Below are 235,129 nucleotides of genomic sequence, written 5' to 3' on the forward strand. Positions count from 1 at the left end.
ACGCTGTTCCCCCAGCTCGCGGGCGGGCCGAGCAGCCGCGGAGCACGGGGCTGACGGGTCGACCGGCGCCCGCCCGAGCCGAGGCGGGAGGCTGGTCCCGCGCCGGGGTCTGGGGACAGGGGCTCGACGCCGCGAAAGAGCCGCGGCTCCAGCGCCCCACCCCTGCTCCTCTCCGCTCCCGCTCCGCGCCGCTGCCACACGCCGCCTCACAGTGCCCGGGCCCCGCCGCTGCCTCCTCACACTCCCATCACCACCCGCCTCCGCCGGACTCCAGCTCCCGCTCGGCGGAGCAGCGCTGGCCCGGCGGCCCGCAGCCCGCCGCCGCCTCCAGCCGCCGCTTCCCGGGTCAGCGCCGCCCGCGAGAGGCGAGCGCGGCAGCGGAGCGGGCTGCGGGGGGCGGGGAGGGGCGGGGAGAACGGGGAGCAGCGCGGCCCCTCCCCCTGCTCGCGGGAGGGGGCGGGAAGCGGCGGCCGCCGCGGGGAACGGCCGGGAGCTGGGGCGCGGACCGGTCCCGAGGAGCCGGTGGGGCCCTGCAGGGAGCAGGAGGAGGCGGCGGCCGCGAGGGCGCCGGGACGCCGGTCGTCGGGGGTCGAGCCGGCCCTCGTGGGGAGCCAGGCCGGCCCACAGGCCCGGCGGTCCGTCCTTCCCTTCTTTCCACCCCCCTCCCCTAGGGGCCGGCGGCGGGCGCTTCGCTCCTCTGCTGGCTCCCGGCCCGGCTCCGGGCCTCCACCGCTTCCTCCGCGCCCCACGCCAGGTGCTCGCGCTGTGTCTCCATCCTCCCCGCAGGAGGACCTTTAAATAGCGACGTCAGCGCGCTCCTCTGCGCACCCACGTCACCCGCCGCTCACGTCACCGGGGTGCGGGGGATGATGTCACGCGGCCGGAAGTACTGCTAAATTAGGGACGGAGCAGGGGGAGGAGGACTCGGCGAGCTCTTCTGTGCCCACCTGCTCTCGCTTCTCCTTAAAGGCCAAAGCGCAGGAGATAGCCGAGAGGAGCGCCGGGAGGAGGAGATTTCCTTGCCACAAATGTGCCAAACACGAGTGAATCATTCATAGCAACAGTGCCGAAGTGTCAAGCGGGTGATATCCTATCTCCCACTCCCACTCCTGTTGCAGCAGCCTTCCCGGGCTTCTCAAGTCCCCACCAGCGCGGAAATGTGGGAGGAGAGACTGAGCACAGTGGTAGATGTGTTTCCAGCAAGACTTGGGGAAAATAACCTTAATTTTCAAAAGAGTTATCAAATGCCATTCTGGACTTAGTAGTCTTTAAGACTTTTTTCTTTCTTGGTACCCCAAATCACGAAAGAATAAAGAGCGATGTCATGAACAGTATTATAATGATAAGAAAGCTAATAATGTAGGGGGTATCAAATGATGTAAACGTTTTCATTGAGAAGCAGCAGTGTTTTGGCATAGAATAGTGAGTCAGTCTTGACTTCATTCCCTCGTAATTATCGTCGTGGACATAGCAAATCCCAGTGTACTTTTTCAGTTCTGATTTATCAAGAATATGATTTTAACCCTATGGAAATTGAAAATATCACCAAGTGCTTTTTATTTAAGTATTCGCACAAGTACATTTAGACTATTTTTGTCTTCCTTAGTTTTGACCCTGTAACATATAACACAGTATCTCTTATTATCTCTTGTTTTCATTTCGTATATGGCAATGGGTTTCCCAAGTGGTAAAGAACCCGCCTGCCAATGCAGGTTAGGCGTAACCCAGTTCGATCACTGGGTTGGGAAGATCCCCTGGAGTAGAAAATGGCAACCCACTCCAGTACTCTTGCCTGGAGAATCCCATGGACGGAGGAGCCTGGTAGGCTACAGTCCACGGGGTTGCACAGAGTCGGACACGACTGAGCGACTTAGCACACAGTAGGTGGGAAGGATGAGGGGCCATGTGTCTGTAGGTTTACTGGCTATATGTGTGTTTGTGTCTATAATCATACTATGAACGCTCTTCAAATTGCAAATGACTACAGAGTTTTTTAAATGTCCCCATTATTTCATAGTTTATTATTAGGTTGACTCAAATAATGAACATTGATTTGATCTGATTTAACATGATAATCATGGCCCAGAAATAGAATCACTACATAATGCCAAAGGCTTTGCTATTTCCAAACCCAAATCCAAACACATAGTTTAACAATAGATAAAATATTTGGAATCTGAAGTGACCTGGAAAATCCAGGACAGGATTGTGGTTGTTAGGAGAGCTGTAAATGGATATCGATGCAGTTTAAATAAAAGAAGCTAAAACGCTATAGAACTTGTACCATGTGTATTTTTTAAATGTTTTTAATATTAAACTACTCACATGATTTCTAATTAAGGAAAAGTGGGTTTTACTTCTTTCTGTATGTACATTTTCTTGATCATGTTAGGAACCCAGAACTGAAGGATACTAGCCAAAAGAATTCAGACCAAGTTGTAACTAAATCAGGCTTTCTATTATCTTCACATTATAAAATCATGATCTTGCTTTTAAGTTGAAATCTTGAAAGTGGTTTTAATTAAGGTTAAAACAAAGGTTGATCAAAAGCAAACCCCTGCTTGCCAGTTTGTCTAATATACAATTAAGAGTAATAGAAACTTGTACTAATTTATGTTTCAGATAAATGGAACTTAAGTGTATAAAATATTAAAACTATCATTCTTCAAATAATATCATCCGTTGGCCCTTGCAAATTAAAATACAAATTATTACTCCCCTTAACTTTCTCTACAAGCCATTTCCCACCTAAACTAAATCACTTTTGTCTTTTGTGCTCCTTCCACCAATATTAATTAAAGCTCTTCCTTTACCATTTTCAAACACTTCATTCCATCCTTTCGTCATGACTTGCTCTGATTTACAATCTTTTTTCCCCTCATCTTTACTCAGCTGTCAAAACGGCATGTTAGCTGCCTCATGCTTATACAATGCTGACCCTTCATTAGCGTTTCTGCTTCTCAGAGCTACATAGTCTCTTCTCAACTGCTCTTTTGTCAACTGAAAATTGAGAGCAACTGTTTTTCTATATAAATCTCACGGTGCAGTGTAATATAATTACTCCCAAAGTTTGTGTGATTATTTTAACTCTGTGCTTAATCTGGAAAATTCTACCAATGGTGGGTTGATTTTTCTTCCTAGTTTATGTGGGATTAGCATATAAGGTAATATATGTGTTCATGTACCCAGTGGTGCTCAGTAACTGAGTCATGTCTGACTCTTTGGGACCTCATGGATGGTAACCCACCAGGTTCCTCTGTCCATGGAATTTTCCCCAGGCAAGAATACTGGAGTGGGTTGCCATTTCCTACTCCAGGGGATCTTCCCAACCCAGGGATTGAACCCACATCTATTACATCTCCTGCTTTGGCAGGCAGATTCTTTAGCGCTGTGCGGGATGGGAAGCCCTCGTGTAAAGGAATAAATAAACCTTTGTAACATTTTATCATGGTATGCTTGGAGGTATGCTTCACAGTATCATAAAATGGTGAAGTAAAAAGCTTTAACATAGATGGCAAATACACAAAAGAGAAAAGTGATTTAGTTTAGACAGAAAATGGCTTAGAAAATAATGATGTCTTTCTTATCCCTTGAAACAATTCCAGTGCAATTTTGAGAGAAATCTGAGACCCATTCTATATGGCGTTCTATCTAAAAGTAAATGTCTTCTCTCCTAAAACTGAGTGATGTAACCCAAATGCTAGCCATGAATTTCCAATCCTGATTGCTTTGTTTTTTAAAGTAGTGAACTTCCTAGAAAGTAATATATTTTCTTTTACCGGAAGAGTCAGAAAGTACTTTAATAGAGTTTCAAATTTTTAACAGTTCCCTTTTCCCACTATGCTCTGAAAATTTGTGGTGAGGTTTATGAATACCCACTGATTTTAGAAGCTGTGGGTGGAGGCATCTGTTTTAGTTACAGAGTTTACTTCCATGCCCTTAATAGGAGATGGTGATATTCAATGGGATGTTCATAGATAGGTCAGGAGATATGTCTTTCTCAATGAAAGACATCTAGGAGATATAAAATCCTTCCCTGAAAGAGGGTTGAAACCAAATCTTATTTTTAATTGCTTAACATCAGATAATCGCAACTCCCCTTCCATGTTCCCTCTTTTTCATTACCAAAATACCACTATTGTTTCAAAGTTATAGGTAGAAATAATAGATTAAAAGGTATCTCTACATACTATAGAAATCTCTAGATTCCTCATTTATGCCACATGGTTATAAAGAAACTAATCAGCAAAGACTAAAAGTAATAAAAGAATTTTTTATAGTTGTAGGGAAATAGAATTTATCCAGTTGATCTCTAAAGTTATTCCATCGCCTCTGTAACGTAACAGGTGCTGTGTGCCAGTAATTTGTTTGAACTGTTTAAAACCACCTTTTACTATTATCAATAAGGTTCTGAATAGAAACAAAGTACTTAACAGCCTTAAGAGGGGAAAATCTAAGTGTTTGGTATCTCAAAGGCAGTGGCTTGAGGACAGTTTTTACTCTTCTGAGCATCAGCACTATTTTATAAGAGGGTTTGGGAGTGGTGAAGGAAGGAAAGTCAGAGAATTATCCTTAGGAAAGACATGATATTAAGCTCATGGGAAATGATCTCATAGAACTATCTCCTGCTCTAATTTTTACTGTAAATTCATTATTTTCTAAACATGGTTAAAGAGGTACAGCTAAAATACCAGACAGGTGAAAAAACATACCAGAAAGTTTTTAATTGGTGCTGTTAGAAAAATCATTGTACAACGGTTTATGTAAATTTTTAAATACTCAGAAGAGAAGGGGATATGGTGCCTTTGAAAAAATTATCTGGCTTAACTCTAGGTTGTTTGGTCAGCTGATTGATTGTTCTAAACAGCAGTCAGAGTACAAGCTGCAAAAATATGCAGATCTGCAGAGAGCTAGGGCAAAGAACGAACGCAGAGGAAAACTTGTGCTCTACCTGTGCAGTTCCTTGGAATGGAATGCTGTGGAAGCTATTGCCATGGTAACCAATAATCTTCCTGCTGAATGGAGGAACACGACAACCATGAGGAAAATGTTTTAAATGATCTACCTTAATCTGTGATGTTTTTGGTGCCAACTAGGAGAAAAACACCATCCATGGCATTTAGGACAGCCATGCTTAAATGAAGTTGCCTTCTTTTCAAAGAGACAAGACAAAGGAAAAAACTGGGGGCTCTTTCAAAGAGAGATAAGGATTTGAGGTGGCAGTTGCAAACTCTCTGAAGAAGAACATAACTGGTAAAGACCCTGATGTGGCTAAAGAAGACCGAAGCAATACCTAGAAACTAGGTTGAAAGTTCTTCCGAGCATAAAATATCAGACATTAGTAAGTTCTCAACATTTGGGAATTTCAGTCAAGATAGTTTGTAAGTTACTTGTGAGACTTTTTATTATTTCTTTTTATCCGGTTCTAAACAGTACTTTCTATAAAAATTAAAATGGAAAATATATTTTTAGTCAATACCTATAATTTTAATACTAAATAATATTCTTATCATATACATGATAAATATGTATAATGACATGGATAGATAGCTAGATAAATCTTTATTATATGCCTGTATGCACTGAGTCCGGAGAAGGCAATGGCACGCCACTCCAGTACTCTTGCCTGGAAAATCCCATGGACAGAGGAGCCTGGTAGGCTGCAGTCCATGGGGTCGCTAAGAGTCGGACACGACTGAGTGACTTCACTTTCACTTTTCACTTTCATGCATTGGAAAAGGAAATGGCAACCCACTCCAGTGTTCTTGCCTGGAGAATCCCAGGGACAGGGGAGCCTAGTGGGCTGCTGTCTATAGGTCGCACAGAGTCAGACACGACTGAAGCGACTTAGCAGCAGCAGCAGCCTGCACTGAGTCATCAGCAGAAATCTCTTGCCTTTGGAATAAAATCCAAATTCCATGCCTTGGCCTAAGCGACACTGTGATGGACCCTGGCCTACCTCTCTTATATCGGTTGCCTTTCCTCACCCTCTACCTTGCTACTCTGTGAGCTGGTGCATCAACTGCAAGGAACAGAAACTCCACCTAATGGTGACTCAAGCTAAGATTGATTTTTACTTGCTTATTTACTTACCAGGGAGTCTGAAGGCAGGTGATCCTACAGATGGCTTGGAAGGTCCAATATGTTATCAGGGTCCAGGTTCTTTCCAACGTTTCACTCTTCTACTTTCATATGTTGTTTTTGATCCTGCCCTTTGTCTCATGGTTGTCAAAAGACTATACATTTCTAGGCATCATATTCTCACAAAAAGCGTCCAAAGCAGAAAAGGGGAGAAAGAGGTAGGAATTTTCTCCTTTATATCTGCTTTTTTACCAGAGAGAAAAATTCTCAAGAGGGCCCTAGAAAACTCCCTCTCATGTCTCATTGGCTGGAACTGGGTTACAGGCGCATTCCTAAATCAATCAGGGATTGAATTGGGATAGAATTTTCATGATTCACTTAGACAAATGGTGGTTTATCCTTTGAATCTTCCCATGATGTCTGAACAAAATTAGAGCTCTCTCAGAAAGGAATAAGAAGCAATGGCTCTCAGACAAACAAACCATATACTTGCCTGATGGCCCAAAGCCACTCTGGTGTTCCTGCTGCTCTTCAACTATGACGAGCTTGTTCCAAAAGCAGGACCTTTTCCACCTGGAACACATTAAGCCTAAGATCTTCACACTCCTTCTCATCATTCAGGTCTATGTTCAAATTGCCTCTCTTACGAGATACCTCCTAAACATCCTGGGGAATCTCTCTAGGTCAAGCTTTCAGGAACAAAAGCTGGCAGGAAACAGAACATTCAAATGAGGTGCTTCAAGGCATGCTTTGGGGCTTCCCTCATAACTCAGTCAGTAAAGAATCTGCCTGCAATGCAGGAGACCCAGGTTCGGTTGCTGGGTTAGGAAGATCCCTGGAGAAGGAAATGACAATCCACTCCAGTTTTCTTGCCTGGAAAATCCCATGGATAGAGGAGCCTCGTGGGCTCCATGGGGTCGCAAGAGTCGGACACGACTTAGCGACTAAACCACCAAACCACCACTTACAAAGGTAGAACAGGATATAGGAAAACCAGGGCAGACCAGCCTTCTATGCCTGAAAGGACAAGAAAATGGAGACAGATTTGTGTGGACAGAAGCTGTGTCCTTGACCTTAAGGGTCACAGCCAGTCTGCAGAGACCCCACAAGGAGAGAGTCCAGGAAATAAATATGTTAACTTCATCAGTAAATACCTCTTCCCCATCTTCAACTGGTGCCCCTGTTTCTAAATCTGACATAGAAGAAGCGAGAGGGTGCAGGAATCCAGTGATGTAGTCTGTACAGTATCTGTGTACAGCAAAGAGCTGGGAGAAGAGCGCAAGGTGCATCTGGAGGGGCAAACAGAAGGTATCCCGCTGAAATCATAGTCCATTTGTCAGCTTTTAGATTAACAATTATTTTAAAGTTTGGCATGTGGAAAAACAAGTACAGTTGATCTTTGAGCAATAAGAAGGCTATGGGCACCAGACCTCCAGCCAGTGGAAAATCTGAAAATAACTTTAACAGTCACCACCCCTGCCCCTCCCACTTAACCAACCACCAATCACATAAAAGCCCCTGTGTAAGTGGACTGCGCATCTCAAACCCCTGTTGTTCAGGAGTCTACTGTACTCCACACACTATAAGCAGGAGTGTAAATTGGTGTACCCTTGAAGGCACATAAATTTTGACATAGCAGGTCTACTTCAAAGAAATTATCCTACAGATGTGCTTTCTCATGTGTTCAAAGAAACACAAAATTTATTGTATTGCTATAAAATTTAAAAAGGAGAGGAAACAACATCTATGTCCATCCAAGGGGACTGGTAAATAAAAGATGGTATAACCATGTAATAAAATACTATGCAGCTATTAAATAGAACAAGATAGATCCATAATGTTGGTAAGGAAAGATGCCCAATATAAGAATATTCTGGATAAATACAGTAAGCTAAACTGTGCTTTAAGAAGTGGGATTAAAAGTTTGAGAGTAAGAGAAATTTAAAAAAATTTTTCCCTATTACTCTTTGTATTGTTTGAATTTTTACTACTAATACATATTATTTTCATAATATAAAACAGAAAAAAGTTATTTTAAAGTATTATTTTAAACACACAAATATGTTAAAACATAACAGGAGGATAAGATATTAATATACATTTTATTTTCCTATTTCCTTCATATCCTTTTTTGAAAAAGACTCTGTAAGTTCAAAAACATATTTATAGAAAGAGGAGAAATTGAAATATTTTATTGGCAATAGTGATTTCATTATCCTCTTCATTAACACAACAATATCTGGATATTCTATTTTAGGAAAGATTCTGATGGGATAGCAAGATATTAAAGGTGGTGAGAACTAAGACAAGGCCCCATGAGGTGTGGATGAAGGAAGATGTTTAGTTTGCTGAAGCCAAAACCAAGGAGAGACATGATGGCTGACTTCATAGCATGTCTGTCCTAAACAATAGGTGATGGCTGTGTGAATATGTGTTCCATAGGATGGAATTCCTTGGCTGTCCAGTGGTTGGGACTAAGGTCTTCCACTTAAGGGGTATGGGTCCCATCCCTGATCGTGGAACGAAGATCCCACATGCTACGCAGCCTAGCCAAAACTGTGTTCCATGAGGTAGTAAAAAAATCAATGGAAAGATTTATTAAAAGGTAAATGTTGGCTCACTATGAGAAATAGTTTAAAAACAATCAGATTTATATCAGTAAAATTGGTTGCCCCAAGAATAATTGGCTTACCCTTCCTTGCCATGTCTATTACAGCGCAGCCTGGCTATTTGACCAATTGGGGATGATGCTTATATTAAATATCAGGTAGGAGTGTGGATGTAAGACTCGTAATTTTTTATTCAATGATTTTTATGACTACTCAAGTCTGAGCTCATGCCAAAGTCATCCTCCACCATTAGCTTCTCTACACTGCCTCCTTCAGAAAACTCTTCCTCTCCTCTGATGTCACTCACTCATTGTCACTGCAAAGCTGTCAGCTCCTCATGTCCCTTGTCCCACCGGACAGCACGGAAACAAAAGGGGCCAAGCCACGAGCTGTGGGACACCCTATTGCTGAGGAGCTGATTCCATGCTGCAGAAAAGCAGTTTGACAGCCTGCAGTGATATGCTAAGAGGGGTGGTATTATATAATAAAGGATTTTGGCTGACATTTTTATTTCTGGTTTCTAGGAGGTAAACTCTAAATCCTTGGAATTTCCCAAGGCATAGAAGTGTCTTTGATATTCATGGTGGATATTTTGGACTATACCTGAGTCTTTTGCTAATGTAATGACTTGGGACAGAAACTTGTCATGCCAGAAAAACCAACCTTATAATTAGAGGGCTGGGGCTTTGAGCCAGGTGGTATCATTCCCAATCTCTGGGGAGGAGAGAGGGACTCGAGATTGATCCAATTATTCGGTCAATGAGTTAATTAATCCTGGCTTTCTTCTTAATAGCTTTCTTCTTTATACTTTGTAGAGGCAATTTAGGGAATAGTTCAGTGTGGACTCTGGGAATATCCTGCCTGAGTCTGAATCTCAGCTCTGTTGTTTAGCAGCTGCACGTCCTAGGGACCCACTACCTTTCCTCTGAGTCCCAGGGTTCAGATCCAGATTCTCCTAGGTGTGTGTCCACCCTCCCTTTACCTTCTTCATCTAAAGAGCATCATGTGGAACTTGATCATTTTCTTTCCTAAAACAAAGTTATAATATATGCATGGCAAGGCTCTAATTCATCAGCTTTGTTTTCTCATGAGAAAACTCAATGAACAAATTAAAACCATGCCGTTTGCCGTGATTGTTTTCCTAGTAAACCAAGACTTCAAGCAAATTACTTAGCCCCTTGATGCCCAAGATTCTCATTTGCAAAATAAAGGCAGTAAATAATAGTCCTTACTTTATATTATGATTGTGAGGATTAAATGAGTTAATATAAATAAAACCCTTAGAATAGTGCCCGGCATATAGAAAGCATTCAACAAATATTAGCTATTTTTAATCTCTTTATGTGTCATTTGATTTGTATTTACTACATATTACATACTATATATATTATATATTACACATTATACTATACATTTACATATATATTATCTTCGTAAATAGAAAAAATAAAATTAAAACATGCAAAAATTCAAATTTTCTACTGTGTAAAAATCACGTTAATGTGTTTTCAATTCTCATCTAGACAAACTGGCCAAATTTTTGCTTAAAGTCTTAACATCTCATAGTCACCATATAGAGAAATGGAATTAACTTTACAGAAAGTATTTGAAAATTTCAATGGCTATCTTAGATGAATATATACATTATACAAAATAGATATATGTATATTTAAAATGTACATATATATATAATTTTAAATTATTTTAAATTCTTCAACCGCCTTCCAAATAATCCACAATTCACATTTTGTTCTCATATACATTTAAAGGAAGAACATTAGATGCTTATCATGTTTTATCTGTGGAATTCTGGATACTTTTTTCTTTATACCTTTATTTGTGTGTGTGCTAAGTCACTCAGTTGTGTCCAACTCTTTGTAACCCCATGGACTTAAGCCCACCAAGCTCCCCTGTCCAGGGAATTTTCCAGGCAAGAATGCTGGAGCGTGTTGACATTTCCTACTCCAGGAGATCTTCCTGACCCAGGGATTGAACACATGTGTACTGCATTGGCAGATGGATTCTTTACCACTAGCACCATCTGGGAAGCCCTTATACCTTTATACATGGTCTAAATTCAGTTAAGTCATCATATATTACTTTTTGTAATTAGAAAAAAAAATTATACTTAACTATTAAATTATTTTCATCAGAATCCTCTTTGCATTATATGTAGAAGAAAGCAGAAACAGAAATCACTTGAGAATTCAGTGACATGAGAGATTGCTTTTAAAACATTCTGAAATTATATTTTTATTGGTTTTAAAAAGATTTACAGCCTAATCAAAAATGCAATAGAGAGGGCACCACAAAACAAATTTGTTCGAAATCACTAGAACCAGCACATGAATAGTCATGACATTCAGTGGCATGTCCCTTGTTGAAAAATAGTTTTTATAATCTTTAATGGTGGATACTTTACCAACAGGGTAAGCTGCAATATAGAATAAAATGAAAAGATTTTGAAGATTAAAGATATTAAAGATTAAAGATGAGAAAGTATTTTAAACTTCTTTCTACTGTGTTAATATAAATTGCAATCCTATATGGACTTGAAGAATATCAGCATTTATATATATGGATACTAAGAATATGGACTTTAGAATCAAACAGACTTTGAGTCTTCTTGGCCCTGCCAGATAGCCTAGATAAGTTACTAAATATCTCTGAGCCTCAATTTTCTAGTCTCTAAAATGTGAATAATAATACCTTAAGAGCTTGCTATAATAATTAAATGAGTATAAAACACTGGTACCTTGCAAATGCTTAGTAAATTCTTTTTTTTTTTTTTTGTATGAAAGACAACTGTCAGTTTTTTGCTTCTTTTACTGGCATGAAAATTAACTGCATTCTTCCTACTCCTTTTATAATCAGCTGCATAAGAGGAACTGTATAAATGGAAAAGCAACATTAGACTATGTAAGAATTAGAGAAACTGACTTCAAAGTTGTTTCTAAAATGCATTCCTTTCCTTTAAAGCATCCAAGACCTTTGAGAGTTTTACACAGAGGCATACTAGGCCAACTCTGTGATCTTATCAAGTGTAAAAGGAAAGCAAAAACAGAGAATCTAACATACAAATACAAAATGTTTTCTACTTTGCCCAGTGATCTCCAAATCCTTCTGGACTGCAACACTGCAGTCTCTTCCATCCTTAAACTGGTCTGCAGCTCATCACTGACCTGTGGATTTATCACACAAGTACCAGAGTAAACTCCTAGCATTCAAAGAGCGCCTTTTCTTGCACAAAGGCTCACGTCAAACTTCAAAGGGTTTTGAAGATCTCAAAATTGACCTCAAAGGTTGCTGCATGAGTTAACTGAGGCCTTAAGAGCACATTGGGCTTCCCAGGGCGCTAGTGGTAAATAATCCATCTGCCTATGCAGGAGACACAAGAGATGGGGGTCTGATGCCTGGATCAGGAAGATCCCCTGAAGAAGGGAATGGCAAATCACTCCAGTGTTCTTGCCTGGAGAATCCCATGGACAGAGGAGCCTGGAGGGCTACAGTCCATGGGGTCGCAAAGAGTCGGACACAACTGAGTGAGCACACGCACATGGGGTACCTATTACAGTTTTTAGCTTAACTTCCACAAAACATTTTTCCTTAAGGGGAAAGTCTCTCTTCATTGTTCTTCTGCACTTCTCATTCAAGAAGACTTCTCTGGAAGGACAGAACATCCCACAGTTTGGAGCCAGAGAGAAAGTGGTCCGCCTCTACCCTTTGCCCAGTATCTACTTCAGGGTGAACTCTGGGACTGTAGCTCTATGGAGCATTCCTCTATGACATTTCCTTACCTATCAGCATCTCGCTGAGACTTACCCCTCTAAAAAGGAGGTCAGCACTCCTGGATGTGAAGTGTACAGAATGAGAGTTTCTTCCTTTCTGCCTACATACGCAAACTCTTCGGTTTTTCCTATCATTTCTCCCACAGTTATTATATTTTCTACTTGAAGGAACTTAGTATCATCTATGAACCTGATATTCCTGTCTTCCAGATTGCTTAGACAAATTTCAAACAGGTTTTCCTCAGCACAGAGGCATCTCTGAAACCCTTCAGTTTATGCTTTTCCACCTTAAGCCATGTTTACTGATTCATATACTGTTTACTCATTTTAAACCTGGTCCCTATCCTTATTTTATTTTTAAAGTAGTGCCATTGCAGTGTTGACCTCATCAAAATTTCTTCTTAGATAGTAGGAAATGTCTCGGCATTTAAGGATTTGAGGGAAACCTTATAATTATAAATCTTACCCACTAGTTTTCCCTTTGGCACGATAGTCTTTACTTCACTCAAGACCTCAGAGTATTTCTTTGTGAATTTCCCTTGCAAGTTATGGTGCCTTTTCCACAATAGATTGTTTATACATTTTTCATTGGTCCTATCATTTAATTACAGTTTCAACTGGTTTATTCAGTATGGTGTGATAGTATCTATAAGTTTCCACAGCTATGCCTGCAATTCTTCATTTAGATAGAATTCAGATAGGCAATCCATCAGTCCTTGGAAAAGTTTGCCATAGCAGGGTACACAATTCTGCCAGCAGCTGCACCATTTAACCCTTGATGTTCTTTAAAAACTAAGTAGCTCAAGTTCTGTTGATTCATTTCTTTTTGGTGTGTTAACCAGGTCTCGGGCACCTCAATATTTATTTATAAGAATACCACCTTGTATCTGCGCAGAGCTTTATGCTTTTCAATTATTTTCAACTTTTCAGTCGGCCCAGTAGTACTAATCTCTGTGAATCCAAAATAAATGACTCTAAAAAATAAAGCCTATTAATAAAAAAATTTTTTTAAGTGGGAGTCTTGGGCATGTTTCCTTAGTAAAGATGAAGGAGAAAAAAGAAAACCAATTCATTTACTGTTAGGATTGTCTATTGCATTCATTTCCACTCCAATTTCCCTTATTTTCCACTTTACTTCTTCTGATTGACTTAAAGTTTCTTTTCTTTGTTTAGAGTTCCCTGAACAGTGCTTCTCCAATTCTTATTGATCATCATCTATAAATAATTATCAACTGATTTTCAAAGAAAGCTACTGTATAGTAGCTTTTATTTATTAGACAAGTACTGATGCCAGGCATTGTACTGAACATTTTATATTTTTTTAGTCCACCCACAACAATTCTAATGGGGTGGATATTCACCCCAGCTTTATAGAAGAAGGAACAGCAGTTAAGTAGGAATTTATTTGTTATTTGCCTACAGTCTGACTGGATTTAAACACAAATCTACCTAATTCCAAACCTTTGCCTTTAACCGTTATTTTCTTTTGCCATTTAATTGGAGCTAAATCGAGCATTTCTTGGTGGCTCAGAGGTTAAAGCATCTGCCTGCAAAGCGGAAGACCTGGGTTCGATCCCTGGATTGGGAAGATCCCCTGGAGAAGGAAATGGCAACCCACTCCAGTACTCTTGCCTGGAAAATCCTATGGACGGAGGAGCCTTGTGGGCTACAGTCCACGGGGTAGCAAAGAGTTGGACATGACTGAGCGACTTCACTTTCCACTTTCACTTTCCTAAAAATCAAGCATTTCTAGAACTATGGCCAGATTAGAATGTTGACAATCTGCATTCCAGGCTGGTTCTGCTGCAACCAACTATTTGGTCAAGGGCAGGTGACTTGTGGGAGCTTTTTATCCGTTAAAAGTGTCTGCAGATTACAAGACCTTTAATGTTCTATCATTCTATTTATGCAAATATTCATTAACCCTATGTGGTCATGGGTGGGCACCAAACAAAAGGAAAAAATGATAAGATGTGACTCATAAATTTAAAGAGAACAGTTTGATATTATTCATAATAATTCTTCCACACAGGAGGATCATTTGTGTTTTATTATTTTACTTCACAGCTACCTCCCTAAAAAACCCAGAGGCACTCTCGTTAAGTACACCCCCCACTTTTGAGTGTAATGGCAGTTATTTAGGCAAATGAATTTTATTCATTGCTATGAGTGATGGATATATGCATTCATTGCTTGACTTGAAACTGCTATAATTGAAAGTTTGAATGTAACAGAGTGTTTATTCTCTTATTTAGATTGTATTCAGAGTGATCCAGTGAAGAAAATTAACATCAGGACTTAGTTTTTCCCCACGTAATTTTTAGATTTCTCAGCTTCCCTTATTCTTTACATATAACTGAAACTTTTTTCCTATTTCCACGTATAATGAGAACTTTCTATGGGGATTATTTAGCATAACTGCCCTCCTAACCATGCCCTCCCAATCCTGCCAGAGTCTTTGCCACACAAATCTTTCTCCACTGTTCTCTGCCCTGCCTAGCAAATTGAAATTTGCTGACTATATTTCCATGACTCCTTGTGAGCTGGAACACATAGGAGATTTGAGGGTGGAAAGCAGGGTATTTTTCCCTGCCTCCTGCTGTATTTTTCCCACCTCTTGCTCATCACTCCTCAATCACATTTTCTGCCAGACTGGTCTTTTTTTCCCAGCTCCACTTCTCACTAGGTTCTGCTAACTCTACTTCCTTTCTTTGCTTCTTCATCCCAGGGAGAAAATGGCTCATTCTCTGTAGTTGACTCCAGGTGCCTCACCATACTTTCTTTCTTTTCTTATCCTTGCCTATATATAATTGTTTTTTTGTTGTTGGTTTGTTTTTAATTTTCAAGTCTTTATTTTTAGGGCATGCCATGTGGGATCTTAGTTCCCTGGCCAGGGGTCAAACCTGTACCCCTTGCATTGGGAGTATAGATTCTTAACCACCAGAGAATTCCATCCTTGTCTGTATACCTTTGAAGTAGTCTTTTCATTAAAGTCTCTTCATCTGAACTACCTAGTGTGATTTTACGTTTTCCCTAGGACCCCAGCTGATTCACCATCTCTCACCTAATACCCATTGATTTGGAATTTAAGCACTCCAATCTAAAGATGCCATTGACTTCAGTGAATATGTATTGAACATCTCAATATGCTCAGGATTATATTAAGTGCTATGAGGGGTACCAGAGTCATTGGTGATATGATTCTTATCCTTGAGAAGTTTATAATCTAGTCAGAATGTCTGTGGTCAATGTATTAAACAATTAACTTGTAACACAGGACTTTAAATTTTAAATTAGGTAGTTCATAAGACAAGATAAAATTATCACAGGATATGCTCACCCTCCCGATATGCCATACTTCTTGTATGTTTTAATTTTCTGCTTTGAAAACATTAAAAAAATTTTTATTGGAGGATGATTGATTTACAATATTGTGCTGGTTTGTGCTATCACCATGCTATCGCGTCACCATGAATCAGTCACAGGTGTACATGTGTCCCCTCCCTCTTGCACCTCCCTCCCAAGTCCCACCCTATCCCACCCCTTTAGGTTGTCACAGAGCACTGGGTTGAGCTCCCGTGTCACACAGCAAATGCCCACTGGCTATCTCTTTCACCCACGGCAACGGACATGTTTCCTTGGTCTCTCAATTCGCCCCGCCCTCTCCTTCCCCTGCCGTGTCCACAAGTCTGTGCCCTCTGTCTGCGTCTCCACTGCTGCCTTGAAAACAGGTTCATCGGCACTGTCTTTCTGGATTCCATACATGCATTAATGTACAACATTTGTCTTCCTCTTTCTGACTTATTTCACTTTGTGCAATAGGCTCTAGGTTCATCCACCTCATTAGGACATTGTATTAGACTGATAAAGGATATTATTCTGAATGGGAAAGTATTAGTGGAATTTTAACTAGCCATGGAATATTCATGCCTGAAATATCCTGAGTAGGTGAAATGTAGTCAGAGGTACCTGCTGTATAAACACCATGAGGGCCATGAGGTCATTCTTGTGTACACAGGAGGGATTTGTTGGTCAAGTAAGAACATGGTAGGGTATTTGGCACTGATCAGTTTGAAACTGTCCCCTATTCCCATACACTAATTGGGTAAGAAACGGATCGACTGCAGCTGACTCTGACTCTCAGTGGGACTCCTCTGGCAGGTCCAGAGGTCTGTACCAAAACCCAGCTTTGCTCATTGGTGTATCTCCTGAGTTGGTTCAGAGAGAAGGCCCCAGAGGTGGGAGAATGTACTTTGGTGTCTAATATGATTATTGCAATCCAATAAACAGGTTCCTATTTTAAGAGCTTGAATGTCAAAGGACCAACTTGATATTTCAACCACAGGTTGGGAAGGGAAAGACAGAATGTGCAGATAGGTGTTGAGTTTCTCTGGGTACAGACATCAGTGGGTTCTCTTATCATAGCAGGAAAGGATTTATCAAAACATGGGGGCTTATTTTAAAATTCAGTTAGAATTCGGTTAGGCAAGAGAGGAGAAAGACTTGTAGGAGAGAGGAAAAAAGCATAAGGTTGGGCAGAACAGTGGAAATGAACTAAGTATTACACATGCGACAATGAACAAAAAACCATCCTGACTTGACAGTCAAGTATACTTTGAGAAGTACAAAGTAATGTTGGACAAATGAAATAGAGGCAGATCAACTTCCTAAAATCGTGCTGATGAGAACAGAATAGTAGAATTTCAAAGCATTATCAGCAGTGTGATTTTTTAAAAAAATCTTTATTAAAATATAGTTGATTTACAACATTGTATTAGTTTCTGCTGTACAGTACAATGATTGTTATACATATATCTATTCTCTTTCAGATTCTTTTCTCATATAGGTTATTACAGAGTATGGGGTAGAGTTCCCTGTGCTATACCAGATGTACGATTATCTGTTCTCCATATAGTAGTGTGTATGTGCTCATCCCAGCAGCCAGTCTACAGAATCATGGTTGGTTTGAAATGCTATCATTTTCAACAATCAGGGGTTGGAGTGGACATGATCTCATGAGATTGCAGACCTGGAAGCCGCTTTTGAGGTCCTGTGCATGTTACAGTAGATGCAGGAAGAGAGGAAGTTCAGAAGTACTTTCTCAGCTACCTTAAGGGTGGGGATAATCACTAATGAGGCCACATACATTTGTAGCTACTGCAACAATAGCCATTCAAGATTGCTTCCTTTCCCCAAGCTGGAGGCAATATAGCAATGATTTCCTTTCCCTGCAGAGGAGCCTGCTCCCACAAGGAGTGTGGGAAAACAGAAAAGCACCACCATTTACTGCCAGCCCATCCTGATGGGTACTGGATAAAGGAAGGGTCGTAAACATACAGAAGTGATAATCAGTGGAGAATAGAACTTCCAAGTTTCAGCAACACTGTCTGATTGCTGCTGCATTCTGCAGACTTTCCTTTTCTCCCTTAACTCTCAGCTCTCCCGATTTCAAATGAGGTACAGTAGCACTGAGACTCATCCATCTTTAACAACGGCTGCATAAATGTCTTTTAAATTCTTGGTTTTGGAGTAGCAATTATTGGAGCACTTCGCTAATCAACGCCTGGTGAGTCTAATCTCTGGATATCAGACAATTAAATAAAAATGCCTGAACACTGGATGGTAAATTAGCAACACCAGTTATTGAAGTGATACATAAGTGTTTTTTCACATTAAGGTACAGTATTCCCTCGTGGCTCAGATGGTAAAGAATCTGCCTGCAATGCAGAACACCCGTGTTCCTTCCTTGGGTCAGGAAGATCCCCTGGAGAAGGACATGGCAACCCACTCCAGTATTCTTGCCTGGAGAATCCATCCCATGGACAGAGGAGCCTGGCGTGCTACAGTCCATGGGATTGCAAAGAGTCAGACGTGACTGAGTGACTAACACTATGATATAACACTTATTATGACAGTGGCCTTGATTCCTTGAGTTACCAGAACAAAGGACTGACACCATATGACTATTTCAAGCAGTGAAAAATTCCAGGTCTGCGCCATTTCCTCCTATAAACCTGCGCTGCACACATCACATTGATGTGAAATCAGATGAGATAATTATGTGAAGGTGGTTTGTAAACTAAAGTTATAAAATGCTCAAGAAAACATTATTACTATCATTCAATGAATCATAAAAGAATGTACTGGAAGGTCACTCATAGGTCAATATTTTCAAATTTTAGAAAAATATGCTTATTCTTTGGAACTAAATATACTGAATTACATTTTTGAAATGTTATTTATTACAAGTTTGGTATACTGATAACAATAATCTGAAGTGCCCGCCAGAATGAAATACATGCATGAAAATAAAATTATTTATCTCTTTGTAATGCCTTGGAGAAGGAAATGGCAACCCACTCCAGTGTTCTTGCCTGGAGAATCCCAGGGACGGGGGGATCCTGGTGGGCTGCCGTCTCTGGGGTTGCACAGAGTCGGACACGACTGAAGTGACTTAGCAGCAGCAGCAGCAATGCCTTAAAATACTGTGTTCTGAATGTATACAGATATCTTTAAAAGGATATTCACTGCGACACTGGTGTGGCAAAATAACCAAACAAACAAAACCAAGCTGGAAACAACCCCTGTGTCCATCATTATGGATTTGTTTGAATGAGTTATCGGACATTTGTATCGTGGAATGCTGAAGAAAAGAATGAAGTAGACTTTCTAAGTACTAACATGGAAAGATATCCAGGAGCTATTAATAATAAACATAATGTGCAAAACAGTGTGTATTGTATGATTAGTATGTTTTAAGAGCTATATAATTGTCAAGGTATTACTGGGGAAAAGTCTCTGTACCATAATACATGCTAGTAAACAGGAAACCATTCTGGCGGAATACCTGCTCCTCCTCTGGTAATAATGGCTCTCCATATTCCAAGAGCTTGACTTTCTACAAACAATTTCATAACGTTTGGACTTCTTTTTATAATGAGTTTATTCTCTTTTCATGAGCATGAACAGTCAAGGCTTTTACAAATGAATAAAACACCTGTGCATCAAACAAAACCTAAATACACTGATGAGCAGGTATGATTGACTTTGAATCATATATTGAAAGAAATATTAAAAGTTTGAATTGCTAACGCCAAATAGAGTTTAATTCCACTTCTTGAGACCAATTCGGAATTATGGGGCTTTGGAAAAAAATGTTTCAAAATATTGATCCCACTGCTCGAAGGCACCAGGCAATAAGTTCAAAATAAGCTCCAAAGTCTCCATGAGTCTAAAACATCTTTTCCTGCTAACATAAGCTGAAACAAAGATGAGCTTTATCCTCCTGGAAGAGTTTTAGGTTTTGTTTGTGACCAATAAATCAAAGGCCCACATGTCTGTTGAATGCACTCTAAGCGCTGAGAGAAACCGGCACAAATGGCTTGAACGTAAGTTGAACAGGGTCCGCTTGGACTTGCACAAAAGGAAGCACTGGTAGTGACCAAAGTTAGCTTTGCTGTTTGCCATCAGGAGCAAAGCTCCGAGAGTGGGAACTGCTTGCTAGGGGAGACATTTGAAAGATTCAGTCACTTTAGAGATGAAAGATGACATTTCCTTCGTTTGTCCATTCCCACACCTGTTAAAATGCCTGGTTGATGGCTGAATATAGAGAAAACCATGATTGCTGTTAAAATTTTTCTGGATATGTAGCAGTATTCAAAACAAATCTCATGCAGACACAGAAAACAATAAAACCTCAGTCTGTGAAGTCTGTGTGGTTGCACGCCATTAAATAATTTTCCCATTATGGTTTTTAAACTGGGCAAGCCACACACTTAAACACAAACATACTTTTGAAAAGCAAGATGATTTCACAAAAGCTACGGTTTCCTTTTACACATCAAAGCATGCATATGAGGGAAAAATTTCTTCAAGACTATTTGCAAAAATAGTTTGGTTCTAGATTGACTCTTTGAAATCTTCAAAATTAGTTATAAATGTAGAGAGGAAATTATTCTTTCGGTATCCTGTGACTGCTTCAGCTGGTTCAATAGACTTTCATTATAGGCAAAGATTCACAATATAAAATGTCTTTTGGAATTTGGAAGTTAGGTTCCATAAATTCACTGTCTCCTCTGCATTATCATATGAAAATGTAAATATAGGGGAATTAAATAATATCTCTTTCAAAAAGGATAAAGATTAAAATAGAAAATGAAAGCTCATATCCTCTGATAAGTATTTACCACAAGTTCCTAGAAGCCTCCTAGGAAATCTGAGATCCAGGATCCATACTGCTTGTAATAAAAAATACTGTAAACACCAATATGTTTATAATTTAAACATCTAAATGAAATCACATCTAATCATCTTAGAATGGCATAAATAAACTTCAAACTTTAATTTAAAATACAGTTACTTAAGAAACCAGTCAATAGATAGCATAAGCTTAAGTTTTGCTTTAATTCAAGCTAAATAAGTAACATTTTTAACAGCTAAAATTACATGAATTGGTGGATTTGAAAAGCTGAAGAAATCGACTGCTAGGTGAGTTACAACATAATATGACAGAGCTATACTGGTTTTCAACTAATTTTAATTAAAGACTATTCAACGTAATTACTTTGCTTTTATCCTTGCAAAAAACAGTGAACTGTTTACATTATGTTGCATAAATGTATTTGCTTCTACATGTATAATTGTGCTACAACACAGCACCCCTAGGTTCTGGTGTTTATATATATGCAAAACACTTTATACTCTGTACAGTGACATTCACTTCATAGAATTATAATAAGGAATGACAGTGTGTAGAGAGCAAAATAAAAGAGCAAGGATACATTTGTTGATTTCGAGTTGATTTCATGTAACTCTTAAAAACTTTGAGTCAAAAAGATTTTAGAGTGAACAGTAAATAAACATGAATAGCCACATGGTTATTAGTGTTAGAAGAATGGGTTACAAATATGCCATGATACAAAGACTACAGTTCTTTAGAATAAACGCAGGTAAGTTACTCTATATTTTTTCATACTCGGTATTTCAAATAAGAGAAATTTTATAAGAAAATTAGTGTTCATGTAACTCCAGAAATTTCTCTCATATTAAATTTTCCTGATCAGCCAAAAAAGGCATTTCACATAAAAGAAATCTATTTAAATGTTTTCCTAAAATACAGTTCAATGAACATTTGTTCTTTGTTGACTTTATTACACAAGTGCACACATGAAGAAAAATATAGATCCTGTCCTACTGAGCAGGGGTCATAAGTGAGATACTCAAATAATCACAGTGCAGAGTGATGAGTGCAGTCATAAATACATGTATTGATGCAGGAGTAGCAGAGGAAGTAGTGAACTCCTGGGTTTTTAGGGATGAATAGGAGTACAACATGAAGATAAGGAGAGGAAAAGTATACCTCCTACCATCTGTCTCATTGTTTAGTCACAAAATAAAATATATTATAATTCTATAATAATTTTTGAAGGAACTAATAATTAATTAAAAAATTTTTAAGCGTACAAATCACCTTAGCATTAAAATCAATTATTGTAAGTCATTTTGATTCAACAAAAGAGACTTTTAAATCTGCATATTTGGAAGTTCTATTGAAAAAGTTGGTCAAAATAAAAAGGCACCTCCTAACTTGTAGACAGGTGGAAGAGAGAAATCAAGGCACAGACTCTAGTGCCAGCTGCCAAGGGTTGATCTCATGCTCTGCCTTTTACTTGCTGTGTGAGTAATGTGTGTGTGGCAAGTTACTTAACCTCACAGCCCTTCAGTTTGCTAAAACAGGGATGATAATTACTGTAGCTGATGATTGGTTCAAAACCAACCTGCTCTTCTATCTAAGGGGCTGAATTTTCCTTGATAAAAGTCCCAGGAAAGAACACCCAGGGCTTTCACCTTGGTCTCTGACCAATGATTCCAAATTTGTTGAGTTGAATCCATTCAGCAGAAAAGATGATCCATGAGTCAGCTGGGAAGGGAATCCACCTCTTCTCTGCTGGCTGCACAAATGCTGAAGGACTGTTTTATAAACTCTTGGTGCTGAGGGGCAAGTTTCCCAATATGGGGAGTAAGGCTGAAGCCACTTAAACTCTCACACACACACACCACGCCGCTGCTGCTGCTGCTGAGTCGCTTCAGTCGTGTCCGACTCTGTGCGACCCCATAGACGGCAGCCCACCAGGCTCCCCCGTCTCTGGGATTCCCCAGGCAAGAACACTGGAGTGGGTTGCCATTTCCTTCTCCAATGCATGAAAGTGAAAAGCGCAAGTGAAGTCGCTCAGTTGTGTCTGACTCTTAGCGACCCCATGGACTGCAGCCTACCAGGCTCCTCCGTCCATGGGATTTTCCAGGCAAGAGTACTGGAGTGGGGTGCCATTGCCTTCTCCGACACACACACCATATATATATATATATTTTTTTTTTCCCTCCTCCTAGAGAGAAGGAAGATTAACCAAACCATTCTAAAGTCAGCTAATAAAGCACAAGCATATAAAAATGAAACACTGCCATAAAGAAGCAAAGCTCAGCGTTAGAATTCTGAGACTTACCTAGCAGGTAACAAAAGCAAAACGCCCAGTGAGATTTCCGGGCACTGTTTCCTTCTGCCGGGTCACCGACCTTGACACATTAATAACACAGACCTCAGTGGGACTGCCAGACTACATCACTTTCTCTGCACACAATTTAATATGGACCAGCAAGGGACTTCCCCGGTGGTCCAATAGTTAAGAATCTGCCTTCTGATGCAGGGGACAAAGTTCGATCTCTGGTTGGGGAACTAAGATCCGACAAGCCACAGGGCAACTAAGCCCGGTTGAGGCAGCTAGAGAAGCCGGTGTCCTGTAGCTACTGAGCCTGCGTCCTCTAGAGTCCTTACTCCACAGCAAGAGGAAGAGTAGCCCCTACTCACTGTGACTAGAGGAAGCCACACGTAGCAACGAATACCTGGGGCAGCCTGTATACATGTGTATGTGTGTGTGAGAGAGAGAAATGTGGTAGAGCAGGCGGGAGTCACCAACAGCCACTTGCAGGCATAGCATAGCACACAGGTAGCTCCTTTCTGCTTCTTGAATGCTATTGTCAGAATAAGAATAGTAGCTAAGATTAACTGAGCATTAAATATATGATGCTCATTGTGCTAAAACCTTTTTCCGTATTGCCTCATTTAATCTTCAGTCCCACGTAGTAAGCACTATTATTATACCTATTTTACAGAGGAGGAAATTAAGGCACAAACGTGTGCCAAGGCCATATAATTTTTAAGGTCCCATCATTTTTGAAAGGAGCATCTGGGACTCATACCATGGTCTGTCTAACACCAAAGAACACACATACCATTTGCCCTCTACTACAGTCTTCTCCGGAGAAGGCAATGGCACCCCACTCCAGTACTCTTGCCTGGAAAATCCCATGGACGGAGGAGCCTGGAAGGCTGCAGTCCATGGGGTCGCTGAGGGTCAGACACGACTGAGCGACTTCACTTGCACTTTTCACTTTCCTGCATTGGAGAAGGAAATGGCAACCCACTCCAGTGTTCTTGCCTGGAGAATCCCAGAGATGGGGGAGCCTGGTGGGCTGCCGTCTGTGGGGTCGCACAAAGTCAGACACGACTGAAGCGACCTAGCAGTAGCAGCAACAATCTTCTCCACTGTCTAATCCCAAAGGACACACATACCTTTTGCCCTCTACTACAATCTTCTCCAATCTCTGGAAGGAAAGAAAGATTTTTCTGTTGTGAGGGAGGGACAAGATGTGAGTAAGTTTAAAAGCAAACACCACTGGTTTTAGGCAAACATATAAAAAAGATCTATTTCTCTTTGGTTCCTGTCTGCTTCCATTTCTAAAACTTTCTCCTACATTGTTTTGTTTCTTTTCTGATTTGGAGTGCAAATTTAATACTGTTGATTCTGTTATAAAATTTGGTATTGCAAAATAGTATTTGATTTTCTAATCATGGTCACAGGTCTCTAATTTCCCATATGTTTTATACCAGATTCCTTACTGCCCTTCCTTCCTGTCGTCGGTGACAGACTCTGGTGCTGGTTAGCAGAGAAAGGAAATCTTCCTGCCGCCCCAGATGGGCCCTAACACCAGTCCCTTCTTCACTCTTTCACTGCTCAGCAACAGCCTTCTTGGCTCATCTCCAAAATTTCTTGAGGACATAACATTGATGTTGTGACGGACTCTGTGCCAAGTGTATCAGGCTTTAGGCTTGTTTCTGATTACTGACAGGTATATGTGAATGGATGAATTATCTAAAATCCTGACCTCTAAAGACTTTAAGTTACAGTGACAACCTACATGGTCTTGAGTTCATATCTGCGTACAGCTTCTTAGAAACAGAATTCTTGGGCAAAATGACTGCAATGTATTCTGATGTTCAAACCAACATGTTTGATGATCACGTAAAATTAGAACTTAAAAGATCATTCAGTCCAAGGCTTTTAGAGATGAGGAAACGAAAACCCTGGGAAGTTAAGAACTATCTCAAAGTCACACAACTTATTAAAGCTTGTACCAAATTAGAAAGCAGATCATCTTATCATAGCTCTTCTAGTAAACAAACAGCAAGACTGAAAGCAGTGTGGTGCGGAAGGACCACCTGCCTAGGAATAAGGAGAGCGGGGCTTAGCTGATTCTTCCTCTATGTGACTTTAAACTAGTAACTTCTCTGGACCAATCTCAACTATAAACTGACGGATTTGGCCTAGAATTGTCCAGTAAGATAGTCATTAGCTACAGATGTGGTTACTGAGCACAAGTTCAAATTAAAATTATCTGTAAGTATAAAATATCTGTATAATTTCAAAGACTTAGTACTATAAAAATGTAAAATATCTCATTACATTACTTTTATATTAATTACGTGTTGAATACTAATATTTTTAATATTTGGGATTAAATGAGATGTATTACTAAAATTATTTTTGTGTTTCTTTTCCTTTTTATAATGTAGTTACTAGGAAATTTAAAATTGCCTATATGGTTTCCTTTATCTTTCTACTGGGCACACTACAATAGGAGATCTCTCAGGCGGTTCTTAGATCAAAAGTCAGCACACTTTTTTGTTGTTGTTTGCAAAAGGTCAAATAGTAAACACTTTAGGCTCTGGGGACTATATGGTTTCTTTTGCAACTGTTCAAGTCCACCCTAGCAGCACTAAAGCAACCACAAGACAATACATGTAAGCTTGGCTATGTTTCAATAAAACTTTATACATACATACAAATGGGTGATTTATACAATCCATACACCAAAAAACGTGGCTGTGTTTCAATAAAATTGCTGTTAAAAAAAACAATGGGCCAGATGTGGTCCACAGATTTGCTGTAGCTTGCCATCCATAGGCTATGAGTCGATTCCGTCTTTCTCCCACCCAGCATTTCCTGAGAAGCTATTCTGTATGGAAGATAAAGATCCAGCCTCTGCCTCTAGTCTAGAGGAGAGCCAGGAGCATAAACACATTAGTCGTCGGATACAGTGAGAACAACACAGTAATCAAGGCGGTTAGAGAAGGCTTCTTAGGAGCTTCAGTTAGGGGCCTGAAGAATGAGAAAGGAACTTTCTGAATTAAAGAAACAAACCGGCATATCTAGGGAGACGTGAAAATGTAAGGGGAAGAGTGTGTGTGTGGTGCGCGTGTGTGTGTATATGGAGGGTAAGGAGACGTACTGTGGTGGTCGAGGCAAGTGAGGTGGGAAAGAGACCAGGGGCCAGGTGATGAACACTTCTGAGAGTATCCTAAGATGCTGCTGCTAACAAACGTCGTCAGTCGTGTTCGACCCTGTGCGACCCCATAGACGGCGGCCCACCAGGCTCCCGTCCCTGGGATTCTCCAGGCAAGCAAAGTGAAGTGGGTTGCCGTTTCCTTCTCCAGGGCATGAAAGTGAAAAGTGAAAGTGAAGTCGCTTAGTCCTATCCAACTCTTTGTGACCCCATGGACTGTAGCCTACCAGGTTCCTCCGTCCATGGGATTTTCCAGGCAAGAGTACTGGAGTGGGGTGCCATTGCCTTCTCTGTCCTAAGACACTACGACAGTACATATTCCACAGGAATTCTGAGGGCCAAAGCTTTCCACCTTGGGGGCCAGCTCTGTTGGAGCACCAGCTGTGGAGGGCCGCCAGGCTGGCGGGGGTGGAGACGAAACCACAGAAGCAGCTGCAGAAGTGATGAGTGGACAATCTTCAGGTAATTAGATCAGTGTGTTTTGCATCAGAGAGCTGAAAACCTAGCTCAGTGCTGGCCATCAGTAGGGCCAAACAACCTCACCAGGTACTGTTGGCTGGCCTGAGGCTGAAGCCGAAATGAAGAGGACAAGAAGGAAAGGAAAGGTAGGAAAGTAGTTGAAAGGAAGAGCAAGCGAGGTGAGAGCTGAGTCTCTGTGGAGATAACAAATAGCTAAAGACCTTAGAAGACCCTCCGAGGTGCTGAGGAGGAGGTTACTAGGGGCTGATAGGTTAGTGCAGAGGTTCTTGACCCAGACTATGCATTAGAACCTCTTGTGTAATTGGAATTTGTATATATATATACATACACACACACATACATAACTATGTAAATACACATATCTATCTATATATATATTGATGCCTGGGCTCCATCCCCAGAGATTCTGATTTAATTGGATCAGGAGCCCATGCATTAGGAATTTTAAAAAATGATTCCAGTCACAGCCAGGGTTAAAAGCCACTGGTTTGGCTGACTGGAAGCTGAACTGAGGCCCTGTGACTATTTGGTTGGTAAGAATGATGCTCAAGAGAATCAAGGCAAAGCAAGACTGAGAACTGAAACCTATTTTCATTTGTGGGAAAACAATGCCAATTATTTGCTATCTGTGTATGTGCTCAGTTACACAGTCATGTCCGACTCTTTGTGATACTATGGACTGTAGCCTGCCAAGTTCCTCTGTTCATGGGACTTTCCAGGCAAGAGTACTGAAGTGGTTTGCCATTTCCTTCTCCAGGGGATCTTCCCCATGCAGGGACTGAAATCGCATCTCTCAAGTCTCTTGCAGGCAGATTGTTTACCGCTGAGTCACCAGGGAAGCCCATTACATGCCATAAGTGAAAAGTGAAGTCGCTCAGTCCTGTCCACTCTTTGCAATCCCATGGACTCTAGTCTACCAGACTTCTCTGTCTATGGGATTTTCCAGGCAAGAGTACTGGAGTAGGTTGCCATTTCCTTCTCCAGGAGATCTTCCTGACCCAGGGATCGAACCCAGGTCTCCTGCATTGCAGGCAGATGCTTTACCCATAAGCCATACTAATACCCAAATATTTATAGATAATTAGTACCGTTGTTTGACATATATGCATGTAAGTTTTTTCTACATTTCCTGAAATAGCTAAAATCAGGTGGCTTCACCAGGTTGCTTTTGGGCTCTCTTTTTGTGGGATCATTGACTCTGAGAGACAGGTCTTCTGATGCCCATGATTGCTATTTACTTCAGAAAGTGGAATGTTGCTATAAAGCGATCAATTAATGTAGCTGCAATCAGCAAATCATAAACTCTGGTTTAGGATTTTTTTCTGGCAGAAGATAGAACCGCACAAAAATAATTAATCAGTGGTGCATAAATTCAACAAAAGTTAAAAATAGTATTTCATCTTTTTATAGAGGGAGAATTATATAGAGGGAGAATTATAGAGGGACATTTCTTTGCTTTTAAAGTTAAGAGTAGAAAACACGAAAGAGTTTCAAAGAACTCCACCTACCCGGTCACTTTACTTAATATTCCCACTCTCTATCAGCCTGCCTTTATTTTTTCCACAGCATTTCACCTTTTAACATAGTACGTAATTGTTACTTACTTTGTTTATTGGCCCTTCAATCCTCAGGAGGATTTACTCTCCATGAGGGCAAGGATTGTTGTTGTTGCCTGTTTTATTCAGCTGTATTCCTAGTAACCAGCCCCATCAGGGCTTCCCCGGTGGCTCAACTGGTACAGAATCTGCCTGCAATGCGGGAGGCCTAGGTTCCATCCCTGGGCTGGGAAGATCCCCTGGAGAAGAGAAAGGCTGCCCATTCCAGTATTCTGGCCTGGAGAACCCCATGGACTGTATAGTCCATGGTGTCGCAAAGAGTTGGACACGACTAAGCAACGTGCACTTTCACTTTCAGCCCTAGCAGGGGCTCAATAAATGTTTGTTAAAAAAATCAAATGAGTGGCTTCCCGGGTAGCTCAGTGGTAGAGTCTGCTGCCAGTGCAGGAGACAGGAGCTCAATTCCTGATCCGAGAAGACCCCACATGCTGCAGAGCAACCAAGTCCGTAGGCCACACCTTCTGCAGCCCAAGCGCCCTAAAGCCCGTGCTCCCCAAGAGAAGACACAATGAGAAGTTCTCGCATCGCAACTAGAGAGAATCTCCCACTCCAGGCAACCAGAGAAAGCCTGCCTGCAGCAATGGAGACCCAGCACAGCCATAAATAAACAAAAATTAAAAATCACATGAATTGTTTAAAACGTCAGTTATCTAAACATACTGAAAATGTTTTTAGAACAAGAGAGGGAAGTGTGTGATATTACTTTAAGAATGAGTTTCTTTAAGAAGCAAGTTAAAATGAGATTTTGAAATTCTACTAAAGCCGTTTGAAACGAGTTAATAATATGTACATGGCAAGTGAAGGTATGAAATCAATTATGAGGCTGGGAGAAATTGGATGATATTAGTCAATAGTTATAGAATGACCTGTTGACTGAGAAAGGATCATACTAGGATTTTTTTTCAGGGGTGTGTGTGTGTGTACGCTAGATCTCATTTGTGGGGGACTCTTTGCAACCCCGCGGTTATGTCCCCTGCATTTCGGGTTCTTTACCACTGGCACCACCTGGATTATGCTAAATGTTGTCTTTCTCTCTCACTGAGGCCCAAAAGATGAGGTCAGAAACACGGGAGAGAAAAAAAAAAAAAGAAACACGGAGAGTAAGAGAAATTTATAGAACTTATAGAGCTGGGAAGCCCGGTGGTTCAGTGGTAAAGAATCCACCTGCCCATGCAGGAGATGTGGGAGATGTGAGTTGGCAAAAAAAAAAAAAAGTCTGTATGACATAGTATTCTTGTATCCCCTTGATAGGGCTGTCTCCTTCTGTCTGCTGGTCATCTCTCTCTTCCCGACCCAGATATCACACCTGCATCTCTTAGGTCTCCTGCATTGGCAGGTGGGTTCTTTACCATGGTGCCACCTGGGAAGCCCGTAGGGCAGGGTGCTTAGTTCTATCTATGTTAAGTGTTAATGAGAAAGCTTCTTACCTGTAGAAAGATGTTAGAATTCCTTGACGTTGTTACACGTTGGCCTCTCTTTCTAAAAAAAATGCTTGTCCATCGTCATGAATTTTACATAATGCATTTCCGTAACTAAGTTTTGAGTGAAAAGGCATTACTTGGTGGCGGTTATGCTTTCCTGTAAAACATCTTCCCATCTGCACCTTTGGCAGGCCTTCACTTCTCGCCTGTTGATGGATGACTGAGTTCTAGGTCCACTACCCCATGGGAATCCAGTCTGGAGGTGTCCGTCTCCACACCCACTTAGGAAGTGGTGGCACCAGTATAAAGCGTTGACTTTAGGTCTATGTGTCACCTAAACGAGAGACAACAGACTCAGGGGCTGTGGGAAGAGGAGGGAGAACAAGATAAAGAGGCAGGGGAGAGAGAGAGAGAGGGCCAGCAGACAGAAGGAGGCAGCGCTATCAAGGGGAAACAGAGCACTAGGTCATACAGACTTTTTTTTTGGCCATACCCCGAGACGTGCAGAACTTCCACAACCAGAAATAACTCTTGGGCCCCTGCACTGGAAGCCCAGTCTTAACCACTGGGCCACTAAAGGAGTCCCAATGCCACATAGACTTTTGTGTACACACACACACACACCTGTACACATAAACATATTGATCTCAGAGAGAAAGGGAGACTCACAAAGGAAGATGGATTTGGGGCTTTTGAAGTCATTTCTTTCCCCCACCCCAACTATAGATATAAATGGGAATAACAACATCTAGTAATTGCAGAGTGAGCTGGTACACATTAAATCAAGAGTAGAAAGTTATCCATCCTCCCTTGGGTTACACTACTCAGGCATTAAAAAACATTACAGACCCTAGACCCTTTCAAGATTACACATACTTAGGAGATTTAAGAATGCATTCAGACATCATGGTGGCCTTGATGGATCAAAGAAGATCAGATCAAAAGAATAAGATTAAAACCACATATGAGATATTTAAGATGTGAAGGAAATAAGGGGATATGAGTAGGAAAAAGGAGGTTCAAACTAAAACCGCACCAAGGTCTCCATGCCTGCGCATCCCTCCTTTTAGGGACTCTGCGATGCTCAATTTTTGGTGACCAGGTGGACACATTTTGTACATGACCCTGCCTCCCGCAGCCAGCCACAGAGGATGGTGCTGAAATGTGGCATCTGATCTAAGGACAGCCGGCTCAGGGACTTGCCCGTCACCAACAGCAAGTGAGCTCTGTGGCAGCAGAGATTTTTTATGTCTCTTCCACTGCTTTTACCCCAGCACCTAGAAGAGTGCCTAGCATATATTAGGTGTTCCATAAAAATTTAACGACTGAATGAATGTGGCTTGGCCCAAGGAGATGAGCTATTAAGAGTCCTCTCATGTGGATCTGAAATTTGAGAAAAGACAGAAAGTAGTCAGGGCAAAGGGCGAAAGGATGTTGGGGATCCGAATTGTAGCCAGAATTCAGAGACAAGTTATCAGGAAACTGAAAACAGATGGAGCTGGGAAAAAAGGACTACAGAAAATGTATGGGATGATGTGAAGATGAGACGCGAGACCGAGAATCTGCTCTGTTTCTCTTGAGGCTTCCTCTGGGATCCCCACGCTATCCCTGCAGAGTCTGAAAAACAACCCCAACCCCACCCGTTCCCTTGCCTTAGCTTGAGTAATCCTCTGTAACTCCTAATTATAAAAACCCTAGCTTAAAGAGCAATGCTGTATTTGATACAGTAATGCTGTCCCAAGATAAGCTTGTTGTAATTAGTAAGATGTATAAAGTGAAGTTGGTCCGGAGCTAAGTGTACTAGAAAGTAGTCATTCAAGCAACAACAATAAAATGTTACATTTTATTTAACAGGTTCAGGCATTGGGTAATATGAAAATAGGTGATCCATCCTCTTTAGGGATCCACATTCTGAAAGAGGAAGAGAAGTACAGTAAAAACTCTGAAAACCTCAACATTGAGCAAAGGGAGCATGTGAAAGGGAGAGTGTTTGAAATAAGAGGTGAAGAATAAGCAGAATGTTACCAGCAGTTGGTGAGAAGATTCTGCAGAAAAATAATTGTACTAGAGTCACTAGGAGGAGGAGGAGGGCCTGTTTGGCAGGAGAAATACATGTGCAAATGCCTGGAGGCAGGGAAAAAAGAGACAGTTATGGAATTATGAACCTGCAAAGTGCCAGAAAGGACCCGCAGAAGATACAGTGCAGCAGGTAGGCAGGGCTGGGTGTGGAGGAATTGAGATTTTATTCCTCAGGGATGGAGCTTCCCAGGTGGCTCAAGTGGTGAAGAATCCGCCTGCCAATGCAGGAGATGATGGTTTGAACTCTGGCTAGGGAAGATCCCCTGGAGAAAGAAATGACTACCACTCCTGTATTCTTGCCCGAGAAGCACTGGAAAGGTGCAACCACATTTTCCCCGGAGGAATATCACCCTGTTGGTGGAGTGGTTTCACTGGAGCTGGGAGAGAGGGGTGGGCTTTAGGGAGGCGTGGGGCCATGAGTAGAATGTTCCTGGTGAAATCCAAGGCAGAAGTTGTGGGAGTATAGGGGAAGAGCGGAGTGAGGGTAAAATCATCAAGACTTGATAAAGACAAGAGGGATAAGTTGCGTAGACAAATAATAACAAATAAAGCTATGAAAAAATCATTAACATTGGAAATAGCAGTCACTAAAGAGAATTTATGCACTCTTAATTACAGCACTGTAGGGGAGCTACTGCTGTTATCAAAGCTCTATTTTATAGAAAATAGAAAAGAGTGAGTCCCAGAGAGCTCAAGGGGCTCACCCAAGGTCACTTCTAATTTAAAGAGGTGGGGCCAGAGCTGCAGTGTAGCTTCTCTGATTTGAAGCTCATTCTTTCCCTCTCAATGGGGCCGTCTCTGTGAGAGTCAGGTGAGCAGATTAGAGAGAGCACAGACAAAGATTTCTTCAGGCAGCTCCACTGTTGAAAAGACAACAACAGAAAAACAAAAATTACACTTCTAAGTATCTTTATATAATTAAACTTATTTTCCATTTATTCATTACAATGCCAAAAGGACAAAAACATTCAGGGCTCAGAACCTGATTCTTTTCTTTTATATATTGATTTGATGTTTAAATTCAAAGGTGAGAGTCTTCAGTCTTCATTTTTCTAATTCTCCTCTCTTTGAAGAAAAATTACATTTTCTAGTTTTGTGAGCAGGGCTATTTTTCTTGTTGGGATTTTATACTCTATTTCAAAAATGACAGGTAATGCATTTTGTAGTGCCCTTGTAGCCAGTTTCTGATGTTACTGACCTGAGTCTTTACATAACACTGCTCTGTAAGGAATATGATATTCTTTAATAACATTATATTTACTAATTTTTATGATGTCCCTGTCATTTCAACAAGCATCAGGAATTTTATTCCCTCCTTGCAAATAAATTTAGTGTTAAAAGTGGTTAAGTCTGTTCCCAAGAGTTTTACAAAATCAGTTCAGTTGAGTTCAGTCACTCACTCGTGTCAGACTTTGTAACCCCATGGACTGCAGCACACCAGGCTTCCCCTGTCCTTCAGCATCTCCCAAAGCTTGCTCAAACTCATGTCCATTGCATCGGTGATGCCATCCAACCATCTCATCCTCTGTCATCCCCTTCTCCTCCTGCCTTCAATCTTTCCCAGCATCAGGGTCTTTTCTAATGAGTCGGCTCTTCGAATCAGGTGGCTAAAGTATTGTGGCTTCATCTGAAGCATCAGTCCTTTCAGTGAATATTCAGGACTGATTTCCTTTAGGATGGACTTGTTGGATCTCCTTGCAGTCCAAGGGACTCTCTAGGGTCTTCTCAAACACTACAGTTCAAGAGCATCAATTCTTTGGCACTCAGCCTTCTTTATGGTCCAACTCTCACATCCATACATGACTACTGGGAATACCATAGCTTTGACAGGAGGGATCTTTGTTGTCTCTGCTTTTTAATATGTCTCTGCTTTTTAATATGCTATCTAGGTTGGTCATGGAGATGGCAACGGCCCCCTACTCCAATACTCTTGCCTGGAGAATCCCATGGGTGGAGGAGCCTGGTAGGCTGCAGTCCATGGGATCGCTAGGAGTGGGACATGACTGAGCAACTTCACTTTCACTTTTCACTTTGATGCATTGGAGAAGGAAATGGCAACCCACTCCAGTGTTCTTGCCTGGAGAATCCCAGGGACGGGGGAGCCTGGTGGGCTGCCGTTTATGGGGTCGCACAGAGTTGGACACAACTGAAGTGACTTAGCAGCAGCAGCAGCAGGTTGGTCATAGCTTTTCTTCTAAGGAGCAAGCATCTTTTAATTTCATGGCTGCAGTCACAATCTGCAACGATTTTGGAGCCCAGGAAAATAAAGTTTGTTGCTATTTCCATTGTTTCCCCATCTATTTGCCATGAAGTAATGGGACCGGATACCATGATCTTAGCTTTTTGAACGTAGGGTTTTAAGCCGGCTTTTTCACTCTTCTCTTTCACTTTCATCAAGAGGCTCTTTCATTCTTCACTTTCTGCCATAAGGGTGGTGTCATCTGCATTTCTGAGGTTATTGATATTTCTACTGGCAAATCTTGATTCCAGCTTGTGCTTCATCCAGCCCAGCATTTCTCATGATGTACTCTGCATATAAGTTAAATAAGCAGGGTGACAATATACAGTCTTGACGTACTCCTTTCCCTATTTGGAACCAGTCCATTGTTCCATGTCCAGTTCTAACTGTTGCTTCTTGACCTGCATATAGATTTCTCAGGAGGCAGGTAAGGTGGTCTGATATTCCCATCTTTTGAAGAATTTTCCACAGCTTGTTGTGATCCACACAGTCAAAGGCTTTGGCATAGCCAATAATGCAGAAGTAGATGTTTTTCTGGAACTCTCTTGTTTTACAAAATAGATCAATGCCATTCTCTTTTACTTTCAATCCACTAGACAACTCAAGTTGCAGCTGGAAAGAAAAAACGTGTTATTGTTTTTTCTCAGTTGAAGATTCACACCCATTTAACCTGTATTGAATGTCTGCTATGGGCAGGGTACTATGTAAGTTATTTTCTTTAATCTTCAGTAACTTTCTGGTCTTTTATCTACTTAAATAAAAATTAATGGCATTAATTTAGTACAAGAGAGATGCAGTAACTGATTTCTTTTTACATCTTGGGGGATGAAAGCAGAACTTTTTTCTCATTTTGTATTTAAAGTTATTAAAATTAATGCAAAAATTTTAAATTTATAAATCAAGGATATTATTAATAAAACAAAATATTAATTCTTGTCAATGAAAACCTTTTTTATTTGTATGTTTCAAAAAATTTGATAATTTCACAAAAAGCTTCCTTTCATTTTCATGCCTTTTAATTATAATGCCTAAAATATACTGTACAGGGATGTTTTTGAGAGGCGATCACCCGTTTTAAATCGGTTTCTGCAGTTGCAAGGCCAGAAGAAACCACTAGGGGGCGAGCAAAGCTGTCGTTTCCCAAAGAATTTAAACTCACTGAACCAGAATAAGAGCAGGAAGTGACCCAAAGGTCATTGAATCCAAACTCCATATTTTATGGACATGAAAATGGACAATCGGTGATAAAACCTAATTTTCTCAAAACCACATAGCCATCTATAGATAGGAGCAGCTTAGAAGTCAAGCTTTCTTAGTCCTATCCAGCCCGTATTTCTTCCCCATAAGCAGTCAGTTCTTGTATCAATATTTGGCAAACATTTACCATCAACTGATAATCCCTTCATTAAGCCTTCCATCCTCTTAGCTCTTGTCTCTATCTGGGAAGACCTGGGGACTTGTGCTAAGTTTCTTGAAACTTCTTTCTGTGAGATCAGTGACATTAAGGACTGGAGCTGGAACTAGTAAGCAAAGTATGGACTCTCCTATTTCTGTCATTATTCAGCAAGTAAATCATCGTCATCGAACGTATGTTCTGTGAATACTGTGGTTTGACATTGCTTTGATTTCTTCACCTATTTTGTATTTTGATGAATACTAAAACTCTTCACTTCTAAATTTATACTCTAGAGAAGCTTATGCACGTGTACACAGGAGACGTGAATCTTAAAATCCCAGAGCAGCATCGCTCATAAAAAGGCAAAAACAGAAAAACGGAAAACGGTCCAAATACCCATCGGTAGTAGAATGGATAACTAGATTGTGGTCTACTCATACAAAGGAATACTGCAGAGTAGCAAAACTGAATGAATTGCAGCTTTGTGTATCAATGGATGGTAAATTTCAAACAGAAAAGCAAATCATACACAAATATATGTGTTAGATTTTTTTTTACATCAGTTGGAAATGAAGGCAAAATTAGATGGTATATTGCTTAGGAATACACATATATGATAAAGCAAATAATAGAAACATAGAATTATTAACAAAGTTTCAACATATGGTTACTTGTGGTGAACAGGGAAAGGGGCATCACCAGGGAGAGGTAGAAAGGAAACTTCTAGGTATTGGGTATGTTCTATTTCTTAAGATGGATAGTAGATACATAGCTCTTCATTTATTCTTCTTCTCTGAATAGCATGTATCCGTATACACACTATTGTAAAGATATGGTATATTTTACACTAAGAAAGTTTAAACGGTAACAGGCTAAATTTTAAAAAATAATTTGGATATTCTATATTGCAATTACAAAGATATATCTTAAAAACTGTTTTCTTTTTTTATTTAGAATTAAAGCTTGCTTTTAACTTAAATCTCAGAACATATTGAGAATTAAACATAGTACAAAATATTGCAATAAAGACCATGTTTTAAGAAATATACTTTTACTAAGGTTGGGGAGACTAAAAAATGGCTAGGTCTGATGTTGTTGGAAATAGCTGTATTTACATTGGGCCAACCCATTTGAAAAACCAAACTTTCTCTTTTCATTGATGTTTCAGGAAATATGACATCATATCTAGTGAGTGTTACACTGAAAAACCAAATCAACTTTATACTATTTTCCTCTTGTTTTACATGTGATATTATAAAAGCTGAAGTTGGCAAAGAGAGCAGCAGATACAATCTATTATCCAATTTCATACTTCTTCAGCCATTTGGATAACTGAAATTTGTTCTTACTGAAATTAACATGGCCTTAAAATAAGCAACAACTATATATGTGTGTATCTTAGCAACTTTAAAAGGAAATTATTTTCTATTACCGTGTGTGTCTACTGTGTAGATTATTATATTATATGGATATCTAGTTATATCACTAAGCTCTGCAAAAATAAAGTCAAGACCTCTTGGCTGAAGGGTGAATCAATTCTCTATGTTAGTTGCTAGAGGAAGACGTAGGCCCTTAGACAGGAGATGGGAACTGAAGGAGTAGGCTCTAGGTTTGGGGTAATAGGCCAGAGAGACAGAACTCTCTTTCTCTTTCTAGACTTTAAATATTCTAGATGCCCATAAGCAAACTCTGGGAGATGGTGGAATGGCAGTTAAGTATCTTGTTACATAGTCAGTATTTTGTGACACTTTCATAATCATTGCAAGTAGACCATCTTGAAGACCTGGGGACAGGGTACCTTTTCCAGTTTGTACACATGTATGATGTGAGTATGGAGGCCTGTTGGACCAGTCCGTTGTTCCATGTCCGGTTCTAACTGTTGCTTCTTGACCTGCATATAGGTTTATCAGGAGGCAGGTGAGATGGTCTGGTATTCCCATCTCTTTCAGAATTTCCCACAGTGTGTTGTGATCCACACAGTCAAAGGCTTTGGTATAGTCAATGAAGCAGAAATAGATGTTTTTCTGGAATCGTCCTGCCTTTTTATGATCCAACGGATGTTGGCAGTTTGATTTCTGGTTCCTCTGCCTTCTCTAAACCCAGCTTGAACATTTCAAAGTTATCGGTTCACATACTGTTGAAGCCTTGTTTGGAGAATTTTGGACATTACTTTGCTAGCATGGGTTTCCCCTGTAGCTCAGCTGGTAAAGAATCCACCTGCAAAGCAGGAGACCTGGGCTCGATCCCTGGGTTGGGAAGATCCCCTGGAGAAGGGAGTGGCTACTCACTTCAGTATTCTGGACTGGAGAATTCCATGGACTGTATAGTCCATGAGGTAGCAAAGAGTCGGACATGACCGAGTGACTTTCACTTCTCTTGCTACCATGTGAAATGACGGCAATTGTGTAGTAGTTTGAAAATGTTTGGCACTGCTTTTCTATGGGATTGGCATTGAAACTGACCTTTTCCAGTCCTGTGGCCACTGCTGAGTTTTCCAAATTTTCTGGACCATCTGTGAATGGCTGCAAAAAAAAAAAAAAAAGAGAGAGATTAATGCGTCCCTTTCAAAGGCTGGCCCTTCCTGGAGATGTTTTGTTAGACTGAAGGCTCTTTTTACTTTACTTCCTCACTGCCTCTCTCCCTCTCTAGTCTGCCTTTTGACTTTAGTTTCTCCTTACTTCTCTCTGGTTCTACAAAAGAATCTGGCACCCATACCTCCATAAGACGGTTATTTTAAGACATTATTTTGCCATCTTCTGGGTCAGCTGGCTTTCCAAATAGTCATATTCTTTGTCTTGTCTCTTGGAGGATTCATTGGCCTGTCGTGCAATGAGCAGACTAAGCTTATACTCAGTAACAGGAAGGTTTCAGAGATCCACTTGGAGAGCCTGGTGTGTGATTGGGAAGAATCAGAAATTAGTTCCTGTCCCACAAGTGAAAACTTTTGAGTGGAAAGAGACTTGTTAAGGGGGCTGTGGTGGGAGGGTGAATGGAGTTGGTGTGATGGTGAATTTTATGCGTTAGCTTGACTGGGCTGTGGGATGCCCAGACTTTTGGCTAAACATTATTCTGGTTGTGTCTGGGTGGGTTTTTCTGGATAAGATTAACATTTGAATTGAAGACTGAGTAAACTGGATTGCCGTCCTTAAAGTGGGTGTGTCCCACCCAGTCAGTTGAAGAAGAAATCCTGAAAAGATCAAAAAGTCTGACCCTCCCACAAGTAAGGGAGGATTTCTCCTGGCTGACTGCCTTAGAGCTGATACATTATTTATTCCTGCCTTCAAACTGAATTGAAACCTCAGTTCTTCCCGGTCTCAACCTCCTAGTCTTCAGACTAGAACTACACCATCAGCTTTTCTGGGTCTCCAACTTGTTGAATGTAAGTCTGGGATTCATCAGCCTTCGTAATTGTGTAAGTCAATTCCTTATAATAAATGTCTTGTGTTAAATAGCGCCCTGGGAGTTCAAAAAAATAACAGTGGAGGTGAAACAGGAGGGAAGAGGGTAGGACACAATCTTTAAAATAATGACAAAACTTTTTAGAATTAACTAGATCCAAGATGGTGAAAGATTTGACTTCTAGTAGACCTTGAGCTTTGGTATACACTCATTGTAACACATAAGCAAAACAACACACGCATGGGTGCTATGACAGTTTCAAGTGAAAGTGATAGTCACTCAGTCACATCCGACTCTTTAGGACCCCATGGCCCGTAGCCTGCCAGGTTCCTCTGTCCACGGAATTCTCCAGACAAGAATATTAGAGTGTATAGACACTCACTTCTCCAGGGGATCTTCCTGACCCAGGGATCAAACCTGCATGCTTTATGTCTTTTGCATTGGCAGGCGGGTTCTTTACCACTAGCGCCACCTGGGAAAACCGATGGAGTGTGGTGGTTTAGTTGTTAGGTTGTGTCCGACTCTCGCGACCCCATGGTCTGTAGCCCATCAGGCTCCTCTGTCCATGGAATTCTCCAGGCAAGAATACCAGAGTGGGTTGCCATTTCCTTCTCCAGGGGATCTTCCTGACCCAGGAATCAAACCCAGGTCTCCTGCATTGCAGGCAGATAATTCAATCACCAACTGAGCTATGAGGGAAGCCCTCTCATATTTAGAGAGAGTGTTTCTCTCTAAATAAGTCCACTTTCTACCTACCACCTTGTATCTCAGTGAGTTCTTTCTGTGATGAGACATCAAGAACTTCATTAAATCCTGAGACCAGGCGTGATCTCAGTTAAAAGACCACAGGTTCAAGTTGCAGGCTGGGTTTTGGCTAGGTTTGAGTCCTGGCATGTGGGTTCAAGTCCCAGTTTGAGTAACATGTTTTCAAAGGGAACATTATATTTGAAAAGACATAAGAAATATCAAGTAATCACATTGTATGACCTTTTGTGGCTCCCCATTCAAATAAACCTTAAAAAATATAGGAAAATTAGGATAAGGTAAATACTGACTGGGCATTGCACAGTATTAAGAATTCTTTTGTCGATTTTTAGTTGTAGCAATTTTGATTGTGTTTTTTATTTTAAAAATCTGTATCTCTTTGAGCTATATAATAAAAAAAAGTGATTTACATAAAAGTGATATGATAACCTGGGATTTGCTCAAAATAGTTCTGGGGTAGAAGGACAGGGATGCTGGTGGCTACGGGCCTAGATGAGACAGAAATGACAGCGTGTTGATGATTGTGGAAGTTGTATACATCAGTTCATTTTAAATTATTTCCTCATCTTTCATATATGTTTTTAAATGTCTATAATAAAGTTTTTTAAAATGTGAAAAAATTTTCTGTATATAGCTTCATTTATCTTTCTCTCTCACACTGTTTCTGTTTGTTTGGAGAACTCTGATTGATGCGATTAGAAATAAGGGTCTGAGGACTTCCCTGGCAGTCTAGTTGTTAAGACTCTGTGATTCCACTGGTTCGGGAATGAAGATTCTGCTTGCAGTGCAGTGTGGCCAAAATATAATAATAATCATCTTTTTAAAATGTACCAGCAGATCTTGTGTCTGGTGAGGTGCTTAAAAAAAATTCACTTTGAAAGAAAAAGAAAGAAGAATTTGAGGTGGGTAATAAAGAGGTTGCGTGGGGTGCAGCTATGGTTTAGTCACTCAGTCGTGTCTGACTCTTGTGACCCCATGGACCACCAGGTTCCTCTGTCCGTGGGATCTCCCACTCAAGAATACTCGAGTGGGTTGCCATTCCCTTCTCCAGGGGATCTTTCCGACCCATGTATCGAACCAGCTGAGCCACCAGGGAAGCAGCATGTAGGTTACATCAAAAAGAACTGGATTTGGGTCATCTTAAAAGAGACTCCACCACAATAGTTTTTCTAAAGGCGGGGTCGTGAGCCATCTAAAGCCTCAAGCTGAGATGCAGTGGTTGGAGTGGGAGGTGGTGAAAATCCTGGTCATCAATCTGAAATACTTTTCTGTGAAAGGAAACTGGAGATTGGAGGCCCACCATAGTAAGAACTCACAAAGTCAACTGTACCAGGCAGAGAACACTGCCTTTGTCCTGGAATCACCTCCTCCATTAATCAGACCATAGAGGAGCCACAAAGAGCAGATGCTGCTGCTACTGCTGCTAAGTCGCTTCAGTCGTGCCCGACTCTGTGCGACCCCATAGACGGCGGCCCACCAGGCTCCCCCGTCCCTGGGATTCTCCAGGCAAGGACGCTGGAGTGGGTTGCCATTTCCTTCTCCAATGCATGAAAGGGAAAAGTGAAAGTAAGTCGCTCAGTCGTGTCTGACTCTTCGCGACCCCATGGTCTGCAGCCTACCAGGCTCCTCCGTCCATGGGATTTTCCAGGCAAGAGTACTGGAGTGGGGTCAAAGAGCAGATAGAAAGTGTAAAATTCAGTGGATCTAGGAAGAACCCCCTCCATCACCCAACCCTGCCCCATTTCACACAAACCCACCGAGCCATTTCCCATTCAGGGCTTGTAAGCCTGGTTCAGGCCTGAGGATGGAGGCAGCAGGGGTGGATAGGGACATAAAGTGAAACTTAGAATCGAATGAGACCATAACATTTTAATATTAAATGGTACTGAGCTTTTAAATACATGAAATGACCAGAAAGACCCGAATCTCTGCCTCAGATTTCATCCAAGGTTGGAGAAGAATAATTTGACAGAGGAGATTTGAAAGAGCAGCGGAAAAAACGAACAAAGTGAGTTTCCTTTGCCCCTGAGTCCAGCTCATTCACGTACCCAGTAACATGCAGTTACTCCAAAAAAAAAAAAAAAGACAGAAATTTTGGGCATGCCATTTTATAAGACTCCCTTATGCCTACCCTCACTATTTTATTCCTGAAAGTACAGTGGAAAGCCAAGAGTTCCCTTCAGATTTAAGCCCCAGGGGGTTCACTTTCCCTTTTGTTCTTCCAATGACTGTGTAACAGGCCAGGGAACTCATTTCCTGAATCAATCGGATGATTCAGTTTCCCATCTCCTAAGTATAGCCTTAACATCCTTTAAGCAGATTGAATATTGTAGCTTTGTATGTATTGTTGTCATAATATATGCATCAAAATGACACTGAGACTTAATGAGCAAACAAGGTGTGTGATTAATTCAGGGTGGTAAGAGTCTGTTGAAAAGGAAGGGGTGGTTCCTGGCTGAAATTTAATTTTTTTTTTTTTTTTTTTTCTTTTTTTCTTTTTATTTTTTTTTTTCTTAATCAAGGAAAGATACCTGCTTATGAGATGCAGATCCTGAAAGTTTTAGGGCTACAGCCTTCAAACACTGCCCCCTTTTCCAGGAAATAATGCCTTCCCCCTTCAGTGTTCATAACAATTTCTCAGTGTTTAGCAACTCACTGCTTTTTGCCAGTCAGCAAAGTTCTCTGCTAAATGTTGTCAGATCATCAACCCACAAGCTATAAACCACCTACCCACTAGCTCTGTTCTTCAATACTAATTTTCTTTTAATGCCTGTTTGTTTGCCCGGGAGGTGGGGGAATAGGGAACTATTTTGATGATTTATAGCATCTGCTTGATCTCTAAGATTTGGTTTGTTTAAATATGGAGTCTGGTATTCAGAAAGCACTTGGAAAGTTTTGCAAATAAATGAATATCTTTTTCTTGAAATAAAGCCAAAGGAATGATTTAACCTTTTGGTTTCTTCTCGTTTGCCTAAAAGTGGAAAATTAGAAACAAGCATCAAAATGGAGGACGACCTTGATTTAAATCCTCAGAGTATAAAACCTCCTGCATTATTAGTAATCTGGTTTTCCAAAGCATCCTTTGCATTCTCAGGACCTAATGAATGGGAAGAATTTTAGGACCACCAGTCTCATCTTGAATTTTCCACATTATGGTCCTTTCAGATTTCCACATCCTATTTCTGTTCTTTCAAGAAAATCTTTCTTCTGCTTCTACTCTGAAGTTTCAAGTCTCAGGGAAACTTCCCTCTACACTTCTGCACATTGATAAAAAGCTAACATCTCCTGGTTATAAGTCCTTTTTTTTTTTTTTCCTCAAAATGGGAACAAGAGAACATTAGTATTACCAGTAATGACTAGAACCTCATCAAGTGCTCAGTGGCTGCTATCTCCAACATATTGGAAGCTCAAAGCCTGGAAAGAGTATATGACTTTATCTCTTTGGGTCACATTATACTTTGTTGTGACTCAGTTAGTAAAGAATCTGCCTGCAATGCAGGAGACCTGGGTTCAGTCCCTGGGTTGGGAAGATGCCCTAGAGAAGGGAATGGCTACCCACTCCAGTATTCTTGCCTGGAGAATTCCATGGACAGAGGAGCCTGGAGTGCTGCAGTTGATGGGGTCACAAAAAGTCAGACACAACTGAGCAACTAAGCACACACACACACACACACACTTTGTCATAATTCTAGCTCAGGAACTAAAGGAAGTCTTTCTGCTTACTCTCACTTCAGTTTAGACATGCCATCAGTAACTTTTTTGGCTTAGCAGGTGACAATGAAGCTATTGATGGGCTTAAGAGGCAGGCAGAGAGAAAAATGAAAAAACAGAAGGAAATGAGATGAAGAGAGAGCAAGGAAAAGAGAGGCAAGTCCAGAGAAAGAGAAGAGCAAGAGAGGGAATGAAGAGAGAGATGGGAAAGGAGTTTCGGAGGAAGACTGGCACATTAAGAGTATCAGACATGAGATGCGTGACTAAGGATGACCCATGACCTCATGTAAGTAATAAGAGGCATGCATATTGTACCAGCCTTTTGTACTTCCTAGTAACACAGAACTCACCAGAACATTTTATTTTCCTTGGTATATTTGATATTTTTGACCCCAGTCATTTTATTTTTGAAAGAGCAGGTGATACCTACTCTAGGTTTTGAGGAAAATTATATTAAATGGATAAAGTAGAGGTAGCATTTAGCTGAATGCCTGGCATCTTGCAAATGCTTGATGAAATGTTAGTGTCCCTTCCCTTTAAACAATAGATAAAAGTTTTCTTGCGAAAGAAAAAGAGCATGAAGAAAAAGTAAAAATAAGGATAAAATGTATAAATAATTACATAACCTCTTTTATGTATGACTTCTAAACTCTTCCTCCATGACTTCTTCTACTCAGGCTGTCAGTGAATAATTAGTATCGACTGATTTGTGTATCTCTTCTTCTGCTTCCTCTATTAGACGTGGTGTTTGTTTTGCTTTAAGGGTAGGGGAGAGTTATTTTCACAGAACCTTTTAATGCTCTGCTAAGAAGAGTGGACTTTATTTCACAGGCAGAGGAGCCAACTGCATTTTTCAAGCTGGAGAAGAGGGTGACAGGCTTTTCACTTAGAAATCCTCATCAGGTGTAGGCATGGAGAGTGAGGCTGAAGGCTAGAAATCATTGATTCAGTCAACAAATATGTCCCAAGTGCCTGTTTTATGTTAGGTCCTCGGTCCCTGATCTCTTGGAGCTGACCACATAGTAGGGGAGGCCGACCCACAAATAATTAAGAAATATGTACTTAGGTAAATGTTATGAAGGAAAATAATAGGTGCTATGGATGAAAGGAAACGCTTCTCTGAGGAAGTGATGTTTGTGCCTGAGGATAAATAAGATTAAGTCAGATGGAGGAGCAAGGTCTCAAAGGAAGGCCATATTTGGGAAGGGAGGACTTCAGCCTGTCAAGTGCTGAGAAGAACAATGAGGTGCGAGTGGAGGGAGCAATTAAAAGGTGGGCAAAAGAGGGGGCCATTTATGGTAAAAGTGATGGAATGTCACCTCCAAGATTAGGAGAGTGGTTGAGACAGAAAACTTCAGCTTCCATCTTGGGTTCTGTGTCTTTCTCTCAGATTTCCCATTCTAAGCAACCAGCTACCAAGTTTTATGAGGAGAAACTGAACTCTCTTAGCAATAGCCACGAGTGAACGTGGAAGCTGACTGTCAGCCCCTTCACATGACTGCAGCCCTTGCCCACGACCTGACTCCAAGTTCATGAGAGACCCTGACCCAGAACCACACAGCTAAGCAGAAATAACATGAGATAATACATGTTTATTGTTTAAGCTGAAAATTTTGGGGGTAATCTGTTATGTAGCAGTAGAAAAACTAATAAAAGTTTCCATTTTAAAATTTTTTCTCAAAAAAGGAAAAAGCACCTCCAAATAAATTTATGTCAATAAAGCTTTGAAATAAAAATCATACAATAATAGTAGTGCAAGCCTCATAGGTTTACTGTGAAGATAAAATGTTAATCAACATACCGAAAACAATTAGAAAAGTGCCTGTTCTAACACAGTGAACATGTTTCACATGTAGCTATTATAATTTTGACTATTGTTTGATTAAAAGGGAACTTAAAGATGATCTAATTCAGTCCCTTTATTTTGGAGAAGGAAATGGCACCCCACTCCAGTATTCTTGCCTGGAGAATCCCATGGATGGAGAAGCTTGGTGGGCTACAGTCCATGGGTCGCAATGAGTCAGACACGACTGAGCGACTTCACTTCACTTATTTTGCAAATGAGGAAAATGTAGGCTTTTACTCACAGACCAAGCGGTAAAGCCAGAATTGAAGCTCAGGTCTTTTGATAACAGAATGAGGGACACAAGAACTTTTTTAATTGTTAAAGATATTTTACAATGGAATCTTTTGACTACAAAGGTCTTACGGACTTCTTTGCCTATGACCTTATAGGATTCTAGAGCAGATATTTTCTTTGTATTTCTGTTTTTGAAGTTTATTATGGTCACTTTCATGCTTTTCTAGGGATAATCAAAACTGGGATCTGAATTCATCTTTTCAAAGAATAAGTCTTATTTCCACAGGATGCAATGATCCGTCTATTTGATTTCAATAATACTCTTCTACTTGGTTCCCTATACTGTGTTCAAAAGAGGAACATTTCAGTCACTACTGAAAATTGGAAGTCATGTAATGAGATTCAGCAAATCACAAAAAGGCTCAAGAAATACCCCTATTCAGCTAAAACGAAACTGAAACCTAATATTAAGCAATTGTGATGCTTCAGTTTTGCCATTTGATTTTCATAATTAACCCTATGAAACACACTGAGATTTTTCCTTCTCTTACAGATGAAATAAAATAATCTCATGGAGTCAAAGTGACTTGCTCAGAGTATTATAGATTAGAAGTGGCAGAATCAAGCCTAGTATTTTGACTTTCCTAACTGAATGTCCTTTTCAAAACATCAGTATAAGTTCCACAGTAATTCTACACTTGGGTCCCTAACCTTTAAAAGTATCACCAAGGTGTGCAAGAATATATGTACCAGGATTTTCATTGTAGCATTATTTATAACAGTGAAGACTTGGAGACTATCTAAATATTCAACTATAGATGGTTATTTTAGGAAATTCATCCTATGGAAGGGACAATATGGAAGCAGCCATCTAAAACAATGAGGTACATGCCACACACAGTGACGTGAAAAAACAGACCAAGAAATTGTTTGAAAAAGGCATGTTGCAGAACAATGATTAATTTTTATTCATTTGTTCAAATGAACAAAATTTTTCATTTGTTCATTCATAATTGTTCAAATGAACAATTATTCATTTTTATATGCTTCATTTTTAAAATTATTTTCAATTTTTAAATTTGTTTTTAATTGGAGGATAATTACTGTACAAAATTGTGTTGGTTTCTGCCATACAGCAACATGAATTAGCCATATATGATTCACTTTTATGTAAGGAAAAAAACCTTATAGATGAATATGTCTGTGCAAGTAAGAGGTCTGAGAACACACAAAAAAAGTGTTAACAATTATAATCCTTCAGCAGAGGTAGTTAAGAGTGTGGGAGGAAAAAAAGCACATGAATTCCAACTTGTATTGTTTACATTTTTATGATGGTTATGTGTTCCTTTACACTTAAATGTTTTAGGTTGGACTATTAACAGTTTTTAAGAAGTTATTCAACCTCTCAAATATTTACTGAATCCTTGTTATGTGTGTGTTCAGCACTCTGCCAGGGGTTAAAGAATTCACAAGGAAGTGATCTTGAGGAAGTTAGCAACTGGTTAGAGAGAAAAAGCAGAACTTAGAAAATGACAGGAGACAGTTGATACTTAGAAGTAGAGGAAATGACCAATTAGTATAAGGAAGAGGCACACAGATTTCATTCTCCATTGGACATTGTATACAAGGGAAGTTGCCTCAGGCCCCAAATTTCCCTACTTGGGACAAAGTGCAACTCTGAGTATCACTAAAAATCAAAATTTTCTCACTATTACTTAGGCTCATTAAAGTGGAGTAATTTGTCCTTTACTCATCTGTCATGTGTAGGTCTCAAAGAGACGGTTTGATTGGCTTCTCTTTTGTCACTTGACATCCACAGAAATTGGGCCAGTAGACAACGGTTGGGTGAAGCCACATCAGAGGCACCTGGTATCTTTCACTGCTACCCCACGGAGGTCGTTTCTGGCTCGTACACCAGTTCTACATCCAAGCCAAGCCGAATCATTATGGCTTGGGTGTCTGGGTTGGCTTTACTGACAAAGCATGAATTTGAGCCACAGAACTTAAAAGAATTGACTGGTGCCACTTTTCTTCATGGCAAATAGTATGGACTTCTCCTACAGTCTGTTTAGTGCAACAGATAAAAGAGAGAATAACAGAGGTGAAGGGAGAGCATCTTTGAGTATAGCCAGGTTCAGAGAGAGTTCAAGAGAAATTTGCATCTATCAGCTAGCTCTCTGGGGCAGGGCTGCTCTATACAGTTGAACAGGTTGTCCCTGCAAAGGAGTGTCTGCTGAGGCAGTGAGAGGATTGAAATACAGGCCGAGCTCTGCTCACCAAGGACCACGCAGTGCCGGCTGTGTACAGCCCTGCCATGTGATTGGATACGTTTTCCAACTAGCATAAAAGCACATTGTGGGCTGGCAGGGGCCTTATTCTTGGGATAAGACTGGCTTGTAAAGTATTAATAATAAACTGAAGGATCAGAACTAAGGGCCATTATGTAGGATAGGGAGGGAAGAAATTTCAGAGGAAATCTCAAGGAAATGTTTCCAACTTGACCCTGGTACATAGTAGGTACTCAATAAATATTTGTTAGATGAATAAATGGTGCTGGGGTGAGTAGTGAGAAATATAGAAGACATCTTTGAGCTTTTGTAATATATTAAAGACGTAGACGGAGAAGGCAATGGCACCCCACTCCAGTACTTTTGCCTAGAAAATCCCATGGATGGAGGAGCCTGGTAGGCTGCAGTCCATGGGGTCGCTAGAGTCGGACATGACTGAGTGACTTCACTTTCACTTTTCACTTTGATGCATTGGAGAAGGAAATGGCAACCCACTCCAGTGTTCTTGCCTGGAGTATCCCAGGGACGGGAAGCCTGGTAGGCTGCCGTCTGTGGGTCGCACCGAGTTGGACATGACTGAAGCGACTTAGCAGTAGCAGCAAAGACGCAGAACAATATGTACTCTTTGGCATGATTTATATAAAAGGCATAATAAAATAAAATTGAGATATAGAAACTCTGTTACTCAGCAGACCTACTTCTAGATATTACCTAGATAAATTTGTGTAATTTGTACACCAGAAGACTTGTTTAAGACTATGCTTATAATAGCAAAAACAGAAAATGCAAACAAAACAAAATCTCCTAAACTGGAAATAACTCAAGTGTCCATTAACAGAATAATGGATACACTGTAGTATATTTGTAGAACAGAATTCCATGCAATGGTGAAAATTAACGATCTATTGCCACACACTGATTTGTGAATGATGGATACCCTGCTTGGAGCATGGCAGCCAACTTGACATCACTAAACCAAAGCTAACAGCTGCCTTGTTGTTGTTCAGTCATTAAGTTGTGTCTGACTCTTTGCAACCTCATGGACTGCAGCACTGCTTCCCAGTCCTTCACTGTCTCTTGGAGTTTGTTCAAACTCATGTTCACTGAGTCAGTGATGCCATCTAACTATCTCATCCTCTGTTGTACTCTTCTCCTTTTCCCTCATTCTTTCCCAGCATCAGGGTCTTTTCCAATGAATCAGCTCTTCACATCAGGTGGCCAAAGTATTGGAGTTTCAGCTTCAACATCAGTCCTTTCAATGAATATTCAGGGTTGATTTCCTTTAAGATGGACTGGTTTGATCTTGCTGTCCAAGGGACTCTCAAGAGTCTTCTCCAGGACCACAATTTGAAAACATCAATTCTTTGGCAGTCAGCCCTCTTTATGGTCCAACTTTCACATCTGTACATGACTACTGGAAAAACTGTAGCTTTGACTGTGTGGACCTTTTTTGACAAAGTGATGTCTCTGCTTTTGAATACACTGATTAGGTTTGTCATAGCTATCCTTCCAAGGAGCGAGCACCTTTGATTTCATGGCTGCAGTCACCATCCACAGTGATTTTGGAGCCCCCAAAAAGAAAATCTGTCACTGCTTCTACTTTTTCCCCTTCTATTTGCCATGAAGTGATGGGACCAGATGCCATGATCTTTGTCTTTTGAATGTTGAGATTTAAGCCAGCTTTTTCACTCTCCTCTTTCACCTTCTTCATCAAGAGGCTCTTTAGTCCCTCTTCACTTTCTGCCACTAGAGTGGTATCATCTGCATATCTGAGGTTGTTGATATTTCTCCGAGAAATCTTGATTCCAGCTTGTGATTCATCCAGCCTGGCATTTAGCATGATGTATTCTGTGTAGAAGTTAAATAAACAAGGTGACAATACACAGCCTTGTCATACTCCTTTCCCAATTTTGAACCAGTCCATTGTTCCATGTCTGGTTCTAACTGTTGCTTCTTGTCCTGCATACAGGTTTCTCAGGAGACAGACATGTAAGGTGGTCTGGTATTCCTATTTCTTTAAGAATTTTCCACAGTTTGCTGTGACCCACACAGTCAAAGGCTTTGGTGTAGACAATGAAGCAAAAGTAGATGATTTTCTGGAATTCCTTTGCTTTCTCTATGATCCAACAAATGTTGGCAATTTGATTTCTGGTTCCTCTGCCTTTTCTAAACTCAGCTTGTACATCTGGGAGTTCTCAATTCACATCCTGCTGAAACCTAGATTGAAGGATTTTGAGCATAACCTTACTAGCATGCAAAATGAGCACAACTGTATGATAGTTTGAACATTCTTTGGCATTGCCCTTCTTTGGGATTAGAATGAAAATTGACCTTTTCCAGTCATATGGCCATTGTTTTCCAAATTTGCTGGCATATTGAGTGCAGCACTTTCACAGCATCATCTTTGAAGACTTGAAATAGCTCAGGTGGACTTCCATCACCTCCACTAGCTTTGTTTATAGTAATACTTCCCTACGGCCCACTTGACTTCATATTCCAGGATGTCTAACTCTAGGTGAATGACCACACCATCGTGGTTATCCTGGTCATTAAGACCTTTTTTCGTATAGTTCTTCTGTGTATTCTTGCCACCTTTTAAAAATCTCTTCTGCTTCTGTTAAGTCCTTGCCATTTCCGTCCTTTATTGTGCCCATCCTTGCATAAAAAGTTCCCTTGATCTCTACAATTTTATTGAAGGGTTCTCTAGTCTTTCCCATTCTATTGTTTTCCTCTACTTCTTTGCATTGTTCATTTAAGAAGGCCTCTTATCTCTCCTTGCTACTCTCTGGAACTCAGCATTCAGTTGAGTATATTTTTCCCTTTCTCCTTTGAATAGCTGCCTATCAAACTCAAATTAGCTTAGGTCATTGATTGTCAGGTTTTCTTATTATTTGTTGATGTAAACATTCTGAATACATAATAACTGAGAGGAAGTTTCAAGAATTATTAAGGGTGATTAATCAGGGGAACTTTCCAGTTTGCATTGTTGAAAATTTTTATTTTAAGAATATATTCATATATTATCTGGATAATTTAAATTTTTAAAAAGTTTAAGTGCACGTCTATTTACAGTAGCCAAGACATGAAAGGAAGGCAAATGTCCATTGACAGATGAATGGATAAAGAAGATGTATATATACACAATAGGATATCACTCAGCCATTAAAGAGAATAAAATAATGCCATTTGCAGGAACATGGATAGACATAGGGATAATCATACTAAGTGAAGTAAGCCAGAGAAAGACAAATATCATGTAATAGCACTTAATATGTAGAATCTAAAAAAAAGATACACATGAACTTAAATACAAAACAGAAATAGATCTACAGACATATGTTATAAAAGGGGAAGGGAAGGAGGGATAAATTAGAAATTTGGGGTTAATATGTATACACTTCAATATATAAAATAGATAACAAACAAGGACCTACTGACTAGCACAGCAAACTATATTCAATATTCTGTAATAATCCATAAAGGAAAAGAATCTGAAAAAGAATATGCAACTGAATTACTCTGCGGTACATCTAAAATAACACAATACTGTACATCAGCTATACTTCAATTTTTAAAAAATTCAATGCAAGAAAGCCAAGAAATAGAGTGAGACATAATAAATCACATGGGCCAGCTTCTCAACCCTTCTCAACCGAGATTTTGTAATATTTACTTAACTTGCCTTCCAACCATCCACCCTTTCTTTACTTAGGATAAAGACTGAGCTCCTTAATGTAACCGATGATGCTCTTGTTTTCTCTGATTCACAGCTCTGTCTCACAAACCATTCTCTCTTTTGCTAATAGAGCTCTGGTTACATTGGCTTTATTTCAGTTCCACAAATGTTTCAGCTTCCCACTTTTTGAGCCTTCGACATGTTTCTATTTCTTGAAATGCTCTTTCTTTTTCTCCTCCTCTCTGGACATGATTTGCATCTGCAGCTACCACTCCATTCTTTACTCATCTTCTCTGCCTTCTCTTCCCATTCTTTCCCCTTCTCACACAGGTTGAGAAGAAGGTCTTTTAGTAAAATAATACACCCAAGTTATACAATACTATAATAAGATAGCAATATTTTCAGGTAAAAAAAAGTCACTTTAAAAATGTGTTTTGTGTGTTTCTTTTGTAGGTCCTTCACCCTAAAGACCCTGAAAGGCCTTGTGAATTAAAATGAACGTTTCATGGGTCTCACAAGTGCCTTCCTAGGACTGTACTAAGGACTGGAATTTCCAATTTCCACACTTGATCACTGACTAGATAGAGAGGATACTGGGATATGGCAGAAAGGAAGATAAGGGAAGATGAGATGAGAGGAAAAAGGGACCCTGCCACATCTGCTGCTGTGTCTATATGGAGATAATTTCATGGAAAAAAAAATGAAGAAATAGTCCCACCATCCTTTGGACACTGCTTATGATTGGCTAGTTGGAGGGCCTCTCTCTGGGGAGAGACTACACAATTACTCTTCCAGACATTCTGAGAGCAAAAGTAGGTTCACAGGTCAGGATTCCATGCCATGCAGCATGTGGGATCTTAGTCCCTGACCAGGGATTGAACTCACATCCCCTGCGTTGGAAGCACAGAGTCCCAACCTCTGGACCGCCTGGAAAGTCCTACAAGGTCAGATTCTTTGACAGCCTGAAGAAGTGAGGGAAAGAAGTGATCATTGGAACACACAGATGGAGAAGGCTTGTGGAAAAAGCTGCTTGAGACCTCGGTTATGAACACAGTCAGCCTACATTAACAACAGAGGAAGAAGCCTGAGGAGTAAACAACCCAACCTCTCTTTCCTCCCTTACTCTAATCTCCTAAGGCTCTAAGGCATTGATCCAACTCAGTGGGAAGCCCAGTGGGCAAGGGAGCCAGGTAATAGAGGCTATATAGGTCAATGTCTCTGGTAGAAAGTGGGGTGGGATGGGTGGACTGGATATGCAGGTCCAATGGAAAATATCCAGCACAGTGCTGGTAGGTATGGTCATCCTCTCCTTGCAGGGAAGCAAAGCAGGAAGTCGATTACAATCACAAAGTTGCTTAAAGAGTAAGAAATCACAGCAAGGAAAACTAGTTGGCTAATATTAAGTCTGATAGCCTCATATATACATTCCTGAGATTAGTGATCTTGCTGGGAGCTTGAATAGGTATATCAAGAGAATTGCTGCTTCGTAAGCACAGTCATGAAATAATCTTTCTATAATTTCTTCACTCTTCATTCTTAGGGTACATATCTTGGCGCCTTTAGAAATCTTCAAATCACAAGTATTTCAGTTGTATGTCCTCTTTTTGGATAAAACTTCGAGTTAGGAAACACTTCTTAGTTAGACTGTTTCTCTTTTTCCACAGATCCAAACCAGCACAAAAAGTTGGCTTTCTGGTGGGATCATTTTCATAAACAATAATTTAAAAAAATTAATTCACAAGTTTCCTCTTTATATACAGGTAAGAAGAGAACAACAAAGTTAATTTTTTAGGTATATTCCAAGCCATCCTCAGTAGGCTCATTCAGTAGCCAGAAATTCTGTGAAATTAGAATTTCTGTGTATAGAATTCAAGTTCTTACCACAGAAGAATTACACATCATTGAAAGACCAAGGATCTACTGAACAGGTTATGTTCATATTACTTTGGCTGGATTTTGGATGTTTGTAAAGCTTTTAAATTTCACATTAATTTAATATCTCTTATAATGTATAAGTTTTGACTTTTAAGAATTTTGTCATTATTTATAACATATATAAAAGTATTATCATTTATCATAATAAGTAAACACCCAGGTACCTGCCACTTAGTTTAAGGCATAGAATGTTATCACTCTAAGTCCTCTTCTCTGTCCTTCCACTATTTCATCCTTGTCTTTCTTCCTTTTCCCCAAAGACATCTGCTACCCCTGAATTTTGTGTTTATCATTTCCTTGCTTTTCTTTATAGTTTTACTATATATGAATATATTACCAAATAACAAATTATTTAGTTTTTCAGATTTTGAACTTTGTACAAATGGAATGTGCTTTTTATTTTTCCTCAGCATACAGATTTCTGAAGTTCATCCATGTTGACATATATAGCTACACTTTATTTTCACTGCTGTATTTAGTTTATAAATAAACTGCAACACACTTTCTTGTCAACAGATATTTAATTTTTTTTCTGTTTGAAACAATATTGGGATTAAAATAATTGTATAGATTTCCTAGGTAAGAATTTCTTTACAGTATGTACTTAGGAGAGGAATTGCTGGATTGCAAGATATATACTTCTTCAATTTTATTTGAAATGCCATAGTGTTGTCCAAAGTGTTTTTAAACAAAGTGGTTTTAAATACCAGAAGTATTTAAGGTTTTTCATTGTTCTGCATCCTTGTCAACACTTGGCATTGGCATATTTTAAAATTTTTGCCAGAGAAGTCATTTTACAGATGGCTGAACATATCTTCATATTTTTATCTTTATATAATTCATTTTTGAGTTAAATTTAACCTCAATTGAAAGGTAACTTTTCCTTCCTTGCATCACTTATATTTCTTATTTATAATTTAAAATAAATCTACTTTGTAGCTGCTAAATAAAGACCTGGATGATATTCAGATTGATTTAATAAATAATATTATTTATCAGAGTGGTACCATCTGGGTAGTGCATTGGTACATTCTGATATATTCAGCATCCTTTCTATCCCTTTTCCCTCCCACCCATCCAACCCCCAAGAACAACAAGTCGTGGTCTGGGGGAATCAAGCTTCTGTGATTTTGATGCTGAAATACCTAAAAGAGGTTGGCCTCTAAAGTTCGTAAGTGTAATTTTAATATCATGATACATAACTCTGTTACGTGTTTGGAATTTGGAGCTACCTGCTGAATTCTGTGACTGCTAAAACTAAAATCTAAAAATTCAATAGATATTTCTTACAGACCTACTTTATTATTATTAATGCTGAAGTTCAACGTAGGGTTCTCTCCTTATGGTAGCAACCAAGTGTTTAGGTTGCAGGGTGAATCAGAAAGTACTTCTTATTCAGCGATCCTCAGTTTCATCTAAACATATTCTCAGTTTCACCTAAAACAAAGGGTCTGGTAACTTTGTTTCAGGGCAGGTGGAGGTGGGAGGGAAGGAGTCCTGGCTATTAGTAGTAGTTAGGGCTAAATATGATGATACTCAGGAAAAGATGAAATGGACAAGAATCTGAGTTTAAATTGAACCATTTTAAATAACTACTAAGAATCAAATCCTCACAACCAAGAGGCAGGCAGATAAGGAAACTGAGATGTGGAGATGTTTAAAATAATTTGGCCAAGAATCTCATGGGACTGGAAAGATGTAGCTAATATAGAAGCAAAAGAAAGAGAGAAAGGGTAGTAGCTCTGTTGTGTCCAACTCTTTGTGACCCCATGGTCTGTAGCCCACCAGGCTCCTCTGTCCATGGAATTTTCTAGGCAAGAGTACTGGAGTGGGTTGCCATTTCCTTTTCCAGGGGATCTTCCTGACCCAGGGATCGAACCTGGGTCTCCCGCATTGCGGGTAGAGGCTTTACCATCTGAGCCATCCTAGAATCCCATGGAAGCAAAACACATAGGCAAATAGACATTTTGTTTTTGAAGAATACCAAGACTTTTGAGTTATTTTTCTTTTAATTACATTTCTATTTTCTGTAAACCAGAAGCCCCACTCCAAAGCTTTATTCTTAGATTTCTGGCAGCTTGGACATCTACCCAGATGATTGGAATTTCAGTCATTTTTCTTTTCAAAGTACTTACTTGTAGGTGGCGGTGTTACTTTCAAACCCTACTTTGATTTTATTTTCCCCCAAGGAAGATTAGAAAAAGCCATCTGGTTAACATTTCCCTGAAAAATTCTCTGACTGGAGCTTCCTAAGAAGAAACTGCAAGAGAAGAGAGTATGGTATAGAGCTAGCTGGAATGCAAACGGAAAAATTTAGAAGCTGAAGCATTACATTCTGATACCTATGAGAAATGATCAAATCAGTCAATCCTAAAGGAAATCAATCCTGAATACTCATTGGAAGGACCGATGCTGCAGCTGAAGCTCCAATCCTTTGGCCACCTGATGCGAAGAGTTGACTCATTAGAAAAGACCCTGATGCTGGGAAAGATTGAGGGCGGGGGGAGAAGGGGACAACAGAGGATGAGATGATTGGATGACATCACTGACTCAATGGACAAGAGTTTAAGCAAGCTCCAGGAGATGGTGAAGGACAGGGAAGCCTGGTGTGCTGCAGTCCATGGGGTCGCAAAGAGTCAGACATGACTGAGTGACTGAACAACAACGAGAATTAGCTTTTTGGACAATAAGTGCACTTTAAAAAATAACTTCTTTTTGGTTGCACTGGGCCTTTGTTGCTGCTGCACGTGGGCTTTCTCTAGTTGTGGCGAGTGGGGGGCTACTCTTCACCGTGGCGCTTCTCGTTGCAGAGTCCTCTCTAGTTGCAGAGGACAGGCTGTAGGCATGAGGGCTACCGTAGTTGCAGCACAGCCTCATTAGTTGTGGCTCACAGGCTCTGGAGCCCCACAGACTTAGTTGCCCCAAGGCATGTGGTATATTCCTGGAGCAGAGATCAAACCTGTGTCTCCAGCATCGGCAGGTGGATTCTTATCCACTGTACCACCAGAGAAGTCCAATAAACTCACTTCTCTTCTAGCCCTCATCTTTACTTTTCCTTTTGAGGAAAGACTCTTTTGAATGAAATCCTGTTTTTCGATAACATTTTTTTTTAGCTTTTGTTGGCACTTAATCTTGCTCACATACTGCTTGTTTGGTCTTGAAGTTTGGCTCCTTTTCTAATTAGCTGTCTATTTTATTCAGGTTTTCATTACTATCATACTCAACCTCCCAAGTATTGACATTCTTATTGTAACTATTTACCTAGAAGACAATGGGTGATCAATAAATATTTGTTGATTGAAAGACTGATTAGATGAATATACAAATGAGTTAGTGACTGAAACCCTCCCAGGAGGGAAAGAAACAAGATTAAGAGAGTAAATGTGAAACAAATCCTCAGTGATGAACTACGTAAAGAAGTGTTTGCAATATTGATTTTATTCTTTTACATGTCCCTAGAATTTGTCAACCTTTACATATCTTTGAAAAGTCTACATATCTACATAATTTCAGGACTCAGGTTAGAAAAATCAGATGCTATTTTTAAAATTACTCTTGAGTCAATAAAAAAAAGGAGTTTTGGGGTTCTAATTGACTCATTTAACTGTTATGCTATTGAATTATCTGGAAAATATCACTGAGATTTTTTTAGATCCTCATTGTCTAGTAAATTACTCTTCCATTCACAGAAATTCTTTTACTTTGAATCTCTTACAATATTATTTTAGGTTGTTCAGTTCTTTTGTTTTCAAAGTAGTAAAAGTTAAAGAGTGTGATATTAGTCTGGGCCATATTGAATTATATCTGTTAAACATTTATGATGATGAAAATTGAGATTCTGATTGGCATTTCATTCTTATATTTGTCTTCATAAAATTAGCCTTTTAAAAGCCAGCTTTCAGGTCATACACACTAGTTATACTGTATCCCATCAATTTTATTTTTTACTTCCTTCTTAATACATTTCTGTATTTTCTAAAATTTCTCCAATAAGCTTTCATTACTTGTATAATCATTGAAAGCAGCAAATTTGGTTAACTCCTCTCCCCACTCAGTTAACCTCTCCCCACTAAGTTTATTTCTCTGAGCAAATTGCTACTCAAATTTATATTTTACTAGAGTAATTTCTGAAGGCATAAGAATGAATGGCAGTAATTTCAACTTGAAATTTCCAAGAGCTTGATCCAGGTGAATGAATAGCAAACTACGTTCACAGTGTATTCACGTAGAGTTTGCAATTGTCTTGATTGTTCTGTCTATTCTCAGGCAATATCAAAGTTGAAATTACATGCTTATATATTCTAGATGATTTAGTACACATGAATTTATTTCCTTTTTCTCCATTGTTTTCTTTCATGTAAAATGAGGAGCATGGATAATTGCTAAATTTCATTTTAGTCCTAGTTCTCTACAATCATCTGCAAAGGTTGTTCTACAATGACTTTATTAAGAGATAGAATGATGGACTAGTGTATTTTGAGTTCCCAAGAATACTGTTCAGTAGTCAGTACATGTTCTCTGCTGCTGCTGCTGCTGCTGCTGCTAAGTTGCTTCAGTCGTGTCCGACTCTGTGCGACCCCACAGACGGCAGCCCATCAGGCTCCCCTGTCCCTGGGATTCTCCAGGCAAGAACACTGGAGTGGGTTGCCATTTCCTTCTCCAATGCGTGAAAGTGAAAAGTGAAAGTGAAGTAGCTCAGTTGTGTCCAACTCTTAGCGACCCCATGGACTGCAGCCTACCAGGCTTCTCTGTCCATGGGATTTTCCAGACAAGAGTACTGGAGTGGGGTGCCATTGCCTTCTCAAGTTGCACCCAAAAGAATGCACTTTGAAAGTGTCCCCATGACACATAAAGGATCACACTGGATAGTGAGAAGTTGATAAGTTTGAAGAGTTTTAATACTATAACAATCATCTAACTCTATCCTGTATCTCTGGTTTCGGTCACTTCTTCCTAATCAGAAAGACATCTGTGTATCTCCATGTAGCATTACTTTAAGAAGAGAAACTTCCTAGGGTTTCTTTCAACCTCTGCTTCTCCAACTATGGAACTCAGTTTACAACATGGACTCCATTAATGACATCCTATCCAGTTACTTCATGACTTTCATACACATCACCAGGGCAATTCAGGATGTCTCTGGCCCTGTTTTTAGAAGAGGCAGTGCCCTTTAGATGGATTTTGAATTTTAAAAAAATTTATGCATATTCTTTTCAAAGCCCTTTTCAACTCCTCTGAGGAGAGTCAACCTAACTGGGTAGCTAAGCAGTTAAAAATAACAGGCTTGGAGACAAACAAACCTCAGTTTGTCTCCTAGGTGTACTTTTCAACTGTTGCCTGACCTTGGGCAAGGTACTTTACAGTTTTGCCTCAGTTTTGTCATTTGTAATAGCAGTGAAAATAATAGAACTCCCTTTGTAAACTTGTTTATAAGGAACAATTTCTTGCTCTACACAAAGCACTTGCACTCCATTTAGTCAAGCAATGTCTACTGAGCACTAACCAAGTGCCAGGCATTGTGCCAAGTTTCTGTCTAATTCAGGGCTCTTCTCTTTCTTCCTTCAAATTTTCATCTAGCTTCTATTCTTGTGCAAGCTCAGTTACGTCCGACTTTTTGTAATCCCTTGGACTGTACCCCACCACGCTCCTCTGCCCATGGGATTTTCCAGGCAAGAATTACTGGATTGGGTTGCCATTTCTTCCTCCAGGGTCTACTCCTTTAGATTTTGGCTTAAATGGCACTTTCTAGGGAAGGCTTCTATGTTAGTTCAGGTATTCCAAGAAGTGAATGTCAACACAGGATTAGACATGAAAGAGATTTACTAGAGGATCCCTGTGGAAGATAAGGGAGGAAGCAGGAGTAAGCAGGGAGAGCCTCAGGTTCCAATGCACATTTGACATCTATTGAAGGAGAAGAAGGAAGGAGAACTGGGTAGAAAAAGACTGCAGCACTCTTCTAAGAGAGTTCTGGCTAGGCAAAGGGGGAGTTTTCAACTCAGAATTGCCCTTTACAAGGGTTCTTTGTCCTACAGAAAGGCTAGCTCTAACACGTCTGCAGTGTTCAGTCACTGGCTGGCTGCAGTTCAGGAGGGGCAAAAACAGAAGACGCACTCAAGCCCCAGTTTTGGGGCAGAGTCAGGGAAGAAGGAAAGCAGAAAGGGACTTAGGGTGTTTTGATGATGTGGTTTTCATGATTGTTAAGGCTTCCCAAGCAGCTCAGTGGTAAAGAACCTGCCTGCCAACGCAAGAGACGCAGGAGACACAGGTTCCATCCGTGGGTCAGGAAGATACCTTGGAGGAGGAAATGGCAACCCACTCCAGTATTCTTGCCTGGGAATTCTACACTATCCCTGTCATTACAAATGACAAAACTGAGGCAGAACTGTAAAGTTCCTTGCCCTGGTATTCTTACCAAATGTGATGGTAGATCCACAGAGGCAGCAGCTGGGGTTGTCAGTCAACTATACTCTCCCTACAGGAGATCTGAGTAGCACACATCCCTAATCATCATGCCCTCTGGTTATTTGCTCCTATAGAAACACGCATTTTCTTGGTTATTATTGTTAAAATTACATTTTTGTTTTTTTAATTTGGAAAGGTTTTTTTTTCTCTGAAATATATGCTACAGGAGAGTATGGACTGATGGACTGTGTTGTTTACTACTCCATCCCCAAGAAGCCCCAGAGGAGATGGCATGTAATAGGTACAAAATACAACAGGCTTGTATCCATTCTCTCTATTCTATTCCACGTTACCATATCCACATGGAGAATGTAGAGAATATGCTACACACAGGCCTGTGCTATAATTAACAGGGCCTCTTTGAAAAATAAAAATGACTTTCTCATCACCCCCCAGGCGAAGGGCTGGGAGCAGTAAAAAGTACATCCTGGAAAGACATCTTGCAAACAAGATGCTGAAGTACTGATGTGACTCATGGAGAACTATTAGTGACTGTTCGGTAACCAGAGCCTTGAGGGAGTTGCTTGAGAAAGGGTGTTACTAGCCAAAGGGCTAAACAAAGTCATGAAAGGCCTGAAGGTTTGACATTGAGGACTGTGCATTGTATATCTTTATCCCCAGTCTGAGATTGTAAAGAACAGATATCTCTGAAGTGAAGTGAAGTCACTCAGTTGTGTCCGATTCTTTGTGACCCCATGGATTGTAGCCCACCAGGCTCCTTGGTCCATGGGATTTTCCAGGCATGAATACTGGAGTGGGTTGTCATTCCCTTCTCCAGGGGATCTTCCTGACCCAGGGATCGAACCCAGGTCTCCCACATTGTAAGCAGACACTTTACCACCTGAGCTACCAGGAGAACATGAATAAGGAAGTAGAAGTTAACAATAAAAGGCACGCAAGGATTAGGATCTGGGCTTTTGCCTGCGAATGGCATCAGCCCCCTGACCCCCACTTTATTTCTGAGTCTCATTCTTCATTCTTCTGCAGCACGGCTCCCTCAGGTCGGTTCGTTGTTGGGATGGTACCAACAGTAGAAGTTGCAGATGACTCCACATGACAGAACAACTCATGATGCCAATCACGTGCCAAATATAAAATTGTGTTGTGTGGTGTTGCATTCAGTTGTGTCTGATTCTTTGTGACCCTATGGATTGTAGCCCTCCAGGATCCTCTGTCCATGGGATTTTCCAGGCAAGAACACTGGAATGGGTTTGCCATTTCCTCCTCCAGGGGATATTCCCAAACTAAGGATTCAACTCCTGTCTCCTGCACTGGCAGGCAGATTCTTTACTATTGAAGCACTTGGGAAGCCGTAACAATCTCAAAACCCACATCATCAAAACACCCTAAATCCCTTTCTGCTGTCCTCTTTCCCTGACTCTGCCCCAAAGCTGGGGGTTGAGTGCATCTTCATTTTTGCCTAGTCTTTTCATTTTCTTAAGTGTCTTGAAAAGAAGTACTTAATTTTGATGAAGTTCATCATTTTTTTCTTTTAAGAATAGTGCTTTAGGTATCATACCGAAGAAATCTTTGTCTAGCCTAAGATCTCAAATATTTTCTCTTGCTTTCTTTCAAAAATTTAAAGTTTATATCTATAATCCATTTTGTGTTTTCACATACAGTATGAAATTTACTTATTTTTTATATGTATTTTTAAATCGAAAGAGAATTGCTTCACAGGATTGTGCTGGCTTCTGCCAAACATTAACCTGAATTAGTCATAGGAAATTTACTTATCTATATTTACATATGCATATCCAAATGTTCCAGCATCATTAGCTGAAGTCTTTCTTTTCACCACTGAATTTTCCTTGGCCTTTGTTGAAAATCATTTGGCCATACAGATGTATGTGACTTTTAAAAAACTTACTATTTAATTTCATTGATCTGTTTGTCTCCCTTTACACTAATTCTATACTATCTACGGGTTAATGCAGCTTTATAATAAATATTGAAATCAGGTAGTATAAATTTTCCAATTTTGTTCTTCCCTTTTAAAGTTGTTCCAGTTATTCTAGCTCTTTTGAATTTTCATATACATTTTAGAATCATTTGTCAATTACTTATGAGATCCTCTGGGGATTTTGATTTGGGTTGCATTGAACTATAGATCAACTTGAGGAGAAATTGACACTTTTACTGTATTGTCTTCTAACCCATGAACATGGTGTCTTTTTCTGTTTATCTGTCTTCTTAAATTTCTGTGTATTTTGTAATTTTTAGTGTATAATTTGTATAAATAAATGTATATTTATCAAACTCATCCATAAGCATTGGTATTTTTAATTTCAATTTCAGCTTGTTTGTTGTTAGTATAATCAGTTTACTTTTGTATATTGATTTTTATATAATGTAATCTTGCTGATCTCATTTGTGTTCCAGTAGCTTCTTATAGATTCTATAGAATTTTGACTGTATATAATATCAGTATATAAAACTGTATATAATGTCAGTATATAATGACTGTATATAAAACCAGTTTTACTCCTTCCTTTACGATTTGGATGCTTTTTATCTCTTCTCACCTTATTGCACAGGCTGGAAATTCCTCAGTACGGCATTGAAGAGGTGGTGAGTGCAGATATTCTTGCCTTTTTCTGATGTTAGGAAGAAAACAGTTCTTTCCCATGAAGAACTACTTTTTACAGATGTTTCCATCAAGTTGTATGTATTCTCTTGTATTCCTAAGAATGGATACTGTGTTTTTCCAATTCTATCATTGCATTTATTGAAATGATCATGTAGTTCTTCTTTCTTAGTCTTAGTTAATGCTGTATTATATTGTTTGATTTTCCATGTTAATTCAGTCTTGCATTCCTGTGATAAGCCTTCATCTGGACATAATGTACTATCCTTTTCAAATATTGTGGAACTAAAATAGGCAGAATTCTGTTAAGAATTGTTGCATCTATGTTTATAAGGCTATTGGCCTGTGGTTTTCTTTTCTTGCAACATCTTTGAGTTTGGGTACCAGAATAACGCTATCCTTACAGAATAAGCTGGGAAGTATTTACCTCCTTCAGTTTCCTGGAAGACTTTTGTAGAATTTGAATTATGTTTACTCTTAAAATTAAATCATGTTAATGTTATAAAAAAGCTGTAGTGAGTATATTACCACCAGACAGAGTACAACTAGAGAAAAGAATATTACCAAGAAAAAAAAGGGTGATTTATAAAGTGAAATTATTTAATGACAAAGTAATTTTCATATTAATTTCATTAAAGGTAAATTCACCTAAATAATAGAAAAATTCTAAATGTTTATGCAACTATTAGCGGAGCTTCATAACACATAAAGCAAAAACTAATAGAACAGCAAGAACTAGAAAAATTTGTAATTACAGTCAAGGATTTCAGTGTTCCTCTCTTAAATAATAAAATCAGTAGACAGAAAAATCAGTATGTTCTAAATTCCTTGCTCCACCCCACCCCACCCCACCCCACCCCAGGATTTAGATTTAAACATGTGGACTTACTAAGCTGCTTCAGTTGTATCTGACTGTGCGACCCTATGAACTGTAGCCCGCCAGACTCCTCTGTCCACGGGATTCTCCAGGCAAGAGTACTGTAGTGGGTTTCCATGCCCTCCTCCAGGGTACCTTCCTGACCCAGGAATCAAACCCTGATCTCTTAACATTTCCTGCATCAGAAGGTAGCTTCTTTACATCTAGCTCCACCTGGGAAGCCTAGTATCAGGCAAGTTGGTGTGATTGACGTTTGTACATTTCATCCAACAGCTACAGAATAAACTTTTATTTTAAACGTACACAGAGCACTTACCAAGACAAACCCACCACACTGTGGGCCACAAGACAAATTTCAATAAATTTAAAATGATTTAAATTATATGAAGTAAATTCTTTGATGATAATGGTATTAAATTAGAAATCAATAACAGATATTCTAGAAAAAAATCTGATACTTGGAGACTAAAGAACACACAAATAACCAAAGGATCAAAGAAAAAAACTCATAGGGAAATTAGAAAAGTATTCTGAAATGAAGTCAAATGAAAACACAATATATTAAAATGTGTGGGATGCAGCTAACAGTATTTTGAAGGAAACCTGTACTACTGAATTCTTGTATTACAAAGGAAGAGATATCTCAAATCAATGACGTCAGTTTCCAAGAACCTGGCAAATTATTTTAAAAACAACAACAAAAAAGAAAGGAAATAAACATAACAGCAGAAATCAATGCAAAAGAAAAACGGAGAAAACCTACGCAACCAAAAGCTGATTTTGAGATTTGAAATCAGTGAGGTTAATATGCCTCTTACCAGATCGATCAGAAAAAAACAAACAAGACATAAATCACTAATTTCAGGAACCAGGGAGTGAGGTCCTGTGTATTTTAAAAGGACAATAAATACTGTTAACAGCTTTATACGAGTAAATCCGACAGCTTATATTTTCACAACTATTAAAGCTCACTCAAGAAGAAATACTAAATACTTTTTGAATTAGTGAATGCTAGCTACTACGGACAGGGACTAGTCCAGGCTTTATAGATAAATAAGGGTCCCCAAGCAGCTCTCAGATCATTAACGAGAAAAAAAAGAAATAAAGCTTAATACTGATCGGTGAAGAAGGGTGAGGGAAAAACTTGGTCAGGAGGCCAAGAAAAGCTTCTCTGGGAAAGAGTCACTCCATGCAGACAGGAAGGACCGGTAAAAAAAAAAAAAAAAAAAAAAAATGCTTATCAGAATGTGAGCTTAGGGATGGGGTTCAGGGAAACCCTCTGCCTTTCTCAAGGAAGTCCCAGCCTCAACGCGCTCGCAGCTACGACCTTCCTCCAGCCTAACCGTGACGCCCCCAGCCGCGCGCCTGCACACTCGAGCGCCTGCGCATTCGAGCCAAGAGCTCGCAGGAGTGAGCGAGGCCGTTGCCGGAAGTATGACCTCCCGCTGCCTGTTCGCTGTTTCCATCCGGGTCACGTCGGTCTTCCGGGTATTTCCGATAGGGCTTTCTACGCCTCCTTTTTTCGGTTTCTTTTTAGTCTTCCGTCTCTTGCCACCGTCCCTGAGCTCCCACACCCTTGCCGGCCCTGCCTTTTCTTGTGTCGCTCCTCCCTGCTGCCGAGGCCGAGACTTGGCGCTCAGCCCGAAGCCAGGCCTATCCATTCCGCGTGGGCACTACCTCCTTTGGCTCGGGAGGAAGCTAGGACCAAGCGCGCCAGGCCGTCGCTCCTGGAGCTCCTGGGCTGGGGGTGCCGGTCGACCCTCCTGCGCAGTCCTTTCCCGAGGACACTTGTGAGTTAGCGGGTTTAAGAGAGGGAAGCCTCCCTGTAGGCCCGTTTGGGGGGCGCGGGGCGGGGCGCCGCGGCGCGCCGGAAACTTTCGAAAACTAGTGTTTTGTGTGGGAGGTTCCGGCGGTATCTCCTCAATATCCCAGAGGTCTGGGCGGCCCCCGGACTGCTGAATTTGCTGAAGCATTTTAGGAACTGTGACGTTCTTCACTCATTTGTCTTCCTCGCGTCCCGTCCTCAAGTCTAGGACCAAACGAGGAAGAGCGTCTCGAGACTCTGCATGGGGTTTCAAAGGGTGGTGAAGAGCTAAGGTAAATACTTTGAAACTTAAGACTTTTCACTGAGTGGTTGTGATATTGCCTCAGTTCTTCGAGTTACAGGAAAATGCACAGATTAGGACTCTGTCCGATTGTTGTGTACCCCCTGTGTTCTGTTTTTGCCCCCTCTTCAACTCTCTAGGCCAGAACGCGAAGGGGTACATGTGTCTCCCAACTTTTGAATCGTCCACGTTCCCTGCCTTGTTTGATTCTGTCTCACCTCTTTCTCTGAAATACCAGTTGTTTGTTTATATTGGTATACCAGTGAGGGGAACAAAAAAGAAACTGAAACTCAAGCTAAATTGGCAACTTAACAGGTGTGTGGTGTGTGGTTTTCTACGGAAAGATCATAAGTGAATACTAAGTCTATGTGTTTGTATTACAGGTAACATGCTACTTTTGTAAATACTCTCGTATGCTTCATTTCCGCAAGGCTTTTTAACATGGCATCGACAGCCTTGTACTGACAGTAACAATACTTTAAACAGTAGGAAATGTCCCGTAACGGGCTCTGTGTGGAATAGGCACTGAAGAAATGTTCCTTTGGAATCATGTGGCTCGATTATTTTTCAGCACTTGGATGCGATCTAATTCTTAATCAAATGGACGTCTCTTTCACAACCTATGGATGGGTTGACAAAGGGTGAGCAGGATTTAGGAGTTAGACTTTTTGTATTGTGAAGAAGAGTAGTAAGTTTAGGGGATCAGAGGCATTTGGACAAAGTGGACAGATAACTGCAGATTCCACTTCCTAGGAAATCTTGATGAAGGAGTTTATGTAATCTTGAGTGTTCTGTAATTCTTTGGAGGAGGTCAAGTTTAGGATAGAAATTCCGATTTTTAAGTTACAGGACCAAAGGTTATGTCACTAGGAATTACTTTGAAAACTACTCCATTACAGCCTTGTCTCATGTATGATTATTTACAGATAGACCTGTATAATTTCCCAGTAGGCTTGCTTAGTCAAGAACTAATCCTTAAAAGTGTCTCTTTAATCTCTCCTTAAGGCAGGAACCAATGCAACAGTTTTAAAGCAGTTCAAAATTTATTCCATTGTGTAGTCAAGACAGATTGAGAAGTTGATAACTTTCAGACTAAGAAAAATAGGATACCACTAACATCTGCATTTTCTTTATCATAAAATTTTTTATACCTGGTACTGTGGATAATGTGGAGTAATCTTCTTTTTCTCTACTTGCTGAAAAAGCCTTTTATTCAGAATATAAGAAAAAAATTTAAAATTTTGTGGAAGTCCCCTTAAATCCGGTGTGATAGTAGTTTTGCTGGATTTTATTCTCAGAAACTCTGTTTTGTTTAAAAAATGATCCCTTATATTGTCTATTGTTTGTGTTTTTTTTGTGAAGTTGCTTGGTAGTGTTTGACTCTTTGCGATCCAGTGGATGCTTTACCATCTAAGCCACCAGGGAAGCCCGATATTGTTTATAATAGGTTATTATTTTGGTGTCATTTTTATCTTCATCAGAATTAGTGTTGGAATGTATTAAGGGAGTAGATTTTCTTGTGGCGCTGGTGGGAAAGAATCTCCCTGAAATGCAGGAGACCCAGGTTCGATCCCTGGATTGGGAAGATCCCCTAGAGAAGGGAATGGCAATCCACTCCAGTACTCTTGCCTGGAGAATCCCACAGACAGAGGAGCCTGGTGGACTACAGTCCTTGGGGTGGGTTGCAAAGAGTCAGGACGACTCTGTGTGTGTACCTTAATATTACTATCTTTGTGTGTCTGTTAATATTAAGAGAAATATTAGAAAGGAATAGAAATCCATGGGCTTTTGGTTTACTTCCTTGTCTCTAGATGATTATGCAGGATACCTATTGGAAAGCATTGAATGTCATTGGTTAAATTCCCTAGGAATGATTCTCCCCACTTCCAAGGTTGGCCTAAATAAGCTGGACTTGAAGGCCAAAATTCATCTGAGGAGAACTGACAGATTCTTTGCTTTGGTGGTGCTCCAAAACCTTTGATGCTTATCTGGAATTTGGGATACACTGATTTAGGTAACTGCTCTAAAGTAACTAAGTATGCAATCATTCTTAGCTTTTAAGAGTACTTCTTTAGCTTTGAAGAGTACTTCTGGGCCACAAGACATCTTTTGACTTATTCTGTCCTTATTCTGACCTTATAATAGGATAGAAGTAAGCCCATAATCTGGGCTATTATGTCATTTTGGGTCTCAAGCATGAAGAAAATACAAACATATTTATACACATAAACAAAATATCTGGAGTTTTACCTATGGACTGGTTTAAATAAATCTGAATATAGAGTATTTTAATTCTAGTTTTTCTGAATACAAATTCCTTCTCTTATTTGATCAGATCCATATTGTATGTCTGTATTACAGTAAAATTAAATATCAAGCACAGTTCTTTATAATGAATTGTATTTAATGTCATTTTCTCATGAATCCTGTGACATAGTAATTGTTTTTTGGGAAGTTGGATCAGAGAAGCAGAGTCAGGGAGGCCAGGAAAGAGTATGAACCCAAGTAAAGGGAGAAGGTGGCATTAGGGACAGCCTTAAATCTGGCATTCTACTGTTATTGAGAGTACTTTTAATAAAGAATGCTGTGCAGTCCTGCTTGGTTCAAGATATTGTCTCTAAGCAGCAAACAACAGGCTGGAGAAGGAAATGGCAACCCACTCCAGTGTTTGCCTGGAGAATCCAGGGACGGAGGAGCCTGGTGGGCTGCTGTCTATGGGGTCGCACAGAGTCAGACATGACAAGTGACTTAGCAGCAGCAGCAGCAAACATCAGAGAGTATAGTTTGGCAAACATTATAGGAATTAAAAAAAAAATCAGTCTCCTATAGCTAGAGAAAGGCCTTCTGAAGAAAGCTGACAAACTCTTGTTTTCTGGAGGTAGCACCTTGTCTCTGGCACCTGGGTTGGGATCTGATGGTGGCTTTTCTGCACAATCTCTTATGAACTTTAAACTGGTGAGTCTCATTATGTATGGCTAGCCTAGGAAATTTTAATCTTTCAGAATTGAAAAGGAATAAAGTTTCTATGAGTGGTTTATTTGTTTCTTCCCAGAGCTTTCTTTTTTTTCCTCTCCTATTGTCTCCTATTCTAGTTTTTCAAGCCATCTGGTCCCAATCTCCAGAGGCAATTATTATTTCTTTTAGTAGTATATATATTGTTTTCCTCTGTTGTTCTAAAAAAAAAGAAAACACAACTTTTATAACTTGTTTTTTAGATTGACATCTATTGAAAATGAGGATTTAGCACTTTTATGTAGCCTCTCTCATCATAAATTATGATGTATATAAACATGTAAATAATATGTAAAATATAATATAATAACATGTAATTATAAATAAATACAATGTAGTAAGTAATATATAAATATATTATAATTTTGGGCTTCCCAGGTGGTGCTAGTGGTAAAGAACCTGCCTGCCAGTGTAGGAGACATAAGAGATGTGGGTTTGATCCCTGGGTTTGGAAGATCCCCTGGAGGAGGACATGGCAACCCACTCCAGTATTCTTGCCTGGAGAATCACCTGGACAGAGGAGCCTGGTGGGCTGTTGTCTGTAGGGTCTCAAAGAGTTGGACATGACTGAAGCAACTTCACCTGTATACATGTTATAATTTCTGTTTAAATCAATATGTTAAATATTCATGTTATTTTAAGAACTAAGTAGGTAACTGACTATATTTTCTTTTTTATATGACCTTTTGAGTGTGTTTTGTCTGTAGTTTCAGTAATTTATTTTTAACTTATTGCATTTCTTTCTAAGACTTTATTTATTTATTGACTGGTGGGTCTTCAGTGCTGCACACAGGCTTTTTCTAGTTGCTCAGAGTGGGAGCTACTCTTTATTGTTGTTATGCGGGCTTCTCATTGCAGTGGCTTCTCTTGTTGCAGAGCACAGGCTCTAAATGCACCAGCTTCAGAAGTTGCAGTGGGTAGGCTCAGTAATTGTGGCGCATGGGCTTAGTTGCTCCAAGACATGTGGGATCTTCCAGGACCAGGGATTGAACTGACGTCCCTTGCATTGATTGTAAAGCTGATTCTCAACCACTGGGCCACCAGGAAGCCCTCACTTGCTACATTTCTGTTCCTATAATTAATTTTTTCTGCTCTGTTGGCCAAACTCTTCTCTGGTCAAATATATAAGGTAAACTACCAGTTCATTTTTTTTCCACCTTGGGTATCTTCTTGTAGCCCTCTGTTTATGTGTTCTATTTTAAGCTGTTGAGCTTCCCTTCACCACCATCCTGGGGAATTTACTGTCTCTGACCTGTGTGAGAACTCCCTTTTCCTAGATCTGGGATTTTCTTTTACTTTTTTCAATACCTTACATGTCTTGAAAGGGTTTTTATTCTCCTTTTGCACTGATACTATAATTGGGTATAGAATTATAGCTTGAAAGCATTTCCTACAGAAGCCTTGAAGGCATTCACTTCTTTGTCTTGTTTCCACTGTTGCTATTGAGTGGTCCAAAGCCATTTTGATTACCATCCCTTTGTGTGTTTCTTTTTTTTTAATTGTACAGTTGACTTACACTGTTGTGTTAATTTCTGCTATACAGCAAAGCGATTCAGTTATACATATGTATATACATTCTTTTTTTTACATTCTTCTACATTATGGTTTATCTCAGAATATTGAATATAGTTCCCTGTGCTTTACAGTAGGACCTTGTTACCTATTCACCCCATCCCTTTGTTTATAACATTTTCTTTCTCTGTAATATTTATAAGCTTCTTTTACCTGGTATTCTGAAATTTCACTGTAATATGCGCTTATATATATATGTGTATATAGACGTGTGCGTGTGTATCTTGTGCTCTTTACTCATTGGATCCTTTCAGTCTAAGGCTTGGTGTTCTTCAGTTCTGACCATGTTCTTGTTTTATTTTCTTGGTAATTCCTTTTCTGTTCTTTCTGGAACTTAAGTTGTGTTGGATGTTGGACCACCTGGTTGCTTATATTTTTCTCTTACTGTTTTGCCTCCTGTCTGCCCTCACCAGTTTTTCTTTCTTGTTCATTCCTCAGTGTTCTTTTAGCTTTCTGCTGGATATTTCTGCTTTTAATTTTGTAATTTCCAAGAGCCTTTCTTGCTTTTTAAACAACACATTCTTGTTTTACATATACAGTATTTTTTTCATTAATTATGAAATTAATGAGTTTTTTTTTCCTCTCATCTTTCGTTTGTTCCAAGTGTTTCTATTTATTACTAGGCCTTTTTAAAATTTTTAACTTCTGATGATCCATGACTGTTGTTTTTCTAGAAATCTAAATTGGAAGCTTCTGTGTGCCTAGGTAGGCAGTTCCATAGTAGACTTCATTGTAGGTTTCTAGCAAGCTTAAGATTTTCTTGGTGAACGACTGCTTCTATGTTACAGATTTCTTTGTTACCATATTATATGATTTCTCTTTCCATTATTTCATAGATGAATTTTTTAATTGCTTGTATTGGGAATATAAGCTGGGAATGCTATTTTTACTTTGTAGACTTTAATATTTGTTTTCAGTTTGTTTTTTTATCCCACTCTGTGAATTTACAGCCTTTTGGGGTCAGTCATTGCAAAGAATAAATATCTAGTCTCTTGGCAGGGGCAGTGAACGATTCTGATTGCGTTTTACATAGGTTTTCTCTGTTCCTGCAGAACAAACTCTCTTATTGGCTGTTGTTTTTATAAGTTGTTTAGAATTTGAGGGGAATCTCAGAGTTTTATAAATAGTTATTAGGTAATAAAATTCCATCCCTTGTTTGATCAGATCTGTAAGCTCTAAATCCTGGGACTTGGGTTGTCATATGAAGAAGGCTTATGCTTTTGAATAAATTAAAATGGGGATAAATGTAAGAAATTGTAGATTTCATTAAATACATCTCTTGGGTGGTTTCTTTTTATTATCAAAGTATAATGGTGTTAACTTGGTTTATAAGAGAGTTGTTGATAAGTTTATGACAGTAATTTATCATGAAGTTAGAAATTTGCATAGATTTTAGTGTCATTTGAATAATAGAGTTAGTCTAGATTTAAAATTCATCATTATTATTTTATGTATTTTGTGACTTAAGAGATCTATTTGAGAAAATAAATTTATAAATGAAATTTGTAACTTGGTAACTTTATTAAATAGTAGATACTGGTTATCAAAAAGTTCAGTGTCTTTAATCTATAATAATTTGTCTTTAAAACTATTCTAGGTAGAAGAATACATGTTGTCTTTTAGTGAACAAGAGCATGTTCCCAAACTCAATTTTGGGTCGCCCGCCTTTCACTCCAAACCATCAACAACATAATAACTTCTTTGCCCTGTCACCAAGTCTTTACTCACACCAGCAGCTTATAGATGCACAGTTCAGCTTTCACAATGCAGAGTAAGTGCACTGTTGTTTTGGCCCATGTTATTTGTAAGTTTAAGTTTGTGCTTGACACAGATCCTTTTTATATGAAACATTTGGAGTTAGAGGAAATGTTATCATGTTCTTTCTTTGTTTTTGGTAGCTTGTCTAGAGCTGTGTCATTACAACAGTTGACGTATGGAAATGTCAGTCCAATACAGACCTCAACTTCCCCATTATTTCGAGGAAGGAAGTAAGTATTTCTTACTTATTTGAAAAGAAAAATGTGCAGTTTTGGGAACTGTTTAACACTGTATCTTGTATTAAGTTAAATGGACACTAACCTACATTTTGTTTCCTGGGGTCTGTGCAGTCAGTCATGTAACAGCATTTTCAAACTTCTAAGTATTTAAAAAATTTTAGGGGTAACTATCTTCAAATAACTACTTTTAATTGTGTTTTTAACTAAAGTAGATGGGTTTCTGTATATTTGCTAGGGCTGCCATAACAGTACAACAGATTGGGTGACTAAAATAACAGATTAATTTTCTTAAAACTCTGGGGGCTAGAAGTCTGAGATCAGGGTGTTAGCAGGTTTGATTTCCTCTGAGGCCTCCCTCTTTGGCTTATAGATGGCTGCCTTCTTTCCTAATACTGTCATCCTTCTCTGTTTTCTGTGTCCTAATTATTCTTCGGAGGATACTAGTTATGTTGGATTAATAACCCCAGTTTAATTTAATTACTTCTTTAAAGGCCCTGTGTCCAAATAGATTTTGAAGTACTAGGGGTTAAGACTTAAATGTGAATTTGAGAGGACGTAATTCAGCTTATAACTCTATTAAAGTTTACTGTTTAATTTATCTTACACAGGTTCCACAATAAATATTATTATAGTGAAAGTTTCTATATGACATAAAGCTTTCTTTAGAGAAGTCAGGACTCAATTCACTTGAACCAATTTGATTAAAAGAAATTGATGTATCACAGGGTAATTTTGATAGAACTTTAGGGGTGAGTATTAAAATAAGCCTTGGCAATATTAGCAAGATACTGCTTTTTAAAGCCTGTATAAACATTCCATAACTTTTATGTACAATTAGAAATAACACTAGATAAGAATTACTGTTCACCCACTATGGCCTTCCCTCATACCTCAGTTGGTCAAGAATCCACCTGCAATGCAGGAGACCCCAGTTCCATTCCTGGGTTGGGAAGATCTGCTGGAGAAGGGATAGCCTACCCACTCCAGTATTCTTGGGCTTCCCTTGTGATTCAGCTGGTAAAGAATCCGCTTGCAATGCGGGAAACCTGGGTTTGATCCCTGGGTTGGGAAGATCCCCTGGAGAAGGAAAAAGGCTACCCACTCCAGTATTCTGGCCTGGAGAAGTCCATGGACTGTACAGTCCATGGCATCACAAAAGGTCGGACGTGACTGAGCAACTTTCACTTCGCTATTGTGTTAGTTTCTGCCATACATCAACGTGAATCGGCCGTCGGCATACGTATGAGTGAGCTCCCTACATCACAGAGCAAATTCCCACTGGTTATCTATTTTATTCTTTACCCTGATAGCTAAGTTGGTAAAGAATCTGCCTGCAGTGTGAGACCTGGGTTCTATCCCTGAGTTGGGAAGATCCACTAGAGAAGGGAAATGCTTCACACTCCAAAATTCTGGCCTAGAGGATTCCATGGACTATACAGTCGCAAAGAGTCAGACACAACTGAGCGACTTTCAGTTTGCAGCTTCCTTGGTGGCTCAGTTGGTAAAGAGGCTACCTGCAATGCAGGAGACTTGGGTTCGATCTCTGGATCGGGAAGATCCCCTGGAGAAGGGAATGGCAACCCACTCTAGTATTCTTGCCTGGAGAATTCCATGGACAGAGGAGCCTGGAGCAACTAACTCCTGGAGCAACACAACTGAGCAACTAACACTTTCACTGTGTTCAGTTCAGTCTCTCCTTCGTGCCCAACTCTTTGCGACCCCTATGGACTATAGCATGCCAGGCTTCCCTGTCCATCGCCAACTCCCGGAGCCTACTCAAACTCATGTCCATCGCGTTGGTGATGCCATCCAACCATCTCAGCCTCTGTCGTCCCCTTCTCCTCCCGCCTTCAGTCTTTCCCAGCATCAGGGTCTTTTCCAGTGAGTCGATTCTTTGCATCAGGTGGCCAAAGTATTGGAGTTTCAGCTTCACCATCAATCCTTCACTGTGTAGAGTAGGCATTGTTCTAAGGACTTTGCAAATAATGGTTTGACAAAGTTTTACAACAATTTGTGAGCTAAGTACTGTTACCCCTCTTCTGTTGAGAAAGTTGAAGCACACAGAGGTAATGAATTGGGTGGAAAACTGTATCATGATGCTTAAAATACTGACTTCATTTAAATTTTTGTGTTCTAGAAATTGTCTTGATAGCCCCATTTGTGAATCATGAGTGAAAATAAATTCCATTAGTTCATAATTATATATATATTTAAACTTAACATTGACATTCTCAATAGAGATATTCATTATGTAAAGCTCTGAATTTTATGTTTAAAAATATTAAATGTATACTTATGTTTTTAGCACTTGTATACCTTTATTGTAAGTAGGAATTCTAGTTATTTTGTGGGTCTGTCAGAGAGAGAGTAATTGACGTAATCCCAAAAGAATATTAAAAACCTTCAGGTGGCTATGACCCATAAAATTTTAGAGTTAAACAAAAGGATAATTTCCTGTGGTTTAAACAACTTAGTAATATTCATTTAAGTAAATACTATTTTTCCCAACAAATAATTACTTTTAAGTTGTTTTCTCTTTTTTATTTTGAATATTTTTAAGCTTCCAGAAAAATTTGAAAAACAGTACAGCGAGCACCTGTATGTGGTTTTCCTAGATTCATCAGTTTTGCTAAATTTTGTTTTATTCTTCCTGTTTGCTTCCCTACCCCACCACTTTTTTCTGAACCATGTGAAAGAAAGTTGGTGACATTGTTTCACTTTATCCCAAAGCACATCAGTGCATTTCTCCTAAGGACAAGGACATTCTCTTGTATAACTAAAAATATATCAGTCATGACCAAGAATTTAACATGAATACAAGACTGTTATATTGTATATAATACTGTTATATTGAACTATATAAGTAGAGTTCGTTTTCAGACTAGTTTAGTTATCTAGTGTTTTTATAGTTAAAAAAAAAACAAAAAACAAAAAACCAGCTCTCTTAATTTGGTCTTTCCTGCTGATAAACCAGAACATAGGTGGACTCCCAAGATCCTTTTTTTATGTACAGCACTCAGTTCACTTAATCTTATCCTCCTTATGTTAGAGTTTGGATCTTTTATTGTTAGTGATTCTATAAATAGAGATTTTCCTACCAAGTTTTTGTTGCTGATATGAAATATTGTGGTAGTTCAAATGCAAGAGACTAACCTTGATATATATATTGGTTTGTTTTTTTAAAAATATGCATTATTATACATTTTTTCTAAAGGTGTCTCTTTTAAAAAAAAAAAAAAGAGGGAGGGCGGGGAGGGAGAGGCAAAAAAATAAATAAATAAATAAATAAAGGTGTCTCTTTATACTGACAATATTTTATGGTTCATTTAGAGCTAATAACATGGCCTTGCTGAAAAAGTCAGTATTTTCATCTATTATTTATATATTTAAAATTTTTTTCTATTTGTTATGAGAAAGTTATATCTTTAATCACTAAGGTATGTTGCTTGTTTTCAGGAGATTAAGCGATGAAAAGAATCTTCCTCTTGATGGTAAACGGCAGCGTTTTCATTCACCCCACCAAGAGCCAACTATAGTTAACCACATAGTGCCTTTATCAGATGAAAGAAGATACTCAATGTCACCATTGTTTCATACACACTATGTACCAGATATAGTCAGATGTGTTCCACCTTTTCGAGAAATATCAATTTTAGAACCTAGAGAAATCACACTGCCTGAGGCCAAAGATAAGGTAATTTTAATATAGACTTTAGTTTTATCTTTTGAGAAGTTAATATAAATAGTATATTAAAAGTGTCAGAAATATCTAATGTCTTGGATTAGGTAGAACATGCCCGTTTTCTGTACTATTTAAAAGACTATTCAACATAGTTTCCTATCTAAATTTGATTCTTTGATTTTTGTGAGCTGTTCTTTGGAAATGAAGCTTTCATATCAGGATGTCAGATTTTCTCTGATTCATAAAAATCTGGGATAAGAGCCTAAAAGAGTTGATTTCTTAGTTTAGAGAATTCTCTTGTTACCTATTCTCTTATAGTAAAATAAGCTTTCATATGGATACTGTAGTAAAGTATTAAAAAGCATGTTTTTCCTTGGTATATATATTTTTTTTTTTTTGATATATTTGTTTTTATCATGAGGTTTTTAATGTCAAGAATAGAGAACCCAGGAGTCAGTGAGAAAATAATACTTTCTTATATTACTGATATGATATGTGATATGATCAAGGAAGATTTATCAAAAACATTATTTGGAAAACAATTTAAAATAAATGAAGCTATTTCAGTAATACTTCTTGGAAAATGACATCAGCATTGGGGAATAATGAGTTAATACCAATATTAGAAGCATGTCTCTTCTGCCCCCCCCATATTTAGTGAAACTCTTAAAAAAGCATTCTGGCTAATTTAGAGGAGTTTATAATGTAAAAATCTGCATTCTTTTGAATTGTCTGCAGCTTATATTTGTTGTTTTTGCATTTTCAAAGCTGCTTTACCTTTGAGAAATACCACATTTGTAGACTAAGGAGAATGGGCCTGGAGAGTGTAGTGATTTTGTTTTACTCATCTTTCCATTCCTAGCAAGCAGCATAAGTCTGAAACATAGTAAATGTTCAGAAAATGTTGGGTCAAAAAGGGAATACTTGCTTCATTCCTTGCTTGTGCCACTTTTTATTCTGCTATCATTCTTTTTTTCTTTAATTGAGATGCAATTTTATCATAAAATTCACTCCATCAAAGGGTATAATTCAGTGGTTTTTATTATATTCAGAAGGCAGTGCAGCCATTACCAATTTCTAATTCCAGTACATTTTCATCACCTGTAGAAGACACTTTGTACCCAGCAGCAATTGCTTTCTTATCTCTGCCTGTCTCCCCCAGCCTCTGGCAACCAGTACTGATTTTTTATCTCTATGGATTTGCTTATTTTGAACATTTCATATAAATGGAATCATACAGTACGTGGTGTTGCTTCTTTCAGTTAGCATGTTTTCACGACTCATCCTTGTCATAGCAATTCTCAGTTCTTTATTCCTCCTTATAGCTGAATAAGAGGACACTTACCTGGTAGCTCAGTTGATGACGAATCTGCCTGCAGTGCAGGAGACCTGGGTTTGATCCCTGGGAACAGAAGATCCCCTGGAGAAGAAATTGGCAACCCACTCCAGTATTCTTGTCTGGAAAATCCTGTGGACAGAGGAGCCTAGTGGACTATACAGCCCATGGGGTCACAAGAGTCGAACACAACTTAGTGACTAAACCACCACCATAGGGGAATACTATTCCATTGTATAGATATACCATATTTTATTTATGCATTCCTCAGTTGATGGGTTTGGGAGGTATTTCAGAATATTGCTGCTGCAAGTATCTGTGTATAAGTTTTTGTACATGATGTTTTCATTTCTCTTGGGTCTATACTCAGGTGAAATTGCTGAGTTATGTGGTAGCGCTATGTATAACTTTTTGAGGACTTGCCAAAGTGTTTTCTAAAGTGGCTGCATCATTTTACATTTCTACCAGCAGTGTGTGAGTGATCCAGTTTTTCTTCATCCTTGGCAAAACTTAATATTTGTCTTCTTGATTATAACCATTGTAATGGGTATGAAATGGAATCTCATTGTGATTTTGGTTTACATTTCCCTAATAACTAATGATGCTGATCATCTTTTCATTTGTGTGTTAGCCATTTGTATATTTTCTTTAGAGAATTGTCTATTCAGATCCTTTGTCTGTTTTAATTTTTAATTGTCAAGTTGTAATAGTTCTTTATATGTTCTGAATACTGGACATGTACCAGATATATAATTCGCAGATATATTCTTGTGTTCTGTGCTTTGTCTTTTTACTTTTTTGATGATGCACTTTGAAGCATAAAAGCTTTTCATGTTAATGAAATCCAATTTATTTGTTTTTCTTTGGTTTCCTGAGCTTTTGGTATTATATCTAAGAAAATGTTGCCTAATCCAGGGTCACAAAAATGAATGCCTCTGTTATTCTAAGAGTTTTATAGTGTTAGCTCTTAGATTTAGGTCTTTGATCCATTGAATTAATTTTTATATATGATGTTAAGGTAGGGAGGTGTAAGTTCTGTTTTGCTCTTGGTCCAGTTGTCTCAGGACTATTTATAAAAATGGCTGTCATTCTTTATTCTTACTATGAAGTAGGAGAAGCATTTAGGCGATATCAGTGGGAGGAAAGAGAAAGCAAACTAACTTCAAAGGTTTGATACCCCATTTCAGCACCTCTCAGTTCTTTGTCCTTTCTTTGCTTTCTCATTTTAAAGAAACTTACGTAATATTGTATTGTGAAAGCCTGCAGTAGAAATCAAATCAGGGCAATACTTTGAATGGAGATATAACAACCTTTTACTCTATGTGGGTTTTTGATATATGTATGTAGATAGGGCCATATAAAAATTTTTAATAGAAGGATAATTACTTTACAATGTTGTGTTGGTTTCTGCCATACATCAACATGAATCAGCCATAGGCCCATTTTTTATGGAATATATTATGCATAAGTATTGAAGCTCTCAATTTCCACTCCAGTATTCTTGTTTGGAGAATCCCATGGACAGAGGAGCCTCGTGGGCTACAGTCCGTGGGGTCACAAAGAGTTTGGACACGACTAAGCAACTAACACACACACATATTTGTAAATAGTTAAATATTGGAACTGACTTCTGCATATGGATAAGGTTTATTAATATATTGAGTCTCAGTAAATTTAATAACATTAGTCAGGATAAATCATCTAGTAAAATATGGTTCCATATCAATAACCTTTTCTTTGCTTAGTAGCATAGAAAAAAATTCCCCTAAATCTTATGCTTTTGGCATAAGCATTTAACCTCAAGGGATAAAGATTATTAGTAGTATTCTATTGTTAAGCCAGCTTCTTTGAGTGTTACTCTTACTTGCCAGTTCTGGGAGAAAGAAGGCAAGTTCATTTCTGTGTTCATTCTTTAAATGAACACTTTTTAAGAAAACTAACATTTATTAATGTCTCTTCTCTTCCAGGCATTCTACATATGCTATGTCATTTAGTCTTTTCAACAACCTCATGACATGGATATTATCCTAATTTTACTGAGGCTCAGAAAGCTAAATAACTTGCTCAAGGTCACAGCTAGTAAGTGACACAATGAAGATTTGACCTTTGTCTCTAATAATATAAAGAGAAGGAACTTAAGATGCTTAAAATGAAGGGTAGGGAGATGACATTCTTAGAATTGACTATAAAAGTAGGTCATCTGTGAGAGTAAAATCTAATATTTACTGAGTGTCTTTCTTTGTCAACAGTTTGTATGGTTTATCTCTGCTGGATTTCAAGATGCGTGGGAGGTTCAATGAGAGATAAAGTGGAGCAGCAGTTTGAGACCTTGAATGCACAGTAGAAGACCATTGAAGGTTTATGAGTAGAGGACTAGCACAATTAGATTTGCATTTGGGAGAAGATAATTCTTGCAGTTTAGTGGAGTTTGGTTTGGAATAAGGAGGGCCTGGAAAGAGGTATAATTACCTTGAAGGCTATTAATTGTTAAATTTTTTTCAGATGAGAGATGCTGGAGATTTCAGTTATGGTGGATGGTGGTAAAAAAGATGTGAGAGACCATGCATAAGGAAAATTGATACCTGTGTGGAGTGATTGTGGGGGAGAGGGAGAGAGAGATCAGCGGCTTTAATGATTTGGACTGTTAACAGAGATGAGGAACCCAGATTTTGAGTGTTCAAGCTGATTGAGGAAGTAGTAGTCAAGAGTTATGTTCCTCAGCGCTTGGAACTATGGGAAATCTGCTGTAACATTTGTCTTCTTGAATGGCCTTATGTTCTGCAGATTGCATGCTAAGGCCATGGGAAATAGGGCTTGAGAGTACACTATGCAAAACCTAAACAGTTTTGGAACCAGAACGCTCTGAAGAACAATAATCAGTCCCTTAGAAAATGACCTGGATAGATCAGGTATGTGGCTTAGCCTGGTTGGGTGCTATTGCAAGGGATATTAAAAAATATACAGTACACAGTTGACATATGCTGCCTTGGGGGGGGTCACTGAGACAAGGCAGTTAAAGTGAAGCTGTGAGTGAGTGAGTCAGCTGTTAAGTAAGTCTCTGAAGGAAATATACCAGCGGAGAGCTCCGTGAGGGTTGGGGTATGTTTAGTGCTTTTGAGTGGGGATCCTAGATGTAGACACTTAGCTTTAGTTGATTTAGATCTGTAAGGACTCCTTCTTGTGAGCAGCCAAGCTAAGGGTTTTTGTTGTTTTTTTTTTTGTAAAGGTTACAATTCCACAATTTCTGCTCCACATACAAATCAGTCCAATTAATACATTAAATTGATACCATTGCCTTATTTATCCATCGTCTGTAAGCTAATTGGTATTGAAGAAAAACGTGTTGTAGCTGAGCTGTCCGTATATATTTCAGAAGCACGGTTGGGGCCCGAGATATGAATACCTGCAATAAAAGTGACAGTTGAACTCCTGAAGTAGATTAGATTCTGTATTTTTTTTTTTTTAAGTAATCAACAAAAATTTATGAGTGCTGGCTATATGCTAAAATGTTGTTACAGCATTTTTCTAAATATTCATGGTCTCTTTACCATGCACATACATCATAGTGAGAGGGAGAGCCATTAGAAATAGTCATGCGAATTGCAGCTTTATATATTTATAAGTGTTATAAAGGACAAGTGCAGAGTTATCTCCATGATGGTGTGGAGATAATATTTGAGCTGAGATCTGAAGGGTGAGTAGGAGTTAATCAGTGAAGAGTGTTGGAGGTGGAGAGAAGGAACAGTGAGTCTGAAGGTTTACTGTGTGATAGAAAGGAGCATGCAGTCTGCGGAGAATTGAAAGGAGGCCATATGGTGGCTAGAGTTTGGTTGATTTAGGGGGAAAATTGCTGAAGTGTGGTAGGAGAAGTGGGGAATCAGGCAGATCATGCAGGGACTTTTGTATATCATTTTAGTTTTCACCTAAGAACTTTGATAAGCTATTCAGGGTCATCTTTTAAGCAAGAAAGAGATGAGTTAAAAATTGTTTTGACTTCATTTTAAGCAGTTGCACAAATGTGGAAGTAGGAAGTTATTATTGGATACTAGGTAAAAGGTAATGGTGCTTTGAATTAGGAAGTGCTGATAGTTAAGATGAACAAAAATTGATGGGTTTAAACTGTGTTGGGGAAAGTGAAATTGATGGGATTTGATGATGCGTTATTAGATTAGGTCATCTAAGCCTGTGTACTGTTGATGTTTTAGACCAACTTTGGTATGGAGGGACTATCCCCTGCATCTTAGGGTGTTTTAGCCACATTTCTGACTTCACTCACTAGATGCCAGTAATCCTTGGTTATGAGAACCAAAAATGTCTTAAGACATTAACAGATGTCTCCTGGGGGGCAGAAGTGCCTCTAGTTGAGAGAGAACCACTGGTTTAGATAGAGAAGATACTGAGGATTACTCCCAAGTTTCTGGCTTCTATAACTGGGTGTATGGTGGTACTGTTCACTGAGACAGAACAAAAGGCAAGAGGAGCCAGATAAAGGAGTATGTGTGTTTAATAGGAATTGGAGGGTGAGCAGGTATCTTTTGAGTTCTGTGTACATATTGTTTTAAACATACATTTGGAACATCAAATTAGATATTAGGAGTTGATAGTTGAATGTATATTGATCTGGAACTCAAAGGAAAGGTATTGACCAGAAGTGTACATTTGGCATATAGTGATCATCGGCATATAGATGATAATTGAAGCTAAGAGTATGGATATGATTGTCTAGGGAGAGAGGAGACCGTGGATCATTGAAATAGGTTGAGGAAAGAGTGGGAAAATAAATGGAAACTAAGCATGTTTACAACTGTTTGGGGAAGTTTGGCTGTGAAGGGGAGAGCCAGAGATGGAAAGGTGGAACAAAGGAGTTTTTTTTAATTTTGTTTTTGAGGTGGAAGAAAGTTTAAGCACATGTAAATATTTATTGGAAAAATTCAGTCAAGAGAGAAAAATTGATTACTGTGGGAAAAAAAAGTATAATTATGAATAAGATTCCTTAGAAGGTGGAAAGGGTGTGGGTCCCGCTTATATGTGGAGACATTGGCTTTAGGCAAGAGAGAATTTTTTTGAAACTGGAAGATAGGAGGAAAGGATAGGTGTAGTTACAAGAAAGTTTGTAGATATGGTATGGAAGAGTTCCCATAGTTGAATGGCTTCTTCATATTTTCTCTTTGAATTACTGTTGCAAGGTCATCTCTTGAGAGTAGAGAGGATGAAGTGGGATATATGTGGTTTAAGAACAGTGGAGATGGTTTGAAGTAGTGTTTACTACTTCAGGTTAATCAGAGAAGCAGAGTGGAGAAGGTTTGACACAGTATTTGCTAGGTAGTGTAGAGGGCTCACTCAACATTGGTGATAATGAATTTATTATTAATAATAATGAATCAGCTGCTTTAGTAAGTTCTAGGGGAATGTATTAAAAGTTTTGATTAGTTTGAAAATTAATTCTGTTTTGAAACCTAAAAAATTAAGATTATGAAAATGAATATGTTTTAAGTTTAAATTGTTTCTCCATTTTAAAGTCTTCTCTGTTTTTGAAGTCATTGTATTAGCAAACAAAACTTTTAAAGTAAAAAAATTCAAATACTTTTCTGAATTTTAACTTTTGTTTCATAGTATCTTTAGATGGAGATGTAGTTGCCTGGACAAAAAAAAATGGAGGTTTAGAGGAATCAGAGTTATCTGAGCTCCTGAATTTCATCTATTAAAAATGTTCTTCAGAAATTCTGGGTAGTTCGAAGATAACAGTGTGAATTGAAGTAATTGATTCTGAATTTTGAGTTGAGATGAGGATAGGCTGAGGTTTTCTTGGTACTGACTGTAAAGTAAAAATATAATTATGAGTGAATTGTTTAAGATATCTTGTGTGATTTTAATTTTGGAAAGGAGTAAGTTTTATGGAGCCTCTTGGCACCCTGGGGAAACATTTGTTTGGGGACAGTTACCTTACAGATTTCTAAGAGGCTTTATCTTTAAAAATTTCAGTATTTGACCTTATTTAGAAACAACAAATTGAAAAAGGGGATAAAATATTTGTAAATTATTGGTTCACTGAATTTCAAGCAGTTGAAATATGTATTTGCCTGCATCTATCATTTTTTTTCCCAGCATTACTTAGATATGAGTAATATCTAAGGCAAATAAAAATCATAAATATTTAAGGTATACATGATGCTTTGATATATGTATACACTGAAATGATTACCATAATCAAGATAATTAACATTCATCACCTCACATTTTTTTTTTGTGATCAGAACATTTAAATTTATTCTCTAAGCAAATTTCAAGTGTTCTGTACATTGTTATTAACTATATTCACCATATTGTACTTTATGTCTCCATATCTAGTTTATCTTATAACTAAAAGTTTATACCCTTTGGTCAACATTTCCCCGTTTTCCTTATCCTGCTCCCTTCCCTAATAACTACCATTGCACTCTCTGCTACCATGAGTTTGACTTTTTTAGATTCCACGTGTGAAATCATACAGTGTTTATCTTTTTGTGTCTAGCTCATTTCATTTATCTTAATGTCTTCCAGATTCATCCATGTTGCAAGTGGCAGAATTTCCATTTTTTTTAGGCCAAATAATATTTCATTGTGTAGGTGTATACAGACACCCCACATTTTCTTTGTCAGTGGACAGTTAAGTTTCTGTATCTTGGCTACTCTGAATAACACTGCAGTGAACACGGGAGTGCAGACTCCTTGTTGAGATAGATACTCTTTTCCTTTGGATGTGTACCCAGTCCTGGGGTTGCTGGAACACACGGTAGTTCTGTTTTTAGTTCTTTGAGGAGGCGTCATGCTGTTTTCCGATATGGTTGTCCGATTTACATCCTACCCGTGGTGTATAAGAATTCCCTTTTCTCTGGATCCTTGCCAACACTTACCTTGTGCTTTTTGGTAATTGCCATCCTAACAAGTGTGAAGTGATACCTCATTGTGGTTTTGATTTGTGTTTTCCTGATGCTTGGTAACGCTGCACATCTTTTCATGTACCTGTTGACCATTTGTATGCCTTCTTTAAAAAAAATGTCTCTTTAGGTCTTTTGTCCTTTTTTAAATTGGATCATTTGTATTTTTGTTAGAGTTGTGTGAGTTTCTTATGTATTTTGGATATTAACCCCTTTTCAGGTACATAGTTTGTAAATATTTTCTCCCATTCTGTATGTCACTTTCTCTTTTCTTTCTCGCTCTTTTTTAATTGTTATTTTACAGAAATATTTTTGTTTTACATAGTTCCACTTCTGGTTTTTGCTTTTGTTGCCTGTGTTTTTGGTATTAAAATCCAAAAAATCATTGTCAAGACAAACATCATGGAGCTTTCCCCTTATCTTTTCTTCAGGAGTGCACTGTTTCAGGTTTTGAATTTAAGTCTTTAATTCATTTTGAATTAATTATTGTGTATGTTGTAAGATAAGGCTCCAATTTCATCTTTTTGCATGTGGATATCCAATTTTCTCAACATTGTTGAAGACTGTCCTTTTTCTGTTGTATAGTCTTGACACCCTTTAGTTAACCATATGTGTGTGGGTTTCTTTCTTGGACTCTCTGTTATGTTCACTGGTCTGTGTGTTCATTTTTATGTCAGTACCATACTATTTAATGATTACTACAGCTTTGTAATAGAATTGGAAATCAGAAAGTGTAATTTCTCCAAGCTTTGTTCTTTTTGCTCAAGATTGCTGTAGCTGTTCTGGGTCGTTGGTGGGTCCGTAGGCATTTTAGGATTGCTTTTTCTATTTCTGCGAGAAATGCCATTGGAATTTTGATAGAGATTGCGTTGAATCTGTAGATTGCTATAGATACTATGGACATTTTAATAATTTTAATTCTTCTGATCCATGATTGGGTATCTGTCCGTTTATTTATAGTCTTTAATTTCTTTCATCATTGTTTTATAGTTTTCAGTGTACAGCTTTTTTACCTCAGTGGTTAAATTTATTCTTAGGGCTCTATAATGTATGTGTCAGTCAAATTTTTAAAGCCACTGAGATGTAGATTCATGTAAAAAATTTAGACCAATGTCAGCCCAAGAGATCCTCAAATGAAAGCTTGCTTTGTTTTCTCCATCCTCCTTTTATTAGGCAGTTTTCTCTTGACTAAGGTCAGGTGATTGTATGTGCCTAAAAACAATCAGGCTTCAGGGAAAAAAATCAGTTATTCAGACTGCCTAATCATTGTATTAGTTGATGAATTAGGAAGGCTCTAATTTGTGGCCATACAAAAAAACAGTACTTTAACATGCTAGTGAGGAGTGGGTTGTTTTCAGTATGATGTTTTCCTGATTCTGTTTTACTTACTTTGAAGAGAAAAGGAATTCAGCATCAAGAATGAATTTAAACTTTTAATTCATATCTAGCTTTATTTTACTCAGTAATTAGTACCAGCTTTTCCTACAGTTTCATGTGTAACAAAGAATGAGACAATGAAGAACCTGAGGAATTGTCAGTTTTTGTTGAAGTGTTTGTGACCTAACGGCCTGTTTTCTGTACCATATTTAACTTTATTTCTTCTGTCTTGAAAGCTCATTGCTATTTTGTGTTTGTTGTTTGTAGATAGCACTTACGTTTAGCCAAAACCTGTTGCTGTTTTTCATGTATTGTAGAAAATGATCAAGTTTTGATACTCCCAGCTGAAAGGTTTATTTACTTTATTTTATATGGGGACCCAGCTTCTAGGGACAGATGGAGAATCTACTGAGAATACCATGCAGAAGTTATACCTGAAACTTTACTGGCTCATTTAAAAACTTTTCTGACTCTAAATCAATACCTAACTTGTCTTTAGTCGCTTGTGTTGATCTCAGACAGTGATAGCCTTATTCGTAATTTGGTTTGAGTTTGAGGAGCTTCCCTGGTGGCTCAGATGGTAAAGCGTCTGCCTGCAATGTGGGAAACCTGGGTTCGATCCCTGGGTTGGGAACATCCCCCGGAGAAGGAAATGGCAACCCTTGCCTAGAAAATTCCATGATGGAAGAGCCTGGTAGGCTACAGCCCATGGGGTTGCAAAGAGTCGGAGATGACTGAGTGACTTCATTTTCTTTCTTTCTTTCATTTGAGGATAGGTTATAATATTTTTTAGGAAAATTGAATATTGATATTTGGAAAAAATATTTTAATATTTTAAATCTGTATTAGGAAACTTATTTTCTTATGCAATTTTGCAAAGATATAATTTTTACATACAGTGGGAAATATATCTTGTACAAGTAATTTAAAAGTAATAGATCTGGCAGGCAGCCTAAACTGTAGTATTATAGAGATTTAAGCAAATTTAAGAATAATTTGTTTTACAGATACTTTGTTGCAATAGGTTTTTTTTAAACTAAGGAAAACAAGGAACGTTTTACTTTTGAATGAAACAAAAGTTTTTGAAATGCCATTATGCATAGTCAGCTTGTTATTACATATACGATCTAAATATTTTTTTGCTTGATTTTTAGCCAGGATTTCATATCAGACATTCTTCTTTTTTTCCCGGTTATAAGGCCATTGAGACATCTTTTGAAATATTTCTCTAAGTCTTGTTTCAGCATATATGTACATTTCTTTTTGTGTTTTTTTCTCATCTGGACTCTATATATCTGTTCTAAGATACAGTAGCATAATTTGACAATGTGAATCCATAATGTGACTAGACAGGAAGGAAAATTTATTTGTATAAAAATCTGTTAGATCTCCATTATAGTACTTGAGAGAGAAGAAATTTTCCCAGACCGTAGAAAAGGGAGAGGAGCAAATATGTGGAATTTCATATTTTCTACCTAATAATAATTTTTTTCATATGTGAGTGTTTCTACATGAACATAGTCATTCTAATGAAAGAATTTTATTTTTTGGCTGTGCTATGCAGCTTGAGGAATCTTGGTTCCCTGACCGGGGATTGAGCCGAGCCCTGGGCCCAGCCATGCAGTGAAAGCACCAAGTTTTAATCACTTGATCTCCAGGGAATTCCCAAGAAATTTTTCTCTTTGTTATTCAACAGATGTAGAGTATATGTTCTGACTTATAGCAGTTTTGATCTGCCTGATTCTCTAGATCAAGGAGTTGACACAACTTTTTTGATAAAGGGCCAGTTAATAAATTCTAGACATGTGAACTATGTGGGCCCTGTCTCCTTTTCTTTCTTTTTTAAGCAATGCTTTAAAAATGTAAGAATCAGTTGGTTAGTCCTACAGAACAGTCCAGAGGCAGTTTTTGGCCTACAGGTCAAGGTTTGCCAACCCTGCTCTAGGTAGATAAAACTTGATTATTCAAGTGCCATTTAAAATTTTAGATTAACCAGTTTAACTGGAGACCTTTTAAAAATCTCTTTGTAAATATGAATGCCTTAAAAAGCTTTTTATTATGGAGAGTATCAAATATATAAAAAAATAGAATGTAGTATTGTAAATCCTCATAAGACCAAGCTTGAACAGTTACCAACATTTGACCAATCTTTTTTTGTCTATACCTCCCTCCCTTAGTAGTTTGAAGCAAATTCCAGGTATCATAGCATTTCATAAATATTTCAGTATTCTCTTTTGTTATCTTTTTCATCTGTCCTTTTCCTAGTGCCATACTGTTCTGATTACTGTAGCTGTATGGTTAAGTTTAGAAGTGTCAGGTATGTTAAATCCTCTTAACTTTTTTCTTTTATCTGTTTATTTAGATGTTTTAATTTCTCTCAATATTTATAATTTTCAGAGTATAGGTTTTACATATCTTTAATATATTCCTAGGTATTTCATGTTTTTGCTGCTTTTGATAATTTTTAAAAATGTAAACTTCCAATTATTTTTTTCAGTTATGTATGCTTTATAGTCAGTTATCCTTTTAGGAAATTAATAATGAGAGAGAAAACCTTGGTTCTGCATATTATATTAAAATATTCATTCGTTTTGTGAACATGTCTTTCTGGTGTGCTTCATGATCTGTAGGAATGTTACTCTTTGCATTTTTCTTATAAAAACTTTGTATGAGAATTGAATTGAATCCTTTTTAGGCATTATTTCTTCAAGTATTTTTTCTGTCCTCCCATTCTCACCTCTCTTTTTGAGATTCCAATTCTTTTCTGTTAAGTTTAAGGAAGATGGCTTTAGGGAGGCCCAGGTGGCTTGGTGGAAAGAATCCACCTGCCAAACAGGCGATACTTGTTCGATCCCTGTGTCAGGAAGATCCCCAGGAGAAGGAATGGCAGCCCACTCCAGTATTCTTGCCTGGGAAATCCCACGGACAGAAGAGCCTGACTAGCTCTAGTCCATGGGGTCTCGAAGAGTCGGACACAGCTCTCAGTGAGTAAACAGCAACAATATACTACTTTTAGATGAGGGTTGGGTAAGCTAGCTTTTTGCTAAGTTTGTAGCTGGGGGGAATCCTCTCCTGTGATGTAGTGTTCAAAAATATATCTTTTGAGACCTTTCCTCCTTTCCTTCTCTGCCTTTATCTAGATCAGGGTTTTTCACTTTTGGCAGTATTAGCACTTTTGGTCGGATATCTTTGCTGCGGGGAGTTGTCCTGGGCGTTGTAGGATATTCAGTGGCCTTCTGGCCCGCCCTGTGGTGCCCACTCCCCCAAGTATGATGACTGATAACCAGAACTGTTTCTCAGCATCGTCAAATGTCCTCTGGAGGGGCAGAATCATTCTTGTTCTAGATTTTCTTTCCTTTACCCCAGTGACTCTGTACTGCTTCGTTTAGATACCTCTTCCTGGCAGTTTCTGCTTGGTATGTTGCTGTGTCTTAGAAGGGAGTTTCAGTTAGTTTTGAGATTCCTGATGTTTGTGTGATTTTCTTGCTTTTCTTGCCTTGTGAGTTGTCGCCTATGAAACCCCTTCCGAGTTTCAGTTGCTGTTTTACACTGAATTGGAACTGTCCATTTAAGGGAGGGGGTGGGAGGTAGTACTTCTAGGGAATTTGATTTCTGTTTGTTCTGGCTCCAGGGCTGTCCCAGATCCCTTTCCTCTTCTTGTTACGTTTCTGATACCGTGTGGGTCTTGCTGCTGTTGGTATTTGGTCCTAACTTGCAGTATTTTAGAATTCATGAGTAATATGTAGTCAATTGTGCTGTATTTTTTGGCCATTTTTATTTTGGACGGTTTGATCTGTTTGTTTTCTCCTAGTTGCTTAGTCTATTTTTGTCAGTCTCTCAGTCGTGTCCGACTCTTTGCTATTCCCTTCTGCAGGGGATCTTAATGACCCAGGGATCAAACGGGGGTCTGTAGCATTTTCGAGGGATGGTTATTCAGGATATTAAAAAATTACGTCTCTTTTATTGCCATGTTATCCTGACTGCCTCTGCTTTCTTAAAATTAGTGTTCTAAACATGATAAAATATTTTAAATGATGAGTGAGACTTGTGCCTGGTCATGGACTTGGAGAAAGACTTGGAGAGGGAGAGGTTGAAAATGCAAAAGACAGGTCAAAAAACTGATGGAGTATTTGTGCCCCATAGGTGACCAAAAGGGGTGGATACAGAAGTATTTTTGATAGAGGGATTAGCTTTGGACCAAGAAACAGGACAGTTTATCTGACAGGAGAGGTAGGGAGATGAGGTTTCATTCAGATAGTAGTTGGCAGGTTTGTAGTTGGAAACTGAGGAATGTCACATTTGGTTTCTTCAGTTTTCTTAGTAAACTTTAATGTGAAGTTATCTGCTGAAGGAAGTGAGATAAGTATAGGAAACTTGAGGAAAGGTATAAACATTTTGGAATGCTGATGGTGGAAAATGGAAGCAATATCTAACCAGAGACATTGAAGTAATTGCTGAGAGATGCTACGGGTTAAATCTTAGGTTCGTTTTTAAATTGTAAATTTGCAACATACCAATTTTGTGATTTTTAAATTTTTTTCCAGTTAGCAACTCACAAAAAAAGAGCAGAGACAGTGGTTGTTTATAGTGAACCTAAAATTAGGATTTTGTTAGAGCATGACAGGGGTATAATGTTAAGGTATGATAAAAGAGAATGGTTCAAGGGATGCATTGTGGAGTATAGACTGGGTAGGGAAGGAAATCATGCTATTTCAGGTGCTGTTGGGTTATCCAGGTTTGTGTGGTTCTCAAGAAGATGTGAGAATTGGACAGGAGATTGAAGCCTATCTTGTATATTGGAATTTAAAATTTCAAAGCTAGAGAAGTTCTGTTTTATTGTAATAATCATGTTATGTCTATGTAGCACTAATGAAAAATAATAGAGTAAAAGAAGTTAAAATGGTGGGAGTATGTCATGATACTTACCCACTGTAGGTAAGGGAGTCACCTATATTGATGGCAAGAGGTCATTTGGAGGGGAAAGTATGAACTGGAAAGGGGGATAAAGAGGGAGATCTGTCCGTAGATGGCCACAGGAAAGCAGGGCTCAGGGCAGTGCTATAAGCTGAGGAAAGAAGGTGGTTTGCATGAGCATAGACAACCAGGGACTTCTCTTCTGAAGTCTGTTTTATTTGGTATTCATGGTATGAATACCAGGGGTTGGGTAACCTTCTTTAAAGGGCCAGAAAGTAGATTATTGTAGACTTTGTTTCTGTTGCATATTTTTGTTTTGTTTTGTTTTTATAACCCTTTAAAAATATAAAAACCATTCTTAGTTCATGTCCCATGTAAAAACAGGCAGTAACTGAAGGTTATAGTATGAGGACCTATGAATTATACTCATGAATTCTCTGATTTGTCAGTGATACTTTGTATAAATTGTAAACTATTTCAGATACTAAGTAATTATTATTACTTGAATAGTGGTCATTTTGTATTATAAAATGTTAAGGAGATAATATATATTTATTTTAAAAATGCTGTCAGTAATTTTATACTTCTCAGTATGCTAGTAACTTCTACATTTCTGAATGAAATTTTTACCTTTTTTGTGGTGCATTCAAGTTGAGTCAGCAGATACTGGAGTTATTTGAAGCATGTCAGCAGCAAGTAAGTGATTTAAAGAAGAAAGAACTCTGTCGAACAGAGCTGCAGAGAGAAATTCAACTGTTATTTCCACGTATGTTTCCCTATTTTGCGTGCTCTTTAATTATATGCATTCCTATTTTAATTTTAACTAAAACCTTATAATTCTCTTCTGTTTCTCTAGAAAGCAGACTTTTTTTAGTTGGGTCTTCTTTAAATGGATTTGGTACTCGGAGCAGTGATGGTGACTTATGTCTAGTTGTTAAAGAGGAACCAGTAAGTAATGAAACTTTTATTCTAAGTGTGCTTTTCATGTTAAGTCATTTAAGAAATTTCATATAAAAGTCATTGAGGGAAAAAACCCTACTTTGTTTTAATTGCTTCTTTAAATTCTTTGTTTATAGTAATTCAAGGAAAGTCAGGAAATGCTGCTTCTGTGTTTTTTAAGGCATGTACAAAAAACAACAAATTATAGTATTAATTTATTTCTAAATTGTTAAAGGGAGGCAGTTTCACTGTGTGTTTTTAAAGAGCTCTATCTTTATTTTGAAATGCCATTGGGTTGGGTATGTTACCAGGATGCAGCAGAGGAAGAGCTTGTCTTATATTTGCTTGATTTATTTCCTTCTATTTGAATTCTCAATGATTCTATTTTTAATCTGTATTATTTTTCCCTTGGAAGTACTATGGGATTTGGAGTTCTTATTTTGGAAATTAAAAAAGAGAGATTTCTCTGAAATGTAAAATAAGACTATTGTGATTTAAAATAATTATCTCTGATATTTTGACTTTGTTTCTTCATACTTAGCAACCAAATTTTATTTTTTATTTTATTTATTTGAATTTCCTGTTTACTGATACTCTTGTATGTCCTTAGTTCCACAAAAATCGCTGTTTATTAAACTCACCTGAACCAGGGAAGAGCAGCCTCTTGAATATGCTAAAGTCTCTTCTGAATTATCAAAGATTAATTTCAATGTAATTTTAATATGCTTTGTATTTCACCTCTTAAAAAATAAAAAAGCCTCTTTTGAATGGTAATATTATTCCTATTAGTCCAGTAACAAAAGTGACTTCTAGTTACTGCAAATCAGGAAGAGATTTATTCCAGGAAAGAAACTCCTGATACTTTCTAGGCTTTGAAATCATATAAAGGAAAACTGAAAAAAGAAAAGCCTCAGAAATAATAAAAATAATGAAGAATACTAGAGTTTTAATTAAAACTTTCTCTCATGCAGTTAGATTATACTTCAGTTCAGTTCATTTGCTCAGTTGTGTCTGACTTTTTGCGACCCCATGGACTGCAGCACGCCAGGCTTCCCTGTCCATCACCAACTCCTGGAGTCCACCCAAACCCATGACCATTGAGTTGGTAGTGCCATCCAACCATCTCATCCTCTGTCCTCCCCTTCTCCTCCTGCCCTCAATCTTTCCCAGCATCAGGGTCTTTTCAAATGAGTCAGCTCTTCGCATCAGGTGGCCAGAGTACTGGAGTTTCACCTTCAACATCAGTCCTTCCAATGAACACCCAGGACTGATCTCTTTAGAATGGACTGGTTGGATCTCCTTGCAGTCCAGGGGACTCTCAAGAGTCTTCTCCAACACCACAGTTCAAAAGCATCAATTCTTCTGCACCCAGCTTTCTTTATAGTCCAACTCTCACATCCATACATGACTACTGGAAAAACCATAGCTTTGATTAGACGGACTTTTAATCCTCCATTCTATTCACGTGTCTGAATCATGTTTGTCTCAACTTATAACGAAACACCATGGATTTGAACCTTATTTTTAAGCAACTCGCAATCTAGATAGGGAAATAAAACATGCTACAGAAAGTTAAAATTCTGTTTATATTTCCTTGCAGATTATTTTTTGTACATTTATACTAAAGGAAAAAATGACATATAGCTGTTAAAATATTTCTTTTAAAGTTGTGCTTTTAAGTTTAAAATCAGAAATTGATTTAGAAATATTAATGTTAAAGATAGCATAAAGGTTGACTTTTAAATAGTGTAATTTACTGTATATTGAAAAATAACTCCAATGAAAAGTATACTTTATATGTGTTCTTTTTGTTGAGATACATTAAGAAAATAAAACATTAAGTTTAGAAAGATAATGAAAAAACTTTATTTTTAACTTTTCAGTGTTTTTTTCAGGTAAATCAGAAGACTGAAGCACGGCATATACTCACCTTAGTCCACAAACACTTCTGTACTAGACTTTGTAAGTCTGACATGCCTCACGTTCATATGTCATTTGACATAACTTTATTTAAAATGTCTCTCACTGTGCTTATTTTCTGATAAGAATTGTTTTATTTTCTGGTGAGATTAGGTATAATGCGGATTCTTTTTCCCAAGTGAATTTAACTTTTAATTAAAGTAACCATTTATTTGACAGTTCTTTGTAGTTGCAAGCTGTCCCACTGAAGGTAGTCAGGAATTCAGAGATGTGTAAGTTTTAGTTTATCCTCAAACAGCTGAACGCTGTTAGGAAAGTTAAAGCATGAATGTAAGTAACTGCAGTGCAGAGTATCTCAAAAGCCAAAAGAAATATACAAGTCTTACTTATATGTGAGGAAGAGAGCATCTCATCTGTTTGCAATGATAGACATCTTTACTTGGTTTAAAAATATGATCACTGAACCCAAAGCCCAAATACATCACTCCAACTGAAAGCAAAATTAGTGACTTAGGCCATTTTATTGTAAGATTTTACTCTTTGAATAAGCTGACAAAGCAGATTTTAATCCACAAGTTAAGCCATCTCAAATAATTTAAACTTGCGCAGAATATTGTGGACATTTGAAGTCACACTAACTGTGATGTTGGATAGACTATTTGTCCATTTATTTAACAAATATTTCTTATGTGTTAGACTTTAAGATGGAAAATACAAAGTTACTTAACAGGTTATTGCCCTTGAACAACAACTTTTATCAGTTGTAGGAAAGAAATCAAGAGATTTATTTCAATGGACTTGAATTTTGCATTTGTAAAATAAAGGAGAAATTCGTACTTTAAGTGGATTTTTAATAATTATTATTAAAATCATAAAATATAAACAGTGAAAAGGACCTTAGAGATCATGTAATTGAAATGAAAGGTTTCTTTTTTTTTTTTATTAGTGTTTTTAATAATAGAGTAATCAGATTAAGGGGTAATCAGTGAGTTTGGTGACTTGCCTGAGGAGTATAGCTTGTTGGTGTCTGAGCCTTTACTATTTTTAACTCTTAATCTTATTTTTCATTATACCTCATTGAATTCCTGCACATAATTGTATTTGAAGCTTGATGTATATTATAATTTTGGTGGTAAAAGCATTATAACAAAATTTTTAGTTTTAACACATGATATTTAAGTTTGGTGGAGTACAAAAATTTGATACATGTTTTTTTCATACTTATTTGAATTTTTCACTGTCCCATGTATTATGTTGCCAGCATTTCTACATTTAACATTTTTTGTAAATATGATTCCATGACTGCCATGGTATCTTCCATGTGCTGTAGCAGAATTTAGCTATCCCCTTGCTGCTGGCCTAGATATTTCTCCTATAATGCTCTGATGAAATTCTTTATAGGTATTATTAGGTATTAGACCACATTTCTAAAAATAACATATTAATACATAAAACCCTCTACATGGTATTCGAAGTTCCAGTCTTTGAAGAATTTGATAATGTCCTTTTGTCTTTGCTTTCTCTCTCAAAGACTGTATTTTCTTAAATTGTTTTAGCTAAGTAAAATACTAATTCTAAGAAATGTTCATTGGAATACTGTGAATTTGAGAAGCATTTATAGATACCCATTTTATCTTTTATCCTTCAGCTGGTTACATTGAGAGACCTCAGTTGATTCGAGCAAAAGTGCCAATTGTGAAGTTCAGGGATAAAGTCAGGTAAGTAATTACTGAATTTTTTCAGTTGCTTTAGATAATTTTTAGGTATTCTTCTGAGGTAGATAATTAAGGAGGGTGTGCTGTTCCCTAATAGCTTCATTAGTTTTTGGAAATGATTTGTTCTCTTAGATGATTTTTTGAAATAATCTGAGCAGTTGTTCATGTTAACTCTCTTAGCTATTCTGGTTGACATTTTGAATATTTGAGACTGTTCGTAGCTGAAAGAATATAGTATTTTAGATTTTTAAATGATCTCTTCCTTTTGGAAATGTAATATGCTCTGAGAACATATCTTAATTCATGAAATTTGATGCATATTTATATCAAAAGAGGTTGTTACTAGTATAATTATATCTACATGTTCTACTATTAATAGTTTGGGTTCTGAATTTCTTATAGGCATTATTATTAGAATTTGTATAGGTATATACACTTGATCCTCATTATTCATGGATCCCATATTTATGAATTTGCCTACTTGATAAAATTTATTTTGTAACCCCCTGAATTAATACTTGTAACACTTTTATGATTTTATAAAGAGTGGGAAAATTTTGAGTCACCTGATGTACATCTTCCCAAATGAGTGTAACAGTATGATACACTTGTCTTTTTGTTTCAACTCTCATACACTGAACAGATTGCTTTTCACAGATTAGTTAGTGTGTTTTTCACAGTTTTGTGCTTTTGTGCATGAATTTGCTGTTTAAAATGACCTCCTGTGCTGAGGTGTTGTAGACGTTTTGTGCACAAAGCTGTGATGTGCCTTAATGGAGAAGGCAATGGCACCCCACGCCAGTACTCTTGCATGGAAAATCTCATGGACGGAGGAGCCTGGTAGGCTGCAGTCCATGAAGTCGCTAAGAGTTGGACACGACTGAGCGACTTCACTTTCACTTTTCACTTTCATGCATTGGAGAAGGAAGTGGCGGCCAACTCCAGTGTTCTTACCTGGAGAATCCCAGGGACAGAGGAGTCTGGTGGGAGGCCGTCTTTGGGTCGGACAGAGTCGGACATGACTGAAGCGACTTAGCAGCAGCAGCAGCAGCAGCAGCAGCAGCAGTACTGCTCTGCAATGACTTCACTTTTATTGAATGAACAGTGTATTAAAGGTCGTTAAATAGAAAGTTACATAAAACAAAGTTACATATTGATCAGTTGATGAAAATGTGACTGTAGGCATATTGATAAATAGGCTGATGAAGATGTGACTGGGGGCTCCTGGAAACCTAACCCTTTATTTCCCCTAGGAGCAGTGGCTTAGTAACCACCAATTCAGTGTTTGTGATCACTATGTAGAAAATAACTACAGTAAATAATCAAAACTGACTGAATATATATATTTTTTTTTTTTTTTTTTTTGAACAAATCTTTAGGTAAGTGGTGGCTCAAACTTTGCCCTTCCTTCATCCAAACATCCATCCAGTCTATAAAGATTTACTAAATTTCTCTCAAGTAACAGTGGAACTTTATTTTTCAATGGTGGAGTGTTTTTAAAGCGCAAAGATATAGGGAGATAAAACATGTAAACAAAACTGTTTAGCTGATTATAATCATTTTTTAAAATGGTGTAGTTGTAATATAAACAATAAAACAAACAGTAAATATAAATAAAACTTAACTGATTATAATTGTTTTTAAAAATGGTTGTAGCTGTAACTATATAAACAATTTTATTCTTTTTCAATTTAAGATTATCATACATGGTTTTTTCGTTGTTAAATGTTCTTTATAACCACCATTTTATCTTCCTTCTATATATGCATCATTAAGAAAAAGGAACAACTGCATTTTGATCATTTGGATATAACTGATGTTAATGTTTTGGTGTAAACCTTTCAGTCCCTTCTTTATGCATATGAATGCATAAGAGCTTTTAAAAGTAAAATTGAGCTCATACTTTATTACTTAGCAATATGGCATGAATGGTTGAATCATTGAATATCTTCTGGCTTAATTTTCAATCACTTTATAGTATTTCACTGAGTGGATTTACTGTCATTAACTTAACCATTCCCTGTTTAAATAAGCATAAAATTCTTTCCATGTTAAGGATTACTTCAAGTAGAATTGAAGAAAGCACTGGATATTTTTTAAGCTCTGGATTCATATTTTTGGAAAGTTTTTAATTGCAGACTAGTTTCCATCTAAGTGTTTTTTTCCTCTTTAAGTTACATAGAGGGAGTGCAAACTGGTTTCAGTGTACATTTGTGCAAGCACAATTAAAGAATGTAACTCTACTGTTACACCATAAGTTTCCCAAAGCCAAATACATCTGAAATTTTAATATCACTACCCATGTTTATTAACATGCATGGATATGAAAGATTATAGGATTTCTTTTCCCATAACAAAATCTGAAATGGTATATTTCAGATTTTACAGTTAAAAGCTATAGAAAGGAATTTTATGCTTTTTTTTAAGGCACTTTTCACAAACAGACTCACTGTACAGAAGTTTGACCTGATAGTGTATGAGCCTGTTACTTATGCATTAAGTAGTCATTTTGAGTTTAGCCGTTCTTTATATATACCATTGTTACTGCTGTGTTTTCTAAATTGTGAATTGCATGATACCCTTGGTTTCAAAGAAGTGTCCCTTCTGTTATGTGTTTGGCTCTTACTGTTTTTACTAGACATCAGTAGCCAAATTTGTTGTGATATTATAATTTAGTAACCCTTTTGGAGAGAAAATAGACAGAGCTTTTATTTTTTTTTCACCTGTACTTTATTTGGCTTTTCATTCCTATTGTTTTAAAACAAATGTTGCTGTCATTCAAAATTGATTCAGAATTTATAACAGTGGGATAACTTGCCCAGAAATGTGTTTGGTCATACAGTTTTGTTTATCTGGAGAGTATTACAAAATGAAAACTTTTTTTTGTTAAGAGTAATTGGAGCCTTATCGGTATAATACGTATCTTTCAGCATCAGATCATACTAAAAGTTGTCTTTGGGCCTGTGACGTTTTGTATCATTGGATGAATGGATGGATATAAATTTAGTTACTAGGGAGTTAGTTTAATTTGTACTTGAGCTGAAATTTTTATCTTTTTTTTGAAAATAGTTGTGTGGAGTTCGACTTGAATGTAAACAATATTGTTGGAATAAGAAACACATTCCTTCTCAGAACTTATGCATACCGTAAGTTTTCTTGTGTTTATTTTCAGATAATTATTACCTTCTGTTTATCCTTTATTCCTTTATAAAGATGTGTGACACCTCTTTAATTATGTTTGTGTACAATATGTCTCACTTTCTTATATATGTAATGTGTTACTACACTGAACTCACATACCACCAGAGTTATATATAGCTCAGTAAAATGAATTTTGATAGTTGGTAATTTTAAAAAAGTAAAGTATGTTTTATATAGAAATAAGACGTATTTATGGTAAGCAAAATGTTTAATTGCAGGAGGGATTGCTCTTTCTATTGGCATGGAGTTGGGAAATAATGTAAACTTTTAAGGAAACTTGAAAGAAGAAATGTCTTCTTACCATTTTTAAGTTTTAATTTTACTTTCAGTTGAAAATCGAGTTCGTCCGTTAGTACTGGTGATTAAGAAGTGGGCCAGTCACCATGATATAAATGACGCCAGTCGCGGTACTTTGAGCAGCTATAGTCTTGTACTGATGGTTTTGCACTATTTACAAAGTAAGTATTATGGGTTTTTTTCTAATTTAATTAAAAATGGAAATGCAGTTAAACTTGATTATATTGTCTTTCCTGTTGATCTTATATTCAGATATCATTTTAAAAGGTTTTTTCTAAGGCACATAAAAACCTTCCTACTTTCCTGCTTTGAACAACTGTTTTAGGTAATGTTACCCCTGGAAAACATTATAAAGAAGTTTCACTGTATTTTTAAATTTGACAGTTTTCCTATATTTTCTTTGGTATTCAGAGAACTTTCACCACTGTATTGTAGACCCATTGTCTTAACCCAGATCAATGTGTAGAGGCCTGTAAAAATAAACTCAAGCACCATTCATGATGTTCTTTTTATTTTTCACTTGAGCCAGGAATTAAATTATTTTCCTTTTTTTTTAAAATGATTTTCTTGTTGGTTTAAAGGAGCTTTTATTTCTATGGGCTGTCATGGAGATTGGATGAAATACTTGATATTAACGTAAGACCATTTACCAGTATGTCTAGGCTGTGATGTGTTCGGGCTTAATGTTTCACAGTTTAGAAAGCAGTGTTGTAATATTTATGTTTATGCCCTTTCACTCAGTGATTTCATATCTAGAAATTTATCTTCAGACAAATAATGAGGGATGTTTATATGAATTTATATAAGGCTATTTTCATGGTATTTGTTGAAATAATAAAAGATTAAAAATAATTTAAGATTATTAAAAAAACATTAATTTAATGGTTAAATTAATTATGATATATCCTAATAGTAAATTTATATGAACACTAAAAGTCATGTTTTAAAGTTATTGAAATAGGAAACTCATGATATGCTGTCATGCACAATAAAATGCCAATTTTATTAAAAAATAGTTGCTATGAATGTGTATATATTCATATGTATACAAATATTAAAAAGGTATATGCCAGAAATTTAGGGTTATTTATAGACAGTAGTATTTATTTTCTTTATATATTACTATACTTATAGATGTTTTATAATATATATTAAGTAAGTATATTTTTAGCTGAACAATGAAATCAAATGAATTTTTTTCAGATTCTGAGAGGGACTTAAAATAGTTTAAATGGGCCAAAATTTTGTGATTCAGTGATGATCCGAAAGGTTAGATATTCTTAACTATTTCGAGCTAATTATAATATTTTTGTTGCTGAACAGTCTTGGATATATACTAGTTTGATGGTTGATTTGCTGCGCCAGAGCGATTTGAAACCTGATGTTGGCTGTTTTAGATGCTACTTTACATGTCACCAGTTGTTTTTTTTCAGTTTTACAGTTCAGTGTGAAACATACTACCTTTGATGCTTTTATAGTGAACTCTGTTCTTTTGTGGGTTGCAGTTTACTTTCATGAAAAATGGAATTGTTTAGAAATAATTCTTTTATAAAATACATGAAGAATAATATGGTTAACACTTATGTATTACCATCTAGTGTCTATTCATTTTTTAGTTTTAGTTGTGGTTTAAACATTAGATTTGACTAAAACATATAACATGCATGAACATTCACAGTATGTGCCCTATCCCGCCATTCTTTGGGGTTACATTAGAAATTTTAATTTGATTGCTTTTTTAGGAAATGCGCTTTAATCACAGAGGCCCCATGGAGGTTTTGTAAGCAATAATTCAAATATTAGTGGGACTTCCCTGTTGGTCCAGTGGTTAAGACTCCACACTTCTGCTGCAGAGGACCTGGGTTCCATAACTGATTGGGAAACTAAGATCTTTCATGCTGTGCAACGTGGCCAAAAAAAAAGACGAATTCAAATATTAGTATTTTACCAGTGTAATAAAATCATGTTAAAATTTGGTATAGATTTTGTTAAATATATTTTATTCTTGACAAAGTGGTTTTATTTACTAAGGTGATTAATAATTTATGGTACTCTAATCAGCCATTTCTAGGTATTTGTTAATAGACATCAGCTACCCAGATATACTGTGTAATTCTGTACTTTGGCAGATTTAACCCATTCCTCCCTAGAAGAAATTAGAGAGATTGAAATAAGTAATTGCTTTCCTGTCATGTAAGAAAATACACCTGCTTCAGGTGTATTGAGCAGTTCTAGCTCTGCCACAGTTAACTAATTTTTGTGATATTGGCCAAGTAATTCTACCTCGCTGGCCTTAATATTCATCTGTAGCACTAACAGATTAGATGACCCTTAAGTTTCATTTAACTTTAAATGCTTTAATGTCTTTTCTGCCATGAACAGAGAAAGGAAATGGGTCCTCTCTATGTAGAAAGGATGAAAAGGTTAACTAATGCATTTCCTAGCACAAATTTCAACAATCAGGACTGGAACATGCCAGGCTCTTCTGTCCATGGAATTTTCCAGGCAAGAATACTGGAGTGGGTAGCCATTCCCTACTCTAGGGGATCTTCCCAAACCAGGGATAGAATCTGGATCTCCTGCATTGCAGGCAGATTCTATATTGTCTGAGCCACCTGGGATTGTCTGAGCCCCAATTACAAACTACCTATGCTTGAAAATGTGACTCATGAAAGCATGAGGGGAAAACTCATTGAGAAGAGAGTTTACTAGCAATCTAATATTAAGAGTTAATAGTAAAGGCAAAAGTGTCAATTGGTTAGAAACAATGATACGAGTGAATGAATAGTCCTGGACTGTTTACCATGCTACCAGGTATAGATCTATCTTTAGGCATTTTTAAATTGTTCTTGCATTTTCAGAATTAGTGGTTGTTTAGTGTTGATGAGGATCTGCTTTTTTTTTTTTTTTTTTTTAAGTAGTGTAATCTTTGATGAATTAGCATGGAATGTGAATGTGTATAAATTAGTGAAGGCCTGACAAGAAAGCTCTCATTCGAAATACAGGCAAAGTAAAATTGTATAGATTAAATCTGTTCAAGGTATTATCTGTTGATCATATCTTTTAATAATAAACTTGTCTTATTTTGCTTTTGAGAGAGCAAAATGTTATGACTTCAACATAGATGTCATAATAGATGTTACAGAGATTCTTCCAGAATCTATATTGCTTTGGAATAAAATATTTGGAAAAACTACTAAATGTTTCGAGGTTACTATCAGGATAGCATTGATAAATAATTGCCAGAGTACATTAATTGCTTCTCTAATGACTAGTATTTTTATATCTTTAAGGCAAGGAATTTATCGAACGATAACCCTGCCCTCAAAAACTTCCACACTGCTTAGTTCTAAAGACTCTTCATCTATTGAAAGACACTATTCCAGTGGTTTGTGTTTATTTTTCTCTCCTAGCATTCTAGTTATGATTCTGTCACTAGAATGAGATAATATTTAAAAAAATTTTTCTACGGTCTTTTATTTTACTGGGAGTATTCAGTGGGTATAGAATTTAGATCTCTACACTTAAAACTTAAACTATTTTTAAATTTAATTTTATTTTTTTATTATTTTTAAATTATTATTATTATTATTTTTACTTTACAATATTGTATTGATTTGCCATACCAAAAAAAAAAAAACTTAAACTAATTTCTAGTAAGAGTTTTCAATTTGATGTCTGTGTTATAATAAAAATTATTAAAATGCTATTAAAATGTTAGACAAAGACAAAGACTTTTAAGATTAAGTGACTGGGGCTTGAGTTTATTTGTAGGGTCTTCTAGAATTTGAGCATTTGAATGCCTTTAGGGAAAGAAAATATGTAGCCTTACTTCCTGAGGGTGATTCTGGTAAGTAATGAGTGAGTTTTTTTCCCCTAATATTCTTAGTCATATATTGTGATCGTTCCATACTATCATGGAAATTTATTCTAATTTTATTTTATTTATTATTTTGTTCTAATTTTCAACTTGGGAGTGAAGTGTGATACAGAAAATACATTTAAATAAAGCATCCTACTTTGTACTATGTGGTAAAAATTTAAACATTTATAATCATAGTTGGAGACCGTGTAAATTGATCATAATGGTTGATTTTGTGTTCATTAATGTATTCCAGTTTATTTATTTAAAAATTTTTTATTTAAAAATTTTTGCTAAACAGCAGGTTAAAAGTGAATTAATGATTCTTTGTTACTGAATTTATTTAATAACAGTTGACTTTTGAACAGCATAGGTTTGAATTGTGCGGGTCTACTTACAGATTTATATATATATATAGAGAGAGAGCAGTATTTATTACATGATCTATAGTTGGTTGAATCTGTAGATTTAAAACCTCAGATATGGAGAGCCAACTATAAAGTTATATGCAGATTTTCAACTGTATAGGGGTTGGCACCCCTAACCCCTGAATTCTTCAAGGGTTAGCTGTATATATAATGTATTTATAATTCTTAAGCACATAGGTTACTGTGGAGTATTGTATTGGTCTTTAATCTTAAAGAAATCTTATAAATGTATTATTTGTATCTTACCATATTCAAGACACTGTATTTTATAGTTATTTCTTATATTGTAAGTATTAAGCATTTTGCCTTTTGTGTTATTCCATCTACATTATAATGATGTGAAATTACAGTTAATGTATTTAATGAAGTTGGATTTGGGGAAAGCTATTGAAGGGTGAAGAATGGCAGTTAAAAACTACAGTGACATATGAAGATAGTGATTCTTGTGTATAAAATTTTATTTTATAGTGGATTGGTACAGATCTCCTGATTTAGATTTCTAAACTTTGCTGAGGTTTTCTTTTTTAAAACATATAAATGAAGTTGAAGATTTTTTTCAGTTGTTTTTTCCTCAGTAGATCAATTTTCTAAAACTATCTCAATTTTGATATTATTGTTAGAAGAAATTAAATAATAAAGAATTATGATAGAGCTGTTATTCTTATGATGTAGTGCCATTGGACTGCACTTTCAAAGTTTTTTTTGATAGTTACAACCATCTGAACAGTGTCTGTTTAATATCTGTAGCACAATCCTTGTCTTGCTTATTTTGTGTGTGTGTCTAATGTTGGACCAAATGTGTGTCCATTTATTGGTGATCTATTTTTCTAAAACCATGTAAGGAACATTGTTTTACATAGAAGTATACATGACTTATTAATAGACCTTAAAATGTCAACTTTGATATATTTTTAATTTTAATTTTTAGGGATCAGAATTAATTTCACAAAATATGTGAAAACTGTTGAGTTTTAACATAAACCCTTATAGTCTAGTCTTATACCTGGGGGTAGCTGACAAATTATTGCTTTGTAAAATGAATTACATGAATCACGGCAGCTTTAAACTTTTTCTTTTTATAGCCTTACCTGAACCCATCCTTCCATCCATCCAAAAAATTTACCCAGTAAGTGTTTCTTATAAATTATTATAATACCTGTTATGACAGTGTATGTGGAACTATTATGTGCAATATTATTGTGAATATAAAAGTAGAAATAGTTACCATCTAAGTTATGATAATATTTTCTACATAGGCTGAGATAAACATTGACCACTAGAATGTTAAAAATGTTTCATACAATTTTTTGGAAGTCTCTGCTATTTTGTTTGATTATTAGCAGACAGTCTTGTCCTTTATGTTAATGATGGAACTTTTTGTATAACAGTCATGATTATCATTAATGGCAATTAAATATACTTAGTTGGTGAGGGCACATTTGGACTCAGACCAGTTTTTTTCATGTTACCTTAAAATATAATTTTAGAACATTTCTTTAGTAGCTCAGAAGTTTTATAGCCCAACATACGTGTAATTTGAAATCAGGGGAAAAAATTTCACCTAGAGCCAGACATCCCGGAATGTGAAGTCAGGTGAGCCTTAGGAAGCATTGCCACAAAGCAAGTTGAGATGATGGAATTCCATCTGCGCTAAGAAGTTGAACAACTGGATAACCTTTTAATGTTTCATTTGATCTTATTAAGTAACATTCTAACAGGTAACATGTGCACTGTCCTTGTGTGTACATTATTAAGAATCCCGGTGAAGTTAATTAGAAACCCTCAAGAAATGAAGTGTGCCTACTAGAAAAAGTTTAATATATACTCAGTTTGAGTTTAGAGAAACCTAGGTAACGTACATATTAATAATCTATATGAATATTTTTGTTTCTTTTCTAGTTTTAATGTTCTTTTCTTTTTTCCAGATTTCACTGTTTCTTTGTTTTATTTATATAAGTCTTACCATTTCTGTTTTCCTCCATAGTCATTCTTGTTCCTGGTTTTTTTGGAAATAATATTGAAGCTGCTTGCATAGAATGTTTGACCAGCCTTTTAAAACCACATTTTTTACCTGTTAATTTATAAACTTTTAAGAAGAGTTTTCTAAACTTACTAGTCATGCTGTATAGGAAACATAACATCCCTGTTGAGTGATCAAAGTTTTTCAAAGAACATATTTTATATGTATGAGAAAATATAATAAATATATTGACATAGAATCTAAATTAAATGTAACATAATCTTTGATGATTGAGAAGTGATGTTCTTGTTTTTGAACATCAGTTATTGCAATGCTCACATGTGAGGTGCTGGATAATGGGTTCACTGTAAATAGAGTCTTGCTGCAGTGGGGGCCTCTCAGTTCATCGGTGGTTGTCTACGAGAAGAGACCATTTAACAGGAAGAACCTTCTGGAATCTGTCTCTATCTTCCTCCTTTTAAAAATAAATTTCTGCTATGAGGAACTATTATAATGAATGTACAGTATAGCTGGGTATCAGTATTTATGCTTTTTTTTAAGTAGTATGACAAGACTTCAGAAAGTGTAGAAATGTAAGTTACGTGAACTTTTGGACCTATTCTTGAACGTTTTCTTCCCTCTGTAAAGTATTAATTTTTTAGTTCATACTGAAAAGTCAAAAGATAATGACTGGGTATTTACTATTTCATTTATTGTCCCAACTTTATTGTTCTTTAAACACCTAGGTTTCAGTGTAGCAAGAGCTGCATATATTGTTCAACAAACAAAGGATTTAATAGTTTTAACTTATCCTTTAAAGAATCTATTATTGTGTTTTGAAAGATGCTTCTGTGGAAATCTTACTTAAAATGCTGTACTATATGGAACTCTTTTTACTAATACAAAATGCTGATTGAGTTTCAGTTTAATAGCATTATGCTGAGAAACAGAAGCATTACTTTTATGATAAGATACTCAAATTCTTACTAGTATATTCTAGTTTAAAGAACCTCATTTTTATTTCCGTGTTTATTTTTCTAATCACCTACCTTTCTCCCATCACTGGGTCCTGATTTCTGTTCACATGCACTACCTCTAAACCTATATTCTCCATCCTCTTTCGCTAATAATCTTATTTCTACACCTGTAACCAGGAAATAGATTTAATACTAGCCCAGCTCCAAGGCTTTGAAAAGTATTAATATCAAGCCCTGCTAGACTCAAGAATATCTAACTTGCTTTCATGTGTGGTTACATTGTCCTAAATATTTAAGCCACATTACCTTTACTATAAGATTGATACTTACATGGATAAGGACTTAATACCCACTCTTCCACAGGTTTTTTTGTATTGTATGAAACTTGTAAGTCAATCAGTGAAGCATTTTTTTCCGTGGTCCATCTGATGGAGCAATTAAATTAGCTTGTTTCTTATTACTAGTAGTAACTATCATTTATTTATTATCTATTTTATATCAGAGGGCTTCCCTTGTGGTGCAGTTGGTAAAGAATCTGCCTTTAATGTGGGAGACCTGGGTTCAATCCTTGGGTTGGGAAGATCCCCTGGAGAAGAGAAAGGCTACCCACTGCAGTATTCTGACCTGGAGAATTGCATGCACTATAGTCCATGGGGTCACAAAGAATCAGACATGACTGAGCGACTTTCACTTTCACTTATTTATATCAGAAAATATAACTTTTATGTACAGTATCTTCAGTCCTAAGCAAATATATTCTCCTTAGAAAGGTTACATGATTGATCCAAGCTTTTTAGTCACGAATTATGAATGCAGGAACTGGTGTTTTTTCCATTATACTCTGCTTGCTGGGGAAAGGCAGAATGATAGTAGTAGTCAATTTGTGTTGCTTACAACATTTTATTTATTTATTATCTAATTGTTCCTATACAGATGTATTTGTATACCTTCAAGAAAAGCTGATATGACAAAATTTCAGCTGGTAGTTTGAGAATAATTTTAAAAACTTTACAGTGACAGAAAAACTTTCTTATTACTTTACAAGGGAAGAACGTTTTAAATTTTGAGCTTCTCTGATATAGTTAAAATAGGATTAAAAACATATTGTTCAATATATTTTTTTTGTCATTGTCATGCTTTTTTCAAAATTTAGAAAATATTAATAAAAAAGTTAGTGTAATATTTTAATTCAGTTGTGATATTGAATTATGAAAGAAAGGATAAAACAGACATCTTTATCTTTGAAAATTATATCATGATGTATAGCATTATTGATTATTACTTCTTAATTATTGACTTAAAAAAAGCAACATCAGTGATAGAGGACAGAGTGTGTACTATTGAGTTAAAGAAATGAAGTTGAGAAGTTTAAATATATAAACTCAAATTAAGTGTATGAAGGGATTTTTATTTTAATGTAAGCATTTTATGAGATTTACCTACACTTACGCTAGGTAGATTTATCAAGACAATTTATATTTGTTTCCTTCCCTAGTGATATCTTCTTATTTTCAGAAACCAAAGTTAATTCCAAAGTAATACGTTGAAAGTTGCCGGAGGTAACCATAGTGTGTTATTGTAGATGTGCAGTTAAAATAATGATGATGCCTGGCATATACTGAATAATTAACTTCCCTGGTGGTTCAGATGGTAAAACGTCTGCCTACAATGGACCCGGGTTCAATCCCTGGGTCGGGGAGATCTCCTGGAGAAGGGAATGGCACCCCACTCCAATATTCTTGGGGCTTCCCTGGTGGCTCAGACAGTAAAACGTCTGCCTGCAATGCAGGAGACCCGGGTTCGATCCCTGGGTTGGGAAGATCCTCTGGCGAAGGAAACGGCAACCCACTCCAGTATTCTTGCCTGGAAAATCTCATGGATGGAGCCTGGTAGGCTACAGTCCATGGGGTCGCAAAGAGTTGGACAGGACTGGGCGGCTTCACTTCACTTCAATACTGTTGTTACTTTTCTTTCCATATACATTGTATTATATAATTTGTATAACAGCCCTGTGAATGCTATTATTTTCCTTGTATTATGGATGAAGGAGCTTAACCTATGGAAAGCTAGGTAACGTGGTTAAGTTCATGTAGTTAATGGAAGAACAAAGTTTCATACTTAGGCCTGACTCCAGAAGTCAGGCTCTTCACCACTTGATAATAGTACTTCTATTTTGTGTTAAATACTTTAACTCCTTTCAAGAGTTGGAAGATCTCAGATCAAGTTTAAAGGCAATTTAATTATCAGTCTTTAATATATATCACTAGATTAGTGATGATCTGCATATAGTTAAATCTTGATAGAACTTCAGTGTTATCATTTAGTTCTGTATCTATTCCTGTATAACTCCACTTAAATGCTCTGTATCAGTTATCCTTTTCTTTGAGATCTTCTCAACATTTCTTTCTAGGCTTTAATAATTCATATTCTTAGAAAATTGTGCAGCTTAGATTTCTTTGCCTAGAGATGGGAAACAGTCATCTTTAAGCTATACCTTTCTTTAAAGAACAGTTACCAAGTAAACAAGTTAACCCAGTTTAATGTAGTCCAGAAAGTGCTTAATTGCCCACGTTTTGGACTTTGAAGATTATGACACAGCCTCAAAAAGTGATGGAGTCTGGCAAAAGGTGTTTTTGTTAGGCAGTTGTATGGACAGAAACAGACTTTTCAGATGTTTAAGAAATTACTTATTTAAATTTTTCTTAACTTGGTATTGTGAAGAGAAATGGAAGATATGTGTCTTCAGCATTTAAATATCATTTGGACAGTGTTTTTAGGAATTAAGTCATTGCATATCTGGGTATCAGAAGCCCAAAATAAGAACCATAAAAAATAATATATTTTCTGTGTTAAAAAAGTTAAACCAATAAATATCGATAATCCAAAGGAAAAAAATGCTGTAAGAAACAGGTGTTATATTGTATTGGTTAAATTGTTTTTTCTGTGGATTTAGATTGTAGTTTTATAGGCTGCTTTTGTTTCTTTGGCTTTTGGATTACTCTTTCTGTGCTTTCTAATGTGTTAGCTTAAACTCTGCCCACCTTTATCCTAGCTGAAGTAACATACTCTGTTTCAGTACATAAATGCAATTGGGGAGTGCCTTTTAAAGAAATAACTTGGACGAAATTTTTCTTAAAGCAGAAAATCTTTCTGTAATATGAATGATTACCAAAAATGGGGATTACTTAAGGTTAAATAGAATTCCTTTTTACTTGTAGCTTCTTTTAGCTGGAGCCTATTTTTTGTTTGTTTGTGTTTCTCCTTTAGTTCTCCCTCAGTAGGTGTGATATGACCCTTTTTATATATGATCTTGAAAAAGAACAGTGGTGCTAAGAGAACACTGACCAGGGTCTTTCAGCATTTTAATACAATAGGTCTTACAACTCTGCAGTTTTAATCTCACAATTACTGATGTATTTCTTTAAATTACTGAAAAAAACAGAAATTTTAAAGGAGGTTCAAACAGTTTTAAACTTCAGGTAAGAAAATGGCTGCTCTGTTTCAGCATCATTTTGTAAATTGAATGTTTATTGTGCTAAGTGCTAGAAATCAAAATTAATAAGCTTTCAGAGCAGAAATTGTTAAACAGTGACCCATTTTTCTTTTTCCTGTCATTTGAACTTACAGCTTTTTGTTTAATTTGCTGGAGAATATTATTTAAATTTTACACTTTAAAATAAAGTCCTAAGCCCAATTTTATGCTTAACAAGTAAGAGAAAAAGTAAGAGTAAGAACGACTGAGCGACTTCACTTTCACTTTTCGCTTTCATGCATTGGAGAAGGAAATGGCGACCCACTCCAGTGTTCTTGCCTGGAGAATCCCAGGGACGGGGGAGCCTGGTGGGCTGCCGTCTATGGGGTTGCACAGAGTCGGACACGACTGAAGTGACTTAGCAGCAAGACAAGTAAGAGACCTGCTCTTCCTTCTGCTATTACAAATCAGTGCTTGTCTCCTACTCCCCCTAGTCTTTGGGATAAATACGATTTCTACTTGGGTCATAAACTGTAATATTAAATCTATTAGACATGTAAGGCAAGTCCCACCTTTAGGAATGCCATCTTTGTGAATTGTGGTTGGAGTAGGATTTTTCTTCTGGCAGAAAGATAATCACTTCTTGGTAGTTATTGATAAAATTATAGGTTATGGGGCAGGAGGAGATGTTTTTATTTTCTTGCCTCTTGTTTTTACTGATGTATTTTGAGACTACCATTAAGTAGGTGCATTACCCTATTTCTCCATGTTACTGAGGTTATTCAGATTTTACTAATTGAATTAATATCCATAAACCCAAGTTTGATCTGTTGGGTAGTTGAGAACCTTAAGTGTAGTTGTCATTCTGATGTCTGGTTAACCAATTCATCTTTTTGTTTAGTTTTTTTGTTTTTAAATCTGTTTCTACTCAAGTGGCAAAGGAGAATATTGAAAACCTTTTTTGAGGGCACTGTGAAAATTACCTGAACAAGTATTTTCTAACATAATGGATATGTATTATTTTCTCATTTCTATAGATCAGTTTATTTTAGAGCCATAACTTGCTACTAATAAGGGAAAGATCAGATACGAAAATGAATGGCATTCCCTAAGTACTCATTGGTGTTCTTTCTAATAGGTGACTTCTTTGGGCCTGGAATGCAAGCACATGATATCCTTCTTTATGAATATTGTACTAAAAGTGAATAGCTCAATATTGCTTGCTGATTTGATTTTTCAAGTTCAGTTCATGTTGAACATTATTTCTGTTCCCTCTAAAATGCAACATACAAAAATAAAATTGTAAAAAATCTTAAATCAGTGTCAGTACTATTTATATAGTAAACTTTTTTGACCTTTGTGAGAAATTTTAAGTGGCAGTTAGAAAAGGCTCTTACCGTGAGATGTATTTATAAAGAAATCTATATTTATTGGATGGAATCTTGGTATGTACTGTAAGGTTTTATTTATGAATTAAAAAATCTTTTGCTACCATAAGAATTCATTTGGTTAACTGAGTGATATACCTCAGTTGAAGATTAGAATATCTTAGTTTTTCAGGTTCTTTCTGGCTTAGTCCATACATTGTTGAAATCTTTACTGGGAGAAAATCTTCAAATTTCCAAGTTGCCAACATAAAGAAAATTCTCTCTTCTCCAGACAGCCTTATATTAGGATTTATAAGATTTTTTGGGGGGTGTGTTTTTAAATGGCCTCACACATTTTTCCTTTTTCTTTTTGATAGGAATCTTTTAGTCCTTCTATACAGTTGCACCTTGTACATCAAGCACCATGTAATGTTCCTCCTTACCTCTCAAAGAATGAATCAAACCTTGGGGACCTCCTACTGGGCTTTCTGAAGTATTATGCTACAGAATTTGAGTAAGTGAAACTTCAAATTGTGTATATTTGTTTGTATATAAGTGAATGCTACAAATTGGGTCAGAAACTGTATCAATTTCATTGTTATAAACTAGTTCAGAAATGTGTAGTTTATAAAATGTAATACCTAATGATAATCCTGTTTCAAGCTAATAAAAAAAATTATAGTTTAGTAAGCCTATTTGAGAGTCCCTTGGACTGGAAAGAGCTCCAACCAGTCCATTCTAAAGGAGATCAGTCCTGAGTGTTCTTTGGAAGGAATGATGCTAAAGCTGAAACTCCAGTTCTTTGGCCACCTCATGCAAAGAGTTGACTCACTGGAAAAGACTCTGATGCTGGGAGGGATTGGAGGCAGGAGGAGAAGGGGACGACAGAGGATGAGATGGCTGGATGGCATCACTGACTCGATGGATGTGAGTTTGAGTGAACTCCCGGGAGTTGGTGATGGACAGGGAGGCCTGGCGTGCTGCAGTCCATGGGGTTGCAAAGAGTCGGACTCGACTGAGCGACCGAACTAAACTGAACTGAAGCCTACTATTAGTTGATTTCAGTAGTGATCCCCATTTATATTTAGTTGTTTCTTTACATAGTAAGACCTGAATAAATGTGTTGATCCTGTGTCAGTTCAGTTCAGTTCAGTTGCTCAGTCGTGTCCGACTCTTTGCAACCCCATGAACCGCAGCACACTGGGCCTCCCTGTCCATCACCAACTCCCAGAGTTTACTCACACTCATCTCATCCTCTCGTCCCCTTCTCTTCCTGCCCTCAATCTTTCCCAGCATCAGGGTCTTTTCAAATGTCAGCTCTCTGTATCACGTGGCCAAAATATTGGAGTTTCAGCTTCAACATCAGTCCCTCCAGTGAACACCCAGGACTGATCTCCTTTAGGGTGGACTGGTTGGATCTCCTTGCAGATGCTATATAATTTGGAATATATATTTTATAGGAACTTAAAATTTGTAATAAAAAAACAAGCTAAAGCAAACTTGGAAAAAGATGTAGTTAATACTAGATATCTGGATAAATAGTTGTGTTTGTATGGTATGTACATCAAAGAATACTTCTCATTTTTTCCTCTTTTGGTGAGAGTGATACTTAGACATGAAATAATAAAGTGTATGATTGTGCTGGCCATAACTGGAAGTTCTTATGGGAGTTCTTAGTCCAGATAGAGTGGAATTGGGAGTTGTGTGCAACTCTTGTGATCAGTTTGGGAAAGCTTGAAGGAGGGAATGAGAGAATTTAGGAGTGGTAAAACATTAGAGGAGGAGAGTACAATAACCATAGGATACTGTTTTGGAAAGGTTTGGAGAGGGGAACAATAATAGTAAGAGTAATAAATTGCTTTTACTTGGTGGGAAAAACTGTTCTAAGGAGATCATACACATTATCGTATTGAGTTTACATGAGTTGGTGTTATTTTATGCCTGTTTTACCAGTGGGACATATGGAGTGGTAAGGAAACTGGTCGAAAATCTCATAGGTAGTAAGGGGACTATTTCAGATCATTTTGAATGCGAAATTCACTCTCTTAACTATGATACTTTATTGAAATGTTGATACTGTCTGCTGTCATACAGTAGTTTTGAAGAAACCTGACTCATATAAGATGAAACATAGGGCCTGAAGAAGTGTTCTTTAAATTCCTTCAAATACACTTCCATTTGTTTTGTTAATGTTTGTGTCTCCATTACCTTGCCCTATGCCAGATAATTGGTACTTGGAAAATACTTGTTACAGAATCATTTTGAAGGATAAAGATTATGGATATAAGTCAAAGATCCTTAAGGTGACTTAAAAATTACTGAGTTAGGTTAACAAAAGGAGTAAGAAAAGTGCTAAAGGAAAGTAGTTCAGTAAGAATGAGGTTTTAATAATTCAGGTTAAAATGATTAGGACCTGAATGTAAGTCTAGGCAGCAAAAATATAAAGGAAGGAGGAGCCTTTGTTTATATAAAGGAAAAATTTAAGTCTATATGGGACATAAGAGACTATAAACATCATTCTGGAGTTAAGACTTTTTTAAGATGTTGCAATGATAATAGCTAATGTTTCATGAATGTTTACCTAGTGCCCTGCAGTATGCTGAGTGATTCCCATGTATTACCTCATTTAATCCTCACAATAACTCCCTTTCATGCTTTGGGAATTTGTGAACTTTGTCCTCTGATGATATAGTTAGATAACCAGAGAACCAAGACTCGGATTCCAGTGTCTCCAAATGCTTAATGTATCTCTCACATGCTTAATTGTTAGACTGCATCAGCATATCTGTGGTGTCATGTCAATTAGATATTGGGGAAAGTTTGTAGAGAGGGAAGGGATTCATAGAAGAAAGGTATTTTTCTGCCATGTTGAGTTTAGGATTAGAGCATCTAGGGAAATGCCTTGAAAATCACTTGCTTTTCAAGTGAAATGACTGAAACAAAATGATAGACGTTCAGATTTGTGTGTTAGTTCACTTTGAGCTTGCTGTGTGGTGTGACATGGCACTAGAATGCTGGTGCTTGGAGAGAGGTTTTGAGCTTTTAGATACACTTGTTATTACGAAGCATGATTCACGTGACATATTTATCTCCTGTTTGATCATGTAGCGCACTGTTGTTTCATACCAGATATTTTCAGAAATTTGACGATAGGGAGCATAGCCAAGAGTTAGTCATGGTAATGAACTAGGTGCCTGTTGTAGGAATCCTGGCAGCCATTAGAAGGGTTTGTAAGGATTTCTTCTGAAGTTTGAGATACTCAGTTAAAAAATTCCCTTTACTGAGAGACAAAGAATTAAATGCCTGTGAAAGGATGCTAGAATACATGGTATAAATGTTGCAGAGATTTTTATACAGCCATTTAAAAATTGCTAAGATTTTCTTACCTTCTTGACTCACAGCTTTCTCCTTAAACCTTGCTGCTGAAAATTACAAAAATGAAGCCAAGTTTCTAGAAATTTACCCCGCAGCAGGGAACTGACAGGATAGGAGAAAGGGGGTCAAGTGGCTCAGGGAATCTGGGAAATGTACAGTCAGTTTAATCATTTATATTTTAGGAAAAAGAAAAATTTATATTTAAAAGTTTTAAATATCTTATAGACTCATAGATATGGAGATTCTAGGAACCTTAAAAGGTATCTATTTTATAATCGCCTTTATTTTTTTGATGTCTAATCACACGTCATTACTGCTAGTCTGTCTGTTGAATTAAAAGTACATACTTATATACTTAAATACATACTTTAAAAAAAATACAAAGATCCAATTTTTTTAATCTCCGTCTTATTCTTACTTATTCTTTATTTTATTTAGTCAGTAAACCACTGAGTGCCTACTGTATACCAGGCTATTTTCTATACACTGGGGATATGGCAGTTAAAACTGTCTTCATGGAGTTTATGTAGAGAGTCATGGAGAGACAGACAATAAATAAAATGTATACTATGTTAGATGGTGGTAAGTGGAGAAAAAAATTTTTTTTAAAGCAAAAAAGATTCTGATGTGTGTAGTTGTTGCTGTTTTAATACCTGTATTGCCATTTAATACCTAGCATAGAGAGAGAATATTCTCACCAAAAAGGTGACCTTTGAAAAAAAGATCCAGTGGAGTGGAAGTTGTGAGTTACATGTCTACATGGGAGAAGAACAGAAGGAAGAGCAACTGCAAAGACCCTGAAGTGGAGGTTTGCTCATGTTCAAAGAATAGCAAAGAGACCAGTGTGACTGGAACAGAGTGTAGAAGCTAAGAATGTCAGAGAATTAAGAAAGTCCATGTCATGTAGGGTCTTATAATGAATTTTGATAGCTTTGAGTTTTTCTCTCAAAGTGGGAAATCACTGAAGGGGTTTCAGTAGAAAAATTATGTGATCTGATTTAGTTTGTAACATTTTGCTGGATGAAAGTAAACTGAAGGGGGAGCCAGAGGCAGAAGCAGGGAGACTGTTTAGGAAGGTATTGTGGTAATCGAAGAGAAACCATGTGACTTAGTTAGATAAAAGTGGTTGCAGCGGAAGTGGATGAGAAGTGGTCAGATTTTGCTTATGTTTTAATTTGCACCAGATTAATGTGACATAGAGAAAGAGAAGAGCCAAGAATGACTTAAAAGTTTGAGACCTAAGGAACTGAAAGTATGGAGATGCCCCTAGGTGTGATGTGAAAAGCAAGGGAGAAACATTACTGATTTTTAATGTTTTAGGATTGAGATACCCACAAAATATTCAAGTAGAGATTTTAACTAGAGAGTTGGATATGTATTTCTAGAGTGCAGGAGAGAGGTCACAGTTTTAGGGGTTTTTAGGGGGTTTTCATCTGGTAGATGGGATTTAAAAGCTAGAAAACTTTTTGAGAAAACCAAGGTAGAAGAGAGAAAAGGTCCAAAGACTAATAAACCCTTAGATACTCCGATGTCTTAGGTATACAGGGTTAAGAAGATACATGAATGTTTTAAGTGATGCAATGAAGAGAGAGAGACAGTTTAGAAGGTAGATATTCTGTGAAACAACTGGCCTAATTTCTCAAAAAGTCAAAGTTTTAAAAAAGTGGAGGGAACGTTTCCAGATTAAAGAGATGGAACAATCAAATACAATGGATGAAGCTTGATTGCAGTCTGATTGGGGTGGTGAAATTATAAAAGGCATTTGAGTTACATTAATGTCTTAATGCTGCTGATGTTATGAAGGAGAATGGCCTTATTCTTAGGTATATGCCAAAGGATTAAGAAATGAAGTTTCTCTCTGCTAGAGCTTAATAAATGGTTTAGTTCAAAATATACACGTATAGGTACACACACAAGCAAATGTGGCAGAGTATTAACAACTGTTGAATTGCTTTTGAATTTTATGTTTTTTTCATTTTTTAAAAATTATTTTATATTGAAGGATAATTGCTTTACAGAATTTTGCTGTTTTCTAATTTTTTAAAAACATTTTATTTTGTATTGGGGTATAGCTGATTAACAAACAGCTGTAATAGATTAACAAAAATCTGTAATAGATTCAGGTGGATAATGAAGTGTCTCAACCATAACATGTACATGTATCCACTCTCCCCCAAACTCCTCTCCTGTCCAGGCTGCCGTGTAACATTGAGCTGAGTTCCATCTGCTATACAGTAGGTCCTTGTTGGTTATCCATTTTATATATAGCAGTGTGTACATGGCCATCCCAAACCTAACTATCCCTTCCCCCATACTTTTCCCCCATATGCTTTTCATTTTTCCATTTGAAAAGTGTCATAATACAAAGATGAACTAAAAATGAGATGTAGGTATGAGAAGGAACTAATATGTAATGTAGTAGTCTAAAAAGGAAGACTCATTGAGAAAGGAGGGAAGCCAATAGAATGTTGTGTTTTGGAATCAAAGTGGGGAAAACATTTTGAGGAGGAAGGAGTGATTATTTGTGTTGCATTTTTGATTGATCAAGTACAAAATGAGAACTAAAAGCTGACCATTGAAGCATTGGTCAATGTGGATGCTACTGGACCCTTGGCAGGAGCAGTCTTAGCGTAACAGTATGGACAAAAAGCCTTATTGGTGTGAGCTAAAGAGAAAGGGAAGGGAGGATTTAGATACAGGTGGTGTAGCGAATTCTCTTGGGGGATTTACATACTTGTAAAGGGGGCAGTTGGTGATGGACAGGGAGGCCTGGCGTGTTGCGATTCATGGGGTCGCAAAGAGTCGGACACGACTGAGTGACTGAACTGAACTGAACTGAAAGGGGGCAGAAACAATAGGGTAGAAATTGAAGGATTAAGTGGAGTTGAGTATTTGTTTTTAGAAAGGAGAAATAACCCATGTTGATGGTAAAATTGGTGATACCAGAAAAGTTGTAAATTTTTAAAAATAGTTTTATTTGTTTATTTATGACTGCACTGGGTCTTGGTTGCTTTGTGTGGGCTTTCTCTTGTGACTGGGGGCTACTCTTCATTGTGGTGCTCAGACTTTAGGTGCAGGCTTCAGAAGTTGCAGCACATGGACTCAGTAGTTGTGGTACTAGGGCTTAGGTGCTCCACAGCATGTGGGATCTTCCTGGCCCACAGCTCAAACTCGTGTCCCCTGCATTGACAGGTGGATTCTTATCTGCTGTGCCACCAGAGAAGTCCAAGTTGAAGCAAATTGTTGAACAGCCTTCTTGTTTGAATAGAGGAGAATTGGAATCTGTACCACAAATGGAGTAAAGCACTGATGATTCATTATAATAATGGAAAATTATGTACGGACAAGTGTGGACTGATGTGGTGGAGACTAGTAGATACTGTCTTTTGACTGCTTTACTTTTTTAGTGAAATGAAGCCTGGACGTCAGCGTCAGCAGGGAATGAGTGTGAAGGAGGAGGTTTGGGAGGTTTGAGAGGCAGGGACAAGGCAGAATTGTTATGTAGAAGAGTGAAGGAGTGAGTGAACCGGGGAAATACAGGATGACTGCTGGGCAGTAGCATTTAGGATTCTTTTGAGCTAAGTCATCATGAATTTAAACTGATCATAAATTCAAAGGTCAACATGGTTGCATTTTTTTTTTCCAGTCCTGTTTCACTCCTTGGGAAAGGATTGGAATAAAGATTTAATTATAGTTGTTCAGTGCTGCAAGAGCAGGTAGGAGAGTTGAGGGATGTACAAGGAAGGGATTTTAATAGTTGACCGTGGATAGGGTATATTCAGTCTTGAAAATGTGGGCCCAGTGTTGTCTGCAGGACATCTTGTTGTAAATTTTGGTCTGGGGCTTAATAACTGGAGAAAAAGACAGGAAAAGAAACATCAGAGTACGGAAGCCTGGCCTGGGATGGGTGGTCTAGCATTTGAAGAAGATTGAAAAAGACAAAGTCTTGATACTGGCATTTAAAGGGTCAGGCAGAAGAGAAGCCAGTCAAAACAGAACTCTAGGATTCAAGTTTTTCTGTGTACAGGATTTGAAATCCCTAACAAAGTGTTTGCTTCTCAGCCCTTAGTAATTACTAAGACCAAAAAAATAACATTTTTTCACTTAATTTAACTAGTTTGAGTATATATGTAGCCATGTGGTATCAGACCCATCATTTTATCTTTGCCAGAAGAATTTTTCCTTGTAATGTTGTTGAAGACTACATTTCCAATTTAATCAGTTGTCTCAAAATAAACTTTGTCACAAAAAAATGAGTACCAGTCCATTACCATTACTGATGAAAAAAGCCAATATCTTACCAATAAAAAGTCAGAAATCTGTTTTGTATTCAAAAGATTATTGTTATCTAATCTGTTTTAGATTAAATTAAGTCCCATATCTGTTGTTTTTTTCCTGAAACATCACTCTTTTATAGATTGTCTTATTTTATACTTTAATTATTGAGTGACAGTAACAAATTTTCATATGGCAAGGAAGTTACAGTAGAGAAATATGGTATGACAAAAGGCTTACTTTAGAGCCTGTTTTAAAGAAGGAAATGTGTAGGGAAAATATTTCTAAATAACCATTTGAATTCTACATTGAAATTCACCTATAAGATTAAAAATTGTATAAAAGTTATATATCATGTTTTATGATTTGAAATATTTAATAATGTAGACATATTTAAAAGTTCTTTAAAAATGCGGTAGTTTTAATCAGTCTAAATAGTAGTGATTCAAATATTCTTTTTTCCCCTCTGTGAAGTACTTCAGATGATACAGTCATTTAAATAATAATTTGGGCTGATTATAGGTTGAAGATTAAGTAATATCTGGTTAGGGGTGAAAAAGTGAATATGAATGTGTCACATATGTTTCTGTGATCCAGTTTAGAATTCAGGGTTGAGTTTAATAGAAGTAAGGAGAGTCCTTTGACTTAAGGAAGTAAAAGTTTTAGTTTAACAGCAGGATGTGGTGTTTCAACGTTTTAAACTTGTCTGAGAGGAAAAAATCAGTCCACCTCTTTTTTTTTTTTAACATAATGTTTCCAATATTAATTCTACTGCAGATTCACCTGTCCTGTAAGTTGACATTTGAAACAAGGAGTCTCAGGAAAAAGTTCATTTTTTAGTAGTGAAAAACATCTTACTGTAACCAGTACTAAGTATTTCTTTTTGACAGCCCACTTACTTTTAAAAAGCATAAATTCTGACATATATTTTTAAAGAACTTAAAACTGTCTTTGCAAGCTATTCCTAAACTGTACTCTGAATAAGAAAAAATAGTCATACTTTGAGGATCATTTTCAATTATGAAACTTCACAAGATGCAGTGTTTTCTTGCATGTTTAACATAGAAATTGGTCAGTTTTCCAGAAACAAATGCCATGTTGGATCCACGGTTATATCCTTATGGATTCTCTAATAAATAGAGAAAGAGTAGGATGAGTGTTGCATTTGGAACGTCCCAAACTATCGTCTTCCTCCTCCTGGAATGATGGAAAAGCTGAACACAACTGGAAAAAAAAAAAGATACCAGCTTCCCCCAGACTCATTTTTTTCTTGAATACAAGCTGAGTAGTTTTATGTTTTTAAAATGTTTTTTGAAAAAAGGAAAGTTATACAAAATTATTATAAATTAAAAAAACAACAGTGTAAGGTTAGGCCTTACTAAAGACTGGACAGTCGACCTTCAAGCATGCTGATAAAATTGCTTTGCTTGACTAAAACTTCACTATAAACAGCTACATCTGATACACAGCAATAACAGTATGTTTTCATAGAGTATTCTTTTTCTAAAATTTCTACCATAAATCGTATCAGTAGAGGTACACCTGAACAAAAATTAGTTAATGATACTAAAAAACAACACAAGAAGATTACCTCTCTTAAAAAATAAAAAATTCTTACTGGGGTTTAACAAGAAACAGTTGTTTGCCTACTTACAGATTATTTTTCTTATTACTTCATTTATTAAAAAAATATTTATTGAATACCTAGTTGATACTAAGCAACTAAATGAACAGTAAAAGAACAAAACAAAAATAAATAGCTCAGCATCTTGGAGCTCTCATCTAGTTAGAGGAGACACAATAAATAACATACATAAGCAAATGATTAGAAACCTAAGTTTTATGGAAACAAAAAAGTAGAGAAGGGGAAATGAGACTTGAGGTGCAGAGAGCTGAGGCAGATTTCAGTTCTATGAGAAAATCAGAGTATGCCTAACTATTGATATAATAAAAATAGTAAAAGGGAAGTTAAGAAAATAGTTAATATGATTAATGTTTTTCTTTTCTTTAAAGTTGGAGTATATTTGCTTTATGATGTTGTGTTAGTTTCTGCTGTACAACAACATGAATATTTTTCTTTTTACAGCTGGAATAGTCAGATGATTTCAGTTCGTGAAGCCAAAGCCATTCCCAGGCCTGATGGTATTGAATGGAGAAATAAATACATCTGTGTAGAAGGTAGTTTTCCCACAACTAGTTTCTGTTTACCATCCAACTTATCTAGTACTGACAGAAGCACTTGAATAATTTCAGCTTATATTTCATGTAAAAGTAATACATTTATGTCCTAAAGTGGTTTATAAGTTTTTTAATCATAAGATTTTAATTTTTAAAACATGGTTTAAGCTTCTTTCATTGTAAGAAATAATAAACAAATTTAGGTGGTAAATGTTTCTAGTCGGTAAGATTTGAGCAGTCTACATGCATCCCTCATGCTTGTAGTTGGCTGAAATTTATTTTCATGAGTTATAGGTGGAAGAAAATACTTTCTTCATGTGATGGTTCTTTGAAATGAAATTAGTTTTTTTATGCTTAAATATTGATAATTGATACAAGCTTGAGCTTGATTTTATGACTATAAATTGATTTTTCTTTTAAAATTAAATGCTGTGAGATATTCTATTCTCTAAAATTAATTTACATGTAGTTGAATACTTCTTTAGGTTGGTGGAAACTAACTTCAAGAGGCAATATTGTTCTCACAGATTCCAGGTTGATGACATTTGTAAATCTTGAGATAAAAAGGAATTAAAGGGTTGAAATATGGCATTTGTAGGAAAACACTCAAATTTAAAATATTTTAATCTTGAATTATAATGCAACATTTTAAGAGTTTATAAATGTGAAATTGAATCTCCTGCTTTGGTGTTTGGTTTGCTAAATTGCACAGTGTGTTTATATTTTAGTTACTTGGTTCTTGTGAATATTAAATACAATTTTAAAGTGCTATACACTATGTGATTTGATAGTTTGGCATATGGCATTATCTGTTCTAAGAAGTACAGTGATAATAAACTCTTGTTTGAAATAGCCTTTCCGAGCAATTAAAAAAAGGAATTTTAAAAATTGTGGACCTGATTAGATTATATGACATACTTAAAGTTAACCTCTCCATCACATTCACACTTTTTTGAGGTCTTCCCCCTCATTCTAACAACTTCATTCTCTTTCTGTTCAGTCCCTCCTTTCAACTTTATAGCATACATACATCTTCTTATCTTTGAAAAATACTCTTGACTTCATCCTACTGATTGAAAGTAGATTCTGCTGGATCTTTCTGTACTTTTTTTTTTCCTCTTTTTTAGTGCTAAAATTCGTAAACTCTAGTTTTAACCTGCTACTGGCATTATTTCAGCCCCCATTTCATTCCTAATGCCTTTAGTTATCCTCCCTTTCTCACTTTTATCTTCAGTTTCCTTGTTCTCTTAAATAGAATCAGTTTGTATCTGTATATGAACTATTCTCTTATTTTGTGGGTGAAGGGTGAGTAGAGTAAGGATGAAGACTTGGAAGGTAATGTTGGAAACACACACAAAATTTCTTCTTCTGTTCTCTTGTCTCACTTGCTGTCCTGTTTTTCTCTCTTTCACTGCCAAGTCACTGTTCTCACCGCTTTTTTTAAAGCCATTTAGTCACCCCATAATTCTCTGTACTGTCTGCCGTCCTCCCTGGTATTAAACCTCTACTTTCAAAGGCATTGACCTTTTTCCTACTAGACAAATCAGTGGTCTTCTAAGTTAAATTTAAAATTACCTTTCTGTGATATTTGACACTGTATCTCTTGGTATAGTGGCTTTTATTCCTTTTGATAACTCTTTATTCTTTAACTTATATTTATTCTTTTCACAGTAGGTTCCTGACTCGCTAATTCTTCAGAAATCTTGCCTACTTTTGTGATTTAGACTTAATATTTTTGTTATTTAGACTTAATACCTGTGCTGGTTACTTCATTTTAGATATCTCACTTTAATTGTATTTACTTTGATAGTTCATAGTTATTATAAAACTGTTTTCTGTAAGCATAAATCTAAGAAGATGCAGTTGCTATTATGTAGGTCAAAAACTGTCAAAATATTGGCAGTTTCATGTAATTAAATAAAAAACTGAAGTTCTCATTTTAATAATATCTTGTTTATATGTGCATTTAACATTGTAGAACCTTTTGATGGAACAAATACAGCAAGAGCTGTGCATGAAAAGCAGAAGTTTGATATGATCAAGGATCAGTTTTTAAAGGTAAATAATGCATCAGATTAACTCTAGAAACATTAGTGCACTACTGTGCTTTGAAAATTAAAAAAAACAAGTATGTAATAGGAAAGAATAGCTCTGGTTCCTGTGCTGTGGAGCAATCAGTAGGGCACAGTGGGGACTTTATTACTTGAATTTAAAAATACTTTGCCTCTACAGAGATCTGACTCTGCTTTTACTCACATGGCTTTCACTTTGTGGATATAAGCATTTTCACAGTGAGCTTATTAAGCTCTCAAAATGAATGAATAAAATTTAAAGGACTCCCTTCTCTCCTTAAAATGTCAGGGAACCTGTAGCTTTAGAAGACAGCCATGTCTGTTCCATGTTTTTCTTCTGTATACCCAATTGTAACAAGGAATGAGGGCTCCATTTTATCTTTATTTATATTCTAGTTAAATATAGTTAAACAAGATGTGTGTGTGTTTCTGTGCACACACATTTTATGTATATACACTTTAGTCATATATATGTAGACTGTAGTTTATTCCTTAGCTCCCTAGTCCGCAGTATGAATTTATTCATCAGTGATTTTGCTAAGATTGATTGACTCCTAGCTTCAAGTAATTCAACAGTACACAGTAGAAACACACTGATAGAAATATGTACTTTGAGACGTATAAGAGAGTGCTTCACAGAAGAAAGAGATCAAGGAATTTTAGAGGTTTAGTTTTTTTGTTATCAAGATAACCAAGTAGATTGTATTTTGATGATAATTAAAAATGCAAGTGTATCATATTACAAGCTGTCCTTCAAATTAGGCCCTCTCACAGTTTGTCAACCAGAATAGAAAATTTTTAATGAAATGGAATTCTGCAGGGCAAACCAAGTATCCAAGAGGGAATATTTTGTCTATCAGATTAAATTGAGAACTCAAAAATAGCATTTCTACATTGTCATTCTTATTAATGAGTGGGCCTGCATGCATGCTACGTCGCTTCAGTTGTGTCTGACTCTGCAACCCTGTAGACCATAGTCTGCCAGGCTGCTCTGTCCATGGGATTCTCTGGGCAAGAATACTATAGTCAATTGCCATGCCCTCCTCCAGGGGATCTTCCTGACCCAGGCTTGAGCCCCATCTCTTAAGTCTCTTGTTTTGGTGGGTGGGTTCTTTACTACTAGCACCACATGTCTTGTGATTGTTTAGGTATAAAACCAATATTTTTAGTCAGTTGAACAATTGAAGTGAGAACAGCCTCAAAGATTGCAGCCACATTTTTGGGTAGTGGGCCTAATTTTTAGCTTATAAACAAGAATTTCATTTTCCTTCTTTTTTTTTCTTCTTAAAGATTCTATTCACTCTTCTAGATTCATTGTATAAAATGCTTTATTTACTCTCTCCTTTATAAATAAAATTTTTAATTGACAGCTTTCTAGATACAAAATAAGTCAATCAAATAATTGAAGTAGTCTTTCCCTACTCTCTCAAACCCAGTTTTTGTATTAATTACTTTCATATTTTAAATGACGTCTAAATTTGTGAATAAATGTTAATGTTGTCAGTTGCTTGTTTTTTGTACCACCTGTGTGTGCACTTCTTTATGAATGAATTCGAACTATACAGATGTAAAATTTTTAAATAACATTTTGTTTCAGATGACAGAAGCAATACTTTTACTCTTGCTAAAAACTTGGGAGATTAAAAGCATACACAAAAAAGTCACCCCAAATTTTACTGCCTAGGAAAATCACTGTTAACATTCTAATAACTCCCCTTTCAGTCCTTTGTTTCACATATATTTTAGGTTTTAAGAATGATTTTTTCTTTCTCTTCCAGTCATGGCACAGATTGAAAAACAGAAAAGATTTGAACAGTATACTACCTTTAAGAGCTGCTATCCTGAAAAGATAACTGGCCTCTATTTCTTAATAAAGAACAGTAGTAACATCATAATACGTTTTGTCTACCTTCATCGTGGTTTCTTTTTAATTGTTCTTGTTTTCATGTTTTATTCTTAAGACATACTTATATAAAGAGTGCATATTTTATTATGATGTTTCCTAATAAAACCCTTTGATTTAAAGATGTATTTTTGAAAATGTTTACATTGATGGTTAGTAATATTATGGCATGAATTTTCAGGAGATCAGATAAAATATTTTTGGGGGAATTATCGAACAAATAAAAGGTTTTTGCTATAACTTTAATTAATTGTACCACATGCTAACACTGAAGAGACATGTGGACTTTTTTGGAAAGGGTCTGATTCCTACATCCTTAAAGTAGGACCTTCAATAGATGGTTTGTTGCCTAAGTCTCTTCTAGTGAAGTGAAGGTTTGAGTCAGTTATTCAGTTACTTGAAGCAAAATGACATCTTTGATTTCATTGAAAGAACTACAGAGGCAGGAGATACTGGACAGTTGCCCTAAGCCCTCACTTGACTGATCAGGAAAGACTGAGGCTCTGGTTGTGTACATAATAGTATTTCATTAGTACCTCACATGCCTTTGGTGGACTCAAGATTGCTTTAAATTTTGTGTTGAACAACAGTACATTTTGCACTAGTAATATGAGCACTAACTCTGTATTATACAGCAGTTAGGGAATTGTTTTGAAGAATTGGTTCAGTGTAGACATTTCGAAAAGATTAAGTTCTCTGTGCTTTATGATAGCTTAGTGCAATATGCCCGTTTGCTTTACTTCCCATTTTCCTGCTTTTATTTTTCCTGTGATATGAAGCAACAGAAACTGAAAGATCAAAATTGAGATTATATCCTATTGATAGATTCAGAGTTTTATCTGTGTATAATTATAGGATTGTAATCTAAACTGGAAGTTGTCAGTAGTAAGCCACTATAAAATGTTCTAGATAAGACATAAAATTACTATAAATAAAAGCATAGCATTTGTAAAGGTTTCTTTTTTAGTATTTCTTTTCCACAAGAAGAAATAGTGGTGGCTGCTAAAAAAGCTACAGTGTTTATTAAGGTTGTTTTTGGTGTAAATATTTGTAAATTGGTCAGTGCCTGTAAATTTAAATATAAATAATCTTAAAAAACAGTTCTAACTTTTTCTAAAGGACTGTGTACAACTTTTTTTAAGACCTGCTGAGGCACAGTTTGTTACCTCTAATGTATTTGGATTTTTTGCAGACCAATTCAAATGCTAAGACTTGCTTTTTGACTTGTAAAAGGTGCATATTTTCATTTTTTTCTTTAAGTTTAAAATTTTGTATGATCAAATGGAATAAAGTTTATATATGAAAATTGTTGATATGTTTTTTTTTGGGGGGGTGGTTTGTTTTTTTCTGTGGAAGTCTTCGCTTCTGAGATGAGATTGAGGGTGTAGTTCTCATCTGGAACTGAACTAAATCCGGTTATTGTGTGTAATTATTTAGATTATGCAGAGAATCTTGAAATCAAGTTCATTTTTGGTTAAGCCAACTAGCCACATCAGCACCTATTTCTCTGGCATTATTAGGAATGAAGCTTTCCACACAGATGAATTTTTCAGTTTACTAGTGATTAATGCTTTTGAAGTAATTAAGCTTTAATATACTATTTTTTTTTTCTGGAAATTTCTCTTAATTGTATCTTATACTGTGCAACTCTTATCAGAATGTGTTGTATTTAATTAATATTCTAGTAATGACTCCAGGTAATAATTATAAACAATAAATAATAGCCATAGTACTCCATAATCCTGTGTAGCTCTCGGGTGTCTAGGGCATTCTCCCTCTACAGTATTACATTTCCTAGTAAAACCCCAGAATTTATCATGGACATCTTCACTGCCACTGTTTTCTCAGCTTTCAGTGACCCCTGGCAGCCCCATCTCAGTGCTCCTGCTTTTCAGCTGTATTGCTGTAACAAATAGATCAAAATGTTAATAAATTTATACCCAATTGTAAATCAATACAAACTGGGTATCAATACCCAGTTGTAAATCAAAGCTAAGATTATGCACTAGTGACTGCTAAATATGTCAGATAAGTGGTATGTCAATATATGAGAAGTTTTTAGGCTTTTAAATTGTTTTCAATATGAATTACTTATTTGTGTTGTGAATAATACATTCTCTTATTTTCTGTTTATATTGATCTGGCCATTTCTGTTTATTTGCATCGTTAAGAAAGTAGTGCCAGAAAGTTTAAAACATGCAGTTTGTACTGCAGTTCTAAATTTTGGATTGGTTTGAGCTAGGATCTTCACAAGTCTTGTTGACTGTAGTTAGTGTTCATAACAAATTTTGAGTTAAATGGAGGGAATACACAATGACTACCTGTGGTTTTGATTAATATTTAATAGATGCCCATAGCTGTCATTGGTTCCTTTTTGTCCTAGTGAGCAGACATTTGGGGTTACTAATGCAAAAGCCTAGCTCCTGTAAAAGAAGGCGTATTTCTGATGTTAAACCTGATTTAGTGAATGCTGGAAGACTGGACTCTGCTGTCTTCCCTCACATGGCCCCTGGCTGATGCTTCTGAACTGCGTTTCAACTAGCTGCAGGTCTTTTCCTCACAGACCTAATGCACACACACAAGCTCATGTTACTGGGGAATACTGCCTAATTTACATTTATCATATTTAACAACTCTATTAATAGAATTTGCTGTAATTAAAAATCAGTGTTAGCTCTTCTAGCCATAAAATCATCCTTATGGAAAAAAAAATATGTATTGCAAAGATACCTCTACTTGTACATAGTTGGTCTTGGTCCTGGTCTCTTCAGTGCAGGGGACATTGATTAAGCACCTAATATATGCTAAGTACTTTGCTAAACTTCCATGCTTGTAAGAAATGGGGATAGTGGGACAAAGATGAGTAACAAACTTACGATCTAGTCAGGGAAAGAGACACAATTTTAATATAGGATAATGTGGGAACTTGAAGCAGGAGTATTGAGCTTAAGCTGGGGATTCCAGAGCAGGGTACAGTCTTGAATCATGAGTATACAGGTAAATAAAGGCCGGAAGAAAGTTTCAGGGGAGAGGAATTTGTAAATAAAGACAGGGTGGTGTGACTTGATTTATGTTAGAACTCCTGTCTTCTAAAGAAGAGAGGAGGCAGCTATGATGTGAGTTGTTAAGCGTTTATCTTCCCAAGGAGCTTGGGCTTAGTCCTAGAGCAGTGGAAAGCCATTGAAGTATCTTAAGCATGGGCACGGCATGATCTGGGCCTTTGGGTTGAATTTCAGACAAAACCGACTTTGGCCAATGTAGGGGAAATTATTCCTCTTCATAGTTTAAGATCTGTGGAGATAAAAGTTTCCTATCTGAATAATCCAAGGGTCACTCACTGAGAAAGAGAACACAGTTTATTGATTTGCAAATATAAAAGGAGACGGGTTCAAAACTGGGCTTTTGAAATGGGCAGACTTTGTCTCCCATTCGGTCGCTTTGCTAGCAAGGAGACCTTGAGCAAGCTAGGTAGCCATCCGAGCTCTTCAGAGCCAAACCAGCATCAGTTAAACCTACCGCAGCAGAGCTGGCAGGGGATAATTACGAGTGCCTGAACTAGCAGGAAGTGCTCTGCTCTGTAAGAGAATAGTTGTTAGGTTGGGATAAGGGCCCATTGAGTAGCTCAGCTCGGCCCCAACCCTAAAGCCTACCGAACCCACTCTAGAGCAGAGGCAGGGGCCGGGTGCCCAAAGGCCCGCCAGGAAGTTGCCTGGACTGGGGCGGGGAGGGCTGGGGAAACTGGCAGACGCCGGGGAAGACAGAAGCCGAGCCCGGGCCCAGCTCGGTGGCGAAACCTCTTGACGCCTTCTATTTAAAGTCGCGGGGCCCACCCGCCCCCGGGAGGGAACCCGAGCCGCCGAGCCGGGCCGGAGGCGCCGTCAGAGGGAGAACAGCAGGCGCGGCGCGGGCGGCTCCGGCTCCAGCTCCGGCCCGGCAGGCGCGATGGCGAGCAGCGACGGCAGCCACGCCGCGGAGAGCGCCCTCGGCGCCGACGAGGAGGAGACCCGGGCGCCGGACGCCGAGGAGCAGTCGGGGGGCGAGGAGGACGAGTCGGCCGTGGAGTCGGAGTCGGAGTCGGAGTCGGAGCCGGACGCCAGGTACGCGGGCCCTCGCTCAGGCCCGGGGGGCGGCCGCCGGGGGCGGGCAGGCGCTGCGCGGGCCGGTGCCGCACCCTGCCTTCCTATCTTAGGCGCCCGCGTTCGTTTCCCTCGAGCTAAGCGCTCCTTCTCTGGGGGCGCTGCCTTGTGAAGAGCTGGAAGGCGCTCGCTGTCAGCTGGAGTGACAGGCTCGCCTGCAGCGCCGAGTTCATCCCTCCCCACCCCTCCTCCTTCATTACCGAACCCTCACCCCAGCCAGCTCCTTGTGACGTGCGGCTCTTGTTTATTCCCGGGGATTTACTTGGGTCCTGCCTCACTGCACAGTTGTGCAGAACGTTTGTATTTGTCCCAAAGCCTAGGAACAATCTTTAAAGCCTGAGCTAGAGGAGAAGAGAGTGTGTGTTGCGGGGGGAGGGGCAGGCGGAGAAGGCTTTTCTGGAAACTTCGAATGACTGGAGCTCTCCTGAATGTCTAGTGCTGGCCTAAGTCGCTAGAAGACGACTTCGTTTTGGTACAAAGGCTCATATATTCTCTGGAGAAAAGAAGTTTGAATTTTTGTCACCCCTGCTATTAAAATACTGTTTTTGTTGTTGTTTGATTTTTTGGTCGCAAACATTTCAACACACATGAATACAATTAGGAAATACTATATACAGATATGTCTCCCTCTATTTCCGTCTCACTGCCTTCTTTCTTGTAGCCTCTAAAAATGAGAATAGCAGGAATCATCTCGATTTGAATTTGGTTTTATTCTTCCTTGTTCTCTTTGAGTATGGGGTTTTATTGTTTGTTTTTAGTTTTAGGGTTTTCATTTGTTTGATTTTTGGTTTATCAGTCAGTCGTGTCCCTTCCTAAATCTGTTATTTCAGTAAATGGTTTGGTAGGTGACAGATGGATGTGCATCACTGCAGAGAGCCCCAGAGAGCCCATGTCCCCCAAAGGTAAAAGTGCTCCCAACGGAGACCAGCAGCGCTGGAGCTGAAATCGCCCACAGAATGGCGCTGCTGAGGGTGAAGTGTCCCCAGATGTCTGGAATGTCGGTCGCATGTTTACCAAGTGGGGAGCAGGCCCAGTCCCTGCCCTCAAAGACTTTCTGGAAGAAGTTAGGAAACACTATGGGGACCGTGAGACGATGTGCTAGATACACGAGAGCGGTGGGAAGGACAGCCTGGGTGCTGTGGCAGGTCAGGAGGGTGTGTAGGCCTGTGACTGCCTTCCAGATTGGTAGGCATGACGTGGGCCCTGGAGAATGGGCAAGAGGTGCAGGAAGGAACAGCAGAAGAGAAGGCATCTGGGAGATGGAGCAGGAGGAGGGACGTGCGGTTCCTGGGTTGTACTGGGAAGGCGCGTCTGTCCACCCTAGCTTTGATAGCCCTTTTCCCTTAGTGGTATCCAGGCTCCGCTATCCTTGCCCCACCAAAATTTGCCCGCAGAGAATCTGAAAACTTGTTTACGCTAAAAAGTGAGCAGCTGGGACTTCCCTGGTGGTCCAGTGGTTAAGACTCCACTGCAGGGGGTGCAGGTTTAATCCCTGGTCAGGGAACAAGATCCCACATGCCATGCGATGCACGTTCCCCGCCCCCCGCCCCCCCCAAAAAAAAAATTAAAATGTGAGCAACTGACAGCAGTTCAGAGTACCACTTTGGGGTTGCATTGCCTTTTGACAGAGGTCAGGGTCTTCAGGTAAAGAGTTGATTTATCCGCAGTAAGCTTCAGCCTGCTGTGACTACACATGGTAAGGTGGACACCAAGCCAAACAGAATGAGTAGAGTGGAGGAAAGCATGAGGGAAGAGGTAGATGATGATGGAGGTCTTGAAAACCATCCCATTAAAAAATTTTTGGATTTGATGACGTAAGTAACAAGAAATCAGTAAAGTTCTGAACAGGATTTAGGAGAACAGAGTGGTATTAATGAGACTCACTGGCAGATTGAAAAGTTGGGTTAGGGCAGGGCTTAGATCAGAGAGGCAGAAGCAGAGAGAAAGGAGATGTGTAGGGGTTGCTCCACGGTGGGGGCCACGGGTAAGGAAGTGGCAGCTATAGCTCCTTTCAGGAGAGAGACGCCAGGCAGGAGGAACTCCTGGGAATTGGGAGTCCCTAAATTTCTTCTGCCTTGAAGTGTGATCAAAACCCAAACCATTTTGATGGGCATGAGTTTGCAAATGTGGCCTAAAGTTCTTCTTTCTTCTGAGACTAGAATTGAGAGCTAGGGATATTCTCTAATTTATGGCAAGAATAAGGAGACAGTCTTCCTCTCAGCTCCTCCATTCAAGTTTTAGAGTTAAGAGAGGGCTCCCTTACTCTTTATCAGGCTAGGTGCTAGGTGTTTGCATATGCTTTCTCATTTTATTTTACCTATTTTAAAAAATGTTTTAATTAATTAGTTAGTCCACCTATTTGGCTGTGCCAGGTCTTAGTTGTGGCGTGTGAACTCTTGGTTGTGGCATGTGGGATATAGTTCCCTGACCAGGGATTGAACACCGGCCCCCTGCTCTGGGACTGTAGAGTGCCAGCCACTGGACCACCAAGGAAGTCCCTGTTTTCTCATTTTAAACCCTCCCAGCCACACTGTGAGGTAAGTGCCCTGCTACATGTGAGAAAACTGAGGCTTTACGTATCTACTGAGGTATAAGGCCTGAAAATGCTGGGTCTGTTTCCTGTCAGCCACTGTTAGACTTCCGCCACCTTCCTTCTTTTGGAGGAGAGATACTTCCTTGCAATAAGGAAACTTGAATGGCTCCAACTAGCTTTTACGTGAAAAGATTAGAGGAAAAGGAAAGATCCCTTCTTTTGGAATAACAGTGGAAGTTTTTCTCTTCTTGAGCGGAAACATTGTCTGCATTTCTTTAAGGGAGAGTCCTGGGGAAACATTGTCTGCATTTCTTTAAGGGAGAGTCCTGGGGACGGCGGAGCCGGGTGGGCTGCTGTCTCTGGGGTCGCACAGAGTCGGACACGACTGAAGTGACTTAACAGCAGCATAAAGTACATTATGTATTGGACAAAGGCTTAAAGGGTTAGTAAAGGTTAACATAATAAATAGCATAATAAAGGTTATGGTAACTTATTAACCTTAAGGTTAAAAAAAGTTAGTAGTGGTTGTCTCTGAGTGATGAGGTAATGTCAACTAAACTTTTGTTTTTACCTGTATTTTTTGTTGTTTCTCTAATGAACAGATAGTGCACTTTATTATAAGGAAAAAAAAACTTCATTTTTTTAAAATTTGAAAGATACAAAGCATCATCTGATTGTGTATCTTTTCTTTGTCCTTCCAGGAATAATATATAGAATTATCTATAGCCACCTTTGAATCCTGGGTGGGGGGGTGGAATCACCTTTAATTTTAAAGTAGAAAAAGATAACCATTACACACACCAGGACTTATACTGGACCAGAGAGTTATCTTTCTGATGTATCATTCAGTGATACAAATATTGTTGACAGGGAGAAGCCTGAGTGGAAACTCCGTTTTGCCATTCCATCATGGGCAAATTCTCTATCCTCTCTGAGCACCGTACTCCTCATCTGTAAAACAGTATAATTTTACAGATGTATGAAAAGGGGTAGTTAGTGATAATTCCTAATTCATAAAGTTGTCATAGAATTAAATAAACTATATGGACATGTGTAAGAGTGCTTTGCCTTTAGTAGGTTCCCAGTAAGTTGTAGTTTCTTACATTATTGGCAGTAAAACTACCTTCTCTCCACCATTCATCAATGAGGGGAGAAAGATGTCTCTATTTTCAGTATAAGAAATGGTCCTATTCCACTTGGCTTTCCTGTATTCATTCATTCGCTAAACATTCATGGAATGCCTACTTATAGCCATGGACTGTGATGGGGATACAAACATTACTAAAATTCCGTTACTGTCCTCAAGATAGTCACATTCTAGGTGGAGAAACAGATGAACATAATTATGTCATTAACTGTTAAATGAAATTTAAAGAAGGAAAGGTCTGTATAAAATACCTCACAGTAGGTGGGAAGTCCTGGGGTCTGTCTTGCCTACAGGGATCGGGAAAGGCTTCATCCTGGGCCGTTGGAGCAGCATCTTCAAATCATAATGAACTGTCCAGAGGGCTCATTGATTGTGGGTGTTAGAAAAAGATTTTCATATTGCTAAAACTTCATACAAAATTTGTATGTTAAAAGCATCTCTATAAAACCTGCAGGATTTGAGAGCTAGGAGAGGCTATAGACACATCTTTTCCCAACCAACCCTTTTACACTCAGAAACTGAGTGTCAGGGGATATTTGTTTGAAATCACACAACTTTTTAGCCTCAGAATTAGACTAGATCCAGGTGTCTGGACTCCAATGTTCATTTGTTTATTCATTGAACGACTATGTATTGAACTCCTACTATGCACCCAGCACTTACCAGGCGTAGAGGATACAGTAGTGAACAAAAGGAGCCAAGTAAGTCCCTGCCTTCCTGGGAGTGGCTTTCCAGGTTGGGGAGACAAATAAGCAAATATGTAGTATATCAGGTGGCATTAAGTGATAGGAGGACAAATACAGCAGAGAAGGGTTACGCTGTTTTGGATCAGGTGGTGAAGAAAGCCTCTGTGAGGAGGTGACGTTTGAGTAGAGACTGAAGAATGAGTATTCTAGTCAAAGAGGAGAGCTGGTGCAAGGGTGCTGGGGCAGGAATGTTTGTGGCTTGTTTGAGGAACACAGGGAGGTCAGGTTGCTGGGGCAGATATATATGGGGAGAGTAATGGGAAATGGGCTTCCCTGGTGGCTCAGACTGGTAAAGCATCTGCCTGCAGTGCGGGAGACCAGGGTTCGATCCCTGGGTTGGGAAGATCCCCTGAGAAGGAAATGGCAACCCACTCCAGTACTCTTGCCTGGGAAATTCTGTGGACTGAGGAGCCTGGTAGGCTATAGTCCATGGGGTCGCAAAGAGTCGGACATGACTGAGCGACTTCACTTCACTTCACTTCACTTCACTTCAATGGGAAATGAGTCTAAAAGGTGGTGGGGTTGCAAATCATGTAGGACTTTGTAGGCCATGGTAAGGTCTTCAGATTTTGTTCTGAGTAATATGGGAAGCTGGGTTCTCCCTACCATACCACTCAGGGTTCAGAAAAGAAGAACATAGGGAGGGCATTATCCCATTAAATAGTAAGCATCTCTGTATATTCATATACTCACTGAACACCTGCTGTGTGCCAAATGCTATACTAAATGTTCGAAGTTTATGGTCTCCAGTGTGGAGGGAGATATGTAAATAGACATTCATGATTTTTTTATTTTTCTGACTGTAGTCTCACGAAGCCTGGCTTTTGGTCTTTCTCACAGATCACTGGGACTTCCCTTGTGGCTCAGGTGGTAAAGAATCCGCCTGCAATGCAGGAGACCCAAGTTTGATCCCTGGATCAGGAAGATCCCCTGGAGAAGGGAATGGCAACCTGCTCCAGTATTCTAGCCTGGGAAATCTCATGGACAGAGGAACCTAGCACGCTACATGCCATGGGGTCACAAAGAATTGGACATGACTAAGTGACTAACACTTTCACAGATCACTTGGACATTTTTCAGAATTTTTGTTTTGGATCTTTTTTGTTGGTCAGTTTTAATTTCTGTATTTAAGCACAAAGGATTTTTGTTGTAGCAGTACCAAAAACTTAAAAATTACCTTCATTTGCAGCTTGAAGTGAAGTGAAGTGAAGTTGCTCAGTCGTGTCTGACTCTTTGCAACCCCATGGACTGTAGCCCACCAGGCTCCTTGGTCCATGGAAGTCTCCAGGCAAGAATACTGGAGTGGGTTGCCATTTCCTTCTCCAGGGGATCTTCCCAACCGAGGGATCGAACCCGGGTCTCCTGCATTGTAGGCAAACGCTTTACCATCTGAGCTACCAGGGAAGCTTAGTGCCTGTTTAAAAAGGTCTGCAAAGCTGATAGAATTAAAATTATTAGTGACATTTATGTTGAATTAATCATTATAAGAAACAACCCTATCAGAAGGTGAGGCGAGTTTATAAATGGTTTTATCAGTGTGGAGCACTCTGTTGCCATGTATCTATTTATATGATGTCTCCCACTGCTGTGCTTACCTAGGTGTTTTGACAAGGGTGTTATTTGAGACAGCCCTCTTTTGAGGTCAGTGGAAAGGGCTGAGATGGGACGGGTGACTGCTTAGGATGCCAGAGACTGAGGGAGGAGAGAAGATAAAACAGAGGCTCTTGAAGCCAGGAATTGAAGAGCTATTTAAGTGTTGGCTGCACGGGTATTACATGCCCTTGGTGAGACTTTGACTTAGTATAGGGGACTACAGAAAGAGCTGGATTTTTCTTTTCCTTTGAAACAGCAAACCTACTAAAATGTAGCACATTAACTGATAGAACTTTCCCAAAACAAATAAAAGGTGTCTTATCTTCCTGACATATTCTGAACATAGGCTCAATTAAAGCCTTGACTCATTTTAGACAGTGTAACCAAATCTCCCTTCCTTCCTACTCCAAAACTTACAGAATCCAATATTTCTATTGGATAATAAAATCACTATAATGTGAACCACATGTATAATTTAAAATTTTTAATTTAAATTTATATTAAAAAGTAAAAAGAAAAAGGTGAAATTAATTTTAATATTTATTTAACTCAATATCCAAAGTATTATCATTTCAACATGTAATAAATATAAAAACTCTTAATGGGATAATTTATTTTTTTGTATGCAAAGTCTTGAAATTTGTGTTTTACATTTATCACACATCTCAATTCTTGCCCCTCCAACTCCCCCAACCCCAGAGTGACATTTCAAGTGATCAGGAGCCGCAGATGGCTAGTGGATACCATACTGGACAAGAATGAGCCGGATAATACCTAGAAACCCACTAACTTCACTGGGAATCAAGAGAACTGTTCATTAATAACAAATTCTATATGCTTGACCCTGTGATAGGCATGAGGGACCTACGTCATGTGATTGGATGGCACAGTTCCTTCCAAAGAAGCTCACAGCCTGGTGAGAAGAAGCAGTTAATTCCAACATAATGTCATAAGCACTACACTAAGGGCATTAACAAATGAAGGCAATGGCACCCCACTCCAGTCCTCTTGCCTGGAAAATCCCCTGGGCGGAGGGACCTGGTAGGCTGCAGTCCATGGGGTCGCTAAGAGTCAGACATGACTGAGCGACTTCCCTTTCACTTTTCACTTTCACGCATTGGAGAAGGAAATGGCAACCCACTCCAGTGTTCTTGCCTGGAGAATCCCAGGGACGGGGGAGCCTGGTGGGCTGCCGTCTCTGGGGTCGCACAGAGTCGGACACGACTGAAGCAACTTAGCAGCAGCAGCAGAGAAAAGACATATATTCTTCTTAAAATGAAATGTAGAAAGATTCTGCCCAGGTGAACCTGAAGCTAGGCAGAAAGATATTCCAGACACAATATGTGATTACATATCCTTTAGTTCCTGGTTCTGGCTCTTGTGCTAATTCCTGCTCTGTCTCAGCTTTCTTTTTTTCATCCAGAATCACTTAGGATCTTCAGGACTGGGAATATTTGTTGAATTAATAAGTTAACATTATGAATAATGAGTGAATGGATGGATGAGTAGGTGAATGCAAGTCATCCAGACTCCCTCAAGAAGCACATTTAGTTGGGATGTTGAACCTGTTAGATTAAATAGACTTTCATTACTTGCTGACCATTCATTTTTCAATTGACAATAGCCAAGGACTCTGGAAACACAATAGCTTGGAGGGGACAGTGATAAGTACCAAGGATTGTTCAATTAGGATGTCTGTGGTTATCATTTCCCCCTTCTGTGACTTGTTGGGAAACCTCCCTAGACTAACCTTTGAGCCAGATCATAGATGGATGGATAAGAATAGGCTTTACTCTTTGCCCAGAGTAAAGTCCTCTATTAAGACAACTGGAATGTACTCAGTTCCAAAATTCCATGTCCTGGTCTGATAAAGTCTAAGATATATGGGAAGATTAATTGATGCTGCCAAACTCTAAACACTCAAAGCCCTCTCATGGAGTCACTATTGTGTTTTCTTAGTTTGGGTAAACTTCTCTTTACAAAAAAAAAATACACAGCTAAACCGTAAGTTTCATTGATCACAAATTTCTTCTTATTGGCTGAGTTCACTAGGGCACTTAAAATCATTGAGTTGTAAATGAAATTAATTTCCTCCTATTATGAATTTGTAAAATTAAAATTTATTAAGAGGAACATAGAGTGCTGGATGGTGAGCAGCAGTTCAGCAAAAAACTGCAAGAGAAGTCATGGAGGAAGTGCATGGCATACCTCAAGAGACCACATGGGGAGGTCAAGGTAGAGAGAGAGGCAGAATCTGAGATACATGCCTTTATTAGGCCTATGAATAAAATGGTGTGGGTTCTTGGGCTAAGGTTGGAGCTGTCAATTTAAACCAAAATGAGTGGGACTTTGGTTAACTTCCAGGGGTCTTTTCTAAGGTGTGCATAAAGGAGGAGGCCCTGGAAGGAGGGGGTGATGATTGATCACAAGAACTGTTGGGAAAGTCATGTCAGAAATTTACTCTGAGGACTATCTCCAGGGTATGTTCTTGCATGAGGAGGTTGTTATCAGTTTAAGGCCCCTTCAGGCCACTTGGAACAAAATGGATGCAGGAGGAGCAATGCCACAGGGTAGCTTTGCCAAATTTGAGGCACCTTGAATTTCAGAAATGTATCTACTATAAGAAAAGGCTCATTCATTCAACAAATAATTTTTGAGGGCCTATTGTGTGCAAAGCAAAGTAAATTAGACCTGGAATGGTGTTGGAGAAGACTGTTGAGAGTCCCTCGGATGGCAAGGAGATCAAACCAGTTGATCCTAAAGGAAATCAACCCTGAATATTCATTGGAAGGACTGATGCTGAAGCTGAAACTCCACTACTTTGGCCACCTGATGTGAAGAACTGGCTCATTGGAAAAGACCCTGATGCTGGGGAAGATTGAAGGCAGGAGAAGAAGGGGACGACAGAGGATGAGATGGTTGGATGGCATCACTGACTCAGTGGACATGAATCTGAGAAAACTCAGATCTGAGCAAACTCAGGAGGTAGTGAAGCACCAGGAAGCCTGGCGAGCTGCAGTCCACGGGTACAGAGAGTGAGACGTGACTTAGTGACTGGACAACAACAACAATGACAACTGAAAGAGTGAAGAGAACAGAGTTCCTAACCTTTAGAAGTTGGTCTCTGGAGAGGGCAGACATTAAACAAATAATTTCACACGTACTTAGTTGAAGTGAATGTGTTGGTAAAATGAATTGGACCTGGAGAGCAGAGGCAGGATTCTGATAGGATACTGGTCCTTCAAGTCCTAGTCTCTGAAGCCTCCTTGCTCATTTCCCTGGGAGTTTTCTGTCAGTCTCCAAGTCATCTTGCTAGCAACTTCTCTATCTGCCTACAGCAGAAGGTGTCATTGCCCTGTGGTCCACATATTGCAGGAAAGCCTGGCTGCTGATGATACTTACTCTAGACAGGACTTTGGCACCATTTCCCTGACCTGTTTATGCTTCTGATGAGTGAACAAGAGACCCAGAGAAGGAAGGGAAACCAACATCAACTCAAGGAATAGATAGTCTATTCCACTCATGGTCACTTGTTAGTTTGGGTTATTTCCACAGTAGCTCTATGGTAGGGTACTGTTTTCACCCCCATTTGATGGACGAGAAAAGGGAATCTTGAGTAATTTACCTAACGTCAGATGGCTAATAAGTATACTAGGATTATGACCTTAGTCTATTGGCAGAGCCAGTGCTGGAACTCTCATGAGTTCAGTGCTCATCTCAAGACTGTACACACATCTGTTTGTATTAGCTAATTTCTTTTTTTATTAGTGTATAAAGTTACTTTTAAAAATATTTATTTCAATTTATTTCTCCTTTTATAAGCAAAGCATGAAAGTCCCAGATAATCTATGTAGTAGCTAATCCTAACTAGCACCTCAGCTATATTAAGTTTCCTAATATGTAATAGGGAGAGTAGGACTTAACGTTTAAAAATAGATGTTAGGCAATACTGTGTGCTTGAATTTTCGTAAGGTCAAACATAGCAACACCAAAATAACTTTGCTGCATGCTCTATGGGATCGTATGATAAATGTTCAATAGATGTTTACTTGTAATATCTATAAAATTCAGATTCTCTGTTTAAAAGACAGAATTTGTATTTGATTTAGCATGATACACTCTGAATTTTTCATATCTAGTTTCTTTTTTTTTTTTTAATTCAAGAGAGAATGAGGAGAGAGAGTGAGACAACAGTCTGTCTCTTCTTAGAGTTTTAGGATCTCCATGAAGGACTTCAGTAACCTCTCTTCATCCAGCACAATTTTGGGCATAACCCAGATTACAATGCAGAAACACTTGATATGATTGAAAAGACCTGGTTTACATTCTGGCTCTGCCATTTATCAACCATGTGACTTGGGGCAAGATAACCTCTCTTGGAACCCCATAGCTTCCAAGGCCCTACCTGACCTGCTTACTTATTGGCTCATCCTGTACCCTTCCGCTGTGTTCACTGCATTCCAGCCACGCTGGCTTCTTTCTGAACCTCCTGTGTGCTGTGCTAAGCCTGTTCCTGCCTCCTGGAACTTGCTGTTTTCTCTTCCTGGGACCCTTCTTCCCCAAATCCATTTCAGTGCAAATGTCACTTTCTTCAAGAGGCTTGAACGCTAGACAGCCTGCCCAGCGGGCTGTCTTCCCATCTTTTGCTATCCCTCCGCTCACTGGTTCACATTCCTCTTCACGGCACTATCACTGTCTGAATGGTATGTTTTTCTGTATTTATTGGGTTTTGCTCCCGCTAGAGTGGAGACTGCATGAGGGCAGGGTCTTGCTTCTCTTCTCTGCTGCATCCCCAGCAGCTCGAGCAAAGTGTCAGGCACACAGTAGGTGCTTAAGAAATGGTGGTTAGGCGAGGGATTTGCACAACAAACTGTTTTACTCCAGGATCTCAGGTTTCCTCCTCTCAGATGGATACCACTTAGGTGTGGAGCATCTTGTTCTTAGGCACCCAAACAGGGCCATGGAGAATGAGAACTGAGAGTGGGCTTTGAATTTGGAAGATGAAAGTCAATAGAAGAGGTTAATGGTGTAGAAATGCAAATGTCTTTGAGAAAGTTGATAGTTTAAACCTATCAGCATCTATTTTAGATTGAATTCCCTTCGGGACAATTCCCTTCAAATGTAGAATCTCAGAGACCCTGCTGAGAGAAGAGGGGACCAGGAAGGGGAAGGAGAGCACTTGGAAGAGGAGTGAGAGGGCACTGCAGGCAGACTGGCACTGTGGCTGTGCCCCTGTCTGTCCTGCTCAGAGGGGAGAGCTGAGGGGACAGGTGCAGAAGGCAGCTTTCTCCAAACTCCCGGCCCTGAGAGGGAGCCATACTCTTACTTCCTTGACTCCTTAGAGTCAGGATACAAGAGAGGCATGGGGGTGGGGGGAAAGCATGCACAGAATTAGCAGTGTTTATATCTGAACTGAAATTGCCTGATAACCAAATGTGTAGTTCACTTGGCCTGAAACTGTGCAACTCACATTGGGGCTTGCACATGTGGGTTGGGACTCAAACACAGCCAAAACTCAGATTGGGATTTGAACCCCTGTCTTTCATTGAGACACATTTGGTCTCAGGACTTGCTGAAGTTCAGGTTCTTTGTCTCAGTACAGAAGGAATTCATCGAGATACAAAGTGATAGGTAAGAAGTAGATTCATTTAGAGAGATACACAGTCCATACACAGAATGCAGTGCATCTCAACGGTGAAATATGGGGTGGTTGGTTTTTGGGGTTGGATAATTTCATAGGCTAATGAGTGGGAGGATTATTCTAGCTATCTTGGAGAAGGGGTGGAGATTTCCAGGATTTGGGCCACCATCCACCCTTTGGCCTTTTATGGTCAGCCTTGAAACTGCCATGGCATTGATGAGTGTGTCATTTAATGTGTTAATGTATTACAATGAGCATATAATGAGGCTCAAGATCTACTGGGAGTCGAATCTTTCTCCATCTTGGACCTAGTTGGGTATAACGTTTATGTTGCATCCTCAAGGGCTATGTCATTCTTTTAAAGATTATGCCCTGCCCTCTTTCCTCCTGTTTCAGGCTGATAGAATCTGGACTCTTATTTTATTTACATATGGATGCTTTGAAGGAAAATCCTCATGGAATCCCTGGATAGCAACCTAGATTGTTGACAGGGAGATGCAGGACCAAGGCAGAGGACTACCAGCATCAGTCAGGGCTTATCATCTGAATAACTCACAATATTCAACAACCTACTTTATCTTGGAGGAAAATGGCAAAATGGCAAAAATGACAAACATCTTTTTTGTTGACAGCTTAATAAACTATTATGTTGATAAACTGTAAAAAAAAAAAAAAAAAAAAGAAATGGCAGCCACTTCTTAAGGTTATTCTCTTTCTCTTTGCTCCAGTTCCTACTTGCTGCTCAGCCTGCTAAAGTTTCCACTTGTCAATCCCCTAAATTGCTGTGGAACTGAGTTTGCATAGTTTAAGAATTTAAAATCATGAATTCAGAAACCCAAGCTTTAGTAACAGTACTGCCACTGAACAAATGCCTTACGTAAGCAGAGCCTTAAGTGAGTGATTTTCTCTAGGTGAAGGTGCTGCTTTGGGTTCCAGAGTCTGTCAGTCAGGGTTTTCAGTTGCAATAGAAACTACCTGTGACAGATTTAAGGAGAAAATGGTTTTATTCAAAGAATATTGGTAGCTCACAGAATCATGAGAACTGTGGAAAAGTAGGTTTAGGTAGTCAGGAACGACCTATAAAACCATGCCTTAAAATTGATCCAGTGAACTATACAACATAATTATAAAAAAGACAAATAATCCATCTTAAAAATGGGCAAAGGATCTGAATCAACAGTTCTCCAAGGAAAATATACACATGTCCAATAAGCACATGGAAAGATGCTCACCATCATTAGCTATCAGGGAAATATAAATCAGAACCACAATAAGGTACTACTTCATACCTGCTTCAGTTCAGTTCAGTTGCTCAGTCGTGTCTTTGCAGCCCCATGAACCGCAGCATGCCAGGCCTCCCTGTCCATCACCAACTCCCAGAGTCCACCCAAACCCATATCCATCGAGTCGGTGATGTCATCCAACCATCTCATCCTCTGTTGTCCCCTTCTGCTCCTGCCCTCAATCTTTCCCAGCATCAGGGACTTTTCAAATGAGTCAGCTCTTTGCATCAGGTGGCCAAAGGATTGGAGTTTCAGCTTCAACATCAGTCCTTCCAGTGAACACCCAGGACTGATCTCCTTTAGGATGGACTGGTTGGACCTACTTGCAGTCCAAGGCACTCTCTAACACCACAGTTCAAAAGCATCAATTCTTTGGCACTCAGCTTTCTTTTACTCCAACTCTCACATCCATACATGACCACTGGAAAAATCATAGCCTTGACTAGACGGACCTTTGTTGGCAAAGTAATGTCTCTGCTTTTCAATATGCTATCTAGGTTGGTCATAACTTTCCTTCCAAGCAGTAAGCATCTTTTAATTTTGGCTGCAATCACCATCTCCAGTGATTTTGGAGCCCAGAAAAATAAAGTCAGCCATTGTTTCCCCATCTATTTGCCATGAAGTGATGGGACCAGATGCCATGATCTTAGTTTTCTGAATGTTGAGTTTTAAGCCAACTTTTCACTTTCATCAAGAGGCTTTTTAGTTTCTCTTCACTTTCTGCCATAAGGGTGGTATCATCTGCATATCTGAGGTTATTGATATTACTCCCAGCAATCTTGATTCCAGCTTGTACTTCCTCCAGCTCAGCGTTTCTCATGATATACTCTGCGTATAAGTTAAATAAGCAGGGTGACAATATACAACCTTGACGTACTCCTTTTCTTATTTGGAACCAGTCTGTTGTTCCATGTCCAGTTCTAACTGTTGCTTCCTGACCTGCATACAGGTTTCTCAAGAGGCAGATCAGGTGGTCTGGTATTCCCATCTCTTTCAGAATTTTCCCCAGTTTATTGTGATCCACACAGTCAAAGGCTTTGGCATAGTCAATAAATCAGAAATAGATGTTTTTCTGGAACTCTTGCTTTTTGATGGTCCAGCGGATGTTGGCAATTTGATCTCTGGTTCTTCTGCCTTTTCTAAAACCAGCTTGAACATCTGGAAGTTCATGGTTCACGTATTGCTGAAGCCTGGCTTGGAGAATTTTAAGCATTACTTTACTAGTGTGTGAGATGAGTGCAATTGTGCGGTAGTTTGAGCATTCTTTGGCATTGCCTTTCTTTGGGATTGGAATGCAAACTGACCTTTTCCAGTCCTGTGGCCACTGATGAGTTTTCCAAATTTGCTAGGGTGACTATAATCAAAAAGACATATAATAACAAGTGTTGGTGAGAATATGGAAAAATCATAATCCCCATATACTACTGTTGCAAAATGCATAATGCAACATGGTGCAACTGCTTTGGAAAACAATCTGGCAATTCATCAAACAGTTACACATAGAGTTACCATATGACCCAGCAATTCCACCTCTAGATAAATATGAAGAGAACACATATATCGCATAAAAACTTGTACCCAAGTTCTCCTAGCAGCAGTATTCATAATGGTCAAAAAGTGCAAATACCTGAAATGTGTAACTATTGAATGAATAAAGAAAATGTGGTATATTCATCAATGGAATGTTATTCAACCAAAAAAGGAATAAAATACTGATTTTTGATAAAACATGAAACAATGAACTTTCAAAACAGTATGCTATGTGAAGGAGGCAGACACAAAGGATCACAGATTGTATATTTCCATTTATGTGAAATGTCCAGAATAGGCAAGTCTTTGGAGACAGAAAGTAGGTTAGAGGTTCCGTAGAGGGAGATCAGGGAGGAATCATAGGAGGACTTAAGGGATGTGGGGTTAATTTTAAGGTAATGTAAATGTTTAAACTTGATCGTGGTTATGGTTGCACAACTCTGTGAATATACTAAAAACCAGTGAATTACACACTTTAAGTGGGTGAATTGTATGGTACGTGAGTTTTATCACCATAAAGCTGTTGTTTGTTTTAAAACAGTTTCCTGGTAAAAGATGCACTTGTCATCACCATTGGGCACTAGGCGGCATGGTTTGTACTGTTGCTGCTTCCATCCCAGCAGCTCTATATGGCCCCAGCTCTCACCTTGGCATTGCTTTTTTCTTGGGGATGGTCTTGATCCCTGTCTTCTGTACAGTGTCACGAACCTCCGTCCATAGTTCATCAGTTACTCTGTCAGACCTAGTCCCTTAAATCTATTTCTCACTTCCACTGTATAATCGTTAGGGATTTGATTTAGGTCATACCTGAACGGTCTCGTGGTTTTCCCTACTTCCTTCAATTTAAGTCTGAATTTGGCAATAAGGAGTTCATTATCTGAGCCACAGTCAGCTCCTGGGCTTGTTTTTGCTGACTGTATAGAGTCCATCCTAAGGGAAATCAGTCCTGAATATTCATTGGAAGGACTCATGTTGAAGGTGAAATACTTTGGCCACCTGATGCAAAAAGCTGACTCATTTGAAAAGACCCTGATGCTGGGAAAGATTGAAGGCAGGTGGAGAAGGGGACAACAGAGAATGAGATGGTTGGATGGCATCACTAACTCAATGGGCATGAGTTTGAGTAAACTCTGGGAGTTGATGATGGACAGGGAGGCCTGGCGTGCTGCAGTCCATGGGTTCGCAAAGAGTTGAACACGACTGAGCAGCTGAACTGAATTGACCTGACCTTTTTCCATTAAATATCAGCTGCATCTGACTACCCCTGTGTATTCCAGCTTTAACTTTCCATTTTATGATAAAGACAAACACTTCTTTCATTTAGGCCTTAGCATGGCCTATCTTGATACCTTGGTATCTATACTTTGGGGTCTCAAAGCCCTATTAAAATCTGTTAACTATCTGTTTACTATGATCAGAAAATTAATTGCCTTCTAATTAATTTAGAAGGACTGACTTCTAGGTCAGTTCTCCTCTGGACAGGTTGTGTTCTGACTCACAAGTTGGGCTACTCTGACCCTGGTCAGGGGGAGAAATGAGACTCAAGTAATGTCAGATTCTCTTTTCTGGGAATTTAGAAATGGAGACATGGATTCTGTTTAGCTAGTTTTTTGAAGGAAGGGTTTGAAGACAGGTTTCAACCTTTTTGGAGGTCTATTCGATGTTATTTTGATCTTTTAAATAATATTTTGTCATAGAATATTGATTGTTATGTTTTTGAAGATTATTAGTTTATTTTTCTATTAGTCAAAAAGAAAGTTTTTAATTTACATTTGTAAGCTGTCCAAATTGCTGAGCATAATTTGGTGTCTGGGATGGTATGCAGAAAAAAAAAAAAAGGTATTTAATGCTAAATAAATAAAGCTATCTGTCGGGGCAGGGATCCAGAGTACAGTAGTCCATTCTTAAACACAGATATTTTGCAGGACCCCCAGTGGTTCCCTGAAATCACAGATAGTACTGAACCCTATTACATGCTATGTTTTTTCCAATATACACATATGTACAGTAAAGTTTAATTTATAAGTTGGGCACAGTAAGAGATTAACAACAATAACTAATAACACAAACAGAACAGTTACAACAATATACTGTGATAAGTTGTGTGAATGTGATCTCTTTCTCAAAATACCTTTTTTAAAAACAAGCGTGTTTCCTTATTTGGCTGTTCAGGTCTTAGTTGCGGCTCGAGGAGTCTCCACAGCGCCCGGCAGGATCTTTTGCTGGGGCTCATGGACTCTCTGGTGGTGGCGAGCTCCCAAGCGTCTTACTGCATTACATTCTCTCTTCTTGTGCTCCTGTGAGATGGTAAAGTGCCTGCGACGTGAGACAAAGGGATGTAGATGCCCTGACACTGTGACGTAGACTACTCTAGACCTGACACTGTGTCAGGAGGAGCATCGTCAGCTTTGGGTGGCCCTGGGTCTGGAGCTGGGGTGATGGTGGTGGTTGGGTGCCAGGAGCAAACGATGTCCACGTGGGGTGGGATGGAGCAGCGTGCTGCAAAATTTGATCATGCTGCTCTGAATGGTATGCGGTTGGAAACCCAATTCTGAAATTTTCCTTTTGATATTTTTGGACCATTGCTGACTGTGGGTAGCTGAAACATAGAAAGGGAAACTGTGGCTGAGGAAGGACTTCTGTATGGAGGATTGATTTTGAGGAGACCCTTTACAGAGAGGAAGGCTAGGTCTCTGAATACAGGATCACCTAAATGAGTTTCCAAAACCTTAAAACAATCCACCCAAAACAGAGCACCCACAAGGAATGACTGGCTCAGAATTCTGTGAGTACACCTTATTGTCTCCAATCTGTGCTTCCCTGGTGGCTCAGATGTTAAAAAATCTGCCTGCAGTGCAGGAGACCTGGGTTTGATCCCTGGGTTGGGAAGATCCCCTGGACAAGGGAATGGCTACCCACTCCAATATTCTTGCCTGGCGAATTCCACGGACAGAGGAGCCGGTGGGCTACAGTCCATGGGATTGCAAAGAGTCAGATACAACTGAGCGACTAACGCTTGCACTTCACTTTCACACCTTGTCGTCTACCCATCTGTAAGAGAGTGAAAGCTGCTTGAACCTGTTTGTTACCCATGAGGGCTCCGTCCTTCTTCAAAGCAGGCTAGGCCAACAGCCAGAGGGGAGGTCATGTCACTTTTCCCATCCCTGTCTCTTTTTTCCTCAGAATCTAGAGATGGGAAGAGGGAGAAGCAATAAAACACATTTTCAGAAAGCCAGGAGCCTCTGCTTTTGTTTTTGGTGTATCTCTTAATCTCCTTGGGAAAGAATTGTCTGTTACAAAGAATTAAGAACTCCAGGATAACTTTGTAGACTTTGGAACTGCAGGTGCCATTTGGTGGCAGCTGTGTTGAGCCATGTGCAAGAGAAACAGAAGCAGCTGTGCTAATGGGGAGGGAGACACACACAGAGAGACAGAAATACAAGGAGTTTCCTTGTTCCTGGTGGCTTTCCTTTTTCCTCCTCCCTGTGAGGCCTGGACACCTCTCCTGCGTGCCTGCGATTTCATGAGACATCTCTGTTTCCTAAAGATAAACCATCTATATAAGCTACCTTGAGGGCATTTGCTTCTTAACATGCATAGTCCCTCACCTCTTCTTAACACTTCTAACAGCCTTGTCCCCCTGCAGACCTTGGCTACACATGTGCTCTTTTCTCAGGGCTAGTCAGAAAAACCTGTAAAGGTGGAGTCATGACCCACAGTCCCAGAAATACTTTTTTCTCACCATCAGTACACCTTTGAATATTGATAGCCATGCCACTGAAACCCAAAGCTGCCATTGGTGTATCATGACCACCAGCATATTCTTTTAAAACCCATCTCAGATCTAAAGGTAATAATCCTTCCTATCCACGTGTCTTCACATTGCCTATATTTTAAGGTCTACTAACATAGAGTTATAGGCCTGAAGAGAGGTTTGTGATGAACTAACACCAACTTTAGCATATACCATTCAGGTACTGGGAGAAGGAAATGGCAACCCACTCCGGGATTCTTGCCTGGAGAATCCTGTGGACAGAGGAGCCTGGAGGGCTGCTGTCCATAGGGTTGCACAGAGTTGGACATGACTGAAGCGACTTAGCATGCATGCATGTATTGGAGAAGGAAATGGCAACCCACTCCAGTATTCTTGCCTGGAGAATCCCAGGGACAGAGGAGCCTGGTGGGCTTCCATCTATGGGGTCACACAGAGTCGGACCGACTGAAGTGACTTAGCAGCAGCAGCATTCAGGTACTGGTATGAAAAGTTCCTAAACAATCTCAGTTTGACCTCAAGCATCAGAGCCTCAGAGTTTCTCTGTGTCTCCCCTGGAGTTGTTAATGCCTGAGCACGCACAGTTCTCCAGAATATACTGCTGAGAACCACTTGACCTCTTTGAGCCTCAGACTCTGAACATTGTATATGTGTGAGGATGGGGTAAATGAGAATGTAAACACACAGGGAAATCACGTGGGCCTGGAACAGAGCAGAGAGTGAACAAGTGTCAGTTCCCCTTCCCTCCCTTCATATAACTTGTCAGGACCTCCTGGCTTGAGTATTTTCTTGGGTTCGTCCTACCATCTCTAGCAATGCTGTTCCGCAGAGAACACTCCTCACCCCACACCTTAGTGAGGGTGCACGCCCAGATGCACAAACAACTCTCCTTGACTTGTGCTTTGTTTAAATTTTGAGGTAAAACCAGGAGTGAACTTCAACCTGGACTGCACCTATCTCACCAGGGTCTTTTCTCAATTTCCTTGACCAGGTTATCAGAAAATGTCACAGCTTTCTGGTTCGTATTTGGATACATTTCAAGGCCACATTAAAATATCCTAGTCCTAAAGCCCCACTGCAGTAAGTGTCAGCTTTGAACCAGAAGAGGTCTTGGGGTGACGTCCCCGCACTCACCGAGACGCACGGTTGGCCCAGCTCTTTCAGCATAACTTTGTGAATGGCTTTTCTCCAAATTCAGGTTTCCGTGTGATCAGAGAAGTAGCATTCTGGCACTAAAAGGGATTTCCTTTTACATTTCTGTTTTGTTTAGGGACTGGGTGTAATCTGTCTTTGGAACACATAGTACATACTTGTAGGTGCTGACTGACTGAGAGACTAAGGATTGAGTGATGCAGGGGAGAATGATGAGAAAGCTCATCAGTTTGGCTTAGTTACACTTTCCAGAGCTAATCAACTGTTAATGAGATGCTGTCTGTCTGTCTTAAGAGATGCCGTCTGTCTGTCTTAATTATAGCCTTGTTCAGAAACCAGTGAATTTGCGGATCCTCAGAGTTCGGATTTTACAAGGTTAATTCAGCATTGGAAAGGGAAAGGAAGAGAACAAACGAATGGCACATTTGTTATTTGCCTAGTGTGGTATAATGCATTTTACACATAGCATTGCAACACAGCTGCCTTACGAAGTGCGTGTTAGTCTCCCTGTTACCATGATGACCTTCAAGCTCAGGGAAGGACAGGGAAGTCATTTGCCCAGTTCGCACAGCTAGTAAGTGGGGAGGCCACGATTAAACCCAGGTCTGTCTGCTGAGGTGAAAAGTGTTCTTTCCACGATTGCCCACTACTGTCTCTTCCCCATGTGTGTGGCCCTGTGCTGTATTCTGTGATAATGAGGCATGGCTTCGTGTCTCAAAAAACCTGTTGTCAAGTGGAAGTATTATATGGGAATACTAACATACTAATTCAAAGTGGCAGTAAATAACACCGCAGTAGAATCATCAGAGAAGTACTCTGCGAGCAGAGAATTCCAAGAAATTTCAAGTATTATATTTCATCTAAGAGGGAGCTCGCTAACAGCCAGTTCAGTCACATTTTGATTTTCTAAAAACAGCCCTCAGGATGATATTGAGTGCATATTGCATATTGAGTGCAGCACTTTTCAGGATCTGGAATAGCTCAACTGGAATTCTATCACTGCCGGTAGCCAGCGTGAGGAACTCCACCCATGACAAAGGTCATGAGGAAGGAGGCTTGGCATACGCAAAGGCGGGATCAAGCCTCAGGAGTCTCCCTGGAAATTCTCGAGCAATCTACCCCCAAAACCAGAGTCTGCCTACTTTCTGCTTTGTGCTTTCACCTACACCTCTGACTTTACGGGGGGCTGTCCCCCACTACCTCTCTGAAAAGAGTTAGCTTATAGCTCCAGTTAATAATTCCTGGGTGTGACAGTGTTTCAACCTACAAACTCCCTTGGAAGTCCTCTAGCCTGCCTGAATAGGTTTTTCCGGCCACATGTGATTGCTCAGAGCCTCCAAACTGTGAGAGGCATGAGATGTTCTAAACTGTCTAAATACAGATTCCTTTGAGCAGTCAAAAGATTGATTAGAAATTGTATTGGTGAAGGGATTTTCACTTGTTGGGCCAATGTTTGCTGCTAAGTTTCCATATCCCTTACCTGCTGTGTCCCTGGCAGTGTATTGATTAATATAATTGGTGTAAATAGTAGCTTTAATGTTTGTAACCTGGGACCCTTGAGTTAATTCTTTTTCTTGTTATAGCCCACCACACCTTTGCTCTGTAGGAATGCAACTTTATCTAATGCTTTTTGGAGGCTGGCGCCTGACTTGAGAATAATCACCTTTAGAGAAAAAGGCCTCCGGGCCAGAAGATGATGCAAATCACCTAAACTTTTGCATATGATAAGTTTGCAGGAAGAAAGCCTGGCTTACTGCATGACTCTACCCCTTCCCCCATTATCCTCTATGCATAACTTAAGGTATAAAAACTACTTTGGAAAATAAAGTGTGGGCCTTGTTCACGAAACTTGGTCTCACCATGTCATTCTTTCTCTTACCTTCTGGCTGAATTATTCAGCCTCTTTTCTCCACTGAATTTCCTCACTGAGCTATCCTTATTTCAGCCTCTTTTTCTCCACTGAATTTCCTCACTGAGCTATCTTCATTCTATTACTCTTTATATCCTTAATTAACGTTTAATTAAGCAATTGTTTCTGATCTTTCGCCACGCGTCTCTCCTTGAATACCCTGGTTAATGGCTGGTCCCCGGCAGGTGGAGACTCGGAAACAGTCTAAATGTTCAATGACATGGTGTGGGGTAAAGTGTTATATCCTGTGGTGGAATGCTGGCTTAACCATTAACTAGGAGGCTTGATGACAGTGGTTCTCAAAGTGCGGTCCATTTCAGAGCGGTCCTCAAGGTCAAAATTGTTTTCCATGTAATCCTAAGACGTTTGCATTTTCCACTTTCATTCTCTTGTGAGAATGTAGAATATGTATCAATAGGAATTGTATTCAATATCTTTCCTTTTCCCTCTGGAATTTGAGAGACTTCCTTTTATGGAGTTGGTTTTTTCTTTTTAATTTTTAATTGGAGGATAATTGCTTTACAATATTGTGTTGGTTTCTGCCATACATAGACGTGAGTCAGCCACAGGTATACACAGCCCCCTCCCTCCTGAACCTCCCTCCCACCTCCCGCCCTGCCCCACTCCTCTGGGTCCTCACAGAGTGCTGGGCTGGACTCCCTCTGATGTCCAGCAACTTCCCCCTAGCTACCCATTTCACACGTGGTAGTGTATAGATGCCAATGCTACTCTCGTTTCGCCCTGCCCTCTCTGTCCCCCGTGTCTACAAGTTCATTCTCTGCATCTTCATCTCTATTCCTGTCTTTTAAATAGACTCATCAGTACCATTTTTCTAGATTCCATATATATATGTTAATATAGAATATTTGTTTTTCTAACTTAACTTCACTGTGTATTGGAGAAGGAAATGGCAACCCACTCCAGTACTCTTGCCTGGGAAATCCCATGGACGGAGGAGCCTGGTAGGCTATAGTCTATGGTGTCGCAAAGAGTTGGACACGACTGAGCGACTTCACTCGCTCACTCACTCACTCTGTATATGGTGTTGGTCTTACCATCTGCATTTTGTGGTATATAAAAGGCTCCTTGTTTCTTCCTAGTGGTGGTGTTTGAGCCTGATGATGAGACTATCAGATAGGTCTTTACCTCCTAGTTCTCAACAGGCTGCCCCTGGTCTGTTTTCTACTTTCTAGGAACCAGGTACCCTACCGCCAACCTAACATGACAAAGTATATTAAAGTGTTCAGTTCAGTTCAGTTCAGTTCAGTCACTCAATCATGTCCAACTCTTTGCAACCCCATGCATTGCAGCACGCCAGGCCTCCCTGGCTATCACCAATTCCCGGAGTTCACTCAAACTCACATCCATCGAGTCAGTGATGCCATCCAGCCATCTCATCCTCTGTTGTCCCCTTCTCCTCCTGCCCCCAATCCCTCCCAGCATCAGAGTCTTTTCCAATGAGTCAACTCTTTGCATGAGGTGGCCAAAGTACTGGAGTTTCAACTTCAGCATCATTCCTTCCAATGAACACCCAGGACTGATCTCCTTTAGGATTGACTGGTTGGATCTCCTTGCAGTCCAAGGGACTCTCAAGAGTCTTCCCCAACACCACAGTTCAAAAGCATCAATTCTTCAGCACTCAGCTTTCCTCACAGTCCAACTCTCACATCCATACATGACCACTGGAAAAACCATAGCCTTGACCAGACGAACCTTTGTTGGCAAAGTAATGTCTCTGCTTTTGAATATGCTATCTAGGTTGGTCATAACTTTCCTTCCAAGCAGTAAACATCTTTTAATTTCATGGCTGCAGTCACCATCTGCAGTGATTTTGGAGCCCAAGAAAATAAAGTCTGACACTGTTTCCACTGTTTCCCCATCTATTTCCCATGAAGTGATGGGACCAGATGCCATGATCTTCGTTTTCTGAATATTGAGTTTTAAGCCAACTTTTTCACTCTCCTCTTTTACTTTCATTAAGAGGCTTTTGAGTTCCTCTTCACTTTCTGGCATAAGGGTGGTGTCATCTGCATATCTGAGGTTATTGATATTTCTCCCGGCAATCTTGATTCCAGCTTGTGCTTCTTCCAGCCCAGCGTTTCTCATGATGTACTCTGCATATAAGTTAAATAAGCAGGGTGACAATATGCAGCCTTGACGTATTCCTTTTCCTGTTTGGAACCAGTCTGTTGTTCCATGTCCAGTTCTAACTGTTGCTTCCTGACCTGCATATAGGTTTCTCAAGAGAAACCTATTAAAGTGTGATAACCACTAAAAGGAGAAGAATGTAAGAATGTAGAATGCCCAGATAATTGCTTGGAAACTTGAAAAGGAGAGACACAAAGTTATCAATGTAGATTTTATGAGCAGACTTTGTAAACTGTGTTCTTGAGAGATGAATCTTTCAGATTGCAATTCTCTAGTGTTAGGGCTGCATTGGAGAGGGAAATTAAAAATGCATTTTTAAACAGGTAAAGCATCCCACACAGTCTTTATAGATCATTGATTTGAGAATAAAGAAAAATGGAGATTGAAAAATTTTCTAAACATTTTCTTTGTGCACAAAAGAACAGACTCCCTAATATCACACTTGCAGAAACTAGCAGAAAATGTCTAAAGATTTGTCCTTAACTGTAATGTCATGGATTAATTTTCCTTGAGGAATTATTGGCAGCATTAGTTTGGGGACTAGATCAAAAGTCCATGGAGGAGCCCTTGGGAATTAAAGAGGAGGTGTTTGGTTGTCACTCAGAGTGTTCTGGTCTGGCTTCTCTCCCTCTTCCCTCTTGTATCCCTCTGATTCCCTGGTGGCTCAGCTGGTAAAGAATCTGCCTGCAATGCAGGAGACCTGGATTCAATCCCTGGGTTGGGAAGATCCCCTGGTGAAGAGATAGGCTACCCACTCCAGTATTGTGGCCTGGAGAGTTCCATAGACTGTATAGTCCAAGGGGTCGCAAAGAGTTGGACACAACTGAGCGACTTTCACTATAGGTAGCACACAGTATTGTCTGTGATGGTCTGTCCATGGGTGGAGGGCGCCCTCTATATGCCTCTGGGGGTATAGCTCTGTGAGATTCATCCACATAGCCCCAGGACAGCCAGCCCACTGGCCGCAGAGCCTCTCTGCTGACATGGGCAGAAGTCTCCTCCCCTGGAATCTCCAGAACTGGGAGGATTTTCACCTAGCCCTGCTCATCTCACTTCAGTTCAGTTCAGTCGCTCAGTCGTGTCTGACTCTTTGTACCCCATGGACTGCATCATGCCTGGCTTCCCTGTCTATCACCAACTCGCGGAGCTTGCTCACACTCAGTCTCCATCGAGTTGGTGATGCCATCCAAGCATCTCATTCTCTGTCGTCCCCTTCTCCTCCTGCCTTCAGTCTTTCCCAGTGTCAGAGTCTTTTCCAATGAGTCAGTTCTTTGCATCCAATCCAAAGTACTGGAGCTTCAGCTTCAGCATCAGCCATTCTGATGAATATTCAGGGTTGATTTCCTTTAGGATGGACTGGTTTGATCTCCTTGCAGTCCAAGGGGCTCTGAAGAGTCTCCTCCCACACCACAGTTCACAAGCGTCAGTTCTTCGGCACTCTGTTTATGGTCTAACTCTCACATCCATACCCGACTACTGGAAAAGCCATAGCTTTGACTAGACAGACCCTTGTCGGCAAAGTAATGTCTCTCACTAGCATCTGCTGGAGTGAGGCTTTTGTGTATTTTATTACTGTTATTTCCTTTTAAAAAAACAACAGAGAAAAGAAAAATATTGCCATTATATGCTAGGCCTGTGGACAAACCCTCATTTCATCTAATAGAGGAGCTGAGTTTTATTTTTACATATATTACTTTTATTTTCAAGGCCACAATCTAATGGTTCTTTCTCTGTTGCAAACTTAAGAAAAAATTCAGAAGGATAACTAAGGAAATGAGGAAACGTGATCAGCTTTCTCCTACTTATTGGACCAATTAGCCCTCATCCTCTGTGCTTTTATGGAGTTATAATTGTAGTTAAAAAAAAAAAAATGTCTGCCGAACAGCAGGGGAGATGTCTGTCCTGACTCACTGGTTTATTTTAAAAAGATCTCAGCCTGACATATTCTATTCAGATGAAGTGCTCTGTCTCTTAGTAACCACCACTCAACCCTCACAGGAATTTGACAGCAGTGGCTGGTGGGGCACAGTTTCTGTTCTGTGCTAATACTCAGTAGCTGTTGAAGAATTCTAGTGCTAAAGAGCTAAGCCTGTATGTAACTCCTCAGCTGGGAATCCCAGAATATGGAATGTTCTTCACCTCCATGGTTTTTCCTTTATATCCTCAGCCAAGGTTAATGTTGCCTGTAGTTGATTATTTATTTTCTATTTCACTCTTAGGTCTGCCTATACCAGTGATCCTCAACTAGTATGATTCTGAAGACATTTTTGGTTGTCGAAACTAGAGGTGGGATTCTATTGGCATCTAGTAGGTAGAGGCCGGGGATACTGCTAAACATCCTCAGCACACAGGCTAGCCCCCCACCCCAACATGTACCCCCAAAATGGCAGTGGTGCCACTCAGGAACTCCCACCCTTGAGGAGCTCCCTGGACCACAAACAGTTGACTTGCCCGCGTTCTGCTCTGAATTAGTCACTGACCTGTGAACTAGCCCTGTCACACCATAGGTCATTGATTTTGGTTCTCTAGACCTGGCATCTTTTGCCCTTTGTTTTCTAAAATAATGGGGAATTTAGTGGGTGAGTTTTTATATTTCTCTTTGGGGGATCCAGATGGATGTCTGCCTGTAGTTTGTTCAGTTGAGATATAACCCCCAGCTCTTGGCCAGACTCTGACCAGGTAGATACTCCTTAAGTTTTTATAAATTGATTACTCACTCCAAAACTCAGATTACTCTGTTAACACTGGGCAGATGCGTGACGTCTGTAATTTCATTGTTCTGACATGTCCTGTAACACCTCCCATAGCAGGTAGACATTCTCTTACTCTTCTAAGATTCCCATTACTTTGCACAGTATGAGTACTTGTTAGAATTTAAAAGCGAAATTTCCACTATTTATTTTACTAGGCTCAGTTTTTGTTTAATTTTTTTATTTGCAAAATGTTACTGATTAACTGCATTATCTCTGGTTATAGGACTGGAATAGGGGTTTTGTGGTAGTTATGGGAGACTTTTTGTCTATCAATGTTAGATTAATTTTTAACGACAAGAGTATTTTCATTTACTTACATAATAAAAATTAACTTTATATTTCTGTATATCTCAAAAAATATTTTCTGTGCCAAGCAGTACAGATGTTTAATGTTGGAGTGAGATGTTTAATGATGACTGAGAGGTGTAGTTAGGGTTTAGACAAGAGGTATTAGATAAGATAGCCCTGGCTACTGTAACAAACCAGATGTCAGTGACTTAGTGTAATAAAGTTTCTCTTGAGCTCAGTTAAAAGTACACTGCAGGTATTCCTGGCTAGGCAGCTGTCCTCCAAGTAGTGACTCAGGGACTGAGGCACCCTAGCACTTATAGCTCTGGTTTCTTCAGTATGTGGCATTTAAGGTTGCCATGCTTCAAGCTGTGCATGGGAAAAGCTAGAGGATCACTCCTGGGAGATCTTAGCTTAGAAATGGCATACATTACTAGGGCTCACTTTCCACTGACTAGAACTCCATGACTTGGCTGCCATCTGGCCACAGCTACCTCAAGGGAGGCTGGGAAATGGAGACTTATCTGTAAGCCCCTCAAGAGCAGTAGAAAGTTAGCCATCACTCATAGTGAGCAAAGAAACAACTTTTTGTATACCAACAGAAAATGGAATCTATTAGAAGAACTTTAAAGAGCTCACAGGTAGACTGGAGAACCCGGCAGGAGCCAAGGGAGTGTTGGGTGGAGTCCAGGGAACAAGAAAGACTGAGTATCTGGCCCAGTGCCATTCTAGTCACTCTGCTTAAGATTCAAATTCCTGCTTGAGGAAGGGTAGGAGGATAAATGAACCTCAACCAGCCTGAGTAGCTGCCCATCTCTAAGTTGCTAGAAGATGGCAAGGCTGACAGTCCAGTGGCTTACCATCTAATTTGGAGTGAAATTGAAACCCTTTCTGTGGACTATAAGCTCAAGTGAACTAGCTCCCGCCTACTTTTCTGACCTCATCTCTCCTTCTGCTTGCTATACTCCAATACATTCCCATTTTTACTGTTCAAGTTTGACAAGCAGTCTCATCTTAGCTACTTTAATGCTGTTGTTTGCTCTGCTCTTTCTCCTACTATTAATATTTACATGCTCACTGCCTTCAAATCTCTGCTCAAATATCTCTTTCATTCTGAGGTCATCCTTGACCACCTTCTGTATATAATATAGCATTCCAAATCATAATCATTGCCCTCTATCCCATTTATCCTGTTTTATTTTCTTCATAGCATTTATCACCACCTAACATTTGTTCATTCTCTGTCTTCCCCTCTGATAAAATTTAAGCAACATGAGATAGAGACTTTGTTTTGTTTACATGCTGAAAATCAAGACAGTGGGTGAGCATCCAAGCAAGCACTAGAATTCAGGTTTCCTTCTTCCTGTTAACTGGTGGCAGCAGAATTAGCCTCAGAGCTAACATGGCCCTAAGCCAGATAACCTGAGGTATTTAAGAATACCAGCTATTATCTTATTGCATTGTTGTTGCTCAGTTGTTAAATTGTGTCCAGCTCTTTGCAAACCCATGAACTGCAGCACGCCAGGCTTCCCTGTCCTTCACTAGCTCCCAGAGTTTGCTCAAACTCAGGTTCATTAAGTCGATGATGCCAGCCAACCATCTCATCCTCTGTCGCCCTCTTCTTCTTTTGCCCTCCATCTTTCCCAGCATCAGAGTTTTTTCTAACAAGTCAGCTCTTCACATCAGGTAGCCAAAATACTGGAGCTTTAGCTTCGGCATCAGTCCTTCCAATGAATATTCAGGACTGATTTCCTTTAGGATTGGCTGGTTTGATCTCCTTGCTTTCCAACGGACTCTGAAGAGTCTTCTCCAACACCACAGTTTGAAAGCATCAATTCTTCATTGCTGAGCCTTGTTTATGGTCCAACCCTCACATCTGTACATGACTACTGTGGTTTTTTTCTCTTTTTTATATAATCTGAGTCATATTGTCAGTCCTTATTCTTTCCATCTCATGGACATTTTTTTTTTTGCCATGGCTGTACCATGTATACCTGTGGCAGATTCATTTCGATATTTGGCAAAACCAATACAATATTGTACAGTTTAAAAATAAAATAAAATTTAAAAAATTTGTCTGTGTTGCTTATAAAGCATTGTGTCAACTATTGTAATTACAAAGTTCTTAAAGCTTGTTCTTATAAAGAGACACATGCCTGTGTGCTTGTGAAGGAGATGGCTCTGCCATCAGGGTGTTGTTTCTGAGTTCTGACTGGCAAATTTCTCTGTCTGATAGGTCCCCATATCAGTTTATGGTGGATACTGACAAGCATATAGGTTATCTGTCATATCTGTTCTTGCTATCCAGTGATGTCCTTTGGGCTTTACCAACTGCTGTACATGTGTTCATTTATTTATATTGGACTTTGGTAAGTCTAATTACCTCTTTTCCCTGCCTAAGATCTGAAACAAGTGATAAGTAATCAAAGGAATAGCAGATAGAGATCAGAACATCAGCTTTATTACTGATAAAGCTAATATCAAAGAATGTGGCTTAGGTGTAGGACAACCGTGTGCTTTCTAATACCTAATCTCAGAAATGCATGGGTTTATATACCCAGTCATCACCTCTGAAAACGTACAGGCTTCTGCACATGAGAACCTACCTTGTGTATTTAATAGAATTAACAGTGTAGAATGGGGAAGAGATAGAGGGAAGCTAGCTAGGAAGGGGTGTTACACTAATAGATGTCCTTCCAAATGGAAAGAAACACCTGGAGTGAGAAATTAGTGTCCCAGCTAATAAGTTGAAATAAATTGCTCTCATGTATTTTAAGATATTTTGTAGGTTGAAAGACTCCTTTAAAGAAGCTAAAAAGATGTGAGTAGAGTTTACTCGTACACACTTGTGTAGATGAAGCAGGAAAATATTCACATACTAAGTGTTCTCAGGCTAGACTGGGGAATGCTGATGGTGTCTAGCGGTGCTCGTGTACAGGTGAGGGCTGAGGCAAGCACCTAACTTGCTTTCCTGTTGAGCTTCCTCTAGTAGTGGCAACATTGAAATCATCATAGGTTTCAAGAGAGCAAAATAAGAAAATATTAACTTATAGTTTGGTCTATAGCTCAGACCAAATTGGTTAATGCAAAGTGACTGTAAAGATCTTTTAGAAAATTTGCACCAAATGGTTGTCTTGCTGTAAAAAAAATAATCATGTCTAACATAGCAATTAGTACGTAATTGTGGCTCAATAAATAGTTGGATGAATGAATCTTGACCTTGGGCTTCAGTGTGAAATCAGTTGAAAGTGAATGTTTCATAGTTTTGAAATTATCTGAAACAGAAATGTCATGGGTATAGATGAGTGGAAACCAGAAATGAAAGAGAAAGAAATATGAGCTTTTTAAAGTTACTTTCCATTAAACCTAATTGGCTGGTGTAACCAAAGCACCCTCATTTCTCTGTAAAACAGACTGGTGCCTAAGGCAAGTTAACCATCCCTCATAGCAGACTCCTATCTAATAATTCCAATTATTTAAAATTTTTTTCTTTGTTTTTAGTTGGAGGATAATTGCTTTACAATGTTGTGTTGGTTTCTGCTATACGACAATGCAAATCAGCTATAAGTATATACATATATATCTCCTTCCTCTTGAGCCTCCTAATACCCATCATTTTGAATTGCATTTTTACTAAGGATCAGCTGTGATTATTCCAAAGCTTTTTATCCTGGTTTCAGTTGTTTTTCAGATCAGTTGCTCAGTTATGTCCAACTCTTTGCGACCCCATGGACTGCAGCACATCAGGCCTCCCTGTCCATCCCAACTCCTGGAGTTCACTCAAACTCATGTCCATAGAGTCAGTGATGCCATCCAACCATCTCATCCTCTGTTGTCCCCTTCTCCTCCTGCCCTCAATCTTTCCCAGCATCAGGTTCTTTTCAAATGAGTCAGTTCTTTGCATAATGTGGCCAAAGTATTGAAATTTCAGCTTCAGCATCAGTCCTTCCAATGAATATTCAGGACTGATTTCCTTTAGGATGGACTGAGTGGATCTCCTTGCAGTCCAAGGGACTCTCAAGAGTCTCCTCCAACACCACAGTTCAAAAGCATCAATTCTTTAGCGCTCAGCTTTCTTTATAGTCCAACTCTCACATCCATACATGACTACTGGAAAAACCAAAGCTTTGACTAGATGGAACTTTGTTGGCAATGTCTCTGCTTTTTATTATGCTGTCTAGGTTGGTCATAACTTTCTTCCAAGGAGCAAGCATCTTTTAATTTCGTGGCTGTAGTCACCATCTGCTGTGATTTTAGAGCCCCCCAAAAATAAAAGTCTGTCACTGTTTCCACTATTTCTCCAGCTATTTGCTATGAAGTGATGGGACCAGATGCCATGACCTTAGTTTTCTGAATGTTGACTTTTAAGCCAGCTTTTTCACTCTCCTCTTTCACTTTCATCAAGATGCTCTTTAGTTTTTCTTTGCTTTCTGCCATAAGGGTGGTGTCATCTGCATATCTGAGGTTATTGATATTTCTCTCAGCAATCTTGATTCCAGTGTGTGCTTCTTCCAGCCCAGCGTTTCTCATGATGTACTCTGCATATAAGTTAAATAAGCAGGGTGACGATATACAGCCTTGACGTACTCCTTTCCTGATTTAGAACCAGTCTGTTGTTCCATGTCCAGTTCTAACTGTTGCTTCCTGACCTGCATACAGATTTCTCAAGAGGCAGGTCAGTGGTCTGGTATTCCAGTCTCTTTCAGAATTTTCCACAGCTTATTGTGATCCACACAGTCAAAGGCTTTGGCGTAGTCAATAAAGTAGAAATCAATGTTTTTCTGGAACTCTCTTGCTTTTTGGATTATCCAATGGATGTTGGTAATTTGATCCCTTGTTCCTCTGCTTTTTCTAAAACCAGATTGAACATATGGAAGTTCACGGTTCATGTACTGTTGAAGCCTAACTTGGAGATTTTTGAGCATTACTTTTAGCGAGTGAGATGAGTCCAATTGTGTGGTAGTTTGAACATTCTTTGGCATTACCTTTCTTTGGGATTGGAATTGCAGTTGTTATTGCATGATATAATTAAATATTACCAAAGATGATGAAATGAGTGCAAAATAAAAGAGTTGTTCCTCTGAAGATGAAGGTAAATGTTTTGGAAAGACTTCACAGCAGGAGGGCTCCTAAAAGAATCGCTATAAGATATGATCCCTGCTCACAGGTAGTTTACAGCCTTGTAGAGTAGCTAAGATATATGACAAATAACTCTAATGTATGGTGGTAAATGCCATAGAAGAAGATTACATGAGGATTCTAGAATTTCAGAGGAAGAAAATTACTTTTGTCCTGAAGAACCATTGACAGCTACATGGAGAGGTTGATATATGAACTGGTCTCTGACGGCTGTAAAATTAGAAGCAGAGATGATTCATTTCAAGTGAAGAGAAGGATATAAGGAAAGCATGAGGGCTAAGGCCAGTGTTTGGCTGGAGCACAGGATTCATGAAGGGGAAGAGAAGGTAAAGCTTGGAAGATGACTGCACTTCAGATAGTATGAGGCCCTAAATTACAGTCATAAAAGTTCTGGTCACTGGGACAATAAGCTACTTATTCTTCTCATCCACAGTGAACTCAAGTGGTCTTTATTATGTTACAAAATAAGCACTTGATATTAGGGCATGATAAGCTGTATAATAATTTTTTCATCCATGGTTTAGTGATTTTTATTTAACTCTCTAATGGCTTATAAGCTACTTTTAACCTATGCTATTTTATATTACTTTTGTTCAGCAATGCATAGGTTAATTTTCTGCTAAGGACATGGTTATTTCATTAATTCTTAGTGAAATATTGTAGAATTAGTGATTATGCTTTTAAGACCACTTGGTTCTTTTTTCAGGACCCACATAAAATGCTAACAAATCATATTATAAGATCACACACTTGCTTAGCATTTTAGCCTTTTAAAAGCATGTTTTCAAAGTTTGAAACATAAGCAAGATCATATATGACTTCATTGCTGTGTTATAATAATTGATACTAAGTGCATTTTAGCAGATTGAGTAGGAGAAAATCCTATCTATTACTTTCTTTCGTTTGATACACGTCTTGTGAGTGTACTGTGAGTGCCGCACCTGAGGTAGAACAAGACATGGTAAAAAGCCAAGGTACTGTTCACAGTTACACTCCTCTAAGGAGCGCTAATGCCACCTGCACTGGTGGTCAGAGGAAGGGACTACCAGTTCCCAAAATACACATCTTTAGTCTAAGAAAAATAACATACAAAAGTTATAAATCCCAGCCTTCAGATAAAAATAGTTTGAGGACCTGTTTCTCTACTTCAGAAGAGTAGTTTTTATTTCTTTTCATGAAAAAGAAAGTGCCAATTCAAAACAAAGATGATGATAAAATAAGGGAAATTATTATTTTGATAGCTCCTCTTTGATAACCATTTTCCTCTTTAAAAGTTCCAGTTTGGATATATATATGTATTACCTTTCTTTGGTTCCCTCACTTGTAAAATGAGAAACAGTATAAAACTACAAGGCTTTTTCCATTCATGATTGATTATTAATTTTCAAAGAGTTACTAGTTGCAATTTCAGCTAAAGTGAAACTGCTTAAACAGGAAACAAGGACTTTCAGATATGGTCATATTCCAGGACCTTATCCTTCATTTTGAAACTTTAGAAGTTAGGTTTTCCCAGCACATGTAATGAAATTCATCTTTTGAGAAATGATTTATATTAATACAACTGAAAATAATTTAGAAAACATAATGTCAATTAAGCAGTGGGATAAAAGAGTATTATTGGCAAGCATACCAAAACACTATTAAGGAATTATCACATTCCATCCTTACTATACGAAGGGGCATGAACATATACATACTACTATGCCATACAATGCAAATATAGGGTTTATGAACAAAGCTAGTGGAGGTGATGGAATTCCAGTTGAGCTATTCCAAATCCTGAAAGATGATGCTGTGAAAGTGCTGCACTCAATATGCCAGCAAATTTGGAAAACTCAGCAGTGGCCACAGGACTGGAAAAAGTCAGTTTTCCTTCCAATCCCAAAGAAAGGCAATGCCAAAGAATGCTCAAACTACCACACAATTGCACTCATCTCACACGCTAGTAAAGTCACGCTCAAAGTTCTCCAAGCCAGGCTTCAGCAATATGTGAACCATGAACTTCCTGATGTTCAAGCTGGTTTTAGAAAAGGCAGAGGAACCAGAGATCAAATTGCCAACATCCGCTGGATCATGGAAAAAGCAAGAGAGTTCCAGAAAAGCATCTATTTCTGCTTTATTGACTATGCCAAAGCCTTTGACTGTGTGGATCACAATAAACTGTGAAAAATGCTGAAAGAGATGGGAATACCAGAACACCTGATCTGCCTCTTGAGAAATTTGTATGCAGGTCAGGAAGCAACAGTTAGAACTGGACATGAAACAACAGACTGGTTCCAAATAGGAAAAGGAGTTCGTCAAGGCTGTATATTGTCATGCTGCTTATTTAACTTATATGCAGAGTACATCATGAGAAATGCTGGACTGGAAGAAACACAAGCTGGAATCAAGATTGCCGGGAGAAATATCAATAACCTCAGATATGCAGATGACACCACCCTTATGCCAGAAAGTGAAGAGGAACTAAAAAGCCTCTTGATGAAAGTGAAAATGGAGAGTGAAAAAGTTGGCTTAAAGCTTAACATTCATAAAACGAAGATCATGGCATGTGGTCCCACCACTTCATGGGAAATAGATGGGCAAACAGTGGAAACAGTGTCAGACTTTATTTTTCTGGGCTCCAAAATCACTACAGATGGTGACTGCAGCCATGAAATTAAAAGATGCTTACTGCTTGGAAGGAAAGTTATGACCAACCTAGATAGCATATTCAAAAGCAGAGACATTACTTTGCCAACAAAGTTTCGTCTAGTCAAGGCTATGGTTTTTCCTGTGGTCATGTATGGATGTGAGAGTTGGACTGTGAAGAAGGCTGAGTGCTGAAGAATTGATGCTTTTGGACTGTGGTGTTGGAGAAGACTCTTGAGAGTCCCTTGGACTGCAAGGAGATCCAACCAGTCCCTTCTAAAGATCAGCCCTGGGATTTCTTTGGAAGGAATGATATTAAAGCTGAAACTCCAGTACTTTGGCCACCTCATGCGAAGAGTTGACTCATTGGAAAAGACTCTGATGCTGGGAGGGATTGGGGGCAGGAGGAGAAGGGGACGACAGAGGATGAGATGGCTGGGTGGCATCACTGACTCGATGGACATGAGTCTGAGTGAAGTCTGGGAGTTGGTGATGGACAGGGAGGCCTGGTGTGCTGTGATTCATGGGATCGCAAAGAGTCGGACACGACTGAGCGACTGATCTGAATCGATCTGATCTGAAGGGAAATATTAAGGGAAATTTTAGAAATGAAGAAGTAGCATAGCACACAGTTCCTTCAAGTTCTTATCTTACAGAGTCATACTTATTAGTGCATAGCTGGACTTTTATGGAAAGGGAAGGGCTCATGAATGGGGATTGTACTTATTTAATGCTTAAGTTATTTCTAGGGACGTGGATATAAAAAGCAAGATTGAGAACTCTTGTCAGAGAACTGGAAACAGTAGAATGGAAATCCTAGAACTTAAAAATACAACATACCATATACATAGAAATAAAAACAGAGAATTAGGCAAAATGAAGTGACAGAGAATATGTTCTGAATGAAGGAATAAGGTAAAAAAAAACCCAGAAGAATAACTAAGTGGAAGGGATATAAGCAATATGTCTTACAAACAGTTCAAGGTAATGATCATAATGATGTTGGAAGAACTCGGGAGAAGAATGGATGAACACAGTGAGCAGTCAGAAGCTTCTAAGAGTTAGAAAATATAAAGAAAAAACAAACACAGTTGAAGAATATAATAATTGAAATAAAAATACACTAGAGCTAATCAACAGTAGATTAGATGATACAGAGGAACAGATCTGCAAACTGGAAGACAGAGAAGTGGAAATCACTCAACCTGAACAGTAAAAAGAATTTTAAATATAGGGACAATTTAAGAGACCTCTAGGGCAGTATCAAGCATACTAACATTCACATTATAGGAGCCACAGAAGAAGAAGAGAAAGGATCAGAGAACATAATAGTTGGAAACTTCCCTAACCAAGGAAAGGAAACACATCCATGTCTAAGAAACAAAGAGAGTCTCAATTAAGATCAACCTAAAGAGGACCACACCAAGATACATTATATTCAAAAAGGCAAACATTAAAGAGAGAATACTAAAAACAGCAAGGGAAAATCAACATGTTATATACAAGGGAACTTGCATAAAGCTCTCAGATCACTTTCAGCAGAAACTCTGCAGGCTAGAAGGAATGGTATGATATATTTAAAATGATGAAACAAAAAGCATTAAATGTGTATGCTGGGGGGAGGGGAGTAAAAATGTAAGATTGATAAAATGTGATTGAACTTAAGAGATCAATATCTTAAAAAAATCATATATCCTCAATAAAATTTTAGTAATCAAATTCAGCCATACTTTAAAAGGATCATACACCATGATCAAGTGGGATTTATTCCAGAGATGCAAGAATGGTTCATTATCCAAAAATCAATCAATGTGATACACCACATTCATAAATTGAAGAATAAAAATCACATAGATGCAAAAAAAGCTTTTGACAAAATTCAACATACATTTATGATTAAAAAAACCCTCTCAGTAAATTGGGTATAGCAAGAGCATACCTCAACATAATAAAGGCTACATATGACAAGCCCACAACTAACATCATCCTCAACAGTGAAAAACTGAAAGTATTTTCTCTAATATCGGGAAGAATACAAGGATACCCATTCTCATTACTTTTATTCAACATAGTATTCGAAGTCCTAGCTACTGCAAATTAGAAAAAAGAAAAGGAATTCAAATTGGAAAGAAAGAAGTACAACTGCCACTGTTTGTAGATGATGTGATGCTGTACATAGAAAATCCTCAAGATGCCACCAAAAATCTAGTGGAATTCATCAGTGAATAAAATTGCAGGATACAAAACTAATATTCAGAAATCTATTGCTTTTCCATACACAATGAACTATCAGAAAGAAAACAATCCCATTTATAATTGCATCAAAAAATAAAATACCTAGGAATAAATCTAACTAAGAAGGTGAAATACCTGTACTCAGAAAACTATAATGTACTGATGAAAGAAATTGAAGATAACACAGATGGGAAAGATACACCATGCTTATGAATTGAAAGAATAAATATTGTTAAAATGTCCATACTACCAAAAGCAACCTACAATGTAATTACTGTCAATATTCAGTGTAATTCCTATCAAAATACCAATGGCATTTTTCACAGAACTAGAAAAAATAGTTCTAAAACTTGTGTGGAACCATGAAAGACCCTGAATAGCCAAAACAATCTTGAGAAAGAAGAACAAAGCTGGAGATATCACATGCCCTGGTTTCAAACTATACTACAAAGCTATAGAAATCAAAACAATATGCTACTGGCACAAAAACAGACACACAGATCAGTGGAATAAAACTGAGAGCCCAGAAATAAACTCATATGGTCATTTACTCTATGATGCAAGAGGCAAGAATATATAATGAGCAAAAGACAGCCTCTTTAATAAATAGTGTTGGGAAAATGACAGCTACATGCAAAAAAATCATACTAGACTGCTTCCTCACACCATATACAAAAATAAACTCAAATGGATTAAAGAATTAGATATAAGACCTGAAACCATATGTCTTCTAAAAGAAAACATAAGCAGTATGCTCCTTTGACTTCCCAGGTGGCAATAGTGGTAAAAAATAGTGGTAAAGAACCTGCCTGCCAGTGCAGAAGACATAAGAGATGTGGGTTTGGTCCCTGGGTCAGGAAGATCCCTTGGAGGAGGGCATAGCAACCCACTCCAGAATTCATGCCTGGAGAATCTCATGGACAGAGAAGCCTGGCAGGCTGTGGCCTATAGGGTCACAAAGAGTTGGACACGACTGAAGTGACTTAGCATGCAGGCATGCTCTTTGACATTGACCTTAACAATACTTTTTGGTGTGTCTCCTCAGGCAAAGGAAACACAAAAATAAGCAAATGCAAAAACAAAAATAAACAAAAGCAAAAATACATCAAACTAAAAATCACAAGGGAACTGTCAATAAAATGAAAAGACCACCTAGTGAATGAGAGAGGATGTTTGTTAATGATATATTTGATAAGAGGTTAATTTCCAAAATATATAAAGAATGCATACAACTCAACATCAAAAAAACAAACAGACTATACAACTAGCTTAAAAAATAGGCAGAGGGGACTAACCTGGCAGTCCAGTGGTTAAGACTCTCTGCTTCCACTGTGGAAGGCATGGGTTCAGTTCCTGCTTAGAGAACTAAGATCCTGCATGTTGCATAGAGTGGACAAAAGAAAATGTGGGCAGAGAATCTGAATAGGCATTTTTCCAAAGAAGACATTCAGATGGTCAGTAGGCTCATGAAAGACATTCACCATTACACATCATCAGGGAAATGCAAATCAAAAACACAGTGCGGTGTCACTTCACACCTATCAGAATGGCTAGTATCAAAAAGACTATAAACAAGTGCTGGTGAGGTTGTGGAGGAAAGAGAACCCCTGTGCACTGTTGGTGGGAATGTAAATTGGTGCAGTCACTAAGGAAAACAGTGTGGAGGTTCCTCAAAAAATTAAAAATAGAGTTATCATACAATCGAGCAGTTCTACTCCACAAATCCAGCAGTATTTATCTGAAAAAAAAAAAAGTAACACCAGTTCAAAAAGATATCTGTACCCCTATGTTCATTACAGCTTTATTTACAATAGCTGAGATATGAAAGCAACCTATGTGCCCATTAATGGATGAACAAATAAAGATGTGGATTATGTGGTATACATCATGGAATATTACCCAGCCATAAAAAGAATGAAATCTTGCCATTTGCAACACCATGGATTGACCTAAAGGGTATTATGCTAGATGAAATAAGTCAGACGGAGAAAGACAGGTACTGTATGGTTTCACTTATATGTGGAATCTAAAAACACATGAACAAACAAGACACAGACCAAAGTTACAGATACAGGGAACAAAGAGGAGACACAAATCAGAATTGAAAAAATGGACACAATTTTAGATCTTACAAAAACTTAAAAGAGCCTGAGAGGATACTGTGAACAAATTTAATCCAGTGGTTTTTAGAATTTAGGTTAAATATGTCAATTCTCAGAAAAATGCAGCATATCAAAACTGACACAAAAGAAATTCCATGTAGTCACATAACTATTAAATAAATTGCTAATTAAAACCTTACCGTAGCAAAGACTACAGATTCAGATGACTTTATCAGTAAAGTCTGCCAAACACTCAAGGGAGAAATAATATAATCTTCCATGAACTCTTCCAGAGAATAGTGAGAGAACACTTCCCAATTTGTTCTTTGAGGCAGCACAATATTTTGGGGGGGTGGGGTGGGGGACGGCGGTTATCCTCAGCCTTTGTAAAACCAGACACAGGGAAAGAACTGGATCTGGGGACATGTGTGGTCCTAACATAGCAAATGTTTAGCCTGTTCTGATTATTACAAGAGGAAGCACAATCTTGATTTAAAAAACCTGACAAGCACATTGTAAGGAAGGAGATTACAGGCCAATTATTCATGAACACAGGAGCAAAATTCTTGGCAAAATTCAGCTTTTTAATATGAAAAATATGATACATCACAACCATGTTGAAGTAATTTCAGGAGTTCAGGGTTGCTTTAATATCTGGAAATCAATCATTGTAATTCACTACATTAACAGTAATAAATATGGTCATCTTTATAGTTGTATTAAAGTTGTATAATATAACATTCATTCATTATGAAAAATCTCTGTTAACAAATAAGAACAGAAGGAAATCAGATAAAGTTTATCCTCAAAAGGAAGAAGGAGTCTTTGGCACTCAGCTCGGGTATCAATTTGTTCTTGCCTGGATCTGACTCAGATCTGTTGAACCTTCTCCTTGCACAACTCTGAAAGAAGGAAGGACGTGAGCTCCCCAGGTCATTAAGATATATTTCTTCTCACTCTCATAGATAAATCTGCATGGGAAGCTGAATAATAATCAGAAGGTTGATTTGTGAGAATCAGAGGAGAATGAATAAGATCATGTTCATAGCCAATACTGTTAATTATAGAACATTGTTGTATATATTATCTTTGCACAGATGAGAGCACTTGTGTTCTTGAGTAACAAACCCTTCTGAACTCTATGGGAACCATTGATCTCCTGTTAAGAGAATAGTTTCTTCATGCTGAGTGTAATTTGAATACTTAACTATGACTTTACACATACCAATATAGTTATTCTCTGATCCTATTGGCTCTATTATCCTTCTGTTCCTTTGTTCCTGTCCAGTAATCCAGACATCCCCGAAAACTTTGGGTTTCTTGGTGAGCCAAACTGCTTTATTTGTAAGTATGCTTTTTAATATTCTGTGACATTTTCCTGGACTCACCTTCCCATCCTTGTATGACCACCACTCCTCATCCGTTTGGCAAACTCCTATGTCTTCTTAAAATTCCAATATAAGTATCTTTCCTCTGTGGTCTTCCCTTCCTTATGGTCTTGCTGTATCTTGCCTATCTTCTGTAGGTGAACTAACACCACTCTATTAAAATGTTTAGTTCTGTCTCCCTGTTAGACTCTGAATTTCCTGTGTTTTTATGTATTTCTAGCACTTAGACTCAATAAAATAAAATTTTATTACTTTGCTAGCAGGTGAAATGAGTGTAATTATGCAGTAGTTTGAGCATTCTTTGGCCTTGCCCTTCTTTGAGTTTGGAATGAAACCTGATCTTTTCCAGTCCTGTGGCCACTGCTGTGTTTTCCAGATTTGCTGGCATATCAAGTGCAGCTCTTTAACAGTCTCATCTTTTAGAATTTGAAATAGTTCAGCAGGAATCCCATCACCTCCAGTTAGGATTTCAAATCCTAAAAGATGAGGCTGTTAAAGTGCTGCACTCAGTTCAGTTCAGTTCAGTTGCTCAGTCCTGTCGGGCTCTTTGCAATCCCATGGACTACAGCACGCCAGGCCTCCCTGTCCATCACCAATTCCCGGAGCTTACTCAAACTCATGTCCATGGGGTCGGTGATGCCATCCAACCATCTCATCCTCTGTTGTCCCCTTCTCCTCCCACCTTCAACCTTTCCCAGCATCAGGGTCTTTTCAAATGAGTAGGCTCTTCGTATCAGGTGGCCAAAGTATTGGAGTTTCAGCTTCAACATCAGTCCTTCCAATGAACACTCAGGAGTGATCTCCTTTAGGATGGACTGGCTGGATTTCCTTGCAGTCCAAGGGACTCTCAAGAGTCGTCTCCAACACCACAGTTCAAAAGCATCAATTCTTTGGCACTCAGCTTTCATTATAGTTCAACTCTCACATCCGTACATGACTACTGGAAAAACCATAGCCTTGACTAGACAGACCTTTGTTGGCAAAGTAAGGTCTCTGCTTTTTATTATGCTGTCTAGGTTGGTCATAACTTTCCTTCCAAGGAGTAAGCGTCTTTTAATTTCATGGCTGTAGTCACCATCTGCAGTGATTTTAGAGCCCCCCAAAATAATGTCTGCTGCTGTTTCCACTGGTTCCCCATCTATTTGCCCTGAAGTGATGGGACCGAATGCCATGATCTTAAGTTTTCTGAATGTTGAGTTTTAAGCCAACTTTTTCACTCTCCTCTTTCACTTTCATCAAAAGGCTCTAGTTCTTCACTTTCTGCCATAAGGGTGGTGTCATCTGCATATCTGAGGTTATTGATATTTCTCCTGGCAATCTTGATTCCAGCTTGTGCTTCATCCAGCCCAGTGTTTCTCATGATGTACTCTGCATAGAAGTTAAATAAGCAGGGTGACAATATACAGCCTTGACGTACTCCTTTTGCTATTTGGAACCAGTCTGTTGTTCCATGTCCAGTTCTAACTTTTGCTTCCTGACCTGCATACAGGTTTCTCAAGAGGCAGGTCAGGTGGTCTGGTATGCCCATTTCTTTCAGAATTTTCCACAGTTTATTGTCTGGTTCTAGGTGAGTGATCACACCATCGTCATTATCTGGGTCGTGAAGATCTTTTTTGTATAGTTCTTCTGTGTATTCTTGCCACCTCTTCCTAATATCTTCTGCTTCTGTTAGGTCCCTGATATTTCTGTCCTTTCTTGAGCCCATCTTTGCATGAAATGTTCCCTTGATATCTCTAATTTTCTTGAAGAGATCTCTAGTCTTTCCCATTCTATTGTTTTCCTCGATTTCTTTGCATTGACTGCTGAGGAAGGCTTTCTTATCTCTCCTTGCTATTCTTTGGAACTCTGCATTCAAATGGGTATATCTTTCCTTTTCTCCTTTGCTTTTCACTTCCCTTCTTTTCACAGCTATTTGTAAGGCCTCCTCAGACAGCCATTTTGCTTTTTTGCATTTCTTTTTCTTGGGGATGGTCTTGATTCCTGTCTCCTGTACAATGTCACGAACCTCTGTCCATAGTTCGTCAGGCACTCTGTCTATCGGATCTAGTCCCTTAAATCTATTTCTCACTTCCACTGTATAGTCATAAGAGTTTTGATTTAGGTCATACTTGAATGGTCTAGTGGTTTTCTCCACTTTCTTTAATTTCAGTCTTAATTTGGCAATAAGGAGTTCATGATCTGAGCCTTAGTCAGCTCCCAGTCTTATTTTTGCTGACTGTATAGAGCTTCTCCATCTTTGGCTGCAAAGAATATAATCAATCTGATTTCGGTGTTGACCATCTGGTAATGTCATGTGTAGAGTCTTCTCTTGTGTTGTTGGAAGAGGGTGTTTGCATTGACCAATGTGTTCTCTTGGCAGAACTCTATTAGCCTTTGCCCTGCTTCATTCTGTACTCCAAGGCCAAATTTTCCTGTTACTCCAGGTGTTTTCTTGACTTCCTACTTTTGCATTCCAGTCCCCTGTAATGAAAAGGACATCTTTTTGGGGTGTTAGTTCTAGGAAGTCTTGTAGGTCTTCAAAGAACTGTTCAACTTCAGCCTCTTTACTGTTCCAGGGTATAGACTTGGATTACCGTGATATTGAATGGTTTGCCTTGGAAACTAACAGAGATCATTCTGTCACTTTTGAGATTGCATCCAAGTACTGCATTTCGGACTCTTTTGTTGACTATGATGGCTACTCCATTTCTTCTAAGGGATTCCTGCCCACAGTAGTAGATATAATGGTCATCTGTGTTAAATTCATCCATTCCCGTCTTAGTTCGCTGATTCCTAGAATTATTGGTAAGAAACCTGAATTTAATCATGTATGTTTTTTTGAAGTGGTTTAATTTAATACTTATGCTTAGTGGTTTTTGAGCATAGATTTTTTTGTTGTAGAAAAATTGTGTTTAAGCCAGTCAGTAGTTTTCTATTTATATCAATCTTTAACTTAAAGGAAATATAACTGCTGAATTGGTCAGGCTGCTGAATTGGTCAGAGTTGGTAACACTGGAGATTTTAAAACTAAGCCTTGAAGAGTAGATAGAATTTAAATATGCAGGAAAGCTAGTTTTTGGTGGGGAAGAATTATAGATGGAGGAATGGCATGAGCATGGGGAGGTGGGGTGGTGTAAGAAAATTCCAGAAAAGAGTGCTGTGAAGTCCGAGACAGGCCCAATGGCATTTCAAAGGGAGACCCAAAGCCAGCTACCTCTTGAGGGTTAGTCCAAGAACACCATCTCTCCAAACCAATTGAGTATGACCATGCCTAGGCTCCTATGATGGAGAAAGAAAAGGCAATCCACTCCAGTATTCTTACCTGGGATATCCTGGGACAGAGGAGCCTGGTGTGCTGCAGTCCATAGGGTCGCAGAGTCGGACATGACTGAAGCAACTTAGCAGGCTCCTTTGACCCAAGGATTGTATGGAAGACATGATACTTTGGCCACCCAATGTGAAGAACTGACTTATTGGAAAAGACCCTGATGCTGGGAAAGATTGAGGGCAGGAGGAGAAGGGGATGACAGAGGATGAGATGGTTGGGTGGCATCACTGACTCAATGGACATGATTTGAGTAAGCTCCGGGAGTTGTTGATGGGCAGGGAAGCCTGGCGTGCTGCGGTCCATGGGGTCACAAGGAGTTGGACATGACGGAGCAACTGACCTGAACTACATGCAAGGCACATTTTGTGTGTGTTACTGAATTAAATCCTCACAGCAGTCCCATAAGGTAGATTCTATTGTGACCCCTGGTTTACAGATCAATCAGGTACAGCACAGTAGGCTGCTGTTTTTTGTGATGTATCTGTATTCACTATTTTTCCTCATGGCCCCGACTCACAGTTCCTATGATATACTAGACAGTGAGTTATCTAATTAAAACAGAAATGTATCAGGTAGGCGTAGGGTGGAAGTGGATACTTGGAAAGAAGGGCAGGTAAGGATCAGAGAGTTAAGTATCTTGAATTAATTTTTCTACAGGTATGAGGCATTTACTGACATTTTTGAGCAGGAAGTGGCATGATGACCATTTTTAGTAAAATTGGTCTGAAAAGATAGGCAGAATGAATTGAGGGTGTGAGGAGGGTGGGAGGTAAATGTGATATCAGCTGACCAGTTAGGAAGCTAATGAAGTAGTCCATGGCAGAGTGATGTGATAAAAAGCTGGGTCACAGTAGTGATAACAGTAACACGGAGCCACAGATTGAAGAGCCATTATGAAGGTCCTGGTGACTGTTGTCATATAGATAATAGCAAGTCTGAAGGGCTGGAGGAGTCACAAGAGGCTCACTCTCTGATAGGGTGATAGGCGAAGGTGGTGAATTTATTTTTATTTTTTTATTTTTAAATGTTTGTTTATTTGGCTGCACAGGGTCTTAGTTGTGGCATTCAGATCCCTAGTTGGAGCATGTGGGATCTGGGTCTCTGACCAGGGATCAAACTCCAGGCCCCCTGCATTGGGAGCATGGAGTCTTAACCACTGGAGGACCACTGGGGTAAGTCCCAAAGGTGGTGAATTTAGCGTTTTTTTTTTTTTACCTTTGCAGAATATTGATTTCATTCCAGTTTGGGATGTGTTATTGTATTTGGTATCCTGACTTCAATTCTTAGACTTTATTTTGTGTGTGTCCCGGTTTTCGGTATGGATGGCATCATTTATCTGTATATTTTAACTTCACATTAATCCTTTACCTAGTAAAAATGGGATCTTTACTTATTATTTAATATGTAATTAAGATGTTATTATTATTACTATATGTAAATTGTCAATAATATTATCATTTACTGCAGGTTATCAGACCAGGATGAAGAGGGCAAGACCGAGAAGAAATGTATCATATCTGACCCCTCCTTTTCCATGGTAACAGTTCAACAGGAAGATAGTGGTATCACCTGGGAGACCAGTTCAAGTAGGCCTTCCACCCCTTGGGCCTCAGAAGAAAGTCAGACGTCTGGTGTGTGTAGTCTGGAAGGGTCGACTCTGAATTCTCCTCCAGGGAATGTTTCCTTTATCTTGGATGAAGTTAAAAAAGTTCGGAAAAGAAAGCCTAAGTCAAAGCATGGCTCACCATCTCTGCGTCGGAAAGGCAACAAAAAGAGAAATTCTTTCGAATCCCAAGATGTTCCTGCAAACAAAACAAGTACTCCTTTAATTTCAGAAAGTCAGGAACTAACCACCCAGAAAGACAAGTCATCTACTGGCGCTTATGATAAGATGAGAAAAAAGAAGAGCACCTCAAGTACACCTCCCATTACGGGGGCAATATACAAAGAGTATAAGCCCCTAGTGTTAAGGCCGGTCTACATAGGAACAGTACAGTATAAAATCAAGATGTTCAATTCTGTTAAAGAAGAATTAATTCCTCTGCAATTTTATGGAACATTGCCAAAGGGTTATGTCATTAAAGAAATCCATTATAGGAAGGGGAAAGAAGCATCCATTAGTCTAGAGCCAGAGTCAGGCGATCATGATCTTAAAGTAGTTTCCAAAACAGGCAAGTCAGTAGCCCAAAGCATAGAAGATGTTAAAGTAAAAGAGCTTGCTCCACCCTGGAGAGATGCGTTCTCCAAAGGATCAAAGTCTCTGACCTCCTTATTCAGTCATGGAGATCAGAAGAAAACTTACGATGATTTTCCCTTAAGGGCTGCATCTGCCGCCCAGCACACACCTTCCTCTCATACAAGTCATGCCATAGCAGAACGGGAATCACAGCTCAGCCCTCCTCGGGTAGTGCCACGACTGCTGGTTGATGAAGCAAAGCCCCGTGAAATGAAGCCTTCCTTTCTCACACCCGATACATCTGTAGCCGCGTTCCTGGAAACTGCAAAGGAAGAATCTGAGGCTGATTCACAAGAAATAGTAATTGCAGAGCCTGACTCTTCAGCCTCACCGCCTGTACTGGATGAAGTGAAGACGGAAGACATATCTTCGGTTGACCATTCCATTTCACTAGAGGCAGAGAAGGGTTCTCTGGAATCAGGTGCACCAGGTCTGACAGCCTCTATCCAGGAAGATTTCAGCCCTGAGAGAGACAAGCTGGATCTGACTTCTCGGGAAAGGGTAGAACCAGTCACTGACCAACTGACCCCTCCTCATCTCATCATCAAAGGAGGGAAGGGAGAAACTGTGCCCGAGCCATCCATTTCTCTTTTTGAACCTCTAGTGTTAGAGGAACCAGAGAAGGAAGAAATAGAAATGCCTCTACCAATGGCTGCTACCCCTGAACCTGAAGATTCTAACTTAGTGGAAGAAGAAGAGATCATAGAACTTGATTACCCAGAAAGTCCATCAGTTTCTGAGGAGCCCTTCCCACCACGCTTGGCCCCTGAAGTGGAGGAAAAAGAGGAGACCCCTCTGCCATTACTGACAACTTCAGCACCTGAACATGTCACCTTGTCTGAGGAAGAAAGAGAGGAAAATGAGTCTGTTTCTACTGATTCTGCTTTTGTGTCAGAGTATTCAGCCCCACAGGATTGGAACTATGAACTAGAGAAGCAAGAAGCTGAGCCAGTTTCTTTACCTCATGTGAAAGCTGTATCTGAACATGCAGTTTTGTCAGAAGAAGAGGACGATAAATTTGAGCCTTCTTCCCCAACTTCAGCTTCTATATCTGTCTCACCCTCCACAACTGAGAAAACTCTTGAATGCCAGTCCCCACTGTTTTCAGCAGTTACACCAGAACCCATGATCCTGTCTGGAGAAGAGGCCTCAGAAAGTGGGCATTACACGCCGGATTCCACATCTGCTTCTGAATATTTAGTTCCCTCTCAGGCAACAGAAGAGTCACCAAAGAAAACAGTAGACCTTAAGTCCCCATTAAAATCACAGGGTGTTTCTGAGCCCCTGATTCTGTCAGAAGAAGAGAATGAAGACCCTGGGCTGTGTTCCCCAGAGGTGGCCTCTCTTTCTGAACGTTCTCTCTCACCACACACAACTGAGGGGACTTCTGAAGGCCAGGCCCCACTGCTTTCAGCCGTGACATCTGAACATGCCATCCTGTCAGAAGAAGAGAACCTAGGAAATGAGGGTGTCACACGAGATTCAGCACTGACCTTCCAAAATGCAGTCCCACCAAATGTAAGACAGGAATCCCCAAAGAACATAATTGATGATGTCTCCCTTTTGAAATCAGAAGGTGTTTCTGAGCACAAGACTGTGTTAGAAGAAGAGAAGGAAGACGCTGGATTCTATACCCCAGAGGTGGCCTCGTTACCTGAAGGCTTCCTCCCACCATCCACAACTGAGGGGACTCCTGAATGCCAGGTCCCACGACTTTCAGCTGCCCCACCTGATCACGTGGTCCTCTCGGAAGAAGAGACGGTAGAAATGGAGCGGTACACACCCTCCTCCACCTCTGCTTCTGAACTTTCAGTACCACCATATGCAACACCCGAATCACAGGAGGAAGAAATTGTCCACACATCCCCTTTAAATCTAAAAGGTTCCTCCTCCCCCATGATTTTCTCAGAAGAAGAGCAAGAAGACATCGGACCTTTTTCTCCAGACTCGGCTTTTGTGTCAGAATTCTCATTTCCACCCTATGCAACAACAGGGAAGAGAGAATTTGAGTGTGATTCTCCAATATGTTTAACATCACCGTCTGAACACACTATTTTGTCCGATGAAGACACTGAGGAAACGGAACTTTTTTCCCCAGACTCAGCGTCACAGGCTTCCATCCCACCATATAGGATCCCAGAAATGAACAAAAAGGAAATTGAGCCTGATTCACTGTTAACTGCAATGGCTGCATCAGGATATCCCTGCTTCTCAGAAGCAGATGAGGAAGAAATTGCGCCAACGACGACTACACCTGTTCCTGAGCATCTAAGTTCATCACAGAAGCAAAGAGCTGAACCTTCGGTGTCTGCACCTGAAGACTTGAGTCAGCTCCCTTCAACAAATGAAGCAGAGAAAGCAGAAATTAAGCCCGATGCTCAAACAACATCAGCATCTGTATCTGAATATCTCATTCTGGCACAGAAGCAGAGAACACAAACGTATTTAGAACCTGAGCCTGAAGACTCGATTCCACCAAGTTTAACCAGTGATTCAGAGAGGGGAGAAACCAAGTCTAGTTCATCGCTAGCTGCAGCACCTGCAGTAAAGGAAGTACCCACAGTAAAGGAAGAAACCAAACCTGTTTTGCCGGCATCTCAGTGTTCAGTTTCACCTGATTCAGTACATGCAATTAAGAAAGAACAAGAACCCCAAACATCCCTCACTCCAAAATCTGCAGATGAACAGATGGCTTTGTTAAAAGTTGAAAGTAAGGAAGAAATTGTGCCTGATTCTCAAGAAGCTATAGCACATGTATTGCAGGATCAAGAAATGGAGCCTCGGCCTCCAAATGTCCCAGAGTCTGGGATGAAAGATTCAGTTCTGCCTGACTTGGCAGATGAGCCAAAGAAGGATGTCAAACCCAATTTAGCTCCAACTGTGACATCTGAACTAGAACAGAGAAGGTTGTCAGAGAAGGAGCCTGAAGTAACGAAGCCATATTCACCTCTAAAGGAAACATCTTTATCTAGACCTGAGATTTCATCAGTGGTAAAAACAGAAGTGAAACTGGATTCTAAAGTAACTCGTACACCTAGAGTGCTGCGTTCAGCTTCACCAGGAGTGGAACAGGAAGTTGAGCATGGACCACCTGTACCAGAATTTGAATTTTCAGCTTTGTCAGAAGAAATAAAGAAAGAAATCGAACCCAGTTCTTCCATAACCGCAACATCTGAGACAAAGCATGATTCAAACTTAACCAAATTAGCAAAAGAAGAAATCCCAACAAATTTACCTCTTACCACCCCTATAGAACATCCAGTCTTAACAAAAGGAGAAAAGAGTGAATTAGGAAGTGGTTTACCACCTGTAGATGAGCATTCACTTTTTAAAGAAGACAAGGTAGCAATCAAAGCTAGTCCGTCTCCCACTGAAACTGCTGCATCACAATATCCAGCTTGGTCAGAAGTCGAGAAAGAAATTAAATTTGATTTACCTGCAAGCATATCCTCTATATCAGAGCATTCTGTTTTGTCAAAGGTAGAGACTGAAGACATTAAACCTGGGTTGGCAATAACCAAGACTTTGTCTTCTCAGCATTCAGATGTATCAAAGGAAGCAAGGGTGGAAGACAAACAAGATCTTTCATTTCCCACAGTTCTCGACTCTGAATATTTGGATTTATCACAGAAAAAAATTTCTGTGTCTGCCTCAGAGATGTCAGGACCTGAACATGTGCCTTCGCTCAGCCTAGGTGGTGAGATAAAGAAAACAGAAACTGAACTTCCTTCCTCACAGAACATGTCACCTGCACCCAAATATATAGTCCCAAAAGGCAAAGATGAGGTGACAGCAAGTTCTGTTCCTGAGTTGGAACATTTAACATCAGAAGACTTAGCTTCAACATTCTTAACCTTCAGTGGTGATAAGAGGGAACAGGCAGTAGAGACACCCTCTGTAATTCAGGGAGATTTCCGGTCAGAAAAACCAGGTCTCGCTCTGGCACAGCTGTCTTTGGAACCTGAGAAGAGAGACAAGACACATCCAGTATCAGAATTCCCTGATACTGGAAATGCTGGCTCAGAATTCGCTGGTGATGTAAATAGGCAAAGTGGATCCATACAGACAGAACATATAAAATCTCCCCTGCCTGAAACAGAGAATTCTGCTTTAGCAAAGGGCCTACCCGAGCTCAGGAGCATTGGAGAAGGAAAAGAGGAAAACAGGGAACTTCATGTGTCAACTACAGTTCCTGAAATTTCGGAGGTGTCTTCATACCTTAGGGAGGAACCTCAGATTCAAGAAATGAAATCTCTCTCTGCTAAGGTGGTTAGCTTAGGATCAAGGGAAGCATTTACTTCTCAACTTGAAGGAGACAGCCTAGAAGAATTTCAGTCACACACTTTATCCTCAAAAGGATTATCAGAAGAGCTAAACCGTTCAGCTGACTTTAAAAAAGAAGAAAAACAAGAAATAAGCCCATTACAGCCAGCAGGAAATTTGAAGGCGCAAGAGACAGAAGATACTGTAACTAAGCCAAATGAAACTGACCAACCAAATTCATTTCATGTACTGCAGAGTATAACAGAGCCATCAAATATCACTTCTTCTGGCTTCTTCGTGCAACAGAAGCCTGAAGAAGCACTTGATTCAGATCAAGCTGCTACATTACCTGAAATAAGCAGGTCTTTTGCAGATAAACAAGACCTGGGTATTAAACAAGTTTTGTTTATGAAAGAAAATTTGCCTTTGGAAGAATCAAAATTATTTATGACAACTGAACCTACAAATGTTAGAGAAACACACATGAAAGAGGCCCTTATTTCTCCAAAGGATGAAAACTGGATGCTGAAAGAGCCAGAAGGAGACTTGGTAAGTCATCATGAAGAAAGAGCCATGGAATCTGTGCAGCTGGATCATTCTGGTACCAATGATCTGATGACAGGAAAGCTCAAGCCTGCTCTGCCAGAGAAAGACCACATGCCTGAAATCAGAAAGCAAATTCTGCCACCTTCTGCAGAAGAACCTCACGTAGCATTCCAAGAACCAGTGTCTACTCTCAATACCTCCCGTGATAATGTAGAGACCTTAGCAACTGAAACTTACTCTTCTGAAGACATAAAGCTGGCCCCCAAACCAAAATCTTTAGTTCCAGCTGGAAATGTGGAGAGAAGTGAGGCAGAAGGGAAGCAGACCCTTTCTTTTGTTGGGGGTGAAAGTTTGGTAGTGGAGAAAGCAAACACAGAAATTTCCAGGCCTTGCAAAGAAGGCAGCCAGGAAGAAATCAAAACACCTTATGAAGGAGGCCTCCAGAAACCAGTGTCTGGCCCATCAGTGGAACAAGTCAAATCAGAAACTCCTCCCTCTCTTGTCAAAGCTGCCCGTGCCTTGGCTGAAGAGGCAGAACCTGCACTGGGCGTTGAAAAAGAAGCACATGGCCGTATATCCCCTTTGCCTGGAGAGAAGCCATTAGAAGAATCCAACGTGGTTCAGCCAAAGGTTGCAGATGATGCTAATGAGAGAGGGAAACCACCATCCGAAGTGAAAGCACCCACACAAATAAAACCACTCTCCTCAACCCAAGAAAATGAAGAACCTCAACCCCTAGAGTCACCTGAGGTGATACAAAAGCCGCCCAAGCAGCAGAAGGCAGTGGAGCCAAGCATCTCTGAGGAAAAGGGAAAGAAAGGAATTTCATCTTTCACATCATGGGTGTCCAGTTTCTTTTTTAGATCAAGCACTCTAGATAACAAAGTTGCTGAAAAAGAAGATTTAGAAGCTCAGCCCAGCCCATCTGAAGAAAAAACAGTGACTGTGATAGATTCTGAAGGTCCTGCTCCAGCTGACGTTCATGGAACTGAGAAGCCAGTGAGTCATCTATTCCTAGAGGCCAAACTTGAAACTGCTTCAGAATCCACAGGTTCTTTAGTTAAATCTGGTGAGCATCAAGATTTTAAAGAAAAACCTGCATTGTTATCAGATGTAGAAGTTTCGCCACAGCCAAAATCCAATTTTGAGGCATCTAGTGATGATTATGGGAAGAAAGAAGTCCTAGACTCTTCAGGAGAAATGGACCTGACCTCAGTAGTTACTTCTGCTGATGGCGAGGGACATCTTAGAATTCAATCTGATTCTCCCATGGGTGAAAAATCCATTATGGAAGAAGCCAAAAATGCTGTTCCTCTTCATGTCACTGACAGTAAAAGACTCCAGAAGCCAGAAATCTCCCCTCGATCTAAATGGAATATTTCTATTCTTAAAGAAGAGCCAAGAAATGATCAAAAAGAAAAAACACTCTTTTTAGTTGATGCAACAGATAAGGTGCCACAACAGCCAGAATCAGGTTCATCTAGCTTTGCAAGTAAAGATATCACAGAGGAATCAGAGAAGCTGGAGTCAATAATTTTGCCAGGAGAAGAACCTAAAGGCAGTTTAATTGATCTCGGTGAAGACAGACTAGGGAAAGAGATGCCAAAACCCGTTTCCTTGAAAATTTCTGAAGAGGAAGTAAAACTCAGATCTGTTAGCCCAGCTGAGGAGAAAGGTAACTTGGGAATGAGATCATATTCTTTGGCAGAAAAGAAGGTGCTGGCAGAAAAACAGGAGACAGCAGCCCCATTAGAACATAGAGATATTAATGAAATAGAGAAGGCAAAAATTATACATGGGCCTAGCCCTGTTAAATTGGAAGAACCAAAAGCTGCTACTGTGCTGCAGCAAGTCTATCAAAATGAAGACCACAAAGAAAGATACAAAATTATTGAGGAGGAGAAAGGAGAAGAAAAAGAAGAGCGGTCACATGCATTTTCAGAAGGGAGGGAGCAGGAAATTCAGCCATATTCCATAAGTATAGCCGGGCATCCGCCTGAAGAGTCAGATATCTCTTTCCATCTTACTTTGGGTGAAACCCAACCATTTTCATTAGTTAAAACTACAGAAGCTGCTGAAACATTAGAAACCACGATCTCAGAGGCTTACTCTGAAATCAGGGAAACAAAGGCAGTAGGAAGTCAACCACATCCATTAGAAGAACGTGAAGTTTTGGTGGAGGAAACCAAGGCTTTCCTTCCCGTGGATCTTCCTTATCATGATGAAATAAATGAGCCCTCTTTACCTAAGGAAGGAAACCTGGTACTGGAAAAGTCAAGCAGGGATGTGGTGACTCACAGTGAAGAAAAGGGACAGGTCATAGTGTCAGAGCTGCCAAAAGCTGGCTCAGTTGGTACCACAGAAGAAAGTAAACAAGGCTCTCCATCTAAAGAATCTGAAAGGATTTTAGATCGTCCTTTTGGCGAAACAAAGAGCTTAGAAACACCTTCATATCTGTTGTCATCTGTGAAACCTCAAACACTCACTTCAGGAGCATCTCCAGAAGTTAGTCCAGAGAAGAAACAAGAACTACCATGGTCAGAAGTGACTCCACATAGGCCTACAGTCCATACTACTCAAACATCTAAAGATCAAACGTCTGAAATGTTTGAACAGCCTGTTCTTGTTTCAAAACACCACTTGGAGGCTGTAGAAGATTCCCAAGTATATGAACCATGCCCTTCAGCAAGCAGTAACTATGCTCAATTTATTACTAATGCATCAACAATCAGTGCTGATGAGGTGGTTTCTAAGGAGCCTGAAGACACAAGCGTAAGAGATGAAGAATTTACAGTGACTAGTAAGCCAGCTGGACTTTCTGAAGAGCAAAAGAGTGCCTTCAGTATCATTTCTGAAGGTTGTGAAATACTGAATATTCATGCTCCTGCATTTATTTCTTCAGTTGATCAGGAAGAAAGTGAACAAATGCAAGATAAGTTAGAATATTTGGAAGAGAAGATCTCATTTAAGCCTATACTCCTCCGTGATGAGAGTGAGGAAGTTGCTTGCCATAAAACACTACAGAGTAAGTTAGAAGATTCTGATATAAAAGTTATATCATTGAAAGAAGACCAACAAAAGGAAATTCATACAACCAAAGAGGAGATACCCACAGACTCAGAAACTGGTGATTTAGCCTTTAATCAGCCCACAAGTCCTGATGAAGAGGATTACTTTGAAAAATATACATTGATTGATTATAACATCTTCCCTGACCCAGAAAAACAGAGCGCTCCATGGAAATTAGAGGCAGGACTATCAAAAGAAGTTCCAGAAGAAACTGTCTCTTTCCCAGAACATTCAGAGGAAGGTGCCCTAGAACATGAATATGACTTGGTGAAATTAGATGAAAGTTTCTATGGACTCGAAAAGGACTACAGCAAATTATCTGACCCAGAGACCCAAAAGTCTTTGGTTATCCAAAAATTAACAGACAGAGATGCTCCAAAGAGCACAGACAGAGACGTGGACTCAAAGTCACCTGGGATGCCTTTATTTGATGAAGAGGAAGGAGTTTTGTCACGAACCCAGATATTTCCTACTACTGCAAAAGCCATCAATCCTGAACTTCTGGAGGAGCCACCTGCGCTTGCATTTTTATACAAAGATCTATATGAAGAAGCAGTTGGAGAGAAAAAGAAAGAAGGGGAGACAGCTTCTGAAGGTGACAGTGTGAATTCTGAAGCTTCATTTCCAAGCAGAAATTCTGACACCGATGATGGAACAGGAATATATTTTGAGAAGTACATACTCAAAGATGACATTCTCCATGACACATCTGTAACTGAAAAGGACCAAGGCCAAGGTCTCGAAGAAAAGCCAATTGATAAGGATGATTCATACCAACCAATAACTGCAGAAGGGGAAATTTGGGGCAAGTTTGCAACTATTGGCAGGGAGGAGAGTCTGGAAGAGAAACAGAAAGCAGCTTACAGGGAAGGAGAATCAGTAGGCCACATGGAGACCCTTGACAATGTAGCCATGCAAAGGAAAGCTCCCATCACTGAGGAAGTGAGAGTGGTTACCCAGAGGATAAGCTATGCGGTTCCATTTGAAGACACTCATCATGTCCTGGAGAGAGTAGATGAAACAAACAGTCAGACTAATGAAGCAGCAAATGCAAACCCAGAGGTCAGTCTGAATGTCCCAGTGCAAGTGTCCTTCCCAGAGGAAGAATTTGCATCTGGTGCAACTTGCATGCAAGAAACACTGCAAGAAGAACCTCAAATAATGGTTCCCCCTGAGCCGAGTGAAGACTGGGTCCGCAGTAGCCCTGTTCAGGATGAGTATGAATTTGCTGAATCCCTGAATTATGAAGTGGTTACTCAAGACACTCTATCAGAAGACCTGTATTCAGAGTCCACCCCTGAAGATGTGTTATCTCAAGGGAAAGAATCCTTTGAACATGTCAGTGAAAATGAACTTGTGACTGAAGCAGAACAAAGAAAGTCTGCTGAACAGAAAGAGTTGGACATAGAGATGGCAGAACAAGACCAGTTACTATCAGAGCTGGTCACGGAGAAGGAACAAAAGGAAATGAAAACGTCTCAGATTGACACATATTGCTACACATGCAAAAGCCCAATTTCTGCTGTTGACAAGATGCTTGGCACTCACAAGGACCATGAGATTTCAACCCTTGATACAGCTATAAGTGCCGTAAAGGTAAATAGATTTTAAAGTGTAGAAGTGTGTAATCATACGTAGACAATTAATCTGTTTTCTCATTTTCTCAGTTTAAAAAATGACCAATATTTGATACATTCATCTTTAGGCATAATAGTCTGAAAAAAACCTAAGAATATTTCCCTAGTTATTTAGTTAACATCACTTTGACAGGCATTTATTGAGTACATAATATGCGCCAGTTTTTTTCTACATTCTCTGTATACCAGGATAAATAACTGGCATTCCCAGTTAACTGTCTTTGAGGTCTCTTATTTTATAAAAGTAGCCCTTAACATTATCCAAAAAAGAAATAATTTCAAATACAAAAATACATGTTAGAGTACAGAATGCAATTTATTTTCTATTATCTACAGTATGATCCTTTAAAAATACACATTATATCATATTAAACAATTTTATTGCAAGTTTTATAAAATGTTCAAGATAGACATTTAAAATTTTTATTTTCTCCACATTTCTTCTTTATTTATAAAATTGATGGTAGAATTGGAAAGTTTTTGCATTCCTTCTGGCTATGTCTATAGACTCCCAATGTTAGAAAGTTAGTCATAACACCTATCCTTATAAATATCTTACTTCTTAGAAATACTATTGGAACTCAAACACTTAGTCTTTAAGATTCTCACCTACCTTTCAGTAGCCTTCTAACTGGAATCTCCACTCTTACCTCATCAATCTACTCTCCATGCAGTAACAGAATGATCTAAAATTCCAAGTAATAGCAAGAACTGAGCACTTACTATGGGCCAGGCAATGTATTAAGTTCTTTATATACAGGATATCTTTTAATTCTCACAAAAACCCTGTCATTGTCTTTGATTTGCAGGTAACAAAATGGGCTCAGAGAGCCCATCAAGTCCAAGGTCGTAGAAGACAGAACTAGGATTGGTGCCCAGATCTGTCTGATGCCAGAGCTCGTGCTCTTGATGTGCGCCTTTGTTACTCTGCTCAGGGCCTTCGTAACGGTGGCGGTTTTCAATACGATCATTCAGTTAGGTCACTGATCACTGTCAGATTCCTTTTGATTCAGTAGGATAACACATTTGAATCTTAGATTTTTTGGTCTTTTTTCTGGAAAAGTAATCCTTCTCAACTTGTATTTTGTTGAAACTTTACCTAGTCAAGTTTGGGAATAGGCCGTGGTTCAATTTCTTTTTGGACTCTCAGGCATTCAGATGCATCAGCACCAGTGAAACATGCCCCGTTCTTTGATGACACTTGGTTTTGTTAACTAACAACTAGTGGGTACTGTCAGCAGAAAGAAGACTTTTTTTCAGCCTTCTTAATTATGTTCTGTTTATCTCTGTGAGTTTTAGAAATTAAAAAAATAATTCTGTCTAAATCCTGTCAATTTAAAACAAATTTCAGAAGCAGAGAGATATGATGTCTCCTGCTTTAAAACCATTTTAAAGTTCTTTTTATTTTTTTCCGGACTTTCTCCAAAGAGTATGAACAGAAAGTGCAAAACAAATTGACTAAGCCAGAGACTTGCTTCGTTCATTAAATGGACTGTGAAGATTGAATTGGTTGGCACTTTTTAAAAATTAAAAATAAATTTAAGAAGTTGTCACTTGAGAATTCTCTAGCATCTTGTGAGTGGCCATCTGTGATTTTTCAGGAACTGACGGCTGCATTTGTAGATTGTCCAGGTCCTGGCTTCTCCCTCCACTCCATCCCTGTTTTGGTGGATTATCTTTTAACTGTCATTTATTTCTTCCATCACTCTCTTCCTTCCCTCTTTCTCTCTCCCTTCCTATTCCATGTTAAGAGTCGTGCTCATCATAGGGAATAAAAACAAAAATAAAGGAACCTGGACTTGTAGCTCCCCAAAATCAAACAGCATCACGGGAATGCAGTGTTCTGAGCGAGAAACCCTCTGGGAGTGAGTGAAATGCTGGAGGGGGACTGGAGAGATGGGGAAGGTATCTTGAGAAGGTGCAGCTTTGGTGAGCCTAAATAGGATAGAGTTCTTCTAACAAATCAGGGCAGGGAGGACATTCTAGAGACAGGGATTGCCTTCTAAAAAGGCACGTAGGTGAGAGAATCCTGGAGCCCTGTGGAGAAGAGGCAGGGGCGTGAGCAGGAAGCAGAGAACCAGATCCTGAAGGGACTTCCCACAATGTAATCTTTCCATCATTCTTTGGATAGTGAATCAGGCAGATGGAAGCTCTTTTATTCTGTGTTGTTAAGCTTTGCAGGATGCTGCTGCTGCTGTTAAGTCGCTTCAGTCATGTCCGACTCTGTGCGACCCCATAGACGGCAGCCCACCAGTCTCCCCCGTCCCTGGGATTCTCCAGGCAAGAACACTGGAGTGGGTTGCCATTTCCTTCTCCAATGCATGAAAGTGAAGTCGCTCAGTCGTGTCCAACTCCTAGCTACCCCATGGACTGCAGCCTACCAGGCTCCATCCATGGGATTTTCCAGGCAAGAGTACTGGAGTGGGGTGCCATTGCCTTCTCTGCTTTGCAGGATAGATTACAGCTAACTTTATAACTAAGAAGTACTGTTGAGTGTCATTAGAATCTTAAGATCTCTTTAGTAGATAGTTTTCATTGTTTGGTATGCTAGATTTCAGGCCTGGTGACTTCTCAGGGTCATGTGAGGCAAGCACACCTGAAACCATTGGTGCAAATGTGAGGAGGTTTCTCAGATATGTTGGACCAGTTCAGAGAAAAGTCTGCTATCTAAGAAGAAAGACAATGTATAACAATTCAGGCCTTACTAAGGAGAAAGAGTTCAATTCATAGTTTACTGAAACAAGTATACTTTGAATTCACCAGCTGACCAAGAAGGCCTTCCTCTCGCACAGGATAAAATAAACTGTTTATTGCTCTCACTCATAAGCCTCATAATTGTTTATCAGACATTACCTATAGAGTCAATTTAGATGAAGCAGCAAAGAAAATTTAAGTTGATTTGTTTGTGAACATGATATAGTATATCTCTACCAAATATACAAAATTTATAAGGAAATTGGAACTCTCTGCTTGAAGTTCTTTTCTCAAATGTCATATACTAAGGATAGCTTCATTCTTTTCTTCAGGTTCAATTAGCAGACTTTCTAGAAGATTTGCAAGAAAAATCCTTGAGGATTGAAGCCTTTGTTAGTGAGATAGAATCCTTTTTTAATACCATTGAGGTAAGTTACCTTTTCCTTTTTACTTTATCCCAATTTGCTTACAACATCACAAGTAAATAAAGCTAAAATGACCTGAATTGGGGTTTGTGTGTGCATTTGTGGTTTGCCATTGTTGGTTTTGTTCCATTAAAAGTAGTCCTTAAATCTTCCCTCTGTGTTATCAGTGAGATTACTTCCTGTCTAAGGATAAATGATGTGCCCTTAAAAACACATACACATATATAAATAGGGTACTAACTATGATAGGGCAAATGCTGTACATGCTTGTCCAGTTTGATCCTTACAGCAACCATATGAAATGGGAGTTACTGTTGCTCCCATTTTATAGATAAGAAACTGAGATTTAGAGTTAAGTATATTACCCAAGGTCATAGTAAGTTGATAGCCAAGATCGGAACTTACTTGCTCTACCATCCTGCCTTTCACTGGGTTGGCTCTGCAGAGATGTTCTAAAGCATTGCCTGGTGTTCCATGCTAAGGACAGATGAGTGTCTCTCATGGTACCGCTGTCTTTGATGAGTTCATGCCGACCCTGCTCTCTCTGCAATGAAGGAAGGGGATAGGAACGCTCCTTTGATATATGAACACAGCCCAGACATCCTTACTTACCTTACATCCTTACTTACTTACTTACATCCTTACTTACATCCTTACATCCTTACCAATCAGTCAGGATTGACAGGCTTCTGTGGGAGGCTGGAGTGCAGTTTCCCCATCACTCCTCATTCTAGCTTGCTTGTGAAAGGTCTGCTTAACTCCTGTTGTAAATCAGTTAAGTGAAAGTGAAGTCGCTCAGTCGTGTCGGACTCTTTGTGACCCCATGGACCGTAGCCTACCAGGCTCCTAAGTCCATGGGGTTTTCCAGGCGAGAGTACTGGAGTGGGGTGCCCCTGCTGGTTATTTTTAGTGCTGTTGCTGGCCAACCTCCACTGCCACCAAAGTGTTCCTTTTAGACAGTAAATAATATGATCACCTTATCACTAGCCCTCTAGTCAGGAAAATCCTGTGGATGGAGGAGCCTGGCGGGCTAAGTCCATGGGGTCGCAAAGAGTCGGACACGACTGAGCGACTGTCACATACACTGGTCAGGACAGCTAAGCATCTGAGTTTGTCCAGATGGGCCGTGTGGTTTCTCTGACTCTGGCAGAAGGTGCCCCTTCCCTGGAGAGCATCTGTGACTGTGGCACCCTGTCCAGTATCCTCGCTGTTCCCTCCTCCACACTTGATTTTAGTAGAGTGGGAAAGATGGCACCGAACCGTCTTGGCTACCTGATCTTCATTCATCGTGATGCCAGGTTTTGTCACGTGGGAATGCAGGTGGGCAAGACTTCCCTACAGATATTTTTGTGTGTGTTTCATTAACTAAATCCTTCTCGATAGCCTTCTTACAGTGAATTCTGTTGCAGAGACAACTATGGCAAAGGAGGTTGATAGGCTGAAAATTCAGATTGTGTGCATCGTCTGTGATTCTCTTACCAGAATGCCCAAGATTAATTCTTTAAAAGGCTAGTATTTCTCGTAAAAAATACATGTACTTCTTTTTTCACTCAGAATTGGTTTTTTGTTTTTATTTTTTTTAGGAAAACTGTAGTAAAAATGAGAAACGGCTAGAAGAACAGAATGAGGAAATGATGAAGAAGGTTTTAGCACAATATGATGAGAAAGCCCAGAGCTTTGAGGAAGTAAAGAGAAAGAAGATGGAGTTCCTGCATGACCAGATGGTCCATTTTCTGCAGAGCATGGACACTGCCAAGGACACCCTGGAGACCATCGTGAGAGAAGCCGAGGAGCTTGACGAGACCGTTTTCTTGACTGTAAGCACCATTTCAAACAGATCCAGACACCTTGAACCCAGTCTGACCCAAGTCTATTTTTTAAAATTCAACTTTTGCTATTTCCTGAGATCATATATATCTCTCTGGGGAGTTTCTATAATTCTCATTTAAAAATTATTAGGGCATGCCAGATGCTCATGGAAGAGGCCCATCCAGTCCTTAAAGCCATAACACCCAGATCCAGCGAAAGGGTGCATGGAAGCCAGCCCACAGCATCATCTGTCCGTTCTGTCACAATGGATTGGTCGCCTTCTAAGAGGGAGGGAAAGCAGCCTGAAAACTTTATTTGTGCTATGCTGCCTGTGGGTACAGGCCTGATCTTGCAGTGCCCGTCCCCACTTCATGCCCTAATCTGAAATGACCTCTCAACCATGCCCTCTGAGCCTCAGCAAGTGGAGAGTAACATTTTGGTACACTCAGCATGCAAAAGGATGACATAGTATGACACCTCTTTTAGGTATCATGTTAATCTTTTTACAAGGGTCTTCCTGGGGACCAGATTCCTTAATTCAGACAAGTACCTTGTACACAGGGAATCCCTTGGGTGCTCCTCCAATTTCGCCCAGAGGCAGCTCTTTGCTCTCCCAATTCCCTAAACCTGCAGTAGAATGCTGGTTCTCCTCAGAGCCAGGATTAACCAGGAGTGATGGCAATGTTTTCCTCCAGGGCAATTCCAGACCCAGTTGTCAACTCTGAGGAAAGCACCTTTCTATGATGAGCTGTCAAAGCTCCTCTGTCCTCCCAGCCCTTTAGTGAAGACTGGAGATGGAGCAAGGCAAAACCGGGCAGAAAATTTGGGTGGGATGGACGTGGCATCCTCAGAGAAGGGTGAAAATCATTCAGTTGCATTATGCTTAATTAAGGCAAAGCTTTAGTATTTTAAAATTAAGTACCTCATGTGCAGTATAACATTAATAAAGTGCTTTGTGTTCCCTAAGAACCTCACCTGGGTTTGATAAGAATATTTTCTTCTCTCTAGAAGAACAAGTTGTGAAAAAGAAAGCATGCTTTTCCTACTTATAAAAGTGATATATATCCAGTTTAGAAAATTTGGAAAATATAGAAAAGAACAGAGAAGGTATCATCTAGAGATAACTACTGATTACATTTTGTTCTCTCTCTCTCACACACTGAACACATTTAAGTCATTTTTCTTGCTTCAGAGAATTCAGTTCTGGAAACTAATCCATTTGTTAAAGAATAGAGAGCAGCAGAGCAGAGGCAACTGTTGCCACTTTGCTGATGGTAGAGAGTAGACCTAAAGCCCCCGCCATCCGAGACCCCGCTCCCCACCCCTTCTGAGCACTAGTTCCTTTGCTGCGTGGAATGAAGCCCCCCAGAGGAAACAACCTCAAAGGTAGCTGAGGAGTGTAATGATTATTAGAACGTACACAGTCTTAGCGCTCTAGGTCGGTTTTTCTTTATGGTTGTTAACTAGTTTCTCTCTCTCTCCCCGCTCCCCTTCCCCTCTCTCAATCTCTCTCTCTGTCTCTCTCATTCCTCCGTAAGTCGTTTGAGGAAATCAATGAAAGGTATAGAAAGCGTGGCTCAATGTAGTGGTGGCCGAGAACAGCATGACTGTGTGCTTTATTTTTAATATTTTGATGCTTTATAGAAAATGAGCTGCCAGTTAAAAAAGACATACATTTAGTGAGCTCCTGGGTTTGCACTTTTAGCTACAGCGCTTTTAAAAGCTAAATGAAAGCTTTTGAAAGAAAACTGCATGTGCTTTAGTTAAATAACAATTATCATAATGTAGATTTTTAACTGCTTCCTTGAGATGTAGTCTGTATTTCCAACCTAATCTAGACTAGGCTATCTTTTCAGTCACTGCGTACAGAACATTTTGTATATGCTTCGACTTAATTGGTTATATATGAGTATTTGAAAGGATCATTCATATCTGCCTTGAGCAATTTGATGACTTATGTAATCTTTAATGGAACGTTCTCTCATTTTCTCTTCAAAAGACAGGCATGCGTTTATCTTCTCTTTCTGTTCCGCTCACCTAAATGAATCTTCTCTTGATTTTTGTTTCATGTTTGTTGTTGTATTTAACACTCAATCTAAGAGAAGTTCTTCATTCATTTAAAAGGCAAAACACTCAACAAGAAATCAGGAAGTGTTGTTTATAAAAACACATAACAATAAATCTTTGTTTATCTTCTGAGCATCTGATAATGAGATGCTCATACTGATCTGACTCATTTTCCTTTCTGCCCCATAAACAGGCTTGAGGTCTTTCCTACAGGCTGAGCCTAATGTTTTTTTTGTTTTTTTAAATCAATTTTACCCTTTTAATGTAAATTTCTAAAATTGTGAATATCATCTTCAGTTTGCTTCATTCAGTCTCAAATTGTAAAATAGCATAAAGTGAAAAATCAGGAATTTGTGATATGTTAAAATATAGAAAAATGGTTTTCAGTTAGAAACCTGATTTTTTAGATGAGAACCACACAGATGAATCCTATTTACCTGTTAAGGAAATCTATTCAACAGAATATTGCCAATATGTAAACATTTCTTCCATAATTTAATCACAATTAGTATGAATAAAAAGATATGGGCAAGGAAATAGACAATGAAAAAATTGATAACAAGTGTTTAATGAAACTAAAACTTCCCCCTTAACATTTATGTTTCTTATCTACATTAGACTATATTTACAACTTCTGGGAAAAAAAGAATATTGCCAAAATGCTTCAAGAAAACAATTTGTATATTAATATTGGCAATAATCAATAAGGGTTTTATTACAGTGGCTCTGTTATAAATAGAAATACTCAGGGAGCTTTAAAAAATGCTGATGACTGAGTCTTCCCTCCTGAGATTCTGGCTTAACTGCTGTGGGGTGTGGCCAGGGCACTTTTAAAGCTTGCTAGGTGATTTCAGTGCATAGGCAGGATTGAGAACCTCTGGTTTATAACAGCCTGTCCTCTGGCCCAGTGGCGCCACAGACTGGCTGTGCCTGAATTGCCTGTGTGGTACTTCCTGGAGCTCCAGCCCAGATCCACTACAGGAGTATCCAGCAGTGGGCCAGTTCTGGACCAGAACTGAGACCAGTTCTGACACACGAGCCAGAAGCACACTGCGCAGGTCTGAAAACTGATACCCAGGCCTTGCTCCAGGTTTTCTTTTTTTAAAATTACACACTTCTTCTAAGTATTATTGATGTTTATTTTTACCCACCAAAGTATATGGATTGAGAATGCCATTCTGTATGCATTGGACAGCATACAGGCATTTTTGCTTATTTATTATACTTCATCTGCTTGTGGAAGATACTAATCAGCAAGAAAATTTAGTGAATGAAAATTTGCAAATGCATTTGCCTTCAAAAATGCTATAGTTTCACATTTTTTTTTTAGTTTCACATATTTTACTTTTCTAAACATTAGAATATTAACTTGCTAATATGCATTGACATGCGTTTAATTCTAAATACCATTTCTTTGGTTTTGTGCTTGAACTTGTTCATCTGTGTGTCTTTTTAATTGATTTTGATCTCATTGTCCAATTGGCAATGAGTTAATCTTTGCTAAAGCTGCATGTTGCCAAAAGGAAAGTATACCTGGGATAACCATTATTTTTCTGTAAAGAAAAAAGATAACAAAATTCGAGATTTGATGAAGAAATATGAGCAATTAAAGAAAATCTTGTTAAATGTGCACACATGTGATGAAGATTGATTTTTTTCACTGACATGAAACCTTTCAGGTTCTCATGATAACTTGTACCTTAAAGTCTCAACGTTATTGGTGTTCCTGTCTGTGAGAAATGCTAATTTTCTAGTTTCTTCCCCTTGCTGCTTTTTCTCCCTCTCATCGTATTATATATCTAAAGGCAATGCTTGCATATTAAATGATTTTTCACAACACCAAAAATGCTTAAATTAAAGAATGCTGTCAAGCATATTTAGACTCAAAATTTGCATACTCTGAAAAACACATTTGCTTAGAAAATGCTGTTCTGTTAAGAGGACGCATGTTTTTTCTCTGTTTTGCTCTTTTGTGTTATAATCATGGAAGAGAGTCTCAACCATTTGTAGGACCTGCTCATAAAAAGACACCGGCTTGCCCTTAAACACACTGATAAATTTGAGCAGATCAGTGCATAAGGGAAAATTCAAACATTCTACATGCTTTATCTATAGCTACAGCTTCTGTGCTGCGAAGAGCCCTCCATGTAGTCAGTGACACGTCCTGAGAGGGCTTAGTATATGCACGCGTAACCCCTCTTTGTTCATTTTGAGTCTATCACTTCCACCCTCTGCATCCCTAAAGCCTTAATTAAGGTTCACGTTGCCTTCCCTCATCTAGAGCATCCTGGGGCCTCCCAACTGGCTTCACCACCTCTCCAGGTGCTGGAGATCTTCCCTCAGACTCATGCCAAGGTGGTCTTCTAAAATTCCCTTGTGTAAAACCTTCTGTGACTCTCCCTGCCTTAAAGGGCAAAATGGAAACTCTTGGTGGTCGTGAAAGACTTCCCAGTCAAGTCACAAATCACCTTTCTAGTTCATCTCTAATTGTCTCCATTTCCCAGTTCTCAAGGTCCATGGTCCCCTGTGGCCCTTGAGTGTGTCTTACTTTTTTATAGCCCCATGCCTTCATTTATGCTGTTCTCTCAGCAACACTCATACTCTCTTTGTTGCCTAGGAAACTCCTAAAGATCCTTTAAGACTCAGCAAAAGTTACCTCCTCTTTGAAGCCCCTAATGGAGCATCTCCCTCAAATCAGAAGATAGTGAATTTTATTATCCCTAACACTTGTAAGCATAGTGAGCACTCTTTAAATATTTCAGTTATATTTTATCATTTTTTCCACTCATACTGATAAATTTTCCAGACCTAAGATCCTGATATTCTTACCCGAAGGAAACCTTGTCCTCTTACTGATTCACATATATTTATGGAAAGCCTACTATGTGCCAAGAAACATGATACTGTAGTGAAACCAACAAGTCCTTTTTTGGCATGTAGATTATACTCAGGTGAAGTAGACAGACAAAAACAAATAGGTTGTAATGAGTTTGAGCAAACAGCACAACAAAGTAAGAAGAAGCAGAGGACTGGCCTCTCTGAGGGGCTGACATTCTAATAGAGATCTAAATTAAGTGAGGTGGGAGCCACACAGGTGGCTAGGAGAAGAAAGTTCCAGTAGCAAGTGAAAAGGCTTAGAGGTGGGTGTGTGCTGCCCAAACCCCAAAGTCCATGGAGTTCCTAATGGTTGACTTAATTTCTGGAAGGTATTTTCCGTCCTCTTGAGTAAGGTACACAGAGGAGAGCTCCTCACCAAAGTTTAGGCCCTCATGCTAAAGATAAATGCTTCTGCAGTCCTTCCTTCCCGTTTCCCTCTTCAGAATCAACCCTTTTTTTTAAGTCCATATTTCACCTGGATGCCAGTGCTGAGCGCATCCCTCCTAATAGGGTCCTGAATATAAAGAAAAGTTAACAATTTATATACTGTGGCTTATTTAGTCTTTCAAGAATAGATAGACTTTATCCTTCTTTGTTGCTGACCCATAGCAGTGCCTGACACTTAGCAGATGTGTGTATTTTCTTGAAAGACTAAATGGCTAGATGTATAATATTGAGAGTTGAAAACAGCAAAGACATCACAAAGTATGTGACTTTCCAGATGGGCTCTGAACCTTTTTTATCTTTAGGGAATAAAAACAATCATTCAAGTGTAATCATTTTTAGAACTAACTTTATAGAGGCAAAATTAAGACTGTATAATTCAATGGAATCTGTTCAATTTAAGGATATAGGAATGAAGTTTCTAATATTACCAGTTGCACTAAAGAATCCTATGAATAGATTTTAGACATATCTTCCCAGATTTTGAAACATTTAAAAGCCTTTTTGGCTACAATGCCTCACAAAAACCACCACCACCAAATACCAACAATAGCTTCATTTTGAATAATTGTTCTTAGCTTTCATTATGTATATGTTAATAATTTATTGACTTATACAGAATTATTTTCCCAACAGGTTGCTTTCTGCAATGGAGAACACTGCTTCTTTAGAGAAAATGCCTGCTGCGTTTTCACTCTTTGAGCATTATGATGACAGCTCAGCAAGAAGTGACCAGATGTTAAAACAAGTGGCTGGTAGGAACTTCGATATATTAATTACCTCAGTGAAATTTGGCAGTTATTTCTTGTTTGTTTTGTAAAGTTTTTGAAGCTAAGGAATTATAACTGGAAAAGGAAAAATCTTTCTTGTAAGAATTTAAAGCTAGATTCTGAAATAAACTGTGAGACTAGCATACCATTTCAGTTATAAACGGCATTTCCATTTGAAGCTTTGTGACTGTGCTGGAATACTGAGGAGGTGGAAGGACGGAGCAGTGGAATCGAAGGGTCTTCTCTCTTTTTTTCTCAAAAGAAGATTTCTCTCTCTTAGAGATTATTTGCTTCACATCAGCAGCCAGGTATAGAAGGAAAGAGAAATCAAATATTTTCATATATGTTGTACAGGTTTTTCTTTCGGAGTGGCTTTCTCCTCTTCAGTTGAGTTATTTTTCCTTTTTTCCAAACTAAACAGATTAACGTAGAGAACTAACAGCTCAGCATCATGCTCTGTAGCCAGGAGCCTCCTCCTGCTCAGCTGTCAAAAGCATCCTGCCGACTCTTCAAAATATTTTTTAATGTGCTATTTTAACAAACAAGACAATGAAATTTATTTAGATTTTTTTCAAAGCTGCTGTGTTTCATTGAAGTAACCAAGTTGCACTAACTGTAAAATGTACTTAGACGCCCTCTTTAAAAGATGCTATAATCTTGCAAAGCAAACCATAAAGACAATTTCTGTTTTCAAATTGAGGATTAACTTTTATTCCTGTTGGGAGAGTTTTAATTTAGTAACTAGTAAAAATCTACTGTGTCTTCAAAAAAACTGAAAAACAAAAAAGCCCCCCCCCCCAGCCCCCAACACTATATAAAATGAAAAATTCAGTTATTTGTCCTAATGGATTTTCTTTAGGTATGTCTCAGAACAAAGGGGTATTTTCTTATCATGTCTTTAAGAAGCATTTGAATGGGGTCAAGATTGCAAACCAAGAAATTCTGGTCAACAGAGTAGCTCTTTTATTTTTAAGGGATTCTTTTTTTTTTTAATTTATTTATTTTAATTGGAGGCTAATTACTTTACAGTATTGTAGTGGTTTTTGCCGTACAGTGACATGAATCAGCCATGGATGTACATGTGTTCTGCATCCCGAACCCCGCTCCCACCTCCCTCCCCATCCCATCCCCGAGGGTCATCCCAGTGCACCGGCCCTGAGCACCCTGTCTCAAGGACATTCTTTTGAATCTGATGGGCAGTGAGGGGGCATTTGTACATTGCAGAGGTCACAAAGTGTCAGTGGTGCATTCACAAACAGTACGTGTGGCCGTCCCAGTAGTTCCAAGCTGCTGGGGGGCACTGGTCTCTGAGATACGAACGCCGCACATTGCGCCTCTGCTTCAGAGAGTACAGTGAGAAACCGAGCGGCCCTGACGGCTCTTCCCTGCTTACGTGATGCTGGGCCGGGTGGACACTGTCTGGTCGGACTGTCCCTCTAATCTCACAACTCTAGGAGACAGGTTTTATTGTTATTCCCATCTGACAGGTAAGGAGATAGACGGAACAGAGAATTGTTTCGCTTATTGCTCTAGATACACAGCTGTTGGGGATGTGTGTGGCGGGGGTGTTTGGCTTTCAGAGTCTCTGCACTTGATCCACTGGTCTGCACCAAAGAGGCTGAGTGTATTGCTGTGAAAGGGGGGATAACCATAGATTCGTGACACCCCAAGGCTTCTTGACTCTGCTAAGAACTTTTAAAAAAATCATGTAAAATGAAATTGTCCATTTTAACCCTGCTGAAGCCACCATTGTACAACCATTACCACTAATCCAGCTCCAGAATTCTTTTCATTTTGCAAAACTGAAACTGTGTATCTGTTAAATAACAGTTCCTCATTCCTCCCACCCACAGCCCCAGCCTCTGGCAACCACCATCTACTTCCTGTCTCTATGGATTTAACTACTCTAAGTACCTCATATAAATGGAATTCTGCAGGACCTGTCTCTTTTGTGACTGGCTTATTTCACTGAGCATCATGTCCTCTGATTTTACCCCTGTTGTACCATGTGTCAAAATGTCCTACCTTATTAAAGCTGGATAAATCCCATTGTATGTCGACACTGCATTTTGCTTATCCATTCACTTGTTGATACCCTTCTGAGTTCCTTTCACCTTTGGGCTACTGCAGATAATGCTGTTCTCCTGGGGACTTTCTTGAAAGCTCAGTTGCGTGGGACTCTGTATCCACTACAAGTACTGAAATGCAGGCTGATCTAATGCTTAGCTCATTGAGCATGACAGCTCTTTATGGGCGTGCTCTGTCAGGCAGAGGGAATCCATGGGGGTGATGCCTTTGCCCAGTTCCTTAGCCTATGACTGGAAGCCTTAAAATCATTTTGCATTTTTGGCATCACTCTTACTCAAGTTTCTTACTCTAGAAGTGTAAATAGTGTTAATAATGTATAAAGTCTGAGCCTCTGATGTTCTAGTGCCGCATAGGAATTGTAAATTGAGCCACTGTTCGTAGTATTACATACATGGAATATTCATACTCCCTTTTAAATTTTAGAATAGTTTAAACAATAAAAGTGGTTCTTGTTTTGAAATAATATGTTTTAGTTTCATTGTTTTTAAAGGAGTAGGTTAGGTACAAAATTATTTCTAGCCTACATGCATTGCCTAATTCCCTACAACTGCCTATTCCTTAAAATTTTTTGATTGAGAGGGGGGCTCAATTATCAATTTAAAGTTTCCTAAGCTACCTGATATAGAGATTTCTGAAAAGATGTTACCATTTTAAAAAGCAGGTAAAGCTCAATGTGTAATTCATAGAGGAAAAGGGAGCATTTTCATTGTTTGTTCTTTAAAAAGTTCTCTAGCACTACTTCAAAGATGATAGACAATAGTCAATCTGCTTGGCTCTTCCATAAACCAGGGCAACATGAAAATTTACTGAACTACATTTATCTGGTGGACCCCTTTAGAATGTGACACTGATTTTCTGCTGGGAAGACAAACAGAAAAGTCAAGGATAGTGTAAGAGCCTCTGAAGCACTATCAGCCCTTGGGGAGGGGCTCTGACAGGTGGGCTTCCTGCCTTCTCATGCAGCCTCCCGGCATGTCTTACGTCTGTGGTCCCTCTGTGTTTACCAGATGAAGGGTGTCTACTTCAGCTCCATCATCAGGGGCTTCCTGCCCTCTCCCCTCCATTTTCTGTGCTCCTGCAAAGGCCGTGTTTCTTTCTGAATGTTAACACTGGTTATGTGTCAAGTACTTTGCTAAGCACTTGATATGCATTATCTTGCTTTTTACAACAATCCTGGGAGGAAATAGTATTATTGTTGTTTTCCTGTTTTAAAGATGGAGGAACTGAAGCTGAAGTAACAAAGTTTACAAGTAGGGGATCTGGCGTTTAACCTTAGGCCAGCCTCTGCCCTCCGAAGCTCATGAACTTGCCCATTCTCTTATCTTCCTTCTCATTTTTCATAACTATGTATTTCCTCAGCTCTTTATCTCTGTATTGAATCTCTTCAGTGTGTCTCTTTTTGTTCCATTCTCTAAATTTAGAACCATTTATTTCTTTTAATTTCCACTTTCCTATTGAACTAACCTTTGTTTTCTTTCCCTTCATTGTTGACTTTTAATAAAGTAATCACATAAAATTTAGCCTATATTATTCAGCAAGCTCATCTCTCAGGATTGTTGACTGGAAAATAATAACCACAAAAATAAATTTTAAAACAGTTCATCTGTTCCACTATGGGAATAACCTTTTCCTCTAATTTGTAAACTATACTCAATGCTTTTGTATGTTAAAAATTTTGGAGAAGAATTTCATAGGAGCTTAATTTATGGCATTGTATATACATAAATGTTCAATATGCATAATTATAAACTTTTTAAATCTCTAGTAAAATACTCAAGAATGTTGTTGCCTTTAAAATGCAGAACAATGGATTTATACTAGATATCTAAACCTGATATTCAAATCAGTTAATAGGGTGCTTTTCCCTCATGTAATTTTTACATTTTTTAAGAATTAAAAAAAATTGTAGGTATAGTCATGTTGGATATGGGAAAATGGGATAGTAGTTTCAGAAAGTGTATTTTGATGTTTTATTCATGCAAATCTTTTGCAGCCTTGATGATAAAGCAACTATAGCTAAAAAGGGTTTCATCGATCTCTATTTGAATATAGATTCTGTATTGACATAGAAGGATATGATATTGGTTACTAGCAATGCAAACTCAAGGTTTTGTTTTGAAGGAAAACCAAATCATTTGGTACATCCTCTAACTAGTATAAGTTTATTACTCTCAAAGTATAGGACTGCAGAGAAGAATATTATCAAGTGATCCCATTGGGAGATCCATTTTTTTTTTCCTATGTGTATCATAGTGTATATGTATGCGTGCAGAGAAGACATTTTGGAGAGAGTTACACACAACTATAATAACAGTGGTTGCTTCTAAGGGAAATCCTTGGGGTTGGGGGGCTGTTGAGAACAAGATAGGCCTCGCATTTTTCCTCCATGTACTTCTATATTGTTTGTATTATTATCAATAAGCACAGGTGACTTTTGCAAAAAGAAAAGAAATCAATAAAACAGCATTAGTTATAATAAATCTTGCTTATATTCCAGTTCCACAGCCTCCTAGATTAGAACCTCAGGAACCCAATTCTGCCACTAGTACAACAATTGCAGTTTACTGGAGCATGAACAAAGAAGATGTCATCGACTCATTCCAGGTTTACTGCATGGAGGAGCCACAAGATGACCAAGAAGTAAACGGTAGGATTGCTAACACATATTCAGATGCATATGTACATTTCTACATCTTAATTGTAGTATTTAAACATATACCTATTATGACTCTTTCCACAAAGCATTTGTAGCCACTTATAAAAGCAACAATGAACCAGCAATTATATAATGAAATGACATATAAGCAAAATTTGGAAATCAGGACCAAAGAAAACTAGAATGAATAAATATTATCCTAATGATGAATACTTTACCATGAATAAAGGTCATGAATGAATACTTTTCAACATGAATATTTTAACTGAAATTCAAATTTGGCTTTGAGTTCTCAGGTTAACAAGAGCAATTGAGTGATTCTCATTTTCAGGCATGAGGTAACATACCAAAGTGTTGAAAACAAAGTTTCGATCAGAACTGAAGTCTAAAACACAAGCATAAAGTGTCCCACTTTGTAGAGGAGAAATGAGCTGTATATAGGACACTGTCCTCCACAGTAATTTTAGTGCAAACGCAGCGTTGACGTTTTCATGGCTGGCGTTTTCATGGCGTTTTCATGGTTGGCGTTGTCTCAGATCCCCCTTTGATAAAAGCTGCAAACAAACTATGAAGGTAAATTCAGAGTTCACACTTCTCAAGGCATGAGAAGACTGTATGGTGTAGTCTTCTGGTGTCCCAAATTAACGTGAAGATAGAGGTAAAAGTGCTTGGGAGGGTGAACGGATCGCATGTCTTACAGTTGAGCCTTTCGTAAACATCTCTCTGTTCAGTAAGACCTCTAGTAAGTCCTGGCAGTCAGGCGGTTTGATGGATCAGAGTTGGGAGTGCTGACATTCTGTGTTGCCTGTTGAAGGTAGACCCATATTTTTGGAAATTAGATGAGCATGTGACAAGATTGACATGGAATAGGAACCAATTTGTAATAAGAAATGAATTATAACTTATTTCTCTGTTAATCAGTATTTAAGTCTTTTGGGATGTCATGTGATACTTAAATTAGAAAAAGTAAGAAAGCAACCACAGGCATATTGTAAACTTGACTAAATTTGTCTGTAAGAACTCATATCTTATTGGGAACCTGTTACCATACACCTGTCACAGCACAACAAGAAAACTGCTCTTATTCGCATTTGCAATTGAGAAAATGGATGTGAGATTAAATAATTTGCCCAAGACCACAAAAATTACTTGGGACCAGGACAGGTTTTAAATAAAGATCTTTCAGACTTCAAAGCTTATGTTTTTATTTGCTTGACTCTGTGTTTGTTTTGTTATACCACACTTCACCTCCCTGTATATCCAGTTATATCAAAGAACCTCATGGCTCTCCAAGACTCCTCTTAACGACTGTTTATTTCCTGGAGCACTTTATAAAAGCGCTCCACCTGCCTACCTTCCCCTGCCATGCCCCAAACACATACCTGTCTTGTGTCTCATTCCTTTGATGCCTTGAACTCTGCTGATGCCAGTTCAATAATCTGGTCGTCTAGACTGTGGTACTGTGCTGTGTGGAATAGGTCCCCAGTAACATATATTATGTGCTTTGTTAAAAGGAGTACCAGGCTAAACGACTTAGTCTAAAAGGAGAATTCTCTTGAGAACTGCAGTCCCAGGTTCTAGGCTAGGGGGAAATGTTTTTCAGTGTGTATGTCTTTATGATGTTATTTAAGCCAAAATTTCATCCAGAAAGTATATCTCACTGGTAAAAGAGATGCAGTTGAAGAAACCTGCTGAGTTGAAGATTTCCTAAATTTACTTTAAAAGGGAATAATCTGGGTTTCTTAACTGCAGGGGTTTTGAAGATATGACATCCTAGAGTAATATCAGAGGATACTTGGAATTACCAGGGGCTAATTTAGAAAAGAAATTGTTCTTTTAAAAGGAAAGAAATTTCAGTAAGAATAATCAGATTGGCCCAAGGAGCAGGTGTTCAGAGTGTTACTGAGTAATATTTACTACTAAAATACTTAAAGTAAAATAAGTAATTTTAGGAAATGTCTTGATTGAACAAAGTTATTTCTTAGAACAGTTTATGTTCTATCAACGGTGTTTAAGTATTTCTATCAATTATGGAAATCTCTAGTTGAAAGAATTCTGGAATTCATGATAAGGAATCAAGATTTGAAACTTTGAAAATCATACTGAATAGTTTGCTAATCTATAAAGATGCTTTTTAACATTGTACATTTAGGAAACATGGGATTGTCCTTATTTTATTACATACTCTTTTAAAATATTGCCATTGCTTAAGACTTTTCTTGAGAGTGTATTACTGAGATTAACATAAATTCCATGCAATTTTAGTATTTGCTATTAAAACAAGTTACTTTAATTGTGGTATATGAATCTGACTAATGTGCTATTACAAGTAATACTATGTCATTCTACTTATCTTTTGGAATGTTATTGCTTGAATGTTCTTAAATGTTATCTACCACATAGTGATATCTGTAAGTTTATCAGTTTGTATTTCCCACTGAAAAATGTGTAGTTGAATTTTTCCAAAAGCTATAGCTTTCAATTAACTTAGGAAGATACATCAGAGTTTATGAATGTGTTTTATGCTAGATTTGGTAGAAGAATACAGAGTGACCGTGAAAGAAAGCTACTGTGTTTTTGAAGATTTAGAACCTGACCGATGCTATCAAGTGTGGGTAATGGCTGTGAATTTCACAGGATGTAGCCTGCCAAGCGAAAGGGCAATCTTCAGAACAGGTAAGGAGATGGTAGGGGCTTCCCAGGTGGCTCAGTGGTAAAGAATCTGCCTGCCAATGCAGGAGACATGGGTTCGAACCTTGGGTTGGGAAGATCCCCTGGAGAAGGAAGTGGCAATCCACTCCCGTATTCTTGCCTGGAGAATTCCATGGACAAAGGAGACTGGCGGACTATAGTCCAAGGGGGTCACAAAGAGGCGGACATGACTCACCAACTAAACAACAATAAGCAATGACAACAAAAAGGAGATGTTAAGGGGGTGTTAAGAGGCAATACTCAGTTCTTTACAGACTATTAAGATCAACCAATAAGTGTTTGTTAAGCACCTGTTGCATGCTGGGTATTGTGCGGTGCTGCATTTGCAACAGTGAATAAGACTGGGCTCCTCTTCTCAAGAAGCTCATACTCAAGTGGGGGAGATACAAAACAAAAAATCATAGAAAATGTGTGGTAAGGGCCGTGATCCAGAACACTCTAGAAGGATATCCAAGACTGGCTGGGGCAGGGACAGGATCAGGAATGGCTTCCTAGAACTTATGCCTGAATGGAATCATTAAAAGACCAGTAGGAAGTAATATGTTAAAGGAGTGTATTCCATCTGAAGAAGACATATGAGCACAGGTGTCAAGGTAAGAAAGAGTAGGGAGTGTGCAGGTTGCAAAAAGAATTTTGGTATTATTTCTTTGACTTAAAAACAAGGGGAAGAGGACATGAGCTAAGAAAGGCTAGTACATAGAGTTCACCTTGCTAAGGTAAGAAGCTCAGGCTTTCTCATATGGGTGCTAGGAGCCCCCAAAAGACTTTCAGTAATGGTATTCAGCTGGAAATGCATTCTCGTGACGGAATCTTTTCACAGGTGCTTAAGCACGTGTGTCATAAGCCAAGTTTGCATTGTATTTAAGATAATTGTAACTGCCTTAGGGAGAGAAATGACTTACTCCCTCTGTTTTATCCTTTCTTCTTGCCTTTTAAAACAACTTATTGAGTACCTATTGACGGCAAGATCATGGCAGCTAACTTGTGTGTAAAGGAAGGGGCAAAAATCTTCATATTCATTTGCTTGTATATGTATGAAGAAACCACGGTAGGATTTATGGAAGAATTTATAGAAAGCTACTATTAGAAGCTGTTTGGGGGTGGGTGAAAACTGGGCGGTTTGAAAGCAAAGATGAGAGGGAGACCTTTCACTGTGTATATTTTTATACCTTTTGGGTTTTCAACTCAGGACATATTAAAAAAAAAAAAATTAAAACCATCCCCAAGCCCAGCGACCAGGGAAGCAGAACTGCCACAGACAGCTCCACAACTGCCCTGTTCTGTCCCCGCAGCCCCCTCCACGCCTGTGATCCGGGCTGAGGACTGTACTGTGTGTTGGAACACAGCCACCATCCGATGGCGGCCCGCCAACCCGGAGGCCACCGAGACCTACACTTTGGAGTACTGCAGACAGCACGCTCCCGAGGGCGAGGGCCTCAGGTAAGGACCGCTCTGCGTGGGAAGAGCCTGGGGTGTCAGAAACCCAGCGCAGGGCTCTCGACCAGCCTCTAAGGTTATGCTCACAGAGGGAGAAACGCTTCCTAAAACCCTGCTGTGCTAGTGAAGCTGTTGACTTGATTTGCAAGTCTATCACTATTCATCAATGAACTCTAAGTTTGTAATAAAGCACGTGCTACAGTGCAGAATGGTGGCTCCCTTGTAAGAAAAATGTATGTGAATTTTAATAAGATAGAACATTCTTTGAGGTATATTTAACTTGAATCATTAGACAGGATATTGCATATGTTCTGTGCTTTTTTAGTAGTCATACAGAATAGGTACCACCTAACTCAGGAAACTAATAGTGAGCACGTATATAATGTAAATTTGAATGTCTCCATAATATATTGGTAATAAAAAGGAGCTAATTACATTTATATTATCACAGACATACTTGCCTCTTTTAGAGCATGAAAAATCTAGAGATTTTCCAGGAAAAAAGAAATGTAAAGCTCTCTCAATAAAAACTATGAAGCTAAAATTTATTAATAAAAGGCTGTATATCCAGTGGGTCTTTGTTAAATGTTAATTTATTTACTGAGGTGGTGTTTTGTTAACCTCCAATCTGTGGCAATAGGGAATGATGTTCCATGATGAATATTTATATTATTATTATTAATATCCATATTTTGCTAGAGACATTTAAAAATCAGTAATTTAATGAGGTAAATTATTTTGGTAGGATATGGAACTTGGAAATAGTGGTATGAAATCAGACAGCTTTTTAATAAAGTCTATTATTTAAGCTCTTGATTATCTTCCTGATCAAGCCACAGCTATTTATTTACTTATGATGTGAGGTTTCATTCAACTGAGCAATAATTATCATTTCTTTCAAGTATGTGAGGATAAGCTTCACAAAATAATGATCAAAGGATGAATTAACGCTGAGTGGAGTGTGTAAGGGTGAGATGTAGGCATTTCAGCTGAAGTGAGAACACAGTAAACATACAAGAAACAATGTCTCTGTTAATGTGCCAGTTGCTGGAAGGCAGGACTTGATGATTAGCAAATAGCTGAGTGGTTAACTCAGAGAGAGAAACACACACACACACATACACAGAGACAGAGAGACGTAGGAAGAGAAAGAAAGAATCGAGGAAGGAAGACAGAGCGAGACAAAGACAGAAACACACAGAGAGATTATTACTGGCTTCTATTAAGCATTTACTGTATACCAAGTCACTGTCCTAAATGCCTTATGTATGTTGCTTTATTTAATCCTTACATACACTCTGAGAGCTAACAGATGCTTTGAGAGCCTAGCAGCTAGTGAGTGGCAATCAGGACTGAAATCTTGTTTTATTAGATTTCAGAGTCCAAGCTGCTAACCACTGTTGAATGTCACTCATGAGAGTCCTGGACATTCTCTGCATAGAAACTCTTGATGCTGTGAGAGCATCTGATCAGAAGTGCCCAAGTCCCCAGGCAAGCTCTCCCATCATTCTCCATCATCAGTGAGGAAAACCCAGTTCTTTCCAAGGCAAGACCAGACCATGAAGGAGTGCTTTGGAGTGACTCATCCCTGTTATAGCATTGGTCCTCAGCCAGCATTTGCATAAATAATACCAACACAGTTGGGTTCTAAAATCAGCAGAAATCTGGAAACCCTGAAACCTAGTAGCCGTTTCACTGAGGGAACTGTGATGTCATCTCCTAAGTGATGTCATCTCCTAACCCTCTCGACAGTTCTAGAAGGGAGGTCATGACTTCCATTAAATGAGACTCAGGAAAAAAAAAGAAAAAAAAGAAAAAAGAAAAAATGAGACTCAGGGAGGTTAAATAATTTGGCTGAGGTATTAAATGATGGAGTGAGAGTTCAGAGTCAGGATGCAAACTCAGGTTCGTCTTATTTTTTCTACTAGTTCTAAAACTTGTGTCATTACACAGACTGTGTTAACATACCTAAACAGCCTGACAACTTGGAGTTATTGTATATCCTTGGTTTCTTTTGTCATATGAAAAACATAGATGTAAAGAGAGAACCCCTTTAGTTAACAGTTTTCCTTTCTCTGGTCATTCTGAGGCTCTCAAAAAAAGTTGATTTGATATCACTGATGAAGAATGCATTCCAAACAAATCCTTCATCAAAGCTAGAGAAATCAATGACAGTTTCATTTCTAGGGAAAAAATGGCCTTCCATCAATCTCATTAAGACAAAAGTTGAACTTATTAAAACATGACTAGTCATTCATTTATCCCTTTGAGACTTTGCCAGTGGGTTCTCTTAATTTTTCTTGCCAAAGGAGAACATCTGAGAGGCTGGATAAGCAGAAGTTTATAGAAGTTATGGACCAGTACAAGAATCCTTTGTTATTGAATGGACCTGGTCCAGCAAGTTTAGAAGTGAAGGGGAATTCTGCATTCTGAGCCTTGTTGATAGCTTGGGGCTGTGTTGGAGATGGACCTCTTTTCCAGTTGGGTGTTAAAAGACCACTCAGTGCCAGGAGGTAGAATGGTATGTTCAATCCACAGCTCAAAGATGACTCTCCAGGCTCTCTGGACACCTGATGAATCTCACAATAGGTCGTTTTTAAGGCAAGCACAATTTTGTTGGCCGCAAATCACTACCCTGTTTGATAAGTCACATCAGAATGATCCCTCACGAATACAAGAAACCTCAGTGCTTTATATCTCTGGTTGGCATCAACAAACTATGAAATAATTCATCCTTAATTTCAGAGGCCCAGGGCTGCAAAACTCATTTGTATGTCTTTTGGTTCTCCAATTTAAGAGTTCAGGAGGGAGAGAAAATTCGACTCTTTCGGAGTGGTCATGTGTCTTGTGTCTTTGACCATCTGGTTCTTAAAACCAACTTTAAAACAATTCCTTACAATGTCTGATGGTTCAAAACTCTACTAAACATTAGCTATTTAGCAATCATCTATATTGCCAACCTCTAGAATGTCAGCTGTAGACAGCTAGTCAGACAGTGGAACTGATAAACAAAGAATCTCAACATTTTATCACCCCTAGCTAAAAAACCAAACCATCCCTAGTTTTCCATTTTATTAGAGACACATTCTTCACTTTGGTTTCTGCATAGCAGTGCATAATTGAAGTTATTTTGTGTCTTGGAAAGAACAGCAAGCCAAGGATTGTCTGATCCCACTCACTTGTTGGCTCCATAAAGGGATTATTATGTAAAGTTGCAGGCTCAGTGCTTGGGACAGTATCTGGCATATTGTAGCTACTCAATACGCATGTGTTACCTGAATGGGTATATATCATTAGCATGGAATACATAATACTGACAACAACAATAAAAGTTAGGTCAGTTTTGAGGATAATGTCATTCAAAATCAGAAAAAAAAAAAAAAAAGCTAATTGTGCCCACAGAGTAAAGAAGAATGGTGAATGAGTTAGTTTTAGTGAATGGATATTTAATTAGGAAATAGGACTAGTCTAACTTGGAAGACTGGATACCTTTTCATGGATCACTTACAGGGAAGAACACTTACAATCTTATTTATCCATTGGTTACATAACCCTTGCATACATTCTAGGTTCTTTGCAAAACCCCTATGCTAAATCAGATGTAAAAACAAAACACATACAAAAAACCCCATAAAAAAAAACTGGGTAAGAACAGGAAGCTTTTCTGTGCAGCTCTTCATTACAGGTCTGTTTAATGAGTGAATGAGTAGATAAATGATGGCATTAGCCAATCTCCTTTTGTCCTTGCCAACTCCAAGTCATCCCACTGACTGGAATCTCTAGCAAAGAAAAGATGGAGAACTAAACAGAACTAAGAACTAAATGAATTTAGATATTTCTCACCCTCAATCCCTGAAAAGACAGACAGCCTTAAAAGCTCTCGTCTGGAGTAGGAAGAGAAATTGAAATGAAGAGGGGAAAAAAGGATGACTAATATGAAATTGCACATACGCACACGGGGGGCATTGATTACCCTTTAGATTAGGGAGTCTAATTTTGGTTGCCAGAACAGAAACACATCCATCTTCAGACTGGCATTCACTCTCCCAGAACGATGACCTCTAGAAATTCCAAAAAGATGCTGGTTGACCTCTTAGAGGAGGTGTTTAAATGCAGTGAGCCCATTGCGCTCCAGAGCTTCCTGACGTGGTGTCTGAAACAGCCGAGCAGTTGTCTCCATGCCATCATCCTCACAGAAAACACATTTGCATACTTCTGTGTGTGGGCACTGTGGCTCCAGCCCAGCAGTCGGCCCCTGTTGGGCTCGGGGGTAGGCGGGAGTGACAATCCCTGGCTTGTGTGTGGGGGCTGAGGGAGCTCCTACTCAGCCTTTCCTGTTTTTCTTTGAATGCTCTCCTCAGGTTGGGTGGGCTCAAAACACTTTGAAAAATTTTCCACCGCTCGGCTGTTTCCTCAGCTGTTCTGTCTCTCCTGTGTGGAGAGAAGTCAGCAGAACTGTGGGTGGAGGAGGGAAAACTGAGAGAAATATAGTACAGGGATTAGCCGTGTGGGCTGTGCAGAAAGAAGCTGTGTACTGAATGACAAATCTGTGAGACTCAATACGCCACGAAAGTGGTTGGTAGTGCACTTCCTGCTCCCCGGCCCCGGCCAAGGAGATGGGTGGAGAGACCCTCCTGTGTGGGCTGGGCTCTGGGTGCTGGATCTATGAGCTCCTGTTTCTCCTGCTTCCAGCTTTTGGGGTCACACGTGGTGGGGCAGAACAGGATTGTCTGTCACAGCTGGGGATCTAGCTGGGGACACCTGCCACTTTGTCCCTATAAGGAAAAGTAAGGGTGAATTTCCTAATGAACTCAATGCCTGATCAGGAGACGAAGAATCCCAGCATTTGAAAAAAAAAAAAAAAAAACCAAACATTTTTTACTAAGCTTTCAACTGAACAGGTGATGACTGACCACACAGTCTAGGGCAAGTGATTTGACCTTTTGCACAGCCTGTGGGTAAAGGAGATAGTCATTCCTCCCCCATGCTTGCTTCATAGGATGACAGGAGCACCACTGACATGACTGGGCCAAAATTCACAGAGTAATTAAGAGGTAATAGGATAACCTACCCCCCCACAACTCCACCTCCACAGAAATTCTTGGCATTCAGCTTTTGCTAAATGAAATCTTTCTTCCCAAATGAATCTGATTTAACTTTGATCATTTAAAATTCTATACACCTCCTGCTTGTATAGTAAAGCCTCAGTCAATGGAAAACCAACCTCTTCTTTTACTTTTAACTTATGATCTGTCAGTTTTCAAAACGATTCCAGTTGTTCACAATGAAAGACTCAGTCATACTAAAGCCACTAAAAACAACCCTGTAAGGGCAAGAGCCAGATAATGCAGAGGTAAGGAGGTTGTTTCACAAAGCGCAGGTTAAGAACAATACCTCAATGGAACATGCAATTTAAATATGAACTTCCTGGCAGCTAAAGTGAAAACAGAAGAGTGGGGGAGAGAGCAAGAGGGAGAAAGAAAGAGATTACATAACTCATCTCTTTTAAAAAAAGGAAGCACAACGCTTCACTGAGAGAGACAATTCTATTTCTTGACATTCAGTTATAAGATGAATTTTTCATGTAGATCTTTATATAAGGGCTATTGAACAAGATAATAGTGATTGTCTTTAAGAGCAGTTTTACAAAAGATGCAAAAGCATTCCCTATGTAACCCTTTTTTAAATGGGCTCTGAAAGTATAATTTAAATCACCATTCTGTGCAGGTAGTTCTGTGGGACCTCAGGTAATTGTCCACCCGTGTGACCTTGGAGTGGTAAAGGAGAGGTTGGAGAATCCAGAAGAATGAATAGATGTTACTAGGTTCTTGGGATTCTCTGCCTGAAATGTAAATGGTGTCATTCAAACTTTGGAGGGTAACCAACTATGGAGAAAACTAAACTCTAGGATCCTTCTGCTGGAAAGATCTCTTTGATTGACTCTCTGATTTTGTGAGAGATTCTAATTATAGGAAAGCCTGAGTTCCATGGGTCATCAGGATTCTGCCCTCATGTTACGTTTCTACACTATTATGAACTAATAGTGATGTTTAGTTAACACTGAGTCTTTAAGACTCATTTATCAAATAAAAAAAAGGCCTGTTGAGAAATATTTATTTACTATGTTTAAAAAAAAAGTCAACATATAAAGAATTTACGTCTTAATCCTGATTTAACAAAAATTTTCATCTTAAACAGAAAATTCCGTGTTTATGGTTAATTAAGGTTTTATAAATGGCTTCCAACAGCGGAAACTGTTTAGTTGTTCTTGTATTTCATGTTGCTTAAGCACAAGCTGGAATCAATATTGCTGGGAGAAATATCAATGACCTCAGATATGTAGATGACACAAACTTATGGCAGAAAGTGAAGAGGAACTAAAAAGCCTCTTGATGAAAGTGAAAGAGGAGAGTGAAAAAGTTGGCTTAAAACTCAACATTCAGAAAACTAAGATCAGGGCATCTGGTCCCATCACTTCATGGGAAATAGATGGGGAAACAGTGGAAACAGTGACAGACTTTATTTTGGGGGGCTCCAAAATCACTGCAGATGGATTGCAGCCATGAAATTAAAAGATGCTTACTCCTTGGAAGGAAAGTTATGACCAACCTAGATAGCATATTCAAAAGCAGAGACATTACTTTGCCAACAAAGGTCCGTCTAGTCAAGGCTATGGTTTTTCCAGTGGTCATGTATGGATGTGAGAGTTGGAATGTGAAGAAAGCTTGAGAGTCCCTTGGACTGCAAGGAGATCAAACCAGTCCATTCTGAAGGAGATCAGTCCTGGGTGTTCTTTGGAAGGAATGATGCTAAAGCTGAAACTCCAGTACTTTGGCCACCTCATGTGAAGAGTTGACTCATTGGAAAAGACTCTGATGCTGGGAGGGATTGGGGGCAGGAGGAGAAGGGGACAACAGAGGATGAGATGGCTGGATGGCATCACCGACTCAATGGACATGAGTTTGAGTGAACTCCGGGAGTTGGTGATAGACAGGGAGGCCTGGTGTGCTGCAATTCATGGGGTCGCAAAGAGTCAGACATGACTGAGCGACTGAACTGAACTAAACTATGTTCTCATAGATTTTTCTTCTTATTCCTATTTCTCCTTCCCACCCCTTCTCACCCTGTGCTATCTTACAATTATGTTTTTCAAACCTAACAGATCATTAAAACAACAACAACAACTGGGATACTCGTTAGAGTTTAGAGTCACAGGCCCCTCTTAAGGATTCCTATTCAGAAGGTCTAATATGCCCAGGCAGGTATGGGAAACATACTTTACTAGCTGGTCCCCATAGAGCCCAGCAGTGTGCTCTCTTCACTGTTCACATTAAATGGTGTTGATTGACTGGCTGAATGTTGGTGCTGCCAACCATAAGAGCCCACTGTGTTTTTAAAAAACAGTTCATACTTAGCCATCTGTTTGCTCTGCAGTGACAGCACCATCCGTAGGCTGCTTCCAGGAGTCATGGCACTGGGTTTCTCCATGTTGTTTGTACACATGCCGCCCCCTTTTCCTGGGAGGAAATATGTTCAGATCCGGGTATTGGACATGGCGGTGCAGGGGACCACCACTCCTCGCGGTGACCAGCCCTCAGCTTACCTTGAGCACATGCACACCTTCCATCCAACACAAATTGTTGCGTTATAAAATTCCTAGAGAAGTTACTTCATAGAATTCAAACTAATGTGCATTTTGCAAACACATTTAACCAGCTTCTGAACTTGTAATATAGCTCTGAAAGTAAACTGTTTAATCAATTTCAGATAGATAATACATAAATATGGTACAAATTCAAAAGACACACAAGAGAATACAGTGAAAATTGTCTCCTTTCTATCTATACTTCATTTCCTCATATCTCCCCGCCCCCAGAGGCAATTACTGTTATCTGATGCATATTTATCTTTTTAGATAGTCTGTGCATATATAACAGCTATATTTTTTCAACAAATTGTAGCATACTATATATATTTCTTCCACCTTATTTTTCTTATTTAAAAATATTTCTTGGTATCTCATGGCAATACGAATGGAACTGCATAGGTTTTTAAAAAAAATTTCATTGTATTCTAAGAACATAGTTTATTTGACTAATTGAGAGGCACTTAAGTTGTTTCCATTGTCACAAACAGTACTGCGGAAAAACCCTTGTGCATATATCATTTCATACATGTGCAAGTATATCTGCAGGGTAAATTCCTAGGAGTATCAGGATTGGTTAGAAAGTAAGAATATTTTGAGTTTTGATAGATATTACCAAATTGTTTCCATAGACGCTGTAGCTGTTTGCACTCAGGCAAGCAGCATGTAAGAGTGTTTGGTTCTCCATACTTTTGTCTACACAGGGTGTGATAAAACCTGATCTTTCACAGTTTGATAAGTAGAAAATGGAATCTTATTATAGTTTAATTGTGCATTTCTGTTATTGGGTTGAACATCTTTTTGTATGTTTCAGAGTTATGTACTTCCTTTTCTATAAACTTTTCATTTCCTTTACCCATTTTTTTCCTATTAGAGTGTAGTATTTTTTCTTATTGATTTGTAGAAGTTCTTTGTTTTTAAAGGACATCAGTCTTCATCTATGATACAAGCTGCAATTAAAAATTTTTTTTTTGCCATATATATATTTTTTAAATGTTAATACTAGTTAATTCATACTTTCAAGAGGAAGTGTGGAGTAGGGAATCCAACTTTATTTTTTCTAATATGGCTATCCAGCTTTGCCAACATTTTCCTTTCTGATTTGAACTAGTTCCATTATTATATATTTAAGAACTTATGTGTTTGGTGCTAGTCCCAATCTTTATAAACTGTTCCATTGACCCATCTGTTTATGCCCTGGTACCATGCACTCTTTATTATAACTTTATAATTTTAGAAGTCATGTAGATTAGGTTGCCCTTTCATGACCTTTTTTTTTTTTTTGGCTAGTTTATTTCTCACACGACCTTTAGAGTCAGACTGTGTAGTCCCCTCTACTCCTCTGGCCCTGATAATTCGGTATTTGTAGAGATCATGTTTGGAGAAGGCAATGGCAACCCACTCCAGTACTCTTGCCTGGAAAATCCCATGGGCGGAGGAGCCTGGTAGGCTGCAGTCCATGGGGTTGCAAAGAGTCGGACACGACTGAGCAACTTCACTTTCACTTTGCACTTTCATGCATTGGAGAAGGAAATGGCAACCCACTCCAGTGTTCTTGTCTGGAGAATCCCAGGGACAGGGGAGCCTGGCGGGCTGCCGTCTATGGGGTTGCACAGAGTCAGACACAACTGAAGCAACTTAGCAGCAGCAGCAGAGATCATTTTGGGTTGATAGATTAATTTAGGGAGCATTAAAGTTTTTATGATTGTTTCATTTTCCTTTCCAAGAACTGATCTGCCTTTCCTTTTAGTCACGTCTTTAGTGGGCTTTCCTTCATTATCATTTTCAAAAATAGTTTTCATATAAATCCTACACACTTTTGCTATGTTTGCCACTATTCTAAATAAGGTCTTTATTTTGCTTTATCTTCTATATAGTTGTTATTTGTATATGAAAGATTTTGATTTTTTATATTAGATTCACATCTAGCTATCTCACTAAATTCTGAGTTTTTCAGCTGAGTTTCTTCGGTTTTCTAGATAGCAGTCATATTATCCTCAAGTGATAATAATTTTACCTCCTACTTCTCAATTTTTTTAACCTCATGTCTCTCTCTGATTTACTGGGAATGCTTCTAGTGTTTTCTCATAAGCATTAAGTCCCTAATGGTTTTCTACTTCATAAAGATCTTTTTAGTTCTCATGTGAGATATTTCTTGCCCCATTGTCTATGGGTAGTTGTGGCAAACTTTTCAGTCATCCCCTGCAAAAACTAAAGAATGAAAGGGCTCAAACTAGAGAAGCCATTGTTACATTGGGCAAACATCGGCCTTCTGGGGTCTTCCACTCATTTCCATCTGAAATAGCAAGAGAGGGACCAGTCTCATTCACATGGCAGCCCTTCAGACTTCTGAAGAGACAGTAGGTCTCCTTTGAATATTTCTCTTTGCCTTACAACATTGGAGTTTAACAATATTCACATTCCCAGAACTTCCAATATAAAGCCTTCCCTTCCCACAGTACTATGGTGCTTGTAGAGAGAATCCCACACTTATGACCCAGAGTGAAACTCTTCGAGTCATATTTCTTATTGCGTTTTGGATTTTATTATTGGCTCTGAACTTCTAAAATCATCAGACTGGTCACATTGTTGATAAGACTGAAATCTCTTCTTACCTAAGCACCAATAACTCGCTGGGGTTCCATGTGCTATCTAATCAGTTACCTCAATTTGGATATTCTGTGAATTTGAATCCTACTCTAGACTATGTGAAACTCATTATAACCATGTGGATTCAGTTGCAATTATGACAAGTTTTTGGTTTTGAAATAAAAATATCATAATCTATGGAGGAGTGCCACTCTTCAGATTTCAAATTGCAAAATTTGTGAAGTTTTCATTTGGCTCAACAGTAGGGACAGCTGACATGAAAACTTTTGTGGCATTCAAGTGAGGTCAGACAGAATAAATAGACATAGGGTTGAACCATTTGTATCTGAGCTTTTTTGCTTTCGTCTTGGTGTTCGAGCATATGATAGCAACTTATAAACAATAAAACCCTACCATATTTCATATTACTTTCATTTTCATGCCTGGTGCTTTTATAGATTCAGCGAGGGCATGGTGCATATTTGTCACGTCCACATGGCCTGTTTGCACAGTGATCCCATATATTGGATTCTGTACTGTATAGACTTTTGTTCTTTAAATGACTAATAAGACATAGCATGTAATCGACTCTCTCTCTCTCTCTGTATATATATATATAGAACAGCATCCTTGGCATTTAACAACTGCATTATCAGAAAATGAAACCCATATGTTCTATCCAATTTCTAGAGATGAAATTTCCTTACCTAGTCCTGTCAAGCAGGGGCAGGACCTGAGCATATGATAATTGATCAATAAATATTTATTTAATGAGTAGATGAAGCCTGAAATTTCGTTCAGATCTGAGTGTGCTTATTGAGACAATAAGCTTGTTATAATTAATGTACACTGAAAACATATCTTCAGTCATCAGTTCAAACAAGATCAGCAATACATTTACCCCAGAATAATGATGTAGATACTAGTTTAGAATTGTATTTTTAGTCATAGGACCTGGTGTTTTGTTAATTAGTTGAAGCATAATTAGTTGTCAGTGGACATGTAGCTCAATTTCATCCATCCATTCTTCCCTGCATCTAAAGAGAGTCCCCTCCAAGGTCCTGGTCAGGTGGTAGGTTCTGAAATTACAACTAATAAGGTTTGGGGAATTTACAGGGACCTTTTTCAGGGGCAAGTACTAAATAGCAAATACACAAATAGACCCAGGCTTCTCCCCTCTGTGGCCCCTCCAGCTGAGAAACACATGGAGTTTCCCTGCTTTTAGACACAGGGCTGTTCTGGTTGGGGAGGGATTGTTACTCTGTACAGATTTTCTGCTTTGGAAAAGTCTAAATTAATTTGTTTTCTGGATCAGTGATACTTTTTCCTTTTCATGGTCCTTCATGGTATTCTCTAAGGTAGGTATTGAGAATGAAATAAATCAACAGAAGGAGGAATAACCTGAAAGAGAAAATCAATCTGAGAATGAACAGTGGCCACTCTTTGATTCTAATGATTGTGTGGAACATTCATTAATAACAAAATAAACCCAAAGAAAATAAAAACAAACAAAGCAAACAGTTAAAAAACAAACAAACAAACTCTCTCTCTCTGAGAATGGATTTGAAGGCTGTTGTACTGTTTGTACTGTCGTTTTCAATGACTAGTATCCAGTGCACATCTTAGAGGGACAGGATTCTGATTCTGTAGCACTCAGATTAGAACTTCTTCTCTTAGCAAGGAGCCTAACTTGTCAAAGTCTCCCCAAATGGAGGCTAAAAGAAGAGCACTTGTATACTTTGTATAAATGCCCTAGGATATGATAATCACGCAGATTAAAGAGAATGGAAAAGAGGCAGAAAAATTATTCCAGCTCATTTCAAGTTCAGAACTCCATCTTCAAATCCAGCAAGTCCATTTAGCGAAAATGCTTGGGATGTGACCGTGTACTTGCCGAGTCTACTGCCATTCCAGTACCATGACCCGTACATTTCTTTCATTGTAAATGGGAGGTTTAGGAACAACAACTTTGGGGATTTTACTTGGCAATTAGAATTCTCTTTTCTTGCCAGGATTAAGTTTTCTCTAAAGGATGTTGTCTTCTTTAGAGATCCTCAGTTTCATTAACTTGGGTGGCTTTGACATGATGGCTATGTACAAAATCATCACTTCAGGTTTTCCACTGTTCAGGATCTGTTAATGAGATAGTGTTTTTTTGCATTATAGGATAGTTTAACATCATCTTAATCCACAAGTGCCCTCTTGGCCAGAATTTCATAAGGAAAACAATGTATGCTTGGAGACTCATTAACCACAAAATTAGTCTATTTTCTGAATTTAAAAAAAAAGTTTCATTGACTCTATTCCAAAGAGCATTCTGGAAGGCATAATATTAGACAAAAGTTGACCAAGGTAGAAATGATTTGATAAAGTAAACTTACTGGAAGATGGCCATTTTATAGAATCTGACTTGCTAACTCCATGGTCATAAAAAGGGAAAAAATAAGTGATTTGTTAATAAAAGATATTCATGCACTGCAGGACTGAAATATGATGTATTGTTTAGCACATAGCATTATATTTAAAATTATTATTTTCCTTTCATCTTTAGATCTTTCTCTGGAATTAAAGGACTCCAGCTGAAAGTTAATCTCCAACCCAATGACAATTACTTTTTCTACGTGAGAGCCATCAATGCATTTGGGACAAGTGAGCAGAGTGAGGCTGCCCTCATTTCCACCAGAGGTACTTCCTTTGCACACAGAGAACTATTGCCAAGCATTCCCATTCCTTCCCTCCCACCACCCAGGGAAAACATCCTAGAGGGCCACTTCTTAAGCTCCCAGACTGCTGGCAATGCTAGGTTTTTGGCATAAGGACCCAGGGTTGGCCAAAGGTCAAGGTGTTTCTTTTATTTTTCTGGTTTAAGACATTCTCAACCTTGGCTACCCATTAGCTATCAGTCAGGTGCTTAAAAAAAAAAAAAAAAAAAAAAAAGATGCTGGGGGTCCACTCCCGAAGATCCTCATCTAATTTACTGAGATATGGGCTTTGACATGTTTTTAATCTCCTCAGATGATTCTTGTTTGGTTTACAATCTGCTGTAGATGGTGGGTATGTTTTGAGTCTGTGAGTGTGTGTGTGTGTTGGGAAGAGTGGGATGAAGATATTCTTGCTACATGACACTGTGAACTCCATGAATACTCTTCCCGTCTTATTCTTCTAATTATTTTCCATGCCTAGCTCATGATTGGTGCCGATTTATGTTTGTTGAATACATGAAGGTATGAGTAACTCAAGAAAATGATAACTGTTCAAGGGCCTTTTGGGGAAAATACCCTGATGATCCCAATAAAAAATACTGGGCTGTTCTCAATTATTGTGAAAAGAAATGAGTAATGGAAAGGTGATCATTTTTTATCTTATCCTAGACCCAAAGATTGAGGCAGAAACTTGAGGGTGGCCCATTAAGTGACTTGCTTAACCAGCAAAAAGTTGTGCACGAGCCATGTGTGTTGTGTTGTGTGGTTAGGGACAGCGTGATGTTTGTAAAGAGAGAAAACGGGGGGACTGTCTGTCCAAAAGTGTGTTCCCTGCAGTCCCAGAGTGGTGCCTGTACCTTCCACTGTTAGAAGCACTCCTGGAGGTTACACCAGTGCGTCTTCAGACTTGAACGTGCACATGGGTCTCCCGAGGAGCTTGTTAAAATAGAGATTGTGATTCAGGAAGCCAGGGGGAAGGCCTGAGATTCTGCCTTTCTACCTAGTTTCCAGGTGAAGTAGGTGCTGGGTGGGGAGCATACTTCGTATAACAGAGTAGGTGCTAGATTTGGGCTGAGGGGTGTTTCACACATCTGTGGCACCAGGCAAGGTGACAAGTGACTAGCTCACAGTCCTGATCACAGATAGAATTTTGCCATGGACCTGAAAACACCCTGGGGGGGATTTAGATGTCAGAAGCAAGGGAGACTAAGATCTGAAAGGTGGGGCTTGGCCTGGGACATTGTGGTAATGTTATAATCCTGTTTTCTGATCGCAATAGGAACCCGATTTCTCTTGTTGAGGGAAACGGCTCATCCTGCTCTGCAGATTTCCTCAAATGGGACAGTGATCAGCTTCGCTGAGAGGAGACGGCTGACAGAGTGAGTAGAAGGAGAAGGCACAAGAGGCCTCACGTGGTCTCACCCGCCACGTCCTTGGTTCGGTGCACACGCTGTGTGACAGCAAGCCCGAATTGCAGAGTTCAGTTATGGTTCGTTACTAAGGGAAAGTGATGGAGATAGTTCAAACATGGAGCAAGTGTCAATATTTTTATTGGAAATACAAGCACAGATGGTTTTGTTTAACACATAGACTGTTTTAAGGCGTTAACTCTGGTTCAGTGAAAAAAGAGCCTGGGTTCATTCTTCTATTATTTGCAACAGCAAATCAGATTTTGCATCAATCCACTTGAAAAGGAATAGAGGAGAATGACATTTTGTTGAGTTTCTGGAGCTGGGCACATGCAGGACTTTCAAGATCTTGCCCCCTCTCCCCCAGAGGGGCCCACAAAAGGAGAGTGAACATGTTAGTCATTCAGTCCTGTCTGACTCTTTGCAACCCCATGCACTGTAGCCCCCAGGCTCCTCTGTCCATGAGATTCTCCAGGCAAGAATACTAGAGTGGGTTGCCATTTCCTTCTCTAGGGCTGACCCAGGGCTCAAACCAGGGTCTCCTGATTGCAGGCAAATTCTTTACTGTCTGAGCCACCAGGGAAGCCCCCCACAAAAGGAAGCAGCAAAGTAAAAAGAAGGCAGAAGCTGAAGGCATAGCATGGAGAGTGCTCTGCAATTTGTCTGCAATCACTCATGGTTATTTTGAGGGTCCAAATGGAAGAAAGTGAAAGACTTTGGAAAATCATAACCCACGTGAAACACACTCCTGTAGGCACTGATGTGCCTGGGTTGGACAGCCAGCAAGCTCTCACTACCGCCCTGAGCCCACCAACAGCGACTCACACTGTTTTCTTCTTAAGCTGCTATTCACCTATCTGTGGCTCGGCTCAGGTGTTACCTGCTCCTGGAAATGGCCAAGCCTTCTCTGGGCTCTGGCGCCCTTTGATCGTATCTACAAAAAGGTCTGAGCACCTGTGGAATCATTCGTTAGCTACTGCATCTTGACTGGTCCTCAAGCAGCCCTGTCTTCCATATCTTTGAATCCCCAGAATCTATCCTAGGGTCCAGAACACTGGAAGTGCTAAACATATACCAATGAGTGAATTCAGGCGGGGAAAAAAGATTTAAGAAATAGATTGAGCTTTTCTGTCTCTCTTGGATTGCTTAAAAAATCAAAGAGAAAAGAAGTATATTGGAGGTTGGTTCATAGATGACTGATGATAATAACTGTTCAGTTCAGTTCAGTTGCTCAGTCGTGTCTGATTATTTGTGACTGGGAAGCACACCAGGCTTCCCGGTCCATCACCAACTCCTGGAGCCTACTCAAACTCATGTCCATTGAGTTGGTGATGCCATCCAACCCTCTCATCCTCTGTCGTCCCCTTCTCTTCCTGCCTTCAATCTTTCCCAGCATCCAGGTCCTTTGCATCAGGTGGCCAAAGTACTGGAGTTTCAGCTTCAGCATCAGTCCTTCCAATGAATATTCAGAAATGATTTCCTTTAGGATTTACTGGTTGGATCTCTTTGCAGTCCAAGAGACTCTCAAGAGTCTTCTCCAGCACCACAGTTCAAAAGCATCAATTCTTCGGCACTCAGCTTTCTTTATAGTCCAACTCTCACATCCATACATGACCACTGGAAAAACCATAGCTTTGACTAGACGGACCTCTGTTGGCAATGTCTCTGCTTTTTAATATGCTGTCTAGGTTGGTCATAGCTTTTCTTCCAAGAAGAATTGTCTTTTAATTTCATGGCTGCTAATAATAATAGATAATAACTATAATGTATTTGATAGAATTATGTTAATTATTAATCTGAAAATTAGTTCATACATATCAAGCAACCAAGTTTTGCTCCAGAGAACAAGCACCCATCAGTAGCCACCTCTCTGAAATGAAGTTGTTGGGTAAAGACACAAGAAAATGAAATACATTCCCTTGTGTAATCATTTTCTCACCTGTTAAAGGGGAGCGGGAGATTGTGCTGACTGAATATTAATGCTGCTTAAATTAAAAATGCTTCCTTGCTGTCTCAGCCATTTCAAAGCAAAATTGAGCAATTCATGCAAACAAGGTCACCCATCAGCAGGAGAAAGTGCTTTGGTTCACTTCACCATGCCTGTTGCAAAAATAGCTGAGGTGAGACAAAAAGAGACCTTTCAACAACCTCTTAGGCATACCTGCTGCCATCTAAAGAGGCCCCAGTCCCCAAGACTGTTGACCGCAAGCCTCTCCAGAGCACGGACAACACGCCCGCTTCACCTGCACCGCCCTCTGCCCAGGCCTCCCCAGACGCCCGCTGTCAGGAGCAGCACCTGGCTTGGTCTGTGTGCCCAGGAAGGTCCTCAGGCATGGGACTCATGGTTAGAGGTTTTAGAGACTCCATTTTGTGTGCGTGCAAGTTTTGGGGGAAAAACTTTCCAAGTTATACTCTCTTATCTCCTCTTGCCTCCTTTACATTTCCTCACTCCCTTTGAAAGCGGTGCATGCTGTCACTTCAGTCATGTCCGACTCTTTGTGACCCTATGGACTGTAGCCCATCAAGCTCCCCTGTCCATGGGATTCTTCAGGCAAGAACACTGCAATGGGTAGCCATTCCCTTCTCCAGGGGATCTTTATGACCCAGGGATTGAACCCATGTCTCTTACGTCTCCTACATTGGCAGGTGGGTTCTTTACCATTAGGGCCACAGATGGGTGCCATTTCTTTTTATCCTATGCGTGTGTGTTCAGTCGTTCAGTCACGTCTGATTCTTTGCAACCCTATGGACTACAGCCCGCCAGGCTCCTCTGTCCATGGAATTTCCCAGGCAAGAATACAGAATGGGTTGCCATTTCCTTCTCCAGGGGTTCTTCTCTACCCAGGGGTCAAACCTGAGTCTCCTGCATTTCCTGCATTGGCAGACGGGTTCTTTACCACTGAACCACCCGGGAAGCCCTTTTTTTTTTTTTGGAAGCCCTCTTCTTTTTATCCTATCCTTATTCTAATTATTTTCTAGTTCCCAGTTCCTCTAAGAGATGCTATGTGTAATACATGCGTGTTGTGTGTGGCAGTAGAACTATGTTAAAAGCATGTTGAATGTTTGGGGAATTCTGTGGCCCTCAGGTCAAGGTCAGGGACAGCATGAACAATGAATATCTTTAGTCAGATTCCAGCAAGGATATTCCAGCAAGGATATTCAGCAAATTCTCCAAGGATAGAATCCTGCTTAAACTGTGGGTGCACTTATGAATGTCGATGTCTATGAAATAAAGGTTGCCAATTCCTGATCAACTTTGCCTGCAGAATCCCATCAGTCCTGGGTGAGGAGCTGCCTGCCTGTGGCCAGCACTACTGGGAGACCACCGTCACAGACTGCCCAGCTTACCGACTGGGCGTCTGCTCCAGCTCAGCTGTGCAGGCTGGTGCCCTGGCACAGGGAGAGACCTCATGGTACATGCACTGCTTTGAGCCACAGAGGTAAGCTGGGGCCTGCCCCTCTTCACCTAATCAAAGTGTCTAGGCCGAGGGCTCTGAGGGGCCCAATAAGTAGCGTCTCACTTCCCTACCCAAGTTCTGAGCCAACTGAGAAAGAAGAGAGTCAAGTATTGAGTTGGCCCAAAAGTTCATTCAGTTCATTTCTGTAAACGAACTTTTGGGCCAACTGATACATGGAGACTCAACTATTACTCTGATTACTGAGGAAGCCAGTTTTAGACAATATGGTTCATAAGTGAGAGCAGAACTGTTTCTTATCTCGAATCCTCTTTAATAGATTTGTACCCACCCAAAGTCTTGGCCAGGCCAGCTTCCCGTACTGCAGGACAGAGTAGGGAGCTGGAAAAGGATGTGTGTCTCCTCAGGAAGCTCAAAATGAAAAGTTAGGAAACTGGGTGTGTGGCCAGGTTTCCCTTTGAAGTCCACCCCAGGGTGGGGAGAGACCACAAGGGTAATGCTGAAAGGGCTCCCTCCATGGAGGAGTCAATAGGACTAAGGAAGAAGTGGATCCCAGCACCCCGTCTCCCCCACGTCTCTGGTCTATATTAGGGGTTGGCAGACTACAACCCACAGGCCAAATGGGGCTGACTTTTTTGTAAATAAAGTTTTATTGGAACACAGCCAAGTTCATTTGTTTACATATTGCCTATGGTTGCTTTTGTGCTACAATGGCAGAGTTGTCTAGTTATAACAGATACCAAACGGCCCCCAAAGCCCAAGATATTTACTCTGTGGCCCTTTACAGACAAAGTTGACCAACCCCTGGTCTGTATTATTGGTGTGACTGACCTGGGTTTCTTGGACTCTCTTTTTTGCTGTTCTTTTTTAAAATCTTTTGTTGTTTTTGTTTTATGTTTTGGTTTTTTGACCATGAGGCATATGGAATCTGAGCTCCCTGACCAGGGATCAAACCCACACCCTCTGCATCGGAAGGTGGAGTCTTAACCCCTGGACTACTTGGGAAGTCCCCTTAGACTCTTTAGTCAGTTTCCATTGATAAGAATCTAGACGAGGAATTCAGGCAAGGCTTTACTGGGACTCATGCTGTAACAGGAGCGAGCAAAGACAAGGAACGGGTTCCCTTGCTCCCTCCCTGAGGAGGGGTGAGCTGATCCCTTAAATGGAATGAGGGTAAAGGTGGATTGGTGGGTCAGGCTGGAGCAGTGGCTTAGGGGGTCTGCCCACCCCCTTGGCGGTGCCGTGTGCATGTATCCCGGGCAGTACCCTGCTTTTGCTCCCAGCACCTCAGAAGTGGCAGTCGAGTTTGGGCTTTTTGTATCTTGTTCATAATTTGCCCCAACTGGGCATCCACGTGGTTATTTTTAGTTTCTTTGTATTCTGTTGCTCAAGGAGACATCTGTCCAGGTGCAAATGCTGCAGTAAACGGTCCCAGGTTGTAGACTGTCTCATTAGGATTGTCTAATTGGTTGATATGAAAAAGCCATAAACCTGCGTTAGTCTCAGAGAGAGAAGGCAAGCATGCTATGAACTGAACATGTGCACAAGACGGTCTAATAAAAGAGCATGAGACTGGAGCCAGGAACCTAATTTGAGTCCTGGCTCCATTCTTGACTAGCATCCTATTGACTACTCACCAGAAGTTGGTTAATCCTGTGAACAGATCAGTCTTGGTTAATCTGTGCCTCATGTGTCTTGTCAGGGGACAGTGACACCTAGACTACTCCATTTGGGGGCTGTGAGGGTCACATGAAGTCAGGTACAAGGAAGAGCTTTGAAACTGTAAAGACTCAAATGTGAGGCATTATTCAAATGGAATGCTTAAAAAGGAATCAGTGCTTGCAAGTTCCCAGAAAAAGGCCCACAGATTGGATTTTGCATATTTCTCGCTGCACATCTCTCCCTGTATCCTACTTGACAGAGTTTGATTCCCTGACAAGGTTCACAAGGACACCATCTCCAAGAGCTTTTCAAAGTCACATTCCATCAAATCAGAGCAATTATGATTAAATGATGTTCAGTGCTGTGTGATCCTTGAGGACCCATCCTCTACCCAGAGTTGAAAAATCATTCAAACCCAGAGTTTATGATCGGTAGAGTTGGAACTAGGTATTGATTTCATGAAGATTTCCTTAGACAACTGAACCCTTAAGAACATAAAGGCAAGCCTCCAATAACAAAGTTCTAGACTCTAGAGAACAGAACAGTTAATTTCATTCAGCAGGTTCAACAGCTTTGGTCTTTGGCTTTTGTCACCCAGGGTAGGTTCTGTGGATTCTGGGAGAAGGGACGCGCCTGCCTGTATGATCACAGCACAGAGAGGTCAGGTCTTAAGTACCTCATTCCATGGTCCAATCAGAGCACGCTGGCCATCAGGCCACTGAGAGTGCTGCTACAGCAGAGCCTCCTGAGTTTTTCCATTTTTCTGGCTTCATGATTTAAATGAAGCAATATTACTCTTGATTCTACTTGCATCTGGTGTAAGACATCATGGTGGGATAGGAGAAATGAAGAGTCTTAAGGAGAAAGAATCAGTTGCATTTCTTCCTGTCTGTCCCTAACTTACTCCTCTAGTTCAAGGCTTCACTTTACCAGTTTCTCCCACAGCCCCCGGGCCTGTGCTCTTCTTCTGGTCTCTAACCACTCCAAGCCATTCTAAGTGTCACCACTGCAAATGTTTCTAAAATGTCATTTACATCATGTCCCTTCATTCTTGCTAAAGAAATCTATAAACATGAACAGTGGTGTCAGCACTCTGGGACCACAGTGAAGGCGGGAAGCCCGGAAGAATGGAAGCAGTCTGGGGGATGGGAGTCCTGAGGGAAGCAGCCACCGGGGTGGAGAGGACTCTGGGCTCATTCTCGGCCGGTAGTGAGATGCACCAGGATGGGCTACACAGGTAGGGACCCTCACCCAGGCAGTTCCAGGGTCAGGCAGATGTCAAGAATCAGGCTTCCGAATGACCCTTGTCTGAACAAGAACTAGCAATCCAAAGGATGGGGAGGGAGTCAGGCCACAGACAGACAGGCCTTGTTTCAGGCCGGAGTGCAGCTTGGAGAATGAAGTGATGTGCTCAGTGGGAAATGGGGCAGAAGCAGGACAGGGTGAATTCCAGGCCCTGCAGAACGGTTGGGTCCAAGGCTCCATGGAATGTCTTTCCCTCCATGGTAGCGACTTGCTCAGGGACTGACTGGGGCTGGGCCTGTAGGCCCTGGGGATCTTCCAAGTAGGGTAGGGAAATAGCTCAGATGGGCATTCAGAACCCTCTCGACCAGCCCTGTCCAGTCACACATTCTGAAAACTAGAAAAATGGTAGATGTGGCTATTGAGCACTTGGAATGTGGTTAGCAAGACTGATGAACTGCATTTTGAATTTTACTTAATTCTACTGTAAGTAGCCATATGTACCTCTTGACTACTATATTAGACAGGGCAGGCCAGTATAGAGCCTGGCCTCTGACTTACCTATCCAGGTAATACTCTCAAAGTCATTCACATGTCCCCTCCTAAGTGGTCAAGCAGATGACATACAGGTTTATTCTGCCACCTCATCATTGCCTCTGCTGCCCCCACAGCTTGGATCACCTCACCCTTTCCCCTCTTATCCAGTCCTGACCTTTCTTTGGCTGAACGTGCACCCATCTGCTCCCCAAGCCTTCTGTAAGAACGCCAGCTACACTGCTATTCCCCTCATTGCCACTCACAACCTCTGTGTGCTTTACAGGTTCTAAAATTTCATAGTGTTCTGCCATATTTCACATTGGCAAGGCACTGAATAGGTCCTTTATCATTGTGGAAGTCTCGCTCACCTTCCATCCCCGTAAACCTCTGCCCTTTTGAATGAGCTTCGTTCGGCAAGGAAGTTGCCAACTTGCCATTCCCTGCGCTCAAGCTCCTAGGCGTTTAAGAGAGACGCCGCAAGTCTTCAAGGTCCTTCTCTGTCTTGTATGCAGGTACTATGGCCCCAGTCTGTCCAGTGTCACTCCCACCCTCAGACCTGTCAGATCCACAGACCACACACCTGTCCCTCAGCTCTTCTCTTCTCCTGCTTTCAGGGCCCCAGCCTCTAAGATCGTCAGGAGAAAACTCCCACCGTATGTTACTCTTTTGCACAGAGCAGTTTCGCTTTTTCTGTTCAGCAATTTCTCACTCCCAACCTGTCCTTGAACCTTTTCTTTCACAACCAAACCAAGTCCATGAAATGTGTCATAAAACACTTTCCCCATCTGTGCCCGGGGCTGGAGTCTGAGCCCCAGCCTATGCTAAAGTCTTAAACAGTTTTCCTTCTAGTTCAGTAGAGTATGGGTTTCCTTGAAGGCAAGGACAGTATGCTGTGGTCCTTCATATCCGCCAGAGGTGCAGAGGTCTAACAAAGTGTGGGACATACACATATGCCCAGTGAAAACATGGTGAACTGAATGTATCTGAACTTAAGAGAGAAATCAGAGGTAACCCCCCTTGGCTGTAAGGCTGCAGAAAACATGGAGAAGATGAAAAGGAAAGTTGGTTTGGGCAGGGGCATTGTACAAAGGATGAAGTTGGACAGAAATAACGACATATTTCTTAAACTTCATTAAGCCCTTATATAAGTTACTTACAAATTTTTTAAACAGTAAAATTAATGCATTTTATGGAAGGCGAGCCTGCAGTCCTTTTTACAATACATGGCAGCCTCGAAGGAGTTTTATTCAAAAGAATGACACACCATGAATGCGGTAGTTAAAACATGTGGGCAGCTGGGAAAGAATTAAAATGTGGAGAAAATCACAAGGGAGGCATATGTTGGTTATTCTGGGCCTGCCTCCTAATGTAGAAGTAGCAAAAGTATTAAAAAACACTCGTCTGTTGGCAAGAGCTATGCATGTTAGCATCTAGGAGGGATCTGGCTAAGGTATTTGGGGCACTGTTACTGCAACTCCTTATTGTGAACTGAGATCAATAATCGCAAAATCGGTTGTCTCCAGGTGATTTTCTTTATCGTCGTTCAAGATTTTCAAAGTTTTCAATTCCCATTCTGTTCCATTTCAGATACACATTTTTCTACAGTGGCATCGTGAGCGATGTCCACGTGACTGAGCGTCCCGCCAGAGTGGGCATCCTGCTGGACTACACCACCCAGAGGCTGCTGTTTATAAACGCTGAGACTGGACAGATGCTCTTCATCATCAGGCACAGGTTTAACGAGGGCGTCCACCCTGCCTTCGCCCTGGAGAAACCTGGAAAATGTACTTTGCACCTGGGGATAGAGCCCCCCGATTCTGCAAGGCAAAAGTGATCGTGGGCTTTCAGAGTTTCCGAGAGGAAAATTCAAATTTTGGAGGAGGGGGGTGCTCTGTTCTCTCCTGTGGGTGCTAGACAGCATTCAAAACATTTGAACACAGCATTCAAAACACTTGCACCAATGATAGCTCCATGCACAGTGATCAACACGTGAGCCAGACCACCAAGAAAACCTTGAGTTTTTAGTGTCGCGTGAGAAGATGGAAAAAGCAACCTCCACAGTGATCAACACGTGAGCCAGGCCACCAAGAAAACCTTGAGTTTTTAGTGTCGCGTGAGAAGATGGAAAAAGCAACCTCCACAGTGATCAACACGTGAGCCAGGCCACCAAGAAAACCTTGAGTTTTTAGTGTCGCGTGAGAAGATGGAAAAAGCAACCTCCACAGTGATCAACACGTGAGCCAGACCACCAAGAAAACCTTGAGTTTTTAGTGTCGTGTGAGAAGATGGAAAAAGCAACCTCCACAGTGATCAACACGTGAGCCAGACCACCAAGAAAACCTTGAGTTTTTAGTGTCGTGTGAGAAGATGGAAAAAGCAACCTCCACAGTGATCAACACGTGAGCCAGACCACCAAGAAAACCTTGAGTTTTTAGTGTCCTGTGAGAAGATGGAAAAAGCAACCTCCGCCCTTCAGCTTATATATGTTTGAGTTCTTCCCTAAGTGAAAAGGATTTATACCTGACTTGGGAATCGAAATAGCGAAATGGACTCCCACCTATGTCGCTGGTGAAAGAAATCCTCGAGGGACAGGTCTGTGTCCCTTCCTGAGTGAAGGGAAGGTTGTGCTGGTAATATATCTCCTCCGACAAGAAACAACTACTTTTTCCATAAGAGATATGTCACCTCACTTCACTAAAGAATGCCGAGTCCTAATCAGTAGAGAAAATGTTTTAACCATTCTAAGCTGATAATGAACTCTTTTGTAACCATTATATACTGTAGAACACGAGTCTCTTTTCCCTGAAATTTTAAATGTAGAAAAACGCTAGATGTTAGAGATTTCCTTTTTGTTAAATAAATGGTTAGAGTCTATAAAACAAAACATGTTATGTGAACTTACTACATGTGACTTGCGAGCCTGGCATCTCTGGAGGGGACAAACTGCGGATAAAGAGTCACCACACTGCAGTGGGTGGTACTACCACTCATTTTCATGTGAGAATTTACACATGTAAGCTTTAAAATCTAAACATTTTCAGCCTATAGTTACAGACAACTACCAGAAACTGAGAATCTCTTTTTGCTAAAAATAAAATGGTTGGTCATTTTAAGATATATTGAAATCTCTCAAAATCTTCCTAAAATATGTATGTGTAGAGCTGATAAATATAAAATGCATGTTGAGATGATTGCTCTTGTTCTCCACAAGACAAATACTTCATTGTACTTGTAGATTTCTTTAACATTACGAATTCAATTGTTTTCTTATATCAAGAAATACTGTCCTACTTTTGGTACATACCCTAAAATCTATTGTTTAATAGCTGGAAAAGCCAAATTGGGTGTATAACTACATTAACAGAGTGACTTCAAAGGCTTCCTCATCCTGCTTTGAAATTAGGGCAACTGCTGGCAAGAAGGATAGTTAATGAAAACAAGGATTAACGTGCTGCTTTGTGGGAAACACTGTCTTCCTTTTTAACAAGCCTTAAAATGATAATCAGGTTCTGACTAATCAGCAACTCATGGTCATTATTACTTTTGGGGGTGGGAATATAGTGTAATTAAAAACAATAACAAAAGGAGCAGCAACCACGTGGATTTTAGAATTTGACTCAGTTTGGATTCCTCCAAAAGTAGACCGAAGAGATAAAGATTTAGTACAAGTTATTTACATAGGAGGCAATTCTAGGAAGCACAGGAGAGGAAGTGGGGAAAGTGAGAAAGGAAGAGGCAAGAGCGTCTAGAGGACATGTTTTATGGGTGGGTTATTACAGTGTGGACACCTGGGGCTTGCCCGTGTTGGGGGCACCCTCCGAAACCACTAGGAACATGCCAGAGGTTAACGTGTAAGCACTCTTGTCCAACCCAGTTGGGTGAGCATTGCCCCTGGAGACCTCGGGGGACATTAAATTCCCTTCCCTACCTTTCCAGGTTGTGTTCCTTGAAGCCTCTTGTGGCCACAAGAAACCCCTCAAAGGACACAAGAAACACAGGTGCCTGACACAGCTGACAGCAGCCCGAGCACCCTCTAACGCAGCTGCTGGTGCACTCAGGGGAGCCACGGGGAGCCGGACAGGACGCCAGCAGCGTCCGCCGTCAAGATGGAAGCAGCTGCGGTATTACGGCGGAAGCCGGGTAGTAATGGGAGGAGCTAGGATCAAATCGTGACTCAGCCCTTTACGTCATGACTCAGGGCAACTCAGATGCTTTAGTGATGCCTTTTTCTCAGGATAATTGTAAACAAAAGGTTAATAAGCACGTGAAACAGCCCAGCATTTTTAGCTAACAACGTCCTGAACGAGGATGCCAGAGACCCTCTGTGGCGACCTTCCACTGCATCCCCGGTAAGGGGGCCCCCTATCTCTGACCCCGTAGCAAGTGGATGCTGGCAGGGAGGACACTGGGGTTGGGAGCTCATGGTTTAGCTGCCTTTGTCTGTTAACCGACAGGCGGTGGTTCCTAGGGGTCTGGTCCCGTGCAGACAAGTAGAGTGAAGCTAATGCTGTTTCCCCCACATCCTCCTCCTTGGCCCTTACTCTCTGAGCTCCCTTTGCGTTCTTGTCTTTCCTCTTCACACAACACAGATCCTCAGCGAGAGGAAAGGAAGGCAGCAAATTTCTGTCCAAATTTCTCCTCTGGAAATCTGTTGATGGTCGATGTATAGTCTTAATGCTCATCAGGTCGTTGCACAATAAAAATTTCCATTTTATGGATGAGGAAACCAGTCTCAGAGCAGTTAACTAACTTGTTCATAGCTGCAGCTGGCAGGGAGCAGAGCATGGATTTAGATATAGCTTGCATCCAAAGCTAGAAGAATAAAATGATTATATTTTGTTTCATTTTTAATCACAGATCATTTTTCTACATATACACTGTACATGAAAATTACGTGTCTATGCATACTCATATGCACACCACACATGCACATATGAATATACATATATACACACATTTATTCATACATCCACTTTCTCTTCCCTCCTGAATTGACTTCCTTCCCAAGCCTTTCTTTTGTTATCAGTGCTGTCCTACTCGCAGCAGACATGGGATACTTTAATTCTTTCTTCAATACCATTGAGCTTATTTAGGATTCAGAAGTATGTATAATATTCTATTTGTGCAAAAAAAAAAAAAAAAAAAAAGTGAAACCACATGCATGAAAACATAGTGTTGCCTCTAACAGATACAGGGCCGAAAGAGAGGAGTGTGTGGAAAAAAGATTACAAAATGAGGATGAACCCTGTGGTCCTTCTGTATCTCTTTGCACCTGGCAACTCTGCTGGATATAGTCTTTGTCAAAATTAGAAGTATTTTTCTGTTGGAGCAAACCGGAATATGTCCCTGTTGTTTTTATAGAAGTGCTTCCCCAGCGTCCAACAGAATTGTCTTGTACTTCATCACACTCACTTACAAAACTGTGCTTTCAGCGCTGAAAACTAACACTCTCCCATCAGAAGCATCTTTCAGGCCTCAGAAGGGCCAGTATCTGAGGTCCCTTCTCACCTTTGCTGTGTTCATTACCCATTAATCATCTCAACTGTTTAATTGCTGAAAGAACTCACAGGACTCAGTTTATGTTCATGGAAGAGCTTTATCACAGGCAAAGAGTACGGTCCAACTGCACAGAGGAAGGGTGAGCACTGAAAGGGTCCTCCTATACGTCAAGTGCAGGTGACCTTGTCCACCTGTGAGTGGGATGCCCAGCACGCACACATCTCCAGGCCTCAAAACACGCACCATCAGGGTGTGTGTGAAGCACCTGGGTAGCAGGAAGCCCAAGTTTTGTTTCAGGGAGTTTGGTGCGGAGGAGGGGGGCCTCTCATATTTAGCTGGTCATGTTCTTTCTAGCTGTGAACCTAGCCCTAATTGTTCAAACTTACCTCCCTGCCCCCTACAGGTTCTACCAAAGCCAGTACCTAAGATAAATCCCATGATTACTACTAAATGATGCTGACAGACTGATACAGCTTGCTCCAAAAGAACTGATCAATCCATGGTTACAGAATATCACTTCTTTTTAGTTAATAGATTTCCATGGCATTAGGCAAGGATCAGTAACTATGTGGTACACAGGTGGTCAATGAAGATGAGTGGAAATGAACCCATGCTAGGCAATTACTGTCCTGAATTCCAGAGCCCAACTGCTGGGGGTGTTTCACGAGTAATAGTAATGAGAGCTGAGTGCCTCTCCTGCCAGTAGCTATGCCCCATGTCCCTAATTCAGTGACTGCTAGGCAGTGATCAGGGCTCATCCTTGAGCTGAATGAAGTGGGACCTGCTTTCCAGCCCCCTCCACAGTGGGCAGGGGTGAGGGAAGGGAACGTATTTTCTGTAGTTTTCACATTAGACGAATGGCATCTCTCATTTTGCTTTTCTACCCCCAGAGTGTGTGTGGTTGTGCTCCGCTTTTACGTGCCCCTGTTTTGGTCTTAACTCTGTCAATATTGAGTTCATTTTCCCTAATCAGTATCAGTAACTTCAGGTGCCCAAATAGTATATGCACTGTAAGAATTGCTTGAGGATAGTTGGAGGGTTGAAAATGTTTAACCTGGAACAAAGACAAGTTAAGAAGGAAATAAGAGTTCTTCAAAGACTTGCTGCTGTTTAGTCCATAAGTCGTGTCCAGCTCTTTTGTGAATCCATGGACTGTAGCCCACCAGGCTCCTCTGTCTATGGGATTTTACAAGGAAGAATACTGGAGTGGGTTGCCATTTCCTTCTCCAGTGGATCTTCCCAACCCAAGGGTTGAATCCTCACCTCCTTCATCTCCTGCTTGGCAGGTGGATTCTTTACCACTGCACCACCTAGGAAGCCAGAGACTTGAAAGGCTGTTTTATGGAAGGAATTAGGCTTATTTTGAGTTTTACACCAGGACCAGTGGGTAGAAGTCCCAGGGTTGAGGAATTTGGTTCAAGAGAAGGGAGAATACCCAATCAGTAACAGCTGGCTAAGAGACATACTGCTTAACAGGAAATGAGCACTCAGAGTCAGGCTGAAAGATCAACCATCTGAAATTTTAAAGAGCATATTATTGCTTTCAGTTCCAGATCCATGGTTTTTAAGCTGTATTCCTGGGGTGCTGGGATTCCCCAGAGGGGCCTGAGGACAACATGGGATCCAGTAGGAAAGCCAAGTGGGCATAAATTCAAACCCCTACTCTTCCATCACAGTGGCTCAGTTTGGATCTGGATTCCATATAATAGTTTATTTAAGAAACAGGTTTCTATGGTGAGATAAAGTTTTAAAAGTAGCTAACCACTGAGATTAAAGTCTGAACTCTGTGATGCTGAATTCACTTTAAGGACCCCAAAGTCCCTAAATCTTTAATTTTCTCCAAGTCCCTTGTCCTTTACTATTCAAATACTGATGTCATATTGATTGTAAGAAATTTTGTTTCTGATTCCAAATTTCCAAGAATTTCTCCAAATGATCGCTTTCTCCTTGTTGACATCTCTGCCCTCCAAATTCCCCTCCACCACCTCTAGCCACCTCTTCTTCATGCGTCCCTGGTCCCTTTTGACTTTCACAATCCAGAACATTGACACAATCTCCATTGATTCCTTAAGGCAGTGCTAACACAAGGCTGACATTGGTAGCAGTTAACATAGGTTTTGTTGAAGACTTGGAGTTAATAAGGGAAATTTCTTCTTAGATAATAATGCAAAGTAAAACTGATTGTGAAGCATCCCATGTTGCCAGGAGCTGCCGTCTGAACTCCTTTAGCCTGGCCTTCCAGATGTACTGAACAGACAAACCTCTCCATTCCATTTTGTTCTTAAAGTTTCTAGCTTCTATTCAAGCTTTGTTTTTCTCAGATCAGCCAATGGAACTAGAAAACATAAAACTAAAAGACACTTCTCTTACCAATATAGACATCTTTTATAATAAACTGAGAACAAAACTGTGCCCTCCTGTCTCAGCCTCTTCTATCCTGCCCAGACTTTAGGCCTTTCTTTGCAGAACTAAAAGGCCCATTAAAAGCAATTCCCTAAACCTGAGAATACTTCCCAAGATGAATTTGGCCGTTACTTCTTAGAATGGTTTTAGACTCCCCTTAGTATCTTTCCTTTCATGGATTTCTGTACAACTAGCTAATGATGGAAAATCCTTTTTCAAACTAACCCAAGCTCCCAGACTTCATGTTGGGCTGTCTCGACACCACAAAGAATCTTACTGCATGCTCGGCACTTTAAGGAGCAGTCAGCAGTCCTCAAATCAGAAAAAATCCTTGCTTTCAAGGAGCTTATATTTTAGTCAATAAATACATACATGCATCCCTGGTGGCTCAGACAGTAAAGAATCCACCTGCAATGCAGGAGACCCAGGTTTGATCCCTGGGTCAGAAAGATCCCCTGGAGAAGGGAATGGCTACCCACTCTAGTTTTTTTCCTGGAGAATTCCATGGACAGAGGAGCCTGGAGGGCTATAGTTCATGGGGTTGCAAAGAGTCAGACACGACTGAGCGACTAACACACTCAAATACATACATAGTATGTCAGTGGGGAATAAGAACTAGGAAGAAAAATAAATCCAGGTGAAAGAATGAGAGTGATAGGAGGCAGGGACTGCTCTGTATTGTAGGTATGATAGAAAAGTGTCTCTAATCAGGTGATATTTGAATAAAGACCTAAATAAGGGCTTCCCAGGTGGCACTAGTGGTAAAGAACCCACCTGCCAATGCAGGAGACTCAAGAGACCTGGGTTCGATCCCTGGGTTGGGAAGATGCCCTGGAGTAGGAAATGGCAACCCACTCCAGTATTCTGGCCTGGAGAGTCCATGGACAAAGTACCTAGCAGGCTAGGGAACAGGCCACGTGGATACCTGCAGTGGAAGATTATTGACCACAGAAGGAACAAGAGTATAGAGGTCCTGATGCAGCACATGGGAGTGTGTTAAAGATCAGTAAGGAGGCCATGGGACTGGAGTGGAATCAGCAATGAGGAGAGAATGCTACACATCCAGACAGTAGCTGGGGGCCAGTTCATAATGGCCTTAAAGGCCAAGTAAGGACTTCAGGTTATATTCTGGGTGAATTAACAAGAAGTAAGGCATTAGGAGTGAGGCAATGGCAGTCTCAGAGAATTGGCTTTTTACGTGTTTGGGTATTCTGTTTGTGAGCATTAAACAGTATGTTTCATAAAGGCTCCCTGGGCTGGCCTTTGCCAGCTCTCAGCTCCTGCAGAGAGGACCTGATGTAGGTGGGAGAGAAGAAAAAGTGTTCATTGTCTCCCTCTTAACTCTGTCCAGGAACCCTGTGGTCCTGCTCACTTTCTGCTTCTAGGGGAGCAGCACTGCTGACTGGTTGCCTTTAGGACCAGCCTTGTGCAGAAATGGGGGGGAAACTGCTATTGTACCTGGGCTGGCTTGTGTTGAATTGAGTTTGTTTAGAAGCCCCAATACTTTGGCCACCTGATGCAAAGAGCCAACTGATTGGAAAAGACCCTGATGCTGGGGAAGATTGAGGGCAGGAGGAGAAAGGGGTGACAGAGGATGAGATGGTTGGATGGCATCACTGACTCAGTGGTATGAGTTTGAGCCAACTCTGGGAGATGGTGAAGGACAGGGAATCCTGGTGTGCTGAAGTTCATGGGGTCGCAAAGAGTTGGGCACGACTGAAAAGCAACAGCAAACAACCTTTGATAAGTTGGCAGTCAGCAGAGATGGAGAAATACAAGCACATTTGAAGGAGTATTTTGTATTTTTCAACTCCATGAATTTGCAGTTATCGGGAAGAGGAGACCATGATGTCATTTGGGGACTATGTGGCCAAACAGGGCCTCGGACAGGCTGATGGGTGTATGTTTGTGTGTGTAAGTGTGCTCATGTGTGCATTAGGATGTTGTGTATATTTCATGTCTGTGTGTGTACATGTTCGAGTGTATGGGTATGTGTGTGTAAAAGGGGAAGGGTGGTTTTTCTGAGTTAGCATTGTCATTACAATTCAGGGCTGGTTTTCCCACAGAAGACCTAGGAAGTGGATTGGTCAGAGCTCTCAAAGGTTGACAGGTCCATAGAGATTCACCCCCATTAATCAACCCCACAGAAGACTCATTAATAATTTAGAATGTCAATCCCTTAATCTACAGGGAAAAATTAAATTGCCAAAGGGGCTAGAGAGCATACACCTCTGGTCAGAGGACTCCCTCTCCAGGCCCCTGAGCTCTAGGACCTGCAGTCTCCCACCATGGTCAGCGTTGGCCACTCATACTCCTCTCAGGTCCCACATGCTCAGGAGAGCTGACAGATTTCCACATGGGAAGCTCTGTGTGAGTTTAAGGATCGTTTGGTGATCAAGGCAGGTTATGTAGAAGACCTTAATGGCCAGCATTATTAAACTGCCATGGCTAGCCATGGCCCCAAATATTTGGGTTTGCTACTCCAAGTACTTTCTCCTGGCATCAGCCCTGAGTATTTTTCCCTGAGAAAATCCTTGTCCATTGGGGGTTTTATTTATTCAGTACAAATTTTTACACTCACAGTTAAAAAAAAAACAACTTAAGACCCTTTTCCAGGCTCTGTTTTTTTCTTCACTTAGTGAATGATTAGGTTTCTAGCCCAAGTTCCTTCTGTTTTTGATCTGAATAATAGCATGCGTGTTATGATGACCCCTGCAGATGATAGAACATTATCTATTATGTGAAGATACTGCCAATTTAACAGAAGGAAGCCACACTTGCAAGTTCTTATGTGACATCTCATTGTCTCTCCCATGGACTGACTGCGTTTGGGGGGAGGAGGAGGA

At 39.3% G+C, this 235,129-nt stretch overlaps 2 protein-coding genes and 1 pseudogene across 3 annotated transcripts; 2 read left to right on the forward strand and 1 right to left on the reverse strand.

Moving 5' to 3' along the window:
• The first annotated feature begins 64,623 nt into the window (after positions 1–64,623).
• TENT2 (terminal nucleotidyltransferase 2) lies at positions 64,624–124,011 on the forward strand. 2 transcript variants are annotated; one of them, XM_005909462.3, is made up of 16 exons: positions 64,624–64,956; positions 65,195–65,263; positions 71,453–71,626; positions 71,754–71,843; positions 75,309–75,546; positions 90,730–90,844; positions 90,935–91,026; positions 92,901–92,979; positions 94,586–94,655; positions 97,722–97,798; positions 98,183–98,311; positions 103,523–103,566; positions 110,594–110,730; positions 119,953–120,044; positions 122,023–122,102; positions 123,895–124,011. In XM_005909462.3, exons 3-16 carry the CDS (start codon positions 71,490–71,492, stop codon positions 123,967–123,969), a joined length of 1,455 nt encoding a protein of 484 aa, XP_005909524.1. In that variant the 5' UTR covers positions 64,624–64,956; positions 65,195–65,263; positions 71,453–71,489; the 3' UTR covers positions 123,970–124,011. The 2 variants fall into 2 exon arrangements, with proteins under 2 accessions (XP_005909524.1, XP_005909525.1); XM_005909463.3 differs by having other exon boundaries at positions 92,913–92,979.
• Positions 124,012–127,853: 3,842 nt separating this feature from the next.
• Positions 127,854–226,854, forward strand: CMYA5 (cardiomyopathy associated 5). Its single transcript, XM_070377269.1, has 13 exons — positions 127,854–128,116; positions 172,917–183,159; positions 186,227–186,322; positions 187,903–188,136; positions 189,667–189,689; positions 194,153–194,271; positions 198,872–199,021; positions 201,560–201,706; positions 203,035–203,182; positions 215,965–216,098; positions 217,395–217,494; positions 220,791–220,964; positions 225,969–226,854. Exons 1-13 carry the CDS (start codon positions 127,962–127,964, stop codon positions 226,213–226,215), a joined length of 11,970 nt encoding a protein of 3,989 aa, XP_070233370.1. The 5' UTR covers positions 127,854–127,961; the 3' UTR covers positions 226,216–226,854.
• On the reverse strand, positions 167,124–167,239 carry LOC138989616 (small nucleolar RNA SNORA72; annotated as a pseudogene).
• Positions 226,855–235,129: the final 8,275 nt, after the last annotated feature.

The sequence above is a fragment of the Bos mutus genome, chromosome 10 (genome assembly GCF_027580195.1).
Source record: "Bos mutus isolate GX-2022 chromosome 10, NWIPB_WYAK_1.1, whole genome shotgun sequence".
NCBI classification, from domain to species: Eukaryota; Metazoa; Chordata; class Mammalia; order Artiodactyla; family Bovidae; genus Bos; species Bos mutus.

Excerpts from the sequence above, each read along its gene's own strand:
- CMYA5 (XM_070377269.1), top strand. The coding sequence starts at position 127,962 with ATGGCGAGCAGCGACGGCAGCCACGCCGCGGAGAGCGCCCTCGGCGCC. Across the intron at positions 183,160-186,226 it reads CAGCTATAAGTGCCGTAAAG|GTTCAATTAGCAGACTTTCT; the intron begins GTAAATAGATTT and ends TCTTTTCTTCAG. Across the intron at positions 188,137-189,666 it reads ACGAGACCGTTTTCTTGACT|TCGTTTGAGGAAATCAATGA; the intron begins GTAAGCACCATT and ends TTCCTCCGTAAG.
- TENT2 (XM_005909462.3), top strand. The coding sequence starts at position 71,490 with ATGTTCCCAAACTCAATTTTGGGTCGCCCGCCTTTCACTCCAAACCAT. Across the intron at positions 98,312-103,522 it reads GGTTTTGCACTATTTACAAA|CCTTACCTGAACCCATCCTT; the intron begins GTAAGTATTATG and ends TTCTTTTTATAG. Across the intron at positions 103,567-110,593 it reads CCATCCAAAAAATTTACCCA|GAATCTTTTAGTCCTTCTAT; the intron begins GTAAGTGTTTCT and ends TCTTTTTGATAG.